Below are 288,358 nucleotides of genomic sequence, written 5' to 3' on the forward strand. Positions count from 1 at the left end.
AGAAGAACATCATTCAGAGCCTCTACAATTTTTATTTTAACTCCAACCTGTAAGTGAGAATGCAAGTTTTCATTCTACCCATCATCCAATATTTAACAAAAATTAGCCGATATACCAGGAGACAAGACCAAATAAACAAAAAGCAAGAAAAAACTGATTATAGAACCAGATCTAAAGGAGAACAAGGTATTAGTATTATTGTATTTGAACTCTAATACACTGAAGAAAGTAGATAAGGGCTGCGTACAGTGGCTCATATCTGTAATCCCAGCACTTTAGGAGGCCAAGGTGGGTGGATCACTTGAGGACGGGAGTTCAAGACCAGCCTGGTCAACACAGCAAAACCCCGACTCAACTAAAAATGCAAAAAATTAGCTGGGCATGGTGGTACATGCCTGTAATCCCAGCTACTTGGGAGGCTGAGGCATGAGAATCGCTTGAACCTGGGAGGCAGAGGTTGCAGTGCACCGAGATTGTGCCATTGCACTCCAGCCTGGATGACACAGAGAGACCCTGTCTCAAAAAAAAAAGAAAAAAAAAAGTAGATAGAAATTAGTTTTAAAAAGAATTAAATAGTAATTCTGGAGCTAAAAAACCTACTCACTAAGATGTAGAAAACCCTCTATAGATAGGTTTAACAGCAAATTAGATACAACAGAAGAAAGGATTCATAAATGAATGACAGGTGAGTGGAAAATATTCAGTCTAAAGTAGAGTGGGAAAACAGGTAGAAAACACAGAAAAGAGCATAAGAGCATATGGAACATGGTGTAAAGGTCTACATACATTCAGTTGGAATCACTTAGATACAGGAGAATGAGTGGCTGGGTCAGGGGTAATAGTTGAGGCATTAGTGACTATGAATTTTACAATATTAATGAAAGACATTAGACCACAGATTCGTGAAACTCTATAACTCTTCAGAAAAAAAAAAAAAAATCCACACCTAGGAGCATTGTAGTAAAACTTCTGAGACCAAAGACAGAGAACTCTTAAAAATCAGCTGGGGAGGAGCCAGGTGCAGTGGTGAGAACCTGTAGTCCCAAAATACTAGGGAAGCTGAGGCATGAGGATTGCTTGAGCCGACGAGTACAAGGCCAACTTGAGCAACGTAGTGACATTCAGTCTCTTAAAAAAAAAATCGATCCAGGTGCGATGCCTCACACCTGTAATCCCAACACTTTGGGAGGCTGAGATGGACCGATCACTTGAGGTCAGGAGTTCGAGACCAGCCTGGCCAACATGGTGAAGGCCTGTCTCTACTAAAAATACAAAACTTAGCCGGGTATGATGGTGGGCACCTGTAATCCCAGCTACTCAGGAGGCTGAGGCAGGAGAATCCCTTGATTCTGGGAGGTGGAGGTTGCAGTGAGCCAAGATTGCACCACTGCACCCCAGCCTGGGCGACAGAGTGAAACTCTGTCTTAAAAAAAAAAAAAATCAGCTGAGGAAAAAAAAGACATGTTATCTTTGGAGAAGCAGGCATAATTCTTCCAAGATAAATGATGGAAATCAGGAGACAATGGAAGTCAAGGATGCATGTTATAATCTTCAAAGGGCTGAAAGAAAATAGCTGACAATCTAGAATCTTCTACACAGAAAAATGTTCTTCCAAAATAAAGGTGGGCAAGCCAGGTGCAGTGGCTCACGCCTGTAATCCCAGCACTTTGGGAGGCCAAGGCAAGTGGATCCCCTGAGGTCAGAAGTTCGAGACCAGCCTGGCCAACATGGTGAAACCCTGCTTCTAGTAAAAATACAAAAATTAGCCGGGCATGGTGGCGGGCACCTGTAATCCCAGCTACTTGGGAAGCTGATGCAGGAGAATAGCTTGAACCCGGGAGGTGGAGGCTGCAGTGAGCCAAGATTGCGCCATTGCACTCCAGCCTGGGTGACAGAGTGAGACTCTGTCTCAAAAAAAAAAAGAAAAAAAGAAAAGAAAGAAAGGTGGGCTATAGAGGTTTACAAATGAAAACAGAGATAATTCATTGCCAAGAGAGCCTTACTAAAAGAAATACTAAAGGAAGTTATTCAAGCAGAAGGAAAACAATCCAAGGGCAGCACAGAAATGCAGGAATGAATGAGTGAAAAGATGTAAGTAGGTGGAGAAAATATATGAATATTGACCATACAAAACAATTAGAGTGTCTTAGGAATTAAAAAATATGTGAGGAATTCCATGACTATAATAGCCAAAAGATAAGAGGGAAATAGTGGAGTTAAATTGTTGTAAGCTTCTTGCTTTACCTGGGGAGTGATAAAAGTATGAATTATAGTGGTCTACTAATTTAATAATGAATGTCATAATCTCTAAGGTAACCATTAAACAAGAATACAAGAATGCATAATTAAAAAGCTAATGGGGGCCGGGCATGGTGGCTCATGCCTGTAATTCCAGCACTTTGGGAGGCCAAGGTGGGAAGATCGCTTGAGGTTGGGAGTTTGAGACCAGCCTGGCCAATGTGGCAAAACCCCATCTCTACTAAAAATACAAACATCAGCCGGGCACGATTGTGTGTGCCGGTAATCCCAGCTACTTGGGAAGTTGAAGCAGGAGAATAGCTTGAACAGGAGGCAGAGTTTGAAGTGAGCCAAGGTCGTGCCAGACTCCATTAAAAGAAAGAAAAAGCTAATGGGGAAATGGAGTAATTCTAAAAATCTGATTATTTAAAAAGAGGGTAAAAAAGGGATAAAATAAGTAAATTTCCTAAAAATGTTTTTGACTATTTGCATTCTTCTGCTATGAATTTATCTGTATCTTTTCCCCAGTTATCTATTTGGATGCTTTCCTTTTCTTATTGATTTAAAATAGATATAAACACAGGTAAATAGAAATATGTCCATGTGGGCCGGGCATGGTGGCTCATGCCTGTAATCCCAGCACTTTGGGAGGCCGAGGCGGGCAGATCACGAGGTCGGGAGTTCGAGACCAGCCTGACCAACATGGTGAAACCCCCATCTCTACTAAAAATACAAAAATTAGCTGGGCGCGGTGGCAGGCGCCTGTAATCCCAGCTACTCAAGAGGCTGAGGCAGGAGAATCGCTTGAACCCGAGAGGTGGAGGTTGCAGTGAACCGAGATCACATCACTGCACTCTAGTCTGGGCAACAGAGCGAGACTCGGTCTCAAAAAAAAAAACCAACAAAAAACAAAAAAAACACACAAAAAACTATGTCCATGTGAATATTGCAAATACTTTCTTATAGGGACCAGTATTAAATCTTTGTGCTTTTACCCTGAGTCAGAACACTAATGGCCTGGTTTATTTACTGACCACTTGCTTTGATGCTCATGAGAAGGCTGTTCTGTTAAAGTCTTAATGCTTTGCACGCAGCAGGAGCTCAACAAATGCCTAATGAGCTGAACTGAATTGAGGTCAAGGGGCTAAGCAAACATAGGGGTGCTGCATCATTGTCCTTTAGAGAGTAAGGAGTTATCTGAACCAGCGACAGGAATAGTGAATGGTGAATGCTGACGGGACAGAAATAAAGAATCAAGGGATCCGTTACAGAAGGCTCAGATCTTGAGCTGCAGCTTTGAGAGGGAATGCCTGGAGCAGAAATGAGCGATACATACCTAATCACGGCCAGCAGGTGGCGCTCTAAAGACGTCTCGTTGCTATCCAGACTCCCAGGGCCAAGATCTTGCTGGAGCACCGGGAAGTGGAAACTGAGTGAGGCATGGGGAACCTCTCAGCCCTAACTTTTTGCTCTGTGCTTCCTGCAGAAGTGCAGTTCCCAGGATCAAGAGCCCTGTAGGTATTTTTGCTTTGTTTTCCTATACTTGTTTGGCTTGTGGGTGTCTGTAGAGCACCATCCACTCAATTCAGTTTAGAACAGTATGGTCTCAAACTTTGATGAGCAAACGCATCACCCACTTCTCTTGTGAAAATGCAAATTCTGATTCAAAAGAACTGGGGTGGGGCCTGAGGTTCTGCATCTAACAAGCTCCCTGGTGGTGACTCATGCCCAGTAGTTCTAAAATTTGTTAGAACATGCTGTGTAAGTTTCCATCTCTATGCAATATGGGAGGTGAGAGAGAAGCAAATCCAGGCTCTTCTCTCAGAGTTTACCAGGGTGAACACAATTTCACAGAAATGTCTGAAATACAAGTTAGAGTGTGAGTCCACTCACGGCATGACTTTGGGCAAGTTGCATGACTTCTTTGGGTCTCAGTTTCCTCATCTGTAAAATGGGAATCGTAATAGCCTCTACCTTAGAAAGTTACTTGAGAGTTAAAGCAGGATATTGTGCATAAAACACTTTGCACAGTGCCTAGCACATAGTAAACCTCAACAAAGCTTGGGGCACCCTAAGAGCAGTATGGAGTTGGGCAGGTTACCCTGGCAGGGTGGTAAATTGGAGGAAGCAAGTGGTGGAGGTCAATCCTTAAGAAGGTGCCATCTTAGGCCAGGTGCAGTGGCTCGTGCCTGTAATCCTAGCACTTTGGGAGGCCGAGGCGGTTGGATCATGAGGTCAGGAGTTCAAGACCAGCCTGGCCAAAATGGTGAAACCCCGTCTCTACTAAAAATACAGAAATGAGCCGGCTATGGTGGTGGGCGCCTGTAATCCCAGCTACTCAGGAGGCCGAGGCAGAGAATTGCTTGAACCTGGGAGGTGGAGGTTGCAGTGGGCCGAGATCGCACCACTGCACTCCAGCTTGGGCAAAGAGGGTGCCGTCTCAGTTATCAGGACATCCATCATCTGAGAAGAAGGGTGTCAGGAGGTGAGGACAGAGAGCCAGGGAGAGGTCAGGTGCCTTGATTAGCAGGTGGCAAACCCAAGAGGGGCTTTGAGGGGATTTAAGTGCGCTGCAGGCTAAGCAGGAAGCAGGCTTCCTTCTGGAGATGGAGGTGAGCAGGATTTCCAGGCAGATCAAGCCGCGGCTTTCCGCACACTCCCCTATTTCACATCTTTAGGGGCTTTAGGGACTTGCGAGAGGAGCTAAGAGGAGCCAAGGGTCACCCTGATCCCGGCTGCATGCATGGCTTTGCCACACCCTGAAAAAAGCCTCGGTCCCCCTGCTATGGATTCCTCAGCCCAGGTACCTATGTTTACCCACATGCTTTAAATAAGGGTGATGTTTCTATGTACCTCTAAGGTCCACAGATATTTATGGACTTAACCTCCAGGGCTCTGATGAGTGCTCCTGGGGATACAGAGACAAACCCACGCAGCCCTACCTTCACGGCTGACTCTGGGGAGAAAAGACATCACCCTGGGAAAAGGAAAAGAAGGATCCGTGAAGGGCTTCCTAGCCCTTCTTAACAGTGGTGCTTCTTCTAGATCGTAAGACTAATTGAGGCATGAGACCTACAGCCACTGTGGAGGCAACAGTGTTCAGGGGACTCTTCAGACCAGGGTGTCTGACCTAATAAAGCCATAAAGAGTGAGTCAGATCTGATAGGGCTGGAAGGGGGCAACCACTAACACTTAAAGGGACTAATTGGACTTGGGATAACTTACGTTATCTCATTTAAGCTCTACACAATACTATGAGGTCAGTACCAGCACTGTTTCCATTTATAGATGGGGAAAATGAGACTTGGAGAGCAAAGCAACTTGCTCAAGCTCTTTTTTCGTTGAGACGGAGTCTCGCTCTGTTGCCCAAGCTGGAGTGTAGTGGCACCATCTCGGCTCACTGCAACCTCCGCTTCCCGGGTTCAAGTGATTCTCCTGCCTCAGCCTCCCGAGTACGTGGGATTACAGGCGTGTGCCACCATGCCTGGCTAATTTTTGTATTTTTAGTAGAGACAGGGTTTCACCATGTTGGCCAGGCTGTTCTTGAACTCCTGACCTTAGGTGATCCACCTGCCTCGGCCTCCCAAAGTGCTGGGATTACAGGTGTCAGCCACTGTGCCCAGTTTCAAATTCTCACAGCTACAAGTGGTAGGTGGAGGCTATGTGACAAGTTCATTCTCTTATGTACCACGTTATGTGCTTGGCCCGCATGGAGAGACAAACAACATTAGCATCCGCTGTCTCCCCCCTTAAGTAGTGACAGCTCTTGTCCATGCCTTTACCCTCCAAATACAGGAATGAAGGCAGGAAAGTGGAGGAGAGAACAGGTCATCTGTCCGGAAGACCAGTGGCTTCCAAACTACACATGCAGGGGAGATGGGGAGGCTGAAGGCCTGGCTGAGAAGTTAGAACTTGAATTTCTTCTTCCCTTCCCAAGGCACTGCAGTCTTGCTCAACACCAGCTGAGTGACGAGGCGGGCAGGGTTGCCTCACTTCAGGGCAGCAGGCCCCAGCCTTCCTGACTCTAACCCATTTCCGGTCCTTGCGTATCTTTGGTCGGACGGTGATTCTCACTCTTCCTATTGACTTCTACTTTGTGTCAGCAAGTTCAGTGTGGGCCCCGTATGCTGCCGTGGATCTGATCAGCTGAGGCCTGAGACACAGGATCAGGTACATTGGGTGGAAAGGGCTGATTGGAGAAGGTCTGGGCCACAGGAGGTTTGCCTGAGAGATGCCAGAATGGGGGGGCTCCTGATGTCTGAGGACCCTCTGTGCCCACGAGGCAGGTGGATTGTCAAAGGCTGAGGTCCGTTTGGAAAGTTGGTTATGTCCCTGTGGTGTGAGGGTTGGTGATGGGTGACATAAAGAGATGGCTTTGGTGGCTTCCTGAAATCACATCATTTGTGCACATCTTTCCCCGAGAGTCTGATCACCTTGATTTGGTTTCCTATCTCCTGAACTGCCCACGTAGCATTTTTCTGGTTTGCAGAGGGAGCTCGTAGGGTTCCGACAGGTTTATCTGGAGCTGACAGAGACAGTCAGTGCGATACACTGAAGTCATGCTGAGCTGACCAAGTTAGGGGCTTGCGATCACGTCCTGGGACCTTGACTTCACTGCTCATGGGCCATTTGCTTCCCTCTGAACGTGTTTTCTCATCTACAAAATGTGAGACATCTCTATGTTTTTGGACGTTTGTAAACCTAAGCAGAATGATGATTGTGAAGGTGTTTTGTGAACTGTATGGTTGTATTCTTCAGGGTTTGGGGTTCCTTTTATTTCATTTTGTAAATGGAACTAGATGATTTTTCCTGATAATATAATATCTGATAAAAATTTAATCGGACAGAGAAATTGGAAGTGTTTGCATAATTCTATCTCCAAAGATTAATACTTTGGCACATAGACATCTAGACTCTTAAATGAATATTTTTATGTCAAATCCTACTTACTGTCTTGTAACCTTTTCTTCACTTAGTAATATCTCTTGAGTGTCGTCTCTGTTAATTCATAATTATCTACCTCGTCTTTTTTAACAGCTGTGTAGTATTCCATTGTGTGGCTGTACCATGATTTATTAAACCAGTCTCCTGTTGGTGGCTGTCTAGGGTATTTCCAATTTATTTTTATAATAATAAACAGTGCCACAGTAAACATCACTGAATGTATGTCTTTGCACACTAGTCCTATTATTTCCTCAGAATAAATCCTTAGGTGTTAGATTCCTAGGTGAAAGGTTGTACATATATTTAGTTTTCATTCATTTGTCCAGATTCCCTTAAGAAATGTCATACCATCTTATTTATTTATTTATTTGAGGCAGGGTCTTGCTATGTTGCCCAGCCTGGTCAGAAACACCTGGTCTCAAGAGATCTTCCCACCTCAGCCTCCCAAGTAGCTGGGATTATAGGCTTGAGCCACTGTGCCTCCATTTGCTTAGTTTTTAGATACATATCACTGATTCCTCTCCAACAGAGCTATAAAATTCCGGGCAATCTGATCAAACACATTAGATTATCTCTCAGTCTCTTGTCTCGTTTTCTTTCTCTTATTCCTCAGAGACATCTGCCCGGTGCCGCCTCCTGCTGCTCCTGTCTGGATCGGTTTCTCCCCAGGACTGCTGAATGTTGTCATCTTAGGAATTCCTTTTTCTGTTTCTTGTATGAATCCTCTCTCTTTTGGATTCCTTCCGTCCTTCCTTCCTTCCTCCCGTCCTCCCTCCTTCCCTCCGCCCTTCTCTCTCTCTCCCTCCCTCTCCCTCTCTTTCTTTCTTTCTTTTCTTCTTTCTTTTCTTTTCGTTCTTTTTTGAGATGGAGTCTTGTTCTGTTGCCCAGGCTGGAGTGCAGTGGTGTGATCACGGCTTACTATAGTCTTGAATTCCCGGGCTCAAGCCATCCTCCCACCTCAGCCTCCCAAGTAGCTGGGGCCACAGGCATGTGCCACCATACTTGGCTAATTTTTTGTATTTTTTGTAGAGATGAAGTTTTGCCACTTTTTAATTTATATATATACTTTTTTGCCACTTTAGAGTTTTAACTTTATTTATTTGTTTAGAGAGAGGGTCTCACTCTGTTGCCCAGGCTGGAGTGCAGTGGCTCAATCACAGTTCATTGCAGCCTCAACCTCCCCAGGCTCAGGTGATCCTCTTACCTCAGCCTCCTCAGTAGCTGGGACTACAGGCACGTGCTGCCATACTTGACTGATTTTTGTATTTTTTGTAGAGACAGGGCTTCATCATGTTGCCTAGGCTGTTCTGGAACTCCTGACCTCAAGTGATCCAACCGCCTTGGCCTCCCAAAGTACTGGGGTTACAGGTGTGAGTCACTGATTTTACATTTTTAATGTGCCTTGCCCATTTTACAGTTTGTGGTAAATATATGTAATATATATGTAGCACAAAGTTTACCATTTTAATCTTTTTTTTTTTGGGATGGAGTCTTGCACTGTTGCCCAGGCTGGAGTGCAGTGGCGCGATCTCGGCTCACTGCAACCTCCGCCTCCCAGGTTTAAGTGATTCTCCTGCCTCAGCCTCCTGAGTAGCTGGGATTACAAGTGCCTGCCACCACCCCTGGATAATTTTTTGTATTTTTAGTAGAGACGGGGTTTCACCATGTTGGCCAGGCTGGTCTCGAACGCCTGACTTCGTGATCCACCTGTCTCGGCCTCCCAAAGTGCTGGGATTATAGGCATGAGCCACTGCACCTGGCCCATTTTAATCATTTTTAAGCGTACAGTTCAGTGGCATTAAGTACGTTCATGTTGTTGCGCTTGCTATCACCACCACCCATCTCCAGAACTTCTTCATCTTCCCAAACTGAAACTCTACCCATTAAGCACTAAATCCCCATTTTCCCCTCCCTCCCTCCCTCCCTCCCAGGCCCTGGCAACCATCAGTCTGTTTTCCGTTTCTATGAATTTCACTCTTCTAATTACCTCATATTTGGAGAATCATACAGTACTTGTCTGTTTGTATGGATCTCACATTTTCCTCCTCATTTTCTTCCCTATTTTGGTGACATGCATCTTCCAATGATAGGAGGTAATTTTGTTAGGTTTCGACTATCTGGAAACAGGCCTTCATTCTATCCTTATGCTTGTTTTTTTTTTTTGTTTTTTTTTGTTTTTGAGACGGAGTCTCGCTCTGTCGCCCAGGCTGGAGTGCAGTGGCCGGATCTCAGCTCACTGCAAGTTCCGCCTCCCGGGTTCCTGCCATTCTCTTGCCTCAGCCTCCAGAGTAGCTGGGACTACAGGTGCCCGCAACCGCGCCCGGCTAATTTTTTGTATTTTTAGTAGAGACGGGGTTTCACTGTGGTCTCGATCTCCTGACCTTGTGATCCTCCCGCCTTGGCCTCCCAAAATGCTGGGATTACTGGCGTGAGCCACCGTGCCTGGCTTGTCCTTATACTTGTTAAAGGGTCTGGCTTGATTTAGAAAACTGGTTGGAAATGTTTTTTTTCTCTGAATGTTAAAGGCAATGGTTCATTGTTTTCAAGCTTCTAGTTTATTGTTGAAATCTTCTGCTCTTATGATTCAGGAACCTTTGTACTTGTCCTTGTTTTATTTGGAAGTTTTTAGGGGTGTCTTGTCATCCTTAGGATTCTGAAATTTCATCTGTGGGTTTCTTCATTGATTGTCCTGCATACTCAGGAGACCCTTTCAACCTGGGTGTTCATGTTATTCAATTCTGGAAAAATCTCTTGAATTACTATCTTAAAATAATTCCTTCCTCCTCATTTTCCCTGTGCTTGCTTTCTGAAACGCCTATTATTTGAATATTAGACTTTGGGGTTTATCCTCTCATTTTCTTCCTTTAATCTCCGATTTGGGTGATCTGTGTTTTGTTCTCCTGTTTTGGAAGATTTTCTCAATTTCATGGTCATACTCTTCAAATGAGTATTTTAATTTTGACCTTCATTGCTTTTTAAAAAGGGCTCTTGTTTTCATTTCCTTTTTTGAAGCCCCATGTTCTTGTTTCATGATGTAATGCCTTTGTTTATTTCTCTGAAGATATTAAACATTTTTTCCAGCTTACTTCTGCTCCCTGCATTGTGTTTATTGCTGCTGAATCTCTCTCTTTTTTTCTCTCTTTTTTATTTCTTTCTTTTTTTTTGAGACAGACTCTTGCTCTGTCTCCCAGGCTGGAGTACAGTGGTACAATCTCGGCTCTTTGCAACCTCTTCCTCCCGGGTTCAAGTGATTCTTGTGCCTCAGCCTCCCGAATAGCTGGGATTACAGGCGTGCACCACCACGCCTGGCTAATTTTTGTATTTTGACCTCAAGAGATCTGCCCTCCTTGGCCTCCCAAAGTGCTGGGATTACAGGCATGAGCCACTGCGCCCAGCCTCTTTTTTCTTTTACTTTCCCTGTACCTGTGGATTATATTGAAGCCCTTGAATTTCTTTTACGCTATTTTGTTCTATCTTTCACTTTGGAGGCTTCCTCAAATGTTTGGTGATTTCTTGTTGAATGTTCATTTTTATGATCAAGGAACTAGAAGCTGATTGGAGGGTGTTTGTGTCTGTGTCTGTGAATGTGTCTGTGTGTGTGTCTGTATCTGGCCTTGGTTGTTGGGTCTCTGTGTATGATGATCAAATGGGGGGACCAGTCCCTATGATTGGGAACCCCCCAGAAGAATGCTCCAGTCTCCTGCCTGGAGGGTACAAGCCAGGCTGCTAACATTATGGGGGGCCATCGGGGTCTCAGCATTCTGTATGTAGCTTCAAAGACTTCCCCTCTCCCAAATCCTACTTCCCTTTATGGTGTAGTGACTTAACCCTGCCTGGGATGTGTCCAGTCTCCCCAGATCTGGAGCTCTTCTGGTTTAGTTCCTCCAATAAGCACACCTTCTCCCGCTGGGGTGGGAGAGAAGTAGATGCCTTGGCTTGTTGATTGCCGGGGCTGTGAAGCCCTGTGTTGAAATGCTTTGTAAACACATCATATGTTTCGACAGATCTTCCTGTTTTTAACCCCACCCTACCTTGCTTTTCAAAGTAACCCGCACCTCCAGTTCCTGAGACGTTCTGGAGTTAGAGGCACGGCACTGCTTGCTTCTGGTTGGCATTTAGTTTTCAGCCTTTTCTGATTGACCGCATCAGCTGTCACTTATCCACTTTCCAGCTTCCAAAATCCTGTCGACATCCCTTGTCTGCTGTTGTCTCCTTTCCTATCCTCTGTCCTTGTGGGTTTATACCTTTTAAAATTTGTGTTCAGTCTTTTTTGTCGGTGGGATTTCAAGAGGAAGTGAAGATACACGTGTTTAATCCATCGTGGTAACCAAGATGGTTACTGCATTTTTCACTCTGCGACCAGCATCACAGGAGACAGTGGGCTTCCTTACACTTTACTAACATTGGGTATTATCATTTGTCTTAAATTTTGCTAATCTGATAAATAAAAAGCAAGGAGATATCTCAATGTCATTTTAATTTATGTTTAAAAGTTATTAATGGTATAGCTGAGGGTCTTCTTAGGTGCTTATTGGCCATTTATATTTCTTCTATGAACCATCTATTTGTGTCCATTGCTCATTTTTCTACTAGGGCAGGATGACTGTTAAATTATTAATATATGGCCAGCTCTATAAAAAAGTTATGGCTGATTGATTCCTTCCTTCCTTCCTTCCTTCCTTCCTTCCTTCCTCCCTCCCTCCCTCCCTCCCTCCCTCCTCTCTCTCTTTTCTTTTTCCTTCCTTCTTCTTTCTTTCTCTTTCTCTCTTCCCTCTTTCTCTCTTTCTCTCTCTCTTTCTTTCTTTCTTTCTTTCTTTCTTTCTTTCTTTCTTTCTTTCTTTCTTTCTTTCTTCTTTCTTTCTTTCTTTCTTTCTTTCTTTCTTTCTTTCTTTCTTTCTTTCTTTCTTCTTTCTCTCTCTCTTCTTTTTTATTTTTTTGTCAGAGTCTCACTCTATCACCCAGGCTGGAGTGTGGTGATATGATCACGGTTCACTGCAGCATCAACCTCCTAGGTTCAGTGATCCTCCCACCACAGCCTCCCAAGTAGCTGAGACTATAAGCACATACCACCATACCTGGCTATTTTTTAAATTTTGTATAGAGGCAGCGTCTTGCCATGTTGCCTTGGATGGTCTTGAACTCCTGGTCTCAAACAATCCTCCTGCCTGGGCCTCTCAAAGTGCTGGGATTACAGGTGTGAGCCACCACACCTGGCCTGATCCCTTATTTTCTTGTATACGCAGTCTCAGAGCACAGACTTCAGAAAATAGTGGTTCTTAATGACTTCATCTAAAGTTTTTGATGATTTTTTTCCCTTAGATTATGAAGTTAATATGTATTTGCTGTAGAAAATTTGGAAAATACTGATAAACACAAAATAGAAAATATGAATTACTCAGAGATAACCACCATTTATATCCTCCCAGTCTTTTTTTCTGAGCATATACTTATAAAAAGAAAAGTGGAGTAATTTTATTTTGTGTCATGCTTTCAACTTACGAAATCATAATTTGTTCTCATGGGCATTGTTCTATGACATCATTTCCAGTGACCATACAGTATTTCTTTGTATGTATATACAATCATTTATTTAGCCAGTCTCCTAAATGACACACATGTGGGTTCCTATTGGGTTAAAATTTTGATTAACACGTTCCTCTGTTGATCATGACCTCATCTAATCCCGTTTCCACCATGTATCTGCTTAGCATTCTCTTTTTTTGGGGGGGAAAAAGGATAAAGGTAAACGTGAATTCTTTTCAGGTTACATTATTACTAATTCCAGTGTAATGAATACAGACTCATGGAGATTTTCTAGAACTTTCCATGTTTGTTGCTGGGTCAGAGGGAGTGGTCGGGAAGGGTCATTCTGGGACCCTCATTAGATATCTCCACAGCTTTGCATCACCGTGAAACTGACGAGGGCCAGAAGCACCGATGAAAGAGTGCGAGATGGAATAAGGAGAAAAAAGAAGCAGATCACCTGAGAAATAATAGCTTAACAGAGAGAAAAATCCAAAGACGGAGACTGGTCTAAGAGCTGAAGACCTGAATTCTGTCCCTGAGTCTGCCACTAACTCAGACTCATATGTCCTTGGGCAGATTGCTTAACTTCCCTGGTTTTCTCATGTGGCAGATTATTTCAAAGTTCTCTTCTATGTCTGAGGGTCTATGAATGCTGACCTTGTCATACTAGCTGTGTGACCTTGGAGACGTCACTTAACCTCTCTAGGATGGGTTTCCTCGGCTGTAAAGTGGGAACACTAACAGCTGCTTCACAGCATCGTTATGAATGAGTGTGTGTAAAGCAGTTACGCGAGTTAAGTTCTCTGAACCTGCTCTGGTTCAGGAGGCAGCCCTCCAAAAACAAAATTAAAACACCTCACACAGGGCCTGTCCCATACTAAATATTCAACGAATGGCAGCTATTTTTTTAAATTGCATGCTGATTGTTATATAAGAAGAGGACAATTACATCATCCCACACTCTGTGTACAGAAAGGACTCTTGGCTTCTCAAAAGTGGTTTCAAAGTTCAATTTGCATCTGGGACAGATGCCAAAGGGCAAACTACAAAGTCACCACTGGCCACTGACCTCCATTCTCAGTTTATTCTTCCCTGGGGCCTGGACGCCGTCCAGATGTGGGTCAAGTAAACAGGCTGCTGTTTATAAGTTAGATGTATGAATACCAGGGGAAGCCAAGGGAAGCCCTATTTTTCAAATATAAAATATCTATGAGTGTAAGAGAAGAGGAACCAAGCCTTAGATTATATGAATCATTAATGTTAGGGATGCTATTAAGGAAAAGCTGACGTACTTTCAAGTTGTTATTGATAAGCATGGAGACAGGAAGCAGAAGTTGTAGGTGTAGCTGAAGTTTTGCTCTTTGCTCGTGTGTATTCTTGGACAAATTACCCTTTTCTGTAAATTCAGTAGGCTGGACTATATTTTTATTCCCTAAGTGATGGTCTGTGTGCTACTGGTGACAGGCAGATTGATGTTAGGTGGCAAGAGATGCACATTTGAAATTTCAATAGGTATTTATTTTAGGGAATGTTAGGGAAAATACAATCAGCATCAAATTCTGTGATTTCATAGAGATGATCGTTTAGAATGAGGTTAATGGAAGATTTAAGCTAATCTTTAAATACGTGAGTAAATTCAAACAAATATTCAAAGACGATATGCAGAAATAGCAAATAACGTGCAGGTGGTAAAACTGGAAGATCAGAAAGGGGTAGACAGGATAATAGCCCCCCAAAAAATGTTCACATCCTAATCCCCAGAACCTATATGTTACCTTATATGGCAAAAGGGACTTTGCAGATATAATTAAGGCTTTTGAGATGGGGGGATTATCTGGGCCAGCTCAATGTAATCAGAAAGGTCCTTATAAGAGGGAGGCTTATCAAAATCAGAGAAGGCAATATGATGATGGAAGCAGCTATGGGAGCAAATGCAGCCGCAAGCCAAGGAGCGCTGGTGGCCTCTAGAAGCTGGAGGAGGCAAGAAACTGACTCTCTCCGAGCTTCAGGAGGAACCAACGCTGCCCGATACCTTGATTTTAGCTCTTTAAGTATCGGTTTAGACACTCCTGACTTTCAGAAGTGCAAGAAGATAAATCTGTTGTTTTAAGCCACCAGGCTTGTGATAATTATAGCAGCCACAGGAAACGAATACACCAGACCTTAGATGCCCATGAAATGGTGCATTCTGCAAGATCAGCAATTCCTTAGGGCATAGAAAGGAACGTTGGCAAGAATAAGACCATCCTTAGTCATTACCCTTACCCTCCCAGGAGAGGGCTAACTCTGCTGTCATGTTCTGCAGACTGGCCAAGGAGAGGAAGGGCTCTCTGCTCCACCAGGATGGTGCTTGTCTAGATGTCGGGGTGGGTCCTGACTCACTCACTGTCAACAGTGTCATCTGGTTCAACCTGCTCATTTTACAGATAAAGAAACTGAGGCCCAGAGAAGGGAAGTCTTTTTAACAAAATCAGCTGGGATAGGGCTGATTTGGCCAAGGTGAGTAACACGAGGCATGGCTGGGTTCTCACACCAGTGTGGCAGCCCTGAGAAAAGGTGGTACCTGCAATGACTGGGGGTGGAGGGTGGACCTTGCTGTCCTTTGATCCTCTTCTCTATGTGTCTGGGCCTCTTGCTTTCAAACTACTTCCTCTAATATCTTTTTATCAGGGTGTTAATAACCATCCTGTTAACACACAATCTTTAGAAAATTGTTGAAACAGCAACATGCTTGGAGAAAGGGCTCCCCTGCCTATCCCCTCCACCCCCACCATTTTTTGTTGTTGTTGACGGAGTCTTGCTCTATTGCCCAGGCTGGAGTGCAGTGGCGTGATCTCAGCTCACCGTAACCTCCACCTCCTGTGTTCAGGTGATTCTCCTGCCTCAGCCTCCCAAGCAGCTGGGATTACAGGCACCCACCACCACACCCAGCCCCCTGCCTCCCCTTTATCTTGTCCCCAGCACTTCAGTGAATGTCTTCTCTTCTGCCTGGCCTGCTTCCCTCTCCTGAAAGGGGCATTTCTACCGTGATTAACATGGAACCTGGGATGTTTTATGTATGCAATTCAGTGTTTATGAGTAAAAATCCACCTCTAGGCCGGGCGCGGTGGCTCACGCCTGTAATCCCAGCACTTTGGGAGGCTGAGGCGGGTGGATCACAAGGTCAGGAGATCGAGACCATCCTGGCTAACACAGTGAAACCCCATCTCTACTAAAAATACAAAAAAATTAGCCGGGCGCGGTGGCGGGCGCCTGTAGTCCCAGCTACTCAGGAGGCTGAGGCAGGAGAATGGCGTGAACCCGGGAGGCGGAGCTTGCAGTGAGCCGAGATGGCGCCACTGCACTCCAGCCAGGGGGACAGAGTGAGACTCCATCTCAAAAAAAAAAAAAAAAAAAAAAAAAAATCCACCTCTATATTATAGGCACTCCTGATTGGAGAAGTCCTGTCGCCTAATTTTGAGTGGAAAATGTTTTTGATGTAAAGGCCATAAAACCCCCTTGTAATTTTCTTTTCTTTTCTTTCTTTTTTTTTTTTTGAGACAGAGTCGTGCTCTTTCGCCCAGGCTGGAGTGCAGTGGCGCCATCTCGGCTCACTGCAACCTCTGCCTCCCGGGTTCAAGCAATTGTCTGCCTCAGCCTCCTGAGCAGCTGAGATTACAGGTGCCCGCCACCACACCCGGCTAATTTTTGCATTCTTAGTAGAGATGGGGTTTCACCATCTTGGCCAGGCTGGTCTTGAACTCCTGACCTCGTGATCCACCCTCCTTAGCTTCCCAAAGTGCTGGGATTACAGGCATGAGCTACCGCACCTGGCCCCCCTTGTAATTTCGAAGCAGACATCTAGATTTGTGTTGTATCATACAGGGGTGGATGAAAACTAGTGTGAAATTTCTTCTGCGATCTCATGACTGTTATTTTGCCATATTTAGTTTTAAATGATTGGAGTATTGTTTTGTTCTTATTTAGACAGTGGTCACCAGACAAGTGACTCCCCCTCCGGCCCCCGCCGCCCAGAGAAGCAATCCTTAACATTCCAGATTAGTGATAAATGACATCCCAGGTATTTCTACCACTCAAAGTCTCAGATATCGTTATGTTTTCAGTTAGTAGGTGTTTAGAAGGTATGAAATTGAAAAGATTGTAGGGTGGAAACTTACACTGGAGAGCCAGCATATATGTTCACAAGAGGGAAGTGTAGTCCGGGTGTGGTGGCTCATGTCTATCATCCCAGCACTTTGGGAGGCTGAGGCAGGCAGATTGCCTGAGGCCAGGAGTTCAAGACCAGCCTGACCAACATGGCAAAACCCTGTCTCTACTAAAAATGCAAAAAATAGCCAGGCATGGTTGTGCATTCCTGTAATCCCAGCTACTCGGGAGGCTGAGGCAGGAGAATTGCTTGAACACAGGAGGCGAAGGTCGCAGTGAGCTGAGATCAGACCGCTGCACTGCAGCCTGGGTGACAGAGCAAGACTCTGTCTCAAAAAAATAAAAATAAATAAATAAAAGGAGGAAATTGTACATAACAACGTAACATCAGGTTGGACTAATTAGGGAGTCATAGCAGAAGGGAATTAATTCCTAAGATCTGTGTTGCAGAATTGGGAACCCTTTCATTGAGGCTTTACTGACGCGAGTGCCCAGGTCACTCTTGTATCCACTGGGGTCACTTGGCTGAAAGGCTGCCTTTTAAAAATATTTTAACAGATCCTAAATCCATAGGCTTAGGAAATAGTTTACATCATTTACAAAGAATTTTGGGGAAATTATCTTGCTTTGTTAAGTATGGATGCATCCTTAGTTTTTAAATTTTAGAAAATTACATATTTAAGATATTTTTGATAAACATACAGAAAAGAAAAAAAACGAAGGAAGAACAGATGAGAGAGACAGAGAGAGATGACATTGTGATCTCACCTCATTTCGGTGTCTTTGTCCCCAGACTCTTTGCCTAATGACAATGTATGCATGTTTTTCTACTTTACAAAGATGGGATCACATACCTATTATTAACTGCTTGATTCATTTAACTGCATATTGTGGACATTTTCCTTATTAATATTCTTCTATAGCATTGTTGCTACTATTTGGATACTGTTTTTTTTTTTTTTTGAGATGGAGTCTTGCTTTGTCGCCCAGGCTGGAGTGCAGTGGTGTGATCTCGGCTCACTGCAAGCTCCGCCTCCCGGGTTCACGCCATTCTCCTGCCTCGGCCTCCTGAGTAGCTGGGACTACAGGTGCCCGCCACCACACCCGGCTAATTTTTTGTATTTTTAGTAGAGACAGGGTTTCACCGTGTTAGCCAGGATGGTCTCGATCCCCTGACCTTGTGATCCACCTGCCTCCCAAAGTGCTGGGATTACAGGCGTGAGCCACCGTGCCTGGCTTGGATACTATTATATTGTGTAGCTATTACATCATTCCACTTCATTAGTCCTTTAATCTATGTTGTTCCTAATTTTTTGCTAAACAATGCTTTGATGAACAGCCTGTTGGACCATTTGCACACATCCTGAATAGTCCTTTGGGTAAATTCCTAGAAGCAGAATGCTGGATCACAAAGGTTGCACCTTTGTTTTTTTTTTTTTTTCCTTTTTCTTTTTCTTTTTTGTTTTGAGGCGGAATCTCACTTTGTTGCTTTGTTGCCCAGGCTGGAGTGCAAGGGTGTGATCTCGGCTCACAGGAAGCTCCACCTCCCAGGTTCACACCATTCTCCTGCCTCAGCCTCCCAAGTAGCTGGGAATACAGGTGCCCGCCACCACGCCTGGCTAATTTTTTTTTTGTATTTTTAGTGGAGATGGTGTTTCACCGTGTTAGCCAGGATGGTCTCGATCTCCTGACCCTGTGATCTGCCCACCTCAACCTCCCAAAGTGCTGGGATTACAGGCGTGAGCCACTGCACCCGGCCCTTTGTTTTTTTTAACATAAAGGTTTTATTCCTTTTACATTTTTTGTAGAGACGGGCTCTCACTGTCTTGCTCAGGCTGGTCTTGAACTCCTGGGCTCAAGCAGTCCTCTTGCCTTGCTGCCACAGTGCTGGGATTACAGGCGTGAACCCCTGTGCCTAGCCAAGGTTCCACATTTTTAAGTGTTTGATACAGGCTGCTAAACTCCGTACCAAGAATTGTGACATCCTCCTCAGCCCTTTACACGAGGGTGCTAGTTTCTCAGTGCTCTTGTATGCATTTGTCGTCTAATGTTTTAGAATCTCTTATACCTGTTGGATGAAATATGGACTCTCTTCTTTGCTGTCTTACTTTGAATGTGTTTGATTAGGATCAAGGTAGGATATGAGTTACATGCTTCTTAGCTGCCTGCATTAAACATTTGTCAATTGCTTCTTATTGCTTGTTTCTAAAGGGAAGTTCTTTATTAGAGTTCTAAACTAAAAAAGTGCTTTGAGGCCAGGTGCAGTGGCTCATGCCTGTAATCCTAGCAGTTTGGGAGTCCGAGGTAGAGGATCGCTTGAGCCTAGGAGTTTGAGACCAGCCTGGGCAACATGGTGAAACCCCATCTCTACAAAGAGTACAAAAATTAGCTAAGTGTGGTGGCACATGCCTGTGGTCCTAAGTACTTGAGAGGCTGAGGTGGGGGGATCCCCTGAGCCCAGGAGGTCAAGGCTGCAGTGGACTGAGCGAACCACTGCACTCCAGCCTGGGTGACAGACTGAGACCTCATTAAAAAAAAAAAAAAACATTGAAAGCTTTTATTCAATAAATGTTAACTGCCCATAACATGCCAGGCATTGGGGTCACAGATAAATAAGGCATGGCTGCTGCCCTAGGTGCTACCTTAAATCTAAAATATTAAAAAAAACCTTGGCTAGTTTTTTCTCCTTAGCACTTGTTACTGCTGACATACTCAGGGTTGTCTATTTTTTTTCTCTCTTTTTTTTTTTTGAGTTAAGGTCTTGTTCTGTTACCCAGGCAACTAACCCATGGTGCAATCATGGCTCACTGCAGCCTCAAATCTCTGGCCTCCAGCCATCCTCCCACCTCAGGCAACAGAATAGCTAGGATTACAAATGTGAGCCACTTTGCCCAGCTAATTTTTAAATTTACATGGAGATGAGTGTTGCCATGTTACACAGGCTGGTTTTGAATTCCTGGCCTCAAGTGATCCTCCCACCTTAGCCTCCTAAAGTGTTGAGATTACGGGAGTAAGCCCTTGAGCCCAGCCTCTTTGTCTATTTCTGTTTCCCTTCTATTTTCCTTCTTTTTTATTTCAGTTCTAGAAAATCTCCAGGAAGGAAAGAATTTACTTCTTTTGTTAATTGTGCTATGCCAGGCATGTAGAACAGGGCCAGGCCCTCATTAAATATTTGTTGAATGGTTGGAAGCATGATCGTTTGGTCCTGGCAACTTTGACTCATTGGCTTACCTGGTAATGGGAGTCAGGCTGAAATTGCTTAATAAGCTTAGACTGGTAAGAAACACTCCATTTCTTTTCAGCCCCGTCATTTCATTAGTCTAGTTTGGGAGTAGGTAAACCTGGCGCCACCTTGTCTGTATAAAGGTATGTGAGCACATCTCGTTTTTTTCCCAGGGACAGTCACACTGTTTATGGAGGTGTGATGTCAACAGCCCTTGGGGTTGCCAGGTGTTAACCCAATGAGCAATTAACAGTGTCATGCCATCCATTTCTTGGGAGGCAGCTGCCACTGTGGGGTGTGGATAGTGGCTGTCAAGTGGCTGGGATGACAGCCAAGGATGATAGTGAAGACGGAAGCTTGGTGAAGTCAGGAAAACCATGAGGTTCTAGATCAGGAGGAAGTCCACAGTTCAGGGAGCCTTCTGGGAAGAAATTAGGACTAGCCAGAGATTCATGGGAGCATGGCAAGGTGTCAAGTTCCATCAATAGGGGAGAAAAGGCTAGACAGACCTCAACAGGGGATTAAAGGCTCTTGAAACTTCAGTTTATCTCCCTGGATAAGGATGAGGTCTCTTTCTTTCCAGGCACCATCACCAGGGCAGGACCTTCATAGGAAGGCCTGTTTCAGCCACAACCTAAACTGTTCTCATTTCTCTCTTCTCTAAAAGCCACCTTTCAGCAGGCTATACCTGGCGGCCTGCACAAGGCAAAGCACCCTCCTGGCAAGGGGGCCAAGGGCCAGAAGCAGGCTGCATTCTCAGGCACAGTGGAAAGGGAAGGAAGGGGAAGGGGGCTTGGAACCTAAGACACTGCATACAAATTCATCTCTACCCAATTCCAGCCTTTCTGTTGACTTACAGCCAACTGGAGTTTGAAAGTGTGGAGACAAACTCTGATGGGAGAGCTGAGGTTTGGGAGTCTGAGCTGCTTTGAGTGGTCGGTGAGCTCTGTTTGCTCCAGAAGCTAATGAGGATGCAATAAATACAACAAATAGAACCTTCTTTTCCTTCAAGGTGGTATAGGAATAGCCCAGGCTGGGCTGTTTGTGGCTGGCTGTGTCAGGGACCAAACCATAAGTGAGCATTTTTGAATCAGACATGAGTTGGTTACCATTCAAAGTCTTGGAAGGGAGGCTGGGCATGGTGGCTCATGCCTGTAATCCCAGGACTATGGGAGGCCGAGGCAGGCAGATCATTTGAGACCAGGAGTTCAAGACCTGCGTGGTCAACATGGTGAAACCCCGTCTCTACTAAAAATACAAAAAAATTAGCCGGGTGTAGTGGTGCAGGCCTATAGTTCCAGTTACTTGGGGGCGGGAGGCTGAGGCAGGCGAATTGCTTGAACCTGGGAGGCAGAGGTTGCAGTGAGCCAAGCTCGCGCCACTGCACTCTAGCCTGGGCGACAGAGCGAGACTCAGTTTCAAAACAAAAACAAAAAACAAACAAAACAAAAAAACCACCCAAAGTCTTGGAAGGGGAAATTCATCTCCTGATCGAAGGATCTGGCATTCTGTGGACCGCCCAGCAACCCATTTATATGACCAATATTTATTGAGTGGCCACTCAGTGCCAAATATTATGATGAAAAATTAAGATGCATTTCTCTATTTAAGGCATCTGCACTGCACATACTTTTATGTTCTTTTAAAATTTCACATCTTGGTTACATCTTATATTGCAGTCTTCGGTTTTAAGGGCCTTGACAACTTTACGGAGGAAGAGAATCCCGTGAATATTAAGCCCTATTTTCACTCAGGGAGCAGTCGTGCCATACTTTTTCCTTTGCCCTGGTTGTTTTTCTTTAAAGCATTTCTCACGATCTGGCAGAAATAGATTAGTCTATTTGCTTGTTGTCTATTTTCCCTTTAGAATATAAGCGAATTATATTGGGTAGGGGTGGGGGGTGCTTTTTAAAATTGTACTGGGATCCCCATGGCTAGAACAGTGCCTGGTCCTCAGCAGGTACTAAACTCCTTGCTAATGAATGAAAGACTTTTCTCTCTATATAAAACCACTTCTCGCCTCAAGGCTGAAGTGTATATGTGTGTATATATATATGTGTGTGTGTGTACATATATATGTGTGTGTATATGTATGTATATATGTGTGTGTGTGTGTATATATATGTATATATTCTTTTTTTTTTTCCGAGACAGAATCTCACTCTGTCACCCAGGCTGGAGTGCAGTGATGCGACCTTGACTCACTGCAACCTCTGCTTCCCGGGTTCAAGTAATTCTCCTGCCTCAGCCTCCCTAGTAGCTGGGATTACAGGCATGTGCCACCACATCCGGCTACTTTTTGTATTTTTAGTAGACATGGGGTTTCACCAGTTGGCCAGGCTGGTCTCGAACTCCTGACCTTGTGATCCGCCCACCTTGGCCTCCCAAAGTGCTGGGATTACAGGCGTGAGCCCCCATGCCTGGCCCCAAGTGTATATTTTTAAGATTTTACAAACACATTATTATTAATATTATTTAATTACAAAAGCAAAGGATATTGCATTGGGGATTGTAGACACTGTGGCTTGGGTTTAAGACTTAGGCTAGAGAAAAGGCATAGTTGCCTATGACCCAAATCTTAGTTCCTTTGTAACCTATATCATCTAAGTTCAGCCTTTTGTACCAGTGAAAATTCCTGTCTATGGTGATTTTTTTCAGGATTTGGGGTATTTTCCAGAATGTTCTGTCAGTCTTGCCTTTGAAGTTATAGCCACCAGACCATTGGTTCATTCTTTCACTTTTGTTGAAGCATATTAAATGAGTGTTTGCTAAGTGCCTGTTGTTGGAGATATATTTAGACAATCAACACTGTCCCTACACTCAGTGAGTTTTGGTTTCTTGGAGGAGATTGGACATCTCTGTGACCAAAAGGCCATGTTTAGTAAGTCTCTTGTGAACTGTGTAGAGCTCCATGTGAGCTCAGAGGAAGGAGTGCTCATTTTGGGGCTTTGGGTATCAGGGAAGTCTTCCTGGAGGAGATAGCGTATGAGTGAGACTTCAAAAGGCAGAGGAGAAGGTGGGTCGGCCAAGCCTAGGGAGCAGCTATAGTGTACAGGGCAGTGGGAGTCAACAAGATAGGTCCGTAGAGGAAGGGAATCATCTATCTGGGGGACCATGCTGGAGGGTCTGGTCAGACCTAGATAGGTGATCCATAGGATACAGACCACAGAAGTGGGCTGGAGTTGCTTTGGGAGGGCCTTGAGTACCAGACTACTTTGTTCCTTATCACAAAGGTAGCAAGATGCCAAAACGAGTTTTGGAGCCAGGGATGCTCTGTATACAGTGGGATTTTAGAAAGATTATTCTTATGGTTATGTGTGGACTGCTGGGCTGAAACAAAAAGAAAATCGAGGGAGAGAAGTTTGGGGAGCGAGGGAGAGACAAATAAGAAACTTTGGATTATGGGCGATGTGGGAAGAAAGTACTGAAGAATGAATAGATTTACTTGAGTTTAGGAAGGGAAAGTCTTTCGGCTTTGGTGACCACAAGAGTGAGATGCAAGCTGGGGGCGGCGGGGGGGGGGGAATGATTAGGGGGATTTGACGAGTGCCTTGTGTCTCACTGACTGGAATGATGGCACCATTGACAGAAACATGAAAATGGTTTTGGAAATTTCTGTTGGGGCAAAGGCAAATCTGTTTGGGGTTTTGGCACGTAGAGCTGGAGGTGGTGGTGGGACAGCTGGTGGACATAGCCGCCAGACCATTAGCAACTGGCCAGCCAGTGGGTGTCCCTTACCCAGCTAGATCTATACCCTTAGAGATTAGCAAAAAATGCTGGCCAAAGGCATAGAGAGAGATTAGGCGGAAGCTGATTTTGAGATGTCTTGCTCACCTGATTCAGTAGAGTTAAGTATGTCCCATCTCGTCAGAATTTCCACAGTGGGCCTGTGTGCATGACATCACCTGTGAGTGTGTGATGTGGCCAAAGTCCAGCATCTTTACTAGCTAGGGTTTGGGCTTGTACCCAGATCTCCCTTAGGGTAGCTGGTCAGTCTCCACCCCTCCCACTGGTGGAATCTGGCCTCTGTTTCCTGAATCTCGGAGTTTGTGACAGGAGAGATTTGGGATCCTCATGCATGCTCTCAGGGACTGTGACATTAACCTCTTTTGGCTCAATCCAAGAAAGACCTCGTACTGGGACCCATGCCTCAGCAAACCCCTTCCTAATGATTTATAAAAGCAGAGAGCGGGGCAGCCCTCACTCACCTTTTTTACCGCCACAAGGCTGGTTTGATAACTTCTGTTCCCTTTCGGGGCTGATTTCCGTCTTCCTTTCCACTTTATTTTTTCTGGATTTGGTATATTGGAAGCAGGGGCTGGGGCAAAGGTTGCTGATAGTTAATTGCCATGCCCAGTCCCTGGGCCCATCTCCTAGGGGAGAAAGCTCAACCACGAGGAGGAAGGAATTAGATCAGTCTGGGCCCTTTGGCACTTCTTAGAATCCTGCCAGGCAAAGCCCATTCATTAAGATAAGGCCAATAGTCCAGTTCTGACAAACACCAGTTCTGGGTCCGGACTGCGTGGGAGGGGTGACAGCTTGGAAGATGATGCCAACATTTTCCGAGGGGCCTGGCCTGCCATTAGATGACTCAGTGCGTTTCCCAGCACCTCAGCCAGGAGGCAGGGACAGAGCCGCAGCCCTTCTTAATTTTTTTCCTCTTGAGATAGGACTGTTTTGTCCTGGCACCGGGTCCATAGGAAAGCCTACATTCATCCTCTCCCTGTCTGTGATCTCATCAGCCAGAGCACAGCTTCAGCCAGGGAAGCAGAGCCCCGGAGCCTGAACGAGCTGTATCAGCTCGTTGTCCCAGGTCACTGGCGTTGAAGTAAGACCTGCTTGAGTTTAAGCCCTAGCTCTTCTGGGTCTCCATTTACAACATGTAAAATGGAAGCAATAATTTCAGCCTCACAGGCTCATTGTGAGGATTGAGGGAGGGAAAGCATGTAAAGCACTTAGCATAGTGCTCTAGCCCAATACATGGTAGTAATTGCTAATACTCCCCCTTCTTGATTAGCAGTATACTAGTTGTTAATAGTGTGTTTTCTGGAGAGTCAGACAATCGGAACAGGGTGGGTTTGAGGCTTGAGGCCTCATCTTTCTAATTGAGAGACTTTGGGAAACTTCATCTTGCAGAGTCTGTTTCCTCATTTAAAAAATGGGAATAAGAGTACCTGTCTCGTGGGATTATTGTGAGAATGAAATTAAGCAGACCAAGTGTTTAGCACAATTGCCAGTGCATACAAGAGAACTTCGAAAAGTTCATAGAAAAATTAAATTGAAAGATAAAATTAAAAAATACAAATTTTATTTCTCAAGCTCCATCAAGGAAGATCAAGACACTTTTTTTTTTTTTTTTTTTTTTTTTTTTTTTTTTTTTTTAAACAGTCTCGCTCTGTCACCCAGTGCCATGATCTTGGCTCACTGCAACCTCCACCTCCTAGGTTCAAGCGGTTCCCAAGCCTCAGCCACCTGAGTAGCTGGGATTACAAGCACATACCATCACGTTCAACTGATTTTTGTGTATTTTTAGTAGAGGCGGGGTTTTACCATGTTGGCCAGGCTAGTGTTGAACTCCTGGCCTCAAGTGATCTGCACACCCCGGTCTCCCAAAGTACTGAGATTACAGGTGTGAGCCACTGTGCCCAGCCAAGCTCAGGACACTTTTGTAACCAATGATATCAGCCATTTATTTAGTACATCCCTAAAGAACTGAGGGTCTGGGGATTTTAAGCACGTTAATGCAGTCTTTTTTACATTATTAACTGAAGAAAAATGGGTGCCCTTTAAAGATTTTTTAAGATTAGGAAACAAAAAGTCTTCAGAAGGAGCCAAATTGGGACTGTAAGGTGATGTCTAGTGATTTTCCACTGAAACTCTTGCAAAATTGCCCTTGTTCGATGAGAGAAATGAGCAGGAACTTTATCATGGTGGAAATGTCTCTCTGGCGAAGGTTTTCTGGGCATTTTTCCACTAAAGCTTTGGCTAACCTTCTCAAAACACTCGCATAATAAGCACATGTTATTATTCTTCAGCCCTCCAGAAAGTCAATAAGCAAAATGCCTTGAACAACCCAAAAAATGGTTGCCATGATTTTTCTCTTGACTGGTTCACTTTGCGTTGACTGGACCACTTCCGTCTCTTGGTAGCCATTGCTTTGATTGTGCTTTGTCTTCAGGATTGTACTGGTAAAGCCAAGTTTCATTTCTGGTTACAATTCTTCAAAAAAAAAAAAAAAAAAAAAGCTTCAGGATCTTGATCTCACTTGTTTAAAATTTGTGAGATTTTGAAAGCTCTGTTCTTGACAGTAGCTGACCTGGGCACAATGGTTTTGGCACCCATTGAGTGGAAAGTTAGCTCAACTTTAATTTTTCAGTCAGGATTGTGTATGCCAAATCAGTTGAGATATCTGTGGTACTGGCTATTGTTTCTGCTGTTAATCATTGAACCTTTTCAATTAGGGCATGAACAAGATTACTTTTTTCCCTCACAAATTGATGTGGAGGGTCTGATGCTGTGGGCTTCATCTTCAACATCATCATGTTTCTTCTTAAAATGGATTATCCATTTGTAAACTGCTGATTTCTTTTGGGGCATTGTCCTTATAAACTTTTATAAAGCATCAGTGATTCCACCATTTTTCCACCTGGCCTTCACCATAAATTTAATATTTTTTATTGCTTCAATTTTGTAGAATACATGTTCATATAGGCACTCTCTTCAAACTGATTTCTTTTCCTGGTGCTTCAAGCTAGATCCTGTTCAGACATGTTATAGCAAGTTAGAACAAATTTATTTTGGTGCAAACATTTATTTTATTTTTTTTAGAGACAGGTGTCTCACTATGCTGCCCAGGCTGGTCTCGAACTCCTGGGCCCAAGTGATCTGCCCATCTCAGCCTCCCAAAGTGCTAGGATTATAGGTATGGGCCACCATGCTTGGCCTTGTGCAAAAAAAAAAAAAAAAAAAAAAAAAAAAAAAAAAAAAAAAAAAAGGAAATCCATGCATAGAATATGCATATTATTTATAATATTATTTGTAATAGGCATATATAATATGTTACCCTTCCCACAAGCCCCATTAATCCCTTCTCTGATCTTTATTGATTTGGGTACCTCTTACAATCCATCTTGCATTGTTCATGTTTATGTCCATCTCCTTCAAAAGTATAAACTGGGCCTCCTAGACTCACTTTGCTTTCACCTTGAGGCATGTCTTACACATTATTTTTGTGTCCACATCCACAAATCCAATCCTAAAAGCACTGGAATTGGAAAGGATTACATTGCGTCCAGCATGCAGGCTGGTGCTTGTAATCCCAGGACTTTGGGGAACTGAGGTGGGAAGATTGCCTGAAGTCAGTTCTTTTTTGTTTTATTTGTTTTTAGACAGAGTCTCACTCTGTCACCCAGGCTGGAGTGCAGTAGTGCTCACTGCAACCTCCGCCTCCTGGGTTCAAGCGATTCTCCTGCCTCAGCCTCCGCAGTAGCTAGGATTACAGGTGCCTGCCACCATGCCTGGCTAATTTCTGTACTTTTAGTAGAGACAGGGTTTCACCCTGTTGGCCAGGCTGGTCTCGAACTCCTGACCTCAGGTGATTTGCCCGCCTCGGCTTCCCAAAGTGCTGCAGCGCCTGGCGGAAGTCAGGAGTTCTTGACCAGCCTGGGCAATCCGAGCACTTTGGGAGGCTGAGACAGGCGGATCACGAGGTCAGGAGATCGAGATCATCCTGGCTAACAGGGTGAAACCCCGTCTCTACTAAAAATACAAAAAAAAAAAAAAAAAAAAAAAAAAAAATTAGCCGGGCATGGTGGCGGGCGCCTGTAGTCCCAGCTACTCGGGAGGCTGAGACAGGAGAATGGCGTGAACCCGGGAGGCGGAGCTTGCAGTGAGCTGAGATCCGGCCACTGCACTCCAGCCTGGGCGACAGAGCGAGACTCCGTCTCAAAGGATTACTTTGTACATTATACAGCAAAAGTTCTTAAAATGGTTTTAAAAATGTATCTCTTCCTTTAAGTTTCCACTCCCTATGTAAATTGCCTATCCCTCTTTCCCTCCTTTTTGAACTAGTATCTCCTCCAGCGTGCTTCCAGGTCCGCTAGGGAATACACACGCGCACATACACACACACATACGTGTGTATTTATATACTAAAAAATATATAAACATTAATAATGCAAGATGGGGCAGGGTTTGGTGCCTCACGCCTGTAATCCCAAAACTTTGGGAGGCCGAGGCGGGCGGATCAGGAGTTCGAAAGCAGCCTGGCCAACATGGTGAAACCCCGTCTCTACTGAAAATCTACTAAAAATACAAAAATTAGCTGGGCGTGGTGGCGGGCGCCTGTAATCTCAGCTACTTGGGAGGCTGAGGCAGGAGAATCGCTTGAACCTGGGAGGCAGAGGTTGCAGTGAGCTGAGATCGCACCGCTGCACTCCAGCCTGGGTGACAGAGCAGAACTCCGTTTAAAAAAAAAAAAAAAAGCAAGATGGATTGTAAGAGGTATATATATAATATATAATGTATATACTATAATGTGTATAGTATATAATATAATTATATTATATATCATTATATATTACATATAATATATAATATACAGCAAAAGTTCTTAAAATTGTTTTTAAAATGTATCTCATATAATATATAATATATAAAATTATATATAATATATAAATTTGTGAAATTATATATTATATAAATCATATATAATATATAATTATATATAATATTATATATAATACAATTATACATAATATTATATATATAAATGTAGGACTCCATTTCTTGGGGGCCCTGGAGGGGAGAAAGTCACACCCAATACACACACGTACACGCACGTATACAAAAATGAATATATGCTCAGATATATACAATATATAAATGGGCAAATATAAAATCCCCTTGGTGCCAACGAATCCATTCATTCATTCATCAAATATTTGAGCGTCCACTTTGCCTAGAACCAAGTTATCTGTTGGGATGAGCAAGGCATAAGAGGTTCTAGCTCTCATAGAACTTAGAATTCTACTGGAGGAAGATGAGAACAAATACAAAATGTAAGCAGTGGAAGTGCTGTAAAAACAACACAGAGCTTTGTGGCAGTGATGCTTAGAACGCCCCTGGTGTTCCATTGGGTGTTCGGGCAGGGGGAATGGACTCGGAGCTGAACTATGAGCCGAGATTCGTTTTATAAACGGGAACACTGACACATGGACACTTGAAGGGCCTTGGTGACCGGAAAACTGAAGGCACGTTCCCATCCGTCTTGGCACCACTCTCCCGAATAGCAGATTCAAGGAACTGCTGAAGCCATAATCAGTCCGTTCCAGAGTCCAGGAGCGCCTGCGCAAGAGGACGCCGTCAGCTTGACGTCAGCGCGCCCGGCTCTGGCCCGCCCCCTGTGACACCAGCCCCGCCCCGCCCCGCCCCGCATACCCGCGGGCTGCCGCGCATGCTCCGAGCCCCGCCCCCGTGCGTCACAGAATGGCCTCGGACACCCAGGCAGTCCCTGACGTGTCGGGGAGGAGCCGGGCGCGGAGGTACGCGGAGTGGAGCTCGGGGCTGCGGAGGGGAGCTGAGCCGAGCGGCTGGGCGGGCCTGGCCAGGCCAGCGGAGCGGAGACGTGGGTCAAGCGGCGGCGAACATGCGCTTTTGACACATTGGAGGTGAGCCTGCAGCGCGGGGCCGCTCCCTAAGGGGCTGCGCTGGGTCGGCGGCGCCGAGGCCTGCCCTTGGGGAGCCTTCCCGGCCCGGGGCCGTGTCTGAGGCTCCGCCGGGGCGGGCCGGGTCGGCTTCTGGGGCGGCCAGCCCGGGGACAACTGTTCCAACCGCTCTAACTGTCCCCTCCCTTTCCTGGTCCGACGTGTGGCCCCCCCAGGGGCGCCTGCAAGGGAACGATCCCTGTGGCCTCCGGAGGATGTGCCCCGTTCCGGGTGGGGTGAGGGCTGGCGGTGACGGAGGCCGGGACGTGGCACCGTGGGCTGGGGCGCTGGCGGCGCAAGGAGTGGCCCAGTCGGAGGTGGCAGCGGCGCGCCCAGCCCGCCTCCTCCTACCCTCTCCCCGAAATTCCTTCATTTGCGAGGGTGTCTTGGAGCGGGGTTGCATTTTGATCTCTCAGTGCGTCTCTCCCATGGGGGGCGAGAGCGCGAGCAGCCCACGTTGGGCTCGGATTGGCATTCCCCTGACTCCCGCCCAGAACTGCTAATCATCCTCCCCTTGGAGTTCGGGAAAGTGTCACGAACGGGCTCGGGTTACCTGTGCTCGACTCTTTTCTAGCTGTAAGCCACGAGATGACCCTTTAAGTTTTGCAAAGCAGGTGAAAGTTCTATCCCTACTAATTATTACGTTCTATTTACGTAGCACCTTTACACGCTTCAGAACTCTCTTCCTATCTCTTTCGAACCGCATCACCTTGTGGTTGCAGCTGATTATGTTATCGCCATTTCGATGGAGAAATGGAGCTGGGATGGGGGTAATTGATTTATACTTAGGTTCAATCAACTGGTAAGTGGCTTAGCTTGGATCATAATTTACATTTCTAGGCTCGGAGTTCTGGTTTCTTTTCGTGGGATTTTTATACCCTTCTCGGCTAGAAAACAAGGCAGAAAATGTGACTTGCCAAAGATATGCCAGAAGCTGGTTGATTACTTACTCAATGATTTTTGAGCAAACTCACCTAGGATAAAAACTGCTGCTCAGTCATGAGAAAAATCTTACTGTGAAGCTTGTTCAGGAGTTGCTGGTTAACATTGTGTCAGCTGAACTGTGTTGCTCTTAATGTGTTTAAAAGACAGGGTAATGTCTTTGCTAAATCATGAAGTTGATGGGCACAATGCAGCGTTAAGTCATGGCCTGAAGAGAAGTAAAGGGGAACCAAGTGAAGTCTCTCTTCTAAATTATTATTAAAATTATTGTTATTTAAAATCAGAGTGCATGAGAAACAAAACCTTTGGCCAGCCCTGGTTAGAGGTTGACTTGATCCAGATGGAAGTGGTTAAATCTTCTGAAACTGTAGTTCTTTTGATTTTTTTTAAATTAAATAGATTGAAGTTGGATAAGGAGCTTAAAATAAGTAGGAACCTTAGTAAAACTTAGATCCTGCTTTCATGAGATCTGCAAAACAACTTATTTTCATTGTAAACCATGCTGAGATAAATTTGGTTACTAAAGCTTAAAATTACTTCTGACGTAAGTTTCTGAGCACTCCATAAAGTAGAAAAAGAAGTCTGATAGAATCAAAGAGAGACCATGTTTATGATCAACTTTGAAGAGTTAAAAATTCTCTAAATGTCACCTTTAAGAGCAGTAGAATTTCGGTAAAAAGGCATGTATTACCAACATACCAACATGTAATTACTCCAGCGTCATTAGTCCATCTTAGAACTGTTAACCAGAAACAATATTGAAAATAGATTTTCTTACCATTATGCAAAGAGTAATTTCCTTGTAAATAAAAGGCATTTTGGACAGGCTGTTTTCAATTCAAATGAGTTGATTGTTGCTAGGTTTCTGAAGGTCATACATTGTATGATAATGCTTTACATAAAAATTGTCATGCTTTTGAGACTCTGTCCATATTGAGACCTGGTGTTAAATAAAGATGGGGTGGGGGTGGGCAGAGAATAATAATTTTTTTTTTTTTTTTTTTGATGGAGTCTCCCTCTGCCGCCCAGGCTGGAGTGCAGTGGCACGATCTGGGCTCACTGCAACCTCCACCTCCCGGGTTCAAGTGATTCTCTTGCTCAGTCTCCTGAGTAGCTGGGATTACAGGTGCGTGCCATCATGCCCTGCCAGTTTTTGTATTTTTAATAGAGACAGGGTTTCACCATGTTGGTCAGGCTGGTCTCGAACTCTTCACCTCGTGATCTGCCTGCCTCAGCCTCCCAAAGTGCTGGGATTACAGGCGTGAGCCACCGCGCCCTGCCAATAATACATAATTATCTATCTTCATTCTAGCTTCAGAAAATTGTGGATGTACCATTAGAGTGTTGTTTTAGCAATGTGTTTTCTATATTGGCTTTCTATAGCGTGAAAATCTCTAATTATATAGTTTCAAATAACAGTGAACACATCCTCCCAGTGTAACTTGAAGCAAACTGAACAGACTGTAACACAGCCCCTGAAACTGTCATTTGAGTATCTGCAGTGGTAGCAAATTTTATTATTTGTAAATAATCTGATTTTTGTTTTCATTTTTTTGGAGACAGGGTCTCATTTTTGTCACCCAGGCTGGAGTGCAATGGAACGATTACGGCTTACTGCAGCCTGAACTTCCCTAACTCAAGCGATCCTCCCATCTCAGTCTCACGAGTAGCTGGGACCACAGGTGCATGCCACCACACCCAGCTCATTTTTGTATTTTTGTTAGAGACAGGGTTTCAGCATGTTGTCCAGGCTGGCTTGAACTTCTAGGCTCAAGTGACATTCCCACCTCCGCCTCCCAAGTGCTGGGATCATATGCGTGAGCCACCATGCCTGGCCGGAATCTGATTTTTAAAAAGAGTAAATCTGATGGGTGAAAGTAGGGCGATAGAGCTGGATAATACCTGTTAGGAAGCAATAAAGATGAGTTGCGACCACAAAATAAGAAGGTTTGCTTTGTTCTTTTTTTTTTCTTTTATTTGAGATGGAGTCTCGCCCTGTTGTCTAGGCTGGAGTGCAGTGGCACAGTCTCAGCTCACTGCAACCTCCTCCTCCTGGGTTCAAGCATTTCTCCTGCCTCAGCCTCCTGAGTAGCTGGGATTACAGGTGCCTGTCACCACACCCAGCTAATTTTTTTTTTTTTTTTCATATTTTCAGTAGAGACGAGGTTTCACCATGTTGGCCAGGCTGGTCTCGAACTCCTAACCTCAAGTGATCCGCCTGCCTCAGCCTCCCAAAGTGCTGGGATTATCGGCATGAGCCACTGTGCCTGGCCTGCTTTGTTTGCCTGCTTTGTTCTTAATGTGGCTCACAAAGGCTATTCAAAAAAACTTTTGGAAATGTTTTTCAGCAATGGTGATATCACTGAAATATGCATATAGCTTCTCGAAATGATCAATTTTAAATAATCATCTGCATGTTTTAAATTTTGAAGCCTGTTTACTTTGTGGTCATACTTGAAAGGTCTGCTATTGAACTTTTATTTTTTAAAAATTTATTTTTAAATTTATTTAAATTTATTTTTAAATTTTGAAGCCTGTTTACTTTGTGGTCATACTTGAAAGGTCTGCTATTGAATTTTTATTTTAAAAAAATTTTTTAAATTTTTATTTTTTCTTTTTTGAGACAGTCTCGCTTCTGTCGCCCAGGCTGGAGTGCAGTGGCACAATCTCGGCTCACTGCAAGCTCTGCCTCCTGCGTTCACGCCATTCTCCTGCCTCAGCCTCCCTAGTAGCTGGGACCACAGGTGCCTGCCACCACGCCTGGCTAATTTTTTTTGTATTTTTAGTAGAAACGGGGTTTCACCATGTTAGCTAGGATGGTCTCGATCTCCTGACCTTGTGATCCACCCGCCTCGGCCTCCCACAGTGCTGGGATTACAGGCATGAGCCACCGCGCCTGGCCTGAACTACCAATTTTTAATAACTTATTGAACATTTATGTGTTTACTATGTGCCATGTGCCAGGTTCTGTCCTAAGTACTTTACAAATATTAGCTCACTTCATAACCTCATTTTAATGGTTATCCCCATTTTACAGGTGAGGAAATGGGGCACTGAGTAATTAAGTAACCTGCCCAAAGTCACCCAAGTAGTGAGTAGATGCATCAGTAGCAAATCAGAACTTCCAGGTGTGACTTCAAACTTGGGCAGTTTGGCTTCAGGGTCTGGGCTCTTAACCACTACGCTGTGCTGCTCCTATGACTTATTCTTGGTTAAATGTTTTACATTGGTTTGATCTGGAAGAGCTGATGGTGCTTTTAGTAAATGATATCCAACATAGGTTATAATACTGTTAGAGGGGCCAGTAAGCGGGTTGTGAAAATAGCCTGTTGATTAGAAAAGTTATGGTCAACATTCAATTCACATAAGATTCAGCAAGAAAATGAAGAATGTAGTGGTGGCTGGGCGTGGTGGCTCACGCCTGTAATCCCAGCACTTTGGGAGGTCGAGAAGGGCAGATCATGAGGTCAGGAGTTTGAGACTAGCCTGGCCAACATGGTGAAACCCCATCTCTACTAAAAATACAAAAATTAGCCAGGTGTGGTGGTGTGTGCCTGTAATCCCAGCTACTTAGGAGGCCGAAGCAGGAGAATTGCTTGAATCTGGGAGTCAGAGGTTGCAGTGAACTGGGATTGCGCCACTGCACTCCAGCCTGGGCAACAGAGTGAGACTCTGTCTCAAAAAAATAAAATAAAATAAAAATAAAGAATGAGGGTGAAGTAAAATAATTTTGCTAGAATTATTTGACACTGAATGTAAGTAGTTGGACAAAGAGGATGCAAGGGCCAGGAATTGATTCTCAAAAAGTTTCATGCAAAAGGCTATTTAAAACCTGAGTTATCAGGGGACGCTCATGGAAAAGTTGGTGTTGTATTAGGAATATGTCCCCGTTCAAGAACCAAAAGTCAGAGACAAATGGATACTCGCAGTACATCCAGAGGGGTAAACAATGCTATTCCTCAGGGATCACTACTTAACTAAGTGCCCTTCAAAGCATTAGCTGCTGGTAGGTCCTCTGATACTATATAAATGGGTCAAAACCAACAAAAAATACCCTCACACGGAAATGATTTGAAGTGGACTCCTGAATAACATTTGTAGATTCAAAACAATCCTAACTCTTTTTGTGGAAGAATTGGCTCCACATTTAAACACCTTCAAATAAATGATCGATGCCAAGGAAGGTATCTAACAGTCATTAGGAACTTTCCTCATGATACCGGTTCACGGGCCACACTATTGGCAATATCATCAAATGCTGCACAGTAACAGAAAGAGTACTGAAAACTCAAAATAAAAGTGATCCGGCCGGTCAATCAAATGTTCAGTACAGAAGCAGCACTAGGCACTCAGCCCCAGAAAGGCAGATAGGTAATCTAGGGGCAATACAAAGCATGACAAAAGACTTCAAGGACTGAGATGGCTGCCAAATCATTATAAGCTAAAAGGGCAAAAAGTAATCATTTTGGGAAGATCAAGGCTGACAGGTATTATCATCAGAGGCTGCAAAACCAGAGGGGGCATGAAAAACGAGAATACAGTTTTGTTCACCAAATCCTGGAACCTTCCAAGAGAGCAGCACATGGGACTTAGGGCAAAGCTAAGACCAAAAACAGGAAGTTCATCAATGGCTCCACAGTTATGGAACTTATCCCAGTTGCTTCAAATAAGATACAATCAATACATTACAAATTTTAGAGTTGAAATCATTAACTTACAAAATGCTTTATATAAGGATCAGGACTTTCTTGTGTTGCTTTTTTTATTTTCCTGAGCTTTTAAATTGCTCTTTTTCTTAGTGACAGTAGAGTAACACGTCTTCACCACAACCTCAAATATATCTAGGTTTTTACTCGCGCTCTATGCTATCTGTTCTGTGGGATTCCTTATTTTTCTTGGTGTTGTCCATCTGTCTGAAGCATTCTATGGGCCTGATGGACTGGGCTTCATCCTGGGACTTCTCATTGCAGCCCTAGGTTGGAGCCTGTCTTTCCTGCATCCGGTGCTGTCCAGGTCATGGTTTTCTCCCTGCTTTTGTACTTGTCTCAGGAAGTGCGTAGGAGGTAGCCCTGCTGAGTTTTTTTTTTTTTTTTAAGTCTTTGTCTAGTACCTCCTGAGTTCTTGTATAAGAAAAAATCTCGTTTCCTGAATTGTCTGTTTCCTCTCAGTAGGTCCTAAAATTTTCTTCTTCATGCTACTGGGTTTTCTTATTTGTCAGATGGCTCTTGGTTGTCCGTTTGTATTTCAGGGCCGGATGATGATGATTTGAGGTAGCTAGTGTGCAGTGGTTATCTCTAAGGTTCTTCCCAGAAATCCCATCAGCTCCCTGTTCTTCGATGTGGAGCCTGTACTGAGCCTATGTCAGTGACTGAATGTGGCTGCCCGTGTATCAGATTAATACTTTTGTCTAACTGATAATGATGGATTTTCTCATATTGATTTAATATATGGTGGTGCATTGTGAGGTGGAAGTAAACTACCCACATGTCTTTTTGCTTACTCCATTCCTGAAGCAGGAATTCAGATGTTAATAAAGTGGTACTTTGAAAGTCAAGAGGGAATATTGGAAGGATGATTATGAATCAGTTCAGATGTTTATTTATTTATTTATGTATTTATTTATTTTAGAGACCAGGTCTTGCTGTGTTACCCAGGCTGGAGTGCAGTGGCACAGTCATGGCTCACTGCAGCCTCAAAATCATGGCTTACTGCAGCCTCACTGCTTCTGGGCTCAAGCAGTCCTCCTGCCTCAGCCTCCCAATGTGTTGGGATTATAGGCATGAACCACCATGCCCAGCCTCAATTCAAATTATTTATTGAACTTCCACTGTGTTCTGTGTTTGATGACGCAGAGAGATTTAACCGTTCATTCTTTTAAAAATAATTTTCTCTTTTTTTTGCTAAACCTTCCTGAGTGGCTTGTGCTAGATAAACTCGAAGTTCTCTGCATCTCCAGGTTTTTATTAATTTACTTTTTTTTTTTTTTTTTTTTGAGATGGAGTCTTGCTCTGTCACCCAGGCTGGAGTGCGGTGGTGTAATCTTGGCTCACTGCAAGCTCTGCCTCCTGGGTTCACGCCATTCTCTTGCCTCAGCCTCTTGAGTAGCTGGGACTACAGGCACCTGCCACCACGCCTGGCTAATGTTTTGTATTTTTAGTAGAGACAGGGTTTCACCATGTTAGCCAGGATGGTCTCGAATTCCTGACCTCATGATCCGCCCGCCTCGGCCTCCCAAAGTGCTGGGATTATAGGCATGAGCCACCGCACCTGGCCTATTAATTTACTTTGAAAGCTGGTCTTGAGTTCTTGCTGCCTAGTATGGAATAGGTTGAATCAATTATGGTTTAATTCAGTAAATATTGAGTATCCAGTATTGTGCAGGCATTGGGCTGAAACGGAAATAAGTAAGCCAGCCTAACAGGCAACACAAAGGTGTAAGCAAACGCATTGCTCTGTGGTAATTGTATCAGTGAAAGCATGTGTAGGGTACAGAGGTAGCAAAGAATGCAAGAGATTTTAATGCTGTCCAATTGAGGGCAAGAAAACCTCTCTGGAAAAAATGACGATTAGGTTTTAAGGATAAATAGAAGTTTTCCTATTTAGGGGAGCCACTCCAGGTAGAGAAAACCTGGAGTAGCTTTCCAGACCTGAAGGAGCATGGTGTGTTAAGACAGTTTCGAACAGTACTGCCGGAATATCGAGTGGGATGTGTGGGGAGGGGGTGCTAGGAGATGGGGGTGCTAGGAGACGGGGGTGCTAGGAGACGGGGGTGCTAGGTGACGGGGGTGCTAGGAGATGGGGGTGCTAGGTGACGGGGGTGCTAGGAGACGGGGGTGCTAGGAGACGGGGGTGCTAGGAGACCGTAGGCATGCCTCTAGAGTGGGCCTGGCGATCAGTTGGGAGTTTTAAGTAGCCAATCTAAATGTAAGTTAATTAAATTGCCTTTTTCCCCCTCTCTGAATGCCTTGGGAGAAGAACCAGGATGAAAGAGAGATCATTGAAGTTGGAGATGAGTGGACATGTGGAAGGAAGCTTTGGAAGTTTTTAGAAATTTGATAATAGTAAATCATTGGGAATGTGGTGCCTGCTTTTCTAGTAGGGTCACCTGGTATCAAAGGTTCCAAGCAGATATTTTGAAGCAATTGTACCCCTGGGAAGGGCATGCCTGTGGCAGCAGCATCTCTGACAATAAGCTTGTTTCTGTCTCCTGATTCCCGGAAGACCACGTGGCCTTAACCGACGCTGCACCTCTGTGCAGGGTGATTCTGTGGGCCCAAGTCACCCAGCACCTATGCTGCAACTGATAGTGCCTCCTGTCGCTTTGTATCAAAGGATCTTTGTCATGATCTCATTCACAATACTAGCGGTCCCTGAGAGTGCAGCTGTGAAGTGATTGACGTGCCTGAGTTGGAAGAGAGTTAGCCAGTGGATCGCTCATGTTTTACTCCCTCCAGAATGCTGCAGTTCAGTGTTGTCCCAGATTTTAGGCTTCTGCTTAGATTTCTCTGTTCTCTAATTTGTTAACAGTTTGTCTTTAATATTTCACAGGCTTTCTTGATCATGGATGGTGAAGATATACCAGATTTTTCAAGTTTAAAGGAGGAAACTGCTTATTGGAAGGAACTTTCCTTGAAGTATAAGCAAAGGTAATGTTGGAAAGCACACTAAAAGTAGGGGGAGGCATTTGGAATACGCCATGTCTTGTTTGTGCATTTTTCTTTTTAACATAAAGCTAAATTTGGAATAGCAGATTTAGGATTCTAGGATTGAGATTCTAGAAACAGTCACCACATGGGTTGTATTTAAGTAGTGTAAACATGCCATAAGTCTTTATATTGTTCAAATTATTAAAATAGTAGGAAAACTGTCATTTATGATTTCTTCCGGTCGTTTGCCTCCTTTATGTTTTTTAGTAGACCGGGCCCTCTTTGGTCTGCTTTGGGTGCACTGATTCTGCCTCATCATTTTGGTCATTTGGAGATTCTGATAAACTGTCTAGGGCTCCATAGAACAGATTTTGCATTCTCAGGCAAGCATGATCAGTGTCTGGAGCCAGCAAAGCTTTGAGGGAGCGGGAGGAGCTTCAGGGGTATGGAACATTTTATAAAGTTTCAGTTATTTGGTTGGAAGAACTTTTAGGTAACAACCTTTTAAGCACCAAAATTTGTCTCAAATTTGTTTTTTAAAAACGAGATCTTTCTAAATAAAATATTGATACATTTTCCTATTTTAGTTAACAGAGTTTACTAAGTCTTATCAAACCTTTTACTGCCCTTTCATCATTGTCACCGAAGTCAGTTATTCTATTGTGCCAGTGGATATGAAAGGTGTGTATCTATGGCAGGGTTCTTAATCTTTTTCTGTGTCATAGATGTCTTAATAGGCTGGGGTAGCCTATGGACTCCTCAGTATAATATATATTTTTTTTGTTTGTTTGAGACGGAGTCTCGCTCTGTCGCCCAGGCTGGAGTGCAGTGGCCGGATCTCAGCTCACTGCAAGCTCCGCCTCCCGGGTTTACGCCATTCTCCTGCCTCAGCCTCCTGAGTAGCTGGGACTACAGGCGCCCACCACCTGGCTCAGCTAGTTTTTTATATTTTTTAGTAGAGTCGGGGTTTCACTGTCTCGTTAGCCAGGATGGTCTCGATCTCCTGACCTCATGATCCGCCCGTCTCGGCCTCCCAAAGTGCTGGGATTACAGGCTTGAGCCACCGCACCCGGCCAGCATAATTTTAAATGCATAGAATAATAGAATTACAAAGAAAATCAATTATATTGAAAAAAGTTATCTAAATATTAAACTAATTTGTGGCATACTAATATGTACTTCTCTATTAACGCATTAAATAAAAAAAGATACAGAAGTGAATGTAATAATTTTGAAATACCTAATTTTGAAATAGTCATGAGAATAAATGTATTTAGAGATATATGCAACGATTCTATGGTGATGTGAAAATATCTGTGATTTCTGTTGAATATGGTAGAAAGAAATGCCAAATTTGTTACTTTAATGAAAGCAAAAATGCATTTTTCTCGCATCTGAGTTCTGTAGTGGAAGAAGCTAATGGTATTGAGCCATGTAGCCTTACTTTTGTTAAATATTATAATCACTAACTTGTGGCTCCTTTTTGGACTTGTCATCTTCATCGAACCCTGAATATATACAGTAAGAGATGCAAAACAGATTGTCTTTAGTGTATTTTGTGAGAGCATTAGCATTCAAGCAAAAATTATCGAATTGCTATAGAATCACCTCCAAGACGATCCCTGTGGTTCCTAGTGTAACTCATCTTTCCCACTTTGTTTCTGATTAGCTTCCAGGAAGCTCGGGATGAGCTAGTTGAATTCCAGGAAGGAAGCAGAGAATTAGAAGCAGAGTTGGAGGCACAATTAGTACAGGCTGAACAAAGAAATAGAGACTTGCAGGCTGATAACCAAAGACTGAAATATGAAGTGGAGGCATTAAAGGTAACTGCAGCAGTAGACACTGGTGTCTAATGTGTTGGGTTTTATTAAAATGAGAAATATATTTTTCAGGTGCTTAAGAGAAGCAGGTGACAAAAATGGTTTAGAAAAAAAGGCTTAAAGTGAATTTTTGAATAAAATGTTTTCTTTTATGGAACCAGGGGAAAAGATGGTTTAGAGTTTAGGAGTTCACTTTGCAACTTTGTAGCTGTCACTTTTCTAGCTATAATGTTCCTAGCTATATTATTATAGTTCCTATAATTTTCAAAAGCTACCTGGTTATTTGTTTTGACAGGTAGATTACGTCATTCTGCTGTATGTTTATAATTATATTGATAGGGAATATGCATTTATTTCATTATTGTTCATAGCCCTTTCAGTTTTGGAGTTTAGTTTGGGTTAAAAATTTCCCTTCTAAAAGGAATTTTCAGGAGCAAAAGGATTAACTCCTTTCTCTGCCCTTCACCATCTACTGTAGCCACGTGCTTGAGGGTGTTTAGTGTCTGGGCAGTGGGTGGGTTTGGGGAAGGTTGGGTGGGCAGGGAAAAGGTAGGGAATTTGAACTCTGTGCTTACCCTGGGCCGCATTTAGCCTGAAAACCCAGAGGTTTCCTCAACAAGTTTGGGGATTTTGAGGCAAGGGCTTTTTATATTACTACTTTTCAGAGAGATTGTTACTGGGTTTCTTTCTGAGAGGAGAATGGTTGACAGAATTTAACACAGAGTTTAGGGACTTAGAATGAATGTGTCATTTAGTTGTTTTTAAAATAATTGTTACAAGAGTGTGGGTAAATTCCTCGGGTTCCCCCCCACCCTTTTAACTTGAGTTACCTCTTTATTAAAGAGGACTGTATATCAATGACTTGTACTTTCCTATACCGATGCCTTCAGGAGAAGCTAGAGCATCAATATGCACAGAGCTATAAGCAGGTCTCAGTGTTAGAAGATGATTTAAGTCAGGCTCGGGCCATTAAGGAGCAGTTGCATAAGTATGTGAGAGAGCTGGAGCAGGCCAACGACGACCTGGAGCGAGCCAAAAGGTAAACGAATGACTGCATTTTGTTAGAATAAAACCATGTTGGTAATTAGTGATTAAAATCTTTATTAGGCTCTTCCCCTAGATCTTAGTCCCAGAACATTTGTGACTGGTGTTTCATGTCACCTGTAACTCATCGGATGGAAAGGAACCCCAAATCCTCATCTCCCAGATAATGCCCTTCAAAGCTTTTCTCTTTCAATTTTTCTTTTTTCTTTCTTTCATATACTATGGTCGATCCTATTGGTTTTGTTTTGTTTTGTTTTGTTTGAGACGGGGTCTCGCATTGTCGCCCAGTCTGGAGTGTGGTGGCATGATCTTGGCTCACTGCAACCTCTGCCTCCCAGGTTCTAGAGATTCTTGTGCCTCAGCCTTCCAAATAGCTGGAATTATAGGCATGTGCCACCACACCCAGCAAATTTTTGTATTTTTAGTAGAGACAGGGTTTTGCCATGTTGGCCAGGCTGGTCTTGAATTATTGGCATCAAGTGATCTGCCTGCCTCGGTCTCCCAAAGTGCTAGGATTATAGGCGTGAGCCACTGTGCCCAGCCTAGGTTTTTTTTTTTAAAACTGTCTCGTGCATTCCCCCATCTTCCCTCTGTGCTCTTAACACTTCCATACTTCCTGTAGGTCCTCACATCTTATACCTGGATTCTGTAGTTATCTTCTAGCTGATATGTCTTTATATTTCTATTCCTTTTTATTCTCTTTTGTTTTAATACTGACTGATGGGTTTTCTTCAAATGTTGATTTCAGTTCACATTTTCTGAGCAACCTACAGTAGCTTGCTATCTCTGTTGCCAAACTTTTATGCATCTGTAATTAGTTGTTTCTTAACCATTCCAAACTTAATTCCTATTACTTTATAATTGTTTCCTGATATTTCCTTCCTTAATATTTATCCAGTAAGTCTTAAGTGACTGACATGATGCTAAACTTGCAGATGTGGAGCTAGTCTGGTCACTACCTTTGGGGGTGACAGATATGCACATTCACTATGATAATACCCTAGGTAAAAAAAGTGGGCAGGCTGCTCCAGGGCATAAAGGAGGCAGCAGCCAGATTGGTTGTGGAGGGCAACCAGTCAGCGGCTGAAGTGAAGTTGAAGTTACAAAGGGACACCCTATGCAAATGTCTGAGTGGTTGCAGCAAGCAAAGGGAATAGCCTCTGGTCCTTTTGTGACTTAGGTATGGAAAGTTGGGGTTTTCCTTTTGATTTAGTTCTAGGAAGTCAGTGTGAATAGGCCTTAGGTTCCCTGACTTGGGACTTAATGTTTTAAACAAACTCTTACATATATTACAAGTTTTGAAAAGTTTTCTTTCTGAAAATGTGTAAACTTTATTGTGTTCAAAACCCAGTGGAGCTATAAATAGTGTAATGAACAGCCTTTCCATAGGGAACATTAAGGAATAGATGGGAATTTAAGAGAATATATTGCATATATTACCCAAATGGTAGAGATACTAAGTGCCAGCAGTGGTCAAGAAGGGGCAGGATCATCTTCTTTGAATGGGACCAGGCTGGCTAGGTCAGGAAATGTCATGAGATAAACTGACAGTTTCCTTTTGTACTATCTGTTTGCACATGTTATTTATTTAATTCATGTACTCTAATTTTTCTTTTTAGGGCAACAATAGTTTCACTGGAAGACTTTGAACAAAGGCTAAATCAGGCCATTGAACGAAATGCATTTTTAGAAAGTGAACTTGATGAAAAGGAATCTTTGTTGGTCTCTGTACAGAGGTTAAAGGATGAAGCAAGAGGTAAAATTTATAACTTAAAGAATACAAGTGACCCTTGAACAATACGGGTTTGAATTGTATTTGTCCACTTATACTCTGATTTTTTTCAACCAAACACGGATTGAACATACAGTATTCATGCCCTTCAAAACCCTGTATATGGAGGGTGGACTTTTTGTATATACTGTGGGACTTCAGTATGCGCCAATTTTGGTGTAGATGGGGGTCCTGGAACCAATCACCATATATACTGAGGGACAACTGTGTTTGTCCTCCCTTACCTTACTGTCCCTATGCCAGAAGAAGCTTAGAGTCAACTTTTTTTTGAGGCATAGTCTCACACTTTCGCCTAGGCTGGAGTGCAGTGGTGCAATCTTGGCTCACTGCAAACTCCGCCTCCCAGGTTCAAACGATTCTCCTGCCTCAGCCTCCCAAGTAGCTAGGATTACAGGTGCCCGCCACCACACCCAGCTGATTTTTGTATTTTTAGTAGAGATGGGGTTTCACCATGTTGGTCAGGCTGGTCTCGAACTCCCGACCTCGTGATCTGGCCACCTTGGCCTCCCAAAGTGCTGGGATTACAGACGTGAGCCACCACACCTGGCTCCATCTGGCTAAGCAAAAAAATTTTTTTTTGTGGAGACGGTCTCAGTATGTTGGTCAGGCTGGTCTTGAATCCTTGGCCTTAAGTGATCCTTCTGGTTCTGTCTCCCAAAATGTTGGGATTATAGGTGTGAGCCACTGTGCCTGGCTTCTTAACCATTTTAAAGTGGACACTCCAGTAGTGTTAAGTATAGTCAAATTGTTGTGTAAACAAATTTTTAGAACTTTTTCATCTTGCAAAACTGAAACTATACCTTTTGAATAGCGACTGCCCATTTTCCCTTCCTTTCAGCCCTGGCAACCACAGTTCTACTTTCTATGATACCTCATGTGAGGGAAATTATACTGTATTTGTGACTGGTTTATTTTACTTAGCATAATGTCCTCAAGGTTAATCCATGTGTAGTATGTGACAAAATTTCCTTCTTTTTTAAGGCTGAATAATATTCCATTGTATGTATTCATTTTCTTTATCTGTTCATCTGTGGGTGGACATCGAGTTGCTCCCATCTCTTGCTATTGCAAGTGATGCCGCTGTGAACATGGGTGTGCAAATACCTCTTTGAGATCCTGTTTTGAATTCTTTTGGATACATGCCCAAAAGGGGGATGACTTTGTTCCTTTTTTAACATAAGCAAATATTCTGTAGGTTAAATTGCATAATCGGAAAAGATAACATTAATTTTGGGTTAAAAACTTGATATTGGCTGGGTGTGATGGCTCACACCTGTAATCCCAGAACTTTGGGAGACTAAGGCTGGCAGATCATTTGAGGTTAGGAGTTCGAGACCAGCCTGACCAACATAGTGAAACCCTGTCTCTACTAAAAATAGAAAAAAAATTAGCCAGGTGTGGTGGTGTGCCCCTGTAATCCCAGTTACTTGGGAGGCTGAGGCAGGAGAATCTCTTCAACCCAGGAGGTGGAGGTTGCAGTGAGCCGAGATTGTGTCACTGCACTGTAGCCTGGGCGACAGAGCAAGAAGAATGACAAAAATTTAAACCACTCCGAATACTTTTCTAAAACTAAATATTTCATAGTAATAATAGTTAATGCCAACTCATTTAAAATTACAAAAATGCACTTAGTTGATTTTGCAATAACCCCAAAACTACATTTGAAAATAAAAGCAAATGAGTTGGTGAAGAATATTTACTTTTGTGTGAATTGTACTGTGGACTCTGCACTGTTACTTTTTGCATACGAGCATAAGTAATTTCTCTCAGATTGTAGCATTTTTAAATTCTACAAGATCATTTAGACAGTAGTTTTGCCATTTTTATTCCCCTAGAAATAAAAGTTGTTAATAATTAAATAGGAAATTCGTTTTTGAGAAATAGTAATTTAGGAAGAAGATCTTTATGACATTTTAGATGTCACTTTTCTTGATATATTTGCTCCCTCTAGTGAATATTCCTGCCCTTGTTTGGAATATTTTACAGATTTAAGGCAAGAACTAGCAGTTCGGGAAAGACAACAGGAAGTAACTAGAAAGTCGGCTCCTAGCTCTCCAACTCTGGACTGTGAAAAGATGGACTCCGCCGTCCAAGCATCACTCTCTTTGCCAGCTACCCCTGTTGGCAAAGGAACGGAGAACACTTTTCCATCACCGAAAGGTTTGTAATGTCTTTTCTTTTTGAGGCCACGTGTTAGATGATCAGCTGAAGGGGGTTTGTTGCTGAAGGCAGTTGCTAAGGTTTAAAGAGTAATTTTAGTTTAAAAGTTGGTGAAGTCTAGTGCTATGTGAAACAGAAGGAGGAATTGTTTTCCTAGGCCACTCATACATAGGAAACAGTGAAATGATGGCTACATTTAACATGAGATTTCTAAAAGTTAAAGGTTTTTAAGGAAAGTTTATTTTTTGATGATAGCAATAGATTTTGCGATTACAGCAGTACGTTTAGGTAGAAAATTTTAAAAACACAGAAAAAAAAAAGAAAATAAAAATCATGTTATCTTACCACTTACAGGCACCCACCATTAACATTTTGAGTTTTTTTTTTCTATTGTGTGCTTGTGTGTGTTTGTGCACATCTCTGTCACATACAGATTTGGGGATCGTATTTAAATACAGTTTTATTTCTTCCTTTTGCCACTTTCCATATCCTGGGAGACCTGAGGCCTTTCTACATAGAATGTACAGAGAATCATTAAGTTGCCTTTCAGACTCGTGTAAGACCAGCTTGGGTAGACATGCCCATTCTGTTACATGCTTCAGGAGCTGCCATTTTCAAAAGCATCATTCGGAGTGATTGATGATTGGCACATACAGAATGCTCACATTGCCATCAGCCAGTGTGTTTTTCTAAATCCACATAAGCAGAAAAACCATCTAGTAGCCACTAGATAGAGCCTTACAATAGAATCCTGAAGCTCTCAATTGAGATTTGTTTAGATTTTGCAGCTCGCAGTTCATATTTCAGCTACTCTAATCCCCCCCATGCTTTTTTTTTTCCCACCCTATGTTGAAGCTGTCATCCCACCCTTTTTAAAATATGGGGTTTTATCTTTCAGAATGCTGTGTGGGCAACTAGTACAGTGAGCTCTGTATGTCTGTGCCACTCAGTATATTATCACCAGTCCATGTGGCTATTTAAATGTATATTAAAATGAAATAAAATATAAAATTAAGTTTCTTGGTCACAGTAACCACATTTCAAGTGCTCAGTAGCCCTTGAGTAGATAATTCAACTTGTCTTTGCCTTGTTACGAGATGATATCAGATAAAGTATGTGCAGGTGCTATATGGTCGTAAGGTGTTACTAATTACACTAGTATGTGCCAGGTTTACTGCTGAGGACAAAGGGCAGGCAATAGATTATTAGCAGTCACCGGGAGCCCTCACGGTCAGTTTTTCAGACTAGCCGCTTGTGTATTTGAAGATTTCCCAATTACATCTGAGGACTAACAGTTTTGGTTTTATGTTACTGATTAGAATTATGCAGATCTGAAAATTCTTTAGTTGAAGACTCATCAGAATAGTGAAAAGCCTCAGTTGAGGTGACACCCACAGGTGGTGCGCCTTTTTTTTTTAATAGCCCGTTAAGAGTTTTCATTCAGGGACTTGGGGAGTCAACAGGACATGGAGCCTGCTCTGACACAGCATGAGATGTGCCAACTGTATGGCAGTAGTATTTGCTTAATAGATATGTTTTTAGTCTGGAACCAATAGCATGAATTTTCACGGGCTATCCTAAAAGCTGCTGTGTACTAGATCACTGCAATTTCATTACAAGAAAGTACAGAATTGGTAGGGCGCAGTGGTTCACGCCTATAATCCCAGCACTTTGGGAGGCTGAGGCAGACGGATCACTAGGTCAGGAGATCGAGACCATCCTGGCTAACACGGTGAAACCCCGTCTCTACTAAAAATACAAAACAGCCGGCCGTGGTGGCGGGCGCTTGTAGTCCCAGCTGCTCGGGAGGCTGAGGCAGGAGAATGGCGTGAACCTGGGAGGCGGAGCTTGCAGTGAGCCAAGATTGCGCCATTGCACTCCAGCCTGGGTGACAGAGCGAGACTCTGTCTCAAAAAAAAAACACAGAATTGTGAGCAGCAGCAGGTGGTCAGAGAAATCGGTGAGATCTTAGAGCTGGTCTTTCTAAAGTGGTCTTTCTTTAATTGTATTTTATTTTTTACAATATTTCTTTTCCTTTTTTTTTTTTTTGAGATGGAGTTTTGCTTTTTTTGCCCAGGCTAGAGTGCAATGGTGCGATCTCGGCTCATTGCAACCTCCACTTCCCAGGTTCAAGCAATTCTCCTGCCTCAGCCTCCCAAGTAGCTGGGATTACAGGCACCCTCCACCACACCCACCTAATTTTGTAGGGTTTCACTGTGTTGGTCAGGCCAGTCTCAAAGTCCTGACCTCAGGTGATCCACCCACCTCAGCCTCCCAAAGTGCTGGGATTACAGGTGTGAGCCACTGTGTCTGGCCTACAATGTTTGTTTCTAAAAAGCATTTAATGCACCTTACCATAAAAGCACAGGTTTAATAACACCTAAAATATAAAACTTGAATAGGGAAAAATGAGATCTAGAAATCCCTGCCAAGAACAGTACAGCAGTGTTTTATAGCACATCGAGCACCTGCTATATGTCATGCATTTTTCTAGATGCTGGGAGCGCAGTGGTAAGACAAAGCCCCTACCTGCAATGAGATTGCATTCTAGAGGAGAAGAAGGATAAGAAACAACAAAAACCCTACTCAAGTATTCTCGTTGCTGATTAGCACTCTGTGGAAAACAAACATAAAAAATTGAGTACTTACTACATGCATTTTTAAAGTACATTAACTGATTTAAACTTCACAACAACTTTATGATGAGGTAGTTGTTATTTGTCCCCTTTTACATATAGGTAACTACCCAGTGGCTGAACTGGATTTGTATACAGTAGTTCAGCTCAAGAACCCTTAATCATGGTGTCATATTATCTCTTAAAAATTAAGAAATGTGCATAACTGAAAACCTTACTGAGTGTGGAAGAAGATGTGGGTAAATATCATGGTAAATACTATGATTCTGAATGGGAAGACTGAATTTTCTTACAATAACCGTTTTCCCCAAGTCAATCTATAATTTCAACTTCTAATAAAAAGCCTAACAGGATTTAAAAAATTGATATGTTGATATTAAAATTATTCTGGAATAGTAAATGTGCAAGAACAGCCGAGAAAAGTTTGAAGTAGGCTCATAACAAGAAGGACCTTTGCCTTTTGAGATACCAAAATATATTTTAACATTACAATAATTAAAGTAGCATACTTCTGATAGAATAGGCTAATAATTCAATGGAACTGAAATATATTCATATATTTAGGGAATTTAATTAATAGTTATAGTACCATTTCAGATGAGATGAGTTTTCCCTAAATGATGCTAGGACAACTGGCTATCCATTTAGAGGAAAAAAATTAGATGTGTATCTTATAGCCACTATAATTTCTAGGCGAATTAAATGATCTAAATGTAAAAAAAAAAAAAAAAAAAAAAGAAAAATACTAAGGGAAAGTATGGGAAAGATTATGACATTAAGATGAAGAAGCCAAAGGTTCTTCTAGCAAAACACAGCGTTTACAAGATGAATGTCACCCTGAGAGATACAACGTATGTACGAGAAAGGGTGAATATCCAGAATGTATAGAACTCTTACAGATAGATTACAGGAGGAAAGACAAACCAGTGGAGAAATGTACAAAGACTAAACAGTTGATTTTCAGAAGAGATTCAAATGACTAGTTACTATGGAAATAGAAAGTAAAACAATGTGACTATCAAATTGTCAAAAAAAAAATAATATCTAGTATTATCAAGGTCATCTCCACATAGATTGCTGATGTTAGTACAGGCTTTTTAGAGAGCATTTTGGCAGGGTCTGTCAAGGTGAAAAAAATGGACATATGCCTGAGCCGGCAGTTCTATTTTTAGGAATCTCTTTTTCCAGAAATACTTGTCTAGGTGTGTAAGAGTATATGTCCTTGTGGCATTACTTGATATAATTTAATTATATATATATTTGATATAAAAATAAAAATTTGATATAATGTAAATATCCACCCATTGGAGAGTGGTTAAGCCTATTTATGGTATCTGTACTTTGACCATAGTTGGAAGTTGTTTGTTGATATTGCATTGAGTGTTACACTACGTTGTAACATCAACAACAAAACCCAAATGTCAAGGGAACTGCAAGTGTAATCACTCAGCTTTTATTTTTCTCTAGCTATACCAAACGGTTTTGGTACCAGTCCACTAACTCCCTCTGCTAGGATATCAGCACTAAACATCGTGGGGGATCTCTTACGGAAAGTAGGGGTAAGTTTCAATTATTTATCACTAGGTGTTTCCACTGACAAGGTATTGAATTATTTCTTAATTTGAAGTGAGGGAAGAAAGAAAGGAGACTTTCCCGTGGTAAAGGCTGTCATGAAGCTGACAAGCAAAAGCATCCATTGACTGGCCAGAGGCTAGTTCAGATGACACTTCAGGATGCCCCTACAGAAGAGCCTGTACCTTGAGCTCTGAGGTTCCCACCAGGGCATTCTTCCTGTTCTCCATTCCTGTTTCAACAGCATGACGCCTCTGTCCTTGTCTAGAATACTTTGTCTAAGGCCTGCTGTGTGTCTTCTGCCACCCTCATCTTGGTCTTTACTGTTGTCTGCCGTCTTCCTGGTCATTCGCTTGTCTTGTGTTTGTGGGACTTTAACATTTGACTCATGGCGTTACTCTCTATTCTTAGTCCTGCCCACCTTATTGTTCCTTGGCCACCTCAACTTCAGTGCCTTCTTCTTGGTGTGAGCCTTGCATTCCAGAACAGTTTTGCTTCTGAAATATTAAACCCAGCCAGATGCAGTGGCTCACACCTGTAATTCCAGCATTTTGGGAGGCTGAGGTGGGTAGATCACTTGAGGTTAGGAGTTCGAGACCAGCTTGGCCAACATGGTGAAACCCCGTCTCTACTAATAATACAAAAATTATTCTGGCGTGGTGGCAGGTGCCTGTAATCCCACTACTTGGGAGGCTGAGGCAGAAGAATCGCTGGAACCCAGGAGGCGGAGGTTGCAGTGAGCCGAGATTGCACCACTGTCCTCCAGCCTGGGCAACAGACAGCAAAGACTCCGTCTCAAAAAAAAAAAAAAAAAAAAAAAAAAATTAAACCCATTTTTTGCTTAATCAGTGTTTTACTCTGTATCATACCTACTCTTTAACTTCATCAAGAGTATTACCCCATTTTTTGGTGTGTTTGTTTTTATCTGCCATCTCTTGCTTTCACTTCCTTTCTTTCATCGGTGATCTCACACATCTCTTACTCTGTCACTGTTGACTTCATGGTCTCTCTGGCCACATAGAATGTCTGCCATCTGAATTACTGGGAACAGTTGCAGAACCATGTGGATTTATGCCACTATCAAGTCTGCATTTCTAGCATTAGCGCCCATTCCTGTTTCCCTTAGTGACTTTCACCTCTCCAACCCTTGCCATTTCCCAGTATCTACTACCCCCTTCACTTATTTTCGTGTGTGACACTTTCTAAAAAATGTAGAAATTGCATTATACTTTATCTAAAGCACATATGGGAGGCCAAGACACAGGTCTTATGTTTGCCTGTTTCAGCTCATCATAGGGGTTATTTTCTGACCATCAGATTAAACCTGCATTTTAAAGTTAAAATACAAAGTAAAGTGCATAGGTCATTCCTATAGTACCTAGAGTAATCTTTCTTCACTCCCAAGATAACCATTTTAAAATCCTCTGTGTTGGAGTATTTGTCTTTAATACTTGAAATAATATGCTTATTTTTCTGTTTATCTCGATTTACTCAACTTTAAGCAAAGAGATGAGGAATTTAGATCACCTCCTCCCAGATTTTTATTTTTATTTTTTGTTCTTGTAAAAAAATTACTTTAACGTTCTTAAACTTTCATTTCCGAATGTATTAGGTTATATCTTTTTTTTTTTTTGAGACAGGGTCTCGCTTTGTTGCTAAGGCTGGAGTGCAGTGGCATGATCTCGGCTCGCTGCAACCTCCGCCTCCCGGATTCAAGTGATTCTCCTGCCTCAGCCTCCCGAGTAGCTGGGATTACAGGCACCCGCCACCATGCCTGGCTGATTTTTGTATTTTTAGTAGAGACAGGGTTCACCATGTTGGCCACACTGGTCTCGAACTCCTGACTTCAGGTGATCTGCCTGCCTTGGCCTCCCGAAGTGCTGGGATTACAGGTGTGAGCCACCATTTCTGGCCAGTATGAGGCTATATCTTAACTCTCTGTTCTCTCCCTTTCTTCCCCTGACACTCCCACTCCGCATTCCCTTTCTGAGCCCTCTACTAGCTGTGTGAGCTCTCTGTTGGTTGGTTCTAAAAATGGAAAATTAGTCAAACAGCATTTGTAACAATGCCCATATATGTATTATTTACTGTGTCATCACAGAGGAGATGCTGGACTTTCGGGTGGGTCTTTATATTTGTGCCACTCAACAAATGTGTTTTGAGAATTTTGTTCTTTAACTGTAATTTACTCAAAATCATACCGGCTTTTTAAATATTTCATATTGTAGCTGACTGTATGCTGCTTTCTTTTCCTAGCATTTGTTTCCCCTTCTCTCTTTTGAGTAGAAAAAACCTGTACCTTTCTTTGCTCTCGTATCTTCTAGTTTCTTCTTCACACTCTGCAGGATGCCCTGATGGCCTTCGAGGGCTGCTGCGTTGTTGTTGCTCTCGAATTTCTCTCCATTTTACTCTTGGGTTAGTTCTGCCTATTCCTGAACCCCACATTGTCGTCTCTCTTTGTTCCTTGTTTGTTTTGCTTTAGTACTTTAATTTATTCAGAAGTGGTGCATGAAAGTTTAATTTGGCATCCTTGTGTGGTTTACACATTCAGCTGACAATCTGTCTTCTAAGAGTTATCAAAATAACGACCTCCAAAAGTCATCAACACTCTGCGTCTGCTGCTGTCCACCAGCCTTTGTTGGCTTTTATGAATATTTCATTTATGCCTCTTTACACTTTGTCCGCTGACTTGGACTGGAAGCCATTCTCGACTCTTGCATCCCCTTCACAGAGAAAATGAAGGCCATTTGTTTTAAGCTTCTTTGATTTCTTTTATCATCTTCTGCTATTACCCTCCTATTATTACCTCTATTTGTAGCCATTCCTCCTTTTTGTCCCAGTGGTAAAAGTGCAAATTCCTACCTGTGGCTAATTTTGTCCATCTGTGCTTTGGATCTCATTTCTTCCAACCCTCAAATCTTTATTTCTCCTGTATCTTCAGCCTTTTACTATATATGTGTTAATATTTATGTGTAGTGTTTACATATTACACATTATATGTTATGTATTATACATGTATACTTTGATATTTCTGTATTGCATGCTATTCACATAAATATATGTAATACTTATGTGGTACATATTGCATACTTTAAACCTTCTTGAAAGCGTGTCTCCGTTTATTGTTAGCATTTTGACTGCATGCACACTCCCTAGACACTTTAGCCTGGGCTCTGTCCCCTGCTCGTGCCGCTAAAACTGCTCACTGGTGATCTCAGTGCTGTCAAATCCAGTGGATGCTGTTCTGTCCTAATTTTACTTGAAGCATTCAACACTGACCCCCTTTTTTTTTTTTTTTTTCAATGCCCTCTTTTCTCTGCTTCTCTGATGCTGTTTCATGGCTGCTCCCAACTTTCTTTCCATTCCTCTTAGTCATCTTGTAGGGTCTTCATCTGCTCACCCTTTCGACATTGGTTTTACTCAGAGTTCTGTCCTTGATTTTCTGATCTTCTTAATCACAACCATAGTTTCATCCACCCCTGGGTGGGGATATCTTTCAAATCTTAATCTCTAGACCACCCTTTTCCCCCTGAAAAGACCTGGTGCTTGTGCTTGGATGTCTCACTGATGTCTCAGACATAAGTTGTGCCTGCCGTGTGATAGATACTCAATATGTATTTGAATGAATGAACGCGTGTCTTGAATGTAGGAATTGAATGGCTCTCAATTTCTACTGTGTATGTGTAGCTTTGATAAGCTGCTGAATTATTGCTGAATTATGCTTATTCAGAGTTTGTCCTACAAGGTCATTACCTCTCTTCCTTGTTTCTATTGTCATTTTAGTAGGTCATTGTACTTTTGTCATAGGAAAGAAGGAGAAGAAAAAAGTTTGTCTGTTTTTGTTGCTGTTTCTTTTTTTTGAGACAGAGTCTCACTCCGTCGCCCAGGCGAGAGTGCGGTGGTGCCATCTAGGCTCACTGCAGTCTCTACTTCCTGAGTTCCAGTGATTCTTGTGCCTTAGCCTCCCGCATAGCTGGGATTACAGGTGCGTGCCACCACACCCAGCTAATTTAAAAAATTTTTTTCTTTAGTAGAGACAGGTTTTCACCATGTTGGCCAGGCTGGTCTCGAACTCCTGGCCTTGAGTGATCCACCTGCCTCGGCCTCCCAAAGTGCTGGGATTACAGGGATGAGCCACTGCGCCCAGCTGTTGTTGCTGTTTCTTTAATAGCTCTTATTGAAATGTGGGGGGAGGAGGTCCAAATGGATTCTCAAAGTGAAGTATATTTTACCTGTGGATTTAATTGAGCTGTGCATTCCCAGTCCTTTACTGTTGTGGATAATAGACATGAATTGTGTGTGTATATATTTTTTACATATATATATATATTTTTTTTTTTTTGGAGAAGGAGGGGTTTGATCTGGGCAAAGTGTTTATGGGAAAGAGGCAGTTGATGATGTCTAAGCGTGTGGAAGTACATGAGAAACGCCTGATCTCTCCATGTCATCTGTGTTGGCAGAGCCTGGTGTTTGCCAGATGTGGTGACAGGTGCAAAACAAGGGTGCCCAATTGAGAGGTAAATGCTAAAAGACCAGTGTCATTTGCAGGTGAATTATTTAATTACAGACAAAGGGTATCAGTTAAACATTTTACAGAGTGCTCTCAGAAATAAAATAGCTTTTAATTTCATGTAAAGTGTTGTAAATGTTCTTATTCATTCTCATGCAGTAGAAAAAATGAAGAACCTAGAGAAAGAATTGGCTGCCCTAAAAAAAATTCTCAAGTGATATTTTTGGGTTTTTTAATAGTACTTGCTCCCCAAACACACCCTGCTCCTAACACCAACCAACAGTCTACAATTTAGAAATGAACGCTGGATGGGGCAAGAGACCTGGGGTCTGCTGTTCGACCTCCCGTGCCACACTCTTCTTACTTGTGAGGGGAAGATAACGTATATTTCCCTCAGTAACACTAAGAGGAAAAAATAAAATATTCTGAGCTCATTCGAAAGGGAGCGTAAGTATTCTGCCTTTTTATTAGAAAGTTGATTGATCATGGCTGAACTAACCACCATTATCAACTGAGATGAGTAGGTTTTGAGGCTTGAAATAGAAATGGTTTGAAATGCAAATTTTTATGTGCAGCTACTGTTTTGACAACCGTATCATTCCTTCTTTTTTTTTTTTTATAGGCTTTAGAATCCAAATTAGCAGCTTGCAGGAATTTTGCAAAGGACCAAGCATCACGAAAATCCTATATTTCAGGGAATGTTAACTGTGGGGTGCTGAATGGCAATGGCACAAAGTTCTCTCGATCAGGGCATACATCTTTCTTTGACAAAGGGTAAGTCCTAAATGTTTTAAGTGATAATTTTTTGAGTAGTAAAGTGACAGATTATTAAGTGAGCATAATGAAGCCTTGAAAAGGTAAACTCAGCTTGGCAAACCTGCCTGCAGCCTGTTATCATTCTAATCTCAGGGGACATGATGTCTGTTGTTGTCCTCTCGTCCCCGTGGAGTCTGTTGCCCCAGGAACCCTGAATCTGAGGCTTCTGTCCTGGGAAGCAGACTCTTGAAAGGCAGCAGTGTGAGGCTCTGGTGAGTCAAAACGACTGTGACAAGGTCCCTGTTCTCCAGGTGCTTTCAGGCTGGCAGACTTGCAAATACTTTTTTGGGGTAGAAGAGAGCATCACAATTAAATATATGCAAACTGTACAACAGACATCCCCTGTGAGAATTTTGGAAAAATATAAAGCCCTGAAGTACTTAGGCACTGGATCAAATACAGTTTAGGAAATACAACTTTTGTATAAAGTTAAGGCTCTTTTGAAGACTGAAATAAAATTGTCTTAAGATTGAAGCATCCTTAATGCAAAAAATTTCAGTGGGTATAGAAGTATATGAACTAAAAAGTCATTGTTTCCTGCCTTCACACTGTTTCTGCATTCATTACAGTTATTCCAAGGCATGTCAAATCATATTTTTATGCATCTGCTCTAAGTTGTTTGTAACACAGTTATGGGATTTTACTTTAAATATTGCTTTGCAGTGTGCCTATCATGACTTATATTGCCATTATCTTTCCATGTCATGTATATTATTCTACCTCAATTTACTTATTTTTAAATACTCCATGGTAATACATGGTTGTACAAGTATGCCTTAATATGGGTCACTGTTAGGACCTGTGGCCTGGGATGCTCACGGTGCTGCCTAAGGTAGTTGTTACTGAAGCAACCAACAGGCACCCATGATCCCCTGCCACTGTCTCTGCTTTGAGTCATAGAGGTCATTCTTGCTTGTTTTTCTCTGAAAGCAGAACAGGTACAACTCTAGAAATGTTCACAGTTTCTTAAAGCAGCTGGCACTTTCTGCCATCCTCAATAATTATGGGACATTTATAAAGGAGCAGATTTGACACACAGTGCACTGTGAAAAGGCTCTTCTCCTTGTAGTGGAATGTTTTGGTTGATCTCTGTCCCTTAAGAGAATTTTACCCTGAGGTATATACGTTTCATTAAGGATTTTGTATTAAAAACACATTCTAAAACCTCACTATACAAATTAGAACTTTATTCTTTTTTTAACAAATTTTTTAAATAATTTTTTTTTTCTTTGGAAGAGATGCAGTCTCACTGTGTTGCCTAGGCTGGTCTCAAACTCCTGGGCTCAAGTGATCCTCCTGCCTCAGCCTCCCAGAGTGCTGGGATTGCCACTGCGCCCAGCTGAAATCAGAACCTTATTCTAACCATTGGGTTTCCTTGGGTGGAGTAAATATAAAATTGATTTTCCTCAGGCTTAGGAGTTTCAGGCAGACTTGAGGCAGCCCTTGTTTTTATACTGGAATGGTAAATGGAATGACTGGATGGTTTTACATGAAAGTAGCCATTTCCCCTAAATGATATGGAGAATGTTTAGGGTAGTCTTCATAAATGTTGGAAACAGTGCCTAATTATTTTTCCCTACAACTTATAATGACCCTCTACTAGAGTAGTTATTAGTCTCTCCTTGGAATTGTATTTCTTGATGGGCCTCAGGTGCCTTACATGAGAGCAGGCATGAACCATAAATGGATAGGTTGGACAGGTGCCTGTGCATGTGGAAGCCCTTAAGAACAGTCACAAGGAGGGAAGGATGACACTGTCTGTTCAGGGTCACTACTCCTGCCTGCCACTTGCTTCCCAAGGCAGAGCGCCAGGGCAGGGATTGCCAAGAGGTGAACCTGCTCTCAGGGAGATGTGGGGACCTCAGGGTGAGCTGAAGCCAGGAACGGGCCTTGGGCACACTGGCTGCACCCCTGCCCCTTGAGAGCATCCGAGATGCAATTGTAGGCTTTACTTCTTGAGCTGAACCCGGAATGGCTGTGCTTCCCAATCAGAACACTTGCAGATACTTAATGTTGGTTTTAAATGATAGACATTTTACATTGTGTCTTTTCTATTAAGAAATATGCTTTTGTGAACTGGCTATTGTGGGAGTTGTTTAGCTTATATGATAAGTAGATTGTGTATGCACACTGAAGTATGAACCTACTGTTGCTGGAGTTATCTTTCTAGTTGCTGTATTCCTGAGGATAACTCTTTTGTGGGTTTTGCTGTGTTTTCACTTTCTGGCCGCTTTGCTTCGATTCTGGCTTCTGGCCTGCCTGGCTTGCCGACCTGTTGACCAGATAAAAACCAAGATGTTGTGTACCACCTGCAAAAGGAAGGGCAGGATATCGCAGTTCCTAGGTCCGTTACACACTCTGGCAGGTTAAAGAACACAAAAGCCTGTCTGTATAGAAGTGTAGAAGTATGGCTTGTAGTTTCAGCATGAGAAAAGCGCCCCATTTGAAAAAGCCCTCCACTGCAGAACCTGCCTGCCCTCCCTCCCTCTCCTGAGTCCACTGTAGAACCTGCCCTCCCTCCCTCTCCTGGGTCCACTGCAGAACCTGCCCTCCCTCCCTCTCCTGGGTCCACTGCAGAACCTGCCCTCCCTCCCTCTCCTGAGTCCACTGCAGAACCTGCCCTCCCTCCCTCTCCTGAGTCCACTGCAGAACCTGCCCTCCCTCCCTCCCTCTCCTGAGGTGTCTGTGGCGCCGTGGCGATAGCTCACTAGTGCCGCTGGAAACCTGTGGCAGGGTTGTTTGGGGGAGAGACATCATCAAAGTAGGTTTGTGTGCGTGTGCGTGTGTGTGGGTGTACGTGTGTTCCACCTTCCCACCCGCTGAAACTTTAGATGCAGTGAAGCCTTCTAACATAAAACAATATACCTTAACTGGGCATATTGCTTTGTGGGATTCAAAAGTATTTTGTAAATTCTGGTCACTGGAGGGCTTCTTGGAATCAGGATTTTGTCTAGTCTCTGATCACTTCTGCCAGTTCATGAAACGTGGGCTGCCGTGCCTGCTTCCCAGGTGCTGAGCTGTTTCCTTCAATCGTGGTCACCCTTTGTCTCACTATCTGAAAGGACACACATTTCATGTGGAGTGTGGTCCCTGGATTCTCTCAAAACCATTCTTTTTTTTCCCCATAACTTTATGTAGTTTCTTATGTAACGTGTCTCTATTTTTGTAAGCCACTCTGAGTTCTTCTGGGCTGTGTGTAGGTGGGCATGGACTAATTTTAGGGCATGGTGTGGAAATAGTATTTGTATTACTGTTTAATATGTTTTCCTTTCTTTTATTAGGCAAGAAAAAGTCATATTTCCCACGTTATTCATGGGTAACTGAATTTGTTTGCTGTGCTCTTTTTCATTCTTTCTTAATCCTGGTGTGTGGTGGAAGACACATTAACAGTGTGGTTTTACTAACTGCATGGGGCTGACCCAGCTTTAACCGACTTACAGCCCATCCGTGAGCTTTCACGGTCCTATTCGACTTGACTGGATGCCGTTATTATTAGTTCAGCTGTGAGACACAAGAGCAAATTAGTTGCAGTGGCCCTGGGGTGGCTGGGAGTAGCATGCCAGGTGGCACGCCTGAGTGGGCTAGAGCGCTGCAGTGTTGATTTTAGAGTCTGGCGATGGCGGTTTAGGGTTACTGTCAGGCCCTGGGATCACCTTTGACTGTCTTCCTGGGACTAGGGTTCTTCCCGTTACCCAGTTGCTTCTGTTTTCTCACATCAGGCACCAGTGTGAGCACTCCCTCACCTCTGTGCTCACGCATGGAGTCCCCAGTTAAAATGGAATGGTAGATGGGGATGCGTGTAAGATCTGTCTTACATTTCAGAACTGCTTTGCAGTTTGCAGAGCCTGGGCTGAGGACTGGAGCAGGCTGGAGCTGCTCTGAGCGCACACCCATCCACTGAAATAGGGAGACTCGGGTGTGGCGTGAGCCTACCTGCCGGCTCTTCTGGATAGCTGGAGCCCACCCTCCTGCCCTCTCCAGTGTCCTCATCCTTGCTGCTTTGACAGATTTAATGTTTCCATCCTTTATCTCGGCTGCTTTAGATTTATCGTCCCGAGTAGCTTCTAAATGTGCCTTGTCTCTTCCCTCTTTTCACTTCTGCCACTGCCATTTTACAACTGACCTTAGCACTTTTTCTGAGCTGAATTCTCTACATTTCAGTCTCCTTAACTAGTCCTTGGTGGTAAGATCGTGAAATTTTGTAGCTCTGGAACCTTTTTCTACATATGTGACTCCCAGATCTGTGTCTTCCAGCCTGCCCCGTCTCTCTCCCTTCAGTCCGGTCTTGTTCACTGGGACATTGCCCTGTGGCCCTTCGCCGCTCCCTGAAACTGAATATGTTGAATATAGAGAGTCTCTTCTCTTGAAAATCTTCTCCCCATGCACGGCTTTGCAGGCCCCCGAGGGGACTTCACCAGACCTGTCCTCCCATCTAGAAGGCCAGCTTTCTTCTCTCTCTGTTCTTTAACTTTCTACTTCTTGATTCAAGAGAGAGGCGCTAGGTGAGATGCTGGTGGATTGACGTTCTCTCTCTACTCCACCCGCCTTCACATTAAGCGTTCCGTTTCTGTCCAGATAGAAATTTACCAGTTCTCTATAGCCTGGGCTGCACCACTTACTTTTCCCATTAGAGCCGGCCTGCACTGGGAGTGCTGAAGTGGTTGCTTGCTGAGGGCTTCTAGGTGGCCTCTCACTAGGAGGAGACTAGGAAAGGGTCCTGGCCTGGGCATCTGGAGGCAGCTGTGGGCCCGACTTCCCCATCAAGTCTCACTAGGTGAGCCTAGGCTAATGGCTGGACCTTCTCTTGCTTTGGTTGCCTTGGCAGTGGAACAGTGGGATGAACCTGATGTTCTTTAAGGTCCATCTCACTTGAAAATGCCAGAATCCCATCCTCAGCCTGCTCGAGGAGCCATCTCCTAGTTGCTGCTTTTGCACACCCCCGTGGCCCAGGTGCCAGATTCTTCTTGGCCTGCAACAGTGCTCCCTCTCTGCCGGGTTCCGGGGGCTGTCTACAGTGTCGGCTTGGGGGCTTGCCCTGCCCCTGTGATGTGTGAGGCTCTGCCGGGTTCCGGGGGCTGTCTACAGTGCCGGCTTGGGGGCTTGCCCTGCCCCTGTGATGTGTGAGGCTCTGCCGGGTTCCGGGGGCTGTCTACAGTGCCGGCTTGGGGGCTTGCCCTGCCTTCTGTGATGTGTGAGGCTCTGCCGGGTTCCGGGGGCTGTCTATAGTGCCGGCTTGGGGGCTTGCCCTGCCCCTGTGATGTGTGAGGCTGGGAATCTGAGGTTCACGTGCTGAGAGCTGCGGCCGTTTGTGGGGCCTGCCTGGTTATCCCTGAGGTTTCTAGAAGCAGGTGTCAGGGACTCTGGGACTAGCCAGACAGATGGAGCCTATTATATGAGGGCTACCATGGCAAATAGGATATGGCCTTGGCCCCAGAAGAGGCACAGGCCTGTGGCCTTGGGAGAACGGGAAGGATGGTTTCAGACTTGCAAATGTGTTGAAGCTTAAAAATCAGACCTCTCCTAACCCAGCGAGGAAAGGGGCAATCTGGCTGTTTGTCGCTGAAGTGGGACAGCGCGCGACAGGGGGAAATGATATTTGTCAGAGCCTTTCTCCTGAGGCTCTTGGTCTCTGTGTGCATGATTGGAATTTAAACTCCACATATATACTCTGAGTTCAGTTTCTTCAGACATGAACTTTGTTTCTTCCAAGTAGGAAGGGACTGTTTGTCAAGTCTCTGCATGCCTGTTTCTCTGTGAGGTTATCCTCGCCTCGCCAGTGTATGAAACAGCTGTCTCTGCAGGGAGTGTGTGTCCGCACTTTTTTTTTTTTTTTTTTTTTTTTTTTTTAAGGAGAACCTCTCTCCACGAGTCTGTCTTCAGCTCCCTGGAGCCCTCTGGAGCGGGCGGGGGCAGTAGTGCGCAGGCGTGCCGCAGTGTGGCCCCTTGCCGTAGTTGGCTTTGTCTCCTAAATTGCTAGTGGGACCAGTTTTCCTAGGAAGCTTTTCAAGGTGGAAAGGCTGAAGTGGCTCCTGAGAGAGGTTCCAGGCTGCACACTCCCTCCCTCTCTTGCTGCTTCCTGTGGCTGCGCTGCACGGTGGGTGAGGGGGATGCTGGGGGGCTCCCTGCATTGCTGGGCTCGGGGTGCGCTGGGTCCTGGCTGCAGGCTGTTGGGTTGGGCTGGGCTGTCTGCACACCAGTCTGCATTGAAAAGCCTACTCATCTGGCATTGCTTGCTAAACCGTTTTTAAAAAGTTCTTTTTCTCCACCTTATTAAGATATTCATGTATTAATACATTGTATTTGGAAAATGTAAGGAGATTTGGAAAATGATTAAAAAAGGATAAAGTAGTAAACAGAATTCACCCACAGCCCAGAGGGAAGAAAAGTAACAATTCTTAAATTTTCTTTCTATGATATATATGATCCTATGTACATATGTGTTGGTGTGTATGTTATGTGTATGTATACATATGTGTGTGTGCATATATATAATGTGCGTATATATACATTTATTTATACACACTCCCCACCCCAGCCCTGCACTGTGGATTTAGCTACATGGATAGTAATGTCTGTCCAAGGGGCCATAGTCTAGAATCTAGAATATATACTATTTGCTTTTTTTCTTTCATGTCATTGAACATACAGAGTTTGGTAACCTGCATCTTTTCCCACTTAGTTACATTCTGAATATTTTCCCATGCTATTAAAAGCTTGTGGAGTGTGTTTTTAATGGCTGCGTAATATCTTATTGTTTAGTTGCACCATTATTTATTTAACTAGTTCGCTATTGCCAGGCATTTAGACCTACTCTATGGGGAAATAATCAGGACTGTGGCTTCAGTGGCCAGTGTGCAGAAGTTGCCAAGAAGGGTCATGTGGTCCTGGTTCCCCAGGATTCCCAAATGCTCAATTCTCTAACCAGCTGGTGCTTTCCAGGCAGCCAGTCCCCCTTGGGCCATCAGGACCCTACTGCGGGCAAGGAATAGTTTTAGAAAGCAGATGAATTTCCTATTGTGTGTGAGTGATTTTAAATGAGTTTGTTTTTCTTTTCCTCTTTCTTCCCTTCTGTGCTCTGGTTGCTCCCACAGGGCAGTAAACGGCTTTGACCCCGCTCCTCCTCCTCCTGGTCTGGGCTCCTCGCGTCCGTCGTCAGCGCCGGGTATGCTGCCTCTCAGTGTGTGAGTGCCCAGCCTCCAGGTGGGGCTCCTGCCCTCCTCCAGCAACCCAGGACACCCACGCCTCACCCCTCGGTGCCTGGGCCCAGCCCCGTGCCCCTCCGTCTGCCTCCGCACGGCCGGCAGAGGCCAGGCTGCATGCAGTGGCGGCTGCTGGGCCCTGCCCAGCCCCGGAACTCTGCGCGATATCAATACTGGCTATTTTCTCTTCTCGCCGTAGTGCCGTTGGTTTCACATGATTGCACTTTCGTGGGTCACAAGGTGATACATACGTGTATTACTTGGTCACTGGATGCAGAAGTACCCATTCATCGCACCTGCCTCATAGCCCCCACTCTGCTGTACGGATAGGATTTAGTTGTGTTTAGGACATTGCAAATCTTCTAGAAGTTCTCCCCCAAATCAGGTCAATGTGTGCCCTCCTGAGCTCCCACCCAGGCATCTCCAGTGCTCATGATCATGTGTCCCCCAACTCCGCCCCTCACGGTTTGGGCCTGTTTCTGGCAGAGAGTCAGGAAGGTTACTGAATTAGGGAACATTTTCTGCACCTTCTGATTTTACTTAAGCAGCTACCATTCCATGGACTTGCCTCCCAGAGCAGCACAATGCCCGTCTGGGCCCCACGTGGCAGGAGCCTCTGGGACGGGGCACACACGGGCCGAGCCTCTGTGCTGTCTCCTCCTCCGGGCGCCTCAGACTCGGGGTGAGGGAGGCGGGCAGCCTCTCGCCAGCCTTCCCGTCCTTCAGTTCAACCACATCTTTGGAGCGTTTTTGTTTTCTCTTCCAAGGGCCGTCCCGTTGTGTTCGGAAGGGTGAGTGGCTGGTTCCAGGGCAGGCTGGTACCAGCTCCGGGGTGGACTGAACAGCGGCGGCTGTCCCTGTGCATCCTTTGATTACTCTCATGCTGCATTTACTGTTTACATTTGTTTTATTGTACATAGGTTTGTAAACGTTATTGCCTAAGATATTTGTATATAACTTGGGCTTTGTAGCTTTTATTTATTCAGAACTCATATGGCATGTTAATGACTCTGATGGTGTCCTACTCTGGGCAGCTGTATAGGATCATCATGTGGTTACAAAAAATACTTCCCCTCAAAAAAAGTCTTTTAATGTGGAAACAATAAATTTCACAGAAAAAAAAGGATTGACGTTGCTTTATTCAGTCTCTGCCATCCCATGAGAGGAGAGTTGGGGCCCATGAAGTCAGGTTCCAACGACAGCAGCTGTGGAATGGGACAGAGATCAGGCGGCCTCTGGAGATGTCTTATGTGCGGAGCGGGCGTCCTCATGCTGTTTCTTGGCACTGGCTTCTGGGCTTGGCTGTGATTGCCAGGAGCAGTTCGAGAGTGGCCTGGGCCCCATGTGAAAATCTGGAAGGAAGGACCAGGATGTTGAGGGTGGAAGTTCACAAAGTCCCAGAGTAACTGGGATGGATCCGGGAGCTGGTCCTGCAGCTGGGCTGCCATTCATGACAGATGTTGTCATTCTGGGATTAGAAGTCTCTTTGAACTGGCACTTCTTCTCATCCCTCAGGTTAATGCTAGCTTGTGAGAGAAGGTGTCAGCTATTTGGAAGCAAGACACAAGGTAACACATTGAAAAACGCGTAAACTGGGGTTCTGTGTGTATGCATCAGATTCTGAGCACTGTTTGCTTATAATAACAGAAACAGTATATTTTATAGTTTTAAAACTGTAAGTAAATGAAAATGAAGTGAATCAAAACCCTGAATGACTGGGAGGCCGAGGCGGGCGGATCACAACGTCAGGAGTTTGAGACCAGCCTGACCAACATGGTGAAACCCCGTCTCTACTAAAATACAAAAATTAGCTGGGCGTGGTGGTGTGTGCCTGTCATCCCAGCTACTCGGGAGGCTGAGGCAGGAGAATCGCTTGAACCCAGGAGGCAGAGGTTGCAATGAGCCGAGATCACGCCACTGCACTCCAGCCTGGGTGACAGGGCTAGACTCCGTCTCTAAAATAAAATAAAATAAAATCCTGAGTGAATAAGAACTATTAAGTAGGATCCATTGTCAAACATTTCTCTATTAATCTATGGACAGGAATATCTGCTGTTAGTTCCTGGAGATTTTGTCCTGAGCTGAGTCTCCAGGGACACTTGCAGTGGGTGTGTGCTGTGCTCAGCTGAGCTGCAGTGGCTGAGAGGACAATCCTAAGCCTCCTGCTGTGCAGCAACGTCCAGCTTCTTTCCCAACCCTCATGGGAAGGTTTGGATTAGATGAGCGGTTTCAGCATTTAGCTGGCCTCTTTATTTACGTAGGAAGCCCAACTAAAACACAGCAAGCAGGTCTTTAACTCTGGTTAAAGCACAGATGATGTTTGGAGCCCTGAATCTTCATCCCAAGCTCCCCAAGTGATTTCTCACTTCCTTTGCATCTGAACACCCTGGGCTCATCATTTTTTTTTTTTTTTGAGATGGAGTCTCGCTCCGTCTCCCAGGCTGGAGTGCAGTGGCGTGATCTCCGCTCACTGCAACCTCCGCCTCCCGGGTTCAAGCAATTCTCCTGCCTCAGCCTCCTGAGTAGCTGGGATTACAGGCGCCCGCCAGCACACCCAGCTAATTTTTGTATTTTTAGTAGAGACGGGGTTTCATCATGTTGGTCAGGCTGGTCTCGAACCCCTGACCTCGCGATCCACCCACCTCGGCCTCCCAAAGTGCTGGGATTACAGGCGTGAGCCACCGTGCCTGGCCCCACCCTGGGCTCATCTTATCCAGACTATTTTGCCAATTGCTGGCCACTCAGTTGATAGCTGGAGGAAGGGCCCTGGCTACAGGGGCCCACGTGTCATCCACTGCATGTCACCACTGCTTTGTGTCCAGAAGAGCCTGGGCCAGGTCCCTGGAGGGTAGCAGTGTGCCTTTGGGCTTATTTCTGGTCCCTTTGGGAAGAGACTTTCACTTTAAAAATTAAAAAAAATTTTCTTAGCCAGTCTGAATTTAGCAGTGGGGAGTTATATACAAACTTAAGTGACCTTTTTTTTTTTTTTTTTTTTTTTTTTGAGATGGAGTCTCGCCTTGTCACCCAGGCTGGAGTGCAGTGGCGTGATCTCAGCTCACTGCAACCTCCACCTCCCAGGTTTCAGCGATTCGATTCTCCTGACTCAGCCTCCTAAGTAACTGGGATTACAGGTGCCCGCCGCCATGCCCAGCTAAATTTTTTGTTGTTGTTGTTGTATTTTTAGTAGAAGCCGGGTTTCACCACGTTGTTCAGGCTGGTCTTGAACTCTTGACCTCAGGTAGTCCACCCACCTCAGCCTCCCAAAGTTCTGGGATTACAGGTGTGAGTCACTGTGGCCGGCCTTCATGACATTTTTTTTGTGGCTATAGCTGCTCTTGGCAAATGACCCCCTATGAGGAAACCAGCCGACTCCCTGGACCTCATCTCCCGCCTTCTGTTTGGACTGTGGGGTGTCAGGTGCTACTGTGGACATGGTCAGAGAGAGCAGCTGCCACCTGGCACGAATGCCGCTCTGTATTGTTTGCCTGTCTAGCTAAAGAGTGCCCCTGGGTGGGTTTTCTCCCGGCGGCTGCCGGGTATCTGGTTTCGCGTGGCTCTCCATGAAACCTCGGGAGCGAGCCCTGCTTGATCTGCGTCTGTGTGCCCTTCCTCCCAGCTGGCGGGGCTCATCTCCCGGGTGGCGGGCAGCCTCTCGCGTCCAGGTGTTTTTGTTTCAGCCGCTCAGTCCTATCCCTCACTCCCAAATGTCATCTTAGAAGAGTCATAGCCAGCACTCCACTCCCTCCAGCTCAGAGTGGCCAGAAATGACCCCTGACCAATGCAGCTGAGGCCCAGCAGCCAAAGCTGGGACGCTGAGTCACAGTGAGGCCCGCAAGAACTGTACAGAGGTGACCTGAGGACAGGACACACTGCTCTGACCTCAGGTGGCAGAAAGGACAACGGGCCAGGGTTTGAGGTGCCTGAGCTCGCACGGCTAATTCATCATGAAGCCAGGCTTGAGCACGAGCCCAGTCTTTTTCTGTGGTGCTTTCCAAACTTGAGGCCTCAGTGGCCTTGACTCCCACTCTCTGTGCCACGCCTCGGGAGAGGAGCGGGTTTTGAAGGCTTGGAAGTGACAGGTGGCGGGGCCGGCACAGCCTTTGCAGCAGGAGGAGTCGGTTCACACAGCCTTCCTCCTGTGCCCGCTGCGCGTGCTGACTCTGCCTCTCTTGGCAGCTGCCCCAGAGACGCCACTAGTGCGGGTCTCCTGAGAGCCGAGGTGGAAGCTGGCACTTCTGGGAGAGGGGAGGCACCCTGCGTGGAGCCACAGCTTTAGGGAGCGCCCTGTAGCCAGCTCTGCCCCCTCCCCGACTGTAACAGTGTTGTGCCCTGTGTCATGGTGTGTGTTGGTGATACAGCATTCCTGAAAAGCAGATTCCACTGCGGCTCCAGAACTTCCTTCTAAGCTGCTGATGCTCATTCTGCGAGTTTTTTTTTCCTCTGGAGATGAAATTTTCACTCTTGTTGCCCAGGCTGGAGTGCGATGGCGTGATCTTGGCTCACTGCAACCTCCACCTTCCGGGTTCAAGCAGTTCTCCTGCCTCAGTCTCCCAAGTAGCTAGGATTACAGGCATGCGCCACCACGCCCGCCTAATTTTGTATTTCCCGTTCTGCAAATTTTGATGCTGGGCTTTATTGATCTCGCCAGGAGTCGGGCAATGACACCATTACAGCTGCTGCCTCCTGACAGTGATTGGGAGACACGGGAGATGTGGCCCACGTGAAGCCGGGGCGCCTTGGCACCAGTGCAGTATGGCACATACTTGGGAGAGGCAGCGCCCTGCGTGGGGATCTGTGAGACCCAGTTTGTCGGTTGTGTCACGTTACCTCTCAAATAGGGCTTTGTGGCATCCAGCCAGCCGGAATGGAGCCTGTTACTGGGCTGCCTCGTCTCAGCAGGGACTGAGGCTGAGGCCACACTTCCTGCCCAGTTTACAGGCTCTGTGGCTACAGTGAGTGTCTCTGAAAAGCTGTATGATGGACTTACACCCTTTCAATAGCTTCATATAAGATTCCCAACAAGAATGGGTGCTTCGCAGTCTGCTTGATTCCCAAATGGCAGGTGCCTACAAAAGAAAGTGGGCTTCTCTGTCTGGTCCTGACAGCTGGCTCAGGACGGCATTTTGGCAAACACTCAAAATCTGGGAAAGCTCTTGGTGCGGAGGTTGTCCGCGAAAGGTGGAAAGGGAGAGGTGCTTTCCTGCGTTCCTCCCCGAGACTGGGGAGCCTGTGTGGGTGCGGCCTCGTAAGGGGAGACCTGCCTGGAACTCAAGGGAGAGGAGTCATCACCACTTCCTGACCATTCTGACCTGGAGCCTGTTCTGGCTTTTTTCTTTTTTGGGGGGATGAAGGAAGAGCAGGAAGGTGTGGTTTGACAACAGTGAGCTCTTCTCCAGTCTTGACCTGGTCCCTCAGCAGCACCAGCCTCCGGTAAAAGGGCCATGGGTCAGTCATACGCAGAGCCGTAGGAAGGGCTGGCTAGGAGAACAGCTTGGCCTTATGGCCCACAATTCATCTTAGCCGAGGTTTCCTGGGACAGGAAAAATTGGTGACACAAAGATGTGACGAATCAATAGCCTGATGCCATCAGGAATTGGAAGTGTCCCCTCAAGCCACCAGGCTAGAAATAGGTGTTATTGGCTGGGTATGGTGGCTCACACCTGTAATCCCAGCACTTTGGGAGGGAGGCCAAGGCGGGCAGATCACTTGAGGCCAGGAGTTCAAAACCAGCCTGTCCAACATGGTGAAAACCCGTTTCTACAGAAAAAAAAAAAAAAAAAACCCAAAAAAGAAAACAAAAATTAGCCAGGCCTGGTGGCGGGCACCTGTAATCCCAGCTACTCAGGAGGCTGAGGCAAAGAATGACTTGAACCCCGAGGTGGAGGTTGAAGTGAGCTGAGATCGTGCCACTGTGCTCCAGCCTGGGAGACAGAGCGAGACTCTGTCTCAGAAAAAAAAAAAAAAAGTTGCTATCCCTCCAAAGCAGTTTAAAATAGTCCCCTGGAATGGCTGCATTAAAGAAAAAACAAACAAAAAACGGCATCTACGATATGGCAAGGACAGAGCATTTAAAGCCCTAAATGAAGCCCCAGAACCGCCTCCTGCCATCTAAACTCAGGCCCAACGAAAGGACAAGCCTTTCCCGTCTTGCGAGTTCTCTCCCCGGGAACCAAGCTACTGCTGGGCAGAAGCCGACCAGCTTGACCTTCTGATACACTCAGATGCCAGCTGCCGTCAACTGTCTTCCCTGTGCTCTGAATGCCCGACAAAGGTTGGAGAAACTACCTTTCCTTAGGCCTGGAGTGGTGGTCAGTCAAGAAAGGTCCCTTCTAGTTATTAAATAGTATCTTCGCAGCACCAGGGCCTGGAATTGGTCCACACAGGTGGTTTTTCTGGCACTCTTGAGTAGTTGGGAAACTGTGACGTGAACACCAGGTAGACCAGCCAGTAGGGAAGATTTTTTTTTTTTTTTTTTTTGAGACAGCGTCTCCCTCCGTCTCCCAGGCTGGAGTGCAGTGGCGTGCTCTCAGCTCACTGTAGCCTCCACCTCCCAGGTTCAAGTGATTTTCATGCCTCAGCCCCCCAAGTTGCTGGGACTACAGGTGCACACCACACCTGGCGAATTTTTGTGTTTTTAGTAGAGATGGGGTTTTACCACGTTGGCCAGGCTGGATTTGAACTTCTGACCTCAAATGATCCATTGGCTTCCTAAAGTGCTGGGATTATAGGCTTGAGCACCACGCCCAGCCCAGTTATTACTTTTTGAGAAAAACAAGCCTCTGAATTCCATACACTCTTGGATAAAATACTGGATGTGGGGGTGAAGCACCACACCTGTGTCTCACCTTTCCTCTCCATGGTGGTGGCACAGGAGGAAGAGGGCACTTCTGCCCATTTCACACGTTTCCACTGCTGCCAAGAAGCCTAGTCACAGACCCCTTACCCCGGAACCAGCCTAACCCGAGAATGTCATGGAGTAAGACATGGGCGCTCTCTGTGTGATTCTGTACTGCCCTAGGATCTCTCTCATCCTAGTTGGCCTGCACGGGAGAGGCTGTGGCCTCATCACTGAAGCCTTCAAAAGCATCTTCAATACGTGCCTGCCTGAATATGCAGCCTGAAATGTCTTGGACCTCTGAAAATGTCCTAACCCAGCAGTGAGCTTCATTGGTTGGTGACCAGAGCCCTCCTACCTCACTCCCTTGACAGCTAGGCCAGCCCCTGCCTTTGGGTGGTCTTTCCCTTTCCAGGGCATCTGCACCCTGCCAGGCGTTGGCAGGAACAAGAGTTGGAGCCAGGACTGGCCTGAGAATTACTCTGTCATCTGACCTGGGAGACAGCGCCCTCGGCGAAAGGGCCTCGCGCCGTCATTTGAAGTCTGTGTGGCGCCCACCCTCCAGTCACATCACAGATGGGAAATCGAGAACAGAAGGTGAGAAAACAGATTCCATGTTCACATGATTATTCTTGTTTATTGAGGTCTCTTTATTCTCCACGGGTGCTTTTTTCTCCAAGTAAACAGAGCAGGCGCAAATATCTATAATGAATAAATTTATTGTCTTACAAAAATCATTGTCTAGAAATATGGGAATACAAGAAAAGATATTTGCGGTCAGGTGTCTGGTGGTCAACAGCCAGTACAATTCATAAAGGGGGAAATCCAAGATTCCAAACCCACAGGACAAATTCTTCCTAACAGATGTTAAAGCTTTTAACCCAAAAGGTTTGTGTTTTCAAGCACATTGCAGAGGATCAAGGATTTAGAATTAACACTGATTCATTGTCACTGAATGTTTGTAATACCACTTTGACTAGAGAGGTACATGATATGAAGCACAGTCAAAACTGAATACATTAAATTGTTATAGAGGCGAATGATATATTCAACATTGTCTTAGTACTGTAGTGTCTAAGGCACTTTCCGTAATGTCAGTTTGCTTAACTATCAACCAAAAACAGGATGCTAAGTGTTCACTGTGACACTGTCCAAAGGGAAGGGAGAAGGAAGAATGAAGGAGTCACACCCACTGGCATGTCAACATTCAGGAAGATGGCATATGTTCTGGAGGTTCCATAAACCTCATTGACAAACTTGGAACAAGCCTCGGACACAAAACCAATATTCCCATTTTGGGCTCAAAGCAGCGGCTGAATTTGCAAGGTCAGCGTGAGGGCCTGGCTGGCGAGGGAGGGCCTTCCACCAGCTCGGCTTAGGGGTCCGCGGCTGCTTGCTCCTGACGTGAGGAGGGCACTGGCTGAGCCAGGCGGTTCGGGAGACCATCTGGAAGTCTACGTGATCCATGGCTGCCACCTGGGGCCACAGCTGCAGTGTGGCCACGATCCCTTCTATGCACAGACCAGCCCTGGCCAAGGACAGTTCACATGAGGAGATGCGGGACCCCATCGACTCGAGGGGCAGGGCCCCCCTTGGGGGATGGGCATGGTAACCCCAAATGGGTGTTGCTTCCAATCCAGCCCACCCCTCCTACTCTTTCCAAAGCCCCTTTCACAGTTTGCTCACTGAAATAGTGTTGATCATTATTTGAGAGAAATGAGAGAGACAAGTGCAGTTTAGAGTCCACAATGGTCTAGGAGACTTGATGTGGCTGAGGAGTCGGGGGCCACGTGAACACAGAACTAGGTGACCTGCCTGTACGACAGAGAGCATGCAGAGCGACTGAGCGACGCCCACGGCGCTGCCCCAATAACCCAGCGACCCGCAGCCAAGGGCCTGGAGTCTGTTTAAAAAGGGTTCTTACCGTGTTTTATAAAATGGTCTCTTGATGACTATATGGAAAATAGATGCAATGATGAAACCATCTGTTTAATATGTGTGTCCTGTGTGTGTCTATATATAAAAAGGGGAGCAATTGTACCTAAGTGTGAAGCGGGATACAGTATGCGTAGGCTGGAGAGCCTTAAGACACAGTTGATCTTTCAGGAAGGAATCCCGTAGCTTGCCAATTTCCTAAATCTGCAGGAGGCCCCAAGGCAGGCTGGCACCGGTGCGTTCCTAAGTGTCCCACTGTATCGCCTCCTCTGGCTTCCTGCAACTTCACTCTGACTGGGGTGGCTGCGTCTCATTGACATCACTGGTCTTACTTTCCGTGTCGTCGTCGGAGAGCTCCAGGGAAGCTCCTTCAATGTGCAGCTGGCGCCGGCCAGATCGGCTGGAGGAGAAGCTGATGGGGCCGCCCCGCCTGGAGAGAAGAGGAAGCGGATGTGTGTGGGTAAACAGGCAGGAGCACGTGGCTGTCAGTAGGTCCAACCACTCAGTGCCGCAGAACCTTCCCCCTGCACCCCTTCCTCGGACACACGACCTTGTGGGGGTGGCGGTCCGATGGGAAAAGACTGTGCCTTTCTGCCTCTCCCACAACCCTGCCTGCAGAGTGGCCAAAGCAGGGCCCTCGGAGAACTGGGGAGGACTTGGTTCAGCCTAGGACTGTCTGTGATGGAAATGGTAAGGAAGACGGATTAAGGCCAAGCTCTACCTGCTCACCAGGGAATCAGCCAGATAGCAAATATTTTATTGAGGATTTGTGGGCCACCTAGGGACTCTGTTGAATATTCTTTGTTTTTGTGTTTTTAGAACCATTTAAAAATGTAGACACCATTCTTAGCTTGATGGCTGTACAACAGCAGGTTATGCACCAAATCTGCCCATCGGCAAGATGTGCTGTAACCTCGGCTGAGCTGGTCTTGCGGGGCAGGGACCTCAGCTGTAGCTGTCCCACGCTCCGCCCTCGCCCTGGTACACAGCAGATCCAGTGTAGTGAGGAGGACCGTGCTGAGGAGGGCTGATGGCACCAGGTCCCGGGAGGAGCTCCTGCCCCCTGCCCTGCTTTTTAACAGGCTGGGAGCTCGCCTCGCTACTGGATGTCTGGACGGGGATGGACGCCTGACACAGCTCCAGCCTGGTTGGTGGATGAGTGTGGTCCTCTAGTGACTGGCAGTGAGGGGCTTGCTCCTCTTTTATTCTCCCCGAGGATGACTATGAAGGTCAGAAATCTTACATGAAGTGGTTCAGGAGAAAGAATGGATCACCGGGCATGGATCTAAGTAAACTTCCTCCAGCCCGCTACGCCCCGAGCCTAAGCTAACCCACAAAGCAGCTGCCTGTCAGCTCGGGGCCACAAGCCTGCTCACCTCAGCCGGTTCTTCAGGGTGCTGACCTCGCGGCTCAGGCCCTCGTTGGCCTCGGTGGCATCATCCAGTTCCCGCTGGAGTTTACGCCGAGATGCGTTGGCACGCGTAGCTTCTTCTTCTGCTTCCTCCAGCTGGCGTTTAAGCTGCTTCATCCGAGCGTTGGCCTTCTCCATCTTGGGGAGGGCACATGAACCAAAACACACCAAACTGCTGAGTCCAGTGTCGGCCTCTCTGCACCCCGAGCGTGGTAGTGCGGGGCTCTGCCTGTTACTCTTGTGAGCACACGTGTACACGGATGTACACACATGCCTGGGGGCTGGTCAGAGACTCTGTAACTGGCCTGCCGCTCTCAGCAAAGCCAGCATCTACAAAGCACACTAGGCCAAAAAAAACGAAAAAATACTCAAGATGTTTTTTACCAGTGAGTTTTCTGCAGAAAAATAAGTTTACTGTCTTCACACACGTGACCTAGAAAGGGAACTGCTGTTCTTGCAAAATGTGGAAGAACCAGCAATGTGGTACCGTCCCCAAGCCCGGGAGGTTGTACAGTGCATCTCTCCACCTCCTTTCAAGGATGGGCATCTCAGAAATTATACTCGGATTCAAGCAGAAAAGCACCCTGGGATGACCTGCCACGGAACTAAGCGCCTCCCTTTTGGACCCTTCATTCCTGAGCCACACAGGGGCTGGCCATGCCTCGGGGGCCCAGCGCACACCGCCCTCAACTGTTCTCCATGTTGCTAGGCCCCAAGGGTGGGGGTGGGAAGGGAAGGCCAGGTTGCTTGACCGAGTGAATGAAGTTGGGGAGGGTTCAGGTCAAAGGCAGTGAAATCCTCAGATCCATCCACCTTTCTGGCCAGTGTCTGCAGTGTGAAGTCTCACCAGGCAGAGGGCAGGGAGCGGGAGGGAGGGTACAGCTGCCCACGCTGCCATCAGGGCAGGCCTGCCCCACAGTGGAAAGTCCTGCGGAACATGCCCTGCGCACTTAGAGAAGGGGGCCTGGATGCAGACACTGAAGCCACTCGGGTGCAGCGTGCAGTACCTCTGTCTTCCCTTCACTTTCTATTCACTATCTCCTGGGTCCACCCTACACCCAGCCAGTACCTCATGACTGCCAGCAATGTCCAGGAACTACACTAGGCATTAGGGAGATAACAGGGAGCAAAATAGGCAGAAATCCCTGTACTCACGAAGCACACATTCTAGTGGAGAAAGCAGGAGCTTTACAGGTCAGTCCAGGCCCCACTGCAACTTGCTTCCTGACCTGCTGTCCCCTCCCTCCTGTGTCTCGGGTACTGAGGCTGCCCGCCAGGAACATGGAACAGCCCATGTTAGCCGAAACATCAGAATCGGGAGGCCCCTGAATTCCACTGGTCAGTTGTGCCACCAGCGCGTTCTCCACCAGTTCCTTTGCTGACACGCTTCCCAGGGAGGCATTTCCTCACGTACCTGCTCTTTATACTGATCCGCGTGTCGACGCTCATCCTCCACCTGCATGAAGATTTCTTTCAGCTTCTTCTCAGTGCGACGGACTAATTTGTTGGCGGCTGCTCGTTCCCTGTGAAAGTGGTCACAGTAGTTCTGAAATTCTTGAAATGATATTTTGTGTGGGGAAAAAATATTTTTTAAAGCCCTTTTTCTTTGGGAAGATGACATATGGTGGAGGCATCATGGACCTCTCTGCCCAGAATATCGTGACTAATGTGATGCTGAGACCTTTTCCTTCTGGTCAAAACAGGAATTGCCTTTAGTGTATTCCTCAGTAGCAAAAGGTAGAAAAAGCACATTATTCCTGCACGCGTAGGTATTAATTACTGTACACAGGTATTAATCACTGTACTCAGTTATCTTACTTTTTGTGTTTTTGAGACGGAGTCTCGCTCTGTCCCCCAGGCTGGAGAGCAATGGCACCATCTCTGCTCACTGCAACCTCTGCCTCCTGGGTTCAAGCGATTCTCCTGCCTCAGCCTCCCGTGTAGCTGGCACTACAGGTGCGTGCCACCACGCCTGGCTAATTTTTGTATTTTTAGTAGAGACAAGGTTTTACTACATTGGCCAGGCTGGTCTCGAACTGTTCACCTCAGGTGATCTGTCTGCCTTGGCGTCCCAAAGTGCTGGGATTACAGCCGTGAGCCACCGCGCCCGGCCTGTACACAGTGATCTTCTAAACAGCAAATGTTACATACAAGCTACCTGTCAGTTATACTGAACACAGACTTTTGAAGATGCCATCCTTCATCACCTAAACTTTCCCCCTGAGAAACAACCCAATTTATTAAGTGATTGTATCACTTGAGAATTTACTAATTACCTCCTATGACATAGGGCTTTGGCAGCTCACCTTGGGGGAAAAAAAAAAAAAACAAAAAACAAACCCCCTACGCTCCCTCTTTGGTTAGAGGTGAAACAAATCCATGTTTCTAGATAGGTCTACATTGTCCCATGTGAAGGAGAGGTAACTTATTTGGAGGATTCCATGGAAGACAGAAAAAGTTATTTCGTTCCTTAACAAATATGCAAACATGGATAGGGATGGAGTCAGCCAAAAGGGTGAGTTGTTAGTTCCAACCAGAAACAAACCCTTCACTGTTTGATTCAGCCCACTGGAGTCCAAGAGTGGAGTGGGAAGTCCTGGGACGGGGGACTGGGGAGGATGCAGGCGTTCTGGCCACGAGCCGTGCATTTCTGGGCTCCACGCTCCCCAACAAGAGGGTGAATCTGAAGGTCTACCCTGGCTCTGGGGACTATGACCTAATAGCTTTGTAAGTGCCTGCCTGCCAGCAGCTGTGCTGTACAATTTCTCATGCTTTAATACAATATGAAAGCTGTTAAGCAATCCTTTCCTATGGGAGAAGAAAGGCTTTGATTTCTGTCCTACTGCATTTGTTCTCTGGCTGCAAACTAGCGCTTCATGGGATGCCACACGCTTGGGAAATCGACTCTGGGTAGGAGATGCAAACTCAGGGTGCCTAGGAAATCAGGGGGTGCACATGTGGTGAGCCCTGAGCTGAGTCCTAAAGCCCAGCCTTCCCTGACTGTTCACAGAGGCCGTCTGTCCTCCCAGCCTCTGAACGCTCGCAGCTCTTCTCTCACAGCTCACACCAACTTCTGTCTCCCACTCTGGTTATGTGTGTTCTCCGCCCACGCAGTGGGGAGCCCCTCCCGAAACGGGCATGTCTGTTTTGTCTCTGAGCCTGGTTGGTAAGTTTTGGTTTATGACAGCAAAAACCTCTTACTTGGCTTCCTGCTCAAGCTGCTCCTCCAGCTGCCCAATCTTGGCCTCCAGGGCTGAGATGGTGGCCTTGAACTTGGACTTGACAGCACCCTCGAGCTCCTGCAGCTTGGCCTTCAGCTCCTTGTTCTGCCGCTCCAGTTGCTGGCGCGCGTTGTCGCTCTTCTGGGCGGCGCTGCGCTCGGCTGCTAGCTCGGCGTTCAGCGTGTCCACCTAGAGAGGAGAGAGGAGTTTATGGTCACTTGTGCCTGAGGAGTGGCACAGCCCTCCCCGGGTGACGGGCTCCTGCATGGACCACCTGTAGAGTGGTCTTGCGGAAGCGGTCGTTGAGCAGCTCCATGTTGCTCTGCTCCTCTTCCAGCTCCTCCTCCAGCTGTGCGATCCGAGCCTCCAGACGCCGCTTCTCATCCAGCAGCGCGGACCTGGTGGGGACAGGAGGAGGGGACAGTTCAATCCCAGCTCAGCACAGCATGGGAGCCTCAGAGAAGGCTCCTCCACCCACCCTGTTGCTGGAAACCTGAGCAGCCATCCCCAAATCCATCAGTAGATCCCACTGATGACACTTCCAAACACCCTCCCCCACTGCCACCACCCAGATGCAGGCCTGTCATCTCTCACCTGGACCGCTGGGGTGGCCTCCCGCTGCCCTGCCTGCCTCTCTCCAGCTGTTCTCCACACACAGCAGCCAGAGTCACTTACAAAACGCAAGCACGACCCCAGCCTCCCCCCGCTGAAACTCTTCAGTGGTTTCCAATCTCTGAGAATCAAATGCTACTCATGATGGCATGCTCAAAAAGCACGTGATGAACCTCTGGTTCAGTAATTAAGTAGAGAAATTGACTGAATTGGAAAAAAAAGATAATGACTTTTAACAAAAAATGAATTCAGAGAAAGGTCATGTCTGAGGAACCTGCTCGCCAAAGCTAACGAACTGGAAAGTGGAGGCCCGCAGTGCCCGTTAGTGCGCACCACGGCTCCCGCTTGCGGTGTGCGGGGCTCAGCAGGACTGGCCCCGGGGTATGATAGCTGAGGCAGCCCAGGCCCAGCTAGAGAGGAGCAAACCACCTGCTGATACCAGGTGCGTGGACACCTCCAGCCTCCTCAGCAGTGTGTGTGCCTGAGGGTGAAGAACCCGCCCCGGCCACAGGAGACTCACTTGCCAGAGGCGCTGTTGGCGATCTCGTCCGCCAGTTCGTCTCTCTCCTGCTCGGCGTGTCGGCGGGCTCGCTCAGACGAGGCAAGTTCCTAAGCAGTGGGCAGTGGAGACTGCGTTAAGCTCTGGCTGTGAACAGTTTCCTCACCTGTGGAATCTGACAGTGCCTGAAGCTACAGCGACCTTGTTCCTGTCACTGTTAACCTGCACCTCAAACTGTCATTTAGATTTGAGAAATTAAACTGACGAAAATCTGCTCGGTGCAGACCAGCCAGGTGGTGTGTGGTGTCAGCATCTTACAGAAAAATGTCCAGAGGGAAGTCTTCACTGCCATAAGGGCTTTGCTGTCACCTCCAGCATAAGAGGTGGCTATGTTCCTGCCCTTCTTGGAAAGCTGGTGCCTCTTAATGTAAACTGAGCACAAACTTTATACAAACTCTGAACCCTAAGAAACCTGAGCTGTACCAACTGATGATCCTGAAGTATCTTTCACATAAACAGTGTGAGATCAAGGACGCTGGCTGCACAGACCAGTGCGGATCCAGGCAGCTGTGCAGCAACAAGGACCAACGCTCCCATGGGGAGGAGGCAGGTGGGCACCTCTGCAGGGGCTCAAGTGTTTGCAGAGCTGGGCCTCTGAGGTGGGCAAAGCCTCTTTCTTGAAGGGGACTGTGGCTCCACGGGGGGCTCTCAGAGGACTGGGCAGGACAATGGGGACAGCCTTGTACCTGCCAGCCCTCAGAAGGAACTGCCTGATGGCTGCTTTTCCACAAACTTCTTTGGAAAGATGATTTGCCATAGAAAGGAGTCAAGGGTGCATTTATCTTATAAATAAGGGAGCTGAGGCCCACCTGGATGAAGATACTGGCCCAAAGTCCCAAGGTTAGTCAGCAGCAAAAAGTCAGGGTTCCGACTCCCCGTCCAGGGCTCTTCCCACCAGCTGCCCCTTCCAAAAGATGCCGCAGCTGGCAAGAGCACACCTTGAAGGTGTCTTAGGAGCAGGGCTGCACGGGAGCGCCTCTGTCTGCTCCGGCACATGCACCTGCCTTACATGAGTGTGGGCCGAAGGCCTCTGACAGGCCCGGGTTCTAGCACATCCTGGCACACAGGGCATGGTGGGAGTCAGGAAGGAAAAAGAGGCAGCAGACAGAATGTTCCAGGCCTGATCCCAGGGCCACTGACTCCAGACAGCTCTGCCATCTGGCCTCTGGTGTTGTGTCCTGTGGGGCCTATGAAACACTCATTGTCCACTGGCTGGGGGGGCGGTGGGGGAGCTCTAGGCAGACTGAGGGACCCAGGGGAGAAAGGAAGGGACCCTGGGGCCTCTAAGGCAGATTAACAGAGGTGTTTGAAGGAAAAGTGTCAGAAATAGGGGGAAGGGCAGGGCCAGCTTTCCAGCTCAGTCTCTTCTTAATGCAGTGTGATTCAGGCCTTGCCTGAGAGTCTGAAAGAAACACTTTCAGAAAAAACAGTATGGTACAGAGAATGCCGCTTGGACATCTGGGTAATGGCCCAGGAACGCTCTCTAGGAGGCAGGCTCCAAGAGCCACATCGCCTTTGGGGCAATGTGCATGTAGGGATCTCACCAATCAGCTCCATGATGGATACATAGAGCTTACACATCTACTTCACTGATGAACATGCATCGTTTGTAACTACACACGGAACACTTATGAAAACTAACATGTTCTAGGTCCCAGAGCCCTTCTCAACATTCTCTGACTGCAATGTGATAAAACTAGAAAGCAACTTAAAAAACAAGCAAATGCCAGACATTTGGAAATTTAAACCGCGAGCTTAAATTCTTCACGGGATGAAGAAGAAACCATAATAGAAATTAGAAAAATTTAGAATTATATGACAATGAAATTACTCGACAGTGAAATTACTCCACATCAAAATCTGTGGGACATGATGAAAACAGATCTTAGAGGGGAATTTACAGTCTTTTATAAACATATTAGACAAGAAGCTTGAAAGCTCATGAGCTAAGTGTCCAACTCAAGAAGTCAAAAAAAAAAAAAAAAAAAAAAAAAAAAGCAAAAAATGGTGAGATAGAGGACAGCGGGATGAAAACCTCCCGAAGTTGGCTCTCAGGTCCTCTCTCAGGGTCTGCTTGGTTTTTACTGATCTGGTTTTCAGTTCCTTGTTCATTCCTGGCACTGAGAGAGCCATCCTCCTTTCTTGCAAGCTCAACTCTGCCTTTGCTAATATTTCATCCAATATTTGTAGGTATTTGTATTGGGAGTTTTTTCATATTAACTGATAATATTATCTTTTCAGGTTTGAAGAAATTTTGATTATCCCTCATTTATACGGTAATGTGTATATTTAAGTGTGCCTTGCACTGTTACAATTCCTGTATGCAAATATCAGTCTCTGCCTCATGAGAACCTACAAAAAAGATAAATGAAGGAATAACAGGAATTCAATGAAACAAACTTCTCTCCTTTTAAGTTATCACATGAATAGTGCTTCTGTGTAAAAACAAGGCAATTTTGCATCACCAAGGTTGGAGTTACACAGTCCTTGCTGCATATCAACACTAAAGTATCACTTCCCTTTCCTGCACAGGGGAACAGGCTAAGAGGTGGCTTGAAAAGCTGCTCATCAGCTCCTTTGCCTTTAGCCAGGTGGAGGAATATATATGAGCAGTGTTGAAGTGATCATTTTCTGTTTCCAAACTGAAGCAACAAGAAGGTTGAGGACCATATTAAAAATGGATACTTAAAAAACAAACAAAAAAAAATGAAACAACAAAAATGTATACTGACATTACAGTGGGCTACAAAGATATTAAAATTTGTTTTGATCTTGGAGAAATTTCAAAGGGCAAATATATTTGTTGAACAAATGGATGAATAAATAACAAACCAACCTCCTGCAACTGAAGGATTTCTGCTTCCAGACTCTTCAATTTCTTTTCACTCTCTTTGGATTGAGCAAAAATCTCATCTCTGGATGCACGAGCTTCTTCTAATTCACGCTGATAATCCTTCATCTGAGCCTATTAATAAGAAGGTTTTGGGGTGGTTTACATTCTTAGTTTTAGTCAAAAAAAATTTTTTTTAGAGATGAGCCCTATGTTGCCCAGGCTGGTGTCAAACTCAAGGCCTCAAGCATTCCTCCTGATTACAGGTGTGAGTCACTGTGCCTGGCCCCATTCTTAGATTGTAAACATGACATTTTTTTTTCTAGATTATAAAAGTAATATACTTTCATAGTAAATATAAAAGTATATGGAAATGACAAGGATATCACAAGAAAACTACAGATCAAAATGAAATCCCTTATAAATACAAATGCAAAAATCTTCAACAAAATAGTAGCAAACTGAATCTGGCAACATGTGAAAAGGATTATATACCATGACCAAGTGGGATCTACCTGAGGAATGCAAGGTTGGTTTGACAACCAAAAATGAATTAATGTAACCATATAATCATAACAATAAATGCTGAAGAAGCACTTGACAAAATCTAATACCCTTTCAATATAAAAATAAGCTATGAACAGAAGGAAATTTCGTCAACTCTGATTAAGGGCATCAATGAAAAACTGACAGCCAATATCATACTTAAGGATCAATGACTGAATGGTTTCCCTCTAAAAGATGAGAAACAAGACAAGGATGTCCGATCTTGCCACTTCTATTTAACACTGCAATAGAGATTCCAGCCAGGGTAATTAATTAGGCAAGACAAAAAAATAAAAGATACTTAGATTGGAAAGGAAGAAGTAAAACTAGTTCAGTTTGCAGATGATCTGATCTTGTATATAGACAGGCTTAAGAAAGACACAAAAAGAATTAGAACTGCTGGTAATATGGACAATAAAAGAAAAGAAAGCCCACAAGAACTAATAGATGAGTTTAGCAAGATTGCAGAATACAAGATCAACATACAAACATCAATTATATTTCTATATACCAACTATGAACATTCAAAAGAAAGCAATTACATTTATAATAGAATCAAAAGAATACAAACTTAAATATAAACTTAACAAAAGAAGTGAAAGACTTGTATACCAAGAACAAAACATCACTGAAAAAAAAAAAAGATCTAAATAAAAGGAAAGATTATCCACGTTCATAGACCAGACGACTTAATATTGTTAAAATAGCAATACTCTCCAAATTGATCTACACATCAACACAATAAACTATCAAAACCCAAGCTGCCTTTTTTTTTTTTGGGTGGCAGAAATTAACAAGCTAAGGCAGGTGTGGAAATCATTTATCTCAAAGAATTTATATCCAGAATACAGACTTGTTTCAACTCAGTAATTAAAAGACAGCTCAGCTGTTCAACCTCATTAGTAGTCATTAGAGAAATAAAAATAAAAATAAAAGCCACAATGAAATGTCATTTCACACTCACTAAAATGGTTACCATCAAAAGATGGACAATAACAAGTGTTGACAAGATGTGGAGAAATTTGAACCCTCATAGATAGCTGGTGGGAATGTAAAACTGCAGTCACTGTGGGAAACAGTTTGGCAGTTCCTCAAAGTTAAACACAGAGATAGCATTTACCCCAGATCAGTTCCACTCCTAGGTATATTTCTGAGAAAACTGAAAGCACATGTCCACACAAATGCATATGAATGTTCACAGAGGCATTATTCAGAAGTCAAAAACTGGAAACACCCAAATGTCCAACTCGGGGATAGATGAATAAAATGTGGTAGATGTATCCACACAGGAGTGCGGTACTTATTCACGCTGCTACGTGGATGAACTTTAAAACATTATGCTAAGTGGAAAACCAGTCACAAAAGGCCACATATTATATGATTCCACTGATATGAAATATGAAACAAAGGCAAATCTATAGAGACTGAAAGATTAGTAGTTGATTAACGCAGAATGCAGCAGGGATACAGGGAATGGGGAGTGACAGCTAATGGGTAGACGATTTTTAGGAGGGACCAAAATGCCCCAAATTTGATAGTGGTGGTGGCTGAGTAAGTCTATGAATAAACTAAAAAACACTGAAAATGCTACATTGGTGAATTGTACGGTATGTAAGCTATATTTCAATAAAGCTGTTAAATAAAATCACAGTATTATAATTTATATTCTTTGTAATTAATTAGCTTAATAACTTTTGTAATTAGCTAATAAAAATCTTGAGCCCAGGCTGCAGTGAGCCATGACTGCACCACTGTACTCCACCCTGGATGGCAGAGTGAGACTCTCTCTCTTTAAAAAGAAAAAAAACCTTTATATTTAGCTTCAAAAAAAAAAAAAAAAAGTATATGAAAACAAGTTCCTACCAACCTACTATCCAGAGGTGACTTTCTTTCCAAACTTGTTTCTAGGTAAGTATGTCTGCCTGCATGTCTGTATGTGAAAATGTATACACACACGTGTGTAGAGTTACAAGCTAAACCACCCTACACTGTATTTTCCTTTATTCATTTAAGTCTGGCCATCGGCCATTGTTCCCCACACATCCCATCACTTAGATGGTTAGCAGTCCACTGACATTTAGGTGGTTTCCATTTTTCCTATCATAAATAATAACACTTCAGCTAAAGATCTTTGTACATAAAAATTTCTTCTTTATATTTTGTTAAAATAAATTTTCAAGATGTGGTGCCAACAAGGTCAAAGGAAAAGTTCTTGTCATAACAGAGCGGCTCCCCTGAGAAGTGGCTCCCATCCGTACTATGGGTGAGGCCACCGCCTGCCTGCTCACATCATGAACTCTTGCAGAGATCACCTCTTGTCATTGTGGTAGTAAAAACTGGCCCGTCATCTGGGTAGAAAAAGTGACGATTAAAAACAGACCAAAAAGATCACAAAAGCTACAGCACTAAGGGCCTGGGTCGACATGACCCTCCTCTTGAGGTGAGGAAGGGTGGGTTTTAAGCATCGCCACAGGCTCTCAGGGCCACAGGAACCCCGCGTGGTGCCTCCACCCCAGCTGTGCTGCTAAGTGCATTCAAGTATCTCCCGTGGACACACAAGCAGCATCTTCATGGCCTGCTGCCCCGCCCCCGGCTGCGCTGACACAGTGCTATGCCCCTAGGGTGGGTGACAGTGGTGCTGTGGCCCCAGGGTGGTACTGCAGTGCTGTCCCCGCCAGCTTCACTGCTGGACTCTGTAGAAGCCACACAGGTCACGTGGTGCTGGATCTCAGTGGGACCACGTGATGCCATCCAGAGACTCCATGGGCGGTGGCACCTACCTGGAGCTTGCGGAGCTGCTTAATCACCTCATCCCGAGCTTTGTTCGCGGCCTCGATTTGGGCTTCGAGGTCCTTCAGGTCTATCTCCATCTTTTTCTTTGAAGCCACAGCAAGCGCCCGCTGTTTCCTCTCGTCCTCCAGCTCCGCCTCGAGCTCCCGCACCTAATGGACGGCATCGGGTTATGCTGGGTTAAATCCAACTTTCTGCTCACAGAGCAGGCAGCCTGTTCTCACGTGGGGGCTCTGGTGACTCGGGTGAGTGTGACCTTCTGTTACTCTCTAGAGGTCTCTGTTACCAAACAGTTACTATCAACAGAAAACCACAGTAGCTGAATTGTGTTCAAAGGGGTCTTTAAACACCACCACCCAATACAAACCATCCCACTGACTGCTGCGAGGGCACGAGAAGGCAGCCAGGGACCTGAGCTCAGAGTGTAGATGAAGCCAAGATGGAAAGACCCGAGCCAACGCGGTAACCACGTAGTAAAGGCTGGAGTAGGCACACAGTGGGCATGGGGTGGTTGCTAAGAGGTGCGGAGGACGAAGCGGGCATGCCTGTTTCCTAGAGCTGTGAGGACGTGGGGCACGGCCAAGTTACAGGGGTGCCAGAACCACACAGAAACTGCCTTTGATCGGCAGGAAAGGGGGGAGCAGTCAAAGCTGTCCAATGGAGGAGGCACGAAATGAAGGCCAGCTCTGGAGCAGGCAGATGGAGCGTGAGGATGAGTAAGATGTGGGCGGGAAACTGAGGGGGACACACCTGTCAGCCACTCACTCACTCTGCGGCACTCTTCGCTCAGTGAGCCTCCTAGTGTGCATGGGGGTGGGGCACTACACTCACACTGTCTGAGAGATGCTCAGAAGAAGGTGCTCTGGAGTCCTTAAACCAAATCCCAACGCCTCCATCACCAATGACGGGGACCAGACACGAAGCTGTTGAGCTCCAAACCTTAGCCCGAGTCCACAGGGACCATGTGTCACTGCCTTGACATGGCCTCCTCAACCTGTCCTGCTTTGTCCACTTATTTAGCCACAAATAAATGCTTTGTCATGTATTTATTAAGGTATAGGTCATAAATACCTTAATAAATACCTATGCCCTAGGTAGTGTTCTAGCAGCTGGAGGCTCAGGTGAGCAAGGAAAGGTCCCTGCCTTCACAGAGCTTCCGCTTCCTGCTAAGAGGATGATGGGTGGTGTGGGAGCTGGTATGGAGGCACCAAGGCTTGACAAGTGGTGGCTCTACTGGTCCTCTCCAAAGGGGAGAAACAGGGCCGCTGCCGCTGCTCCTCTGCAGGGGTTGGCATGGGAGACGAGGAGCAGGGCAGCTGCTTCCGCATAATGCAGAGGCGCTCGTCGTCTACTTGCTGTATTCTGCAGAGACCTGGGGCTGTACCTCAAGGCACAGGATAGCAGGAGGCACCTAATGTAGAGCCACTTACATGAATTTCAAAGTGTGGTGGTTTAAAAAAATGTCTACAAATTCTTTAATACTCCCCACCTTAAAGAGTTAGAGCATAATCTCCTTTTGAATGTGGGCCAGACTTGGTGACTCGCTTCTGACAAACAATAAAAAAGTAATCACATGAGACTTGGGAGGTTAGGTCATAAAAGGCCCGGAAGCTTCCTCCTTGCTTGCTTTCTTTTGGATCTCTCTCTCCTGAAGCTCCTCCAGGACACTCAGGAGGCCCATGTGGCAAGCTGCCGAGGCCTCCTGCTGACACCACCTGTGTGAGCCAGCTTGGCACGGCTCCTCCAGCCCCGGTCGGGCCTTCAGATGATGCAGCCAGGGCCAAGGTCCTGACTGTACCAGAACCACTGACTCAATCGCTTCCCAATTCCTCACACACAGAAACTGTGCCATAAATGTTGTCACAGTTTGCAATAATTTGTTAAGTTTGGGGTAATTTGTTATCCAGCAATAAATGACCAATAATTAATGGAGTGAAAATAACAAAATAAAGCAAAATTAAATATATCCCACATCTGGCTGGGCACGGTGGCTCATGCCTGTAATCCCAGCACTTTGGGAGGCCAAGATGGGCAGATCACCCGAGTCCAGGAGTTTGAGACCAGCCTGGCCAACACGATGAAACCCCATCTCCACTAACAATACAAAAATTAGCTGCACATGATGGCATGTGCCTGTAGTCCCAGCTACTTGGGAGGCCGAGACAGAGGAATCACTTCAACCTGGGAGGCAGAGGTTGCAGTGAGCCAAGATCGTGCCACTGCACTCCAGCCTGGGTGACAGAGCGAGACTCCATCTCAAAACACACACACCCCCACCCCCGCCAAATCCAAGACTTATTGTCATGAACTGGAAGGGACTGGCAAAATATCCACAATTCATATTTAAAGTTTTAGACTATAAATTTAACATACATGCAGAAAAGTGTCTAATATACATTCAGAAAAGTATACAATTTATACATGGATAACAACTTTATAAAATGACAAATTTAAATATCTGCTCTTTTTCCTTTTGAAAAGCGATCTAATTATTAGGACTTGAGATCTGAACCGCAGACATCTGCCAAATCACTGTGTCTGGGATGCATCAATTCTTTCCTATACCCACATTCTAAGACAAGGAACTTGAACCTAACCACAGATTCCTTTGGGAGTCCACTGAGGGCTTTCTAATTGATAAGTGTAAGCAGCAATGATACTGTCTGAAGAATAGAAAAACCTAAACTAATTACAATAAAATTTAAATAATACAATTCTCAAATGACCAAATACATTCATTTTACTCTCTGTGTTACTCTGTGTTTACTCAGATGTGTTCTAACATGAATGAACAGGATACTGACCCAGAGCTGGGCTTTGAGAGCCTGCACCCCTTGTTGTAGAGGCTGCGCCTTCTGCCCTACCTGTTTGATCAGCAGCCGCTTCTTCTCTTCATTCTGCTCGTCCCTGGTTTGCAGGTCTCTCTCGAACTGCGCCTTCATGGCCTGCATGTTGACCTCCAGACGAAGCTTGGCATCTTCCGTGGCCTGGAGTTCGTCTTCCAGCTCCTCCAGCTGGGTCCTCATTTCCTCCACCTGCTGCTCCAGGGCCCGTTTGGATTTTTCAAGTTCGTGAACCTAAACCACCAAAGCATCAGGAAAGAGTTGACCTGGGCGGAGGCACGTGGGAAGAACAGCAGTCTTCCTGTTTTACAGGCTCACTTGTGGCATGCTGGCCACTTTGGTCCCCCTGGGCCGGCCCCCTGCTACATGCACACACATCCTTCCCTCTCCCCCGAAGGCTGCTGCTATTCTCCATTTCAGTGTCTGCAGCTCAGAACTACGGTGCGGATTTCTTTATTCACACGTGTTCTCTGGTCATCCTCCTCTGATGACCTCTAAGCTGAGAGTTCTTCAGTGAGCCAAAGAACAAAGGAAACAGCCATGTCAGGGAACCTGTCTGTTGACTGACCCCTTGCCTGCTGTCTGTGAGGAGCAAGTAGGACAGTACACCTCTTCTTGCTGTAGAAAAGATCATTCGTATTGAAAAGCACATGTGGAAACTGCTGACTATTCGGGTGGCTTCGACCTAACAAGCAAGGCACAGTACAGAGGCCTTGATCTTTCTCTGGACAAAGATCCCCCCAGCACCATTTCCCTCATTCTCTGCGCCAAGCACTGTGCTGAGAGCTTCACCTCCTGTGCCCTTTGATTCTCTCGCAACAGCCTTTGGAGGGAGGCCTTGGTGCTACTGTGCACCCGCTCTGGGGTCCAGGACCACCGCAATTCTCACAGGGACAGGCGTGGAGAATCTTAGGACAGGAGGAAGGCCCATTTCTACAGTGTCTGGTGCTCGGTAGGCACAAAAGACATGTTTGTGGGACGAACGGGTGAGTGTTGATGCTACAGAAAACGAACACGAAGTCAACTGTAGCGTTCTCTCTCCACGTTTCACTGTGTAACCACGGCCACTTCTACTTTCAGTGGCCTCTTCTTGTCCATGGGGCTAGTCCCTGGGTGCCAAGTTGTAGGAGGCCCAGCAGGAAGGTGGGGCCACCTTCGCTGAGGTATGATGTGGCCGGATGGCCCACAGCCCATGAAAATGAGACCCTACCTTTTTAGAGGACTTTGTGCTTTTCAAAGCAGATGCAGTAACTTCATGAAATTGGGCAAGTATAATGTCCCTCTGGCAGATAAAGAAACTTAGGCTTCAAAAGCTTAAGTGGCTTCCCGTGGTCAGAATGGAAGCCTGTGGAGGAGCCAGGGAACCTTGCCTTTGACACCAGGCCTGGCTTTGTTTTGCTATCTTCAACACGTCATACGCTAAGGGAGAGACGTAGGGTAAATAAGTGTCATGGCAGCTCCCATGGAAGATGTATGCAGTGGAAAGAGAAACTGTGCCACAGAAGCTTCTAAGCTGTGGAGAAGCCCCCAAAGCTACTGAAGCTCTCAAAGAAAACAGTGGGGCCTCCCTGGGAAGAACCGGGTCAGAGGGAACTGCCATTCCCTGCTCCTCCTCCTCTCCAGGTCCCCACTCACCTCATGTTTGGCAACTACCTGTGACGGCAGAACCATGACACCTTTTGTTGAAAGGCCCCCCTGCCAGGGTGTGGGCTGGGGCAGGGAGGGCAGTGAAAGGAAGAAGAAACATGTTCACCTCTAGCCAGAGCTGGGGGGAGATTGCAGAAAGCCTGACAACGGTCCCAGAAGACCTGAACCCCCTCCTCACGCACAGGCCAAAGCACTCCTAGATGGCTTCGTGGCTGGGCTGTATGTTCCCAGGTCCTTCAGGCACCCCCAAGGAGCCGCCTGCTCCCGTGTGAAGGCCCAGGCCCCTGGGATGCTCTCCCCTGCGGAAGCGTGGACCCCACCAGCGACTTACGTTCTTCCCCACGTCATCTTTGGAGCTCATGAGGTCTTCCATGTCTGCTCGGAGCTGCTTGTTCTGCCTCTCAAACTCCTCCTTGGCCTCCAGGGCTTCCTCAAGGGCCCGGGCCAGTGACAGGGCTTTGGTTTCTTTCTCTCTGGCCTCGGCTTCGGCCCGGTCCCGCTCTTCGGCATAGCGAGCAGAGATGCTCTTCTCTTCTGCTAACAGCTGTGCACAAGGGGATGGGGGAATATGAAAACCCGAAACAGCGGCATCAGCTTTTCTCTTCCACTGCGTGGCTGATGTGTCGCCAGAGTGCTGCCATTAGATTATGGTGTTCTTGTATTTCCTTTTTTTTTTTTTTTTTGCTTTCCCCCTTTTTCCAATTTTGATATAAATATGTATCCCATTTAATTGCCTTTAAATAAGATTATTTTAAACCATATGAACAAAAGCAAGAGCCCTGCCAGGAGGAAACGATGCGTGGCCAACCCACCTGGTCAAACTTCTTCTGCTTCTTCTCCAAGTTGGAGGCGACCTGGCGCTGGTGGTCCAGGTCCACCGTGAGGTCGTCCAGCTCCTGCTGCAGGCGGTTCTTGGTCTTCTCCAGTTTGTCATACGCCAGTGCCTTCTCCTCCAGGCGCTGGCTCAGGGCCTCCACGTCCTTCAGAAGCTTCTTCTTGGCTTCTTCCAGACTTTCAATTGTTCCCAGGTCGTCATCTACTTTCTTCTTGGTATCAGCCAACTAGGTTTTGTGTAAGGACAAACAGAAAGTATTAATGTTCTCAACTGGGGCTGGGCATGGTGGCTCACGCCTGTAATCTCAGCACTTTGGGAGGCCGAGGTGAGCAGATCACTTGAGGTCAGGAGTTCGAGACCAGCCAGGCCAACATAGTGAAACCTCATCTCTACTAAAAATACAAAAATCGCCTGTCTGTAGTCTCGGCTACTGGGGAAGCTGAGGTGGGAGGATCACTTGAGCCCAGGAGGTGGAGGCTGCAGTGAGCTGAGATCATGCCACTGCACTCCAGCCTGGGCGATAGCGTGAGATTCTGTTTCAAAAAAAAAAAAAAAAAAAAAAAAAGAACTCAATTAGTTTTTGAATTTGAAGAAAACTTTTGTTTTTAATATTTTGAGAGAAGAAAAATCAAATACTGTGATTTTAAAATAAATGAATCTTAGACGGTCACTTAATTTCTTAGCTAACAGTCTATTAAAATGATAACTAGATTGAAACTTGACATTGTTGACACAGTCCTAGGTCCTTATTTTAAGGGCTTCCAGCATTATAACCAGCACGTGGCTGGGTCAAAGCAAAACCATTTAATGGGCTTAATTTAGTACAACCTAATTAACTGTCCCAAATGGAGTTGCGACAGCCCGGCAAAGCAGGGCCAGGAGCTGCTGAAGACACACATCGAGGCCACCGCGGCTTCCTAAAGAGGACGCACACCTGGGACTGCAGGGTCAGCACTTGCTTCTCCAGGTTCTTCCTGGCCTCCTCCTCCTCCTCCTGCTGCTCCTGAAGACTGTTCTTCTCCTCTTCCAGCTGCCGGATTCGACTGCTCAGGTTTAGTTTCTGGCGTGTCTCCTCCTGAAGAAGCTCCTGTGTATTTTTTTTTTTAAAAGGGCAACACTTCCGTTATATTTACCACCAAAACAAATACACCTGTATTAAAGAATTCATGTCATAAAAGAGAGTGCCTCAGTGCATGAGAACACCCAGTGACATTAACACACAGACGATTTAAAAACACACACAGTAACTTTGTAAAAGTTTTTCACACCAACACTGCTTCAGACTGATCCCTGAAGAATGAATGGCGGCGCCGTCCACCCAAGGGCCCAGGCTGGAGCCTCCAGGCATCCCTGAGGCCTCCCCTCCTGCATCCCCCACCACACCCCGCATCTCCTCAGTCACGCCTGGAATCCCTTCCTCTCTATCCCCTGCCCCGTCTTAGTTCAGGCCCTCAGCCCTTCGCGCTGGGATCACCTCTCCCGTCTTAGGCATCCCCTCCTTTGTATTTCCTGCCAGACTGACTTCTAAAATGTAAGCACAAACACGTCTCTCCTGTTACTTTCAGACTGGGAAATCTTCAGAGGCATTAGTCGTGTGGAGCAGAATTTCTGGGCTCTGGCTCTGGCCTCCTCTAGTCTCACTCACAGGCCGTGCCTTGTCATGCATGGGGTATGCTTCGGTTAAAATGAATTTATCCCCAACTGCCTAATTATTCCACTTTCGGCCTGAGATTTTTTTTAATCCCCAGCACCTAGCCTAAAGCCTGACAAATAAACACTCATAAATGTTTGCAAATTTAACAAAATTAAGCTGTAAAACTCCAAGAATAAAGTGCTACATTATTTTCAAGTAACCTGTAGCTGACTTAAAAACATCCCTAACGGATGATGCAGTGCGGGTCTTAACCATCTGATAAGCAAGCCTCAACTCACCCTTTTACAAAATGGACTGTTTCCCACAGGTCAGCACAATGAAATTCCAACCATAATGAAACAATCTTATTTAAAATGGCCAGCCAGACACTGTGTGCAGAAGGGCCATGGCTTGGGTAAACCACTGCCCAGGCAGCGGCAGTGAATGGCAGGTGGAGCTGCCTCCGAGGCCACCCACATGCCTGCCAGACACAGGAACCCCAGACGCTCTACATTAAGACACTGAGCTTCCAGGGAGAAATCCTGAGTAGCAAGCCTGGCTCCAAATAAAAGTATGACATAAAACTAGTAAGAGGTGACATAGAAGACAACTCTGGGGCCAGCATATTTCACCAGCTTAAATACTACAGAAATGTTAGTTATTATAAAGACCCCTTGTTCCCCGTGGAATACCTGTGTATCCTGTAGTTGAGACTCAAGACTAGCTGCATCCTTAGCAAATTTAATCCCCTTCTTCTCCGCTTCTTCCAGAAGGGTGGAGACATTATCTAGCTCATTCTGTAAGGAGAAAAAGATTAAATTCAACTCAAAAGTAAGCGAGCAGAAAGGGTCTAGAAACACAGCTTTTAAACAGAACACAAATAGAGAAGAACTCGGGGGCAGTGTGAACCTGAAACTACCCATCCAGTTAAGGAAGACTCACCACCAAGAGTCTGTTGCCTTCAAACAGAGCTCAAATAAGTAGGTACTAGAACCTGCCTCCCTGGCTACCTTAATAGTCTCTACCCATGGAAAGGATGGGGCGGCGGGCGGGGGTCTCCTAACTGGTTTTCTACCTTCTATTTTTATCATTAAGAGACAAAAATGAAAGCAAAGCCTTTGGAAGAGTGACTGTATCCTCTGTGGGGAGGCTGAAAGGCCAGCAGGTGCTTGATTTTGGTGCTCCTTCACATGAAGATGCGTTAACCACGTGCTTTGGGAGGAAAGTATAATTTACATTCTTATAGAACTTGAGGCTTCTATAAAACGGATACAAGAGAGTTTCTTTTTTTTTTTTTTTGAGACAGAGTCTTGCCCCGTCACTCTGGCTGGAGTGCAGTGGCATGATCTTGGCTCACTGTAACCTCTGCTTCCTGGGTTCAAGCAATTCTCCTGCCTAAGCCTCCTGAGTGGCTGGGATTACAGACATGTGCCACCACGCCTGGCTAATTTTTTGTATCTTTAGTAGAGACAGGGTTTCGGCCTCCGAGAGTGCTGGGATTACAGGCGTGAGCCACCACGTCTGGCCGGAAGTTCTTTAAGGTTTTAAAAAACTGGTATTATATATTCATCATGAATATTTAAGCTATTTCTTATGGTCAGATTTAATGAATAATATTTTTTCCTTCTCAATATTTCTAAAATACTTTCCAAACAAATCTTCATGGTATAAGATGCTTTGTAATTTTTGATGACAGTTGGCGCTGGGAAGAAGCAGAGGGATGCAGAGGGGCAGCAGGGCACCATGGGTTCTCGCCTGTCCTCATCACACCAGCTGAGGGAAGGTGGATGGCGGCACAGCCACAGCGCAGTCTGCCATGGGCAGGCCTCTCTGCTGAGTCCTAGAGCCCTGGAGAATCATGTACTGTAATGTGGTCTTGGGCCTCTGACACAACACAGCTCTGTAATGCTTTTTCAATGTGGCAATATAGGATGTACATCTTTTCTTACCAATAGGGACTCATTGACTATATTGTTTTTGCTGGATGCATAGAAGTCCGTATTAAACATTAAAGTTATTTCCAATCACAGTCAGCCCTTCCTATCCATAGGTTCCATCTGTGGATTCAACCAAACATGTATTAAAAATATTCAGAAAAGGGCCAGGCATGGTGGCTCACGCCTGTAATCCCAGCACTTTGGGAGGCCGAGGTGGGCGGATCACGAGGTCAGGAGATGGAGACCATCCTGGCTGACACAGTGAAACCCTGTCTCTACTAAAAATGCAAAAAATTAGCCGGGCATGGTGGCGGGCGCCTGTAGTTCCAGCTACTCGGGAGGCTGAGGCAGGAGAATGGCGTGAACCCGGGAGGCGGAGCTTGCAGTGAACCGAGATCGCGCCACTGCACTCCAGCCTGGGCGATAGAGCAAGACTTTGTCTCAAAAAAACAAAAAAGAAAAATTCAGAAAAAACCCCTGCATGTGCACTGACCATGTATAGTTCAGGACTCTTTTGGGTGATTTCCTAAAAACATGACTGTTTTGGGTCGTTATTTCCTAAAAATACAGTCTAACAACTTTTTACATAGCATTTATATCATCTTAGGTATTATAAGTGATCTAGAGATGATTTATAGTATATGGGAGGATGTGCATACATGCAAATACTACGCCTTTGTTTTTTTTTTTTTTTTGAGATGGAGTCTTGCTCTGTTGTCCAGGCTGGAGTGCAGTGGCATGATCTTGGCTCACTGCAACCTCCACCTCCTTGGATTCAAGCAATTCTCCTGCCTCAGCCTCCCGAGTAGCTGGGATTACAGGTGTGCAACACCACACCTGGCCAGTTTTTTGTATTTATTAGTAGAGACGGGATTTCACCATATTGGCCAGGCTGGTCTCAAACTCCTGACCTCAGGTGATCTGCCCACCTTGGCCTCCCAAAGTGCTGGGATTACAGGCGTGAACTACCATGCCCGGCCCCATACTATGCCATTTTTATTAGGGACTCCAGCATCAGCAGATTTTGGTATCTGCAGGAGGTCCTGGATTCAATGCCCCAGTGGATACTGAGAGCTGACTATACTTTTGTACATACTTCCGCAATGAACATTCTTGAAGTTGACTCTGTCTGTACATCCTTAGTTAATTCCCTAGGATAAATGACTAGACGTGTATTTTTCGGGTCTAAGGATACTCCCAGTTTTAAGGCTCGTGATCTAAGACTGTCAAACTGTCCTTTAGAAAAGGTTGCACTAGGCTGGGCACAGTGGCTCAAGCCTGTAATCTCAGCACTGTGGGAGGCTGAGGCGGGCGGATCATGAGGTCAGGAGATCGAGACCATCCTGGCTAACGTGGTGAAACCCTGTCTCTACTAAAAATTCAAAAAATTAGCCGGGCGTGGTGGCAGGCGCCTGTAATCCCAGCTACTCGGGAGACTAAGGCAGGAGGATAGTGTGAACCCGGGAGATGGAGGGTACAGTGAGCAGAGATTGCGCCACTGCACTTCAGCCTGGGCGACAGCGAGACTGTCTCAAAAAAAAAAAAAAAAAGGTTGCACTAATTTATACCAGCAGTGTAAAAAAATAAAACTCTTGCAAATCTGCAAATCTTTGCCAATGTGAAGTATAATTTTTTTGGCCCATTGCTCCTATTATTTACTGGACTAATGGAGAAGCTGAAGTGCTTAAAACTGTTCAAGCAACTATAAACACAATTCAAGGTGGAACTGATCAAGTCCAATTCATGCTGTCTTCTTCTTAAAATAAGAATTATTTAACTTCATCGAAGTAATGGACACTAGGGACACCTAAGACTCGATGCATTTACTGGACAGCAGTTGTCAGGTATTACACAGCACGCTGGCTGTGGGTCTCTGATTGTACAGAGGGATACAATGGTAAATTAGGGACATGCTACGGTGGGATGTGTGTAGAGCGGAGGTTTCTGGCTTACCTGCAGCTTACTTGCTTTCTCCGCCAGCTCCACCCTGAGCCTGTCGCCTTCGGAGACCTTGGCATGGAGCTCCTGGACCTGCGCGTCGAGCTTCTTCCTCTTGTGCTCAGACTCGGCCTTGACCTGCTGCAGGACCTTCACCTCACACGCCAGTTCCTTGTTATCTGTCTCCAGGCCCTGCTTGTTCTTCTCTAGATTTGCTTTGAACTAGGAGACGGAAGGGAAAACATAATTCACTAATTATTTTCTAAAACTCCATACAGAGGACTGCTTTTTGAGTCTGCAGAATTGTGCCTAACACACAGTAAGCCTGTGATCGACATTTGTTGAATGAATGAATGAAAATGTTTGCTGTTCTCTGAATGTGTGGATTTCTGTGTAAGGAACACACGTGTACGTACTGCTCTGAGGAGCAGATGCAGGTACTTTGGGGCTCACTGTGCTAAGTAATGATCCTTGTCGATGCCAAGTGTGTCGTGTCTGCAGCGTACTCACTCACACTGTCCTTTGTATAAAACGAGTGTTGTTAGTGTAAAAACCGTTTTACATGTACTAACATGAGCAAGCACCCCTGGTGCAGGGTGGTCCCAACAGGATGTGTCTCCAATGACATCTCGCCTCAGGGACACGATTGGGTGTAGTAAGGTGGTCACATGGGAATCTGGGCCAGACTGTCTGGCCTCAGGCTGCCTTTCCATGAACCAGCTGTGTGACCCCGGCTTAATTACCTAACACCGCTGGGCCTCAGTTTCCTTGTCTTTTAAATGAGAATTATAGGAGACTGTGCCACAGAGTTGTAACCAAGATGAAGGAAGGCAATTCCCGTAGGGCACTTAGCACAGTACCTGGCACACATGCAAATGTTCCGTAAATGTTAATATTGTCATTGTCTAAATTAAAAGGTGGCAAAGAACAGAGAGAGGGGGAAACCGGAGCAAGAACCAAGTCACAAAGGCAAGGGTGATTATGGGAAGTCAGGGAGGCCAGTCTGCACAGGGGGGCGGCATGAGTCACAGGGCACATGGAATTCAGTTTCAGCAGAACGGAAAGCCTATGTCGGAGACACAGAAGCGGGAACAATGAATGAAAGGAAGACTGTGCTTGGCGGCTGCGGCGAGATCACAGGCAGGGAAGGACAAGAAGGGAGAGATGAATGTCAGGAACCCCTGAAGGGGAACAGTGGCAGGACTTGTGACTTCCTGGCAGCAGACAAGTAAGGGAAGAATGACTTTCAAATCATTCAGGGTTTTGAGTGAAGCCACTGGGAGAAGGACTTAGTGAGAGGAGACACTGGGGAGGACTGTGTGATTTGAGATGGCGGCTGGATCCGTGCATTTGCATCTGGCTTTTTTCCCTAAGTAGACACTGTGTTTTCAGAAAGCCGCTCCTGCCTGGCAACTGGGTACCCAGCAGCCCACTCAATGACGTGTAGAGGCTGGAGCATAATCAATACATGACTGAACAGAACGGGCAGATAGGATGGGAGTGGGTCTGCTGGCGGATTTTCTCCAGGCCACAGCACACGGCAGGGTCTCCCTTACCCGCTTGGCCTGTTCCAGCTGCTCTGAGAGCTCCTCCAGGGCTGTTGCGTGTCTTTGTCTCATGTCCTGGATTTGAGCTTCATGGTTCTTAGTTTCCTCCTCAAGAGCCTTCTTCAGCTCTGCCACTTCTTGTTCACGTTTTGTACTAGAGAAGGACATTTTTTAAGAGAGATCAGAATTAGCTGACTGATTAGAAACACATTTTCTTTTTGAAAAAGTACTGTTTTTGTTTTAAATATTACATAAATTCCTTTAATAAATATTTGATGTGCTATTTCCAGTAGGCTGGCAGGTCTATTACTGTGGTATCAGAAATCCTCCTAGAGAGCTGAGTAGTGGTTCATGCCTGTAATCCTGGCAATTTGGGAGGTTAAGGTGGATTGCTTGAGCCTGGGAGGTTGAGGTTACAATGAGCTATGACTGTACCACTGCACGCCAGCATGGACGAGTGAGACCCTATCTTAAAAAAAAAACACCAAAAAAAAAAAAACAAACCAAAAAAAACACCCAAAAACCAGTGCAACTTCCATGCCATATCTGACTTATCAAGACACAGGGTGACATCCCTAGGGGGTCTTCAAATTGTTCTGGGCAGTCTAGTTTCACTGGAGGTCAGGAATTGGTTAACACAAGATGCCAAACTGCCTGACATAGCCCCAACAGAATTGGATAAAACTGGAAAAAGGGAGTCTTCCAGAGATTTTCAAAAGTGAAGGAGTGGCAAAGGCCAAATGAATCAGGATGTTGCACTGTAACAAAGCAAGACTCTAACATTCATGTGAAGAAGCCACAATGAACTAACATCCTCCCAAAACTCTACTAGAAAATGGCTTGAGGTTGGGGAGGAGGGCATTATCTTTTGGAGGGGCAGGAAAATTAAAAGGCAGCTCAAAGGGTTCAAAAAGGATCTCTGATGTTTGATATGAGAACACAGCAGGCCCATGGCCATAGAATTGGAATGTTCTGACATAAACTGGTTTTATCTAACCTGCACTTTACGGTATGAAGATCACATTAGCATTAAGTATCTTTCCATGGCTTTCTAATATTTTTAAAATTGGCTGTAACAAATACAGGGTAACTTGAATAACCAGAGTTATTCACTTTCTAGAAGAGATCTTACTCCCCATGGCGAGTCACTCTAAATTTGTTAATCTGAGCACCGTGTTTAAGCACGAGCTTGATGAAGACGGAAGTCAGTCAGGTAAACAGTGCTCCTGCTAAGACCTATATTAGCACTGTTGAATTAGCTACAACCTCACAGTAATCCTGAAGCACATCTCTAGCAAGCTTGCTCTATACTTTATAACATGTCACAACTTAGAACAGTGATTCACACACTGATTCCCATGTGGACACATTTTCCCTCTCTTCTCATGGAGTCATGAGATGCAGGGGCTGGCTGCGAGATCCCTGTGCCAAGAGAACAGGGCCTGGCGGCTGCCAGCTCCATGGTCACATGGAGCCCAGCCAGAAGAAATCACTGAGGATTCTTTGCGGTCCAGCCTAGCTCAGCCCCAAGTTCCACTGGCTCAGCCAGAGGTCAAAGACGTGCTGGTCTGGTCCTGTCCTCTACAAGGCTCCCATCGAGATTATTTCAGCTCACTCTAGCGGCCAGTGCTTCATTGATCAGACTCTAGGGAAATCTCTCCAACTAGCAGCACGTTGTCTTTTGGGAAAATAGTTGTGTGTGTGTGTGTGTGTGTGTGTGTGTGTGTGTGTTCCTTGTCCCTACTTGAACCCAACGGTCAAAGGAAACCTTCACCTTCTCTTCTCCAGGCTGAACAACCCAATTTCTCTTAGTCTTTCGTCAAGTCCTCAAGAAAGTTAAAATGCCAGTGTGTCTGCAGAAGAGTAGATGATGTACAGAGGACTATTACTTTATACTAATCATGGAAAGAACTGGGGTCCAAGGAGGGTGGTTTGCATTCTCTTAAGGGTCCTTAGCAAGAATGGAGGACACGTCTGAGCTGCAGGCAAAAGAGAATCAGTGGGCGCTACAGCTGAGCTTAGGCATGGTTTTAATAAATACGCGCATTTATTTTTTTGCAAGGGTTGGATGGAAAAATGATCAGAACCTTATTTTCTATTGCACTCAAAAGCCCAGCTGGGAGTGGAGCGTTCAGCCAAGTCTAGTTCAGTGGTTTCTGGATTTTAAAAAAGCAGATCTATCAAAGAGAAGTCTAGGACTCACACTATGAAAAGCAGTTACTCTGCTAAAGTGGGGTAAGGGCCGGGCACGGCGGCTCACGCCTATCATCCCAGCACTTTGGGAAGCCAAGGGGGGTAGATCACCTGAGGTCGGGAGTTCGCGACCAGCCTGACCAACATGGAGAAACCCCATCTCTGCTAAAAAATACAAAATTAGCCAGGCATGGAGGCAGGCAGCTGTAATGCCAGCTACTCAAGAGGCTGAGGCAGGAGAATCGCTTGAACCCAGGAGGCGGAGGTTATCGTGAGCCGAGATCACCCCATCACACTCTGGCCTGGGCAGTAAGAGCGAAACTCCGTCTCAAAAAAATAAAAAATACAATAAAAAAGTGGGGTAGGAAGCCTCGAACCATGCCTGGCTCAGATGGGGTTTTTCCTCTCTCTGGGAAAAAACTGAAGACAAAAACCAACCAACCTCTGTCCGGCTGCCGTAGCTGTACATATTCATGGCCAGGATCATGGCCAACATTCCAAGGCGCACCCCTCTGCTCTCCAGCATGGAGAGTCTCCCCACACCCACCATCTGACCTCAGTCTCGCGGCTCCACCGAGCCGGCCTGCCCTGTGGACACCACGATGTCATTCTTTCCACGACCGAGCGCCCAGGTTTCCAGCTGTTGGGTGGACCCAGCTGATGACATCCGTGTCCTCTGGGGAAATGCACTGGTTTTCACCACAACTCATTTCCCTCCTGGTTGTTCTGGGTCATTTTCAGCCTCTCTGGCCACACTTGCGTTCATAAATAATTCCCTCTGTCTTTCTTGCTTTATTTCAGGCCCCAGCAGCTCCCCAGGGTGACGGGCTATTCTTTCCATCATTCACACCCTGGAAGAGCCAGCAGGTGTGCCTGCAGCCAGCCAAGGCGGCGAGGGTTCCCTTCTGGCTGGGACTCCTGGGGTGGCCCTGAGGCACTTGGCAGTGTGAGTGTGGGAGGGAGCAGACGGCCTCTGCCAGGACAGCAAGCTGGCATGCCCCCCACACTGCTCTCCACAGTGACGACACCTATGAGTCCGTGGGAGCAGTGGGCCGGCACCTCCAGGCCTGCGTGCCGGCTCACCGCTAAGGCTCTCCTGCGACTCGCGGGCTGCCACACTGCAGTTTTCTACCCGGGAGCCTTCTCTGGCCATGTTCACCTATGCTTGTCACCTTTTTCATGCCCGCCCCGGCTGCTGGCTCATGATGCCGCACATGCCTCTGCCCACTGCACACCTCTGTCCCAGTGCCTGCGCCAGCCTTCTTCTCACCCTTGTGAAGGCACCCTTCCCTTTTCAGCTGGTTATCTACACCGTTCACACCACCTGGCACTGCCAGCATAAGTGCCGGGCCTCCTGGGTATCTCCTCCTATTCCTGTGTTTACCCTTCTCCCTCTGGTCCTCTCTATCTAGAAATCTCTTTTCACTGCCCCCTCTCTCTGTAGCTGTCACTGTCCCTCCCTAGACATCCATCACTGACCACAGCTTTTCTGATCACACCCTCACTCTGTGTCCCTCAGTCTGCCGTCTACCCTAGGACTCACACTACTAAAAGCAGTTACTCTGCTGAAGTGGGGTACCCTGCACAGGTGTTTCTACCCATAGGCTGGTCTGCTTCTAAGCATTACTATTTAATCACCGTTCCACCTGCCATCACGAGGAAAAGCACACCACCTCCCAAAGACAGCAAGCACACCAGGCATCTCTGCGCGGGCTCGGTGGAGAGGTTGGCAGGCGCCCGGGCCCTGCTCCCTCTCCCACACTCACCGTAGTTCCTGCTGGGCTGCTGTGGTGTCCAGCGTGTCCTCCAGCTCTGTTTTCAGAGCTTCCAGTTCTTCACTCAAGTCCCTTTTCTGCTTTTCGGCCTTGTTCCGTGAAGCCTTCTCAGATTCAAAGTCTTCCTGAAGTTCCGCAATTTGGGCTTGTAGCTCTCGCACAACTTTAAGGGCATTGTTCTTATGGAGTGTTTCATCGTCACCTCTGTTAAAACACCCGGGCACAAGAGGCACTCAGAGACGACGCCCGGATGGCCTGTTTCTCAGGTGAGCCCCAGCCCCTGAGCACCTCTCCACGAGACCCCAGTCCCACATCCCTCCTCCTGGGGCCTGAGGCTGGTGCAGATGCTCCGCACCTGCGAGGGCAGGAGGAGGTCCTTGGGTTAGAGGACTTGCTGAAGGCCCCAAAGCTAATGATGGCAGAGCCAGAACTAGATTCCAGCCCAGCCCCCTTTCCAAACGACCATGCTTCTCCATTAAAAGGTAGGACACTCTTACTTTAGCCCTTAGAATACGAAAACATTTTCTCTGAAGTCAAAGGCTGTTATAGTTAAAAATCTGCTTCTAACTATGAAGGAGTGACCTCCTCCATCACACCAGAACCCAGCCAAACCAGGGATGCTCAGAGAACACACCGGAACGCAGCCAAACCAGGGATGCTCAGAGAACACACCGAAATGCAGCCAAACCAGGGATGCTCAAAGAACACAGTGGAAGAAAGAGGCTCTCATCCTCACACCCTCCAGGTGCCTCTCTTCCATAGGGCATCTTTTTGTTTATATCTGTGGTTTAAAATGTTGGAAGATTTTTCTGATTGGGAATAGTTGGGATGTTTGAGGTAAGGGAGATTTTTCTTGTAAGATTTTGATTGTAACACATTATAAACTTCAAGTATTACAACCATGTAGCCAAAGAGTTATTCTTTATAAAGAAATGAAACATTAGACATATTTATTACATCTGATTTGCATTCTAAACTGAATGGTTTAGAACTGATTATTGAATCATGCTCTCAGTGGAGAAATATAATTTCTGAAAAGTGATTTCCCTTCAAGTTCTAAAACATACTACAGGCTGGGCGTGGTAGCTCACGCCTGTAATCCCAGCACTTTGGGAGGCCAAGGCGGGTGGATCACTTGGGGTCAGGAGTTTGGGACCAGCCTGACCAACATGGTGAAACCCCGTCTCTACTAAAAATACAAAAATTAGCCGGTGTGGTGGTGCACATGTGTAATCCCAGCTAGTTGGGAGGCTGAAGCATGAAAATTGCTTGAACCCAGGAAGTGGAGTTTGCAGTGAGCCGAGATTGCACCACTGCACCCCAGCCTGGGTGACAGACTGAGACGCCATGTCAAAATAAATAAATAAATAAAACATACTGCAGTTAATCTGTAATGTACAGAGACCAAAACATTTGTTATAGTGAAATAATTTGTGCTGGTATGAATTTCCAAGGGTTTCATAATATAATTTGTCATTTTAAAGTATTAAATATTAAATATAAATATCGAGATGGTTTATGAGACTTTCTTGCTGCCCTGACACAAAATCTGTACGCCTGGACTTCTCACTCTCTCAGGTCACACCCAACAGCAAGTAGACCCCATCTCACTCTCCCAGGGTTTTTGGATGCTCCAAACGTAACAAAGTCTGCTGAAACTCAGCCCCCGGGCTCCCATGCAGCACAGCTAGGGGCCGCAGACCTGGCCAGTGCGCCCTGCAGCTCCTCCTCCTTCTTGGCCAGCTGCAGCTTGAGCTCGTCAATCTGCGCCTGCAGCTCTGCTATCTGGTCCTGCAGGTCGGTCGTCTCCCCGTCGAGTTTTCTTTTGGCCTTTTCCAGTTCCTGACGAGTCTTTTCTTCCTTCTTTAAGCGTTCTTTAAGGCAAGACATAAGAAGTTCTTCAACACACTGAGTGACTCACCACAGGAATAAACTAAAATTCAGACTGAGCCAAGTTGAAAATAAGCCATTTTATTCAAAAGCATGTTACTGCCCTGATGACAAGGTCATGCCCTGATGTCAACTGCTCAGTCATTTCAAACGCACTGAGATCTGGAGGGGAGATAAATTAGTGTCGGGAGGGAATTTTAAGGAAGAAGTTGAGTGTCCTAAGGATGTCCTTTCATGGGAGGTGAGACCACACTGTGAGAGCCGAAGGGGCCTAGAATCCTCTCACGTCAAACCCATTGCTGTGTCCAGGTTTGCAAAGTGGCTCAGCAGGTGCTGGGGCAGCAATTGTAGCTGCCTGTCACCCCATCCCCTTTTCCATGGGAACCCCTGATCTGAACCAAGAAAACTGCCGTCCTCGAGTACTGGGAGAGAGGAGACAGAAGAGTGGGCAGAGAGGACCAGGGCTCTTTTCCACCCTCCCCTCCAAAATTGTGCAGCGATTCCCCAGTTAGCCCTAGTGATCTATTTCACCGAATGATTTATTTCCTCACAGCGACCTGTATGCCTTTGTGTTCTCCAGCACGAACCAATGTGCTGAGAGGATGAGACCGAGTGTCACAGCCTGATCAAACAGGTGAGTAAAAAAGCACATGTGCTTACGCGTACTTCCTCAGCAGAAGAACCATATACTAGTACAAATGGTTTATGAAAGTAATTTCTTTTTCTTTTTTTTTTCTTTTGACACAGAGTCTCGCTCTGTCACCCAGGCTGCAGTGCAGTGGCATGATCTCGGCTCACTGCAAGCTCCGCCTCCAGGGTTCTGGCCATTCTCCTGCCTCAGCCTCCCAAGTAGCTGGGACTACAGGCGCCCGCCACCTCGCCCGGCTAATTTTTTTGTATTTTTAGTAGAGATGGGGGTTCCACTGTGTTAGCCAGGATGGTCTTGATCTCCTGACCTCGTGATCCGCCTGCCTTGGCCTCCCAGAGTGCTGGGATTACAGGCATGAGCCACCACACCCGGCTTATGAAAGTAATTTCATACTGACATTCCCTCTTTCGTTTATACTAAAACAAAACCCCAAATATTTTTTAAAAGCCAACCCCGTCGTCTTCCTATCATAAACGCACACATTAAGAAAGAGTGGGCCCCTGCCTGCAGGCGCCTGCACAGAGCTCCCTCCCTCTGGTGATGGTACCAGTCTCTAGCTGCTCTTTCCAACTTCCATCCTCTTTTCATTTCATTTGCAGAAGCTGTAATGTCCTAGGATTTCCTGATATTACTCTGTGGCTTGGCCCTCAGCAGTGTCTTCTCTGTATCTGCCAGCTTTTATGTCATTGGCCAGTCCCTTTCTGAGGTAAAATCTGGGCACTTTAATGCAGCTTTAGATTGAACACAATGGTCTGTAGGACTCAAACAACTTAAGCCCAACCATGCCCACCAAAGGGCAATATCTTTTACCATAGTACCAAAGTTAAAAAAGGGAAACCAGGCCTGGCGCCATGGCTCACGTCTGTAATCTCAGCACTTTGAGAGGCCAAGGTGGGTGGATCACCTAAGGTCAGGAGTTTGAGACCAGCCTGACCAACATGGTGAAACCCCATCTCTACTAAAAATACAAAATTAGCCAGGTGTGGTGGCGCATGCCTATAATCCCAGTTACTTGGGAGGCTGAGGCAAGAGAATCGCTTGAACCTGGGAGGTGAGGTTGCGGTGAGCCAAGATTGTGCCACTGCGCTCCAGCCTGGGCAACAAAAGTGAAACTCTGTCTTAAAAAAAAAAAGAAAAAGGAAAACCATTTTATCATCGTTCCAAGGCAACACAGAATAACCTTAAGAGCCCTTTTTATTATTTTTTAAAGACAGGATCTTGCTGTGTTACCCAGGCTGGAGTGCAGTGGCACGATCACAGCTCACTATGGTGAGCTCCCGGGCGCAAGCAATCCTGCTGCCTCAGCTTCCAAGTAGCTGGGACTATAGATGCGCACTACTACGCCAGGCTAATCCGTAAATTTTTTGTAGAGATGGGGTCTCACTATGCTGCCCAGGCTGGTCTTAAACTCCTGGCCTCATGCGATCCTCCTGCCTCAGCCTCCCAAAGTGCTAGGATTACAGGCCCGAGACACTGCGCCCGGCCAAGGGACCAATTTTAATAAGTCAACCCAAACTGAAGGTCCTTATTGTTAGTAATCACCATGTATATTGTTTATTTTTGCATGTTCTGATTACAGTAAAAGCTAAACACTCACATGTCCTAGTCCCCAATTCCTCTGGCCCCAAACACTAACCTTCTAAATCTGAGATCATCACTTCTTGCTTATTCCTGATTTTGGCCAAGTTTTTTGCCTTTTCTTCCTCTTCAGCCAGCTGAGAGGAACACTCAGCAATACGATCTTCCATGAGTTTCTTTTCCTGGACGGGAAAAATGGACTGCTTCAGAAAAGCCATTCAGAATAACCACTGGGGTTCTGGATTCCTCATAAAGGTCAACGGTCTTTGACTCGAGAGAAAACAAGTACTACCGGCACTGCCTCCCCCAGCAGACTGTACGCAGTCACGTGCTGCAGAACGATATTCTGGACAGTGATGAACCAGATACACGACAGCGGTCTCCTAAGATGATCATGGAGCTGAAAACTTCATCCAAGCTGTCACAGCACCACAGTGCAATGACTCTGTTTTTAAAATACATGTACTGCAGCCTCCGTGTGCCATGCTGATAAAGTCTGCAGTCATGTACAGCAATGTCCTGGGCCTTCACATTCACTCAGCACTTACTCACTGACTCACCCAGAGCAGCTTCCAGCCCTGCAAGCTCCATTCATGGTGAGTGTCCAATAGAGGTGTGCCATTTTTAATCTTTTCTATTGTTTTTACTGTACTTTTTCTCTCATATTTTTACTGGACTTTTGTTTGGATATGTTTAGATACACAAGTACTTCTTAGCACTGTGTTCCAACTGCCTGCAGTATTCAGGACAGTAACATGCCGTACAGGTGCGTGGCCTGGAAGCGATCGGCCACACCGTCTAGTCTAGGTGTGTAGTAGGCTCTCCTGTCTAGTTTGTGTCAATACACTCTATGATGTTCGTACGAGGATAAAATAACTTCACGATGCATTTCCCAGATTGTGTCCTCGTCGTTAAACAACACACGACTGTACTCCAAAGGGGCAGAAACGATTACACGGCTTGGTGCCCACCCCGGGAGCTTGGCCCAGCTGTCTGGTGTTCAGAGTCCCACAGCCAATGGTGGATGAATTAATGCTTGCACAGATGGAAACAAGTCATCACTGAGTGACCAATAGGCACAAAATGCACACGTTAAAAGTCTAAAAGATTATCAGGATATTTGGTAAGGTTTAAAAATTCAGTGGTGCCTGTGTCTTTAGAAATCTATACAAGTAGAGATTTACAGAGAAAATTCAGTAAATGAACCTAAAATCTTGAGAATTTTCTGTTTGAGGTCATTTTCAATGAGTGTATCAACATAATATTATATAAATATCTTCCGTAACTAAAATCAGCTTTTTGTGGGAACAGTCTCTTACTTTGATAAACTTGGAATTTTGGTCCTCGAGAAGCAGAATCTCCTCTTCCATCTTCTTGATCTTGGCCTCTGCTGTCACCTTTTCCAGCTGCAGCTTTTGCCGAGCCCCTTCCTCCTCGTCCAGCTGCTCTTCCAGGTCCTTGTGAAGAACACAGAGTCAGTCTCGCCACTTTCTCGAGATTTGACCACACATTCATCATGCACAGGAATGCATTACAACGAGATACTATTTTTTATTTACTTATTTTTTTTTGAGATGGAGTCTCGCTCTGTCGCCCAGGCTGGAGTGCAGTGGTGCGATCTCAGCTCACTGCAATATCTACCTCCCAGGTTCATGCCATTCTCATGCGTCAGCCTCCCAAGTAGCTGGGACTACAGGCGCCCGCCACCATGCCCAGCTAATTTTTTGATTCTTTTTTTAGTAGAGACGGGGTTTCACTGTGTTAGCCAGGATGGTCTTGATCTCCTGACCTCATGATCCATCCGCCTCAGCCTAGATACTAATTTTTGATTCTCAAAATGCCAGGGATATTTAAAAAAATACGAAATGCAGTTATGTGAAATAGACATTTGTATCCACTAAAGGCTAAAGTACAAACTGGGTCAATCCTTCTAGAAGCCAACATGGCCAAAACGCAGCTTTGAAAATAAGCCTTTCCTTTCAAGCAGCAATTTCAGGAAATCGTCACAGATGCGATTTATATAAAAAGACATAAAGTGATGCGTTATTTATGATACTGAGTAACTATGAACATGCCACAAAAAGGTCTTGGTAATTAAATGTTGGCACACTTGTTAAATGGAATAATATATAGCAATTAAAATTCACATTTTGGAATAATAGCGACACAGGCAAACATGAATAATGGAGTAGCACTCTTCAAATGTGTATTTAATTTAGCTAAATCCAAATATATACATGTTCGGCCAAAAAGGAGAGAAAGAGAACATGAAAACGACAATTTACATTGTACAGGTCGTGAGAAATGAGCTGTCTCAGTTCAAGTGTACCTTTCACAGCAGAAGCACGTCATCAAACTGGGCGGGAGTGTAGAGTTTACATGTATTTCTATTAGAACATGCAGATCTTTATAATCGACATTTCTGTTTATGATAAACATGCTATTATTACACAGGATCGCAGATAGATTACCACATTTTATATGAGGTGATTATTACACACTGCGTGCCTGTATCAAAATATCTCATGTACCACCCCATATATAATATACATACACACACACACACACTTAATATATATGCATACAAACTAGAATGAAAAACAAAGTGTTACAGCACTTTTAGAATTTGTCTAGCAGGCTTTCCAGTTTCTGGTGGAAAGCTCCCACCTCCTCCAAAAAAAGAAAAAAAAAAAAAATTAAAACAAAACCCAGGCTGGGCGCGGTGGCTCACGCCTGTAATCCTAGCACTTGAAGGCCGAGGTGGGTGGATCACCTGAGGTCAAGAGTTTGAGACCAGCCTGGCCAACATGGTGAAACCTCGTCTCTACTAACAATACAAAAATTAGCTGGGCGTGGTAGCAGGTGCCTGTAATCCCAGCTACTGGGGAGGCTGAGGCAGGGGAATCACTTGAATCCAGGAGGTGGAGGTTACAGTGAGCTGAGATTGCGCCATTGCACTCCAGCCTGGGCCACAAAGTGAGACTCTGTCTCAAAAACAAAACAAAAAAACAAAAACCAAAAAAAAAAAACCCCAATAAACCAAAACTAGGGTTGTACAAATGAACGCATGGCCAACTTAAGGAAATGTTCAAGAGTATCTTTGGCTAAATAATTTACTCATTGTTAATTTTAGAATGAAACCCTTGCAAAAAATGAGTATTTTATTGTAAAAATTTCAAACACACATCTAAGCACACGGACCAGCATAATGAGCCCCACACAGTAGCATCACCCTGCCCTTAACAAGCATCAACTCATGGTCAGTTCCATTTCGTGTGTGCCTCCACCTGCTCCCTTCTCCCCCTGGGTTATTCTGCAGCAAATCCCAGACATCATAGTTCATTTGTAAAACCTGCAGGCTGTGCTCCTAAAACATAAAGACCCATTTAAAAAGTACATTTGCCTGTTCCAATCAGAATCCAAAAATTGTGCCTCATGAGTACAGTCTGTAATTCAAAAAGAAAGTTAAGTACCAGGGAAGGGCTAGTTTTAAAAAATTCTCATTCTGACTGTTGGCCACCTCCTATTTCAGTGCTGAGTATTTCTTATTAGCCAAACCACGTAGCAGGTGTCTATCTAATGAATGGAGTGAGCAACATTCATTAGATATCACTGACAACATGAAGAACAAGTTAGGTCTACAGAATGCTACAGACCCTGGGAGGTTTGTGACTTTGAATCTCTTTGCAAACTGTAAGATGCCACTTAGAACTTAAAAAAGATCCCTATTCAAAATGACAAATCTGTGTTCAAAGAAAATCTATTATAGGTGTGTTTTAAATGATGCTCATCTTTCTAAGGGTGGCTTCTCACGACCCAGAACCCTTTTGCTTCTCTGTGGACTCAAGAATCCACACACATAACTTCTATTTATTCAACAGATCCACTTGAAAATCCAAAATATGCTTCAAAGTAAAAATTATTATAGATACCTGAATATGTGCTTGCATTTTTTTCTTTTCATTTTGGAGGATTTGGTTTCTTTCTTCTTCTTCTTCCACCCTAGACTCCAAGTCATGTAGAATCTCTTCTAATTCCTGCTTTTTAGCAGCAAGTCTTGCCCTCATCTCTTCTGCTTCAGCAAAGAGCTCAGTCTCTGCTTGTAGTTGTTCTGCAAGGATATTCTTCTCTTCTAAAAGCTGCAGTCACAATAAAGTGTCAATGATTTGCCCCATTACATATGTACACAGTATATATTCACCGTGATTTCAATGGTCAATGCACATCAAATAAAATATATAACATCATGGGCAGAACTTTCAAATACATTTTTGTCTATAGCAAAATAAGCTAGATGAAAATATTTTGGTTGTTCCTGTTGTCTCAAGTTACTGTGAATAATACATATTAAATTCATTATAGTTCATCTATGAAGGTAATTTACAAGGGACAGATAAATAGGAGAGTGAAAATATTATTCAAACGCCATAAAGTTCATGGTGATTACTAATGCCTGTTTGGTAGTAAGTGATATCCTTGGCCTTTATTGTTAATATTTTTGGCCTTGAACACTATAATTCTATTATTGTCACAACAGATATCTCCTGAGCCTCTGCTTTGTCCATGAAGAAGACTTCCCAGAAGAGGGACACACATTCAAGACCACTGCTGCTAGAGAAGTACAGGTGGTGACCTCTACTCAAGCATCTCGCCCTTTGACTGTTTTTCTATTTCCCCTCATCAACAGACACAGGAAGGTGACAGTACTGGGACCCTCATCAAAAACAGGTGTTAAGTACATGCTTGACAGCAAGAATCACAAAAGCAAAGATGCAAGAGGTAAGGTTAATATTAACTTACATAAATCTAAAATGCAAGGCAGAATGTATCTGTTAACTCTATTGGCAACATGTATACAATTTGGAAATGAGGGAAAAGGCCTCACATAAAATAAGATGACATGGTGGGTATAGCTATTCATAATGAAATGTGTGGGGGTTGCCATCAGTGCAAGATCACATAGAGATTCAGGGCCAAGTGGGAGTTACAGGGTCACTGCACACACCTGCTGGTGCTTCCGCTCCATCTCCTCCAGCTCTCCTTCCACCTTCGTCTGCTTCTCCTTCACCTTCAACAGCTCTTCATCTTTGGCCTGAAGTTCTTCCTCCTGCCGAGTCACTTGTAGAAGCGGCTTCACCTATGACAAAATTAAGCAGTTTATCATTCCAGCTCTTTCCTGTGGGTTTTTCCTGATCAGACTCTGCTGTGTGAAAGGGATCTGGCAAGAAGGGAGCTGAGCTCACCTTTGTGAAGACTCGCCACCACTGCCAGTGCCGTAACTTCAGGTACGCGGCACAGTTCCGCTGCAAGACCTTTAAGGCACTTAGTTGCTGCTGCTTCTTGGCAAAGGCCCTGAAGAACAATAAGAAAAACTTATGATGTAAAGAAAAACGTGCCTGAATGGCTGTTGTCATAAGAAACCTTTCTAAAGACCCGTGTTCTTTGTCTAGGATAGGGAATGGATGCATCAATCAAGTCCTGGGTGAGACACACAAAGGAAGTCGTTCTGGCCGCTTGAAGCCACACTGGCTCGTCGGCCTGCTCAGCCCACCTCAGGCCCCTGGCACCAGTTCCTGCACTGACTTTCTTCACGGCTGCTGCCCTGCACATCGTCCTGCTGCCACTGAGCCATATACCCACACTGCGCACACGAAGACTCCGATTTTCCTGAGGCAATGAAGACAGTGGACAGAAGGGCCCGTTTTCTGTGCTGCTGCTCTTTATCGTGCCTTTAGGAGCTACTCTCTTGTTTTCCTCTTGGGATGTCACAGAAGAAACATTTCTCCCCATCTCCCAAGGTCATGTTTCTCCTCCTTGCCTCCACTTTGCCACAATGGAGCGCAGCACTCAAAAGCTAGAATGGGAGTGCAGCGCTTAAGGCACGTGGATTCGGCTGAGGACAAGCCGCTAAGTTCTGGGACTGGGAGTCCTTTGTCAAGATCTGAAGTGCAGCTTCGGTAGCGTGGTGGGGTGGAAAGCCGACTGCTGGAGCCAGGAAGTCAGTAACAGGAACATGTGCCTGTGGGTCTGTCAATGTCTCTCATTTATGGCCAGGCCTCATCCAGGGCCTGGAGATGACTCTTGCTCTATGGAGCCCTCGCCTCCTCATGACGGTACCTGGGCTTCCCACTACACCCTGCCACCTCCTCGGCCCCACAGCAGGGTCTGAGACCCAGTTCCCATTCGCCTTCACTCTGGTGTTTTCAATTTCTCACTCTCCTTCAGGAACACAGAAACCCTCAAACCCCCTCCTGCCAAAAACCACCCCCAGGCCCAAATGAAGCTCATTTCCTTGCCATTCCTTCGACAGACAATTGCTATTTTTCTATTCCTTATGAAACTCTCAGGGTCCACAGGCAAACGTTCCTGTTACTGACTTCCTGGCTTCCAGCAGTCGGCTTTCTACCCCACCACACTACCGAAGCTACATTTTAGATCTTGACAAAGGACTCCGAGACTCAGAACTTAGCGGCTTTTCCTCAGCCAATCCCAAGTGCCTTGCGCGCCGCACTCCTCCGGGGACTACCCACTACTGGTCATCACATCCCTGGATTCCAGAGCACCAGAATGGCCTGAGCCTCCTGGGCCCCACCGACAGTGCTGAGGCTCCACTCCGACAGTCCACTCACACGGCTGTGCTCCCACCTAGACTCTGAGCTCCTCAGGGGCAGGGATCGCGGCCCAGGCATTTTTGTGGACACAACCAAGTGACTGACAGACTCCAGGCCTCCTGAGGATGTGTTTGTTGAGTAAATTAACTGAGTATTTCCTAGAAATAATCTGTAATTGTTTCTCTGAAGTCCTTTTATAACGGCTTGCAGGAGCAGCTATAGGACGCTCCTGGGAAAGAGAAGCAATTGAAGGCGATGGAAAAAACGAGAAAAACATTTCCAATTATTCATTCACTCCAGCAAACAGCGGTATCAGGAGTGGGAGTGTCTTAAGAAAAGAGAGACAGTTGCTGTTTTAGAGCAGAAATGACCTACCTGTCACATTTCCTTGCAAGAATCCCACAATTGCCATACTGCCAACGAATTCCTCCTTGCTGGTTAGAATTTTCCCTGAGTCCACTGCTTCATAACTGTTTTTATTCTTGCTCCTTACAAAACCTTCTAACTTATTCCTACCAGCCAAAAAGAATTGGCCAAGTCTTTTTTTTTTTTTTTGAGACAGTCTTGCTCTGTTGCCCAGGCTGGACTGCAGTGGTGCAATCTTGGCTCACTGCAACCTCTTGGGCTCAAGCGATTCTCGTCCCTCAGCCTCCTGAGAAGCTGGGACTACAGGCGTGCACCACCATGCCTTGCTAATTTTTTGTATTTTTAGTAGAGACAGGGTTTCGCCATGTTGGTCAGGCTGGTCTTGAACTCCTGACCTCAAGTGATCCACTGTGCCTGGCTGGGATTGACCAAGTCTTAATTCCAAGAGTTTCTACTACAAAAACAAAAGTTTCAAAAATGACTTTTGAATTCATTAAGCATCTACCTTCCAATTCTTGCAATCACCTTCAGGAATGCTGTAAAAATTCAGCCAATCTTCTTATTTAAAAACTACTGCCCTAGTTGCTTCCTTGGCCCTCTGGGAGATAAAACTGTAAAAGGATGAGTCAGAAACATGCCGGGCACTTTGTTTAGTGGAATGAGGCAGCTGGTTTCCTTCTGCACTGTGGTCGGCTGGTTTTTACTGAGCCTGTGTGTCAGGCACTGTCCTCCAGGTTTTCATGAGGGAGCTGTGACATCCACCTATCTCCGAGTGTTTGGAAAGTAGACTTTGAAAGTGTTCAAAATCCACTTTGGGAGGCCGAGACAGGCGGATCACGAGGTCAGGAGATCGAAACCATCCTGGCTAACACAGTGAAACCCCGTCTCTACTAAAAAATACAAAAAAAAAAAAAAACTAGCCGGGCGAGGTGGCGGGCGCCTGTAGTCCCAGCTACTCGGGAGGCTGAGGCAGGAGAATGGTGTAAACCCGGGAGGCGGAGCTTGCAGTGAGCTGAGATCCGGCCACTACACTCCAGCCTGGGCGACAGAGCGAGACTCCGTCTCAAAAAAAAAAAAAAAAAAAAGAAAGTGTTCAAAATCCCTTTAGCTCCTTCCCCGCCTTTTTATCCTTATCCCAATGTCCTCCAGGGCGCTTCAAGCTCAAGTTCATGGATTTCTGTAAAGACACCTATTTTTTTTTGACTATTAGCACGATTCTGGCTTTTTCCACAGTCCAGTCTGGTTCCTTTGAACAGGTTATCTTCTTTTTTTGATGTATCCTAATTTTAAGTCCCAGCCGACCATATACATAGTGTGACTAAAATATTTAGGGGCAAGGGGCTGCAAAGGCGAAGGCATGCCGGCCTCCCTATGCGATTACATGGATTTGTTGGCTTTAAGTCCTTAAGATGAAATCATGCAAGTGAAATATCTTGTTTTTAAGTTCCTATCTTGCAAATTTTGCAAGCAAGGTTTAGATCCATGAAGAAGCTGCACGAAGTATATCTACATAGTTTGTTTCCTGCGCTTTTCATAGTCGTAGCATGTTTCTGGCAGGTGTCAAGTTTTTTGCTAACTCTATGAAGTTAGCCTGGCACCTGCCACTGCTCACTCCTTATGCCATGTTAGGCATTCTGCAGTTCGGTGGATACAGTGAGGAGGCTCTTTGCTATCAACAGGGTCACTTTATTATTTATATAGTATCTAAACATTAGTATATAAAAACCCAAGTCTTTTACTCCTTTTTGCAAAATGTTTCTTAGTATCGACCAGAAGATATCATCTATTTGTCTTCAACTTTCCATGCTACTCTTTTTTCTCCGTATTCTATTTTATAAGCAAAAAAAAAAAAAAAAAAAAAAAAAAACAAAAAACCCCAGAAAAAAACCAATATTGCCTTTACCTTCTTCTGTTTAAAACCCTCTTGACCACGGTCTGGGCAAGCGCCTGCCCAGGAACCAGAGCTGTTTTCCAACCCCGTGTAGGAGACATTATCGCAGAGTGCTGACTTCCAGTGCAAGAGTTAGATTCTGTTTGCTCAAAACTGTCTGGATGACGAACTCTTCAACCTCTCTCAACTTCTCTCACTCCCAAACCCTAAGTGTTCAGTAGGAAGAAGTATACCAGTATAACCTTCTAAATCCAAATCAGTTCTAAGTTCTTTGAATTCCATCTCAAATTTCGCAACTTTTCTCTCATTCTCCAACACCACCTTCTTGGGTCCAGGCACCATCATCTTCTACCTGAATCACTAGGACAGCTTCCCAACTGGCCCTCCCAATTCTACTCTTGGCCTATCTCAGTGGAGTCTGCACACCGCAGCCAGGCGGCCTCAACAGTATAGATTCCCTTCACTGCGCTCCTAACCCCTGTCCAGCGTCTGATTCTCAAGCCTCTTCTCTCACCTTGCTCCCTCTCACTCATCCTGCTCCAGCCACATGGACTGTGTCACCTTCTCAAATGCTGCCAGACTCTTGCCACAATGCTGCTGTAGTTCCCTTACTGAAAAGCTTCTCTCTCCTCCCTTCACAGGGCCAGCCTTCTTACCCTTGAGGTTTCAGCCTCAGAGAAGTCTTCTCTGAGGACTTGAGCTGAAGCAGGATCCCAAGCCCCTTGGCCCCTTGTGTGTGTGTGTATGTGTGTGTGTTTGAGATAGGGTCTCACTTTGTCACCTAGGCTGGGGTGAAGTGGTGCCATCTTGGCTTACTGCAGCCTTGACCTCCCAGGTTCAAGAGAGCCTCCTGCCTCAGTTCCCCCAGGTAGCTGGGACTACAGGCACGTGTTATAAAGCCTGGCTACCTTTTATATTTTTAGTAGAGATGGGGTTTCGCCATGTTGCCCTGGCTGGTCTCGAACTCCTGAGCTCAAGTGATCTGCCCCACTTTGGCCTCCCAAAGTGCTGGGATTACAGGCCTGAGCTGCCATGCCCGGCCTCCTTGTGTGTTTTCTTATTGCAACATCCCATTACTTAGAATGTTCATGTATTTACCTATCTCTGCCACTATAAAGCAGTTTCCATAAGGACAGACTTTATGTTTCACATACTCTTGCATCCCTAGCCCAAAACGCAATGCTTATTTAGCACAAGTGCATCCTCAGTGAACGATGAATTCGTGAATAACCACTTACTTTCTGGCTAGGTAACCTCTGCAAACGGCCTGGAAGAAGATAATGATGTCGGTGATTTTTAAATCTCTTTCTTCCTCTAAGTGTGCCAGAACTCCAGCTCTGAAAAATATCTTGCTCTGTCCAATTCTGTACAAGTTTGGGTCCAATTCTAAAGCCCGGATCTAAGAGAGAAAGAGTTCATTTACTTTTTTTTTTTAACTACAAGAAAGATTAGATTAAGTCTACAAACCAGAAAAAAATCAAGAAAAGCTTACCATTCGTTCACAGGCCTGTTTGCCATCCATAAAACCTTTAGGAATAGCATTTGGAGTTAGGATCTCATATCTGTAAGAAAATATTCCAAGAAGTATTTTGTAGAAATTTGTGGACAATGTGTATCTACTAACTGTGAGTTTTGCTCTAAAAGGCAATAGAATGTTGGATATGTAAATACATGTTAAATTAAGAGTAAAGAAATGAACTGGTGATAATCTGATGTTTTCTGTAGCTCTACTTTCTATTTCTCATAAGTAAAAATGAGGTTAGTTCTTTCAGGTCAAAAAGTAGGTTTAGGAGGTTGTGGCAGAGAAAAATCAAAAGCATGCTGTTTTAGAAACCTTTCATTTTTGTTCGTTTCCTACAAAATGTTCATATCCTCAAGATGCAAAAGAGAATCTGGCTTTCTGTACTTTAAGTCACTGTCAATTTGTAGCATTTATTAGATAACAGGAAGGGCTGTAAGAGTTATGTTCATAGGCTTCTGTTCAGAACATCAGACATCAGGGCGACATGTGACATGACAGTGGTCAGGGTGCACACACGTACATGTGCTCACTGAGCTGCACATTTAAAATCTGTGCACCTCACTGTATACAGGCTATACCTCAATCAGAAAAATAAAAGATACTGGCTATATTAAAGGAGGAATCCTGGCTACGTCAGTCAACTTTGCTTCTTGGATGCCAATTATACTCCCTTTTTCTCCTAACAATAAAAAATGAAAATCTACCAGACTTTATCATACAATAGGATCAGAACGACGGCCTTCCTGAAGACACACAAGGACTGCAAGGGCTTCTCAAGGTTACTATCTGGAACAGTGGGAGAAAGGGCACAAGGACCATTCTTTGACCCGGCAGCACCATTTATTTCATGGAACAACAAATGGTGTCTAACTTTGAAATCTGACTTCCAGAAAAAGGAAGAAAAAAAGCAAACTAAAGTAACTATTCAACAAATTATCAAATAAAAGTTAAAAATAACTCTCATCATATGTTTGTATCCATTTCCACTGCAGGCTGATAGATCTTTTCCCTTTTGTTTTTCTTAATCCTTTTCTAATCTATGTACTCCTTTTCCTACGTTAGCTAAAAGACTGTAATTGCATGCATGTGTGTGCACACGTACACACATACATTGGAAAAAAATTCATACACATACACACATACAGATATATTCATTGAGAAAAGATGGAAAGAAGTACCCCAACATGTTTTTAGGAATCACTCCTGGATGATTTTTATTTGCTTTCTTACTTCTCTTGTATTTTCAAACTTTCCTAAAAGGAACATACATTACTTATCTATTTAAAAAATCAATTTTAAAAATAATTATGTTTGGCCTGTAATCCCAGCACTTTGGGAGGCCGAGGCGGGATCACGAGGTCAGGAGATCGAGATCATCCTGGCTAGCTTGGTGAAACCCCGTCTCTACTAAAAATACAAAAAACTAGCCGGGAGTGGTGGCACGTGTCTGTAGTCCCAGCAACTCAGGAGGCTGAGGTAGGAGAATTGCTTGAACCTGGGAGGTGGAGGCTGCGGTGAGCCGAGATGGTGCCACTGCACTCCAGCCTGGGTGATGGAGTGAAGACTCCGTCTCAAAAATAATAAATAAATAAATAAGCAAACATAATTATGTTCGAATCCCAGGTAGAACTGCCTGAATGAGTAAACTGTAAGCTTTCAGCTTTCTATGTTTATCTCAAAGCTCACTTCAGGGCCCTGAAAACATGGCATGTTTCTTTGCAGCACCCACAGCAGTTCCTAGCACGCTGCCTTTTTAGAAAGTAGGCACTCAATCTTCCTACCAATAATCAAGGTAATTAAGGTTGTCCTTCTCCAGTACATCACTATATGTTTGCTATATAAGAAAACAAACTATGTAGGAGATAAGGAAAAAGATTTCCTTATTATATCACTGTTATAATTCATATGAAGATAAGCTTTGATACGTAAGCAAAAAAAGTAAAAGTTAGCAATACCTCTGTCTGAATTCCTGGAAAACTATTCGGTTGGGGAAGCCCTGGCGACAGATGCGGATCCCTTCCAGGACACCGTTACAGCGCAGCTGATCTAGGACTAGGTGTGGATCCAATTTTCCAGCCTAATCAAGCAAACAGTAGTTTCGTAGTTTAATCTTTAGCACCTGACCTAGATCAGTTTAAAATACTCGCATGTGTTTTGCTCAGCACATACCCTCTTCTCGTGATTGGGGATGATGCAGCGAACGAAGTTAGGGTTGGTGTTTCGGAGGGTTGCCATCAGCTTGGTCAGAGATTCTTTGTAGAGCTGCCCGACGGTACGAAACATGCCCTTCTTGGTTTTATATGCGGAGCCAAAAGCTGTCTCAGTCATACCAGTGACTTGATCCAGACCCACGATACGGTCCACTGGGGAGGAGAAAGGAGAAAACAAATATAAGCCAAACCTCACTTGTTAGCAGGGAAAGAAAAGACACAGTGAAAGTGCAGCAGCACAAGCTTTGTGGAACAAATGACAGGAGATGCCATATAGGTAAGGCAATCAGCATACTTAGGCACTGCACAAGCTGGGAACTAACAGCCACACACTTATATGGCAGGAGACTGTAGTGCTGTGACAGCTCCTCACTAACATACACCAGCAGATGCCTTCCGCTGCGCTAGCCTCAGGAATTCACTATCTTGGATAACATTCTGCCTGTTACATTTACAATTATTTGGTAAATGAAAACTCATTGGCTGGCATTATTGATACATACAGACTGACACTGTGAAAGGCCTCCAAATAGGAAATGGCTCATAAAAATATAAGAATATCTGATTGTACAAATGCACTTAATGAACAACCTCAGGGACTAGGGACCAGAATTCTCTCTTATTAGTCATTAGATTTTCAGTAAGAAAAGTCATTCAAGTTTTAGGAACAAATGCAGGAAAATTAGATTATAGGAGTTCAGATTTTTAGCAATGTGTAAGCTTCAGCTCTCTTCTCAAAACATGAGTAACACTTATTAAAGGGCAAGAACACAAAATAGGAAGGACCCTTCTGAAAAGAATAAATACCTAAGCTTCCTCGGTGTTCAGTGGCTAAACTTGTCAGACATTCCCTTGTTAGAGCAACTGATATTTTCATATTATCCACAAAGACCTAGTACTCCTAATGATGAGATCATAAACAGTGCACCAGCCACAAGCAAAACATTTGGTGCATAATGTACATAACCTCTTATCGAAAACAAATTAAATGAATGAAACACATTACTCAAATACTTTAAAATCAAGCAGAATTATCAATGGAACTGCCCTTCTTAATGCCCTCCTCAACCCTAATGGACACCTCATTTCTTTCATTTGTTTCCTGTGACAGAAACATGGGGACCTGACGCTGTGTGAAGAGCTTTATGTGCAAGATCTCATTCGATTATCAATTCCCAATGAGGTTTTTAACAGCAGAGAATCATGACCCCGGGAGGTAAAAGTGAACTGCTCAAGTTACGCAGGTCTTCAGTGGAAGCTGGGAGAAGGGCGGGTAAAAGCTGTTTAATTTCCAGGCCCATGCAGGCATGCTATACTACAACTGCTTCCAAGCAAAGCTACCAGATTCAAGGGTGTGGGTCAGAGCTACCTCTTTTGCTTGTGCATTGGAGACTGTCTACTTCAGAGACCGCCGTTCTCTCCTGTGCCTTCAACCTCTCCTCCTTCACTTGCCCCAGCAGAAACCAGCATCAAACCCATTTCTGCAGGCCCCATAAAATACTGATCTTCCCTTCACCCTGTATCTGCCCACTTCTCTTGTCAGAGCCAAGCTTCTTTCTTGAGCAGTTCACACCCTTGCTATACCATATCCTCTCCCACTAACTTCCCAGTGTGCAGCCAACTGGCTTATGGCCCGTCCTCTTCCTCTCCTGCCCAACACTACTCAGGCAGTGACTGGTCAATTGCTAAATGGATAGACACCACCTAGTGCTTGTTTTTCTTGACACCGGTACGTTTACCTGGTGATGTCACAGCAGCATTCTAAAAACTCTCCACTCCTGGCGTTTTTCGGAGCCCCACCTTCTCCTGTACCCCACTTCCCTCTTGCTACTTCAGTCCCATGTTTCTGGATGATTTCTCCTCTGCTTTTGCTGTACCTCATGGCACTCAGCTGGGATCCCAAATCAATTCGTCTGCAACCCTTCTAGAATACGGCACAATACAAGTGCTGACGTTGGCCCTCTGCTTTTCTCAAGCCAGATTCCCAACCCAGGTGATCTCAGCTATGACTCTAACTAGATACACCTGAGCACCCAGAGCCAGCTGCCAACCACTTCTATTCTACTCTCCACTCAGATGTCACAAAGGTGCCTCTGCCTTCTACAAATACTTGTTCAATCCTAGCATGTCTGCTTTGACTCAGTGTGGCATCCCTGCTCCCAGCATCACGCCTGGCACTAACATGCTTGATATATACATGTCAGTGGATAAACTATGTAAACATTAAATATGTTTGTAATTAAAAAAGGTGAGAAATGCATTCAAAGAAAATAACAGGATGTTATAGGAGAAATGAGTGGTTAGAGATCTCTCTGGGGAAATGCCATATAATACCCCCAAATTAAGAATGGGCCTGTGGGAAGATGACCACTCCAGTGGGTGCAATCAGCATATGTGAAAGACCAGGGGCAGGAAGAAGCTAAGGAAGGCCAGCCCGGAGAAGGAGGCACCAGTATGAGGAGGAGCTTACAACACTTGCACTGGCTGCTGCCTGCAGAATGGCCTGGGGAAGGGGGAGGGGAGAAGTGGAAGTGGGGAGACCAGACAGGTGACCCTTCCAGGAGTCCAGGGTCTAGGTGATGAGGGCAGCTGGAGCTAGTGAGATTATGAAGATGGATCGAGAAGGAAGATTCAAGAGGTATTTTAGTGGGAAAATTGACTTGCTGTTGCGATGAATTCAATATGCATAGTGAGGCAGAGGAGCATTTCAAGAATAACTGCTAGGATTGTGGCTTGAGCAACTGAATGGCTGGTGGGGAAGACAAGGAGGGAAGGGGGTTTTGTGGATGGGAAGACAAGACCCAAACTCTAAGTCAGTCTGGGATGCCCGGGGCCTTTGAAGTGTAAGAGAGATGTCAAATGACAAGAGGAATATTCCAGTCTGCTGCTAGGAAGAGAGGTCTGAACTAGAAAGGTAAATTTGGGAGTTGTCAACTTTTATCTAGGGGAGACCAGAAAGAGATGAGGGCCTAAGACCATCCCCAAGGAGCTCAGCAGAGGAGGAGGAGTTAAAGAGGAACGAAGGCCAGGCACGGTGACTCACACCTGTAATCCCAGTATTTTAGGAGGCCGAGGCGGGAGGATCACCTGAGGTCAGGAGTTGGAGACCAGCCTGGCCGACATGGTGAAACCTTGTCTCTACTAAAAGTATAACAAATACAAAAATTAGCTGGGTGTGGTGGTACACACCTGTAGTGCCAGCTACTCGGAAGGCTGAGGCAGGAGAATTGCTGAGGCTGAGGGAGAAAATTGCCTAACTCAGGAAGTAGAGGTCACAGTGAGCTGAGATCATGCCACTGCACTCCAGCCTGGGCAACAGAGCGAGACTCTGTCTCAAAACAAAACAAAACAAAACACGAAGCATATGGAGACGGGACAAAGGCCCATGTCTTAAACCCAAGCATGGACCTACCCTCTGTCCTGTTCTTCCTCCTGGGTTTCCCATCCCATGGAACCACTGACCAAAAGTGGTCAAGCCAAAGGTTAAGATGTCATCGATCCACCCTCCTCTCCCCTGCCCTTGCTGGGCTCCTGCTTCTGACCTGGATCCTGCACTTCTACCCCATTTCATCCTCTAGCTGCAGTGCTACATGGTTCCTTCATTTACACCTTCTGTCCCTGTGTAATGTAGCAGCCATTTCTAAAAGACAAAACTATGCATTAACATCCTTGAGTTTCTCCCACAGCCTGTTGGATATTGTCCAAATAACTTAGCTCAGTAGGACAGCACAGCGATGGCCTCCACTCAGAGTCAGACACACCACACTCACTCATGAGCTGGGTGATTCTGGGGCAAGTGACCCAACTTCTCAATTTCCTCCTCTTGAAAGGGAGCTAAGGAGACCACGCTTCAGAGCTGTGAGCCTGAAAAACATTCAAGTGCTCAGTGAAGGCACCTCTCTTGTCCCTTTCACTCATGCTCCTAACGGCCAACTGTACAAACTAGTTGCATTTGTCCAAAGACACAATGACTTCACATCCCATGCTTTTCTCTCTGCCTGGAATGCCCAGCCTGCTCCAGTCATCTTGGCAAACCCTTAAATACTTTTAAATCTCCATTCGTTTACCAGCTACCTCAGGGAAACCTTCTTAGGCTCGGTTTTCACCCTGCCTCCAAAGCTAAATAGGCCACTCCCTTCTCTAGGCTTCAAATCCCTGGGACAGAACCTCCACACTGCTCTGTGCATCTTCTCACTGGACTGCGTTTCCCCAGGGAACATTTTTCCAGCATCTCACATACTCAGGGCCCCGAAAGCTGTGCCCATGGTGTCTCTGGCCCCCCAACCATCAGTGGAGACAATCTCCCACCCCCAAATGTTGGCCGGTGCCTGGTGCTGGGCACACAGTATGTATTTAATAAGCATCTGCTAAGTGAACTTGCACGAAGTTTACCAGAAGAACAAATCACCACCACAATGAGAGAGGAAGAGCACCATGTTGCTCTGGAAGGATTCAGTTCCACTGGTTGTGCAGGATTTTAGCCTGCACAGGCAGTTCTTAAACACAATCTGCTGTCAGTGTTGTGTGTGTGTGTGTTTAAAAATATAGTAACCGATAAATAGTCATAATAATCCTGATTTTCAAATTTAATTTTAATAAGGACAATCCAAAGCTAAATATTCAGATTTAAAAAAAATAATGCTTTAGACTTTCAGTTCTTGTTTTTTGAGATGGAGTCTTGCTCTGCCACCCAGGTTGGAGTGCAGTGGCACAATCTTGGCTCACAGCAACCTCCGCCTCCCAGGTTCAAGTGATTCTCCTGCCTCAGCCTTCTGAGTACCTGGGACTACAGGCGCCCGCCACCACGCCCAGCTAATTTTTGTATTTTTAGCAGAGACAGGGTTTCACCATATTGGCCAGGCTGGTCTCGAACTCCTGACCTTGTGATCTGCCCGCCTCGGCCTCCCAAAGTGCTGGGATTATAGGCGTGAGCCACTGCACCCGGCTATTTTTAATTCAACATTTTAAACTCTGGGTTAGATTCTACCAACAAAATTATCTTGTGAGTGAAAGAGAAACACGTTGGGAAATTCATTAAATGATTTGAGCCACACTAATAATGTATGATTTTACTCAACAATCAAGACCCGAAAAACCTCTATTTTAAGAGTATTTTCTTGTTGATCAAAGCAGAAACCAGAGAAAGGCAGAAAGTGCAAAGAGAAGACGCCAGCAGCTCCTTGAAGTGAGCAGTGCGCCTCACTGGAAGACCTAATATTGCTTCTAAATCTCAAAGTGCCTTTCCTCCAGCCACCGTTTCAGGGTAAAGACTGGCTTTGTTTATTCTTGCACTATACATTCTTCTATCTCAGCTGTCAGGAGAGCCTGGTTAGGACTGCTGGTGGGCATTTAAATTCATTACTTGGTTCTAGAAGCCTGAAAAGTATTTTATACTAACACCTAATTTACTAATCTATAACAATTTATTTAAACAGTCGGAAATTAGATGAGTTCCAGACTGAAATCTGTGAGGACATATTCGCAGTTTAAGAGAGAAAATGCAATGTGTCATCTATCTCATCATGAAACTGCCATCATTCCCTCATAGAAGGAATGGCATCGGCTGGTGCTAGAATCCTTAACTGGCCCTTCTAGGGGATAATCTAGGAGACGGGTCCATAAGATTTTTATGTTTTTCAAATCTGTGCATGGGCCACAGTACTAGTGTTACTAAATTTACTTTCAAGTATTGAAGCTAGATCTTTAGAAATTCATTCTAGTTAATATAGCTGGAAACCAAAACAGGGAGAAGAAACCTATTTAATGTTAATTTCAACAGCCAGATGCTGATGACTGAGAGCAGCATCACACACTCCTCATGAAAGGTGTTCAGTGCCCGGCACTGTGTGAGGCATGGAGCAGGTTGTCAATACTCATTTAAATAAGGTAAGACAATTCCATCCTCATACAGATGAAAATTGTCACTGTTACAAACAATTTGGAAACAAATATATTTAACTATTATGAATTCGCAGAAAGAATCTTAACATCAGTCTGTCTCCGTAATATCCCTGTTACATGGTAGTGTAATAACAAGTTTGCAGTGGTTACGTAACTAGTTGCTAGAACCAATCTAATTACTCTAGCATCTGAAAATTTTTAGAAAAACCCCAGGAAGTTGAGAGGTTGAGAAGCAGCACGTGATTTAAGGAGAAAACAATCTTCTTTACCCCAAGCACTAGTCTCAAGCCAAACTTGAATGTCTCCTTTATCTCCATCTACCTTCCTATTCCTATCCCTTTCAGCCATCTAAGACGTTGGGCAGACAGGAAGCCCCTCTTTGCCCGCAGCTTCCACTATGCTCTGTGCTCACTTTCTCCCTTTGTCACTCCCATGTCCCCAACTCACGCTGAGACTGGGCAGCCCGACACCGCGGCCTATCAGCTGAACCTTGGGACACTATGAATGATACTAGACTTAAGGAAAGCCAAGGAAATAAACATTTATCGGGTTTCTCTGTTGTTCTGTAATTATAGCAGCACCTGCTGCAGATGCAGCCAAGGCAACGGCAATATTACCACACCACACATTCAGGCACTCCCCGTGTGCCACGCATTCAGGTTCACGTTGCCTCAGCTGACACTCACAATAACCCTGAGAACTAAATGTTGCTGTCCGCACTTGCCCTCAGGAACTCAAGCTGCAGTACCCAAGCGCTGCTTCTCTGCGGTGAGTTTCCAACTATTGCTAACACTTGAGATCAAAAAATAGGAAGGAGCAGAATATACTGCAACAATAACACAAACCTTCATCCATTGAAAGCGAGAACAATTTAAACACGTAAACTATGTCAGACCTAAACCACAGATTCTAAAATGGGACTTAAGATGGAGGTTATGATTGAAGGATGTAATCTATAAGGAGATTAAATGGGTACCATCTTATCAGTCATGATACTTGGCTCTACACGGACTTCTCAGGTTTTCCCTGATTTCTGCTGTGGTGGTACACTCTTCCAGACCTGTCAGCTGCAATCTAGCACACATGGAGGTTCAAAGAGCCTAACTGGTGCTGTTCTATGAAGGAAACTGCAGGTGCAGGTATAAACTAGCGTTAGTGCAAATGATACATAATTGTCCCTCCAACATGATTTGGATCAGGTCTAAAGCCTTCCATAGTCCCAATTACCCATTACCCATCACCCCTTTAGTCCAAAAGCCCTGCCTGTAGCTTTCAGGTTACAACCCCTTTTTGCTGGTTCATTCTGCTTGCATCTTCCACTACTGGTTTCTCTCTGAAGCCCAGACTTTCAAAATGTACTTGTAAGAAAAGAGTCCTCGATTTTATAGCAGAAACTTGTATGACCTCCGTATTTGCCTCTAGGAATCCTGTTCTCCCCGGTTCCTTTCTCTTTTGCACTTGTCCTGTAATTCTTCTGGAAATCTCTTTTTATTCCAGTCCCAGAAGCCTGCATGCTCTTCATAATGCTATTTTCCTGTCATTACACATGTACTTAAGCACATGGGTCCTATTAGCTTTGTGTCACCTGCTTTAGAGAGATGCTTACCACACGTCAGCACATCACAGGCAATCACAATCTGGATCCCTACAAACTCCTCCATCCATTATCTTCCAAGAAATCACTGGAAATATTAAAGTCCTCCATTTTCATTTTAAAATCCCTTAGCCCTCTCTGGGGTGGTGATCTTGAATCAATAAACACGTTAAAGAGAAAACGATTTTGCTGTAAAATATTACACTCAATTTCAAAGAACATATTTGGCCTTGGTAGACGGATGGGCTTCCGAGAAGTAGAGATTGAGACCGTTGGTGCTTGGTTCAGCTGAGTAATTGAACCAAAGGACACTTCACAGAGACAGACAGAACCGGGAACATTTTCAGTGCCAAGGTGAGGGTGCAGTGAGGGGAACGGGCCTCCCTGCTGCTCATTCATTAGCATGAAGTCATCTAAGAGCGGCTCTGTACTGGATGCTGCTGGTACAGCAAAATGCCTGGTGTATACACCCCAAAGATCATGGTCCCACAGGAAAGAGTGCCCGTGCTTTCGGTGGTCACGGTGGGAACGGTGGACGAAGCTGCTGGGGCTGAAACTTGGGTGTGGGGTCACCACCCCCTACCCATCCATCAGCTCTCGCTCAGCGACTTAGTGATGCTTTGCCTCCTCTGTGCCAGGTGCTGAAGAGATGACAGTGAGCAAAGTCAGGCACTGGCCCTGCCTTCAAAGAGCTCACAGCCTGGAATTCTCTTATGAGGTTAGAAATCCAAAGGGAATTCATCTAAAGAGGGCACTTACTTTAGGAGAAAGTCCAAAAGATCAAGCACTAACCTTTAATAAAGCACAAGTCCCAGGTTATGGCTGAAAACTACCTCCAAGCTCCCCCCGTCCATTTCAACACTGTCAGCATTCCCCAACACCGAAGAGGACTGAATTTAGAGATCTCTTCCTCTGGAGTTCTGTAGAATTTTCATTCCTGCTTATGCTGTCTCTAGCATAACCTTTTATCTCCTCCCACTCCATACTTGCAATCTACTTCTTTCATAGTATGTGAACTAGAGTTGATGACAGGAATTTTGAGTTGGATTAAAATAGGCATGGTCCTTTAACATTTTAAAAATAACTTTTGAGATGGATTTGGATCTCAGCATTATCATGTTCCAAAAATCATAAAGGAAATTTCATAAGATAAATTTATCTTTGAGTTTCGCTACTTGCCAATTTCACTAAACATTTGGAAGGCTGGCTGGGCTTCATTTTATATTGGGCTTTTGGAGACTCTGTAGCTGTAGTTAGGCTGTATTTTAACACAGGGCTAAGGATTCAGATCACAAAGCCCAAACATGTGGAGCTCAATTTAAGGTTCAATGTGTAATCCTGACAACATTCCACTCTGTTTTCGTCTCAACTTGCACATTATCAGGCCTTGTAGATCGTTTCAGGGCCTCTGGTTGAAAAGAAAAGGGCAAGTAGCCAGATATGCACACACATTCCAAACAAAAGGTATAATGATGAGACCAACACACCTGAGGTAAATATGTAATTATTTGTCTGCAAAAAGTGTCTTAAATAAAAGGAAACACTCCTCCTTGGAAATTCCTTAGAGTTGAAAATTTAAAGGTGACTCAAAAGCAAAGGAGATGTCATTTAGCAGATCGGTTCTTAACGATTTCCTTAGAGGACTGTGTATCACAATGGCACTATTGGAAAAGGTAGTGGCATACCTTTTAATATGCGGTGCTATAAGTGCTATGCATAAAATAAGAAGCAATGTGTAGGCAGTAGCAATTAAATTGCTTATGCACTCAAACATTTGCCTTGAAGTATAATAAAACTGAGCATGAAATGAAAGGTTCATGCAGGCCTATGAGCAAAACCAAAACAGAAACCCGAAAGCCCACCCCAGCCCCCCAGCCTACCCCCTGCCCTCCCCGGCCACCCTGCCAGTCCCCCCCACACATTTTTCCTGTGGGCTTAAAACCCTTCTGTTTTGGGAGACCTACAGGCTTTATACATTCACCTGGTGGCTCATGAAGACCAGAAACACTGTCATAGAAAGAAGCTCTCTGAATATTCTGAATCTCTAAAGCAGAGAAACAGCAAAAACAGGACAGAAGAGCAAATACACAAACACTTCAGTTAGTGTGAAAGACATTCGACAGCACAAGTCAACTTTGAAATCGGGCTACAAAAGGAGCTAGTCCAAGGCAGATCCCATGCAAACATGACTGTTTAGAGCATTTGCACATTTGGACAAAGTTCTTTATAAAATAGATTAAGGCTAAATCAAAAGAGCACATTCCCAGTTCCTGGTGTGAGCATTACATGATATCAATGTCAAATGATTACCCCATGTAAATGCAAGATGAATTTTAAGAGGAATAGGTACTATTTGAATCATCTATCAGAAAAATCTCTTATAGTGAGTAGCTTAGTACATGACGGCAGTGAAGTCACAGCACTATGGCGAATGTACATATTAGTGGCTTTTACTGTCACGAATTACGCTGCTGTGTAATTTTACTTCCAATACGGATTCTCGGAAATATAATTTCCGAAAAATAATTTGAATGCAAATTACTATACAATAGATATACCATTAAGGAAAACAAAATTCAAGGTCTGTTGTAGCAAAATGTTAAAATAATTTTGAATCATAAGCAAGATTATACTTATTGATCATACTGTTACTCATGAAAATATCCTAGGAGGTACATTGACATGAAAAGGCAATCTTTAGGGGTTTTTTTTCCCTCAATATAAACCTTAAGAAGTGCCAAGAAGTCCTTTGCAGCTGGTAAAGAGATCCAAACAACATCTTTTAGTGAAAAGTAGGCATTATAAACCTCTAGGGCAGGGCTGCCACCAATAAATCTTATTTCTCTTGGTTTGGCCTTGAGAAAACTCGAAAACTCTAACACAAACTCTATTTTCTTTTTCTTTCTTTTTTTTCAGTGGAGACAGGGTCTCGCTGTGTTACCCAGGCTGGTCTTGAACTCCTGGGGTCAAGCAATCATCCTGCCTCAGCCCCCCAAACTGCTGGGATGACAGGCGTGAGCCACCATGCCCAGCCATAAACTGTATTTTAACACAAAATGTTTCATACTCTAGGTGTTGTACCTTCACAGGCAAACTATATTCATATATCATATATTCATCTGTTCATATTCAACTTGTCATTTTCTGCTTTTGCATTTCAGTGGCCCTAAAAAGAGGAAAATAATGTTTTTCTAGGGTTATTTTTCTAGAGAAAAATTGCTCCCCTTATCCTGAGAACTCTACATCCAGAGTGAGCAGTGATAAATCCTCCACCTTAGAACTCTCTTTAAACTTCTATGCCTGCCACTACTTTATGTATGAAACAAACTGTCTTCAAAATTGGACAAACATGGTACTGCTTCTCTGCCCGCTCCTCGCCCTGAAGAACAGTGCCTCCCAACAGTGAGTGGCCTCTGAGATGTTCTCTGTCACTCAGATGAGACTAACTGTCCACCTAAGCTGAACAGCGACAGCACCTCCTGCTAAGAGCGGCATTATCTGGAGAGCAAACACCTAGGAGTATTCCGGAGCAGAGGCTAGCAGAGCCCAAGCAAACCTGGGGTAGATAAGATATCCCTTGGCTTCTTTTGACAAGAATGGCCAAATGCACTCCCAACGGCGTATCTTTAGAAAGACAAGGGCCATCAATAGGGCTGTGCAAACATGGCGTCTGTGAGTCAGAGCTGTGGACTAAGTACAGATGAACGGGGCTCACGCCAAGGGCTGAAGGAGCTCAGCAAGGCTTAGAGTTTCCTCTAAGCATTTCTCTAATCAAATCAATAACTTGCCTGTATCTCTTAAATGGAAGACACAAAAGTACAGGTAAGGAGTCTCCAGACAGGGTCCTACCTGTAAGACGTAGCATCTGTGATCCGTAATTTGTATGACATCCCACCCTCCCACCTCCACCCTTGCCCACCAAATCTTATACACCTACAGCTTCTGACCTATTGTTGCCAAAGCCCTCTCCGGTATCTGGGGCTGGTGAGACCTGAAGCTAAAGAAGAATGGAAGGAGGAAGTAGGGAGCTGGGAGCCAAGAAAAAGACTAGCTCAGTTCTGTTACTACGTCTGTGTATATCCTGGTTTCTCAACTGGATTACTAGCTCTTGGGAGGCAGAGGACATGTCTCTCATTGCTTCCAGACCGAGCTCACAGATTATTGCCATGGGAAGTACATAATTAGGTATGTAGTATTATACGAATGGGTCAAGTGCTGAACGGGTGTTTCCAACACCATTTTTGGTTAAGGAATATAAGACAAGGACTAAAAAAGGGTTCATAGTGTCAGAATAAATATGTAATAAAGGACCTCATTTCCATGCTTATAATGTCAGTGGTCCCAATACCTGTTTTCCTTCAAAATGAAGAGAAAACCAGTTTTTGAGGCTGGTTTTCAAAAACCAGGGAAAAGTCCCCGTTTCCTCTGTTCCTGTTTCCCAGGCATCGTCTCCATGCCCACTGTCATCTTCAGTTGTCCCATACTCAACTTCCCACTTCCAGGCTCTTTCACTCCAATCCACCCAACAAACACTGCCTGTTTCACTTCGAGTTCAGAATGGGTCACTACCCAAGGTCACAAACCTACTGACACTATTTATTCAGCACAGTCTCAAGTCCAAATTCCACTAGAGATGGGACATGAGGACTCTCCAGCCTAGCCTCAGCCTACCAGCCCGGCCTCATTTCCTGCTTACTCTTCTCTGCCCCAGCCCTCTCTAAAGCCAAATGGAAGACTCCTCCTGAGCTATGATTTTCGACCTCTCCACCATGATCATTCTGTACTTCTCCTGCCAACTTCATTTCTACAAATGCCACCCCAGACGCTCACTCCCAGAGCTAGTTCATGTAAACCTTCTTACCCACAAACGTTAAAGGCATAACCAGGCCACGAATGCTCATAAATTAGTGCTGAAGACACTGTGTGGCACTTCGTAGGTGCTCAGGAGATGTCAGCTTCCATTGTTTAATCAACAAATCATTTTTATTCTTTAAGGACAAGGAAAATTGCATCCTCTCGTTATGACATTTTCCCCTTAGCGCCCCAGAAAAAGGCAGTCCCTTCCTCTGTTGCACATCCCTAAAAACTCACTGTGCCATTCCCATGGCATTTATCAAAGATCCACTTTGCATACTGATCTCACTCCCTCTGCTGTGTTCTAAGACCTTACAAGGGTATCCGGAGGAGAAGCTGAACATGAGGAGACTCTGTAACCTACACAGTCCCCAACGCTGTCACAGCTGAAGTGATTCCTGAAGGAATGCAAATCCTTACGACTGCAGCATTACTCCTCCCTCTTCTTCCTCACACATTTCCAACACACCAGCGCTGGCCTTTCTAGCACTGCAGACCCTGTAACAACCTGAGCTCAGAGGTCTTTTCTGTTCTCGTCTCAGTTTCTCATATCCCACTCTTAACATTGCCTATCGACAAGGCGAAGAGGAGCTCATCACTGAGGATACTGTAAGTTCTACTGGAGCTCCCTGCTTCTCTTCCCAGTCCTCACACGGCATCCCTCGACTGAGTAGGTCACTGGAAGTGACACTGTGCATTCAGTAGTCAGTTGAAGACTTTCACCTAAAGGTACAAAGATTAAAGCCTTCTGTTTTACTTGTTGGAAAGCTCGTCTTTCCCCTAGGTCCCTCCCCTCTTCGCTATGTCTCAGGGCCACAGTCTGTTCCCAGGACGCATGCGTGCAGGTGTGCATCCCACCCCTGCAGATCCCTCACACTGACTTGATCTGACAGACACAGTCATTCTGAAGATGATCTTTTATAGGGTCACATTTCCCCTAGTCACTTTCTCTGTGTCCATTCTTCAATTCCTATCTCTTTCCTTTGGCCCCAATTGCACTTGGCCCCCTTCTTCTCTGCTTCCATTTCTTTCCCTCTACCTCTGAGAAGACAGCTAGCTTACAAGGCTTAAGATGCTATAGAGAAAGCAGACGTGAGCCAGGTAACTGAATAGGTCTGGCCTCAGGGTCTGGGTCTAGGCAGGGGTAGATCCAGGGCTAAGGTCCTGCATGGCCTGAAGCCAGGCAAAGAGGTGGAATAGAGCCAGGATGAAATGTAGCAGGAGAGCCGAGCTCTAGGAGAAGATACTGGTTCCCACAATGCATACGGACACAGAGACATTGTGATTTTCTGGTACTAGTAAAATCTTGCAGTCTACCACAAAAATCACCAAAATTCTTCACCTGAGGTTCATATAACAAAAGAACTATGAGGACCGATGGAAAGAAAAGCAACTGATCTAAATGCAGGCGATTTGAGTTTATCCACCAGCCACTGGGTGTCCGGGGCAGGTGGTGAGGAAGGACGTAGCTCAGGAGGCCTGACGCAGGGAAAATGGAATGAACAGGCCTCCTCAGGTTTTGTATCCCAGTGTTCCTGGATTATAACTGAATTGGGACTGCGGTGGCCTGAGGCATATGTGTACGTCTTTGTGGCTCCGGGCCTAGAATGTTTCTGTGCTCCCTATAACATCTGACCAAGAAGGCAGATGTCTCTGTATTCATTTCTTAACCCAAGTATTCTTAAAATGGATAAATTCCGATATAATGGCAGCCCTGCTCTAGGGAAAGAAAGACTTTAAAGTAAGAAGTATATATATCCATATATATGTAAAAGAACCATCTATAAACCTTAATTATAAAAGATTCCAGTCAAGCATTATTACAAAGATAAGCGCTTTCTTACCGTCTTTCCAAAGCTCTGCCACAAATCTGTCTGATGACTGGTGCAAAAGGGTGGCCACGTTGTCGTTCAGGGGGTCCATGTTCTTCATCAGCCACTCATCTGCCTTATAGTCCACCTATCCCGCACCAAAGCCAAAAGTGGTGAAATGGAGAACACAAAACCAAACACAAAAACAAAAACACTTTAAGCCTCAACCAAAAACTTTTATACAACAGTCCCCAAACTGGGCTGTCTGAAAGACAATATGTTTGCAATATATACTGTACTTGTTCATTTATCAGCACCTTTGTTACACCTTCATAAAAATGTAGCAACATTTCAAACACAGCCATTTTAATCCAGTTATTCAACATAAGAGCTCTTACCTTCCCTGCATAATGTATAATGCAAAAATCAGCTTTGTCTTTTAGTTGTCGAGGTTTCTGAAACTTGGAGTGGGAACCTTGCTCTTGAACCAGTTTTTCAACAAAGGTTTTATCTGTGGCTTTAGGGAACCAGCATTCTTCATCCAAAAGGGCCAGTACACCAGGAGGGTTCGCCTGATAATGACAGGCAACAAAAATTCACAAGTTTTGCATGCCACTTTAATACTACTGAGTTTGGCACTTCAACTTCTAAAACAATTAGTTTTATGAAGATCCATGGAAAACAAATTGCTAGGATGGAAGGGAATGTCTAAGCCATAACAAGTTTATAATTCGAACACTGACATCTCAAACTGCTAAATAAGTACTAGCACGAAAACAGAGGAGTAACTTATCGCAAACTTATAAATACTGTATGTAAATTGCAAGTAAATGAATTCCAAGCAGATGGCCCCACAAAAGCGGCAAATAAAAGAAGCCAGAAACGCAGTGGGAAGTGGAGAGATGAAACTGAATGTTTATATTCAGTGACTGGAGAAGTCATTATAACACCTCAACTAGCAAGAATGCTTCAGACATTTTATATCCGAATCAGTTTAAGTTTCTGTTTCAGTAATTTTTAAATTAACTGTATCACTTTATATATGGCAAAATATTTTAAACTAGTATTAAGTAGAGTATATGGAAATTGATAAACTAAGTCATCAGTTGCTTTATATATTTGTTTTAACAGTCACTTGCCAACCTATTTTATGTGATTCAATTATTACTTCATTGAAAAAAGGTAGCACTTTGGGAGGCCAAGGCGGGTGGATCACGAGGTCAGGAGTTCGAGACCAGCCTGGCCAATATGGTGAAACCCCGTCTTTACTAAAAATACAAAAATTAGCTGGGTGTGGTGGCCCGCACCTGCAGTCCCAACTGCTCAGGAGGGTGAGGTAGGAGAATTGGTTGAACCTAGGAGGCGGAGGTTGCAGTGAGCTAAGATGGTGCCACTGCATTCCAGCCTGGGCAACAGAGCAAGACTCCATCTCAAAACAAAAAAAAGAAAAGAAAAGAAAAAGTGCTAGATGACTCCATAGAGAGAGAGAGTAGATTAGTGGTGGTTGGAAGTTGAGGGAAGAGAATGTGGAGTGACCACCAATGGGTAAGAGGTTTCTTTTGGGGGTGATGAAAATGTGGCAGGATTAGGTAGTGGTAATAGTTCCACAACTTTGTGAATATACTACAAACATCACTGAATTGTAGTTTTAAAGGGTAGATTTCATGGTTTGTGAATTATGTCTCAATTTTTCAAAAGGCCTAGAGCTCACATTGTCTGGAGTGACTTCCTTTTTGGAGGTAAATGACACATGAAAGCTAAATAAGATATTTAAATAGTGATGGTCTATTTTCTAGTGTTTCTGGGTTATCATTTATTACCACACTGCAAATATGGCAAGTGTGTGATATAAAACTGAACTCATATCAGTTCTAGGGCACACTCATGAAGTCAGCTTTTTGTATAAGACTCTAAGATCGGTTCTCTTCAACTCACAAAGCCTTCATATTTACTGGCAAAGAGTTGGCAATACACACAAATGCTGTTTTTAAAAGTAGCTAGAGGCTATGGTTAAATATAAATGAAACAGTGTAATAACATGGTCAGAGAAAGGGATGGGTGATCTGAATGCCCGCGGGTGGAAGCTGAGGGAACCCTTCTGCAATGGAGCTCTTTACCCCAGGATTCCTCCACCTGAAAGAATTGTCAGGGCTTCAGACCAGCAAAAAGAAGACAGTAATCTGAGGCAACTGGGATTAGGTCACTTTAGAGGAGCTCAGAGTGGCAGGTAACTCAATCCACCCCAATCACACAACAAGTGTGTGAAATGAAGTTCCACATTAATGTTAATATAACAGAAACATCCTCCTATTACCCTTTTACATTCTTAGCCACTTTTTATGAGAATTTTCCTAAATTCTGACAGTCTCTCAAATAAAATTTGCATTTTTTTCTAAATGATTTGGTGACAGCGTGATTATGAATATCATTATTGTGTCTCCTTTTTATTTTTTCCACTTCATCCTTCAATGTCAAGATCTCTATTATCATTCCTTCTCTTAACTGGGTATTTCCAAGAGCTGTAAGCTGAGAAGCCTATGTTTCTGAATAATGGTCATAGGTTTTGTGAGAGCTTTTGAACTCAGAGGTTTGCCTGCTACCAGCCCACAATCTTGCGAGGCAGGGGTTGGGATTATGTGAGATGAGGTAAGCCTGGCACGGGCCTGTCAGGTGCCACCACAGAGGACGTTTTTATGGCATTTTCCCTCTAGAAAGTATTGTTTTCACTCTCCATTTTGCAACGAACATCAATGGGATCATTATCCCATGTCATTCCACAGGCTGTTGTTAAATTTCCCGTCGTCATAAACTCTCATGGAGTTTAAAAAATGTTATGTTTTTATTTATTATTATTATTTTTTGAGACGGAGTCTTGCTCTTGTCCCCCAGGCTGGAGTGCAGTCGTGCGATCTTGGCTTGCTGCAACCTCCACCTCCTGGCTTCAAGGGATCCTCCTGCCGCAGCCTCCCGAGTAGCTGGGATTACAGACACCCGCCACCATGCCTGGCTAATTGCTTTTTGTATTTTTAGTAGAGATGGAGTTTCACCATGTTGGCCACGCTGGTCTCGAACTCCTGATCTCAGGTGATCTGCCTGCCTCAGCCTCCCAAAGTGCTGGGATTACAGGTGTGAGCCACTGTGCCTGGCCATGTTTTTATTTTTTAATCAGATTTTATATTTCTATGAATAAGTAGAATAATCCTCAAATTGAGGTACAGAGTGAGTCAGCATTAAATCTTGAATTCCCTCCCTCCCCTTTCTGAGCGATCTCTCCTTTAAATTAGGACTATTTAGGCAGGGAATAAAGGGTCCACTCTAAAGGCTTAAAGAAGAGTCTAGAAGTACCAGTACAAAGAGTATAGGAAGGAAAGAAGGAACGAGTTAACCAGTTCTCTCATTGCCTGTCAGTGTCTGGGCATAACTGGTGACTAGGAACATCATTGGACTTCCCAGCTCCAATACTTTCTGAATGCCCGGCTGCTGTGGTTTCAATGTGTTCCCCAAAAGTTTACATGTTGGGAACCTGATTCCTAATGCAGCAGTGTTGAGAGAGAAGGCCTTAGGAGGTAACTGGGTCACGGGGGCTCTTTCCTAGCACACGGATTAATTCATTCATGGATCAGTGGGTTGTTGAGGAGGTGGGTTAGTTATCATGAGAGCGGGTCTGTCATAAAAAGCCAGTTTGGCCATTTCTTAGGAGCCCCCCTCGCCATGTGATGCCCTGTGCCACCTCAGGACTCTGCCGAGAGTCCCCACCAGCAAGAATACCCTCATCCAATGCAGCCCCTAGACCTGGGACTTCCCAGCCTACAGACTACAAGAAATCAATTTCTTTTCTTTATAAATTACTCCGTCTTAGTTATTCAGTTATAGTAACAGAAAACAGACTAGGACACTCATCAAATAACTTCCCTAAAATACCACTGTCAATGTGCTGTTCGCCTGCTAATTTCTGACCATAAAACTCATCCCTGGAATGCTCCCTGCACAGCATCTACACCTGTAATACCTTCCAGAACACGGCCAGCCTACTTTGTGGCCTTTGCCTTTTTCTGAATTCACCCAGCATCACTTAGAGTCGTACCCAGGAACCAATGAACTCACCACTATGTTGTGTTCTGTTCTCTGGCTTCAAGATCAGGTTCTTGAGGACCAAGGCCATGGTATATACTATCTCATATTCCCATGGCACCCCCAATCTGCATTTCCAGGCCATAACTGAGGATTTAATAAATTCTTTTCTTTTTTTTTGAGATGGGGTCTCACTCTGTCACTCAGGCTGGAATGAAGTGGTGTGACCGTATCACTGTAGCCTCCAACTCAGGGCCTCAAAGGATCCTCCTGCCTCAGCCTTCTGAGTAGCTGGTAGTACATGCACATGACACCATGCCTGGCTAATTTTAAAACTTTCTTGTGGAGATGTAGTCTTACTGTGTTGCCCAGGCTGGTCTCAAACTCCTGGTCTTAAGTGATCCTCTCACCTCAGCTTTCCAAAGCACTGGGATTACAGGCATGAGCCGCCACACCTGGTTCAATAAATTGCTATCTGGATCTTATTCTACTACAACAATATTTACACTTGAGGCCTGGAAAATAATTAAAAACGTAAACATCAAACCCCTTCTACTTCACTTATTTTTGGGGGGGAACAGGGTCTCACGTTGTCACCTAGACTGGAGTGCAGTGGTGCAGTCTCGGCTCACTGCAACCTCTGCCTCCTATGTTTAAGTGATTCTCGTGTCTCAGCCTCCCAAGTAGCTGGGACTACAGGCACATGCCACCACATCCAGCTAATTTTTTGTATTTTTAGCAGAGATGAGGTTTCACCATGTTGGCTAGGCTGGTCTCGAACTCCTGACCTCAAGTGATCTGCCTGCCCCAGCCTCCCAAAGTGCTGGGATTACAGGTGGGAGCCACCGCACCTGGCCTTCTACCTCCAACCTATTTTTGCTTGGAGTTAGTTATTAGGGTTGAAATGTTTAATTACCCTATCATTTTCACCTTTAGAGTACAATTATTGTGTGAGAGTAAAAAATACATGAAAAAATAGTAAAGTATTTTGTCCTAGAGGATAAAGCAAAAGAAATGTAATTAAGTAACATTAAAAATTAATATTTGTAAGACTCATTTAAAGGTCACAAAACCATTAGATTTAAAAACACTCTAAAAACATTTTAAAAAATAAGACAGGTAATTTTCCATTTGGAAGACTTTCGGCACAATTATTCCTATAAAGATATTGACCTAGCAAATTTTATGGGTTCTCGTCCATCCTAAAATAAAACTGCAGATACATAATCATTATATTCTTAAAATGTAGGACTTCCAGTGTCATATGGACGCATACAATGGGCATCTCAAAAAACATACCCTATAGTCATCAACAGTACTAATGTGAAATACTCCCTTCCCTTATTTACATAAATACCCAAACAATTCTTTAGGCAACAAAGCAGTGATGAAATGTAATGAAATGTGTCCATGTGCTTGTGTAGGCACAAGTTACCTGGAAGTCACTACAAGCATGCCACCTCTAAATGACCCTGTAAGCTACAAAGAAGCAACTATCCTCACAACTATAGGTAATTTAAGATTTTTGCTGTAAACGTGCCTTGAAAGGTAAAATGATTTCTTATGTAGTATAAAAGCCAAATGAAAATTATCCATTGCTTTCCTTAAACTCAAATTTCTAATGTGCTGGAACTACATCTCTAATATGGGTGAATGCCTTCTAGGTTCTTCCTCTTCCCGATGTGCCACTGCTCCTCCTGACTGTGGGTGCTGTGCCATCCATGATCTCTAGCCATGAGACCTCCAATACCTTCAAACATGAAGAACACAAGTAGCAACCAGAGACTGAGCAGCAAGAACCACAAGCCTGCTGTACCTCCTAGGAGAAAACTCTGAGTTATTCAAACATACCTACTTAACTAGTGTTAGAGCTTTCTCTACGTTACAGATGTCAGTGCTTAATCATGTTTTAGTTTTTCTTATATTTTGGCAGATAGCAAAATAAAATAAATGAAGCTGATACCTTGTTGAGCAAAAGCTAAATAAGGAGTACAGAACCAGATTGTCAATACTTGCTTGAGATCACATGGAGTCGAGTTCCAAAATTGAATGAGTTATACACTCAAAGCTTGAACGTGAATGAGTTCTATGTATTTTTACAGAACATTAAACCACCAAGAAAAGAGTTTCTGATGCTTTCTAAGATTGCCACTAAAAATACATCTGACAAGACTTCCCTGAGAACAAAAACTTCACATTAAAAAAAAAAAATCTGGCAAAATAAAAACCTCTTTGTACTTTAAAAGGCCAAACCTCAGTTATCTGCAAAATAGATTTACATGACATGTCTTATTCTCAGCTAAATAAACTGTCAGGTGGAGCTCCACATCCTTTGAGAGGTACATGCAAATGCCAGCACACAGGGCCATCTGCAGTCTGTGCGGGCTGGAGCCCACTATCCAGTATACCCATGCGAGCAAGGACAGGAATCAAGCTGCAAGGAGAGCTAAAGAAGGGTTTTACTGGTATGCTACTGACTTTTAAATTCTGTAGATATTTTATCAGAGTATCACCTTTCTGGAAAATTTAGATCAGAAAAGTATTTCACCACTGAATAGCTTGGGTAATTTCTGTCTTGGGTTATGCCACTTAAGGTCACTGCTTGAATGGAAAATGAAAGACAACGAGCAAGACAGCGCTCTTACAGGCCTCTCTATCAGGTCGATGCACGGCTGCAGGTCCAGTCCGAAATCGATGAAGTTCCACTCGATGCCTTCGCGCTGGTATTCCTCTTGTTCCAGGATAAACATGGTGTGGTTGAACAACTGCTGCAGCTTCTCGTTGGTGTAGTTGATGCAAAGCTGTTCAAAGGAGTTCAGCTACAAATGTCAAAGAGTAATTTTCCAAACACGGGGAGGCAGAGGGAAAATGGGAATAATTAGTCAGGTAGTTATACAACATGTTTTCATTAAAAATTACTAATTAGGTATGAAGTACAGGATTGCTTCTAGCTAATGACAGTGACTAAACCAGGTGGGGCGGTCTCCCAATCCCTCTCTCACACACAGCTTTTTGAAAAAGTAAAGAGAAAGAACATACTGTCTATGGCCGCATTACTGAACTGCTAAAATGAAAAGATAATAAACTTAATATGCTAACTGAATGCTCTGCAAGTAAAACAATTCAGTTCTTATTAGTGAATGGTTAAGGACTATAAATAAATAAATGAGACAGTAAGAAAAAGAAGAAAAACGAAGGCTTGGAAAAACCAGAGGCAAAGGGAGGTGAGCGAGGTGGTGGGCGCGCATCTAAGCTGGGGTGGATAATGCGTCTGGTTCTGTCCCACTCCACTGTCACTCAGGCTGCGGGCTCCAAGGTAAGGCAGGAAAGGAATCACCTTTACTGCACGAAATTGTTGTTGGAGCTCAGCGGGGCCTGGCACACGGAATGCGCTTAGTATGAGGCTCTGCATTGCTTCTCTAAACATTCCCTTCCCTTATCAAATGTTTGACCTTTGCAATATCAAAAGTGATATTGCACTGCCCTCATAAAGTGAATTTGGGCGTTTTTCATGTTATTGTCATTTCTGTTCCTTCTCTGTGAACTCTGCCCATTTTTTAAGAGAAAAATTGATTGGGTGAATGGATAGATGGGTGAATTAATAAGTATAATTTTCTTAATCCTATACACTAGAAGTGCTCAACCTCTTTCCTGCTTCTATACTGTTCACACAAGCTGCATGTGCCCATAAATAACCTCTTTCATTATAAAAACTGATTTTCAATTAAAGAGGATTTAATCCATCTCCAAGGAGTTGATTTAGAGTCTGAAAAAGCCACTCCAATCTTTCCCATTCTCCAGGAGCTGTTAAATTCACTATTTCAGAATGAGGTCACGTAAGGAGGGCAGGGGCAGTGCTTGCCTTGCTCAACACTGTATTTCTAATACACAGGACAAGCCTCATATTTACAGACTGCCGGATTCTGCTTATTCCTGTTTGTGTAGGTGAACTTTGCTTTGCCTCAGGATGATGACATCCTATTGCTCTGTTTAGCCTGGGCTATGACAAAGAATGGTGGTTTTTTTTTTTTTTTTTTTTTTTTAAGGAGTCTTGCTCTGTCGCCCAGGCTGGAGTACAGTGGCGCAACCTCGGCTCACTGCAACCTCTGCCTCCCAGGTTCAAGCAATTCTCTGCCTCAGCCTCTGGAGTAGCTGAGATTACAGGCGTCCGCCACCATGCCCAGCTAATTTTCGTATTTTTAGTAGAGATGGGGTTTCACCATCTTGGACAGGCTGGTCTTGAACTCCTGAGCTCATGATCCACCCGCCTCGGCCTCCCAAAGTGCTGGGATTACAGGTGTGAGCCACCACACCTGGCCAAGAATGGTGTTTTTAAAAATGAATTTCTACTTGTCTTCCATATTTAAACTACCAATTATAATTTTAATTGATTTTTAAATCAATAATGCATGGTATAAAATTCAAAATGTACACAGAATTGCACCAGTCAGTTTCACTTCAATGAAACTTATTTGTTCTCCCTATAATCAACCAGTATCTCCTATTTTTATGATTCTTCCAGAAATATTCTATGCACTCAGAAATGTGTGTATGTGTGTGAACCTAGCTTTTTTTTTTTTTTAACTTAACAATGTATCTTGTTACGTTGTGGGATCTTTCCTTAGAATATAAAGCCAGCCCATTCTTTACAATGGATGCATAGTATTCCATTGTATGGAGGTAACATAACAATTTGAACCAATTTCCTAAAGGTGGACATTTAGGCTTTTTCTTTTCTTTTCTCATGACAAATAAACTCACTGAACAACTTAGCATTTTTACCATCTACATAAATGTAACATTTTCCCATCGAGAACAGGGTATGTCTCTTTTTACTTGTTCAAGTCTTCTTTTTTGTAGCAGCACTGTAATGTTGCCTTCATTTAAATCTTGCCCATTTCTTTTAAAATTTATTTTTAGGTCTTTTGTCTGTTTTTGTTGCAGCTGGAAATGAGGGTCTTTTTTTTCACTATATCTTCTGATCATTTATGTAGAGGAAAGTGACAGATTTTTTTAATGCAATTTGTACCCAGCCACTTTTCGTGATTTCTCAATTTATTTACAAATCAATACACATTAAAGCAATCTCTTAGAGTAGCAGTGGCAGGTTCAGTATTTATGAGGATAGACTTATAATTTTAAAGGGGTTCATTTTAAAATAAGACAATTCAATACCCAATAGTAACTAAAGTTAACACACGGATGATCACAAAAAGCATTTCATATTTGTGCCTTACTATATTTACATGGTTCCAATATATATTTATGGAAATAAAGATATAAATTTTTAGACACCCAAAATTGTATGCATTTCCCTGCAAAACTGTAGTAGGTGTGTGACTGTGAACCTTTTCCGCATTGATGATGAGTGTTTGGACAAATCTAGTCAGATCAACAGTGAAATCTAGTGTTAAATCCTGGTTATATCTGCAGTACACAGATCACTGCCTGTCCAGGTGCCTCCCTCTCACTTTGCTCCTCTCCTGATTCCCCAGCCAAGCCCCCGTCATCTTGCTCGTGTTCCACTACAGTGGCCTCCTTGACGGCCTCTCGACTTGGCCCCACACTTTACTCCACGTCTCCAACTCCTCTCTCCCTCTGGTCAGCTGTATCCAGTCACACTGGCTTTCTAGCAGCTTTGAACATTTGATAAGTTCTGTCCCATACCAGACCACTGGAATTGCTCTCATTATGCTGGGAAACTGACCGAGGCCGGCAGTGTCTCATCCTTCAAGTAAGCCTAACTGTTGCCGCTGCAGAGGCACCTTCCCTGAACAGCTATCTCAAGCTGGCCTCCAGTTCTATCACAGCACCCTTTCTGCATTCTCACAGACCTGTGGATTCACTGGTTATTTGCCACTTATTGTTTGACTCTACCAGAATGGCAGGGACTATATCCCCGGTGCCTGGTATGTGCTGGGCACATGGTGAGCTTCAATATTTGTTAAAAGAACAAACAAAAAGAAGGAAGAGCAAGAGGAAGAGGGGGAAGAATACCTCAAAAATTTCAAATCCAGCAATATCCAGGATTCCAATGAAAGATGCTCCCTGACGTTTGGTCCTGTCCAGAGCTTTATTGATGCGATGAACGAGCCAGCGAAAGAGCCGCTCGTAGGTAGCTTTTGCCAATGCTTCTACTGCAAAATCTGCCTGCAATTAAATCACAACAGCCTTTCATTCTGGAAACCATCTCGACAAAGCATAAATAGCTGTTTTATGGAATTTAGTGTTATACTGCACTCGAAAAAGCTGAGATGGCAGTCACTACTTAATCATGTCTCAGTTTACACATCAATAGAAGGCAATATTAGTACAATTAAATGAACACTGGGAATAATGAATTTGGGGGATGGGTAAAGATGCCTAATACAAATATGCTCCTCCCCATGCGCCTGGGTTCTGGGCGGCACTGTCCGCCCTGAGTCAGCTCAGTCAGCTGGCACTTTCTCTCTGCTGTACCACCCAGCACAGGGACAAGGTGGCAGGGGCCCTTCTGCTGGTCTGGTTCCCAAAGTATGCAGATTTGTCTACTGGATTATCTATCTAGTTGGGGAAAACTGGAAATTATAATTTGACATTTACTTATTTAAAAAAAATTTTAAATCACCTTTAAAAAAAATTTTTTTTTTTTGATATGGAGTCTCGTTCTGTTGCCCAGGCTGGAGTACATGGTGCAATCTCGGCTCACTACAACCTCCACATCCTGGGTTCAAGCAATTCTCCTGTCTCAGCCTCCTGAGTTGCTGGAACTACAGGTGCACGCCACCACACCCAGCTAATTTTTGTATTTTTAGGAGAGATAGGGTTTCACCACATTGGTCAGGCTGGTCTCAAACTCCTGACCTCAGGTGATCCACCCACCTCAGCCTCCCAAAGTGCTGGGATTACATGTGTGAGCCACCGCGCCCGGCCCCTTTTAAATTTTTTTGAAAATGAAAAAGTAAATATACTAAAAAAAATACTCAATTAGTATCTAACAACACCCATGTAAGACAGTTTGTATTGATTCAGTTTGTTACATGTCAATCAGAAGGCCAAATGGCCATGGCTTATCATTCAAACAAATCAGTAATAAGAATGAACATGAAACTTACTTGTTCTTTGGTCTGGGCTTTTTGCACATAGTCTCGGCCGACCTTGATCCGGGGAGTCAGGATGGCCCGAGTAAACTCCATCACATTCATCCCAAGAAGATGGCAGAGTTTCTGTGCAACTGAAGTGTAAAAAGTCTCCTCAATCCTACATTTTTTACTTATAATCTACTCACAATATATTCAATAAACACTTGAAAAACCTTAGTAATAATTAAATTGTATTAATAAATAAAAGTCTTAAAATCAGACAAGTTTTAGGTCTAATGAAAAATATCTTCCATCCTTTCAAATTAATACACACTCATTTTTAGGCTATAAGAGATGGCTAGTCAGCATTTGATTGCCTTGCCTATTTTTTCATTTTTTTAGATGCAGGTTCTCACTATGTTGGCTAGGATGGAGTGTAGTGGCTATTCACAGGCGTGATCTCATGGGAGTTTTGATCTGCTCCATTTTCAGCTTGGGCTGGTTCACTCCTCCTTAGGCAACCTAGTGGTCCTGCTGGGAGGCAACCATAGTGATGCTGAACACAGTGTAGACAACCGATATGCATAGCACATGACGGCCTAGAACTCCTGGGCTCAAGCCATCCTCCTGCTTCAGCCTCCTGAGTAGCTGCGACTACATGGCCACCATGCCCAGCCTCCCTGCCTTTACAAGAGTGACGTGACCTGATCCTCTTCTATTTATGGGTCATTTAAAAATTTCAAAGCCAAGCTATACTAATATGTGCCTTACTCTGCATTTTAGATGGCTCCATTTTTAGTCTATTTAACCATGGAAAAGCCATACGGAGGATGGAGGCCCAGCTGCCAATCAAACTACTTTGATTGAATGACAGATGAATGGTCCTGGAAATCAACAGCCCTAAGAGGAGGTGTCACAGTTTGGCCAGAAAATGATGACCAAGAAGCAGCAGGAGAGGCAGGCCCCTTAGAAGAGCCACACAGAATTAAATTGTTATCAAGCCTCAAATTGGTTACAAAAAAGGATTATTTCAAGGGCAGATAATGTGACTTTATGTCAGCCTTCACCTGCCACAGGGATTGTGGATGCCTCCGTGAGGCAAGATAACTAACTTGTTGGAATAATCAAGTAGTCAAGGCAATATAGGGATCCTCACTCTTCTTTTTCTCTCCAGACCATCTGAAGCAAACTCATATACATATTTTTAATATATATTATATATATTTAATAAATATATTATTTATATTTATACTTTATATTAAATTATATTTAATAAATATATAAAAATATATTTGAGTCACAAACTTTTGTTCCTGACCAATGCAAATTTAAAACCATTTTCAACATTTGAAAATGAGAACATTTCCTTTAAAACCTAGATTTCCATTTTTCTTTGAAAAGTCACTTATATTTGGCAACACTGGGCCTATAATCCTGGCAAGGTGCACGCTGGCTGGAACTCAGCAGCTGCAGCTCCCTCTCAGGCAAGCGTGTGGCCTCCCGTGGCTGAATTCTCCTTCCTCAATTCCCAAGGCCTCTTCCATGCTAAGGCAGAGACTGCTGCCACTTTTCATCCTACGCCCTGTCCCCTGTCCTCATTTAGAGAATCAGGGGGACTCTCGTGTAAGCACACGAGGTTGTCACTCTACTCTTGAGGGTCCCTTCGGAAATGCTTCAGAGGTGCTTTTATGCTTGCACTGTAACACATTCTTGGAGAGCACAACAAGCCACTGAAATAGAAATAAAGTCAGTGTTCATCAGTTTACCTGTATTTTCTGGCATGGAAGCTTGATCAGTATTTCTCTCCTTTTTGAAAGAAATATTTCCAAACTGTAGCACTGAAGATACTACTTTAAGCATTGCTTCACATTGATAAAAAGAAAAAAAAAATTAATATTGCCTCAAAATGTAGCGGAGACACATTCTCATTTATTTTGTGCTAAAAATTAGCTATACAAAACTTTTCAGGAAGATATGTCTTTTCAGGATTTCATACCATTCATTAGTTTCCCAATCATTTTCTAGTTTAGGTGATTTACCCCAAATGTGTAAGTCTTAGGAAAGTGAGTATGAGAATCTCAGAGAATATCACACATACACAGAATCTCTTCATGAGAGAAGCCCATGATGTGCATTGCTTCCATGGTCTCCTGGAAGTTGTCTTTGTCTTGCTGTCCCGGAATAGGAATATAGCCATTGGAGAGAAACCTGTAGTTATTAAATCCTTCGAGAAGCAAATCAGCTAAAAGGAAATATAATGGAAGAAAATTTAATGAATACTCATGAAGGCAACTAAGCCACACCTGCATTCAAACTGTGCCGTTACAGGGGAACAGTGGTCACCATGCAACCCATTGCTAGCAAAATGTTTTTTTTTTTTTCTTTATATATTCATGTAAATACACAAACATACTTGTTTTTGTTATCCGTACCAACGAAGGAAAATGATGATGTTAACGATGCAAAAACCTTAACAGGAGTGTTGGGGATGGCAGTTTGTACAATATTCTATTTGAAATCGGTTATCTGGGAAATGATGTCAATTTTCCAGATGATCAAACTTTATTGTTTTCAGATTTAAATATTTTAGCCCTCTTTTTTGAAGGAAAGCTTTTAAACCCATATTCTATATTCCTATCTTAGCAAGTAGTTTGCAGCAAACACTATGAAGTGAATATGAAAACTACCATGGACATAAGCTAAAGATACAGTGCCGTGGATCAAGCAAGTCCCAAGCCCAGCAAAGGCCCTGAAACCCTTTCCCCAAGCCTGCTTGCATGGTGGTGAACTTGCCTTTAGAATGATGATGTGATGTGGTGCAGCAGACTATCATAACAGGTACCCACACTGACTTCTTGTACTGTAGGAGCCATTGATTAAAGAGAACTTACTCTTTTGACAAATGCATTCTTCAGAGCCAAAGAATATTTCTCAGGAGTGCTCAAAAGAGCAGGGCTATTTATCCATGTAACAGATATGCAAATGTGCTCCCAGCTTTCTTTGTGACTGGCTCTCTTGCCCTCCTGCAGAGAATTTCTGCAGGTCACCCTGTCCCCTGATTCTTGTCTACCTCACATTTCACTTCTACAGGGTACTGCCTGCTGCTATCTTTTTCTATTTCTTTCAACATTTGGATCATTTTAAAGAATTTATTCCTATTGCAGTTATTGCCAGTCTGAAAGCCTGAGCATTTTCTTCTCTTCAGTGTTACATATCGCATAATCTTGAATTTTTAGTCTCTCCTTGGCAATAACTCTATTTTTTTGTTGCTTGGTTTTTCCCTTGCAGGTCTTTCTCTGATTAATTTTTGGGTTCAAAAGTTTCACAGATGTCTGTGGTTAGCAAAAGCCTAGACACCAGATGAGAAAAGTTTTTACTATATATGTGTCTATTTTGATATCTAGATAATATATATAATAATCACACAGAAACACTAAATTTGAGAATCAGAAGAGATGGGAAAGTTATGCATCTTCTCCTCTCTCTCATATATTTCTAACCCAGCAAAATTCTGACCCAGACCTGAGCTCTCCTTTGTACCTGCCCAACTCTAAACTTCTGGTCCTTGTGATTCATGACATTCAATCAATCAATCAATATCCACCACAGGTTCTTTCTAGTACTAGTGGGAGCAATAACATACATTCAGTTGTAAATCTAGAAATAAAAATATATATTCTACTTAATTTTATTAGATAAATTTCTTTTCCCTTATGTATCTTAAAATGTTGAAAGAGTTGTAAAATATGCATCATTTGTCTTCTAATTTAAAATTTTTTAAAAAGAAATAAAAGTATAAAAGATTATATTATCTACAATACCTGCTGCTTAAAATAAAGTACTTACCCCATGGCATGGAAGTTCAATTTCATTTTGATTTTATCATTTAACCAGCTGGAAATTTGTTGTTTTGTGTATAAAAAACTTTCCCAAAATTGTTTTTTCTCAAAAAAATATTAAAAGAGATATTCCAGTGAATATAATAGTAAAAAACCTTGTAACTTACACTTTAGGTGTTCTCCTGCTCCAGATAACAACTGGTAAAAGATATGAAAAGTACGTTCATCTTTAGCTTGACGAACAGCACGAGACTTTTCCAGAAGGTCTGAGCAAAGATGGTTAAGAATTAAACGATTTAATGTAATTCTTAAATAAAGGTCATCTTTCAGTGTCTGTAAATTTAAATCATAAAACATCTTCTTTCTCTGATATATATAAAGTATCCTGCAATGAACTATTCTAAATGACTGTCCTCCATCTGTGAAAAAAGAGAATAGATGCAACTTACGTTCCTCACTGATCTTCCAGAATCATTGGTCTGGGAAGGAACTTAAAGATTATACGTGCTTCCCTCACTCAGCTCCACTCTACCCCATCCTTCCTCTAACTTGGATTACATTCAAAAGAATACTACACTACACGAGGAACTGTAAGAAGCTATTAAAAATGAAGTACAGTTGTTTAAGGCGGGAGAAACTCTATAATACCAGATTAACACAGTTTTATAAATAAGGAAGCCATGGTACAAGGAAATTCATCAAAATAATATAGCTAATAAGCGGTACAGTTAGGAATCAAAAATTTGGCTTGACTCCAAAATGCATGCTGACAGCGCCCACAACGCTACCCTATTGAAAGCCTCCTACATGAGGGGTACTCGCCCCTTCACACTCAGCAGCGCATGTAACTTTCCCAAATGCCTTGACAGCTATGATGAGATTAAGCACTAGTCTTCCCTCTGCTGCTCTGGAGAACCAGTGCGGCCAGTAACTACACCTGCTGCTACCCACCCTGCCTGGGCTTCCCACGGGGCAGGTGGCACAGTCCCCAGCAGCTCCTGTGTTGTTTCACACCACTGCACGCCCAGCTGGGTATCTTATCTGGGGCTCAGATCCACAGTTCTTGATGCTCCAGGAGTGCGTATGGGTTGACAGTCACACTGGCATCTCAGAGAATGTGTATCACAGCTTTGGAAGACGATTGCCTCTCTTGAGGTAAACCTTCTCTGGGGCCACCAAAGTGAATTAATTCTGTATGTGCCAGATAGCCTGAATTTTAAGTCAGACTATCCCACACATCCTCCATGTCTGCTGAAAGACACACTCATATGAATCATGCTCTGACACACCTGTATGAAGAAAGCTCAACTGCAGATTCATTCTCCTGTCATTTTCAAGTATTTCCAGATTTTGCTAGCTGTGAGTCTATCCGGAAGCATAAAATACTGTTCTTAACCAGAAAATCATGGTCTATCCCTCGAAGGATAGAAACAATGTATTTCTGTCACTGGAGATTATTCTAACAAGTACCCGAAAATTGTCATCTATATATCTTTCTAAATGGCACACTATCATTCAGAATCATTTCTATTTTCTTACATCTCCAATCAAATGTGTTTTATCTAGGTATGTATGTGCATACCCATATATAAATCTTCTTATGGCCATTCTATGCAGGTGACATTTCTTAGGACTATTCTATGTATTTGACATTTTATTTTTTTCTCCAGCTTTATTCTACTTAACACTAACTGAGACTACTTTAACTCTGTAATCTTGTAAGGATTATTTCAATGAGTACATGTTCATCCTTCTAATATCAGAAATACATGGTAAAAAGTGGGCTAACAGCAACAGGGGGAGGGCAGCTGCATTCATCTGAATGTCCTATACCACACAGACGCTGTGGCGCTCTCCACTTACTTCCCCAGCCATGTGAATAGGTAATGGCCTGGTGTTACAAACAACAAAACACTTCGGAGTTAACATTCAGTAGTCGAAAGTATTTGAACAAGGCATGCTATCTCCGGGCTCAAGTTCTATCATCTGGATACTGGGAGTGATATCACAGAGGGTTGCCATAGGGTTGTAAGAAGACTCGATCATTCTTTATTTTGGGTTATACATTTACGAAAAAGGATACATGTTTCAATGTTGGCCCCAACGATATAGCCAGTTACATCAAAGTTGATCCGAATAAATTTGCCCTGAAAATAAATTAAAAAGAGAAAATTGAAAATAAATAAGTACATGCTGGATATGAACACTATAATAAACTAAGAAGACAACAAGCATCCATGAATTAGTTACAACAATGGATCTTATATATTGCCTCAAACAAAAAGAAAAAAGAAGAAAACAGGCTGTGACACATTTAAAAAAGTAGTAGTAGAAAAGGCTACTTCCTGGACTATTGCATAATAAAATCATAAATTATTAACAAAAGGAAAGTAGTGAGATCCCAGTCATTCAGGAGTTTTTAAAAGCTCTTCTGAATAATCTGAAATGTGAGATATTTTAATAGTTTTAAAGGACCACTCTATCCAGCACTGTAGTGGTAGATTTAAAAATCTGAATACTATAGATGATTTCCTAGAAAAATAGAAATCCATTCAAGAAAAACAAAAACAAAAACAAAACAGAAAATTTAACCCATAAAAATAAAAAATAGTAAAACAGAACTACTTCTTTAAAAATGCTGGATTAGTCTTATGAAACAATTTTCCACATTTCTAAGGAATATTTGATTTCTTTACTATATATAACCGTTTTAGGGAAACAGAAAAATAGTTACTATTTCATCATTCATTTTATAAAGTTGTCATAACACTGAGCACCCAATCTGGTAAAGATATTACAAGGAAAGGAAAGCAAGCTGGGCGCGGTGGCTCACACCTATAATCTCAGCCCTCTGGGAGGCCGAGGCGGGTGGATCTCCTAAGGTCAGGAGTTCGAGACCAGCCTGGCCAATACGGTGAAACCCCATCTCTACTAAAAATACAAAAAAAATTAGCTGGGCATGGTGGTGCATGCCTATAATCCCAGCTGCTTGGGAGGCACAGGCCGGAAAATCACTTGAACCCAGGAGGCAGAGGTTGCAGTGAGCTGAGATTGTGCCACTGCACTCCGGCCTGGGTAACAGAGTGAGACTCCATCTCAAAGCAAAATAAAAGCAAATATGGTATTGTTGTATCTTACTTATAAAAATATATATAAGGAGAATCGCTTGAACCCGGGAGGTGGAGGTTGCAGTGAGCCGAGATCGCACCACTGCACTCCAGCCTGGCAACAGAGTGAGACTCCGTCTCAAAAAATAAATAGATAAATAAATAAAAATACATATATATAGGGCCATATTAAACATTTTGCAAAACAAACATAATGATCAAGAATGGTTTATTCCAGGACTGCTAAGAAGGGCTAATACCAGTAAACACACCACTATTATTCTTCATATCAACAGTCAAGGGATTGGAGGGCTTCCCTTGAGGAAACTGACAAGCTGTCTCAAGTTTATTGGGAAATGGAAAAGGACTTAGAATAATCACAACAATTCTGAGAAAGAAGACCAGGGCTAGGCGAATCACACTACTTGATTTCAAAAAGCTATAAATTTACTAGGACAGTGCGGTATTGGTGTGAGGACAGAGATACAGATTAGTGAAACAGAAGAGGGTCCAGGAATTGATCATGTATGTAAGTTAATTCATTTCAACAAAGGTGTCAGGGTAATTTAATAGGGAAAGGACAGTCTTTTCAATAAATGGTGCTTGAAAAATATGCAAAATGAAAGAAAACAAAATTAAAGGAACCTAGACTTTTACCTTACACTACATATAAAACTTAAAGCAGATCACATACCTAAATATATGCGCTATAACTATAAAACTTCTCAAAGAAAACAGGAGAAAATCTTTATGACCTTAAATTAGACAAGGATTTCCTAGACAGAAAGCAAAAAGCGTGAACCTTAAAACAAAAAACTGGCAAACTGGATTTCATCAAAATTTAAAACTTTTACTCTTCAAAAGATACCATGAAGAAAATGAAGAGAAGCCACAAACTGGGAGATAATATTTGCGAAACACATGTGATGAAAGGCTTGTTGCCAGAATATACAAAGAACTCTTATATTTCAACAGTAGGACAAACAACCCGAGAAGAAAACTGGGTAAGTGATTTGAATAGACACTTCATCACAAAAGATATGTGAATAGCCAACAAGTATATGAAAAGATGTACAGTATCATTAGTTATTAGGGAAATCTAAGTAAAAACAGCCACGACGAGACACCACTATATAACCACCAGAGTGGCTACACGTTTTAAGAAAGACTAGCAAAGACACAGAACAACTAGAACTATCAGACAACCCTGGTGAGAAGGCAAAATGGTACAGCCAGTTTGCCGGTTTCTCATGGCGTCAAACACAGATGACTCTATGACCCAGCAATTCCACCCCTGGGCGGGGTTTCACCCACGAGAAAGGAATGCATGCATCCACATGGACTTGTACGTGAATGTCCCCCGCCACTTTATTCTTAATAGCCCCAAACTGGAAACAACCCAAATGTCCACCAGCTGGCGAATGGATAAAGACATTGTGCTATATTCGCACAATGGAACACAACTGAGCGACGACAAGGAATAAACCAGTGATACGCCCAACAACTTGGATGGATCTCAAAAGCATTCTGCTGTGTGAAAGAAACTAGACATAAAGCACTACCTGCTATATGATTCCATTTTCTTGACATGCCAGACATTACTAAAAACTCTAGGGACAGAAACAGATCAGTGGTTTCAGGGGCAGAGGCAGGACGAGGGAACTGATGACACAAAGGCTAAAGAAACCTTTCTGGAGTGAGGGAAACCTTCTTCCTCTAGATCATGGTGCTCACTACACTATGTACACATTCATCTAAATGCACTGAACTGTACACTGAAAAGGGTGAATTTTATTGTGTGCCAACATTTTAAAAACAATTAAGGGAGAGATCATAGGAACTCCCAGATAAACGCCAATTTTTAAAATATAACTAAACATCCGTTTTACACAGATGAGCATGGCCCCTTGTACAAGGATGACATTCAGATCTGTGAAGCATTCTATAACATAATAATAATAATTCAATTCTGTGTATTTACTATAAACATATTAAGTTAAATATGCTTCCCTATTAAAGTGAAAGTCATTAGATTTACACTCTTCTACTTAAACGGCACCAGGCAGCTTGCCCATCCTTTTACTTACTACTTGAGGGCCCTTCTCACCCTTCCCAAAGTGTTATTTTTCCAGTATATTAATATTTACCTTATATTAAAAAAATGAGTAGTCTGTTTGGGATGCTACCTAAGAAGTTTCTCAGCTATATTTTATTGTATGTAAATTACACCTCAATAGTTGATTTTTAAAAACGAAAACAGGAATCACTTTCTAAAATGAATAATCCATTATATTTTTGCTCAATATTATGAGCATTCATTAAGAACTTACCCCATTTTCCTATAAAAAATAAAAAACCCAAACCAAGCTAGCAAACAAGGTGAAAGGGAATGTGTGTGGGGAGTGTGGGGGCAGAGCCCTGGGAATATACTGACTTCCTGCTTGAGGAGGAACAAACTGTGAGATCAGGTCGCAGGAGAAAGTTCTATCTCAGGTGTGTGTCAAGGAGCTCCTTTAGCACTCCTCATTCTCCTTCACCATTGCCAAATGTCCTAACTCTGCCCCCACCAGAATGTACATATTCTATTTCACGTTGTCTGACAGTGCTGCTTTGCACCAAGAAATACACGACAAGCTTGATATACTCAGGCACCATGCCGTCATCATAACAGAGGTGGATTCCATGAAGGCCGGCTCCCGGTGCCACTAAACCACAGTGTTCGAGAGGGAGTTGGAGTAAGAAGCAAAGGCATTTTGTGACAAACAGGCTCTTAGGACATCTGACAAAGTCATGAACAAAAAAACCACTTACGCTACATAGTAAGCTATCAAAACAAATGGCAAAAACAGTATTACTCTGGACATGAGTCTAACACACATCACAGTGAATGTCGACAACATAATAGAAGATAAGAATTTAGGATTTCTTTAGAAGTTAGCATGGTGTCAGTCACCAAACCTGCAATTCCCTCTAGCCTAGATACTGATTTTATGCCATCAAACTTACTGAGGTGATGATTTAAATTCCCCTGAAGACCACAATGCAAATCCATCATTACAAGGCTGCTTGACTATCAGTGGTGAGCATTTAGTATTTTTCTTCTATAAAGACTTTGTTAATTAAGAGTCGCATAATAAAACTGACAATTTGTTTGCTTGGTTAGTTTGATTTTACAGTGTGGAGAAAGTTTTGTTTGGATTTTTAATAGGAGAAAAATTTTCCCTCCTTTTGAGATAGGCTAAACAAATAAGCACTTTACATAAATAATATAATTATGACACGAAGAGATGCTGACCTAATGCTCCCCAAACTTCAGACAAACACTGAGGCTGTACTTTAACACCTGAAGCACAATGTGGTCTGTGCACTTCCACGCATAGCACAGAGGTGCTATGAGAACACAGAGAAAGGAGAAGGCTTCATATAAACAGCACCAGCCGAGCCTAGCAATCTTAGTGTTTACCAGGTACATTAGCTGCTTCCAGCTAAATGGTATTTTAAAGAGAGGTTCTGTGCCTAAGTTCACTGGAAAAAAAACCAAAAAAACAAAAAAACAAAAAAACACTACAAAGAGTAGGAGTCCTTGGCATATTGCAATCTAATTTCAACTTCTAAGTTGTGAGGGAAACTGCATCTACTATGTTGAAGAGATACAACATTCTGGGTTAACAGCTATTCTAGGCAACAACTGTAGGCACCCTTCTCTCTTCCGCCAGTAGGTTCTTACTTATTATTGCCCTTGCATTATCAGAATGCGATAGTTGAATATATAAAATTCTGATAGCTCATACTTTGTTGACAAGAGAAAGATCTTTTTTGCGCTGTAATTATAAAACATTTTCATCTTTAGATTTGTAAGCATCAATTAGAATGGTCAACCCAATGACTTTTCTCATTTTATATTATCTATTTCCTTCTAATAATTTTCATATACACACCTGCTTTCTGCATTTGTCCACTTACGAAACTTATCCAGGTACATACTGGTACAGACATTATACAAGATTAAAGAATACTGTTATTTCATCTATTTGCTCATCTATTTGCTGAAATAACAGTATTCTTTAATCGTGTTGCAAAATACTAAGGAAATTCTTCCTACTGAATGACTACCTGGATGCTCATGTCATGTTCCTTTTTTGCCCTTAGAAATATATATTATTCTTGAGTTTGACAAAATTCTAGGCTATCACTTGGAGACTCAGTCTGAGACTCTCTTTATAGAACTGATTTCATCATCATCTTTACAGTCTACCATGCTATCTGTCTCTCTGTATTCATCTTCTGATTGATCCAATGTTTGTGAAATGTTTTTGTCAACTTCCTTCTCATTGACATTATGAGTAGAAATTGAAAACTTCTGATTTTTCAACTACGTTCACTAAAAGCTAAAAGTAACCTACAAAGATGGATTCTCTAGTTTTCTTTCATACCTACTTGAAAGACAATGCAATATTTGGGGTGATATAATAAGAAAATTAAAAGATGATGCAATTGTTATTACTGTAGCATCCTTCTAGGCAATCCCATTATTCTTACTATTTTATTCTTTTTTTTTTAGCATAGTTGAGAATAAATGAGTTAATAATGAACCACTTTCTAGGATAACAAAACAGCAAACTATTTCAAGACGCAGAAACAAATAACATCATTAATACTCCATAATGTATCTTAGATTTATAAAATGGCTCAATGGACCCACATATAATTACAAGAGAGAATGAACTTTATTCTATTTAAAAAATAAGTACATTTTGTCTTTGTGTTTTGGAAGACTCCTAAGAAAGATTTAAGTTAAAAAGCTATCAATCCTTATGAATAGTTAGAACTGTTCAAAAAAGAAACTGAAAGTGGGTCCTGATGTTATACTGAAGGTTAAAATTCTCCACAAATTTTTGACAGCTGTATTATCTATACAATACCTCATTGAGTTAATAAAAATATTGCTATTTTAAGAGACAGTAGTCAAAAGGCAATGTTATTACTACAAAGCTGCCAAGGACATGCTGCCAACATGACTGCCCAGGCAAATGCGTTCTCAAACTTCTCATTTTAAGGCTGCAGAAAGGTTAATCAAAATCATATGGTATCACTTAGTTCTTATTTTAAGAAAACATTTCCTTAAAAAAATTCTTTATATCCAGTAATATAAACTTTTAGCTTTCACCAACATGTATGTTTAACTTCTTTATTAAGTATATATATCAACATGCTATTTAAGCTTTCAACTCTGAATACTATTTTCTTTTTTTTTTTTTAACCACCTCAAATAAATTAGAAGTTCAAAATTCATCAAACAAGACAAATTCTTTGGGCAATATGATAACATTAATATACAGGTAACTTCGAATTCTAGCAACTGTGAAATCTAAACTTGAATATTATTCACTGTATATTTAGTGAATTTATTTTTCCCTGCCTTCATGGGACATTAAAATAGGAAAGGAAGTTGAGTTCAAAGGAGAAATGGGGTTTTGTAGTCATCACTGCCACCTGAAGCCACCTGCCTCTAGCCATGGTCAACGCCACTGTGTTCTTTTGACATCACTGTTGATGGTAAACTCCTTGGGCCATGCATCTCCTTCGAGCTGTTTGCCGACAAAGTTCCAAGAACAGTGGAAAACTTTTGTGCGCTGAGCACTGGAGGAAAAGGATTTGGTTAGGAGGGTTCCTGCTTTCACAGAATTATTCCAGGGTTTATTTTATCGGCCAGGGTGCTGACTTCACACACCATAATAGTGCTAGTCCATCTACCGGGAGAAACTTGATGATGAGAACTTCATCCTGAAGCACACAGGTCCTGGCATCTTGTCCATGGCAAATGCTGCACTAACACAAATGGTTCCCAGGTTTTTTACCTGTGGGGCCAAGATCGAGTGGCTGGATGGCAAGCTTGAGGTCTTTGGCAAAGTGAAAGAGGGCGTGGACATCATGGAAGCCATGGAGTGCTCTAGGTCCAGGAATGGTGAGACTGGCAAGAAGATCACCACGGCCAACTGTGGACAACTCTAATAAACCTGCTTGTGTTTGATCTTAACCACCAGACCATTCCTTCTGTAGCTCAGAAGAGCATCCCTCCATCCCATTTGCTCACAATATCCTGTAATGTTTGTGGTCTCACTGTAGTTCTTTGGTTTTCTTATTCCCCTCGACATCAAGCTGGACTGCAGTTAAGCTTATGATTATAAAATAAAAACTCAGTAACAAAAACAAACAAAGGAGAAATGGGAGAAAATTAAGATGTGGGGCTGCTGAACAGGTGACCCATAGAGAAATGTTCCAAAATAATTTAGACATGTAGTCACTTACTTAGATAAATAAGCAAAGTCACCAACAAGCAACACTCTCTTCCTCATCATTTCCCTAGCCTGGGGTCCTTTTCACACCTAGGGTCCACAGTAGCACTGGCCATGACAGTGAGTGCCAGTGAAATATCTTTCGGTTAGATGCAAAGGGCCAAGCAAAGAGCAGTGAAAGAAGAGATGCACGGAGAACAGTGACGAAGGGGACAGGGCTGCAGGGGCCTGCGGTGTGGGAAGAGGCAAAAGGGAATGGTATTTCTGAAAACATATTTGGTAACCGATAAATCTCGGTTATAAGCCAAAGTACTAAAATGTATTCTATTTTAAAAACACTTTAACAAAACAAAAACCTTATGAAGCTGAAAATGATCAACTTTCTAGCTAAATGACATTCATACTCAGATATTTTACAAGACATAGCCAAGCACTTTGACAACTTGACAAAGTGAAATTTCAGAAGCAAAAAGGAAAACCTGTACTGAATATCCCCAAGTGATCTAGGACTTAAATATTCCCCTTCATGTCGGATACCCTGGCAAGTCAGGTAAGAAGCAGGCCATGGGACCTGACGTCACTTCAGTGTTGGCCACTTGGCCAGATATGCAAAGATGACTTTTCTTTCTTCGTTGGGGGCAGGGCGAGGGGAGAGAATAAGATCTGTTAGTTAAAAAAGGTTTCTCCTCATATCTATAATAAATACTTTCAGAATTAACATTTTTATTGAAACACACATCTAGACTAAACTGGAAAACACGAGTTTTACTTTTAAGTGGGAACTCTATCTTTTAAACATTATGTGAAGAAATCTGTGCTGAAAATGCCCACTCCATAATCGATTTGCATAAAGGTCAGATTATGGTACTTAGAATATTCAATCAGAATTTCACCAGTAAAAACAAGAGCATGGGAAACCCCCAAAACATGACAAGTACATTGTGTATTAATTACAGCTACACATTTCGATGATAACGCATGTTCTATACCAATCCAGAAACAAGTGAAATTACACGTGTACTGTGAGCGTTCTCAACAGCAAAGACAACTAGAATTCTCTTGTATATAATCAAATATAACTTGTTAAGGATTTCACTCAAAATGTGCAATAGGGAAACTTGGATATTTGATATTTTGATACCATGAAGAAAAAGAAAATTATCTTAATTAGTTTCAAAAAATTTTGTTTCTTCTGAATTGACATCAATTTCTGGAACCTTTTCTGGGGTGATTATAATGTATCCATAGTAATTAAAACTAGATTAGTTATTAGTTAGCAACTTAATTCAGGGGCAGTGCAGGTTTGTTTCATATTCTCAACATATTTTCCCCCTTCTTAATTTGGTATCTAAAGTTATTACATGGTCTGCAATATGCATTAAAACACATCAGCACAGATAGGGTGCTATGCATGTGCGTTAGCTATTTGCCCTAAATGAGAAAACCCATTCTAGGAGTAATGAGCTAGCACTTAATCCAAAGGCCAGATGGCTACCTTAAATGCTTTAGCTATCTTAATCTCCAAACCAAACCAGAAGCTTTGTTGTTAGTAAAATGAGTTTTCACATGCACTAAGTGGCCTCATTACTTAGTATAATGGATATTAGAAATCACTAGGGTAACATGAGTGGCATTAAGCCACGGACTGATTAGAAAGAGATACATATTAACTTCAAATAGAGACTTAAAAAATAAAAGATAAATAAATAAAAACAAATAAAGATACATATAGACCCTCCCCAATCCGGGGTCAAAGAAACAGGTGTTGAGACTCCAGTAAGTGCAGGAGGCTGTACTGCTGAGGGTGCTCCCAGAGCTTAACACTAAATGGCTGTGTGCAGCCAGTGATCTGGAAGATGCTGGTTGCCTGGTGCAGACCATATTCTGTCACTGATATTGTCACGTTTGCTTCAGTTTATCTTTTTTTTTTTTTGAGACGGAGTCTTGCTCTGTGCCCCAGGCTGGAGTGCAGTGGCGCGATCTCAGCTCACTGCAAGCTCCGCCCTCACCCCCCCCCCCCCCCCCCCCCCGTTTCACACCATTCTCCTGCCTCAGCCTCCCGAGTAGCTGGGACTACAGGTGCCCGCCACCTCGCCCAGCTAATTTTCTTGTATTTTTAGTAGAGACGGGGTTTCACCGTGTTAGCCAGGATGGTCTCGATCTCCTGACCTCGTGATCCACCCGTCTCGGCCTCCCAAAGTGCTGGGATTACAGGCTTGAGCCACCGCGCCCGGCCTCAGTATATCTTTCAGGTAAAGGTTTGTTAGAGAAATTAAACAGAGCTGGGCTGCATGCAACTTACAAAACTGTTTTCAGTGCCTGCCTGCTGATAGATACGAGGGTGTGGAATCCTGACGTGCTTTCATTATAACCTGGTAACTGTGAGGAGGATGCCTACAGCCCTCACCTAGCTCTACTTGCTGGAGCATACTTATCTACCAAAAGGTAGATAATAGTTGGAAATTGCCAAACTGGCTGAAGTCAACTTGTAAAAAAACAGAAAGAAAAGAAAAGAAAAAAGGATTTGTGGAAATAGAGAAAGTGATTGTAACTAAAACTCTGTGAGGGAAGATGTATCTGCTAATCCAAACAATCATTTTAAAATTGAAGTCCCTGTTTTTAAAGTTTCATTATGAGAGATTCATTTTACATAAATCTCCTTCATCTGGAATGCATTTTACTTCTCCATAAACAGAGAACTGGACTAACTGTGAATGATTATTTTCTTAAGGGTAATGCTCTCCGAAAGAAAGAATCCCTTTAATATAAACCATATGCCAGTATCTTTGAAAGAAAAGATATTCTTCAGGAAATTAGTCATCTATATCGGATCAAAGAAATGGAACCAAATGGCTTCTAAAGCTTATGGAGTTTATAGTCTCAAATATTTTCACTGTAAGCATGTAGCTTGTAAATATGACTGCATGAAATTTCACTGTATACACAACTCATTTTTTAACATCATCTTACTCTTACTATGACACTGATCTCAACCCAAGGCCTGGCCTGCCCACGGAGCCACTGCCTCCCTCATGTTCTCTACCCACGATTCTAAAATGGGGGCATGCATATTCTCAGAGGATCTAGCATAGGTACCACCTTCCCCAAGCTCAACAACATCATGACATGCCGCTGAAAACACATTAAAGTTAAAACCGATATGAAGGTGTGCTTTACAGGGCTAGGGACCTTGGTTTTGACCACTGATAAATTCCCAGGGCCTAGAAGAGCACATGGCACTTTGTAGTGTCTGCCGCATTTTAAGTAAATGAATCTCATAAAATCCATAAATATGCCTGTGGGGCACTATGCTAGGAACCAACGATACAAAGTCCCTACTGACAAAGCTCTTAGACATTCCACTAGGAAGGATAATAAATAAGCAAAGTAATTAGTTACAGCTTGTGATAGGTGCCATGAGGGAATACATAGGATACTGTGATAGAGAATAATAAGAAATCTCCTCAGATACGGTTTTAGACTAACTAGCTAGTTAGGAGAAGAAATGTGGACAGATTTGAAACACCTTCTGGACATTTAACCAACAGGATTCACTGCTGGCCTGGACGTGGGCCATGGGAAAAAGGCTGATTCCTAGGTATTTTGTCTTCCTAGGTTTTGCTATTGTTTTTATTTTAAGTTTAAGCAACTGGGTGATTTGATCATACCATTTATTGACAGAAGACATAAAGGAACAAATTTTGAAAGGAAAGGAAAAATTTTCATTTGGAATATGTTAAACTTGAAGAATCTATTGATATCCATTTGGAGATATCAATTAAGTTGCACAGTGGCTGGCCAAAAATAGGTGCTTAATAATTAAAAGAACTAAATAACAAATCAAAATCAAAATTACGCAGAATTGAATTTAAAAATGAGTCTACAATGGTTTCTTTCAAACCCCAAGAACCAACACCCATAGAGAAATACTAAAGGGGAATTTTAACTGAACATTATTTAATCAATGGACCTAATTATTTTTAATGGAGCTACTGAGATCAACTACTTGTTTTAGTACTGTATAGGTAACACCTTATGATAACAGTAGATAGCAATAAACTATTATTAAAAAAATATGTATCAATAAAAGTTGACTTTCTAAGAATTAAAGCCCAAAGTAAACAATTTAAAGATACCTCTGTTTCTTGGTCGAATTGAAAGCTACGTCTAAGAACAATGCCTTAATAAAAAATCTTTTTTCTACTAAAAACACATCAGTTTTTACTATGTTAGAATGCACTTAAAGGTTATTATATAGTAGTGCAGGCACTTTGGAAGGTGGTACTTCAGCTGAAATAGTGTTTGTTGAACATTTGGATTCAATGGCTGATTCTTGCTCCTTTCCTATGTGCTGCTTCCAGGTGGCTAGAAAACAATCTAATTCTTCCTACCAGCAGAATGTAAAACAGGTTTCTATCAGACTTCATTGTCAACCTTTGGAATAGGATGTATAAATAACAAGCATTAAGTAGACTCATGTATTACTTTGCAAATAAATTTCAGAAAATAATTACCTTAATTTAGACTATAATTTGAAAGAACGACCTAGAGCAGTTTCTCGATCTTAGCATAACTGATACTTTGGGCTCAATTATTCTAAGCTGTAGGGACTGTCCCATGCATTGGATGATTTTTAGCAGCATCCCTGGCCTCTACCAACGAGATGCCACTGGCACACCACTACCCATTCCCCCAGGTAAACAAACAAAAATGTCTCCAGACACTGCCAACGTCCCTTGGGGAGCCTCCAATTAAGAACCACTGACCTAGAGTCATTCCAGTTACAGATTAAAATCCTACATACATCAATGATGGAAATTGCTGTAAGGATTCATGGTAGCCACGATAGCCAAGACTGCCTCAGCGATCCCCACCTCTGGTATTCACAGTCCCCTCCCACACAGTATCAGGGTTGGTCTGTATGGCCAATAGAAGACAAGAGGGATGACATGTGATTTCCAAGGCAGGGTGTGTAACTTCTGTCTTTCTCTCTTGGATCACTTGCTCTGGGAGAAGCTGGCTGCCACGTCATGGTGACATTCAAGGAGCCCTATGGAGAGGCTGCCTCCAAGGTCAGGAACTGAGGCCTCCAGCCAACAGCCATGTAGGACAGAGCCTTCCCAACAAGAGTTACCTGAGGAAGATTTGAAGGAGATCCTCCCACCTCAGTCAGGCCTTCAGATGACTACAACTGTAGCCAATATCTTAGTGACGACCTCCTAAGGGACCCTGGGCCAGAGTCACCCAGCTAAGCTGCTACTGACTTTCTGACACACAGAAACTGTGAGATAATCGATGCCTTAAGCTACCGGGTTTTAGGATCATTTGTTACATAGCAATCAATAACTAACACAGAATTATAGCTATTCCAAACACTAAAATAATGAGTTGAAACGTACCCTGGCAGGGAGATAAATCCTTATACTTCGTAACAGAATCACTACATTCTTTACCCAAGGGCACAAATGATGGCTTAGTAGCAATTTATCTTTTCCAGGAAAAAATGAGACAACTGAGCACCAAAACTGTTTCTCTTGAATTCAGGGTATGGTTTTAGGGCTTGGGGGCGGGGAACAGAATAGATTAGTAATTTGATTTCTGTGGTAAGATAAACGATTTTCCACAAAGTCCTTGAAGATCTTGATGGAGATTCACATACCAAAGCTGGCAGCTCCCTGTTCCTTCTTTCCTGTGATACAGCCACTAAACACCGGGCATTTCAGTAGGAAAATTTCAGATTTAGTTGTGGCTCACGCTCAATGGGGATGATCCAGGAGAATGACAGAAAGTCTGAAGGAATGCAGTTTCCTCAGATAGTTTCTAAACCCACAAGTCAAGTCCCAGGCATGCGTCCTACTGACACAGGCACATTTGTTTATCCCACTTTGCACATAAAAAGCTAAGTTAATTACTAAATGAACTTGGATTAAGTGAATCTTCAAATTTTATCTTACTGGGAATAAACAATATTCCAAGAAAGTACATCCCTATTTCTTACATAACTTGGAAAGCATCTTGCACTGAAACCATCTCTGAGGGTGCTATGGGCTGAAATGCACCCCTGCACAAATTCCTGTGTTGAAGTCCTAACCCCCAGGACCTCATGATGGAACTGTCATTAGGAAGAAGGTCTTTAAAGAAGTAATTACATTAAAAAGGAGTCATTAGGGTGCACCCTACTTCAATATAATTGGTGTCCTTATAAGAAGAAGAGATGAGGACACAGACACACACAGAGGAAAGGTCATTCAAAGACACAGGGAGAATACAACCATCTATAAGCCAAGGAAAGAATGTACAGTGAATCACCAAGAGAACTAATATAACTCACTCCATTTCTGTTTAAGGGGCCTTTACCCATTCCTGCACATGGGCAAGGATAATTTTAGAGCACTGAGATAATATGCAAAAACAGCAATCAGGTAGTTTTTAAAACTAACTCTGAGATTAAAGGAGAAGGGTGTGAACAACTATGTTTTGTTAAAGATTTACAGGGGCACTGTGACTTGACTAAGGACAAGGATATTCCCAACTTCCTCAGACCCTTGCTGGAGCCCAGATGTCTGTGGTCATCAGTTACCTCTTCACCCTAACCCTGTCTCCTTCTCCCCGCTTTAACATAAAAACAGCCTAAAATGTGTTCCGACTTGAGAGGGTCCTCTGGGACACGAGTCCACCATCTTCTTTGTTTGCTGGCTCTCCAGATAAACCTGCTTTTCCTCTCACCAACTCTCGTCTCCTGTGCATGGCTTTCAAGTGGCACGCAGCCGAACCTGGGTTCAGTTATGAGAGGCCTCAGAAGAAACCAATCCTGCTGACACCTTGCTTCAGACTTCTAGCCTCCAGAATTGTGGAAAAGTACATTTCTGTTGTTTATGCCACTCCCAGTCTGTGGTACTTTTATATCGCAGCCCTAGTGAACTAATCCAGAGGGCTTTCTGGTTGCCCTTGTGTTTGCTGGGTCCTCTGTGATCCTGAGTCTAGGTGCTTCCACTAATCATAGCCACGACGCCATTGGAAAATTAATGTGCAGACCATGATGTCACACTCTCAGTTTTAAAAAGCAAGTCACAATGACACGAGATCCCCCAAATTATCTTACTGGGAATAAACAATATTCCCAGTAAGAATATTGAACCGTAAGAAGAATGAACTGTTGGAACTGAGGTCTCTTTTACTCTGGCCTTCTTGACTTTTACCAATACTTCAGAGCAGGGAGGAGAAAAAGGGAAGAATTAACTTCAACAATTTAAGTGGAAATAATTGAACAATGAAGTCCTTCTTCAATCTAACAGTGGAAGGGGTTTCTGAAACTTGAGGACCATAATCCAGGGCAAAAGACTTATTGGAGGAATGTCCACTGTGTTGAATATGGGTTTAGAGATGATTTGCTGTGACGGTGTTGAAGCTGGGCGGCTGGGGTGGGGAGGGGCAGTGTCCCCAAAGTAACAGAGACCTGGCCATCACTTAGGATAACATTCTCAGGTGAACAGGTACAGCTAGTCAAACTGAAGAGGAAAGTAAAGCTTTCAAGTTGAATAGCTAAGGAGAATTTTTAGGCTGGGTGTGGTGGCTCATTCCTGTAATCCCAGTATTTTGGGAGGCTGAGGCTTCCAGCGATCCTCTTGCCTCAGCCTCCCAAAGTACTGGACAACATAGTGAGACCCTAGTCTCTAAACAACAACAACAAAAATTATTATTTTAAATTAGCCTGGTGAAGTAGTGTGAGCCTGTAGTCCTGGCTCCTTGGGAGACTTGAGGCAGGAGGATGCCTTGAGACCAGGAGTGGGAGGCTGCAGTGAGCTATGACTGTGCCACTGCATTCCAGCCTGGGTGACAGAGCAAGACCCTGTCTCAAAAAAATTTTAAAGAGAAGTCATAGTAATGACAAATTATTCTGAAGCCCAAATCCCACAGAAAATAGCAAGATAGGGAAAGGTCAGTTTACCACATCTAACGCGTTGAATGTTTACTATGCCTAGTGCCAGGCTAAGTGCTCAACGTGCACCCCACACCCCATTTAATCTCCACTCTGATTCCATGACAGATGTTATTATCATGCCCAGTCAAAGACAAATAAGCTCAGAGAGGTTAAATTACGTATCCATAAAGTAAGACATAGAGTTATACATTTCTGTATGACAAAATGATTAAAGTTACTTACACATTACCTTTTTTCTTTTTAAATCTGAGTACTAGAAAATTTAAAATTACATGTGAGTTTGTATTATGTCTACAAAACTACATCTATTAGCTTCTTAAAATCTAGGAAGAAAAGTAATTCATTTGCTTAATCACAGTTGACATTTAACTAGAAATCTAAGGAATTAAAAGCTTCTGGTGCTTTGAAACTTACAAAACGAGATGAGTTATCATTTTTCACAGTCTTCGCATTTCCAAATGATTCCAGAATTGGATTTGCTTGCAAAAGCTGCCGTTCAAGTTCCCCCTAAAAGACATTACACATACACACAGACACACAAATAAAAGCAGATGTACGTTAATCTAATGTCTTTACTCAAGTTATCAGGGAAAAAATTTCTAAAAAAGAAACTGCATCTTTTCCTCAGTTCTTTCATTCTGTCTGCCATCCAGCAACTTTTGTTGGCTTCTTAACCCTGGTTATGATAACGGACTCTACTAAAGGAAAAAAAATTAGCATCTATAAAGTGACCACAAGGAGAAGAAAATGTCACGCTGAACAGAGAAGATCAACTTAAGCACGGGGCACGTAAATCAGGCAGAGAATTTTGAAAATAAAACGGATGGGCTTTTGTGAAATGAAATTTAGCATGACACTTCAATTAAGAACATACTAATACTTCTGTTTATTTTAACTCTGCCTTATTTGAAAACTTTAAGGCAGTTAATTTAACAGTTACCACTGTATTGATGTAGCACTTTCCAGTTTTCCAAGGAGTTTCATATACTATCTCTATCATATAGACAGGGCAATGTCTTCGCCTCCACTTTCAGAGGATGGTAAAGACGTTGATGCTGCTAACTTGCTCAGATTTAAAAGGCTAAGTAGAGAGTATTCGGTAAAATGTCTGCTTTAGTCAGTGTCTTTACTTATCTGTAAATTAGGCTATAAAACAGATTTTACAAACAAAAGGTGGAAATATATTAATACGTGCTTTAATCATGAAACACAATAGAAAGCTGTATGAGAAAGCACGATGCCATTTCTGGCCATGAAAAGCACCAGAAGTGATGTTGTGTTTCTGGAATGTAATTTCAGAATTATATTTTATGACTTAAATAAATCTGCTTTTTCCAAACATAAATCTTAACCCTATATTTTAAAATACCCACAGTATTTTAGACCTAAAGAAAAACTAACTAAAAGCTGCTAGGAAATGCGATACTCTAAGCAAAAAAGATGAATATAAAGAACCTCACATAAGGCTTTTAAATTAGTGGTATTTGGTATGTGAGGCACTCCATCACCATCAAATTCAAAAAAAAGAACAAATATATGTCATCCGTACAGTTCTGTCACGCCACCCTGGTGTGGACTGTCACTCTGCTGAAAGGGTGGGGAAGTGTTCCTGAGGCACATTACACAGGAAGGGGACCTGCTCCACCTACGTCCATTACAGCATGATCTGGACTGTCCACAAGTTCACACAGGTCGTAAGTACAATCTATAGCCGTGTTTAGCTGAAAGCAGTCAGGAACCAGTCTTGTCGAGAACCTCAGGCTACCTGGATGTCATTACACGGCATTGGTTCGTTTTCTCGGCGTTAAGACAGTTTCCTCCCTGTACAACAAATCTTCTGGTTTCCTCACTTAAAAACCCTTACCAGACTATTTTTGCTGTGCATTTTTCTAAACCATTACATGCTGCCAAACTTTCTTAAGCATGGTATCCTGAACAACTTTGATGACTGAGAGTCATTGTTAAAAATGCCGGTCAGGGGCCAGGCGCGGTGGCTCACGCCTGTAATCCCAGCACTTTGAGAGGCCGAGGCGGGCGGATCACGAGGTCAGGAGATCGAGACCATCCTGGCTAACACAGTGAAAACCCGTCCCTACTAAAAATACAAAAAAATCAGCCAGGTGTGGTGGTGGGCGCCTGAGGCAGGAGAATCGCTTGAACCTAGGAGGCAGAGGTTGTCGTGAGCCGAGATCACACCACTGCACTCCAGCCTGGGAGACAGAGCAAGAGACTCCATCTCCAAAAAAAAAAAAAAAAGAAAAGAAAAAATGCCAGTCATTATTCGGTGATAGAATAGACTGCCTTCCTCCATCCCCCTCCGGGGTTGGCAGTCACTTCCATCAGCATTCCTATGCAAATATCTTGCAAAGCCCTTGGTATACTCAGTTTGTATTAACTGTTTGGGTCTCTAAAAGCCGTTTTTTTTTTTTTAAAAAACCTAATTCAATCTATGCGATGAGAATGTGGAAACTTGGAAAAACACTGGCATTCTGGTAAGTGGGTCATTACCTTAATAGTAAATATCTACTGCTAGACTGTGGATTCCTTAAAATTACACAGCATCCTACCAAATCATAAGAAAAAGATTTTGATAGTCCATCTTTAAAGAGTTTTCCTAACTTGGAGGTAAAGCCAGTAATGCATATCTTACTTTAATATTACTTAGATATGGCTAAAAGGATTATTGGAGTCAAATTTTTTACTGGTTCTTTCCTTTTCCCGTGTGTGTGTGTGTGTGTGTGTGTATGTGTGTGTGTGAGAGAGAGAGAAAGAGAAAGAGAGAGAGAGAGAGAGAGCGAGTGAGCGAGATCGATCCACTGATTCTATTCTTCTTGTGCTGGCTTCAAGTAACCTGGTTGTATCCCCTGTGCCTAACTCGGTCAGTATCAGATCAAAATGATGCTTGGCAAATGTTCTGCTGAATGAACGTATAATCAGAGGTTCCGCGGGTATCCAACTCTTTATATGTGAGGACTTTTTCTGCTTATCTGTGATGGTGGATATCATGAAAATTATGCACAAACCTTTTTTTAAAATAGCTCATCAGCTAGCGTTAGTGTATTTTATGTGTAGCCCAAGACAATTTTTATTCTTCCAGTGTGGCCCAGAGAAGCTAAAAGGTTGGACACCCGGAATTCTAGAAGTATTTGGGGAGGGATGGTGGTGAGCCAAAGGCAACAAGAAGATTTATGGGTCCTCAGAGTCACCATGGTAATTGTGGACTCAGGCACCCCTCTGTCCCTGGTGTTGGTCCCACTACGTTAATAGTGTCACGGTATCACTCCTACTAATGGATTTGTGGACACTGGTGAGACTGAGTAATGATCTCAAAAACTCATAAATGAATCCCCAAAAACCTAGTACAAAGCTAAGTATCATAACATACAGAAATTCACATGAAATGAGATAATTTCTGGGTTGAACAATTTCATAATTAGATAAATGGTGCTAACAAATCTCAACCAAATTATGAAGGCATTTGTAAACCATCAGGGGGCAGTGACTATTCACTTTTCCTCTGGAATTGGATGGGCAATGTCCTTCGTTTCTATTCTATAATGTTATTTTGGAATGTAGAAAACAAGCAGCCTTAGCTGTTGAAATGATTTTTAAAGTTCTAAATATTTAGAGTTATATACTGCTTTAAAAGTTTACCAGTCATAGTGAAAATTATACTCCTGGGTTTATTACATAGTATATAATATACGCTCGCTATATGATATAGCATGAGTTCGAAATGGTTAAAAATATATACCTCTTTCAAAAGTCCAGTTCAGCCAGCAAGGGGACTCAGGCTGGGATCGGGCTGTACCTTGCAGGCCTGGCAGGGCAGAGCTGCAGGAAGGTTAAAAGCAGGCAGCAGCAACCAATCACATGTTGAAAACCAGACTCTAATCTCAACTGGCAGGCTGTCATTACTTGCTACTTGCTATCTATCACCTTTCTGTCTTGGTTCAGCACAGTTTAAACCAGGTTGGGGAGAGATACAAAGTCGTCCTGAAGATGACTGGAAAGACAGGGAGGCAAGTGGGCTGGCTTGAAGGAATCATTTGCAGGGGATGGTCAAGTTTTAGAATTTAATCATTTTCAAATCTGCTCTGAAATTGCGCTGTGTTGAGCCTTTGTGAACTCTGTGCTAGACTTTGGGGGTCTCTAAGAGCAACCTCTCCTGGGGAAAGAGGGCACACAGAAGCTGTACTTGCAGTCGGCTGGTGGATACTAAGGGGATAGAGCCAAATAAGACCTTTAACTTTGTTATAAAAGGTACACCAAAAGTTGGTAGATAAATGTTTATTTCAAGTTTACTTAAGTATTGTGACTTTAATTTTGAAAACTGATTTGCTTATATTTGTTCATATTTCAAAAATGAAGATGAAATTTAAAAGGTAAACATATAAGACTGACCACACGGCTCACTAGGATGGCTTTAATAAAAACACAGACAATGCCAAGTGCCGATGAGGATATGGAGAAACTGGAAAGCTCACATGTTCCTGGTGGGAATGTCAAATGGTACAGTCTCTTTAAAAATGTTTAACAGAATTACCATATGACCCAGCAATTTTACCTCTAGGTATCTACCCAAGAAAAATGAAAACATATGTTCTCACCATAACTTGTACATGAGTGTTCATAGCAGCATTAATTATAATGGCCAAAAAGTAGAAAAAATCCATATTCATTTTCTGATGAATGGACAAACAGAACGTGATACATATTTAATATAATGGAATATTATTTGGCTATAAAAAGGAATGAAGTACTTATATGTGCTAGAATCTGGACGAAACTTGAATATATTATGCTAAAAGAAAGAACTGTCAGGGAGGACCACATATTATATGATTCCATTCACACAAAATGTCCAGAATAGGCAAATACATAGAGACAGAAAGTAGATTAGTGCTTGCCAGGGGCTGGGGGGAAATAGCAGGTGACTGCTAATGGCTATGGAGTTTCTTTTGGGGTGAGGAAAATGTTCTAAAATTGATTATAATAATAATTGCATAATGTGAATATACTAAAAACACTAAATTGTACATTTCCAATGGGTACATTGAATGGTATATGAATTATATCTCAATTAAGTTGTTTCAAAAAAAGGATGAGTAGACAAACGAGCAAATAAATAAAGGACTGACAAAATCAGGAGCCTAGAAATGCCCTCCCTTTTGGGTTTACAATTCATACTACCGTTTAGTGATAAAATGCTGGATGTATACACATGATTCCTCAGAATTTAACTTTTGCTTATAAAGTTCAATGTAAAATCACAAACCAGTGGTATCAAATCAACCAAAAGAAACTGTGACCTTGGAAAGTACAGACTTTTCACATTGTAACTATAACTTTAAGGCAATCATTCAAGTGGGGTGAAGAAGTCGCAGACAGTGACACCCAGCAGGGGGAGAAGTAACTTCTTGACAGGACCCTTCCAGGGTGTGACCATTCCCTACCGCGCTGTTAAATATTTCATGTTCCTCAGTTGTGTTGGGGAAGAAAAATTGAGAACGAGTATTCTTCTGATATTTCTAAAAACATCAGCATAGCTACTGCTTAACTATGATTAAAATCAACTTGGGAAAAGCAGCATTGAAGATTGTGTGCACAGTGGACACATGCAGTACGACATGCAAATTGGCAATGACCGGGAAGCATGGCCCAAAGAAGCTGCTGCCTTCTTTGGGAGAACGTGCTTCCCAGGGATTGATTTGACTCAAAGTAAAATCTAGGGGGGGTAGGCATGCTACTCACATACAACAGGGATCCACTCTGTAGTTTAAAATGACATCGAAACCAAATGCTAACAGCAATGATTTATGTGTTCCATAGGGAATTTGGAAAACCTAAATCTAGGTATTAATTGCTTAGCACTATTTCAATAGCGACCCAAGTACATATTAAAAGGACATTTAGCAAGTACCTCTAAAGCATAAAGAAAAGCTGCTTTCTGGCCCAGATTTTCCTTCTTTAACTGGCAAAGAAGCTTTTAAATATCCTACAGGATAACGATGATTTCATTAACCCTCTTCATTTGTATCACTGGTCTATTCTGCAGCTAAAGGAGCAAAAGGACATCAAAGGCCTTCATAGGTACAGTACAGCTTGGGTGGCTGGCAATCTCTTAAGAATCTTAAGAAAGATATCTTAAAATCTCAGCGTCTATGACAATTCCTTAGATACTTACAATTATTTCTTTATATTAACAGATCATTTCCATAACTCGATATTATTGTTTTTTGCTTTATATCAGCTTTGTATCATTATGTTTGTGAAAGACAAACCAAAACCCTTCCAATGCTAGGGAAAGGAGTAAATCCAAGTATAGATGTCCGACTCTATCCAAGGTATCTGGCTCAGGTCTGCCCTCCTTCTCCTCCCAGGTAGTGAGACATGGAGGACATGCTATGATTCTTGGTGTGTTCATTGCTATGGTCTGTGGAGCTGAAAGGTAGGCATCTCATAATTAGGAAGAATAACAGTCTTCCACTACTTGCCCAGTATAAAGAATATTGTAATTGACTTTATTTTACTTCTTTATAGAGATGAGGTCTTGCTCTGTTGTCCAGGCTGGAGCACAGTTGTGTGATCATAACTCACTGCAGCCTCAAATACTTGGGCTCAGGCCTTCTGTCTCAGCCTCCCAAACACCTGGGACTATAGGTGCATACCACTGTGCCCAGCTCTAATTTATTTAATATATTAAATATAATCGGGCCTTTGTTAAAACACGTACAGGCATAAACTATGCCATGCCATAAAACTTGAACAGATCAGAAATTTGTTAGCTCCAAAGGTACAACTTTTGAAGAGGCAGCCCCAAATTTAAAATGTAGTGTAGGGCACAAAGCTAGGTTTCCATGTGTCTGGTAAGTATCAAAATAATTCCACCTAGTGAATGACATACAAAACCATAATTTATAGGCTTCATAAACATGCAGTTCAATGTCATGATAAAAGGGCAAATAAATATTAAAATGTATCTGGAAAACAAATTTAAAGCAAAACGGCATGCGCTTCTCAAGAAAGAATAAGGCTCTAAGCAATACATTTTCAAAAGTAAATTTTCTTAATGACAGATTTCACTTAGAACTAGTGGCATCTGATTCTAGCAGAGGCTCAATCTACAGACAGAAATTAGTGCAAACACTCAAGACTAAGAAGCATAAAGAAAAGCACTTGCCTGGTGTTTCACTGGTTTAGGCGATTCCTGCTGTTCATTACAAACAGACAAATGCAAATGTTAGCAAGTTTGAGTCTTTGCCTAGCAGTAAGCCATTTCCAAAGCACCAAGCCAATGTGCAGTTGGGAACTGTGGAAGCTGGGCTGGCTGGCATTCTCTCAGGCTGTATTAACTATCACTTCTGCATGTCTAGAAATTAAGGAGAACTGACATTTCTATTCTTGCCCTTTTTCTATCATCACTTCTTCCCATCTCTCTCTCCTCCCCTCAGGCTGCTGTGGGTAGTAGCGACAGGCTACTGCAAGTTCAGAAAGAATGGCTGAAAATAGGCGAGCATCTTCTCTTGGTGGAAAATGAGTCTTCGTAAGTACTGCTGAACAATTCTCAGCAAATCTTTGCAAGAAATTAGGCATCAAGCCACAACCATAATTCCAGTTTGCCCTGTCAGAAAGCCCCTTTAACAGCAATTTCCTTGTATCCTAGCCCCTGGAGTGGAAAAAAGCGTTGCTGGGTAGGTGGCAGGGAGCGGGTGGGGACAAGGGAGCTGTCAGTTATAGCAGTGTGAGAGTAGACTGGCTTCCTTATTTTTGCTTCTGAAATTATAAATGAATAAGAAGAGATTTAAAAAACAACAGAGCAGACACTTACAGGAATATTATGGTCCTTTCTTCCTTTATGTGAAGAAGCAACATGGGCAAGGTACTGAATAACTTTCTTTGTATTTTCTGTCTTCCCAGCACCTGACTCACCCCTGAAAGAAAGAATTAATATTGGCTACTTTAACAAAAGCACAGCACATGCATTCCAAAATTACAACTGAAAAATTAAATTGCATTGGAACAATAATAAAAATAAAAAGAGAACAGAAAAAATAACTATCAACACTAGTTAGAAAATTATTCTTGTAAAAGGTATTAAATAATAAACCCAAATAATTCTTCTTTTTCTTTGAGACGGAGTCTCACTCTGTTGCCTGGGCTGGAGTGTAGTGGCACGATCTTGGCTCACTGCAACCTCTGCCTCCCGGCTTCAAGCAATTTTTGTGCCTCAGCCTCCTAAGTAGCTGGGATTACATGCACACACCACCATGCCCGGCTAATTCTTATATTTTTAGTAGAGATGGGGTTTGGCCATGTTGGCCAGGCTGGTCTCGAACTCCCACCCTCAAGTGATCTGCTCACCTCGGCCTTTTAAAAAACCACTGGGATTACCGGCCTGAGCCACTGTGCCCAGCAAACCCAAATATTTCTTGATAGATGCCAGTAAGAGGACACAGGAATATGTTCACGACACTCTTTTTTCCCTTGAGGGTGGGGGGTTCTACCAGAGAAGTGAAATTTATTAGAACATTCATGAAGAAAACTCTTCAGTACCATAAACATGACCAGCACTGCAAACACAGAATCCCTAAAACAATTAAATTAATATGATTTAATCTGAAGGAGCTGAAAGAACTCTGAGATGCCTACTGGTACTGATACTCATTTTCAAAGCCACTGAAAGCCTTCTCAGATCCCCCTGTCACAGCAGGCTAGTGACGATTCGCTTCCTGGTGCCAATGTTGTGCCTCGTTTGCACCTCGTTAAAGATCTTCCCATCATTTGCTGGCCTCATAGACTGGGTTCCTGATGGCAGGGGCTATAGCCTCATATATTTATTTATTTGTGTTTTGTTTCTTTTCTTTCTTTTCTTTTTGTTTTTTTTTGAGACAAAGTCTTGCTCTGTTGCCCAGGCTGGAGCGCAGTGGCGTGATCTCGGCTCATTACAACCTCTGCCTCCTGGGTTCAAACAATTCTCCTGCCTCAGCCTCCCAAGTAGCTGGGACTATAGGCGCACGCCACCATACCTGGCTAAGTTTTTGTATTTTTAGTACAGATGGGGTCTAGCCATGTTGGCTAGGCTGGTCTCAAACTCCTGACCCAAAGTGAACCACCTGCCCAGCCTGTGTTTTGTTTCTTTTTAATCCTCGTAACTTTGCCCAGTGTTGATACATAGGCAGACATAATTTGTTGTCAAAAATCAGTAAATCCTATGAATTTTGTTGTGAATGAGGACAAATGCCACCACTTTAAACGATTCATATTTACAAGCAAGGCTGGCACATTTCGAAAGTTGCTTTTCATTTCTACTCAGTACTAGGCTTGAAATACAGACAAGCTGCTACGTACACAGCGATACCTGAATTACGGCCTCTGCTCAAACACTGAAGCTCCCCTAAGACATGATCAAAGCAAACCTAACTTTACAGTCAACAAAATTCTCAATTTGGATTATAATAAAAATTTCAATATCTAATTACTTTTTCTTTAAAAAAAAAAACCCAAACTCAAAAATGTTATTAAATACATTGCCAATGAATAATCCTCTAAGCATTTAATCTAAGGATTGAAAATCTAATTTTTCTAACAGGACTCTTCCTTGGAATTGCACTTAGAATTACACTATTTGGGCCGGCCACAGTGGCTCATGCCTGTGATCCCAGCACTTTGGGAGGCCAAGGCTGGAGAATCGCTTTAGCCCAGGAGTTCAAGATCAGCCAAGGCAACATAATGAGACCCATATCTACAAAAAAAAAAAAAAAAAAAAGTAACAAATTAGCTGGGTGTGGTGGCTTCCACCTGTAGCCCTAACTACTCAAGAGGCTGAGGTGGGAGGATCTCTTGAGCCTAGGAAGGTGAGGCTGCAGTGAGCTGTGATTGTGCCACTATACCCTAGCCTGGGCAACAGAGCGAGACCCTGTCTTAAAAAAAAAAAAAAAAAAATTACTGTTTGAAGTGTCCAAAACTTAAATTTTTCGGTAGCCTTGCTGGTTGCATTATCTTCTTAACTCTGCACCCAGATAACCACAAACTCAACCGCAGGGAAGACTGGGTGAAGGAACCCTAGTGACCAACTGTTGGCCTCAGTAAGGACATTTTCTTCTCTGGGCCTCAGTATCCCAAATCTGTAAAATGCAGGCATTGGATCAGATCCTTTCTAGTTCCAAGAGCTGATAATTCTAGATATAACCCATTTAATGGTTTAGAAGACTATTTCCTACGTGAAGCTTATTAACCACCCCTCATGTTAGAGTGACATTAGTTTCCTTCAATGATTCGCCATCCACAAGCGTCTGAATCTTAGACACTCGAATCTACCAAACTTTTATTTTAAGGTTTCTGCCCACTATTCCTGCTAAAAGAGGCCTTTCTGGCAACCAAGATTACATCAATCTGTAGTCTCACTTTTATATCATCTGTATTATTAAATCCATCTGTTGTTTTCTTTCACAACTTTGATAGTTTCACTTTTTACAGCTGAAGCTTCAATCTGAAAAAAATTTTATGATTTGAGGTAAGAATTTAATCTAATTGTTTCCCCTGGATGATTCAGCCCACCTCCCAATATCAATGACTGACAAAGACATTCATTCTCAGGTGATCTAAAATGTTATCTTTTAGACAGGCATGGTGGCGGGCACCTGTAATCCCAGCTACTCGGGAGGTTGAGGCAGGAGAATCGCTTGAACCTGGGAAGTGGAGGTTGCAGTAGGCCGAGATCTTGCTACTGCACTCAAGCCTGGGTGACAGAGTAAGACTTCATCTCAAAAAAAAAAAAAAAAAGTTATCTTTATCTTATTCTTATTCCCCATACATGTGGCTTATTTCCAAGCCAGCACCCATATTCAGTGGTTCTGAAATGTGGCTAACCAGAGCACCCACCATCATCCTTCTTTTTGAAAAGAGCAAAAATAAATCAGGTAGACTCTGAGGTTTATTTTTTACATCAACTTCAAATAGTTTTTTTCTGTTATCTCTTCCCCCTCTCCCTGCCTCCCAAATAAAAAACGATAGGTAGAATTTTGAGTTAAATGGTATCAATATTCAGCCTCTTTTTTTTTTTTTTTTTTAAGGAGAAATGATGTCTTTATCCCTGTGTCTCCCAGGTACAAGTTTTGCATTTTTCTAAGTTCAAAACAAGCAAGGATCATGTTTGCCTTATTTATCCTTAAAATCACAGTGCCCAACAGAGCAAGTGCTTGATATAGACTGCCGAGTCAATGAATAAATGTAGGCCCTACACATTTTTAAGGTTTATTCCTAGGCTCTTTTTAATAATTTTTGTTCTTATCAATCTCTTTTCATCACCATTATATTTTCTACCTGGCTACTATTGGTACACAGATAAGACAATAGTTGCTATTCATTCATTCAATTACATATTCTTTCAACAAACATTTGCAAATCAACTTCTATGTGTCAGGCATTCTTCTAAGTGCTAGGGATATAGTGTGAATATTGTCCATGTCCTTGTGGGGCGCAAGGTGAGAAGAAGAGACAGAAAATAAATAAGAAAAACAGGTAAGATTATTAGATTACAAGGATATAAGGAATGCTACAAAAGACACTAAAAGGAAAAAGAGAAGGAAGGACAGCCCCCTCCTGTAGATATGAAGGTCAGGGGAAAGGTTCCTGAAAGACGAGCAAGAACTGGCAAGTGAAGAGCTGGGAATGTGTTCAGGAAGATGAGAGAGGTACATGTAAAAACCCCAAAGCAGAAAAGAGCTTGGCCTAGTCCAGGGACTGATGGCCAGGTGCCAGGATTTGATATAAATAACAATCAGGGGAGGGAGTGGCAAGAGAGACAGATGGAGCAGGAAGCGGAGGGGTGCCATGGACCCTGGAGGTCATGGTAAAAAATCTGGGTTTTATTCAAGTGTAATTTCTTAAATAGCTATGACAGTGGTCTCTCTGTTTTGTTCTCAGCATTATTAGAAATACTGAGTGTTTCCATGTTAATCATGAGATTGGTTGTTGGTTTCAAAAAGATAATTTCTTATTATGTCAAGAAATGGGCCTCTTTTTCAGACTGACGATGACTTGTCTCAAATATAGTGATGATTGTTACTTTCCAGCCCGGTTTGTCTCTGTGGTTTCCCAGCTAACCCCCTCACTGGACATGCTTCAGTGTGACCCTAAAGCATTTTTTCCTGCCTGTCATACTTAGGCAGCCATACTTCAACAATTGCTTATGAACCCTGCTACATTTTACATACTTCAGGTCTAAGGTAAGTCTGCTATAGAAAATATGGCTTCAAAGATAGATATATTCAAAATCTTACTGTTGAGCTCCCAAGAGGATAGACTATGGGTCTTACATTACCCACTATAAAATGGGGATAATAGCTCCTAATGCATAGGGTTGTTGAAGAAAAAATACAGCCCAACTAAAGCATGTAAGTGGCATTCAGTAAACATTATCCATCATTGTCCACTCAAATATTCATCCACTATATATGAGGTGATTTGAATTACTAAACTTTATGAATCAATAGTTAGGACAGTGGTTAAGAACCTGAGCTACAGAATCAAAATGACCTACCTAGATTCAAATCCTTCTGCCACTCCCTAGCTATGGAGCTTTAGGCCAAGTTACTCAGTTCTCTGAGGCTCAGTTTACATGCCTTTAAAATGAGACTCCACAGGACTGAGATTATGCGGGAAAGGGCCTAGCACTGTCCTGGCCAAAAGGCTCTCAATAAATAGTAGTGGTGATACTAACTAGTTATGATAATGATCGATGATGATGATGATGATGAAGATGATGATGGTAATGGAAATTTTTAAAATCTGATTTTAATGAAGGAGGTGCAGGATCAAAGGAGTACAGACCTTGGAAAAATAGAAAAAACAAAATGAAACAATGAGAAATGGCACATCTGTTCCAGATGGAAACAGAGGAGGTAACTAAGAGCAGCTTGAACAAAAGCAGAGGGAAGAGAGCCAAAAAGAAAGCTCAGCAGACTTCTGTCTAAGAAAATTAGTTAGGAGAATCCTCAGAAAGGAGAACAACAGGCCAAAACCTCAACGAGTGAGGACAAAGGGAATCTGACCTCATTTCCATCAACAAAATGAGATGTAACGGTGAAGCAGTCTTACCCTTTAAGTAGCTGGCTGTTTCACTGCTGGTCTAAGACAGGACTATAGTTAAGGGGAAAAGCTGCAGACCCAGCATCACGCTCTTTTGGAAAAGAAACCCTTCAAAAAAGAGTGGTAGAAGTACAAAGCTAACAAGAACGAAGCAAGGAGGCTTCTAGCTGGGGGTGTCCTGAATCTGTTGAAGCACATTCGGACACAAAAGATCAGGAGTTTCTAAACATGAACATATTTGCGTTTCCTCAATAGGTCTACAGCTTTAGCTTCTCAAAGGGATGTGCAATCCAAAACAAAAACATAAAAAACAACAGCCTAAAGAAACAGTGATGCAGATCATTAACACGTGACCAATTCTGAGACTTTGAATTCCTTCTGGACCATGGGGATTTCCCCAATGAGAAACCCCTTTTTCAGATCTTTATTGGTAAAAATATAGGTATTTTATTTTGTCTGGATATTTGTAACATTGAATTCAGCCTAGCTTCAAAAATCACCCTCTGCTTGAAAATCTTGTTTTAGACAGCCTCAATCTGAAAAACACCATATACATATTACCCCCTCTATTATCTATACCTATAAAAACATACAACATTAGTAGATAACTTCCTACAGTTTCCAAACTCTCTTTAGAAAGCAGCTTACTGGGAAGAGCAGAGATTTTGTGATCAAGATAGGCTTGGGCTCAAGTCTCCCCTATCGCACTGGCACCAGCTCGTATCAGGTCTTGGATAATGTGACAGTAAATGGACACAACAGAGGTATTGCAAAGATTAACGGAGAGAACACTTCCAAAGATATGTTCACTTTCCTTGCATATCTGCCTAGAATATTTTAAATTTTTATTTACAAGTTGATTTGATACTTCTTTTTCTCCCATAACATAGATGTCATCGAAAGTGAGACACACAGCTACAGCCATCTAATAATTCCTAAAGTTTTAGGACTTGAGGACATCTAAAATAGGGTCATTAGAAAAGCAAATCGACTACACAGTTGACTAAATAATTACTCTTTTTCTTTTTTTTAAACAGAAAACGCACACAAATTCGTTAAACATGAGTGTGGGGAGAATCACAGAGTGATTGCCCCTAAACAGTTATTCTCATACAGAAATAGGGTTTAGAGAGGCTGACAATCTGATCCAGAATCACACAGTTCATGGCAGAGCTGAGAGAAGAACACCAGAGTTCTATCTGACCACACAATGTTTTTTCAACTACATTACACTGTTGCCTTAGTTGTTTAATCAATTCTATCAATTTAGTTGCCTTAAAACTTTTAAGGTATGTTATTCCTAGCAGGAATCAACTGTTCTCAATCCTGGCTGGCTGGCTTCGCCATCATTACTTAATGTAATATTTGTATATAATAGATAAGATTCCTTTACAAAAACATCGATTGTCCCATCTTAATAGGCCATTGTGAGGCAACCATTATTTTATAATTTTTACATTATACCCAAATATACTTAAAAGGAGAAAACCAACTTGCCTAAAGCAGTTAGAGTCATAAAATAGAAACAGAGTATTCTTTAAAAGGTGGGTGTAAGAGAACAGAGTAATTTCCTCATCAAGGGTGACTGCTTTGTGAATTTTAATTCTGATGAGAAGGAAAATCGACATGAGGATTACACTGAAGCAGGATTTCACCTCCAGTTCTATGGGGCTGCAAGTGTGAAAGACTACTCTCTCCTGAGAGAGGATGCATGCAGCCCGAGTGTCTTCACCACACACGAGAATACTAGGATACTCAGATAAATAAGCATTAAACAGATGGCTTGCAAGTGGGAGCTCACAAGGCCTGGCCTGAGTGCAGAAACAAAAGGTTACCTGGGGAACTATGGGCAGATAAGGCCGGAGTGTAAATTAAGAAGTTTATCCTTTTGGGGAAAAAGTAAATTACAGAATAAATGACTAAAAAAGTGAAATGTTGACCTAAAGGAAGATGCTGAGGCAAAATTAATATAGAAAGCGTATTTGGGCCAAGGTTGAAGCCAGCTGCCCAGGACACACTTCAACTTGCCTTGGGCCTTTGTTACAAGCAGTTTTTAAAGGAAAGAGGGAACAAGGAGTAGGCTGATACAAAGCTGTGTGACAGGAATTCTCACTGGTTTATAGGGATAACATTGATTAGTGATTGGATCACATTGCTGAACCATAGGGGATGAGTTATAGTATCTAGTGTATGGCATTTTTTGGCTATTTGGCATCAGTTAGTCTAGAGCACACATAACAGGTGGCTTTTAGAGGTAATTATCTAGTTCAAGGGGGAGTGAAACTGTTGTTTCATTCCAATGCCTCTCTGGGCCTGATAACTTAAAGAGGCTTGCATTCCTCACATAAAAAAGTTTTCTTTCTCAAAAGCTTAAGGAGATGCTATCAAACTACTTAATACTGATTAAGAAATAATAATAAAACCATGTTGTATCTAGTTGTATTTATTTATTTTATTATTTATTTTGAGACAGAGTTTCACTCTTATTGCCCAGGCTGGAGTGCAATGGCGCAATCTCAGCTCACCACAACCTCCGCCTCCCGGGTTCAAGCGATTCTCCTGCCTCAGCCTCCTGAGTAGCTGAGATTACAGGCATGTGCCACCATGCCTGGTCAATTTTGTATTTTTAGTAGAGATGGGGTTTCTCTATGTTGGTTAGGCTGGTCACGAACTTCCAGTCTCAGGTGATCTGCCCACCTTGGCCTCCCAAAGTGCTGGGATTACAGGTGTGAGCCACTGCACCTGGCCTGTATTTTCTTTTGGTCGTACTACATATATATATATATGTGTGTGTATATAGCTATATATGTAAAGTTTGTGAAGTTGACTAAATAGTTTTTTAATAAAAGAAAAGGCATACAAATTTATTTAACATGAGCATGGGGAAAATCACAGAGTGATTGCCCCTAATTAGTTATCTCATGCAGAAAACTTAATTAGCTTGGTGGTGGACTAAGTTTACAAAAACTCCAGTCACACGCACTTGGGGTACCGTATTTGGTGGATCCTCAAAGGCACCATGGAACATATAATATTTTCTTAAATCTAAGATACACTGTCTCACTTTTTCATATTTTTCAGGTCATGATGTAACTTTAAAATAGATATAAACATGAAAAGTTGTTACTAAATATCAGGGGTATCTAAAAAGTTTTAAACTATAATGAGGCTGAGAGAGGTGGAGGTAGGTATGTACGGGGGACAGGAGAAGGAACTTCCTGGGGTGGTGGTATTATTGTTTATATCTAGTTAAGGGTTCAGGTTATGCAAGGACTCAGGAAATGAATACTTAAGCTTTGTGCATTTAATTCTAAGTAAATTTTGCTTCAAAAGAAAAAGATGAAAATACTGGGCTTCAGTTAACACTATATGCTTGAGTACTTAGGGGAAAGTGTACTGCTGTCTGTCTACAACTGAACTTGAAATGCATCAAATGAAGGGATTAATAGCCCACTAAAGTAGTATGAAAATCACTTTAAACTGAAAACATCTCAGCAGCCACATAAGGAAACATCATCTAAACTTTAGCAGAACCTCCAGTATATGCAGCTGCCATTGACCCCTCCCAGGGAGGTTCCCAGATTGAGAAAAGCGTGCCCTTTAGCACTGCAAAGTGTGAACCCAACTGTTCATTAGCATCAATCAGACCAAGAGAACCCTCCATACTTTCCCACTGAAGCCTTAAACTTCACAGGACCCTTTTGTCAAGAAGAGGATACACGCCTTTTATTTCTATAATTCCACAAGAGACTCATCACTGAGTATACTTGTGTAAATAAGTCTTATCTTTTCTCTGTTAATCTGTCCATTGTCAGTTAACTTGCAGGTCCCCAAATTCTGAACCCAAGCTGCAAGAGGAAAAGTTTTCCTCTCAACATAAACAGTATAAGAAGGACTGGTGGATGACAGGATAAAGCAAGTACAGTGAAATATTAACAGTAGAATCTAGGTGGTAGACACATGGGTGTTCACTGCAAAATTCTTTCAACTGTGCTTTATGTCTGAAAATATTCATAATAAAATGGAAAAAGCAATTTAAAAAAGAACAGAAGAAAACAAACATGGTACTTGATGACTGCCACTTTGTACCCAAGAAGAGATAAACCCAGGTGCTAGAAGACTTACCTCATAAATCCAAGTCTATTAATTGGTGACAAGGTACTGACTAAAACGGTGTTGATCATCTAATTATAAGTGCTAGTGTCTGTAATGGTCACTTTGGGTAACAAAATCAGTACTCACGAACTTTCGTTCTGTCAAACAGCAAGTCATTCCCTCCCTAAGTGCTTCCTGCTTTCAGACGGTCCCAAAAGTCTTCATTCAAACCACTCCATCTAAGAGAAGGTACAAGTCTCCACCTGGATTTGGTTGTATTACAACATATCCATGGTGGATCGACTAAAGTAATGGCCCCAATTGTTTCATGCCTCACTTTACGATGTTTCCCACCTGACTCATGCCATGCCTTGGCCATGTCTTGCTTGGGAATGGGACAGCAGAATGTGACACAAGCAGAAACCTGAACACTGCTTACACACTGGAGCTTGCCCTCTTGCTGCTGTTGAACATTGCTACCACGTTAAAAGCCAGGGCTAGACTGCTGAAGAAAGAGACGCCAGGTGGAGAAGAAACCAAGGCACCCCCACCAACAGTCAGCCAGTCATACCATAGTTGTCCGCAGACACAGGAGTGAGCCTTCAGTGAGAAAGCTGAGTCTGGCCCAGATCGGCAGAACCGCCCAGCTGAGCCCAATCCAACTGCTGGGAAACCTGTAGAACTGTGCTGATTTGAGCCACTAAGTTTCAGGGTGATTTGTTGCTCAGAAAAAGCTAATTTATATAACTCCTCAAGGCTAAACAATGCTAGCAGAAAATTCATATAACAAAGCCGACTAACTCTCATCTCCTCAAACCTCCTATCCTGCCACTCCTCCCCTTTCTTATTAAATACCAAGTCTTCTACTTCACAGAAAAACCATTAGATTAGAATTTTCTCAATTCACAGCTCCCCATCCCTACTTACCCATATTGGTACTCATCTGCTTCCTTGGCCCCGTCACTGGAGAAGGGCCGCGCCCCCCATTAGGACCTCACTGTGTCCAGATACCCAACCCCTGTGCTCTGCACCTCATCACCCTCCTTGCTCTCTCAACTCTCTTTCCTGCCCCCATCCCAGCCACTCCCAAAAAGTTGTCCTCCTCTCATCAGCATGGAATCTTGGTCACACTTAAAACACCACCAATAACAACTAAAATCCTATTGATCTCTTACCACCACTCAACTACTCTTCACCTTCTCAAACTATCTGAAAGTGGGTTTATACTTGAGTTTCTTTAAAATTGTATTTTATTTTTAACATTTTCACCTCCCCTTCACGCCTCAACTGCCACCTGGCTTCCACCTTCTCGCTATCCCCAGTCCACTCCAGCACCCTCCATTCTCCACTGCTCGGTCCAATGCACACGCTGCTGCTCATCTCACCCACTCACCTTCTCTCTTAACTCCTTTTCCTGATGCATGTAAATCATCAAGTCCTGCTAAGTCTGCCTCCTAAACTGAACACTGCTTAAATGCAACCACTTCTCTCTAGGTTCACAACCACTTCTATACCTGAAGTCCTCACCATTTCTTGCTTAGATGACTGAATAGCCTCCTAACTGGTCCTCTTGTTTCAACTCTTCCTCCACTCCGTTTTTCACACTGCCGCCAAAGTAATCTTTCTAAAGTGCAAATCTAATTGTGTCCCGTGGTGGATATTGTTTTATTCTCCTGTGAATGTTTAACACTGAGCACACAGTACTGTAGGCACATGATATTCAGTAAATGCTTGAGTAAAAAGAATAAATTACCGAAACGTCCAGTAGGCCTACACTTGGACATATGAACTAAAGATGTCAGTTTCACAGATAAACATTACAAAATGTGTGAAAAGCCCAGACTGACAACCAAACATTAACACCCAATTTAAGCAACTTACATAATCTTAGTCTTAAAATAACTGCAAGGTTTACATCAAACTCTTAAAAATTACTGCTCTACTTCTCCCCTCCCCCCAGACAAAAATAATTGCTCCACTTTTCAAGAAAATCAAAAACAAATCTGAACATTCAACATTTACTTACGTGCAAAGAATTGACTGGTCCTCACGATCTATAAAACAGAACAAAACAAACAAAAAAAAAAGAAAGTGACCATTTGCCTGGTTTTAAAATATTTGATATAATAAAGTTGCAGTAATAGCCTATAAAATATTAGTAACTACTCCTCTCAAGCCAAGTTAACGCCTCCAACCCCATTATACAGTCCTAAATCTAATCAAGCCCCCTCATTATCTCCTATTCTTATGCCAGAGTCTCTGGGGGTAAATAACAGTAACCCAGGCTTACTCCACACATCGTTTGCCTGGATGACTTTATATGCCTAATTAACCTTGATTCTCAAACCCTGCCGCATATCAAATTCAACTGGGAAGTTTTATAAAAATGTATTTCCTGGCACTCCACCTCACTAAATCATTCAACTCTGGGAGATGGGGATTAAAAACCCTTCCTTAAATAAGCTCCCTGGGTGATTCTGACACCTGGCCAGATTTGGAAACCATGGCCTTTCCGAATGGCTTCAAGTACACCCACAACCAGAGAGGAATCATTGCTAATTTCATCTTAAAGGAGGAAAAAAAGTATTAAACACTGAGAGGAAAGAAAGTTGAAGGAGGATAAACATCTATAAACATTGTCTCAAGTGAACATGTTTTATACACCAAACATAACAAAAGAATCGCACATGATTTTAAAGTGATTAATAATTTAAGGATCCAATTAAAATTTTCAAATAAAAAGATGAAAAATCAAACCCATATCTAGCTCATGGACAAAATTCCCAGTAGAGGATGCAGAATTTCTAATCACTTACGAGTATTATCATCCCTATTTCACAGATGAGAAAAAGTTCCTCAGGGAGGCTAGGAAATCCTCCCAAGTGACACAGCTAAAAAGGGGCAAGGTTGCTGGGATGAGGACCCAGGCCTGTCTGCCTCTAGCACCTGTGTGTGTTCTCAACAATATGAAACAAGTTTGTCATTGCCTAGAAAGGAATTGAGCTCACAGGGCCTGGCCCAAGTAGCTTTTTCGCTGCTTGCCATGCTGTGCTTGCTTTTCCTCTGGTGGATGTCTCAGGTGCCCAAGGAGGATTTCACAGCAGTTAGGCATAAATAACTTCCATGAAAGAGAAATAAGTGCTGTGTTCACTATGTCATATTCTTTTTATATAATATTATTAAACAAATCCATTCATATATTCTATGTATAAACTGAGATTTACAAAGAACATAGTACTGTCCTGCCCCTCAAGTCTAATTTCTTTTTTCTTTTTCTTTTTTCAGACAGTCTTGCTCTGTTGCCCAGGCTGCAGTGCAGTGGTGTGATTTCAGCTCACTGCAACCTCTGTCTCCTGGGCTCAAGTAATCCTCCCACCTCAGTCTCCTGAGTAGCTGGGGCCACAGGCAGGTGCCACCATGCCTGGCTAATTTTTGTATCTTTGTAGAGACAGGGTTTTGCCATGTTGCCCAGGCTGGTCTTGAACTCCTAGGCTTAAGAGATCCACCTGCCTCAGCCTCCCACAGTGTTGGGATTACAGGTGTGAGTCATGGCACCCGGCCCTAATTTCATTCTGATAGCTCATAACCCAGTGTTATTCTTCCTTTTGGCTGCCACAGCCAACATTCATAGTACACAGTCGATGTCTGCCTCCTTTATTCATTTACCTACACAGAGGTCACACTATATCCTTTCTTCCAACATACTCTTCCTAGACCCACAACCACTGGGATATCTCCTGCACGTCCCTTTGGCCTCAATCCAGCTTCACCTCCTCTAGGAATACTTTCCCAGACGCTCTCCCTCAGGTCTCTCAATGTTGCCTTCTTTTAAGTGTATTTTAGAATCAGACAAACAATACTGCAGTTGACTGCCCACTAGAATGCATTGCTTGAGATCCGAGACTGTGTTACTTCTTTATTCTCAGCATTAACAGCCTTGGTGAGCCACAGCTAGCTTTAATAAAGGTCTGCTGAGAGAAACCCAGGGCTAGGTGCTGTGTAGGCACTGGCAAGATAATGGGGCCTGGAGTCTTTTCTAGTTCTAGCTCTGCCACAAACTATGTATCTACAAATGAGACATTTATTCCTTGCTGGCTGGTTCTTCACCTATAAACCATGATTTTACCAAGTCTTTGCTTATTCACTCAATATGAATCTTCAGATCCCCGAATTTTCCTGGTCTTAGCAATTTCTATAGAACTCCACTATACCAAGTCGTTTATGGCTTTTTGAAAGTAGTATACACATTAAAGAAATCAAAGCACACAAATTAACCCAAATCGAACTGCCTCCTAATTCATTCAAGATGGTGTTCTTCCTGCGTCTGTACATGCTATTATCATTGTCTAAAATTTGAGATCTACACTACAGCCTGCTGCACACTTCATTCCACCACGCTTCTTGCTATCCCACCGCCCACCAAACAACCACCAAAAAAACCCAACTCTCTTCTAGCCAGACCCATCTATTTCTATCATCTGTCTGTCTGATCTTGTATTAACTTTGGGCCTCAGTATCCAACCTCCCAGATTCTCTCCAACTCTGTGATGGGAGATGGGCTTGCCAACCTCTCAGATTCTCTCCAACTCTGTGATCAACTCCCCACCTCTGCTTCACTGAATCCTCTCTACCCTTCAAGGATCAACTGCAGCACTATGACAGTTTCCAATGATCTTCATACTCTAAAATCCTGTACATGTAACCAAACAGAGCCTTACAGTGATATTCAAGGGGAAAAAACTCACTTTCGAAAATGCGACTAGCCTTCTAAACACTAGGGACTCATTTGATAGCTCAGTATTTTCCAAAGCACCTTCCAAAAATCACGTAAGGAGGTATGCAATAAATCCATGTTGAATTAAATCATTTTCTCAACATGAGAAAGTTTTCAAATCAGTGATCTGGGCTCTTACCTAAATAAAAACTAGAAAAGAGCAAATTAAATTCAAAGTAAGGAGAAGAAAGGAAATGATAAAGAAATCAATGAAATGGAAAACAGAAAAAAGAAAAAAAAAATCAATGAAACCAAATGTTCCTTCTTTGAGAAGATCAGTGGTATTGACAAACGTCTAGCCAAAGTACTCAGGAAAAAGGAGAAAAGGACACAAATTGCCAATATCTGGAATTTTTAAGAAGTAATATCATTAAGAACCCACAGATATTAAAAAGATAATAAGAAAATACTAGGAATGACTTTATGACAAACTATTTGACAACTAAGATGAAAGGGATAAATTATTTAAAAGACACAACCACTAAAACTCACTCAAGAAATGGTAACCTGCATAGCCTTCTATGTATTAAAGAAAATGAAATTGTAATTAAAAATCTTCGCACAAAGAAACCATAGCTTTATTAGAAAATTCTACAAAACAGGTAGGGAATAAGTAACACCAATTGTATACAAACTCTTCAAAAAACTGAAGAGGAAGAAGCATTTCTCAATCCATTCTAAGAGACAAACCTTACCCTGATAATGAAATCAGAAAAAGACATTGCAATAAAACAAAACCACATATAAATATTACTCATAAACAAATGCTCAAAAATTCTTAACAAAATATTAGTAAATCAAATCCAGCAATATATATTTTAAAAAGATGATGCACAGAATGAAAAAATGGTGTTTGCCCTGGGAGTGCAAGGCTAGGTCAACATCCCAAAGGTGATAATCTAATTCATCACATCAACAGGCTTAAAGAAGAAACACCCTCCGACCATCTGAATTGACGTAAAAAAGCATTTGACAAAACTTAATATCCACTAATGGTTTTTAAAAACTCAGCAAAGTAGAAATACAAGCGAACTTCAACCTCATAAAGGGCAGTTACAAAAAACCCTACAGTTAATATCATGTTTAATCGTGAAAAACTGAAAGTTATCCTTCTAAGATCAGGAACAAGGGAAGGATGTGTGTTCTCACCACTCCTATTCAACACTACAAAGTAAGAAAACAAAATCAAAAGCATAGATTGAAAAGGAGGAAATAGCAATGTCTCTATTTGCAGAGGACATGACTATGAAATTTCAGACAGAAATTCCAAACAATCTACAATACACAAAAACAAACAAACAACAAAACCCTTTCAGAATAAGTGGGTTTAGCAAGTTTGCAAAAAAAGTCAATGTATATTTTAAATATCCTATTTCTATATATTAATAATGAACAATTTGAAATTGAAATTTTAAAAGTTCCATTAAAACTAAAAAACATTAAATGCTTAGTTACACCAAGGTTTATGACACATTTGGTTATAAATCTAACAAAGTATATGCGACATCTCTGTATGCTGAAAACTACAAAAACGCTAATGAAAGAAGTCAAAGACCTACAGAGAGACAAACTGTTCATGGATTGGAAGACTCAATACTGCTGTTAATTTGGCCTCAACTGATCGACAGATTCAGTGAAATCCAATCAAAATGTCAGCAGGATTTGTTGGGCAAAAAGCAACAAACTGACTTCTAAAATGTATATCTATGGAAAGACAAAGGAACTAGAATAAAGAATTTTAAAAAGAACAGTGGTGGAAGACTCACACTACCTGATTTCAAGGTTTACTATAAAGCTACTGTAACCAAGCCAGTGTGACAAAAGGAAAGACATATAGATCAAAGGAACAGAGAGTCCTGGAATAGACCTTTGTTGATTTTCCACAAAGGTACAAAGGCAATTCAATTGAGAAAGAGTTGTTTCAACAAACAGTGCTAGAACAATTGAATACCCATACGCAAAAAGATGAATCTCAACCCATATTTTGTACCATATACAACAATTAACCCAAAATAGGTCACAGACTGGGAGGACAAAAATTGCAAATCACTTATCCAATAAAAGACTTATATCTAGAAGGGACAAAGAACTCTCAAAATTGAAAAATTAGAAAACTATCAAACTTTTTAAAATGATAATAACATTTGGACATTTCACCAAAGATATACAGATCTTAAGCACATCAAAAGATGCATTAGGAAAATGCAACTTAAAACTACAGTGAGATACTACTGCTCGTCTATTAGAAAGACTACAATTTAATAAAGATGGACAATACCAAGGGCTAACAAAGATGGCGAATACCTAGAATTCATCTGTTGCTGGTAGAAATGTAAAATGGCACAGCCACTTTGGAAAATAGTTTGGTAATTTTTTATAAAGTTAAACACATATCTACCATATGACCCAGTGATCCTACTCCTAGGTATTAACTCAAATGAAATGAAAACTTAGGCTCACACAAAAGCCTGTATACGAAGGTTGGCCCATGACATCTGTGGGGGATTGGTTCCACGACAATCCCAACCCACAGCAAATTAAAAAAATCCATGCATACTCAAGTCCCTTATATAAAATGGCAGAGTATCTGCATATACCCTACACACATCCTCCCATATGTTAATACTTTAAGACCTGTCTACATTACTTATAATAGTACCATGAAAATGCTACGTAAATAGTTGTTATATTGTTTAGGGAATAATGAAAAGAACAAGTCTGCCTGTACATCTTCAGTATAGGCGCAACCATCCATTATTTTCCCTAATCCACAGTTGCTTGAATCTGCAGATGTAGGACCCTCGAATACAGAGGGCCAACTGTACAGTGTCTTAATTGCCAAAAACCGAAAACAATCTAAATGTTCTTTACACGGTGAATGAATAAACAAACCATGGAATAGGCATACAATGGACTATTACTCAGCACTAAAAAAGAGTGAACTACTGGTGAATGAATCTCAAATGCATTATGCTAATAAAAGAAGCCACACTCAAAAGGTTAAAGTGTGGATGACTATATGACATCCTCGAAATGGCAGCACTAGCGTTTATTCCTAGCGTTTATTTATTTTTGGCTATAGTAAAGGATAACGGGTGATTCATCAGAAAGCTAATGATTTTTGGGCATTTTTAAACTAATCGCCCTATGAAATCACCATTTCACAATCCCTAATCCCTTCAGTCTGTGTGCCCTCACCCTCTTTTCGTTTTCCTCATACTACTCAATATTGTCTTTATTTGTACGCTGTCTCCCCAGTAAGAACAGTTCTTTTTTCTTTTTTTGAGACGGAGTTTCACTCTTGTTACTCAGGCTGGAGTGCAACGGCGCAGTCTCGGCTCACTGCAACCTCCGCCTCCCAGGTTCAAGCAATTCTCCCGCCTCAGCCTCCCAAGTAGCTGGGATTACAGGTATGTGCCACCACACCCGGCTAATTTTGTATTTTTATTAGAGACAGGGGTTTCTCCATGTTAGTCAGGCTGGTCTCGAACTCCTGACCTCAGGTGATCCTCCCGCCTTGGCCTCCCAAAGTGCTGAGATTGCAGGCGTGAGCCACCGTGCCCAGTCCAAGAACAGTTCTTTAATGGTGTCAACACAAGGGTTTTACTATATCTTACAGCTTCACAGGGTGGGTGAGGAGGGACTATTCCTACTGTCTATATTTCTACATCAGAAGATTCAATACATAGATCCAAGACAACTATAAACCATGATTAAATGTTCCTTTTCCTGACAGAAAATAATGCTTTTTGTCCCTGTTTTGGCTTTGAGGTCTACTTTAGGCTGAAGTGACTTTAGACTATGCTTTCTTTTTGTATGCATTTGGCTGAGGTATCTGCCCAGTCTTGTACTTTTATTATCTGGCTACTTTGAGATGTCTTTCTTGTAAATGGCATATGATTGTATTAGGCTCTCTTTTATTTACAGGGGTGTTACAAGTACTTATGTTTGTGGTTATAAGCGTTATATTTGGTGTTACACATTTTCTGACTTTTTTTTTTTTTTTTTTTTTTAATTGAGATGGAGTCTCGCTCTGTTACCCAAGCTGGAGTACAGTGGCGCGATCTTGGTTTACTGAAACCTCTGCTTCTCAGGTTCAAGTGATTCTCGTGCCTCAGTCTCCCGAGCAGCTGGGATTACAGGCTTGTGTCACCACGCTCAGCTAATTCTTTTATATTTTGAGTAGCGATGGGGTATCGCCATGTTGGCCAGGCTGGTCTCGACTCCTGACCTCGTGATCCACCTGCCTCAGCCTCCCAAAGTGCTGGGATTACAGGTGTGAGCCACTGCGCCTGGCCCATTTTCTGACTTTTTAAAGCCTTCCTTGATGTTTCTTTTCAAGAATGGCTTGTTTTCCTTGCTTTTATTTCTCCTAACGTAGGAAACTTGTATCCAGTTTCAAAGTCCTTCAACTTGCATTCTCAAGGTTCACATTTTGATGTATATGAATCTTATTCTTAAAATGCTTATTCTTAAAAGGGAAGGGAAGATCACTCAGTAGGTTCAACACCTTTTCAAGGTGGCTGCTTGGCATTTCGCTATATGGATGAGCCATCCTCTAATTAATTATTTATTGATGTAATAATTGGTTGTTTCCAGTGTTTCTCAGGAAGCTACCAGAGGTTACCCTCTATCCAAAAATGTTAACAGCATATGAGATCCATAAATTAATATAACCAAGGAAAGAAGCAAAAGAAATTTCTAGAGGAAGGGCAAAGGCAAGTCTAAAGAAACAAGTACGAACTGGAGGAGGATAACAGGCTTTGGGAGGTGCGTCTTCAAGGGGGAAAGACCCTGAGAAATTACTTGATGCATTTGTGTCTACTGAAAGAGGATTTGTAGTTCAAATTAACGTAGGTGATTGTAAAACTACCCTAGTCCCCAAAATGGGAAAATTACTAACCACAAGGAAAACAAATTATATGAGAAAGGAAATGTAATCATAGGATAATAATTTAAATGTTGAATGTTAAAATGCAAAATGTTGACTGAACTTCTATCAGGAAGATATGGTGAGGGTTTAGATGAGTATAAAAACTTTTCTTCCAGGCCAGGCGCGGTGGCTCCAGCCTGTAATCCCAGCACTTTGGGAGGCCGAGGTGGGAGGATCACGAGGTCGGGAGATCAAGACCATCCTGGCTAACATGGTGAAACCCCACCTCTACTAAAAATACATAAAAAATTAGCCGGGCGAGGTGGCGGGTGCCTGTAGTCCCAGTTACTCGGGAGGCTGAGGCAGGAGAATGGCATAAACCCGGGAGGTGGGGCTTGCAATGAGCCAAGATCGTGCCACTGCACTCCAGCCTGGGCAACAGGGTAAGACTCCGTCTCAAAAAAAACACAAAAAACAAAAAATTCTTCTTCCATAATAGAAAGTCTAAAGATAAAAGAAAGAAAAGAAAGAAGAAAGGAAAGAAGGGAAGAAAGAAAGGAAAGAAAAAGAATATCATAGGCTTCTTACTTATTAATAATTATTTATGTACTTATATACTTATTTACATATGTATGTATATAAGAAGAAATTCCTAAAGAGGGAATCCAGAATAGTTAGGGTATCTCTAGTTTTATGTCTTACTCTACTGTGTATTTGTGTTTTTTAAAAGTATCTTTACATATTGCCTTAATAAAAAGTAAAACATAATTTAAGTATTCAAATTTCTTTGACAAATTCTGATTTTGATGCTATATAGGTTACTCTGCATTTTTATTTTATTTTATTTTATTTTTGAGATGGAGTCTCTCACTGTCTCCTGGGTTAGAGTGCAATGGTGCAATCTCAGCTCACTGCAACCTCGCCTCCCAGGTTCAAGGGATTCTCCTTGCCTCAGCCTCCCAAGTAGCTGGGATTACAGGTGCCCGCCACCAGGCCTGGCTAATTTTTTTTCGTATTTTTAGTAGAGACGGGGTTTCACTATGTGGGCCAGGCTGGTCTCGAACTGACCTCATGTTCCACCTGCCTCGGCCTCCCAAAGTGCTGAGATTACAGGCGTGACCCACCACGCCCGGCCTACTCTGCATTGTTTAGTGGTCTAAACCCATTTAGATTATATAGGAAGTTCCTAGTCCTTAAGATTTTTTTTTTTTTTTTTTTGAGACGGAGTCTCGCTCTGTCGCCCAGGCTGGAGTGCAGTGGCGCGATCTCGGTTCACTGCAAGCTCCGCCTCCCGGGTTCACGCCATTCTCCTGCCTTAACCTCTGGAGTAGCTGGGACTAGAGGCGTGTACCACCCTAGTCCTTAAGATTTGACAGACGTGACCACTAAAATCGTTTGGGCCTTGTCTTGAAGACATAAAGATAGATCTTCAACAATGTCTTCTATTTCTCCCATGGATAATGTTCTGGTTAAGTTTTCCACCTTATTTTGAGTCAATTTTGTCTTTGCTTATGGTGTTCTATATATTCTCTGTCATTTCTGGTAGTTCTGTCTTCTTGGTCACACTTGCCAAACATTTATCTAGTCTGTCTTTTCGTGGGACCAGCTCTTAGTTGTACTTGACAGTTCTAGGAGAAAATGTTCTTTATTCCAATCCACTTATCTCTTCCTACATTTTCCCTCTTGTTTTGGTTCATTTCATTGCTGTATTTTTAAGTACCTTTTTTTATTATGAAATGACACAGAAAAAAAGCAATGTACAGCTCAATAAATTAGCAAAAAATTGTCTATTATCTATTTTGCTGAATAAAAACTTTACTTTGTCTATAAATCTTTCTTTGCTAATGAAAATGTTTAGAGCCATGAACTGTTTGTTAAAAGTGGCTTTTGCCATAACTCACAAAATTTTTATATGTAACATTTTGTAATTTTTTTTTTTTTTTTGATACGGGGTCTGGCTCTGTTGCCCAGGCTGGAGTGCAGCGGCATGATCTCAGCTCACTGCAACCTCCACCTCCCAGGCCCAAGCAATCTTCCCATCTCAGCCTCCTGAGTAGCTAGGACTATAGGAACATGCTACCACACCTGGCTAATTTTTTTATTTTTTATAGAGCTGGGGTTTCACCATGTTGCCCAGGCTGGTCCCAAACTCCTGAGCTCAAGCAATCTGCCCGCCTTAGCCTCCCAAAGTTCTGAGATTACAGGCGTGAGCCATGGTGCCCAGCCTGTTGTAGTGATTTCTAAAGAATCTGTAATGTAAGTTTTGATTTCCTCTTTCACTGAAAGCCATATAGATGAGTGATTAATAACAAAAACATTCATACTCATTAAACACACTCCCACAAATACTAACCCATTTGGAAATCTTTTTATTGCTAATATCTTGTCTTACTGCACTGTGGTCAGAGACTGTAGCCTGTGATTTCTTCTTTCAGGAACTGAGAGTTTTGTTGGTAGCCTGCTATACGAAATTGACATTACGTTTGTAAATGTGCTTTCTGCTTGCATACATACATTTTTCAGTATAAGCTTCCTAAGTTGTATTAAATCACATTCTTTAATATTCTCTTTTTCCCTACCTAATATGTCAAATTCTGAGAGAAGCATGTTAAAACTCCCTCTATAACTGTGGTTCACATTCTCTTTACATTTCCAGTAGCAACTGTTTTAAGTATTTGATGCAATGTCAGTGATGTATATGTAAGTATTATCTCTCTCTCCTAGATGATTACATCACACTATTTCTATCTTAAACCTCCAATCTCTCCTCCCTCCTCCTCACTCTCAGCTGAAACCCTGCTTCATTTTCACAAGCTCCTGCCAGCAACCATATCTGCCTACCCACCTGCAACACTGGTTTGAAAAATCTGGCTGTAAAAGGAAGGTGAAAAGAACTAACTTTCTTATTTAAAGTAATGGGTAGAACTTTAGTTAATAGGGAAAACGTAATGCTAACGTTAGGAGCCTATAAAAAGAGAAGCAGAGGATACAGTCACAACCCAGAATAATCAACACCACGAGATTCCTCAGAAGGTTAAGAGGATGTGTTCAGCATCAGAGGTGACGGACTTGGTAAGACCAGCCTTTGACAGGAGTAGACACAAGAGAGAACGATCTGTTCAGCAAGCTGGGGCAGTGCCTCTCCAAGTGGGAACAAGCCATCAGCCAGGGAGTAGAGGAGCAAGGAGGGACCCAGAGATCTGGAGCCTGCAGAGGTTTGAAATAGTCATTATGGAGAGTGGGAGGAACAAGGTAGGATTAGCAAGAGTTGACAGTAGAATCAGGGCTCCTGGTCATAAAATTACAGTGGCATTTGTGTGTTCCATTGTGTGAGTATAACTCTAGAAGCATCAGCAACCCAAGTAAGAGCATTAAAAGAGATAAATATCTTGATTCATCCAGGGTGGGAGTTTTACTAAACAAGTATAACCAATGAACAATGCGACAAGGGAGGGGTTTAGGAAATGGATAGAAGAAGGCCATGAAATCTACACTATACAAGGAACAAAGTGAAGGGTGTTGTTAACATATAGGGGGAAAGAAGAACAACTAATGGGCTGAGGATCCACATGAAGGCAAAGAACACATTTAGGAGACTTCTTGACTGGACTACCAATATGGAAGGACGCTGCAACAGAACTTCTGAAACATTATCTGAAAAATCAGGTAATTCTAAAATATGGCAAAGTCTCGAGCATCACCATAGATGTTGGTGGCATAAGTCAGAGACGGCGGAAATGAAGGACCTTACGATCAAGGGACTTGACTGTCCATTAAAAACTATGAAGTAACACATGGTAACGGCAAGGCTTGAGGCAGAGAGAAAACAATGTGCTGAGGCCCATTATGGAATGAGGAGAGGAACCAAGAAGAAAGCTGCTGAAAGTAATGAGTGGTGAGGGAGGTGCAGCTTTCCCAAGGCAGTAAAGGAGTAACGGTTTAGCAGACACATAGACACAGTGTTAATAAGGACACTAACCCTGTCTCCCAGTGCATAGGATTTGAGTGATGGAGTCCTCTTCACTAAGTGGGCTCATACCCCATATGCGGGGGAAAGCCAAGTCTCAGCTAAAGCTTGAAGGAAAAGAAAATATTCACTGAAGATACTAAACATAGAGAAGGTCTGCACATCGGAGAGTGAGAGTTACCTAAGGCAAAAATGAAAAGGGAATATTACGGAAATGAAAACATGACTGGAAACACAGTGAATTTCATTCCAGGATTCCATGAAGATGGTGGACTCTCAGGTCTTAAATTTTCATGGTGGCCTAAAAAGGTGGCCCCTGCAGGTATTGTTACAGCGAGCAAAACTTTCCTTTCCATCTATCCAGGTCAACAGGGGTTGGTAGCAGTGTTGGTTGCCTGCTGCTGAATGGAAGCTAGCTGGGATGGAACTGGGCTGGTGAGGTGTCAGGAGCAAAGGAAGACAAGCCACACAGTGGTGAGCCTCACTGTAGGTAGTCCTAGGTGACCTCAGATGATTATGTGCAGGGTAGAGGCCTCAGTGTTCCTGAATTCAGTTCCTAACACACAGTATTGCAAATGAAAAGCCTGATGCTACTGACTCCCTTTCCATGGACAGCATGTCATGTTACCCTATCCACCAAGGTATGCAAGACGAGGCATGTTTCCTTTCATTATTTCCACCCAGCACTTTTATCTGAAGACCTGAGTGTGTTTTTTAATTCCAGTGACCTTTTTCAAAAGTATCACTTTTTTCATGGAACCCAAGAGTCTACACACACATTCCATGTTTCCGACTCTTTCTCTCATAAGTACCATCTGATTCTTTTTGGTTTCCATTCTAGTCTTCAAATCTACTGCTTTAGTTTCCAATTGTGTCTAATCTACCATTCCACGCTTTTAATGAATGCCTGATTTTCTGCAATCAAGTTTACATCTAAGAATTCCGCTTTCATTAATTCATTCAACAAATATTTATTGAGCAAGTACTATGTGCCAGGCACACAACTGCATTTTGATCCAGTATCCCCTAAAATCCAATTAAAAAAATTAAGCTACCTTGCTGCTTTTTCATATAAAAAGCAAAAACTTTTCAATATTTTTTATTAATACACTTAAAGATGTGGGATGTGTGACCAAAAAAGTTTGTACATGATATGAAACTAGGAAGGATGATAAATACATTGGATGAAAGAAACAGAATCTTAAAAGCTCTTGGCAGCTTGGATGGGGAATTGAATCTAAAATGATAGATCAGTGGGGCCACGTGCTCTGAATTCTCCACATGGTCCTCGGTCAAGCTATTGATCCTCTTCTTAGGGCCAGTGACACTTGGCTATCCATTCACATTTGTAATTGAAGACCTAGATTGATTGGCATTGGCAGCTAGTGTGAGCTTTATCAGCAATGCTGCCTATGCTAATGTCTGATTAGCCCTGAAGATGCCCCCTCACTTATGTCGTGTAGTAGACCAGCAGGTAGCCCCCTACTTACAAAATCAAATACAAAGGGAAATTGTTTAGAGTGGGTTGTTTTCATTTTCTGTATCAAACTTTTAAATTTTTATGTAATCAAAACCATCAACTAATTCCTTTTAACTTTCACATGGAAGTTTATTATTGTGGATAAGAATGTGTCACACTGCTTGGTTTTGAATCCTAGCTTGTATTTTTCACTTATACACTTTCTTCGTCAAGTTATTTATTTCGCTTTCTTGTGCCTTAGTAAAATAGGGACAGTAATTCTATTTACTTTACAAGCTTGTCATGCACTGTATAACAGACACAAAGCCTTTACCCAGTGCTTGGCACACAGTAATTTTCAATAAATGTTTATTCTAGCACTAAAATGATATTAATAATAATATGATATGCTGATAAGCCGTATCTGCCTCATATCTTCCTCATTCTGTTTACTCAAGAGGAGTTTTCACCAGCAAAGCCACAGAGCCAACAATTCTTCTTCATACTGTATCCATACAGCTGGTTTGGGAACCCACTAATGGGATATTATTATCTGTTAACTATCATGTTAGATCCAACTCCTCATTCAACCAGTCACGAAATTTTTAAATGCTGTTTCTGTTCATCAAATGTATTATTATCCCTCCCAGTTTCATGCCATTGGCAAATTTTATGGGCATGCATCCCACCTCTTCAAGTATGCTGATAAAAATGTTAAAAGGGGGCACACACCCTTTGGTGCACATCCTGATAGACCTGGCCAACCTCAGTCATTAATCAGTCATTAATCAATATATTTGCATTGTTTTCAGACTGCTCTCTTAACATATTTCAAGCCCAAGGATTGGTTTAAAGGTTCCCCTTTTTAAAAATTAGAGTGATACATATGAGCCTGTCCCTAGCTTTCTGGAAACTCCCCTTCTATAGAATACTTCAAAGACCAGAGGGTCAACAATCTCAACTGTAAGATGTATCTGTTTAAATGAGGAACAATATGGGCTTAATCAGAGAAGGAGGGCACTTTCTTCAATTTCTTCTCCCACATATGGCATAGTTTGCTCACTAATACACTTTTCTGCATCTAAAGATCATTCTTCTTAACAGAGACAGAACCAAAAACACAAAGAGTGGATGATTCTTCATTCTCCATATCTAACAGCAATTTTTCACAGTCCTAGCCATTTCTTAGTATTCCTAAAGAATACTAAGAAATTGTATTGAACTCCAAAAAAAATTATTAAATTTAATCTTTCTTTAAAAGCCTAAGATCATTTTTTAATTACAAAAGTGTCCTTACCAACTTAGGTATGACACTATCCTAGTCTTGAAGTACTTTCTGTTTGCCCTGGAAGATCTGGTATATAGTAAGTATCCAAACACAAACTAGAAGTAGGACACGGGTATTGTACTTTATTAATTCCTTCACACTATCCTTCAGACCTAATCACCAAAAAGGACTTGCCATGACCTGCAATTTGATGAAAAGTGGGTGCAGCACAGCCTGTTTTCTGAAGATTGTGGAATGATTTTATAAGAACCTTATGTTTTTTATTAAAACTTATAGAATTTATTAACAAAAAATACATTAAAAAGGAGAGAGAGAGGGAGAGTTATTACAGAAGATTGGATTTTCACGTAGCACCAGGAACTCCCATGTTTAAATGAAGTCTCGTAGAGCAATAATATTAATTGCATTCAAAACCACTACATTCTGGTTTTTCAAAAATGTCCCTCCATAAATCATTGTGTCTAAAGCCAGGGTTCAAATGAATGACTCCTCAAATTTATATTCATTCTGATCCAAAGGAACAAAATCAAAATCAACCAACTTAACACATGTGTTTTAACTTTTATTGTCACCTTTTACATGCTTTTAAATCACAAATAATACTTTATATAATCTTTCCCCAGTGAAGCATCCACCTTTCCTATTATTCTTCCTATTGGTTTTAAAACCTAATATAATGAGCTTCGGTTAGACTGGCTTGTGGTGGGAATCAAATGTATATGAAAACTAGATGTTTTTTAACATATAAATTTATGAGGTATTGTTTTAGAGCAACAAACATACTTACCATACAGAAAATGGCTACGTTGTCTGTTTTAATCTTAAAAACTCACAATTTTTCTATAACAAACATTACTTTTTTATTAATTAAAAAATAAAATGAAAAACTTTTGTAGAATACACTGAGACATTAAAAAACACTAAATTACATTTAAGAAATTCTGAGCATTTAGTATTCAAATATTTCCAATTACCTTGAAGCATGCATCTGTAAGCAGATTCAGATATAGCATAGATGTGTGGAGGCATCTCATGACGCTTCTTCCCTCTGTACATTTCAATAATATTCTCAGAGTAAATTGGAAGATTCTTGTAAGGGTTTATAACTACACAGAAGAGTCCAGAATAAGTCTAGAATAAAAATAAAATAGAGTATTAAAAAAAAACCTCTGCATTTATCGGTCAGGGTCCAATGAGGAGACAGAAACCACACAGTCATTTAAGCAGGAGATCTTTACCTTTTGGATAATTATAATCTATCCCCCAAATTAAACTTAGCCTATAATGGGCAATTTAGTACTATGAACCACAAGTAGTTCTCCCACAGCTTATTAAGTGGCACTCTGCGGGACTCAATTTCCTCATCCATGAAGTAGAAATAATGTGAGCTTCCTGACTTCATGGGGCTATCATAGGGTACAATCAATATGTTATTTACTTTTTACATTCATTCTCTTGTGAGTACACAAGGTGTGAAAGCTCGTTAATGCAGTTTCAGATTCCACATTGCAATTAATCTTTAAGATAATAGCATTTGTCCAGTTTGAGTACAGTATCAAAGAAGAATATCCACAATTATCTAAAATGGGTATTAAAATACTCTTCTTGGCCGGCCATGGTGGCTCATGCCTGTAATCCCAGCACTTTGAGAGGCTGAGGCAGGTGGATCACAAGGTCAGGAGTTCAAGACCAGCCTGGCCAAGATGGCGAAATCCCGTCTCTACTAAAAATACAAAAATTAGCCAGGCACAGTGGCAGGCTCCTGTAATCCCAGCTACTCAGGAGGCTGAGGCAGGAGAATTGCCTGAACCCCGGGGGGCGGAGGTTGCAGTGAGCCTAGATCACGCCACTGCACTCCAGCCTAGGCGACAGACTGAGACTCCATCTCAAAAAACAAAAACAAAAATAAACCAAAAAAACACTCTTCTTTTTTTCCAACTAAATATCTCTATGGCTGGATTTTCTTCATATACTTTAACCAAAATAACATATTATAAAAAAAAAAGAATGCAAAAGCAGATATGAGAGTCCAGCTAGTTTGGTTAATGCTAAAGAGATTTGCAAAAATGTAAGAGTTTTCATCCATCTAATTTTTTTTGTTTTGGAAAATACAGGGATTTTTTTTTTTCTTAAAAATGTATTTATGTTAACTTGTCATGATTTACTACTATTCTTTTTAAATGAATTAATAAAGATTTTAAAATGTATTTTAATTACTAATACAGTAAATATCAACAAACATAAGCCAAATAAACAAAAGCTCTTTGAGATCTTCAGTAAATAAAAGCTGCCAGGCTAGAAGATACAAACTTTTCCTGATCAATACTGTAACCATTACACAGAATTGGCCCTATGAATGCTTATGACTTGCGGGTTTTTTAAATATAGACACAATGAGTTCTGAGAATATTCTACAAAACTGATTCTGGGCATTATGGAAAAATAAGAGCAGTCAGAACTGCTGACAGATGCTCTAACCCTCTCAGCGACTGAAGGCATCTGGAAGGGCATTCAGTTGCATTACGAAACAGACCTTTTATTTAAGGTGATTTGGGTAGACCAAAATCTAAAAGCAAGAGGACATGAGAAAAGGCTGGAGAATTGGCACGGCATGGCCAGCTTCCCCAGGGAACACTAAGGGGGGTTCTAACTAACAGCTGCGTTCATAAGAGCTGAAACCCCCAGCAATTGCCACCAGAAAGCCCTCCAGAGGCTACTCTGTTCACTAATGCTAAACCAAGAGAATGAAAGCCTGCCAAAAAATTTCAAGTGATCAAAACTGTCTCTCTGGCTGCCCTCCTTGTATTTTCCTGAACTCACAATTGCAGGCCCAGATGTAGAACGCACTTCCTACTTAGGTTAGTAGTGTAGAAGGGGCAAAGGGCCCCATCCTAAATTCAGACTTGGGCTGTTTGCTGAAGCCTTACTACTGAGCAGACCAGGAGGTTATCTGTCCGTTCTTTGCCTGAGGCTACATTACTACTATTGACTCCTCAAGTCTTCAGACTCTTGGACTTCTTGTATGCAAAGTACAGACCTCTGCGAACCCTGGGTGGCCCTTGGGCTTCCCAGACCATCACCTTGCACTTTCTCCCAATCGTCTCTTGTCTAACTAGTCCTGTATATCTTTGCTGCCCACAGGACAAAAAGGCAATGAGGAACAGTAAAAATAGGGGCTTTATTAAGGGTGAGAAAAACAAAGGAGAGGCAACCTCAATACTTTTTTACTGAGTTTAATTTATATAAAGTTAACAAATCGCAACCACACATTGATGAATTTTTGTACACCCAACCTCATTTTCTCATTCAAAAATTAGATCACGGTCTATCATGAAGCTACAGATTATACTCTTCAATTTTATAACAGGCAAATAATTAGAGACGAGAAAAGAAAAAAGCTCCAAGAAAGCGAAAATATACAAATTCAGTTTAGTGTCCCATAGTATGTATGGGATGGTAACAGATCATAACTGACTTGTTTAATCAGAAGTAACTCCAACATGTGTGTCTACCATGCGTTAGGCACTTTCCTGAGGACTAGAATAAGTGAGAATAAGTCTCACAAATATGAGTTAGTCATCAAAAATATAAAAGGTTAACTAATCATCAGTATCCCATGCTTGCCAAAATGCAGCAGTAATCAATGCTTAAGAAGGAACATTATTAAAGTGTTTAATAAACCTGACTTCTAACTACCTAAAAAGTTAGCTCAAGTATTGAGCTCTTGTATAAACTGATCACTGAATTGATACTGCACCACTTCTATCTTCCCCCACACACATGGTAGGAAGGCAATATGTTGTTAAAACAATTATTCTGGAGACCTGAAAGTTCAAATGAACTTTACTAAGTATTTGAATACACACACAAGATACTAAGCTTCTTTATGAAACATACACTCTGGGTATGAAGACAAATAGATGCACACTAAACAAGCTACAATGGAAAGCACCAAAAAGAGAAAGAGAAAGATGAACAGGTATCAATAACAGAAAGCTCTGGGGCAGAACACAACAAACTCCAGGCACTGAAAGTCATGACCACCTTGTCAGAGACTGTAGAACAAAGTAAAAAATTCAGTCTTTGATGTTCTTTTTAAAGACTATGGGATCAAAAGAAGGGATAAAGGAATTCCTGTTAAAGTAGTAAAAGCACAAAACTCTTACAGTGGCAGGATATACTCGAGGCAGTGTGAGAAGACCAGCATAGCAAAAATAGTTTGTACTACGGAATGTGAGCGATAAGGGCCTAGAAAGACAAACTGAATAATTCAGATTTTGTCCTTCATGGGTGATGAGGTATTCAAGGTTCAGGAGAGAAAAGTGATTGGATGAAACAAGCATTTTAGCCAAAGTATAAATCTGGCAGCCATATGGAGAACACATTGAAGGGGCAAAAGGTGAGAAGCAGGAAGACACGCGGAGACTGCTCAACTGTCCTGGCACAACAGGGCCTAGATGAGAGAAAAGGCAACACAAAATAGAGAAGGCTGGAGACTTCACAGTGCTCAGAAACTTTCAATACAGAAAAGCCATTAAAGACCTAAGTCAAAGAGGACTCCAAGGTCTCCAGGCCTTACAGAAACATTAATCATGGAAGGAAAAATAACCGATTTGTGGGAAAAGATAACGAATTCTTCTAATGTACTGACATTGTGGTGTGGTGGGTGAGCCAAGCAGGATGCCTCCTGGGCAGCTGGAAATATTGGATTGCCAGAGCCTTGGGAAAATCCTGAAGAGCCGCAAAAGCTTGAAATATAAGTTTGCGTAATAACACTACTGTATACTTTACCTAAGTGAGACATACAAAAATCTTTGCCGTCGGAAAAATTTACAAATTTTCAAGCACACGATGCTGCTTTATGCCTCTAGGCTCCCACCCTATGCTGACCACTCTGCCTGGAATGCCTATCTTCCTCCGTCTAGGATTGGGAAATTTTACTCAGCCTGGAAGGGACAGGCCTCTGCTTAAGAAAGCAGGGCTATGTATATGCGTTGTTTCATAGGTTCAAAGGATTAGAGAAATAGACAGTGGAGGCTGGTGCAAATGTCAACACAATGGAGCAGAGATACAACAGCCTCCTACTGGGAACGGGGATTGAACTGGGAATATCATATAACCCTACATCCCAACTGTAGCTCTCAGAAGAAATCAGACCACCATCCAGAAGGAAAGGGAGGGAGGAAAGAATAATTCACCCATACCACCTGCAAACACTGCACCTAGGTAAAATTCACAGGCAAATTTTGAAAAAAAACCTACATAATAAGGAAAAGATCATCATTCAGAGGATTCAGAAAGAAATTACCGGTGGAAATTATCTATAAAATCACTAAAAGAAAACTTTAGGAGATAGATTTATATCTGCAACAGAATATAGTATAACATAGAGTCTACATATTAGGACAGAGATGTATCAGAAAAAAAATAGGTGACCAGGGCCAGAAAAGACTGTAAGGAATCATCTGGAAAAGTAAAATTAAAATCCACAGTGGAGAAAATAAAGAGCAGAATGGATACCTCAAGAAATCAAGTGATAAGAGCAGATATTTATTCTAGGAGAGCATCCTTCTTAAAGAAAAATAGAACAATGGTAAAATAATAAAAGAAAAGGACGTTACAAAGACAAAACTTATCAGTAATAACAAGACATAGAGGGCACAGGAAGGATAACTAACATTAGTTGCTATTGCTCCTTTGAGAGAAAATAGAAAAAAACTCTGTAAAAAACAAACAAAAAAACAACTTGAGAAAACTGTGTGTGTGTAAGGCATATACATTGAATTAAAAGGAATTCACTAAGATAATAAACACAGAAGGAATTATGGCACTAGATTCACCATTTTGCAGCCCCCCAATGCCACAGTAGATATGGACAATGTCCATCACTATTAAAATCCTCAGGTGACTGGCAGATGACACCACTCCTAATGCACAAATCAGGCCGGCAAAACCTAAAATGACTCACTGCTGATCAATCTCAGCATCATAACGTGAGAGACAATGTGGCACTGAGTGTCTCCTGAATCTGAATCCGTTTAAGCCTCTGGATCCAATTTATGGATTTTTCTCCTTCCAGTTTATAGGGAGCACCACAGAATATGGGAAATTCTGGACTTTGTTGATTGCAATCCTATAGTATGCAAAAAAAAAAAAAAAAAAAAGGGTGGGGGGAAGTGGCTGGGCATGGTAGCTCATGTCTGTAACCCCAGTACTTTGGGAAGCCATGGTGGGAAGATTACTTGAGGTCAGGAGTTCAAGACTAGCCTGGGCAATATAGTGAGACCCCTATCTCCAGAAGCAAAAAAAAAAAAAAAAAAAGAGGGAAGAGCGAGATTAAAAGTGATATAACAACTGCTATGCTTTGACTGTGTCCCCACAAAAGCATGTGCTGGAAATTTAATCCCCAATGCAACAGTGTTGGGAGGTAAGGCCTAATGAGAGGTGCTTGGACAATGAGGACTCCACCTTCATCGATGGATTAATGCCAATTATAAAAGGGCTTGAGGCTATAAATTCTATCTCTTGCTCTCTCTTGAGCACATTCTTCTTGCCCTTCCACCTTCTCCCATGGAATGACGCCGCAAGAAGGCCCTCACCAGATGCAGGCCCTTGACCCTGGACTTCCCAGCCTCTAGAACCGTAAGCCAAATAAACTTCTCTTGTTTATAAATCATACAATCTGTGTTAGTTTGTTATAGCAGCACAAAACAGACTGAGCAACCAATCACAATATGTCAACCTGGTTTGGATCCTGAATCGAACTGACCAACTATTTATGAGATTATGTATGAGACATAAGGAAAATAAGAAAAGTAACTGAATATTTGATGATATGGAATTGTTATTTCTTTCTTAGATAGATAATAGTTAGGAATCTCAAAACCTGTTGCTGAGAAGATGCTAAGCAGAGCTTTCAGCAGCACAAAAGTCTGAGAGAACAAAATTAAAACATTCCAGCCTACTTAGGGAGAGGTAGGTGGTGGGGGTGGTAAATACCCCAGGCTTTCAGCTGGGACCCTGATGGCTATACCCTAAGAGTTAAGACTATGAGAAACCGACCAGACCCTACACAGCATGAAGCCTGGTTGGAAAAGATGTCAATTCCTGCATGGACTACATGGCCTAGTTTCCCTAAGCCTGTCTGCCCAAAGCAAAACTCTAGAATAACCTTAATGCCATCCAGAGTCTCAAATTATTTTCACAATTCCTTGTACACAATAACTGGGCATATGAGGCAACAAGTTGTGGCTGAAATCCAAGATAATATCTGGAACCTCTGTATGTCTATTTTTATTGACTTGTATTATTGCCCTGGGTTACAATATGTTCAAGTAATTAAAGACATGACTGAGGATTCTGACAGGGAACTGGAAACTATTAAAGGAAAAACTCAAATGAAAATTCGAAAACTGAAAAACAAAACAAAACAGAAAAAGAAAACCAGTAACTACAATTAAGAATTCATGTGTTAAACAGCAAGCTAGATACAGCTGAAGAAAGAATTAGTTACGTGACATTTTAATCAGAAGCAAACAGCCAGAGTGAACCATGGGGGAAAAACAAGGATGAAAATGTAGAGGAATGTGAGAGGCAGATGAGACATGGTGAAACGATCTGGCATGTGAAGTATGTGAGTCCAAGAAGGAGAAAAAAGAATGAGGCAGAAGCAGTATCTGAAGAGATAATGGCTAAGAATTTTCCCAGATCAACAAAAGCCATCAAGCCACAGAGTCAAGACCACTACAATCTCCACGCTGAATGCAGTAGTCCCCCTTATCTGTGGTTTCACTTTCTGCAGTTTGTTGTCCACAATCAACTGTGGTCCAAAAATATTTGGTGAAAAACTCCAGAAATAAACAGTTCACACATTTTAAATTGTACACCGTCCTGAGCAGTGTGATGAAATGTGGCACAATTCCGCTCCATCGTGCACACGACGTGAACTATCCCTTCGTCCAGCATCATCATGCTGTACAGCTATTAGTCACTTGGTAGCCCTCCCAGATCTCAGATCAACTGTGTTCAAGTAACCTTTATGTTACTTAAGAATAGCTCCGAACACAAGAGTAGTGATGCTGGCAATTGTGATATGCCCAAGAGAAGCCATAAAGTGCCACCTTTAAGTGATATGGTAAGTTTTCAACTTAATAGGGATAAAATCATATGCTGAGGCTGCTACAATCTATGGTAAGAATGAATCTTCTATCCATGAATTTATATTCTGAAAGAGAGAAATCATACTCACATAACTTTTATTAAGTATATTGTTTTAATTGTTCTATTTTATTAATAGTTATTGTTGTTAATCTCCTACCATGCCTAAACTGTAAGTTAAATTTTATCAAAGGTATGTATGTCTAGGAAAAAACATCATTTAGATATGGTTCAGTACCATCTGTGGTTTCAGGCATTCACTGGGGATCTTAGACTGTATCCCTTGAAGACAAGGAGGACTCACTATATACAGAATAAAACTTCACCTAAGCCCATCAGAGTCAAAGTGTTGAAATTCAAAGACGGAGAAAATTTTAGAGACGGCCAGTGGCTGGGGTGGGGAAAGGAATACAGATGACCTTCAAGGGAATAACAGTCAAACTACAAGCTGAATTCTCAACAGAAAAAGACGAAAGGCAGAACCCGATGCAATGGCATTTTCACAATGTTAAAAGAAAACCACCGCCGGCTCTGAATTCCAAATCCAGCAAAAACCAAAAAAACTTCAAAAATAAAGGACGAGTAGATACTTCAGATAAAAGAGTTCCTTTCTAAAAGAATGGAAGCTAAAAGATGTGGAAAAAAAAAAGTAATGGATAAAATGAAATGAATATTGACAGTATCAAAATGTAATATGTGTCTTGTGGGTTTTAAAATACAGAGGGAATTAAACAACAAAAGCACATAAATTAGGAAGTAAGAGGAAAGAAAATTATTCAGGTGTTCTCAGGCTCTACCTATTATGGTCTACAAAGGAATAAGAGGCTCCACATATCTAACAGGTCGAGGATCCATGTTAGAATAGGTAACCACTAAAAGAATAGCTAAGAGAACAGCAAAACTGTATAGCTAATGAGGCGAAAAGACAGAATAATAAAAATTAACCAATGGAAAAAAAAGATTAAAAAAAAACATAGAGCAGGTAGGATAAAAAGCAAGCAATGAATCAGAGGACAGATTTAAGCTAAAATTTAACAGTCATTACATCACGTGTACATAAACTAAACATTCCAGCTAAAAAATATTGTCAAATGTGAGACAAAAATAACCACCACAAGCAATTTATAAGAGACACATTTTAAATGCACAGGCACAGAAAAGCTGAAAGTAAGTTAAGAAAGCAATTAACCACACAAACGCTAATCAAAAAAAAAAAAAAAAAAAAGGCTAATGCAAATACCAGACTTTGCAAGAAAATAACATCACTAAAAATGACCATTCCATGATCTGACATCAAATTTCTACATCTGTATATACGTGATAATAGCTTCAGCATGTACATAGCAAAAATGGACAGAAGTAAAAAGGAAGGGATTTTCACAGTAATTGAAATGACAGATAATAAAGTATCCGTATTTTTCAAGTGCATAATGACCCTTTACCAAACTAATCACATAACAAACCATAAAGCAAGTCTAACAAATATAAAAGGATTGAAATTATTGAAGGCATGTTCTTTGACCAAGGGGGGAATCTATTAGAAATAATAAAATAAACCTGAAGATCCCCTAGATTGAGAAAGTAAACAATTCACTTTTTTTTTTTTTTGAGATGGATTCTCACTCTGTTGTTCAGGCTGGAGTGCAGTGGTGCGATCTCAGCTCACTGCAGTCTCTGCCTCCCGGGTTCAGGCGATTCTCCTTCCTCAGCCTTCTGAGTAGCTGGATCACAGGCATGTGCCACCACACCTGGCTAATTTTTGAATTTTTAGTAGAGACAGGGTTTCACCATTTTGGCCAGGCTGGTCTCGAACTCCTGGCCTCAAGTGATTCATCCACTTCAGCCTCCCAAAGTGTTAGGATTACAGGCATGAACCACTGTGCCTAGCCTAAGCAATCCACTTCTGAATTACCCAGAGTCAAAGAAAACATCCTCATTAATTTCAACTGAATGATAATAAAATGTAACATATTAAAACTTGTAGAATACAGCTCTAGCAGTACTTAGAATGAAATTTACAGCTTTTAAAGTACACATAGAGAGGACCAACAAAGTCAAAAGTCTATTATTTGCAAAGAATAAAAAAATTGATAAGCCTCTGGTGACACTCATTTTAAAATGATACAAATAAATTATCAGTATCAGGAATAAGAGAAAACATGACTATAAATCCTACAGAAAATAAGCATATTATGAACAACTTATACAAATAAATTTGAACATTTAGATGAAACAGATAAATTCCTAGACAAACATAATTATCAAAACTGACACAAGGCCAGGAGCAGTGGCTCATGTCTGTAATCCTAACACTTTGGGAGGTCAAGGTAGGTAAATTGCTTGAGTTCAGGGTTTCAAGACAAGATTGGCCAACATGGTGAAATCCCGTCAATAAAAAATACAGAAATTAGCCGGGCATGGTCCCAGCTACTCAGGAGGCTAAGGCAGGAAGATTACATGAGCCCAGGACTTCAAGACTGCATGAGTTATGATTGCACCACTGCAATCTAGCCTGGGTGACAGAGTGAGACCCTGCCTCAAAAAAAAAAAAAAAAAAAGAAAAGAAAAGAATTAAAAAAAAAAACACACAAATAAAAATCTGAAAAGTTCTATATCTATTATAGAAAAACTTCCCCATAAAGAAAACACTATCATTACTTTAAAAAGAAATAACATCAATCCTATCCAAACTCTTCCAGAGAACAAAGATTAAACATTTCCCAATTCATTTGATAAAACCAGCATAATCTTGATAGCAAAATATGACAAAGGTATTATAAGAAAGGAAAATTTTAAGTTAATCTCACTGATGAATGTAGATGCAAAAATCCTAAACAAAATACTAGCAAACAGAATCTAGGAATCTCACTCTCTCTTTGTGTATATATAAAGAATACTTGGTCTTTGCAAGGTTAATTTACACTCAAAAACATGCATAATTCTCCACAATAACAAAATAAGAAGAAAAATCACATTATCATCTCATTAAATAATGAAAAACATTTGATAAATTAACATCCATTAATTTTTTTAAAAATCATCCATTCAGGATAAAAAAAATCACCCATTCAGGAATACAAGAAAATCTCCCTTAATCTGATAAAGAATCAGTATTTAAAAAAACACCAATTACAGCAAATATCATTCTTAATGATGAAATGTTGAAAGCTTTCCCTCTGAGATCAGGAATGATACAAGGATGCCTCTGATTATCACTTCTGTTCAAAAACCACTGTACTGAAAATTCTAGACAGTGCAATAAAGCAAGTAAAAGAAATGCGTGTGAACTAGCTGGGCATGGTGGCCCATGCCTATAATCCCAACAGTTTGGGAGGCTGAGGTAGGTGGATTGCTTTTGCCGAGTAGTTCGTGACCAGCCTGGGCAACATGGCAAAACCCTGTCTCTACAAAAATACAAAAATCAGCCAGGCATGGTGGTACATGCCTGTGGTCCCTGCTACTCGGAGGTGGGAGGATCGCTTGAGCCCAGGAGGTTGAGGGTATATTAAATCATGAGTATCCCACTGCACTCCAGCCTGGTTGACAGAGCAAAACCTTGTCTCCAAAAAAAAAAAAAAAAGAAAAATATAAGATTTAGTAAAAAATAAAACTCATTATTTGTGGACAACATGTGTGCTCATAGAAAATCCAACAGAATTTTCAGCTAAACTATTATAACCAATAAGTAAACTTAGGAACTTAGGTCACTGAAGATAAAGTCAATATACGAAAATTAATTGTGAAAAATATAGTATTTCTACATAATGGTAACAATTACGTATATATTATCTATATACCATATGAATAATAAGGGAAACATTTAAACACCATTTAAATAATATTCAAATAAAATAAAATATCCAAAAATAAATAACAAAAGATGTTCATGGCCTCTACAAAGAAACCTATAAAACAATATTAATAAAAATTTAGAACTAAATAAATGAGTTTACTCAGGAATTAAAGATAAAATATTATAAAGACCTAATTTCTCCCCAGACTGATCTACAGAATCAATAAGATCCCAATCAAAATTTCAACAAGGCTGTGTGCGTAAATGAAAAACCGACAAGCAGATTCTAAAATTATATTGAAATGCCAAGAACTTAACAGCCAAAACAATCTTAAAGAACAAAAAGGAGAGGATTTACCACATTAAATACCAAGACACATTATAAAGCTGTAATAATTAAGAAAATGTGATATTAGCTAGAAGATAGGCACATGGACCCAGGAAATATAATAGAGTCAAAAGCATACTTATGAACCCTGATTTATGACTAAGATGCCACTTCGGAGCAGTGGAGAAAAGATAATGTTTTAGTAAATGGCACTGGGTCAACTGGCTAGCCATATGGAAAAATAAATGAATCTTGTCCCAACCTCACACCATACACAACATTCAATTCCAGACGGAATTAAGGCTGACCCTAAGGAAAGAATCATCAAATTCCCTTCCCCTCTGGCTTCAAACTGAGTTCAACCAATGGTAGACATCAACAGGAGACTAAGGGTGAGAACAGAAGGTCAGGATATTTATTCCCTAGGCTCCCTCCCGACCATGAGCTGACTTTCATGCCTCTAAGGAAGGCAATTCCTGTCAGGTAGCCCTCTCCACACAGGTACCTCTCTGAGTTGAGGCAACAGCTCTTTTCTAAGGCTTCTTTAAAGATCAAGATGTTTCAAGGGCTCTCAGCCATCACTGCTGCTGAGATACTGCACTAGTACTCATTTATTTTTTTAAACCCTACCCACATTATTTGTAAAACCCTTCATTAAACTCTCAAATACCTAGTTTGAGAGCCTTCTGTTTCCTTCTGGGACTCTAACTAAATCAGGCATTATCTAGAAAAGCTGAAGATATGAGTTACAGATCTGCATATCCTATCATCCAGGAATTCCACTCCTAGTTACACATCTTACAGAAAGGCATGCCTATTGTGCACTAAGTACATGTATATGGTTGTTCATTGAAGCACTGATCATAATATTACCAAGACAGAAAAAAACAGTGTACAAAACAGTGGAATAGTTAGATAAATTTATTGAGTCAAAAATATTATGATGGAATACTATATTCCAACAAAAATGAAAAAACTACTCAAACTTTTAAAATTTCAGGGCCTTTTTGCACTCTTAGAAATTATTAAGGACCCCAAAGACCTTTCGTTTCATAAAAAATATAAAGTTTTACAAATATCTATTCATTCTAAAACAGTAAATATATTACATGTTAATATAAATAACATTTCTTATGAAAAATAACTTTTCATTTCCAAAACAAAAGTGAGAAGAATGGCACTGTTTTACATTCTTGCGAAACTTTTATTGTCTAGCTTAATCGAAAACAACTCAATTTTCATGTTTATTGCTGTATTCAGTCTATTGTAATATGTTGTTTTGGATGAAGCACATGAAGAAAGCAGACTTACAGATATTTAGTTGGAAAAGAGAGGAATGGTTTAACTGTCTTTTCAGATAATCGTGGATACTGATCTTTGACACTACTAACACTTAACAAGTGACAATTTCATTTTTTCTTTTTTTTGAGACGGAGTTTCGCTCTTGTTGCCCAGGCTGGAGGGCAATGGCACGATCTTGGCTCACTGCAACCTCTGTCTCCTGGTTGTCCTGACTTAGCCTCCCAAGTAGCTGGGACAACAGGCATGTGCCACCAAGCCTGGTTGATTTTGTATTTTTAGTAGAGACAGGGTTTCTCCATGTTGGTCAGGCTGGTCTCGAACTCCCGGCCTCTGGTGATCTGCCTGCCTCAGCCTCTCAAAGTGCTGGGATTACAGGTGTTAGTCACTGCGACCGGCCAACAAGTGATAATTTCTTAAAACTTAGATGCAAGGTACCATCTGAAACCCTATCAGTGAACTTCTCATATTCCACTGCATCAAAATCTACTGGTTTATCTTGCGTATTGAATAAGTCTTTTTACCCATGCATGATTTCGTGACACCATACACACATCATTAAATTATGCAAGTCTTTCAAATGATGACATTTCACTATATGACATCAAAAAAACCCACTTTCATTATTATCACCATCTATCATATCAGAAAGGTTTTTAAGTATTGACATGCTGTCAAGTTCATGATGGTAGATACAAGTTTCCTAAAATTCTAATTTTCACATAAAACCTCCAATTTTATCATTGGCAACAAATACAGTCAGTTGTTTTCTTTGAAGTGACAGGCTCGTTTTGTTCATTTTCAAGAAAATGTCTGCCAAATACCTCTGTGCGAGTAACCACAGTTTATCAGCCACTCTATCAAATGAAAATAGTATTCTATTTAAAAGGTAGCAAGTTTAGCTTGCAACTCAAATAACTACCCACATGCTAGTCCTCAAGCAACCATCATACATTGATATGCATCAGAAGTGCTTTAGGCATACTTACCATTTCGTCACACTGAGTATTAAAAAACTGTATTCCCAAAGGTTGAGATTTAATAAAATCAGTTATTTTTCCTGCTTTGCCAAGAACATTCTTGAGCGAAATTGCATTTTTTAAAAAAGTGCCAATAAGTGGCAGTGAAGAATAAAATGGTTCTAGTACACTTTGGTCTTATTACACTGCCTTTATTCATGATAAGGTGTCAGGAGTTTTATTTATCATTGCTTTTGCACCATCACTACAAATGTCAACAGTAAAAAGGGCTGATGACATATTTGTATTATTATAAAAATAGTTTTAACCTTGTGTGCTCCTCTGAGAGGGTCTCGGAAATCCTAGGGGGTCCAGACCGCACTTTGGGAGCTACTGAGTTACATCAACGTAAAACGATATGAATAAATCTTAAAAATGTAATCCTAAGCCAACAACAACAAAAGACACAAAAGGCTACACACTAGGAGATTCATTTATATAAAAATTCAAAAACAGGCAAAACTAGGCCGGGCGAGGTGGCTCATGCCTATAATCCCAGCACTTTGGGAGGCCAAGGCAGGTGGATCACTTGAGGTCAGGAGTTCAAGACCAGCCTGGCCAATATGGTGAAACCCCATCTCTACTAAAAATACAAAAAATTATCTGGGTATGGTGGCTCGAGCCTGTAATCCTAGCTAATAGGGAGGCTGAGGCAGGAGAATCACTTGAACCAGGAGGCAGAGGTTGCAGTGAGCCAAGATCGCACCACTACACTCCAGCCTGGGCGACAGAGCAAGACTGTCTCAAAAAAAAAACCAAAAACAAAAACAGGCAAAACTAAACTGTGTCATTTAGGGATGCATACTTCATTGATAAAACACAATGGGAGATTTTTCACACACTTAGTAACTGACAAATTAAGCAGACAAAAAGTAGCAAGGCTATGGAAGATATAAACAATACAATTAAAAAGCTTAATCTAATGGCCATATATAGAACCCTATATTCAACAATAACAGAACATACATTCTTTGCAAATACATACAGACTACGCATAAAAGCTGACAATATACTACACAAAAAATGTCTCCTATATGAATAACATTCTGTGATTGAGATGTAATTATTTTAAAAATCAATAATAAAAAGATAACTTAAAAATCAACATTTTGAAATTTTACAAATACACTTTTAAATGGTTCACTAGTTAAAGTAATCATCGTAGGAATTAGAAAATATTTAGAACTGAAGAATAAATACTATATATAGAAACTTGTGATGTGAGCTAAAACAGTATTAGAGAAGACATTTACGGTTTTTAAACTGTTTTATTAGGAAAGATGAAAATTAATGACCTGAGAAATTGGGGGTCAGAGAGACTAAATCCAAAGAAAAGGTGAGAAAAGAACATAACTAAACCTGTTAGCAACCTAATTTGTTTAAATAAGTTTTTGTTATATCTTATCTGTAGAAATATGTCCAAAAAAGGTTCTACCCAAATTATCCTAGTATCTGTATCATTGGCCTCAACTGATCATCTCAACTGGCTGGTTAATTTCAAAGCCCAATACATATTTATCACAATGCTAGCATGGCTCTCTTCAACCCCATCCTCTTGACGAGACGGACTTTAGAGTCAAGTTCTCCAACTAGAACCTTAGGTAAGAACCCTTTCTCCACCCAACTAATTGAAGATATGATCCTCCCAAACCCCCACCTCTGTGTGACCTTGAGTCTTTGAGAAAAATCCAGATTCTTCTGCAGAAGGAGGCTGTGCTTTGAGAAGAAACTCGGAAGTTCACTCAGGGTGTCCGTGAGTTAAGTTGGAAAAAAAAATCCAACAAACTCGTAAGAGATAACTGTAAAATCTCTGAATTATGTGAAATGGCTGCAAAACAAAAACAAAAAAACCTGTCCTTTCTTTCATTCCTTTTCTACTTAGCTCCCTTTGCAGCTACCTCCAGCTGCCAGTGTGGGAAATCAAGGTGAAGGCTGGCAGAAAGGCAGCCTGGCTCCTCCTCACACTGCACAGCTTTTGATGGTGACATCACATTTCCATACCTGCACAACTGATTGCAATGGGCTTCATCTGAAACTGATCCACCTCTCAAATCTTACACGTCGACGTTACAGTCTGACCACAACCTCCTAAGTTTGCAGTTTTCTCACCCCTTCACTCCATGATTCCTGTTCATCAACATTCTGGAAACCTCCAGGCCTTGATCCATCAGCCCCTTCCAGCCAGACTCCCATTCCTACCGAATCAGGACTCTAAAGACGGCCACTGAATCCTCCTCTCACTGTGGGAGCCATGGAGATCCAAAGCCCCCACATTCACAGACCTGGGGCAATCCCATGGTCTGGCAAAATCACACAGCCAGACAAAACTGCGGTCGCCCTACACGTGGTTATTCAGTCTCAGCTGGACTCTCAATGCCACTCTCCAGTTGCTTTCTTATCCCTGGCTTAGTCTGAAATTGGATAAGGGTTGTTCCTAAGCCTTTCCATTCTCCTCAAGCCACCGTTCCAACCCTGTGGCCTCTTACTCTCCTATCTCATAGAGAAGAAAATAAGGGAGATCTATCGGGCTTGGCTGAAACTACTCTGGCAAAGGTCATGAATGAATCATTCTTTTCTCAGCTTTTCTCATGGCTAGCTGCCTCCCACCAGTCAGACTCCAGCTCAAATGCTACCTTCACAAACAGCCCTTAACTGACCCACTGGGGAAAGCCATCCTCCTACATACTCTCTCCATAGCCCTGTTTCATTTCCTGATCGGACATTTCACAAAGGCAGAGATCTGGCCTGTCTTCTTCACTGTACTACCCCCAGCACCTAGAGCACAGGGGACACTTAAGAAATATTCCTTAAACTAATTTTGTGGGAAAACTACCTCTGATTGACTGAAGTTTGAATTATTCATGACCTTCGGTAGCACACTCCTTGTGTAAAATTCAAAAACCCTTTTCCAATTTCAAACCACGACCATCAACTTTTCTCCCTACTTCCCTTCATCGTCAGTTGAAGTCCCACACATGCCATCTCCTTCAAATCATTGCCACCTGTCTACCATTGCCTCAAACCTATTTTGTCATTTTTAGTATCTGGCTTACATTTTTCCTCTCTACATTATCCCTTATGATTTTCAGTAACTTCTTCTAGATGGTCAGGAACATAGTCGGTGACTTTAACATTCATGGCAGCAGCTAACCACAGGACGACCCCAGCCAGCCTCAATCTTACCCTAATTGTTTCCTCTTAAAAACCTCAGCATTCATCTTTCCTACTTCCCCACATCCAGTGAAGCTGTTCATGCTGTCCACAGAAATTTCTCAGCTTACAGCCCCTCCACTTTACTCTCTTGGGTATGCACTTGATTTTCTACCGTTTTGCTGTCTGCATCCTATTAATGCAACTCTCTTTACCTTATTAAACCTTCTGGTCTTCCTGTTACATGCTCTCTCCCACCTTATTATGCTCCGGAACACCACTACAAAAGTCTTCAAATGCCATTTTATTATATGTAATTGCAGGCTGTATTATTTAAACTTAATGTGTTAAGATTCAAAGAAAAGCAAGACCTGGGTAAGCAAGCAACAAATCTTGCTTAAATAGAAATAGAAATTAGTTAAACAGAGAGTTTGGGTAATCCACATTCTCATTTGATTATGACAAGATGTTTAATTTACATTATTTCCTAGCTACCACTTCACATGATTATTTGGAAGAAATACTTACATAGATAAGTCCTGAATAGTAGCGATCCTTCAGATTATGTAAAACGGAAGCTTCATTCAAGCATGTCAATTCTGCCATATCCTCCACCTTGGAAAACTTAGGTGGGTTCATCTTCTGAATATCATCTTTGTTGACCATTGCTTTCTTTCCATTCTCTGCCAACTCCACCATAACTTCATCTCCCCGTTCTTCTTTGATACTAGCTGCCTCAAAACCATGGCGTTCTGATGGAATCCACACTAGCTTTTTAGCTGTCCAATCAGCTTGAGTGGCAGGGTTGTAAATGACAGCCCTGTCCACAAAGAGATACCTCTCCGGATCTTCGAGCCCAGTTCTCTGCGCCATTGTAAATGGAAGGATCCAAGAGCAATCGCCTCTAAGAGAAGAGGAGGAGCGCAAAATTAGATGTTTAAGAAACACAAAAGAATGTACACGTTTTTCTTTCCTACGAAACTTAAAACCTTAGATTAAGCATTAACTCTGTGTTAAGGGGCTGGGGTATACCTCTTCACAGCCATACTAACCGAGTTTCCAAGGTTAATTTCAGGGGTGACCACAAATTATGGCTCTGGTTGTCTGATGAACCGGTTTGCCCTCAGTTACTGAGGGCTGAAAAAAAAAAAAACAAAAACAGAAGAAAAGGCAAAGTTACAGGTTGACCTTTTTTTTTTTCTTTATCTCCTCTTTCACCCTCACCACAAATTAAACAGGGAGTTAAGTTAAAAAGGGGAAAAAAAGAAAACGAAGATGGGAAATAAAAGGTTCATGAAGTGGTACCGGCATTAATATGACCAAAAGGCAACAGCTACAAAAACACATGATTGTCAGAGGAGTAAAGAATCTAAAGAATCTAAAACATGCCTCCCATTCTACCCTCAGATAACAGACTTAAAGTTCTTCTCATGAATAACCCAAATCAGTCTCCCTATAGCTTTTCTATGGCCCCATGAGTCTTAATGTGATCAACTGGGGCCACAAAACACAAGCGTAACTTGGCTTCACACAGCAGCCTTTCGAATATGTCATGGTAGCTGTTCAGGCCTCCATTCCCACCCTGCAGCCACCCCTCATTCACCAAGACTCCTTCCCCTGCCCGATCTCTTGCCTAAACAGATGCCAACATACTTGTCTTCCCTCTAAAGTGTGTGGCCCAGAAGCAAACATCATAGCCCGGATACGGTCTGACCAGTGCAGAAGAAAAAGGAACCATCAACAATCTTGGCCACATCGAGGAAAGTACTGGTTCTGTGACATTTACAATTAATGTATCTCAAGACCTAGTTGGTTTATTTAGCACCCATTTACTATTGGCTCACAAAGAGCTAGCAGAGAAAGCTCCACCACTTTGTGGCTAAGCTACGTCCCCTCCTCTACTTGTGCATTAGCTTTTTGGACCAAATGACAGGATTTTACATCCATCATCATCTTTCTGATGTGACTCATCATGATTGCCTGACAGGATCTTTTTGAAATTTGATACCAACTTAAACATTTTTGCTGCTACTCCAAATTCCAAGTTATTATAAATTTCATAGGCATGGTTTCCATGACTTCACTCAAACCAACAGAAGAAGCCAACTGAGTACCTACTCTTGCTCTATCCAATCCCCACTTCTCCCCTCCCTTCACTCCACTCCCCTAGCCAAAAATGCCAGGGGTTCTTTGTAGGCAAAAGGAAATCATAAAGTAGTCTAAGGTTGTTAAGAGGTTCTTGAGTCCATCAGCTAATCTCAAGTTCAACTAAATCCCTGAAATGGTATAAAAATATTATGCACTTAGTGTGTGCGTATATGTGCTATAACTTTCTCTAGCTTCTAAAGGGCTCTATTTGTATCCTAAAAGACTAATCACTGATAATGGTTACACATTCTAGCCCTTTAACCCCTAATAATAATTTACTAGAACCAGCTGGGTGCAGAGGCTTATACCTGCAATCCCAGCACTCTGGAAGGCCAGGATGGGTGGATCACCTGAGATCAGGAGTTCGAGACCAGCCTGGCCAACATGGTGAAACCCCATCTCCACTAAAAATACCAAAAAATTAGCCAGGCATGGTAGTGGGTGCCTGTAATCCCAGCCACTCAGGAGGCTGAGGCAGGAGAATTGCTTGAACCTGGGAGGCGGAGGTTGCAGTGAGCCGAGATCGTGCCACTGTACTCCAGGCTGGGTGACAGAGCGAGACTCCGTCTCAAAAACAAACAAACAAAAATAAATTTAAAAAAATAATTTACTAGAACCAAATAGCTAAGATTCTTCAGAAAGTATTTGTTGCAATGTAATGCATTTGTGGCACCTAGAGGGTTTATTAAAATACAGATTACTCAGCTCTATCCCAGAGTACCTGATTCAGTAGGTATAGGGTAGAACCTGAGAATTTTTTTTTTTTTTTTTTTTTGAGATGGAGTTTCACCCTGTTACCCAGGCTGGAGTGCAGTGGGTGCAATCTCAGCTCACTGCAACCTCTGCCTCCAGGGTTCAAGTGATTCTCCTGCCTCAGCCTCCCAAGTGGCTAGGATTACAGGCATCTGCCACCATGACCGGCTAATTTTTGTATTTTTAGTAGAAACGGGGTTTCACCATGTTGGCCAGGTTGGTCTTGAACTCCTTACCTCAGGTGATCCACCCGCCTGGGCCTCCCAAAGTGCTGGGATTACAAGCGTGAGTCACCGCGCCCAGCCTGAGCCTTAGAATTTGTATTTCTAACAAGTTCCCAGATGCTGCTGCCATTGCTGGTCCCAAGACACATTTGACAACCACTGCTCCAAAGTTCTGTGGTTGCTATGGTGCGCCACTGCTACCAGGAGATATGTTAGAGTAGAAAAAGAGGTTGAAAACCAAATTCTAGACTAATTCATAACAATTTATATAACATGTTGATGTCTTAAAGGTTATAGACTTGGATAAAACAAAAATCGCAAAATAAGATGAAACAAAAAAAAATCACAAAACGTGATTAACGTTATTAAAACTTGTATACAAATAAAATTGTTAATACATTTTATACCTAAACTTGCATTAGTCTTCTAAGGCATCCTCTTGGGAGGGCGATACAGAAAACATTCATGGGCACACATACATTCTGCATAATAGTTTTAAAAGCCCATTACCTCTAGGGACTGGTCTAACAACATTATTAATAAGTCTTCTCTTTCCAACTTAAACCTTGCACATTGGTAAGAAGAAAGGAGGCCAGGCGGGGTGGCTCACGCCTGTAATCCCAGCACTTTGGGAGGGCAAGGCAGGTAGATCGCTTGAGTCCAGGTGTTCAAGACCAGCCTGGGCAACATGGCAAAACCCCATCTCTACAAAAAATACAAAAAATTAGCCGGGCTTGGTGGCACAAGCCTGTAGTCCCAGTTCTTCGGGAGGGTGAGGCAGGAAGATCACTTGAGCCCAGGAGGCAGAAGTTGTAGTGAGCCGAGATCACACCACTGCACTCCAGCCTGGGCAACAGAATGAGACTCTGTCTCAAAATAATAATAATAATAATAAATAAAATAAAAAATTTTTAAAAAGAAGAAAGGAGGCATGGCTTCAAGGTGGGAAACATCATAGGTAAATTTGAAGACAAATAATAGAATACACACTCCACCTTTCAGAAGGATAGAATCTATTAAAAGAAAATATACAACCATAGCAAAATATAACAAGTTGCTCTTACTATTCTTATCAGGTGTAAACTGCATATCCTACAGAGGACTTAGGAAACTGTCTTGCTGTCAGTAGACACGCACACACTTCTTAAATTTTACACTGGACACGTAATTAGATGCTTAAATTTAGCAGGTGACGATAAATTAGAATAATTTAACAAATAACTTCTAGAACAGGTCTAGAAACAGTAGATTATATATCTTAAAATTATTTTATCAAATTGGGACATCTTAAATTTATCAGTACTTTTTCTAGATGGGGAAATACTTGTCATTTAGTATTTTTAAAAAACCCGATAGAACACAAAAGTGTAATTACACAGCACGTTCCCAATTTTGTGGGGAAGACTACATACACGCGTGTATTTTTTTTTTTTTTTTTTTAATGGAACAAATATTCACTGGGTCTTTACTGGGCAGTAGGATTACCAATTACTTTCACTTTTTCAGACACTTCTACAACTAAACACTATGAGGATAGTTGTCTGTTCCATGCTGTATCTTGAGCGTTTTGCTAGTCCCCGGTATATAACAGGGGCTCTGTACTTATTGATCAATACTTACTTGAATGGTCCTAACCCTCATAGTGAAATTCAACTTCTCCACAACCAAAAAGCTATTATTCCTTCAACTCCTGACCCAAATGCCATCCTTTCAGAAGTTCTTTTCAGGTCAATGTGGCAATTCAATCCTTTTCCTTCTCCTAACATTTTGTACTGTTCTCCTGACTTTCTTCTTAACCTACCCTGCGTTGCACCAGAGGGCTTTGCAGGTGGAAAGTGCTCATATTATTGTTCAACTGACAAGAGTTCATGAGACCACTGAAGATATTTTGTTCGGTTTAATTCTTCACTTGTGATTGTCAAATACATTTAGTTAACTCCATTGTACATTTGGTACCCAATCTGGATAATACTGGTGTTTAACAGTGTACCACTCACCGGTGCTTTGCTTTGCAGAAAGGACAACACTATGATTTTTAAAACAGCAGACACCATTGTCATATATCACTAATTACGGCCAGACACTATTCTAAGCAGTTTACATATATCAACTCTTAATCCTCACAACAGCCCTATGAGGTAGGCACTATTAATATCTCCATTTTACAGATGAAGAATCTGAGGTATAGAGAAAGCCAATAACCAGTCCAAGGGCACACAGCTAACAAGCAGCAGAGCTGGGATTAAACTCAGAGTTCAGCTCCAGACTACCCGCTACAATGATGGAAGGTGACATGGAGGAAATTTTGAAGGGTGTGTAGTATACAATGCTACATACTACCTTTCTACTAAATAAAAACCCAATCAATTATGGCTTAAAAAGTATAGGCCTGGCCAACAAATCATCTGGCTAAGGTTTTATATTTTATAGAAAAAGATACCCATAACTTAGGGGGAATAAGGATAAACAGGAGTCTTTTTGTTAGCAGACATAAAGATGGTCTGAGGGTTATTGGTGTCATTTGAAATTGCTGCCTAATTATAATTAAATCATTTATCTGTGTATGAATTAGCCCCCTACAGAGCCGAAGTTCCCATCCCTTTCAGCGGTTTGACACACACACACCCCTGGGGCTCCACCCCCAGGTCATTTTTCACTTCCAATGAAATGCCACCCAGCAAACTTATCAACCCCCTCGCAGCACTTACTATAAGTGTGGACAGAGGCAAACAATTCAATTTTATGAACGGCCTGCATATAGAAAGGCAAACAAAAAGGATGGAAAAATTAACCATGACAGAGCATCCATCTATAACAGATGAGCTAAAACAGAACTGTCCCAATTCGTGTATTGCTACCATTGAGGTCACTTACATGACAGGGCGGGACAAGTCTGCTAATTTATCAAAATCCTTAACCCAGTGATCACAAACACAAACCAAACGCAAAAGGCCGCTACTGCTGCTTATGGCCTGCCCCATCTCCCAATTAATATCTCTATACCCTGTTAAATATTTCCAAAACTAGGATCCAACCCCAGGAACTTTAATTCCTCATATGCGATAACAAAGTACATAAACCGCTGAAGCATATAGTCTTTTCCACCCTATAACGTGCCCTTCAAGATTTCCTCCATCTCACCTTCCATCCCAGCTGCCTTCGTTGTAATGATTTCCCTACGGAGCCCAAATGAAAAGCCAGGCTCTCAGGGGTCACATCCTTCTGCTGCCAAAGCTCGTGCTATATCGCACAATTACACCATATGCTTTCTCCAGATAAGGACGGGGAAGAACTGAATTTAAGATGCAGAAGTAAGGAGATGCATAAAATGGCCACTTTTCCAGAACCCGAGACAGACAGGGCATACTTAAACATCAAAAGCAAGGGACTCAAAGAATAATTAATAAAGGCAGATTGATGAAGGAGATAAAACAATAAATAGATTATAAAGTTTTCCAGAGTGAGATACTATCAAGAATAATTAAACCTGACTCAAAGAATCCTCAGTTTCAACGTTAAAAAACAAAATCTCAGCAAAGCCAAAGTATTATGTTTGGTATTACATTATTCAGCGAAAACAGCCGTCTTTGTTTCATCTGCAGTCTGCATCTACCCCGCCTGCTTTCCCCTACCCCACCCCAGCCCACCCCACCCCCTTCCATCCACCGCAGTGATCTTGAAGGGAGCTGCAGAGGCCCTAAAGAAACAGAGATAACGGCTGTAGGCAGAGGCCACGTTATCCAAACCTCACCAGCCCGGGTCTGACCCGCCGAGTCGCCAACCTCCTTCCTAAGGCCCTAGTTCCAAACAGGCCTGGCTGGGGGCCTCCCGCTTCCCAGGGCCGCATCCGCCCACCACAGGCCCACAAAGCCCCCGCAAATGGCAGGACTCCGCGGCTTCAACTTCCCTCCGACCCAATTCCAGTCCGATTTTATGGGATCAGGGTGTGACCCCCAACTGCAGAAGGCAATGAAGAGACTGCGGCGAGCCATTCCCAGCTCGCTTACACAATAAAGGGATCCCGAGGCGAGCGCTGACCCTCCCCCCCGGCCGTCCTGCTGCAGCGCGCCCCGCCACATTTCCCGCCTCGCCCCACCAAACCGCCTGGGCCTCGCCGGGCGTCCACCCCCGGCCTAGGCGCTCCATGGAGGGCGCGGCAGGACGCCCCCCTCCCGCGCTCCTTCCCCAGCGCCGGCGGAGTCCGACCCTCCCCACGCCCGCGGCCCGCTCCGGAGCCCCTCACCCGCCGCGCGCTCCCCCGGCCGCGCAGAGCCTCTGCCCTCCTGTCCCTCCACCCACGGGTCGGGCGCGCGCCGCCCGCCTTCCAAGCCCTTGGTGAACCCCTGTAGCGCTCCGGGGGACCCGGTCCGGCCAGGCCTAACCCACCCAGCAACCCAGGCAGGGGCCCTTCCTGTCCAGCGCCCCCCCACCCGACCGCCGGGACTGCGCTTTCCAGCCCCGCTAGAATCCCCTCCCCTCCTGGGAAGCAGACACTGGCTCGCGGGGCACGCCGAAACCTCCGCCGGGGCACTGGCCCCTCGACCTCGCGTCCCCAGGGATCCCACACACCGAGAACCTGGTCCTCACGTCCCCACCCCCAGATCTCCATCCCCAGCCCCCCGGGGTCGCCCTCCTGCACACGCAGGCCCTGATCCCCGCAGGGGTTTCACAAGGACCTCATTCCCCGCCCGTCCGGGAGTCTATCCATCTCCACCCACTGGGGTCCCACTGCCCCCAGCCCAGGACCCTGTTCAAACTAACCTAAGGTCCCCGCAGCACGAACCCTACAGCTCAGAAGCCCCTCTGTCTTCCCCAGCTCCCGCTTCGGTCCCCCGTTCCAGCCCTCCAGAGCCGCCCGGGCCCCTCAGCCCAGGATCCATTCCTCTCTCCACAAACTGTCCCCCTGCCCTGGGCTGTACACTCGGACCCGGGCAGCCGCACCTCTCACCTTCAGCCGAAGATGGTGGCGCGGGCGCACGTCCCCAGCCGCGACCACAGATCCAGCGCCTCAGTCCCAAACCCACCGCTGCCTCCGCCGGGCTCCTTTAGCACTGCTGCTCCGGCCTGCCCCACCCACTCCCACCCTCATTGGGCCAGCTCCACGCCCATCACCGCCGCCCCCAGACCCACTGGTTGGTTTGCGCGCCCATCTCCAAGGGAAGACGTTAGCAACCCGAACGAAGCTACCTTCCCGAGTCCGGCTCCCTCCACCCACCTGGAATGATGCTCATTGGCTCCCGCTCCCAGCCCAGACCACCGAAGCCCCAATCTCATAGGCTGGCTCTTACGCCCGTCATAGGCTTCGGGAGGTGCGGCTGGAGCAGTGGCACGCGATTGGCTGGCTCGTGCGTAGATGGACAGCTGAGGCTGGCTGGGCGCCCGGCGATCCCGCGAGGCGGCGGGTGCGGACCCGTGGTGGCCGGCGCGCTGCGCTGACACCGGCTGTGGGGCCGCGGGGCAGGTGGGCCGCGGCAGGAGGCTGCCGCTGTGACTGCAGACTCCTCGTCCTAGCGTCTGGCAGCCGCCGCTGCCGCAGCACATTCGAGCGCCCGGTCGCCCCCTCTGCTTGCGGCAGCCGGCATCTACCGCAGCGGGACGGGTTCCACCGCGGAGTCGCGGTCCGTCAGCGCTGCCTGCAGGGGCGGGGCGGAGCGCGGTCCAGAGGCCTGACGTCACCCCCGGGGCTGCGCGGGGTGGGGGCCGCGGCGCTGCGACTCACCTGCAGTGGGGGAGGGAACGCGGGGGAGGGCGCCGCTCCGCCCATGCGCACACGCTTTGCCTGGGCCCCGGCTGCGCTCCACGCTGCGGCCAGTGTCCCGACCCCGGCCCCGGCCCCAGGCGGACTCTGCCGGGATCGGCTGAGGGCCGGGCCCAGGACACGATCCTCCAAGGTAGCAGTTTTGGTGTTAGCGGGGCGAGAGGCTTTCCTGCCCAGCCTCCAGGCAAGGCTGAGATTCCAGAAGAATGAGAAGAGAACCGACCTTGGAGAGAAAACTTGGAAGAAACTTTATTCACCTCATTCATTCACTCGTTCATTCGCTCTTTCATTCATTCATCAGAGCTCCCTACGTGAGAGGGGCTGTGAGAGATTCTTAGGAATATAAGGCTGGATTCCTGCAGCGCTGTCATATCCCCTAGGGCCTGTGAAAACGTTGGAGACTGAAAAACAGTGGCCCCAAAATAAGGAAAGAAAACTGGAAAAATCAAAGTAAATAAAATTTAATGAAATGTCTGCAGAATCTAGGCACCTGTAACATAACTCTTGCATAATTATATATAAATATAATAAAGTCTAAATCTCATGAACAAAATGAATTATTCATACAAAAGCTGAAAGTCAAGATCATAAAAATTTACAGCAAGATGCAGTTATTAATCAGTTATTAATGTAGGCTATGGGTGCATTTTAATACGTGTGATAATGATGTGTTTGCCTAAGCCTAGGAAACGTCTAGTCTGGCAAAAAGTGAATTAAGCAAAAAACAAAACAAGGCAGGAAGTGCTGAGGAAGGGTTGGTGGAATTCAGAAGAGGCTCGAAGGCAGCTGAGTGCAGAGTCCTTCCTGGGGAAGTCCGACCCAGGCTCTATTTTGTCCTTTGTCCTGCTGCATCTGGTCCCCCACCCCCACCTGCCTGCTGGGGTACTACCCCGTGTCCAGATATCTTGTGACTCGGCTCCATGCAGAGGTCTGTCCTTCTAAGGCAGTCTGCACGTGTTAGTACAAGTTAACTTTCCAAAATATATGAATGATATTCCACTGATGAATTTTGAAATGTGTTTAGAGAAGACCAAAGACTCCCTCTCTAAGGCCTGAGTCTCCACTTTGTCAGCCACCGAAGTCATTTCTCAGTGCAATGTTCTATGCTTAGTGCAGCCACTCGTGAACAACCCTGTAAGCCACGGAGTCCGTGGTTTCCCATAATTTAAAAACTTTTGCATATATATATATTTTTTTTTCTTTTTCTTTTTTTTTGAGACGGAGTCTCGCTTTGCTGTCAGGCCGGAGTGAAGTGTCACGTTCTCGGCTCACTGCAACCTTCAATTCCCGGGTTCAAGTGATTCTCCTGCCTCAGCTTCCCTAGTAGCTGGGACTACAGGCGCGCACCACCACGCCCAGCTAATTTTTGTATTTTTAGTAGAGACCGAGTTTCACCATGTTGGTCAGGATGTTGGCCTCGATCTCTTGACCTCGTGATCCGCCCGCCTCGGCCCCCAAAAGTGCTGGGATTACAGGTGTGAGCCACCGCGCCCAGCCAACTTGCCTATAATTTTAACACAAAGTCAGTGGACCATCAGAAGAGGAGGGCAGGAAGTTCACCAGAATGAAACACCATGAAGACATTAGTCTTGATGAGAAATTAATAATAAAGAGAATATCCCCAAATGTATCTCTCCCCCGATGGCTCTTTGGCACTTGGGCCCTGCATTTCCAACTGCGTGGATGAGAGGGGGACTGCAAAAACGGTAGATACCAAATCTATTTTCTTCTATCTCCCTTTCCCACCGCTCAAACTCTGTCTTCCCAACTTCTCTTTGTGAATGAAACCGCTCTTGAAATCTCTTTGATTCCTTCCTTTCTTTTTCTCCCAACACCTAGCGCCACTATATATCTATCATCCATCCCAGGCAGCGTCCTCTGACTCCAGTTCCACCCAGGTAGCTTCATCCCAGAATTTGGTGCCATCTTGATGAAGAAAGCACAGGATTTAGAAGCCGATAGACCTGGCTTTGAATCCAACTTTGACTTTCACAAATCGCTTAACCTCATCTCTAAAAAGGGGATATAAATATATACCTAAAAGACTCATTCATGAAGATGTGACATAATGATTTTCTGTAAACAAAATGTGGCATTATAAATAGTTTGAAAATTGTCCCTTTTTCTAGTGTACATGTTTATTACAGAAGACTGAGGAATCTTTCTCCTCTCTCTATAGTAATTTTTGCCGTCGGTCTAGGTTGCTTTTATCTCCAAAAGAAAAAGTTCACAGACCATTGTTTCGCAGGCTGTAGGTCAGAAGTCCACATTTGTTCCCTCAGGGCAGTTCCAGCCCCTGAACTTGTTTTGTTCCATCTGTACAGGACTGATATACAGCATTTAAAAAAAAAAAAAAATTGAATGAATTCCAACATTTAAAAATCTATCCCACATCATTAGCCATTAGGGAAATGCAAATCAAAACTACATTGAAGGGCCAGCGCGCTCGTGCCTGTAATCCCAGCATTTTGGGAGGCTGAGGTGGGTGGATCACTTGAGGTCAGGAGTTCGAGACCAGCCGGACCAACATGGTGAAACCCCGTCTCTACTGAAAATACAAAAAATAGCCGGGTGTCGTGCTGGGCACCTGCAACTCCAGCTACTTGGGAGACTGAGGCAGGAGAATCACTTGAACCCAGGAGGTGGAGGTTGCAGTGAGCCAAGATTGCACCACTGCACTCCAGCCTGGGTGACAGAGGGAGACCCTGTCTCAAAAACAAACAAACAACAACAACAAGAAAAAACACAATGAGATCCCACTTCACATATACTAGAATAACTATAATAGAAAAGATGGACAATAACAAATGTAGGTGAGCATGTAGAGAAATAGGAACCTTAGGCCACTGCTGGCAGGAATGGAAAATGGTTCAGCCACTTTGTAAAATAGTTTGGCGGTTTCTTAAAAAGTTAAATGTATTCTGTGTTTTTGACCACAATTTTTAAAAAAAGTTAAACATAGGGCGGGGTGCAGTGGTTTATGCCTGTAATCCAAGCACTTTGGGGGGTCGAGGTGGGTGGATCACCTGAGGTCAGGAGTTTGAGACCAGCCTAGACAACATGGTGAAACCTGGTCTAAAAAAATAAAAAAATGAAAAATAAAAATGCCGTAGAGACAGAAAATAGAATATTTGCCTGTAGTGAGGACTGGGGCTGGGGAGGAGGGTCAGCACGGTGAATGTACAGGAGAGATCTGATTGAGTTGATGAACTGATTTATGGTGATGGTTGGAGAACTTGGTAAAGTTATTTAAAAAATTTTTATACACTGCGAATGATACGAATATGCAAAATATACCTTAATAAGGTAATTTCTGAAAAATAAAGAAAAAAAGAGCTATCACATGAACATCCAGATTTCCAGCTTCCCTTGAAAAATGGGAGGGTATGGAAATTCAAGCAACGATTTGTCGATGCCTTGGCTGCTGCTCATTTTTAGACAAAGTATGTGCTTCCCAGGGTGCCTCGGTCACTGCCGCTCCCTGCTGTCTGTTTTTTTGTTGTTGTTGTTTTGTTTTTTGTTTGTTTGTTTTTTGAGATGGAGTCTCGCTTTGTCACCCAGGCTGGAGTGCAGTGACGCTTTCTTGGCTCACTGCAACCTCCACCTCCCGGGTTCAAGCGATTCTCATGCCTCAGCCTCCCAAGTAGCTGGGGTTACAGGCGTGTACCAACACACCTGGCTAATTTTTGTATTTTTAGTGGAGACAGAGTTTCACCATGTTGGCCAGGCTGGTCTTGAACTCCTGACCTCAGGTGTTCCACCTGCCTCGGCCTCCCAAAGTTCTAGGATTATAGGCGCGAGCCACCGTGCCCAACCCCTGTTATCTCTTAAAGCTGACCTACTATGCTCATTAACATTATTTGCCCCATCCTTCTAGGTATTTATTTGAGTTTTCAGTCTCTGCCATGCCTGTTGGAGGGCTTCCTGTGAGATCATCCCAGAGAAATAAGAAGGGTGGTGTTTTTGAGTTGAAGAATTTTTCCTTTGACTGTGGTAAAGCCGTGGGAGGTTTGGGGTGTCTAGAAGTGTAGACAGGGATACCCTTTGAATACGATTCCTGGAAGCGGTAGAACCTCAGGGCACGAACTACCGTGATGGTCATCTCACAGCCCACCCAGGGCAGTCACACCAGGCCAATGAGAAAGACCAGTGCTCAACTGTGGTATCTTGAACAGGAGTGATGGTAAAAACAGAGGCTTCAATGAGTTGAGAAAAAACAAAACTTCCAGAATTTTCTTGAGGTGCTTACGCTCTGGAGTTGTGAACAAAACTCAGGAGAAGAGGTTCCTGAAGATTACTAATGTAACATTTCTCATCAACATGTAGGATTTGGCTAAGTCAGATTTAATTTGGTTTAGAAAAATGAAGGCATGCATTATTCTAAGTGAAGTAACTCAGGAATGGAAAACCAAATACTGCATGTTCTCACTTATAAGTGGGAGCTAAGCTATGAGGATGCATAGACATACAGAGTGATGTAGTGGACTTCCAGGATGGTGGGGGCAGGATGGGAGGAGGGTGAGGGAGAAAAGACTACATATTGAGTATAGTGTACACTGCTCGGGTGACAGGTGCACTAAAATCTCAGAATTCACCACTAAAGAACTCATTTATATAATCAAAAACCACCTGTACCTCAAAACCCATTGAAATAAAAAAAAAAATATGCCAGGCACAGTGGCTCATACCTGTAATCCCAGCACTTTAGGAGGCTGAGGCAGGTGGCTCACCTGAGGTCAGGAGGTCTAGACCAGCCTGGCCAACATGGCAAAAGCCTATCTCTACTAAAAATACAAAAAAACTAGCTGAGTGTGATGGCGCCTGCCCGTAATCCCAGATACTCGTTGGGCTGAGACAGAAGAATCACTTGAACCAAGAGACGGAGCTTGCAGTGAGCCATGGTTGTGCCACTGCACTCCAGCCTGGGTGACAGAGCAAGACTCCGTCTCAAAAATAAATAAATAAATAAATACATAAATACATAAATACATAAATAAATAAATAATAATGAAAAGGAAAATGAAGGCACGATAATCCTATCCCCCTAGCATCTTAGTCAAGCCATACCTGTGACAAATAGTTATTGAGTATATTTTGTATCTATGGGCTGGGCCAGGTACTGAGGAAATACCTATAATAACATAGACATGGTCCTTCCCTCAAAGAGCATCAAGTCTAGCAAGAAAAGTAAACAAATAGGCAGATAATTGTAGTCAAGCAAAGGTTCTAAATCTGGAGTGCCCAGAAACCCAGAGGGTTTTAGGAGTTCTATAAAATCTCTGAAATTGCGTGCCAAATTTATCATATGTTCTTTTTTCTGGAGAGAAGATCTAGCTTTTAGCAGGTTCTCATAGATGCCTCTCATCCAAAAAGGTTGAGAGAATACAATATAGTATCGCATCCAAAAAGGTTGCGAGAATATAATATGGTATTGCCAGTGCTACATTATGGAAAACACCACTAGATCCAAGGTCAAGTTAAGAGGGCCACTTAACTCAGAATGGTGGGGGTTCCAGAAAGTCTTCTTAGAGAAAGTAATATTAAAAATATTATCTGGGCCAGGCGCAGTGGCTCATGCCTGTAACCCCGGCACTTTGGGAGGCCGAGGCGGGCGGATCACAAGATCAAGAGATCGAGACCATCCTGGCCAAATGGTGAAACCCGTCTCTACTAAAAATACAAAAATTAGCTGGGTGCAGTGGCGCGTGCCTGTGGTCCTAGCTACTCGGGAGGCTGAGGCAGGAGAATCGCTTGAACCTGGGAGGTGGAGGTTGCGGTGAGCCAAGATTGTGCCACTATACTCCAGCCTGGCGACACAGTGAGACTCCATCTCAAAAAAAAAAAAAAAAAATATATATATATATATATATAAAATCTGAAGAATAAAATGTTAACCAGACAAAGAGAGGAAGAAAACTCTGTCAGAGAGACCAACACAGAGAGAAAAGAACGCAGGGATTTCTAAGCCCAGGAAGAAGTTGAGAGTAGCTAGAACAAAGAGAAGAAGCATGGAGATACAGCGAGATATGGAACAGAGAGGGTAGACAGGCTGGCTCTATATGTAAACCATGATGTGGAACTAGATTTTATCCAGAGCTCGATGGGGGATCTGTGGGAGAGTTCCAACTCAGGGAGTAACATGACCAGGTTTGTGTTTTAGAAGGCTCATTGTGGCCTTAAGGTGGATGAATGGATTGAAGTGAGTCAGGGGAGGCCAGTTAACAGGTTGTAGCAGCAGATAGCCTAGCTCAGAGAGGATGGTGACTTTGACTAAGGAGGGGCCAGTGGGCGGAAAGACACGGTACGATTGCGGTGATTGCCTTTTTCAGGATTAAGTGAGATATTTAAAGTGCCAAGCCAATGCGTGAAGATATTAAAATGCCTACCATAGTGCATAAGGATATTTATAGTGCCTGGCACAATGCTTGACACATTGTAAGTTGATTCCCTTCCTCTTTCTTCTCATGGCCTCCTGGACTAAAAACAATCCCTCCCCCATATCCTGTACACACTTTCATTAAAACACCTATTAAAAATCCTTACCCTTTTTTTCCTCTATCCCTCTATCCTCATTAAAAACCAGCACTGTCTAATAGAAATAGAATGTGAGCCACCAATGCAAGCTACATATATAATTTAAAAATTTCCAGTAGAGACATTTAAAAAGTAAAAAGACACATTCACATTAATTTTAATCATATATAACCAAACACATATAGAATATTACATTTCAACATGTAATTAATGAAAACAATGATTATTAGGATAGTTCACTTTCTTTTTTTCATGGTAAGTATTCAAAATCTGATGTATGTTTTAGGTTTACAGCACATGTCAATTCATACTAACCACATTGTAAGTGCTCAACTGCTACATGTGGCTGGTGGCTACCATATAGGACAACAGAGTGTTAGACTGTAAACTCCTGACAGGAAGGGCCGGCTTGTATCCCCAGGAACTAGCTTAGTGCTTGACACATAGTAGATGCTCAATAAATGTTTGTTGGATAAAAAGATGACAGGATGGATGGACAAATGTATGGATAGGTGGATGAGAGAAAGGATGGATGGATGGATGGATGGATGGATGAATGGATGGATGGATGGATGAAGGATAGAAGAATGAATGGATAGACAGATGGATGGCAAGATTGATGGCAGTATGGATGAATGAAGGAAAGAAGAATAAATGGATGGATGGATAGAAAGAAGGATGGATGAACAGCAGGACTGATGGCAGTAGGGATGGATGAAGGAAAGAAGAATGAATGGATGGATGGACAGAAAGAAGAATGGATGGACAGCAGGATTGATGGCAGTATGGATGGATGAAGGAAAGAAGAATGAATGGATGGATGGACAGAAAGAAGAATGGATGGACAGCAGGATTGATGGCAGTATGGATGGATGAAGGAAAGAAGAATGAATGGATGAATGGACAGATGGATAGAAAGGATGGATGTACGGCAGGATTGATGGCAGTATGGATGGATGAAAGGAAAGAAGAATGGATGAGTGATGGATGGATGGATGGAAAGAAGAAGAGATGGACGGTAGGTTGACAGGATGGGTGGATGGGTGGATGGATGGATGAGGAGATCCCTTTCAGCTTTGGGGAAGAGATAGTGTTGAAGCTGAGTCTGAAAGATGAGCAGGATGACAACAGTCAAGGATGATGGGCTGCAAAAGGCAAGCATGGAAGGAACCAAAGCATGGCAAAGGCAAGGAAAAGTGATATCATGAAATGGCGGGAAGTAATAGAGTTTGGTTAAAGTATGTAATACCTGCTGCACAAGAGAAGATGAGAAGTGATCCTGGAGATTCCTAAATCTGACACTAAACCCTATGTACACCAGGGAACTCCCAAGCTTTAGTGTTGTTTGCTTCAGTCAATATTTGAGAAACAGATGAATAGAGAAATGAGAGGAAGAAGTAACATAAAACAGGAAATACTAACGAAAAGAAAGAAAAATGTTAGCAAAGGGGTAAGAATTACTGATTTTAGTGTTAGCAAATAACAAATAATAGTAAAGCTTATCAGAGGACCCTTGTCATTATCCTTTCCATCCTGATGGAAAGAGGAACAGGTCACAGGAGGCGAATAGCCTGGGAGACCCGAAGTCTGGTCAGTAGATCAGTGGTTAGAAAATAATATAGTGTTATTGGTCTCAGAGTTTCTGCTGTTCCCTGATGGATCGGACCTGGAGGGGATGTGGTGCATTTGTTGATACAGAGGGCCCAAGCTTTACATCAAACCTGACTGTTGTCACATGACACAACATTGCTGCCATCTCATTTTTAAGGAGCCAGGGCTGGTTTGCTTCCTTTCTGGTCAGTCCTACACATCGAGCATTAGAGGAAATCAAGATATTGCCCTGGATTTGTTGAAAATAGATATTATTCTTCAGGCAAAAAAGTATGTGGACATCTCATTGAAAGTTGTTTTCAAAATCCAAATCAGTTGTATTCTTGAAAGATATTTTTGTCAAAAGCTTTAAAACATCCTTTGTGATACTGGGAAAGTTCCTTAACCTCGCTGAGCTTTCCTTTACTTGTCTGAAAAGCAGGGATAACAATACTTACTTCAGGTTGGGCACGGTGGCTCACATCTATTATCTGAGGACTTTGGGAGGCCAAAGTGGGAGGATCACTTGAGCCCAGCCTGAGCAAAATAGGGATACCTCATCTCCACAAAAAATTTAAAAATTAGTCATGTTTGGTGTTGCATGCCTATAACCCCAGCTGTTTGGGGGGCTGAGGTGGGAGGATCGCTGGAGCCCAGGAGGTTGAGGCTGCAGTGAGCTATGATCAAGCCACTGCACTCCAGCCTGGGCAACAAAGCAATACCCTGTGTCCAAAACAAAAACAAAAACAAAAACAAAAAACACACACACAAGAAAAAAAATACCTACTTTATAAGGTTGCTGTAGGGTTAAATATAATAAACTAACACTTGTAAAGGTTTCAGCACAGTGGCATTTGTAAATATCTTATCACAAACTAGCAGTCAATAGTGTCACTCTTTATTATTGCTATTATACTCATCATCATTATCATTGCCATTTGGAAAGGACTTGTACATAGCCTTTCAAAGGAAGTGTGTAGTGCTCTTTTGTTATTTTCTATAGATGTATGTTAATGAGTGTTGTTCCTTGCTTGGAGTTTTAAATGATACAGAGGCAATACATAACTGCAGAAGAAATAATCAAAGTTCTTATGAAAAGCAAAGAAAAAATGTAATGTAGAAAGACAGTGGTAATTAGAAGTTGTACAATGAAATAGACCATACCAACAGCCCTTACATAGAAAGATCCACTCTGATAGACATGCAGATACCTGTACACACTTAGCAGCATTTACTCGGCATATCTAAGCAAGAAGGGATAAGGGATAATCATGATATTCATAATGTACCTTGTTTCAGGCAGGTGGTAATCCTCTGTTGCAGGTAGGATGAATGGCACAGGGGGTGGTATGATTTGGCTGTGTCCTCACTCAAATCTCACCTTGAATTGTAGTAATCCCCATGCATCAAGGGCAGGGCCAGGTGGAGATAACTGAATCATGGGGGCCGTTTCCCCCATACTGTTCTTGTGGTAGTGAATAAGTCTCATGAGATCTAATGGTTTTATACATGGGAATTCCCCTGCACAACCTCTCTTGCTTGCCACCATGTAAGACGTGACTTTGCTTCTCCTTTGCCTTCTGTCATAATTGTGAGGCCTCCCCAGCCATGTGGAACTGTGAGTCCATCAAACCTCTTTCCTTTATAAAGTACCTAGTCTCGGGTATGTCTTTATTAGCAGCGTGAGAGCAGTCTAATACAGGGTAAACATCTGGACTCAGCAGTCAATTAAATTGGCTCTACCACTTACAACTGTTCCTTAGACAAGCAATATGACATCTCAAGACCTCAGTTTCCTCATCTGCAAAATGGCAATGATGATAGCACAGACTGAATGAGATTGTTTTAAGGATTAAATAAGACAATGCATACAAAGACTTGGCCTACCCTTGGGCTCTTAGGAAGCTATTCTTTTATTTTCTTTCTTTCTTTCTTTCTTTTTTTTTGAACAGAGTCTCTGTCACCCAGGCTGGAGTACAATGGTGCAATCTCGGGTCACTGCAGCCTTGATCTCCTGGGCTCAGGTGATCTTTCCACCTCAGCCTCCTGGATAGCTGGAACTAAAGGCATGCACCACCACACCTGGCTCCTTTTTTTTTTTTTTGTAGAAATGAGGTTATGCCATGTTGCCCAGGCTGGTCTCGAGTTCCTGGGCTCAAGCCATCCACACACCTCAGCCTCCCAAAGTGATAGAATTACAGATATGAGCTATCACACCTGGCCATATCTAGCTACTCTTAAGTGCTCAAACTTGAATCTTATTAAGCCTGTGAATCTACTAATTTACAGAAAATCAGAGGACAGAAGAACATGTTAAACCATACCAGACAAATGCAATTGGCGAAATCCAGGATGTAGAAAGCATCACAGGACAAACAGCCTGGCTTCTTCAACCAATAAATTGCAAGTAAACAACAACAAAGAGATGGGCCAATGCTATAGATTAAAAGATACTTAAAAGATATATCAACCAATTGCAATGTGTGAAGCTTTTTTGGGAGCCTGATTCAAACAAATGAACTGTTTATGAAACAATGGAAAACAAGTAATTTATGAAACAATCAGAAATTTGAATGCAGACTGGCTATTAGATGATATTAATAAAGTATTGTTAATTTTTAAATGTATGGTAATGCTATCACAGTTATATAAAAATAAAGAATCCTTTTAGAGATGTGCACTATAAAATTACAGATGAAATAATATGGTGTCTGGGATTTGCTTTGAAATAGTATGGGAGAGGGTATAGAAAGAAGTTTGTTCATGAATTGTTGAAGTTGAGTAAAAAGTACACCCCTTTCTCTTTATTTTTGGATATATTGGAAATTTTCCATAAAAGAAACCTTAAAAATTACTTGGTTGATATGATTTTTACAGGGAGTGCCTAATCCTAGTGGGGAACAATGAGATCCCGGGGAAAATAAGAAATTCTTCAGCTTGAATGTTACAATCCTCCATAATCTAGTGTCAACCTACTTTCTCAATTGATGTCTCCTCTTTCAACAGATGTTTCTCCCAGTTATCACCTCCAATTGGTCTTGTCATCATCTTTGCTTCTTTCTGGCCATCTTCCCCTCTTCATTTGTACTGTTTCCTGTTGGAAGGCCCTTTCTCCACAAATTCACCAGGCCTGGTCCTCCCCACCCATCAAGACTGAACCCCAACTGGGCATGGTGGCTCACGTCTGTAATCCCAGCACTTTGAGAGTCCAAGGCTGGAGGATCACTTGAGCCCAGGGGTTCCGGACCAGCCTGGGCAACATGGCGAAACCCTGTCTCTACCAAAATACAGAAAACAGGCCGGGCGCGGTGGCTCATTCCTGTTATCCTAGCACCTTAGGAAGCCAAGGCGGGCAGATCATGAGGTCAGGAGATCAAGAACATCCTGGCTAACACGGTGAAATCCCGTCTCTACTAAAAAATACAAAAAATTAACTGGGCGTGGTGGCAGACACCTGTAGTCCCAGCTACTCGGGAGGCTGAGGCAGGAGAATGGCATGAACCCAGGAGGCAGAGCTTGCAGTGAGCTGAGATCGCGCCATTGCACTCCAGCCTGGGCGACAGAGCAAGACTCCATCTCTAAAAAACCCAGACAAAACAACTATACAAACAAACAAACAAACAAAAATTGGTTGGATGTGGTGGCATGTGCCTGTAGTCCCAGCTACTCGGGAAGCTGAGGTGGGAGGATCATTTGAACCCAGGAGGCAGAGGATGCAGTGAGCCAAGATCATCTGCTGCATTCCAGCATGGGTGACAGAGTGAGATTCATCACCATAATAACAACAACAGCAACAACAAAACTGAGCTCAAAGTTCACCTCCTCCCTGAAGCTTCTCTGAATAGCCAAAATTTTTTGAATTCAGTAATAAATGTCAGTTCAATTCGTGATCTCAAATCTGCCTCAAATACATTTGCACTATCATCTCTCCCCTCTCATGGATAATCCTGAAAACTGGATTAAACCCAATTCCTTGAACATAACCCCCGCTTTCTCGTTACTTAGATTTTGATCACAATACTTTCTCTGCCAGGGCCTCTCTGATGTCTCCATCTATTGAAATTCTATCCATTTTTGGAGGCTTATCTACCAAAAAGTCTTCCTCCACCAGGAAGTCTTTCTCTACCTCTACTCACATCACACCTGCAGCCCACCAAATGTGATCCTGTTCTTTTAATTTCTAAAACAGTGTGTTTTAGTGTTGGTGGAAAACAATCACTGAGCCCTTTTGTTTTGTTTTTAATTGAGCCATAATAATTGTATGTATTTATGGGATATAGTGTGATGATTCCATGCATGTATACATTGTGTAATGATCAAATCATGGTATTTAGCATATTCATCATCTCAAACATGTATCATTTCTCTGTGATGAGAACATTCAGCATCCTCTCTACTTATTTTGAAATATAGACTATTTAATACAACATTGTTTGCCATAGTCACCCTACTGTGCTGTAGAACTTATTCCTCCTATCTAGCTGCAATTTTGTACTTGTTGACCAATCTTTCTCCATCATCCCCTCTCCTCTAACCTCCCCAGCCTCTGGTAACCACTATTCCACTTTGTACTTCTATAAGATCAGCTTTTTCAGATTCCACAAATAAATGAAGTTTACAGTATTGTCTTACTGTGCTTGCCTTATTTCATTTAATGCCCAGCGACCACTTTGAGAATCTCATGGGAACTATGGACCCTCACTGTCCTTCCCATTTGCACGTGTGTGTGCACATGCAATGTTATAGTTGATTCTCGGGGGAAGGCTCATGAACCCAAGTTAAATTCCTGTCTTGCTCCCTTTCATATAACACTTACAATCTTTTTGGTGTTCACATTGTTTGTAAATAACATGTTTTCTTCTAGATGATGATGATGATGATGATGATGATTTTCTTTGAGACAGAGTCTCGCTCTGTTGCCCAGGCTGGAGTGCAGTGGTGTGATCTCGGCTCACCGTAACCTCCACCTCCCAGGTTCAAGAGATTCTCCTGCCTCAGCCTCCCAAGTAGCTGGGATTACAGGCGTGCGCCACCATCCCTGATTAATTTTTGCATTTTTAGTAGAGACGGGTTTCACCATATTGGTCCAGCTGGTCTTGAACTCCTGACCTCCGGTGATCCTCCTACCTCAGCCTCCCAAAGTACTGGGATTACAAACGGGAGACACCGCGCTCGGCCTTCTTCTGGATTATCTTAAAGTGAAAAGCATACTTTGCTAAAGTTTGCATCCCCCATAGCACCTCACATAATGTCGCATCCATTTTAACTTCTCAAAAAATGGTTGTTGCACAGTCAAATTCGACTGACTGTGTGATTGATTCATGTGAATAATCGTGTAATTAATCAACCACCTGCTTTTTAAAACCTGCTCCTGGCTCATAGTAGCTTTTCCAGTTTATTTCTTTATATCTTTTCTTTTCTTTTTCTTTTTCTTTTTCTTTTTTTTTTTTGAGACGGAGTCTCAATTAAAAACAAAACAAAAGTGCTCAGTGATCATTTTCCATCAGCACTAAAACATACTGCTTTCGAGATTAAAAGAACAGGACCCCATTTGGTTGGGCTGCAGGTGTGATGGGAGTAGAGGTAGAGAAAGACTTGCTGTTAGAGGAGAACTTTTTGGTGGATAAGCCTCCAAGAATGGACAGAATTTCAATAGGTGGAGGCATCAGAGAGTCCGTGGCAGAGAAAGTATCATGATCAAAATCTAAGTAATGGGAAAGCGTGGGGTATGTTCAAGGAATTGGGCTTGATGCAGTTTTCAGAATTATCCATGAGAGGGACAAGATGAGGCTGCAAATGTACTTGAGGCAGATTTGGGATCACAAATTGAACCGATATTTACTATTGAATTCAAAAAGATTTTGGCTAAAGTGTTCAGAGAAGCTTCAGGGAGGAGGTGAACTTTGAGCTCAGTTTGTTGTCGTTGTTGTTGTTTTGGTGTTGGATCTCTGTCACCCAGGTTGCAGTACAGTGGCACGTTCTCGGCTTACTGCAACCTCCACCTCCTGGGTTCAAGCGATTATCCTGCCTCAGGCTTCCAGGTAGCTGAGACTACAGGCGCACGCCATGGCACCTGGCTAATTTTCTGGTATGTTTAGTAGAGATTGGGTTTTACCATGTTGGCCAGGCTGGTCTCAAACTCCTGACCTCAGTGACCTACCTGCCTCTGTCTCCCAAAGTGCTGGGATTACAGATGACATCCACTGTGCCCGGCCATACATCTTTTCTACTAGGGAACAGAATCAAGGGACCGTTTTCAGATTTGTGCAGCTGCTGAAAATCTTAGGGTAATTGCGAGGCATCTGTGGCAGAGGCTGGAACACCACACTGGACTTTGTATTAGGCTAGGCTAAGTCCTAGATAGCCCTCAGCACCCCGAGGTTCTTGACCCAATCATGCAGCAAACAGTAGAGCTGTGAGGGCAAATGGCATCTTATAGGCAACTTGGGATAATTGCGGGCTTTCTCGACACTTTTCTACATGAGGACAGATCTGGTGTCTTGGTAGAGCATGTGGCCGCTTCCATCACTGGTCTTGGGGGTGCTGCAAGGCCCCATTAGCCCAGAAACCCTTCCCCATGGGTTTACTGTGGCACCGCCCATCTATTTGCCACAAACCTCCCATCATCCAAGTGACTCCTTTGGCTTGAACCATAACAATGGAGAGTCACTATAAGATGGTATCTGTCGCTTGGGAGTGTGTGATAGTTAATACTGGATGTCAATTGGATTGAAGGATGAAATATTGATCCTAGGTGTGTCTGTGAGGGTGTTGCCAAAGGAGATTACCATTTGGGTCGGTGGGCTGGGGAAGGCAGACCCACTTTTAATCAGGTGGGCACCATCTAATCAATCACCAGTGAGTATAAAGCAGGGAGAAAAACGTGAGGCAGCGAGATGGGCCTAGCCTCCCAGCCTACATCTTTCTCCCGTGCTGCATGCTTCCTGCCCTCGAACATCGGACTACAAGTTCTTCAGTTTTGGGACTCAGGCTGACTCTCCTTGCTCCTCAGCTTACGGACAGCCTATTGTGGGACCTTGTGATCGTGTAAGTTAATACTTAATAAACTAACAGGATATATGTTAGTTCTGTCCCTCTAAGAGAGCCCTGTTCTGATAGTTCTGTCCCTCTAGAAAAGTTAGTTCTGTCCGCCTAAGAGAACCCTGACTAATGCAGGGTGAGGGGATGGATTTTCTAGTCAAGTTAGCTAATTTCCTTGTTGGAAGGAGCCTGGCCACAGGTGTTTGGGAAGCCATCCTAAGGGGCTGTTTGGTGTATTGTGCTGGGAAGCCTTCCCTTTGGTTCGGCCCAGCCTCAGCTATTGGGTGTGAGAAACACCACTGGGGAGCACAAGAAAAGGCCCTCATTTCCCCACATTTTATGCCCCCAATTTTTTTCATTTTTCTTTTTTTTTTTTGAGACAGGGTCTCGCTCTGTCACTCAGGCTGGAGTGCAGTGGCGCAATCTCAGCTCTCTGCAAGCTCCGCCTCCCAGGTTCACGCCATTCTCCTGCCTCAGCCTCCCAAGTAGCTGGGACTACAGGCGTCTGCCACCATGCCCGGCTAATTTTTTTTTTTTTTTTTTTTTTTTTTGTATTTTTAGTGGAGACGGGGTTTCACCGTGTTAGCCAGGATGGTTTCTATCTCTTGACCTCGTGATCCGCCCACTTCAGCCTCCCAAAGTGCTGGGATTACAGGCATGGGCCACCGTGCCCAGCTATCCCAAATTTTACAGTTAGTTGTGCAGAGCTTTTGGCACCTCAGGACATAGTGGTTCCTGCTCTGTCCTTAAATGTGCTCATGAAATGAGATTTCCCAATTTCCTTCCATTTAACACATTGACAGTTGTGAGCCGACTAATAATAGCACTATTTTCCATCCCTGGTATATGAAAGTTGGCTGCAGGCAGGAGACACAGAGGCCCTGCCTAGGAACCCAGCCTTCTCAAAAGAGCAGCAGAGCTGGAGTGTGCCCTTCAGATGAGCCTGTGGAATCACAGAATCCAGACCGCTACAGATGGAAGAGACCAAAGATGCCACCTAGACATCATTTCATGGATGAGGTACCAAGCTGGAGACTTGCACCAGATGACACAGCAAGTCAAGGCAGAGCTCAGCCCTAAATCATGTGCCCGCTCCCCATCCACATCTCTCTCTGTGTCCTCATTGCCAGTCGTGGCAATTTTATGGTGCATTTACCAAGTGGGAAGCACTTGTTTCACACGCTGGAAAAATAATACAGAGCATTCCAGTAAAGGTTGCTAGAATTCAGAGGATGCTGGTGTGTTTCAGTGGGGGCTTGGGGAGTGATGGGAAAGAACCTGGGGGCATGGGGCTTATGTTCAGTTCAGAGAGAGGAGGAGAGGAGGACATCGAGTGTCAGGATGATGGGGGAGCCAGACCTAGAAGCCTTTGGGAGGTTAAACAGAAGGCTACCCACTCTTCCTCTGAAGTGTCTATTTACAAATCACAGAGACCTACTGTTAGCTTCTCTTCGCCACAATGCCTGACAGCCTATAAAAATGTCAAAAACTTGGCTGGGTGCGGTGGCTCACGCTTGTAATCCCAGCACTTTGGGAGGCTGAGGCAGGCAGATCACCTGAGGTCAGGAGTTCGAGACCAGCCTAACCAACATGGAGAAGCCCTGTCTCTACTAAAAATACAAAATTAGCCGAGCCTGGTGGTGTGGCTGTAATCCCAGCTACTCGGGAGGCTGAGGCAGGAGAATCCCTTGAACCTGGGAGGCGGAGGTTGCGGTAAGCCAAGATTATACCATTGTACTCCAGCCTGGGCAACAAGAGCGAAACTGCATCTCAAAAAAAAAAAAACAAAAAACGCTAAAACTTTTGTCATGTTTCCAACCAGAAGGCCAGAGGCTCTTGGCTGATGTTATAAAGCAAGGTAGTATCCAGATAGTGTCTACCGAAGTGGTTAAACAAAGATGCTTTGGAGACAGGCAGCCTGAATTCACATTCCAGCTCATGACATTGAGCAAGCCACTTAAACTCTCTGGGTCTCTAGCGTCATGATGTACGTGAAGGAATCTCTGTACGTACAGTGGTTAGCGTGGTGCCTGGCACACAGGTAAGGCTTACAGTAAGTGGTAGTTGTCAACATTTTTGATACTTTCCTCCTCCATCTCCCTAGACCTGGCTCTGGGGTCAACAGGAAGTTAGAGACAGATGAGCTCTCCCAAAACATACCTGGATCAAGACCTATTCAAAGTGTCTTTATCTCTCTTCATTGTCACATCTTTCATTTCAGGGAAAATTTGGAGGAGCTAAATTGGGAATGGAAAAGTTGCATCTGACAAAAGGTATGTGCAAACACATGTTTGCAAATGAGGTCAAGATTTCAAAATACCCCATCTCTGACAGATGAGTCAAGTTCCACGCAGTGGTCTTACTATTTCCCACGTATGACAGCACATTCTCTCAGTGACCGATAGCATCGTCTGCCAGGAGTTATATTGGAGGGAGTTACTCATTGGAAAATGTGGCTGCATTGCCCAGATTGAGATCGCAAGTTGGACTTCCAGGGATTTCACCCAAAATAAGCTGAATTCCTCAGTTATAATTGTCCAAGACACACAGCCAAGGAATCTGTGTGCCAGACCAGCACTGGCTCCTACTAGGGCAAAGTGAGGGTGCAGGCACGGGAAGGTTGCGGTTCTCAGCAAGGGAGTGAGGGACACTAGGCTTGTCTGACCCTCAGGCTTTTGTTATTCCTACCAAGGACTGGCACCAACTGGTCAGTCATTCAGGCTTTGACTTAGTTATTTGTTCACTCCTTCAGCAACTATTTTTCGATCACTTGATAATAATAGCTTACACTTGTTTAGCATTATTATGTACCAGGTAGGTGCTAAGCACCTTCTCTGTGTTAGCCCATGTCATTCTTCTAACAGCCCTATGAGATAGGTATTTGTCTTAGTCAGTTAGGGCTACTACCATAGAATTCCAGATATTTATTTCTCACAGTTTCTAAGTCTGGAAGTCCAGGATGAGGGTGACAGCTTGGTCAGGTTCTGGTGAGGGCCCTCTTCCAGCTTGCAGACTGGCAACTTCTCTATGTATCTTCACATGGCAGAAAGAGGGCAGGAGAGCTCTCTTTCACCCTTTGACCTAGTCACCTCCCAGAGGCCCCAATCCTAATACTATCGCATTGGAGGATTACGGTTTCAACATATGAACTTGGGGTGGGGGAGCACATTCTGTCCCTTACAGTCTTATACAGCAGGGTCAAAAATGTTAGCTCAAACTATAATTGAGATGGGTAGCCCAACGTAAATGTTTTACTTTGTCTATAACTCATCTAACTTCTTCCTCAGCCCCCGTCATCTTCACTCACATGTGATGGGAGTGGAATGAGCTAAGTGGCTAATATAATTAGAATCTCTGTCCAGGCCAGGTGTGGTGGCAGATGCCTGTAATCCCAGCACTTTGAGAGGCTGAGGCAGGCAGATCACTCGAGGTCAGGAGTTCAAGACCAGCCTGGCCAACATGGTGAAACACTGTCTCTACCAAAAATGTAAAAAAATTAGCTGGGCATGGTGGCACACACCTGTAATCCCAGCTACTCAGGAGGCTGAGGCAGGAGACTCATTTGAACCTGGGAGGTGGAGGTTGCAGAGAGCCAAGGTCACACCATTGCACTCCAGAGCCTGGGCAGCAAGAGTGAAACTCTGTAAAACAAACAAACAAACAAAACAAAACAAAAGAACAACAAAAAAAACCTCCATCTAGGCCGGGCGCGGTGGCTCAAGCCTGTAATCCCAGCACTTTGGGAGGCCGAGGCGGGCAGATCACAAGGTCTGGAGATCGAGACCATCCTGGTTAACACGGTGAAACCCCGTCTCTACTCAAAAGAATACAAAAAACTAGCTGGGCGAGGTGGCGGGCGCCTGTAGTCCCAGCTACTCGGGAGGCTGAGGCAGGAGAATGGCGTGAACCCGGGAGGCAGAGCTTGCAGTGAGCCAAGATTGCACCACTGCACTCCAGCCTGGGCAACAGAGCGAGACTCCATCTCAAACAAACAAACAAACAAACAAACAAAACAAAAAAAAAAACTCCATCTCAAAAAAAACACCAGAATCTGTCTGACCTGATCATTTAAGTAGCCCGTTTAGGTAGCACTCATTGTCCTTAAGACAAATAGGAGAGTCTCTCTGAAGGCCCCTCTTTTTGCATCCCTGCTGTTTCCCACCCTCAGAGAGTGTTGGGGTGTGTGGGGAGGGTGTGGGGCTCACTCGACCTGCTGGTAGAGGGAAGCTTTGGAGTCGCTGGTGTAATGTCCTCTGGCCCCTAGGGCCGTGTCCTGCATCCTCTCATTTGATATCTTAGCATGCGTCATTCTCCTCCTATGCCTACCCAGGAAGACCATACTCTTCCACTGAGCTTCACGGCTCTCCCCGCCAGGGGTGGGGTCCTTACCTTCCAAACTTCTCTGCTATAGTTCCAATTTGTTCCTTAAAATCCAGCTTAGATCCAATTCCACCTTCATAAGATCTTCCGGGCACCGTAGCCTGAACACTCCCTTTTTCTGAACTTCTGGGTTATAGCAACTAATGTTCACGAATTATGTTCTCATCTGAGATCTCTCCTTTCTTATTGTTTCATGAAGGTACGTATATCTCTTGTTGTTGTGTAGGATTTAAAGTTTGTTTGAGTTCGTGGATGGTGCCTTATATTTTGTTGAATTCCCTAAATCTAATCTGGAGTCTAGCACAGAGAAAGAACCAGGTGTTCACAAAGAGTTCATATCCTTATTTATGAGAAGCTCCTAAAAATAGAGGAGAGGGAAACAACCCAGTAATCCCCCAGGAAAATGGGCTAGAGGTATGAATAGATACTTCGCAGAAAAAGAAATGCAAATGGTCCTAATCACACACACACACAAGCTCAACCTCGCTCATAATTAGAATAATAAAACATTAAAATGACACAGATACTATTTCTAACCTATCAGATTGGTGAAACCTCACAAGTTTTACAACATATTCTTGGCAAGGTGAGAGAACAGCAGACACATTCGACATTCCTGGGGAGCTGTATGTTGTTATGTAATAATCGACTGCATTTGCAGTAGGGGACAGGATTAAATAATGTTGTTAACCTTTTTTTTTTTTTTTGAGATGGAGTCTCGCTCTGTTGCCCAGGCTGGAGTGAAGTGGCATGATCTTGGTTCATTGAAACCTCTGCCTCCCAAGTTCAAGTGATTCTCCTGCCTCAGCCTCCCAAATAGCTGGGACTACAGGTGTGCACCACCACGGCCAGCTAATTTTTGTGTTTTTAGTAGAGATGGAGTTTCATCATGTTGACCAGGCTGGTCTTGAACTCCTGACCTCAGGTGATCCACCAGCCTCAGCCTCCCAAAGTGCTGGGATTCACTCAGCCCATGGTCATTTATCTTTGCTCCTACTTGAGCACTTTCCTTGAGCACAATCCTCCCCAGGCCTCAAAGTTGTGTCCATTTCCAGGGTTGGCAGCAGCACAACCCACACATATCCATGGCATTAGACACAGTCACCATCGTTTCAAGGCCCAGGCGAGATATGTGGAGGATTTCCCCGGGGCCTGAATGGTGTTCGTTATGAAAGAGGATGTTTGGGCCAGGTGCGGTGGCTCATGCCTGTAATCCAAGCACTTTGGGAGGCCAAGGCGGGTGGATCATGAGGTCAGGAGATTGAGACCATCCTGGCTAACATGGTGAAACCCCGTCTCTACTAAAAATACAAACAATTAGCCGGGCGTGGTGGCGGGCGCCTGTAGTCCCAGCTACTCAAGAGGCTAAGGCAGGAGAATGGCGTGAACCCGGGAGGCGGAGCTTGCAGTGAGCCGAGATTGTGCCACTGCACTCTAGCCTGGGCGACAGAGCAAGACTCTGTTTCAAAAAAAAAAAAAAAAAAAACAGAACGTATCCCATGGTTAAGTGATGTAAGACTATATATATTTATATATGTATATTTTACAAAAGATAAACCATAATTTCAAAAAAGTTATCTACAGGGAAAGAGAGGGAATAGGATAGAGAGAGAAGGATAAAAGCCGAGCTTCTCTCAGTATACCTTGTTTTGTAGACGGGACTTCAGAACCATGTAAATATTTTATATAAATATAAGAAACGTAAAGTTTTAAAAGAGAGTAATTACTAGAAGTCTAAAGCAAATGAAGAAATGAACGTAACTCTTTAATGTGAAACATAACCATACAGAGAAAAATGAATCCAAGTGACTTGAAAGCATAGAAACTTGAGTGTGCGTTCCTAGTGGGCTATATCCTAAGGACAAAAAGAACTGTCCATAAAAAAAGAAAGAAAGAAAAAAATGGCGACCTATTTTCCGTAATCATATTGTTGGTGGTAATGTTATTCTGAGACCACTGTGTGTATACTGTGAGATAAAAGAAATAAGTAATTCTGTTATATTGTCAAGAACCAGGATTTTCAGTGTCAGAAAAAGCAGGCATATATATGCAAGATAGATTAAGTAAAAGCTTGATGGTACTGAATTGAACTGGAAGTTTCAGTATGAATTGGTGATAATATTTTGTCATTAAAAAGAATTTCCGGCTGGACACAGTGGCTCACGTCTGTGATCCCAGCACTTTGGGAGGCCAAGGCAGGCAGATCACCAGGTCAGGAGTTCGAGACCAGCCTGACCAACATGGTGAAACCCTGTCTCTACTAAAAATGCAAAAAAATCTGGGTGTAGTGGTGTACACCTGTAATCCCAGCTACTCAGGAGGCTGAGGCAGGAGAATCACTTAAACCGGGAGGTGGAGGTTGCAGTGAGCCGAGATCACACCACTGCACTCCAGCCTCGGTGACAGAGTGAGACTCTGTCTCAAAAAAAAAAAGAAAAAAGAAAAATTATTTCCTAGCCCTGCCCACTGAAAAAGCCTGGAAACAATGGTAATGAGCATCCCTCATGGCTACTAATTGTGGTCTAGACATATTTAATTCCCACCAATGAAAGCAAGACTCCTTGGAGAAATGCCCAGGTCCAGTCTGGAGGTGGGAAATAAACAAAATGAGCTTGGAACATCTTGCCATAACAGAGAGCCAGGAAACAAAATATCAAAAACTATTACGTTGGGACAAAAGAACTCAGGCGCTAACTTGAAGAGGCTCCCACTGGCCAAAGGTGGGAGGCGCAATGTGAGTGTCAATGATAATAAGGACAATGAACTGAAACATATTAAATATATTTAAATACATGGGTTTTTAATGACAAAAAGAAACAATCTAACTCATTGGTTAACTTTGAAAAGGGCAAGGGAACGATGTTATCATTTTAAAAACAGGTAAATAGAGGCAAAAAAAAAAAAAAAAAATCCAGCATTTATCTTGCCTTTCCTGTATAACTATTATCTCAGTTGACCAAATAGTTGATGAGAGAAAGAAGTTTCTCTTTATATAAGTATCGCAGCTGAAAAATGACAAAGGAATTATAGAATTGGAACATCATTGCTCTACAACCCCTGAAAATACTGCATTTTAACAAAAACTTGCCAATGGATGTTAACATCACAAGAAGGAAACCAACCTGACATGTGACTCCTGATGGAAAGACCCAATCCCACCTCTGAACTATTCCTGTCAAGAAACCTAAGTGTGATTCAGCCTCTGGATCTCACTGCCAATTTACCAGCAATGCAGAGGACAGAGAAACAAGTTAAACATCACCATAGGACAGCAATCTTGAAAAATTCAGGCTGTGGAAAATTTTAAAGGACAACCTGATTTCTTCAACAGTAAACTACAAGGGGGATGGGCACGGTGGCTCACGCCTGTAATCCCAGCCCTTTGGGAGGCCGAGGTGGGCGGATCATTTGAGGTCAGGAGTTCGAGACCAGCCCGGTCAATATGGTGAAACCCCGTCTCTACTAAAAATACAAAAAAATTAGCCAGGCGTGGTGGTGCATTTCTGTAATCCCAGCTACTGGGGAGGCTCAGGCAGAAGAATTGCTTGAACCTGGGAGACGGAGGCTGCAGTGCACCAAGATCAGTGCACTGCACTGAACAGACTGGGCAACAGAGTGAGACTCCATCTCAAAACAACTACAAGGAAATTACAATAGTACCTTCTTATCTTCAGTTTTGGTTTCTGAGGTCTCAGTTACCCGTGGTCAACCACAGTCCAAAAATAGGTATGTATAGAACAATAAGATATTTGTAAAGAGAGAGAGACAAAGAGACCATATTCATATAACTCTCATTACAGTCTATTGTTCTAATTACTTTTTTATCATTTGTTATTGTTGTTAATCTCTTACCATGCCTAATTTATAAGTTAAACTATTTTAGAGGTATGTATGTATAGGAAAAAAACATGGCAGATATAGGGGTTAGTATTATCTGTGTTATCAGGCATCCACTGGGGTTCTTGAAACTTATCCCCAGTAGATAAGATGGGGGCTACGGTAAAAGGAAAGGAGAAAGAGAAATGGAAGAGAGACCTATAGATCGAGACCAAGTGCAAGGGATGAAATACTTATCAGCAAACATAATGTATGAACCTTTTCTGGCACTCGATTGGAACAAACCATACATTGGGAAAATATGAATATTGGTTTAATATATGATATTAAGAAATCGATTATTGTTAATTTTTCAGGTGTGATAATGATATGGTGGTCAGTTATTTATTGTTATTTTTTAAGACAGGATCTCACTCTGTTACTCAGGCTGGAGTGCAGTGGCATGACCTTGGCTCACTGTGACCTATGCCTCCTAGACTCAAGTGAACTTCCCACCTCAGCCTCCCAAGTAGTGGGGACTACAGTCGTGTGCCACCAGGCCCAGCCAATTTTTGTATTTTTTGTAGAAATAGGGTTTTGCCACATTGCCCAGGTTAGTCTCAAACTCCTGGGCTCAAGCGATCCACACCTGACCTTGTGGTTATTTTTTAAAGTCTTTATCTAGAGATACACACAGAAATATTTAAGACAATATGATGTCTGGGATTTATTCAAAATTATCTGGAAGGGGCAAGGGGTAGAATTATTGTCGAAACAAGATTGTTCATGAATTAAAAATTGGTGAAACTGTGGATTTACATGATTCCACATGCTTTTCCAGCCCAAGGAAGGCCGGAAATCTATGAGGTTTTTAAACTGTCTGTCTTTCTCTTTGTAATCTCCTAGGCACTGCCTGTGGTTGGAAGCAAAATCCTGGATTTCCTCAATGGCTTGGAGTTGGAGGGCTGTTACTATGGTTGTGATTTCAACACAAGCGCTAGTAGAATTGAGCACTGAGTTTCCTGGTTATGTTATCAAACCTAAATTCGAATTGGCCTCCCCAGGTCCCTCTATTTGACAATAATCACACTGTGCTGCCAGGAACAGACATTGGAAATGTCAGTGCCACCTTTCTCCAATCCACCAGCATACAAGCTCCACAGGGGCAGGGGTTTTTATCTGTTTTGGTCACTGCTGTGTCTTCAGTGTCTATAACATTATCTGACATCATAAATGCTCAATAAATCTTTCATGACTGAATGACTCCAAGCAGTTGCCAAGTCCTGTGACTTCTCCCTTTATAATTCACCTTCTACCTGTTATCCTCTCTCTATTCCCATTATTACCTGTGGTGAAACCCAGCATTTTGGGAGGCCGAGACGGGCGGATCACGAGGTCAGGAGATCGAGACCATCCTGGCTAACACGGTGAAACCCCGTCTCTACTAAAAAATACAAAAAACTAGCCGGGCGAGGTGGCGGGCGCCTGTAGTCCCAGCTACTCGGGAGGCTGAGGCAGGAGAATGGTGTAAACCCAGGAGGCAGAGCTTGCAGTGAGCTGAGATCCGGCCACTGCAGTCCAGCCTGGGCGACAGAGCAAGACTCCGTCTCAAAAAAAAAAAAAGAAAGATGGTCACAAATTTTTGACAATGCTCCCATTGAAAAGTGACTGTGTGTCCCAACCGCCTGGAATCTGGGTGGGCCCTGTGCCTAGTTGAACCAATACATGTGATAGAAATGATGCTGTGACACTCTACAGGCCCAGGATTTAAGAGGTCAGCAATTTCCACTTCCTCTGTCAAACTCTCACTCTTAGAGCTACCTGGACAGCCAGAAAGAGAAGGAGAGGAGATCAACTGAGCTCAACCTTCCAGTAATTTCTTTCAAGAAGCCAGGCATGTGAGGGAAGCTATCTTGGGCCCTCCAGCCTACCAGCTGAATACCACTGAGTGACTCCAGATAATGCTATATGGAACAGAAGAATCACCCAGCTGAGCCCTACCGAAATTCCTGATCTACACAATTGTTGTGTAGATCAGCACTGTTGATGGCCAGGCACAGTGACTTGAGCCTCTAACCCCAGCACTTAGGCAGGCTGAGGTGGGATGATTGCTTGAGACCAGGAGTTTGAGACCAGCCTGTACAACATAAAGAGACCCCATCTCTACCAGAAGTAAAAAATTAGCTGGGTGTGGTGGTGCACATGTGTAGTCCTAGCTACTTGAGAGGCTGAGGTGGGGGATTTCTGGAGTCCAGGAGTTCAAGGTTACAGTAAGCTATGATCATGCCACTGCACTCCAGCCTGCAAGACAGAGCAAGATCCTGTCTCTAAAATAATAATAATAAAAACGTTGCCATTTTGAGCCATCAAGTTTTGGGGGTGATACATTAATACAGCAATAAATAACCAGAACATTACCCTACTCTGGACTTTATAACTTCTTGCCTGGAAAACTGATCCCTACATTCAGTCTCCTATCCTTCTAACTACCCCCTGCATGGCATAGGTTAGTTTCCAGGAAGGAGTTACTGCTTTAAAAAAAAAAGTTATCATCAACAGAATACAGCCCAATCTCTTTAGCTTAGCCTTATCCATCTCTGAACCCAACTTTGCACACTCTCCTATCCTTCTCTCACATGACTTGTGCTTGAGTCAAGTCCATATTTTGGCTCATCAGTTTGGTCCCCCATGGTTTTGTTTTTGTTCATGCTTTCCCTCCTCCTGGAATCCGCTTCACTCATTCATGTACATCCAAATTCTACTTGCTTTCCAAAGATGTCCACGAATGTCAATCCCCCTATGTAGAAATAATCTCTTTCTCCTGAATTTCCACAGCATTTTATCAAGGCCTTTCATAAAACATACCCTTTCCTTCCTTTTTAACATTATGATTTGGAAACATGTCTTTATCATTCCTCAGAAACCATGAAATCCTTGAAGGTAGGATTCATGTCTTATTACTTATTTTAAACTCATTATTGAAACTAGCAGCTGGGCACGGTGGCTTACACCTGTAATCCCAGCACTTTGGGAGGCCGAGGTGGGCAGACCACGAGGTCAGGAGATTGAGACCATCGTGGCCAACATGGTGAAACTCCGTCTCTACTAAAAACACAACAAAATTAGCCAGGTGTGGTGGTGGGCGCCTGTAGTCCCAGCTGCTCGGGAGACTGAGGCAGGAGAATGGGGTGAATCTGGGAGGCAGAGCTTGCAGTGAGCCAAGATCGTGCCACTGCACTCCAGCCTGGGTGACAGAGCCAGACTCCGTCTCAAAAAAAGAAAAAAAAAAAAAAAAAGGAAACTAGCAAAGAGTTTGGCTCTTGCAGACCCTTAATAAATCTTTTTTGGATGAATAGGTGGATAAATGAATGAATGGGGCCCAGTCTCACTTTGTGATTATAGCTCGGCAGCAATCACGCTGTAGTCATGCACCGTTAAACTACCAGTTCAGTTTCCTCATCTGTATGTTGGTGGAAACAACAATAATGATAATATCAGTCTTGCCTTTCTTACATGGTTGCTGTAAAGATCAAATGAGAAATGAAAGCAAGAAGTGTTCAACTCAAGGTATCCACCTGGAATTAAATAAAGACTATTTTTAGCAAAGGCGGCTGACGTGACTGCTTATGACTCAATATTAGCCAGAGCAGGCCAAGAAATTCAGAGAAAGAGTGATCCCCACTGGTACAACCTGGGGGAAGACCAGAGCAACTCAAGGGACCACTGACCCAGCCTCTGCTTTCTTCTTAACAAAACACTTGGGGGCAAGGGGAGAAAGTGGAAGTCCTAACAACCTCCTGCCCCAACTCCTTGGATGTGCCAGGCATCGGGGCTATATTTAACTGTCTGGGGTCCATCCCAACCAAAGGCTGAGGTGCCTTTGAGAAGCAGGCCTGTAGAATCTGGACTCTTGCTGTAGCTAAAGCAGAGAAGGGAATCCAGTGGCCCATGTGAATTCTGCAAAGTGCCTGGGAAGACATTGTTTCAGGCCTGGCCACATGCATTTGCTCAAACCATGTCCCTGAGCCTCAGGTTCTCTCTCTGCGTTTCTCAGCTCTGCTCTTTTCTGTCTTGATTTCCTTCACAGGCATCCTCTCCCATGTGGTAGCACAGATGGTTCTGAGCAGCCTCACACTTACATCCTACCAGTTTAACAACCTTCTCGCAGAAAAGAGCACTTCTCTTCCCCAGTAGTTCCAGAAAAAGTCAAGGGATTAGGACTTGCTAGACCGACAGGAGTCCTTTTCCTGAGCCAATCACGGTGGTCAAGGGGATGGAGTCTCCTGATGACGCAGTCCTGTGCTATCTGGAGACCCCAGGAGCTGGAGCTGGAGGTGGAGGCAGTGGTGGCGGTGGGGATTACTCTAAAGGAAAAGGATGGTGCTGTCACCAAAGAAATGGGGAATGGAAGTTGCATAGGGGAAAAAAACAGATCCCAGCCCACCCATCCTGGCAGGAGATACCAAGCTCTACATAAAAACAGTGCTTTTCTCAAGCCTGACATTGGGCACCTATTCTTTATCAAACGCTTTACAGAGAATTGTCCCACCCAGCCAGGTAACAAGTTGTCCAGGGCACCCGGACATAATAGCTCTATTCCACTGGCACCACCTCATCCCCTCTCTCTCTCTGTATTATCCAGATTGTCTTTAATCTGTCTCTGATTTGCTCTTGATCACCAAGCATGCCTTGCTGTCATATTTCCGGATTCATTATCCCTCTTGGCCTCCATAAGCATGAAATATAAGAGCTGTCTACTGCCACTTCCTGTCCAAGCCCAGAGGTATCATCACCGTATACATATATCATTGGGCTGCTAGTGGCCATCGAGGCAGAGAGCCTATCTGAACATTAAAGAGACAGAGCCTTGATGATATTGCTTGAGCCTCTGAAACCAGCCACACCTGAAACCAGCTATGCCTCTGTTGAGGGTTGAATTGTATTCCCAAAATGGTATGTTGAAGTCCTGACCTCCGGTACCTGTGAACGTGCCTTAATTTGGACATAGGGTGTTTGCAGATGTAATCAACTTAAGATGAGGTCAGGCTGGGCGCGGTGGCTCACGCCTGTAATCCCAGCACTTTGGGAGGCCGAGACGGGCAGATCACGAGGTCAGGAGATCGAGACCATCTTGGCGAACACGGTGAAACCCCGTCTCTACTAAAAATACAAAAAATTAGCTGGGCGAGGTGGTGGGCGCCTGTAGTCCCAGCTACTTGGGAGGCTGAGGCAGGAGAATGGCGTGAACCCGGGAGGCAGAGCTTGCAGTGAGCCAAGATAGCGCTACTGCACTCCAGCCTGGGCAACAGAGTGAGACTCCATCTCAAAGAAATAAATAATAAAAAAAAGATGAGGTCATACTTCATTAGGGTGGGCCCTAATCCATGATGACAGCTGTCCTTATAAGAAGAGAAGAAACACAGAGACAGGCACACAGGGAGAGCCTCAGTTGATGATGAAGGCAGACATTGTAGTGATGAGTTTACAAACTAAGGAAGGCCCAGGATTGCTGGCAACACCCAAAGCTAAGAGAAGAGCATGGAACAGAATCTCCCCAAGTGCCTTCAGAAGGAGCCAACCTTGCTGCCATCTTGGTTTCAGACCTCTAGCCTCCAGAACTGTAAGAGAGTAAGTTTCTGTTGTTTTAAGCAACACGTGTTTGTGGTGGTTTCTTAGAGAAGCTCTAGGAAACAAATACACCCTTTCATTTTTCCCACCAGTTTTGTGAGCCAATGAATTTCCTCCTTGCTTAAGCAAAATTATGTTTCTCTTACTTACAGCTAAAGTCCTGAATAATACATGTCACCTACACTATGCTATGTGCTGAGGATTCAAAGGCAAATGAGACCCTGTCCCTACCTTTAAGTCATCCATCCTGTGGCTCTAAGTCCAGCATCATCTAACCTTACTGGGGCCAAAACCAGTGAGAAGGACAAAAAGAAACTTAAAGTCATGCTGGGATGGCAATGTTTTACCCCAAAAAATGAAAAGTATGTATCTCAAGCACCGTTCAGACCTCTGATGAGAGCAAGGCATGATTGGCGAGGAAGAGCAAATCAGAGACAGAATAAAGGGCTCCTGTGTGTCCACTGAGACGGGCAAAAACATGACTGGATAAAGGCCAGTCTCCCCAGCCTGGCACTGATGGTTTCAGCCTCCCTCCCTCCCTCCCTCCCTTGCTCTCTCTCTTTTCCTTCTTCATTCCTTCATTCCTTTCTCCCTCCCTCCTTCCTTCCTTCCTTCCTTCCTTCCTTCCTTCCTTCCTTCCTTCCTTCCTTCCTTCCTTCCTTCTTTCCTTCCTTCCTTCCTTCCTTCCTTCCTTCCTTCCTTCCTTCCTTCCTTCCTTCCTTTCTTCCTTCATTCCTTCCTTCCTTTCTTCCTTCATTCCTTCCTTCCTTTCTTCCTTCCTTCCTCTCTCTCTCTCTCTCTTTTTTTTCTGAGACAGGGTCTCCCTCTGTTGCCCAGGCTGGAGTGCAGTGGCATAATCTTGATTCACTGAAACCTCTGCCTCCAGGCTCAAGCCATCCTTTCACCTCAGCCTCCCGAGTAGCTAGGACTACAGGTGTGCGCCAGGATGCCTGGATAATTTTTGTATTTTTAGTAGAGATGGGGTTTTGCTATGTTGCTCAGGCTGGTCTCAAACTCCTGGGCTCAAGCAATTATTCAGCCTTGGCCTCCCAATGTGTTGAGATTACAGGTGTGAGCCACTGCGCCCTGCTGTCTAGCCTGTATTTCTATCATCATCTTCCACTATATTTGGCTCTTTCTGAATTCTTTCCACCTCCTTTGCTCCAGTCACATCAAATTACTATTTATTCCCCAAAGACACTATATGCTTTCAAGAGTTGTTAGGTTTGCACACCACAGCTGTCTACAGAGTCCTTTCCTCCATCTCTAAGTCCTAGCCATCTATATTAGCTCCTTAGGGCTGTTACTAAAAAATGACCACAAACTGGGTAGCTTGTGCCATCCGAAATGTATTCTGTCACAATTCTGGAAGCTGTACATCTGAAATCAGGGCGTCAGCAGGGCCATGCTCTCTCTGAAGGTTCTAGAGAAGGACTCATCATTGCCTCTCCCTAGTTTCTAGTGGCTGCCGGAAATCCGTGGCACTCCTAGGCTAGTAGACAAATGACTCCAATCTCTGCCTTTGTTCTTTTTTTTTCTTTTCTTTTTCTTTTTTTTTTTTTTTTGAGACAGAGTCTCACTCTGTCGCCCAGGCTGGAGGGCAGTGGCCGGGTCTCAGCTCACTGCAAGCTCCGCCTCCCAGGTTTACGCCATTCTCCTGCCTCAGCCTCCTGAGTAGCTGGGACTACAGGCGCCCGCCACCTCACCCGGCTAGTTTTTTGTATTTTTTTTAGTAGAGACGGGGTTTCACCGTGTTAGCCAGGATGGTCTCGATCTCCTGACCTTGTGATCCGCCGGTCTCGGCCTCCCAAAGTGCTGGGATTACAGGCTTGAGCCACCACGCCCGGCTTGCCTTTGTTCTTATGTGGCATTTCCCCTGTGTCTGTGTCCAAATTTCCCTCTTCTTGTAAGGACACCAATCACTAGTTTAGGACCGACCTTAATCCAGTGTGACTTCCATCTTAACATGGTTTTATCTACAAAGACCCTATTTCCAAGTAAGGTCACATTCACAGGTACCAGGGCTTAGGACTTGAGCAAATCTATTTGGGGCACACAATTTAACATACAACATCATCCTTTGAAGCCCAGCTCAATTTGCCACCTTCTCCAGGAAGTCTCCGTCACCTACTACGGCATGAACGTCTGATGCTCCTGGTCTCTGCTGTAGCCGCATCACCTTTGTCCCTGCGGTAGAGATACTTGTGAATTTATTAATTTAGAGTTTGTGAGGGACAGGACTGGAACTCAAACCTTGTCTGTATGGTCCAAAGCCTTTAGTCAGTATCTGTGTTACTCATCAGAAAATAATCTATAAGTTGGGCATGGTGGCTCACCCCTGTAATTCCAGCACTTCGGGAGGCTGAGGTGGGAACATCGTTTGAGGCCAGGAATTCTACACTAGCCTGGTCAACATAGCAAGACACTGTCTCTACACAATTTTTTAATAAAAATTAGCTGAGTGTGGGGGTGTGCACCAAAGTCTCAGCTACTGGGGAGGCTGAGGTTGGGGGATTGAGCCGAGGAGTTCAAAGCTGCAGTGAGCTATGATCACACCACTGCACTCCAGCCTGGGTGACCGAATGAGATTCTGTCTCAAAAAAGAAGGAAGGAAGGAAGGAAGGAAGGAAGGAAGGAAGGAAGGAAGGAAGGAAGGAAGGAAGGAAGGAAGGAAGGAAAGGAAGGAAGGAAGGAAGGAAGGAAGGAAGGAAGGAAGGAAGGAAGGGAAAGGGAGAGAAAGAAAGAAAGAAAGAAAGAAAAAGAAAGAAAGAAAGAAAGAAAGAAAGAAAGAAAGAAAGAAAGAAAGAAAGAAAGAAAGAAAGAAAGAAAAGAAAGAAAGAGAAAGAAAGAAGGAAAGGAAAGAAAGAAAGAAAGAATAATCTATAAATGTTTCCCTTTTTAAATTGAACTGATAAGTAGAAACGAGATAAGATGAGGGAGAGATTAGCTGTATGGTACATTCTGAAATGATTTGCAAGCCATTAGAATAAAACGAAAGCTGCCCTAATAAGAACTAAAATACAGCTCATCTGCTTTAGTACCCCACTTACAGTAGTCGGAGTTTTGGTCTCTTGCATCCTTTAGATGGGACAGCTTTGAAATGCTCTAAAGGGCTAAGAAGAGTCTTGGAGACCCAAGAATGGCTCTGTCCATTGGCCGCTCTGGCCTCAAGGGTCAGGGATGGTGGAACAATCCCCCTTCCCTCTGCTCTGGTGACAGCTCCGGTCCCACACTCTGACTGCCCTGTTGGAAACTCAAAACTAAATACACAAGCGGAAGACACTCTGTGTCAGGCCTGCCACGGGGCAGTCTGGGTCCCCATCGAGCTTCATGGAAAAGTTGTTGGCCAGGAAACAGGGTGGCTGGCCCAGAGCCTGGGCTTGCTCCATCCGCGGTCTAAGCATTTAACAGAAGGAGCTACTGCTGTCTGCCTGGAGACAAGTGAGTTAAGAATAACTTTGCAGAGGCTGAGCTTTACAGTCCTAGTCATCCTGAAATAGCTGAGACATGATCATCCGTTACCTTGATGCCTGCCTTTCAGGGAGACACTTCCAGAGACTGGCCCGGGAAAACACATTATATATTCCTCTTTATTAAAATGTCTCAGCAAGACCCTTAAATCAGGCTTTGAGGTCCAGGTTCCAACTCCTTCTTAGTTAGAATTCCTCCTGGCTGTTTTGGTGGTTCTTGCCAAAGTGGGTAGCTCGCAATGTGGGGACTGTTTCTAAATCAGGGTCTGAGAGCAACCAGCCTCCTTAGGAAAATGACAAAATAAATTCAGATGGAAAAGAAGTATTAATGAGCCCTTATATAGCACTTGTATGGCTTTCTTAGGTGCAATTTTAAGTGCTTTGCATAGATAGGTACCGAGACTATATTATTGTCCCATATATTCTCTGTACCTCTTTGTGGGAGAATTATACCTCCCTACCATGTTGACATCAAGCTTAGCCATGTAACTGGTTTTGGCCAAGGAAATGTAGACAGAAGACACATACATCACTTTCAAGAAGAAGCCTAAAGGGCCGTTTCATGGATCCACCATCAACCACTCTTCCTGCTACCCTAACACCAGCGACGTTCTAGATAAGGGCTCCTCCTTCAGTCTGGTTCCAGAGGGGAAGGCCAAAGCCAACCGCAATGGACATGTGATATAAGCAAGAGATACATTTTTGTTCCTGTAAGCCACTGAGTGTGTGGAGTTGTTTGTTATCACAGAAAAACTTAGCCTGAGCTATTATCATTATCACCATTTAACAAACGAAGGAACCAAGGCAGAGATGGTGCAACTTAAAGAATCTCATCCAACCAGGAGGTGGGAGAACTAGGATTCAAATCGGGGCAGCCTGGCTTCAGAGTCCATGCTCTCAACCACTTGACTAATTGCCTCTGAAAGTGTCTGTTGTTTTCCTTCAAAACTCCTTTAGCCGACAGTATCTCCATGCATACCATTTTTCTTCATTTCCCATGGAGGTAATTAAGAATAACCAGCAGATCATTTGCTTCTCGGTAGGTAGAGAAGACCAGGTAGATGACTCTGTGTAAGAAAACATAACAGGTGGCTGGGCATGGTAGCTCATGCCTATAATCCCAGCACTTTGGGAGGGCGAGGTGGGCAAATCATGATGTCAAGAGATCGAGACCAGCCTGGCCAACATGGTGAAACCCTGTCTCTACTAAAAACACAAAAATCAGCTGGGCGTGGCGGCATGTGCCTGTAATCCCAGCTACTCAGGAGACTGAGGCAAGAGAATCTCCTGAACCTGGGAGGTGGAGGTTGTAGTGAGCCGAGATCACACCACTGCCCCCCAGCCAGAGCTAGAACCGTCTCAAAAAAAAAAAAAAAAAAAAAAAAAAAAAAAAAGCATAATAGGTTACTGAAGGAGCCAGACTCATTGGTATGCAAAACCGGAAACAATTTTATTTTTTCCACATCACAGTCTTGCAGGAATTAACAAACTATTCATCATTAGAGATTTAAAAACTGAGACCAAGCCTAATATCAAAACTCTGATTTCCCAACTATTTGAAAGCCGTTCTCCTGCCTGGTTTGGCATTTGAAATAGGAAGGGAGTCATGGCTGGCTTCCTCCTCATTTCCCTTCCATGCCTCCTCCACTAACCTGGCTACCTCAAGCTCTTGCAAAATGGGAGCTGGGAGTGGGGTGGGGGTAAGAGGCAGGAAAATTCTTGCTTGACTTTAGTGCCCTCTGGGTTTGGCAGGTGGGACCATGTTGCCTCTTTGTGAAAAGGGCCTCTATGATGGATCCCTCAGAAAGTCTCCTGCTGGGACACTGCATGGCACCCCTTTCTGGCCCGGGGAACATACTCTCTGGCTAACCCCCACCTTTTTTTTTTTTTTTTTTTTGAGACGGAGTCTTGCTCTGTCACCAGGCTGGAGTGCAGTGGTGCGATCTTGGCTCACTGAAACCTCTGCTTTCCGGGTTCAAGCAATTCTCCTGCCTCAGCCTCCCAAGTAGTTGGCACGACAGGTGTATACCACCATGCCCGGCTAACTTTTGTATTTTTAGTAGAGACGGGGTTTCACCATGTTGGCCAGGATGATCTCAATCTCTTGACCTCGTGATCTGCCCACCTTGGCCTCCCAAAGTGTTACAGGCGTGAGCCACCATGCCTGGCGTGGCTAACTACTTCTGACCTTCCTTTCCTCCACTCCATCTTCCTCATCCAACCTCTTTTTCCTGGCACAAAACCCTCTCAGAGGCAGTCCTTTTTTTTGTGAAACAGCTCTATTGAGATACAGTTGGCATACAATAAACTGCACATCATTAGGGTGCCCTATGTGGTAATTGTTGACTTTTGAAGAGACCCATGAACCATAATCAAGATAGAGAACACTTTGTCACTCTCAAAAGTTTCTTCACGGCCCTTAATATTTCCTCCCTCCTGTCCTTCCCCCATCTTCAGGCAGCACTGATTTGCTTTGTGGCATCATTGATTTGTCTGGTTTCTCACATTCAGCATAATTCCTTTCAGATTCATCACAGGGTGTGTGTGTCAGAGCGGGGGGAGCTCTTTTTTCCAGATAACTTAAGCACAGCCACCTTCTACAGGTGCACAGGACCCATGGGAAAGTCCACTCATCGGTGAGCTGTCACTCAACGCAAGTGCAGGACGTTCTGGGCAGCGGCTCTGAGCTGCTTCACCTTTATTTCCCAGGCCTAGCAGGCTCCAGGGCGAGGCCACCCATGGCACACAGGCCAGGCTCTCTAAGCATTTGAAGGTATAGCTTCTCTGGCTTGAGGACAGAAAGGTATCCCCTACTGCTCGGTGTACCCCATCCCAGTACTTGGGGGAATCATTCCCTTTCCGATCTCTGAGTGAAGTTCTTAGCAGCCCCTCTATAGCCTCCAGAGGCTGATACTCAAGAGTCCCCACGCTGGCTTTTTTGGATCATTCTTAAGCAAACTCTGCAGAGATGGTTAGGAGCTGTTCTTTAGAGCATGTGGGCACCTAACATTTTATGTTCTCAGCTTGAGACCTCATCTGAAACGGAGACAACAGGAAAATTTGGATGTTAACATCCTGTGATGATACCTTGGAGGTTAAAAGGAGGCCATTACTGGCTGGGCGTGACGGCTCACACCTGTAATCCCAGCATTTTGGGAGGCCAAGGCGGGTGGATCATGAGGTCAGGAGTTCGAGACCAGCCTGACCAACATGGTGAAACCCCGTCTCTACTAAAAATACAAAAATTATCCGGGTGTGGTGGCGTGCGCCTGTAATCCCATCTACTCAGGAGGCTGAGGCAGGAGAATCGCTTGAACCCGGGAGGTGGGAGTTGCAGTGAGATTGAGCCACTGCACTCCAGCTTGGGAGACAGAGCAAGACTCTATCGATCGCAAAAAAAAAAAAAAAAAAAAAAAAAAAAAAAAAAGGAGGCTGTTGCTCAGAAATGTCCCTAACTGATGCCTGAAGTTGCACCTGTAGCCCAAGTGCCCCAGACTTCACCAGCTATGAGGTCACACCATTTGCTGTCAAAGTCACAGTAGCCAAGGGCCCCAGTCCCCTTGAACACACAATTTTACCAGATTCTCCTCCATGAGTCTTCTAGTACACTAGCAGAAATGTCCATGAGTGCTACAAATCCACCCAGATCCCCACCTCCACCCTCATCAGCCCTGTGATTCTGCAACACTTCCCCATTCTCTTCTCTCCAAGGACCCCTCCTCAGTCTGGAGTCTGACGCCTCTGGCAGTGGCTACCCCTCCCTCCAGCATGGCTTCATCTCAAGCATGGGGCACAGACCTTCCCTCGCGTGTTCCCAACAAGGCTGGGGCTGACTTTGCCACATAAGGGGACTACGGAAAAGCCAAGGTGACAGAAAGGACAGAATGGAGGGTCTTTACAGAGGTCCCTTCTTTAGGGCTGCCAAATTTAGCAAATAAAAATATAGGGCTCCCAGTTAAACTTGAATTTCAGATGAGCAATGAATAATTAATTTAATAATTTTTTTTTTTTTTTTTTTTGAGATGGAGTCTCACCCTGTCGCCTAGACTGGAGTGCAACATTGCAATCTCAGCTCACTGCAACCTCTGCCTCCCAGGTTCTAATGATTCTCCTGCCTCAGCCTCCCAAGTAGCTGGGATTACAGGCGCCTGCCACCCCACCCAACTAATTTTTGTATTTTTAGTAGAGATGGGGTTTCACCATGTTGGCCAGGCTGGTCTTGAACTCTTGACCTTGTGATCTGCCCGTCTCAGCCTCCCAAAGTACTGGGATCACAGGCGTGAGCCACCGCACCCGGCCATGAATAATTTTTTTTACTTTAAGTATGTCCTAGGCAATATTTGGAACACAGTTACACTATAATATTATTTGTTGCTTATCTGAAATTCAAATGTAACTGGACATCCAGCATTTTATCTGGCAACCCTGCCTCTTCTGGGTGTCTCTCTGTAGTCTCTGACATGTCCTCGGTTCCAGAATCCAACTTACTTCCCATAATAAGGGAGCCCTGGAGAAACCCTCCCTCCCGTCTTTTCAACTCTCAAAGCTCCAAGAACAGGGAGCAGGTTTCCCCTCCAAGAGTCCAGGCCTCCTTCCAGGTCCCTAATTCTGGCTCCAGGATGACTGATCATGAAATAGCCATTCCTTTCAGGAGAACTCCCAACCCAAGAATGTGCTCTTGTCCTTTGCCTCCTCATGGCATGAGAACAATACTCTGGGATCTGCACGCTTCCTGAAGTCTATCTTGCATTGTTATTCTTTTTTATTATTTATTTATTCATTTATTTTTTGAGATGGAGTCTCGCTCTGTCGCCCAGGCTGGAGTGCAGAGGCGCGGTCTCAGCTCACTGCAAGCTCCGCCTCCCCGGTTCACGCCATTCTCCTGCCTCAGCCTCTCGAATAGCTGGGACTACAGGCGCCCAACACCGTGCCCGGCTAATTTTTTGTATTTTTTTAAGTAGAGGTGGGGTTTCACCGTGTTAGCCAGGATGGTCTCGATCTCCTGACCTCATGATCCGCCTGCCTCGTCCTCCCAAAATGCTGGGATTACAGGCGTGAGCCACCGTGCCAGGCCGTTCTATTTTATTTTATTGGAAATTGACAGTTTATAATTGTATATGTTTATGGAGCACAAGGTGATGCTATGATTTATGAATATAATGCAGAATAATTCAATCAAGATAATTAACATATTCATCCCTTCAAATGCTTTTCATTTTTGTGATGAGAATATTTGAAATATACTCTCTTAGCAATTTTAGAATATACAATACACTATTATCATCTATATTAACCGTGCTGCACAATAGATCTCAAAAAGAAAGTATTCCTTCTAAGATTTTTGTACCCCTTCACCATTCATCTCTCCATTCTTCCCATCCCCAGCCTCTGTAACCGCCATTCTGTACTCTGCTTCTACTAGTTCCATTGTCTTAGAGTCTAACTGTAAGTGAGAACATGCGGTATTTGTCTTTCAGTGCCTGGCTTATTTCACTTAGTAGGATGTTCTTTACTTGGATCCCTGTTGTCACAAATGACAGAATTTCCTTCTTTTTAAAGACTGAATAATATTCCATTGTGTCTATATACCACATTTTCTTTATCCATTCATCTGTTGATGGACACTTATGTCGGTTCTATAATTTGGCTGCTGTGAATCCCTAGGGCGACAGTGACAAGGGAGTGCAGACATCTCCCTGACAAATTGATTTCAAATCTTTTGGGTAAATAACCAGAAGTTGGATTGCTGTATCATATGGTTATTCTACATCATATGCTTGTTCTATTTTTATTTTTTCTTTTTCTTTTTTGAGACAGTTTTGCTCTTGTTACCCAGGCTGGAGTGCAATGGTGCGATCTTGGCTCACCAAAACTTCTGCCCCTGGGTTCGAGTGATTCTCCTGCCTCAGGCTCCTGAGGAATTGGGATTACAGGCATGCGCCACTATGCCCAGCTAATTTTGTATTTTTAGTAGAGATGGGGTTTCATCATGTTGGTTAGGCTGGTCTCGAACTCCTGGCCTCAGGGGATCCACCCGCCTCAGCCTCCCAAAGTGCTGGGATTACAGGCGTGAGCCACCGCGCCCGGCCTATTTTTAGTTTTTCGAGAAACTGCCAAACAGTTTTCCATTAAAGCGGTGTTGCTTTACATTTCTGCATTCCCTTTCCCCACTTGCACAGTTGTTCTTGAATAACCTGGCCTGGGGAATCGTCAGCAGGTGAGTCAGGTTGCTTCAGGCCTTAGGAGACCTCTGTGAGTCTGGGCACAGAGATTTGGCCCTAGCAGTTTTTCCTGCATCTCCTGCTCACTGCTCCCAGTCGTGGACAAGACTGCATTACACTCTCCCCAGAAGAAACAATAGTTTTAGAAATAGGGCCATCCTACAGCTTCGCCCTCAGGGAAGATAATTATTTCCGTTACTGTGCGGAGCAGAGCAGTTCCCCGTTCCACAACTGGATGTTGACTTTATAGAATCAAAGACCCATTAAAGTATTTTCCCTAAACCAACACTGCAAGTTGCCCACAGGCTAAAACCCCCGCCTATGTCTAAACATAAGGACTGCTTGTGCATTTAATATATCAGTTTTTCCTACACGGAATCATCAAACCTTCATAAAATCCAGGGCTTCAGTCTTAGCCAAGATCTCACCAGCTCCCCCACCACCATATATACCACTGGGGATTCATCCAATGAATAGATTGGAAATCTTTGTATGAATGCCTTGCTAGATTTTTTTTTTTGGTTCAAAACACAGTGATGCTTCCACTGGACAGCTCTGGTGGCGCTGAAATCTTCAGAAAACAATGAGCTTTCCAGATAACTGAAGATTATCTCTACAAAACCCAGCACTTCGTTTATTTTATCCATTTTGATTGGAATCTGTCAAAACTGTCACAGCACAGATCTATGTCTGTTTTTTTTTTTTTTTTTAAGTTTTTCTGTCTCCTTTGTCTTCAGGGTATCATGTGGGTTGACACTGTGCTAACTGTGTCTACTTCTAGAAACCCCTTCCTATTTTTTAGTTGCTGTCAAGAAGGATGTGTTAAAAAAAAAAAAAAAGGTAAAAGAATCACAGGGCCTAAAGACTTTTTCTTGCAAGTAAAGCTCTTGTCTTTTTTATTTTATTATTATTTTTTAAGACAGAGTCTCTCTCTGGTCCCCAGGCTGGAATGCAGTGGCGCAATCTCAGCTCACTGCAACCTCTGCCCCCTGGGTTCAAGCGATTCTCCTGCCTCAGCCTCCCAAGTAGCTGGGATTACAGGTGCCTGCCACCATGCCTGGCTAATTTTTGTAGTTTTTTAGTAGAGACGGGGTTTCACCATCTTGGCTAGGCTGGTCTTGAACTCCTGACCTCGTGATCCACCCGCCTCAGCCTCCCAAAGTACTTGGATTACAGGCGTGAGCCACTGCACCCGGCCGCTCTTGTCTTTAGAGCGGGACATTGTGAAGGTTATAGATTCAAGGGGCTTGAAGGGTTTTGCTTTGGTTCATGGCTTAATTTTAGCTTTCCATCTTTCTGAAAGGTTAAGATTTCTTCCCTTCTAAATAAGTGGGATGTCATTATAATGAAATGCACAAGTTCCTTTAGAACACGCTATGGCAAGCTATCCAAGTTAGAGCTGTTGCTAAGGGAACCAGGCAAAGTTTGCTTAATGTATAAACCTGGTTATTATATTTAAAATTCAAGCAGCAGTCAGAGATTCCTATTGGGAGAGGGAAGACTTTACTTTTGAAGAGGAAAAGTACTTCACTCCTAGAGGGAAGTGTCATTCCTGAGGTTCACCCTCGTGGTCTGGAGACAAACACATGGGACTTTTCTTTGTGTGTGTGTGTTTCTAACAGTGGAAGAAAAGGAAAGCCAGGCTAAGCAGACAAAAGTAGAAGAGGAGACACAGCAGCTAGCTCTCTCCCAGTAGCCATTAGACTGATCGAGGAGGGAAAGGTCAAAAGAGAAGCAGTTCACAACTATGATGCCTGCTCTAGAGGCGAAAGAACAACTGAGAGAGAACTATCCCGAAGCACAAAGGTGAGGATAGAGCAAAATATGACTTTCCCTCATAAGAGAAAATACAACTGACCTTGGAACAACACGGGGTCGGGGGTTAGAGGCACCCACCCCCGCACAGCTGAAAATCCATGTACAATTTTTTTTTACTCCTGCCAACTTTACCAATAGCCTCTTGTTGACTGGAAGCCATGCTGATTACGTAAACAATTAACACACATTTTGTGCGTTGTATGTATTATATGTTGTATTCTTACAATAAAGTAAGCCGACTGGGCCCGGTGGCTCACACCTCTAATCCCAGCACTTTGGGAGGCCGAGGTGGGTAGATCACGAGGTCAGGAGTTTGAGACCAGCCTGGCCAGCATGGTGAAACCCCGTCTCTACTAAAAATGCAAAATATTAGCCGGACATGGTGGCATGCACCTGTAATACCAGCTACCCAGGAGGCTGAGGCAGAAGAATTGCTTTAACCCTGGAGGCGGAGGTTGCAGTGAGCCAAGATCGAACCACTGCACTCCAGCCTGGGCGACAGAGTAAGACTCCATTTCAGGAAAAAACTAAAAAAAAAAAATACATATATATATATATATAAATATAGCCAAGGGCCAGGTGCAGTGGCTCACGCCTATAATCCCAGCACTTTGGGAGGCTGAGGTGGGCGGATCACTTGAGGTCAGGAGTTCAAGACCAGCCTGGCCAACATGGTGAAAACCCATCTTTACTAAAAATACAAAAATGAGCTGGGCCTGGTGGCATGTGCTTAAAATCTCAGCTAGTTGGTGGGCTGAGGCAGGAAAATTGCTTGAACCCAGGAGGAGGAGGTTGCAGTGAGCTAAGATTGTCTGCACACCAGCCTGGGCAACAGACTCTGTCTCAAAAAAAAAAAAAACAAAAAAAAAAAACCCAAAAACAAAACTCAAAAAACCCAATACAGTAAGCCACAGAAAATAAAATGTTATTAAGAAAATCATAAGGGGCCAGGCGCGGCGGTGGCATATGCCTGTAGTACCAGCTACTCAGGAGGTTAAGGTAGAAGAATTGCTTCAAGAATCTTTCTTCAAAAAAGAAATAAAGAAAAAAGAAAATAGTAAGGAAGAGAAAATATATTTGCTACTCATCAAGTGGAAGTGAGTCATCATAAGGCTCTTCATCCTCATCACCTTCACGTTGAGTAGGCTGAGGAGGAAGAGGAAGAGGAGGGGTTGGTCTTGCCGTCTCAGGGGTGGCAGAGGTGGAAGAAAATTCCCGTATATAGTGGACCTGCACAGTTCAAACCCATGTTGTTCAAGAGTCAACTGTAGGCTAAACAATTAAAACGTTGAGGTCGAAGGACGAAGACATTAAGTTATCCCTCATCACAAGCTAATGTTGCCCTCCCAGACTTCTCCCTCCCGCCACCCTCACCCTCACCCACCACCCTGATGTCTGTAGGAGGGGAACCACAATAGGTCAAAGAATCTTAGATTTCAAAAGATCATCCAGTTTGTCATAGTTATTTCACCGTTGCAGAAACCAAGGCCCGCCGAGCTCAGGGAGGAATTTGAGTCCTCACTCCTAATCCAGCATGCTTTCCCACTGCATCATCCAGGGCAGGAACATCCCTGGAAAATTCAGTAATGTTCTCACTTAATAGTAGTCCTCCCCCAGACTTATAGACAGCAACCTTTCCAAAGTTTCCTTCACAAAACACTAGCCCAGGAGATGCTCCACCATCCAGCAATTTCACTTCTGAATCGAAGTGGGGACTCGAACAGATATTTATGCTCCCCTGTTCACAACGTCATGATTCACACAGTAGCCAAAAGGAAGAAACAAGCCTAATCTCCATCAATGGATAAGTGGATAGATAACATGTAGCATATACAAATGGCCCTACAATTATTCAGCCTTAATAGGAAGGAAGGATATTCCTATTCCAACATAGATGTTGACCCTTGGTGCAACATAGATGAAGCTCGAGGACATTATGCTAAGTGAAATAAGTCCAACATGAAAGCACAAATATTACACAATTCTGCTTATATGAGGTAGCTAGAGTAGTTCAAATCCATGGAGACAGAAAGTAGAATGGTGCTTGCTAGGAGCCAGGGGATCAGGGAACAGGGAGTTACTGTTCAACGGATACAGAGCTTCAGTTTGGAAAGATGAAAAAGCTCTGAAGGTGGATGACAGTGATGATTGCACGTTGTCACAGTGTAAAGATACTTAATGCCCACGGAATGGCAAGCTTTGTGTTATATATATTTTACCAGAATTTTTAAAAGGAGGACAAAAGGAGAAGTGTTTCACTAATTAATGGTATCACCAAACAAGCAAGTCTGGGGAGGTCTGATTACATTTCCCTACACACACACTCAAACACACACAGACACGCGCACACACACACACACACTTGCCCTGGCAAGTCACAGTGCACATTCAATAAAAGACCCAGAGCAGTCCTAAATCAAAGACTATTTAATTCAATTTAATCAAGCATTTCCTCAACAGAACACAGAGCTCTTTTTATTTCCATGGAGCATGATTAACAGCCCACATCCATGGTGTGCCCCTTGGGAAATGCTGATAAAAAGTTTCATACTGCTCAAAGCATTTCCTCTGCTAATACCTCACTGAATACTTCCTGCCAGCCAAAAAGACAGTTCCTAGCAGTTAGACCTCCAGAATCTTTATTGACTATTGGACAGTCAATGAGTTAGTCATTAATTGTCTCCATTTTATTGATGAAGAAACTGTGGCCCAGGAAAGTCAAGCCCTAGCCCAAGGTACTGCAAAGTTGCTCTGCCAAAATCACACCAAAACCCCAGTTTTCTAAACCCTGTGCTGGGCTGTGCCTCTTCAAACCCACGCCGGTCCCCTGATGCTCCTTCTGGGTGTCCGGGTGTAAGCAAAGTGAGTTCATAGAAGAGCCTCAGAGCTCTGGAGTCGCTGGGAATACCAAAGGGCACAGAAGGACTCAGGGATCATAGACCCTCTTAAAGGTTAGTGTTCCAAGCCCCAATCTCCCTTTTCTCCTCCTTTCTCCAAAATAGGGCTAGGGAAGCTCAGAGATATCCTGTCACCGACCAGCAATCCCTGGCTTTTCCTGATGTAAGAACGTAATGCACCCCGGAGGACATAAGACTCATCCAGGGTGCAGATTAAAATATAGACTCCCAGGCCCGACTACTGGAGATTCTGATTGAATAAGTCTGGGGCAGAACTTGGGAATGTTTTAAATAAACATCCCAAGGAATCTTATCTTGGAGGAAGAGTGAGTACCCCTGACCTTCACACTAAAAAGGACCTCAACAGAATACCTTCTGGCTCAGTTCCTTGCTCCACAGATAAGACAGCTGAGTCTCAACAGAGCCTGCATGACTGTCCAAGTTCACATGGCTACTTTTTTCTAAAGGCTTCAAAAACAGAAACAAAAGTCCAATGTTCATTTCTTTGAGGGAAGAGGCAGGTCTAATTTTTAAAATAAGAATTGATTTCTATGCTCCTCTCTCTGTCCCAGCACACCCTACAGCATTCCATCCCTCCCTGCCCAGCGGAGACCACTTCTCAGTGCTCTCCTGCTCCTGTCCTGTTCACTGGGGGCAGGGCAGGTCTAGCCACTCTGGAAAACGTCCCGGCCGTCTCCCTCACTGTAGACCTAACTGGCTGCAGTGTTGCTCCAACTTGCTTTCTGAGCGTTGATGGAGACCAAATGGTGTTTGACTTGCCCCGCCCGCCCCACTTCCGTCTGAGTAGCAGTCAGACCATCTCAGGCTCGAAGTATGCTGGGAGGAAGCTGGCAGGAGGAGTTCTCCCTTCCCGAGGAGCTTACCCCCACCCTCCCGGCTGGAGAACCTGCCACCCAGCCCAACGCATGAGACGGATGAACCCAGACAAGGCCGGGCACACACACAGCATTCCATCGTCACTTGGCAGGTCCTTGTCAAAGAGCAGATGGAAAAGTCTGAGAACACTCAATTCCCCAAATTCCTTTTCTGAGAGCTCTACCCTGTCTCAGCTCCAACAAATTAGTCTTTTCAGACTAGTTATAACCTAGCCTCCCTACTTACACACACATCGAATTTCTTTGCTTTGGATCCCAGGAAGGGGGTACTGAAGTGATCCTCTTATTATGGCCCCAGAGTTGTCTGCCTGTCTCCCTGCCTGGTGAGGGTTGCTGCTCCTAATCAGAAGGTCTTACAGGCCACAGGTTCACCTCAAGGGGGCCTCGATGCTCCCTGTGGCCCCAGAGTCCTTGCCAGCAACAGGAGCACAGCGTGGAGTAGCAGATCTGACTTCAAACCCTGGCTTTCTGGCTGCGCTATGATACTGCTGAATCCCTCTGGGCCTGCTTGTGCATTTGCAAAGTGGGGAGAATCTTCTTCTCAGTGTTCAAATGGGGAGAAGAGTATCTACTTTGCAAGGTTGTCATGAGAATTAAACAAGATGCTGTGTGCAAAGTGCTTGGCATACAGTTAAACAAATGCTCAGGGAACGGAGATGATCATGATTTCCTGGAGCTCTCCGGACTTCTCTCACCTTCACGTGGCTCCCCTTTGAAACAAAGAAAGCCAGGTAACCTGAGATGCAACCCAGATTATGGCCATCATACAGCCTACATCGGAGGTCTTAATTTGTGAATTTTCATGTAAGATATAGACGAGAGATATAAAAACACCTGAAATTTGATCCAAGAATGTGTAATTTAATCTTTTTTTTTTTTTTTTGGAGACACGGTCTCACATTGTCATCCAGGCTGGAGTGCAGTGGTGGGATCTCTGCCCACTGCAGCCTCAACCTTCCAGGTTCAAGCAATCCTCCTGCCTCAGTTCCCCCAAGCAGCTGGGACTGCAGGCACGTGCCACCATGCCCTGCTAATTTTTGTATTTTTTTTAGAGACGGGATCTCGCCATTTTGCCTAGGCTGGTGCCACCATGTTCAGCTTGTAATTTCATCTTCTTTTCTCTTTTCTTTTCTTTTCTTTTCTTTCTTCCCTCCCTCCCTCCCTCCCTCCCTCCCTCCCTCCCTCCCTCCCTTCTTTCTTTCTTTCTTTCTTTCTTTCTTTCTTTCTTTCTTTCTTTCTTTCTTTCTTTCTTTCTTTCTTTCTCTTTTTTGACAGAGATCTGTTTCTGTCACCCAGGCTGGAGTTCAATGGCGCAATCTCGGCTCACTGCAATCTCTGCCTTCCAGGTTCAAGTCATTCACCTGCCTCAGACTTCCGAGTGGCTGGGACTATAGGCGCTTGCCACCACACCCAGGTAATTTTTGTATTTTTAGTAGACATGGGGTTTCATGTTGGCCAGGCTGATCTCGAACTCCTATAGGCCACTGCACCTGGCCATGTAATTTGATCTTTATTGCTAAATTGTATCCCAGGAAGGTTGCATCAATTTATACTTGCACCTCCAATGTAAGAAAGTGCCTGGCCTCCCTGCGCCTTCACTAACAAGGCCTATTCAGGTCTAGTATTCCTTATCTAGAATGCTTTGGATTTGGGATTTTTTTCAGATTCTGTAATATTTGCATAAACGAATGAGATATTCTGGAGATGGAACCCAAAGACACAGAAATTCATGTACACCTTATGCACATAGCCTGAAGATAGTTTTATATAACATTTTAAATAATTTTGTGCATGAAACAAAATTTCTGTTAAGTACTTACGTGTGGAATTTTCCACTTGTGGCATCATGTCGATGCTCAAAAGTTTTGGATTTTGGAGCACTTTGGATTTTGGAGTTTTGGATTAGGGACGCTCAACCTGTAGCAACACTTTCTCTCTCTCTTTTTTTTTTTTTTTTTTGGAGTCTCGCTCTGTCACTCAGGCTGGAGTGCAGTGGCGTGATCTCTGCTCACTGCAACCTCCTGGGTTCAAGCAATTCTCCTGCCTCAGCCTCCTAAGTAGCTGGGATTACAGGCACACACCACCACACCCGGCAAATTTTTGTGTTTTTAGTAGAGACAGGGTTTCATCATGTTGGCCAGGCTGATCTCGAACTCCTGACCTCAAGTGATCCACCTGCCTCAGCCTCCCAAACTTCTGGGATTACAGATGTGAGCCACCACACCTGGCCTGTAGCAACATTTTAAAAGGCATCACCAGTTTAAGGAATTACCTCATCGTTGTTCTGATTGGTGAATTTGTGATTAGAGGTGAGGTTGAAGTTTTTTTCATATATATTGGACAATTGTATTTCTTCTTTTGTGATATTCTTTTTTTTTTTTCTTTTTTTTTTTGAGACTGAGTTTTGCTCTTGTTGCCCAGGCTGGAGTGCAGTGGCACCATCTTGGCTTATTGCAACCTCCGGCTCCTGGATTAAAGTGATTCTCATGCCTCAGCCTCCCGCATAGCTGGGATTACAGGCATGCAGCACCACACCTGGCTAATTTTGTATTTTTATTAGAGACAGGGTTTCACCATGTTGGTCAGGCTGGTCTCGGACTCCTGACCTCAGGTGATCTGCCCACCTTGGCCTCCCAAAGTGCTAGGATTACAGGCATAAGACACCGCTCCCAACCCTTTTGTGTTATTCTTATTCTTGTCCTTTGTTTATTTTTTTAAGGTTTCTTTATTTTTTGTTAATTTACAATATTAAGATGGTTAACTTATAATTAATTTATTAATTTATAATTTTATATAAAATATAAATCATTTATATAAATATAAATTCTGTCCTATGTGAGGTAATTTTTTTTCTGACTTTTAACACTGACATCCATGTCTTCTGAAATTTTACATTTTTAGTTGGTCAGAGCAATCTCTTCTTCTGTGATGTCTGCTTTTGATATTATACTAAAGACCTTCACCCCAAGATTACATAAATATTTACTTATATTTCGTTCTAGCATTTTTCTTTCTTTCATAGATTAGTACTGTTAGTTCTTCTAGAAACATGCTGTGCCCTAATGGCTATGTAAATTTAAATTTCAAGCAATTAAAATAAAAAAATGTGGCTCCTCAGTGTACTGGCTCCATTTCAAATGCTCAGTAGCCATTTGTGGCTAGTGGCTGCCATGTCGAGAAGCACAGGTGTTGAATATCTCCACCTTCACAGAAAATTCTACGTCTGTTGGACAGAGCTGATCTAGAATTTATTTCGTGAACCACGCAGAAGGGCAGGGAATCTAACATTGTTCAAAAGAGTTCATGCAATCGTTTCAATACCATCTTTTGAATAATTCATCACTTTGATCCTGATTTGAGATGCCACATTTATATTCATAAGTCTAGTAATATATACTTGGATCCATTTCTGTATTTCCTACTCTTTCTTTATCTATCTTCCTAATCCTCATCAGGACCACACAGTTGCAACTATGACAATTTTACAGCATATTTTAATGTTCAGTAGAGAAAATTTTTTTCTTTCTTTCTTATTCATTTAAAAAAAAAATCATGGGCAATTCTCACACTTATGTTTCTAAACTTTAAAATCATTCCATAGTTTGGAGTTGGAATTGCATCCATACAATAAATCAACCCATGAAGGGCTGTTATTTGTCACCTGTTTCCCCAACTTCCTGCACTTTCCATCAAACTCTGCACTCCAACTAAACTTAGCCACTTGATTTTCCACCAACATACACCAGGGCACACTCCTCACTGTGCTTTGTCTCCTCCACATAGAACTCATTCCCCAGGCTGATCCACTAGAAACTTCCACTTGTCCTTTTAGCTGAAAGCTCCTTTTCTCTGTGAAGCCCTTTCTGACGCCTCTGGACAGACGCAGGTGCTTCTCCCACTTTCTTTTGTCCATTCTGATGTCGGAACAGGGTTATCTTGCTACTTTACATTTGTTTGTTTACAAGTGTGACTTCTTACTATGATCAACAATTTGAGGGCAAGTACTGAGTCCTTTCCATTTTGAATTTCCAGAACCCACCAATAGCACTTTGACTCAAGATAGTCACTCAACAAAAATGTATTGAATCAAAGAGCATAACTCAGGTCACACTGGAAAAGTTAGCTACAGCCTTGAATGTAGGTATCGGCAGGCTTTGCCTAGGGCAGAGCTGTTGTGTGTTCATTTCATCTGGCAGTGATGTGTTAACTGAATTGGGGTGTGGAGGTGATAGGCAGCCAAGAGACTAGTTAAGAGGCCATCAGATGAGTTCAAGGCAGACACAGTAAAGGCCTGAATAAAGGATGGCTGCTAGGGCTTGGGAAGGAGGAGACATTGTTGAAGGATGACGCTGGGTTAGAATTGTTGGGAGACTTAAGGCAGACAGAGCCGAAAATGTTACCAGGGACCTAATACCATCTTTCTGCAATTTATTCTCATGGACTTTTCAATACCTGTAAGTGTTTTTGTGTCATTCACAAACATTACAATTTTACCATATTTACTATGAAATTTTACTACAAAATCAAAATTAATTATTGTAACGTCACCATCGATTGTTCTAGAACTAGCTTAGTCAAGTCACTTAAACTCTTTGTAACTGTTTCCTCATCTATAAAATTAATATCATAATATTACCTCCCTTAGAGGGCTGTGGTGAGGCTAAGATGAGCTAATACTTGTCATGCGCTTAGAGCAATGTCTTGCACATAATAAAAGCTCAATAATCGTTGGTTACTTTATTTTGTTTTATTTTTTGAGAAAGAGTCTCTCTCTGTCACCCAGGCTAGAGTGCAGTGGCGCCATCTCAGCTCACTGCAACCTTTGCCTCCTGGGTTCCAGCAAGTCTCCTGTCTCAGCCTCCCGAGTAGCTGGGATTACAAGCGTGCACCACCAATTTTTAGTAGAGATGGGGTTTCACCCCCCTTGGCCAGGCTGGTCTCGAACTCCTGACCTCTCGGCCTCCCAAAATGCTGGGATTACAGGCATAAGCACTGTGCCCGGCCCACTGGCTATTTGAAAGATTATTATTCATATGTTTCCATCCAGAGAAGCACCCATTTATCCTTGCCACTAAGGTAGCTTCCTACCTGTGAAAAAAGCCACCAGCCAGCCAATGACTCATGGAGCTTTACATGGCACCACCTGTCAAAGACTTTTTGAAGGCCGAAGTCTATTACATGTATATATGCATGCAACTGGGCAAAGAAACGGTCCTTCCCCTGTGAAGTTAGGTTTGTTCAAGGATCTCGTTACCTCGCTCTGTTCAGCGGTGTACCTGGTAAAAATTGGTCTCTATCTCCTTTGAGAGGCAACATGGTGCAGCTGAACAAGGATGGAGCTCTTGGACTTTAGGGTGTAATTAGGGGACGGAGGGCCATCTAGATGGAGTAGCCAGAAGAGGCCACCCCAGAACAGATCCGCTCCTGTCCCAGGAGCAGGCCAGAATGCTGTTTTCCTACATGGCTCTGGGGTGGCTTAGTTTCACCGCTTCCATCATCCATGGGGAGAATGTGAGTTGGAGAGGGAGGAACTGGAGGTTGTCGCCATCTTCTTCTTGTCTCCAGAGAGGGATCCAAGAAGAGCTGTGATGCCCCTGCTAGCCAGAAACTGCTACCGTCAGCAGATTTTAAAATCCCAAGAATTCAGGTCAAAGGCATCTCATTCTACACATTGCTTTGTGGAATCCTCAGAATCTATGGGCTGCAGTGCAGCTATTAGATGTGTTGGCTTCATTTCACCCATTTTTGTAATGAATCCTGCCATATTTCCCAGAAGGAAAGTGAGATATGCTGCTTTGTTTATTACATAAGAGCCATTATTACAGCTCTTATTATCTCGTGAGAAGAGAGTGAGAGATTCCAGGGTACCACCTTGCTCATAATGAAAATGAGATATACCACTGTATTTATTATTGATTTTATCCTCTTACTAAGAATGAGGGTGAGAGGTGTCACTCTCTGCAGAAAAGCTTCTACTGGTCCTTCTTGTGAATGGAGGCTAAAGTGGCAACGTTCAATGCCAAGTCCGTTGAGCTGGAACGTTCTCTCTCATCCATTCCGCCCTTGCCTCTAGACTTGCCGGTCTCAGCCCTCCAGGACAAGACTCTGACTTTGAGGTCTTTCGTTAGCATTTCCACATTCACAAGGGGTCACACTAACAGTTAATGCCTTTGTGCTGAAACAAGGTCTTCACTGTGCCTCTCTGGGCGAAAACAAAATCCCTAGACACAGAGTTGACTTCCAGAAAAGGCTCCCGTGCTAAGTCAGCCAACAAGACTCCAGAGCTAATCGGAACCAGATGTGAGTTCTTTCACTTAAATATATTACAGGTCACTGATTTATTTTTTGAAAGCACCTATAACAACAATTAAAGTCATAAAATGTGTTTTCCCTGGATATTTTCTCATAGTCGACCAAGTGATACAGTCTGATAAGTTGGGGGTAACCTATGCCAAAATCAACATATTTGCTTTGTTTGAAATCTGCAGAATATGTCTGTCTGCGGAGGTGTGCTCTGGTCAGGCCAGGGACAGTTGCCAACATACAAACAGTTTCCTAAAATATCCTGTGCATGCAGGAATGATAAGCAGACCCCATATATCTGTGGCTGGGAGGTGGAGAGAGAAAAGCCTGGGGGAGAGAAATAGAATGAGTGGCATTAAGCATAATTCGGGTAATTTGGCAGATACTTCCTGCGTTTAAAAAATGGAGTCGATAAAGAGCTCAGCAACGGCCGACAACTTTCTCCCTACCAGTATCTCTGCCAAAGTTCAGATGCTGGGCTGATGTCCACCTCTGGGAAGAACTGCTAGCAAATTCATGGGTTGTTCTTCCATCTAAAGTCTCTTACCAAGACAAATTGTTTTTGGGAGAAGTGGTCCATGGAAACGGGTCTGGCTTACAATGCTACATGCCATCAAACAGGGACCTCACTGTCCCCATGATGGCCCTCCGGTTTTGGGGCTTGTTCCTTTACTTTTGGACACCATTTCCATTCCAATAAATCTCCCATTTTCTTTCTTTTCTTTTTCTTTTTTCTTTTCTTTTCTTTTTTTATTTTTAAGACAGTCTCGCTCTGTCACCCAGGCTGGAGTGCAATGGTGCAATCTCGGCTCACTGCAAGCTCCGCCTCCCAGGTTCACGTCATTCTCTTGCCTCAGCCTCCCCAGGAGCTGGGACTACAGGCGCCCACCACCACGTCAGGCTAATTTTTTTAGCCAGGATGGTCTCTTGATCTCCTGACCTCATGATTCGCCCGCCTCGGCCTCCCAAAGCGCTGGGATTATAGGCGTGAGCCACTATGCCCGGCCCAAGAATCTCCCATTTTCAAACACTAGACTCTGAATGCCCTCTGGTCATAGGCTGTTTCTTGTGTTTCCTTTTTCTTTTCTTCTTCTTCTTTTTTTTAAATATGATTCAATCCAACTTTATTATTTATTTATTTTTAAATTATACTTTAAGTTTTGGGTTACATGTACAGAACGTGCAGTTTTGTTACATAGGTATACACGTGCTGTAGTGGTTTGTTGCACCCATCAACCTGTCACCTACATTAGGTATTTCTCCTAATGTTATCTCTCCCCTAGCCCCCCACTCCCCACAGTCCCCGGTGTGTGATGGTCCCCTCCCTGTGTGCATGTGTTCTCATTGTTCAACTCCCACTTATGAGCAAGAACATGCGGTGTTTGGTTTTCTGATCTTGTGATAGTTTGCTGAGAATGATGATTTCCAGCTTCATCCATGATCCTGCAAAGGACATGAACTCATCCTTTTTTATGGCTGCATAGTATTCCATGGCGTATATATGTCACATTTTCTTGATTCAGTCTATCACTGATGGACATTTGGGTTGGTTCCAAGTCTCTGTTATTGTTCATGAATAGTGCTGCAATAAACATACGTGTGCATGTGTCTTTATCACGGAATGATTTTTAATCCTTTGGGTATATGCCCAGTAATGGGATTGCTGGGTCAAATGGTATTTCTAGTTCCAGATCCTTGAGAAATCGCCATACTGTCTTCCACACTACCATCAGCAGTGTAAAAATGTTCCTATTTTTTCACAAGTGTTTTGTTTTTCTTATATGCACTTTGGGAACTCTTCTTGGCATTAATTGTCTTTTTAATTATTTTTTGAGAGAGGGTCTCACTCTGTCGTCCAGGCTGGAGTGCAGTGGCATGATCATGGTTCACTGCCACCTTGAACTCCAGGGCTCAAAAAATCCTCCCACTTCAGCCTCCTGAGTAGCTGGGACTACAGGTACACCACTGCGACTGGCTAAGTTTAAACAATTTGTTGTTGTTGTTGTTGTTAAGATGGAGTCTTGCCATCTTGCCTAGGCTGGTCTGTAACTGCTGGGCTTAAGGGATTCTCCCGCCTCGGCCTCCCAAAGTGCTGGGATTACAGGTGTGAGCTACCCGTGCCTGGCCGACCCTGATTGTCTTTGATGTCCAGTTTCCATTCTTCGTGCTTTTGGTAATAGTCACCCATTTCCATCAGGGAGAATACCTCTCCCCACTTCCAGGCCTGTGACCCACAAGGGTTGCTAACACTCCACTATCTCCCACCCCCACCACCACATACACACCCCGGGTACCTTGGGTAGTACATGCCCTCAGCTTTGCCAAAGGGAAAGGATGAATTCGGTGAACGTGTATGATCAGCGGAGCTTTTAGACTTCAGGTCCTTTCTTTATGGAAATTAATTTCTTAAAATAGTGAATACGTTCACATGGTTCCAGAAAAAGCAAGGGAAGATGAATAGTAATAAAAGAGAAAACTATAAATCAAAAAAGGAATAAATTGAAAATTTGATAAAAGAACAAGACATCTGCACAGTCTTCAAGTGCTTCCCCACAAAATCTCATTTGTTACAAAGGGAAAAAGAGGAATTTTACCAAGGAGAACCCTGGCAGACACCACATTAATAAAGCGATTAATGTTAATGTCATCAGTAATGGGACAAATTGGAATTGTGTGCCGCTTGATAGATGCAATGAGAAGGTCATATGTCACTCCTGTGATATTCCCTCCAAAGATTTGTAAGCTGAATCTAATCATGAGGAAATATCACACAAATCCAAATTAGAAGACATTCTTTAAGATTATTGGCCTATGCCTGGGCATGGTGGCTCATCCCTGTAATCCCAGGACTTTGGGAGGCCGAGGCAGGTGGATCCCCTGAGGTCAGGAGTTCGAGACCAGCCTAGCCAACATGGTGAAACCCTGTCTCTACTAAAAATACAAAAATAAGCTGGGCGTGGTGGTGCCTGCTTGTAGTCTCAGCTACTTGGGAGGCTGAGGCATGAGAATCGCTTGAACCTGGGAGGCAGAGGCTGCAGTGAGCTGAGATTGTGCCACTGCACTCCAGCCTGGGCAACAGAGCAAGACTCCATCTCAAAAAAAAAAAATTATTGGCCTATAATCTCTCTGATCATGAAGGCTAGGGAAAGATTGAGAAACGATCCAGATTAAAAGAGACTAAAGACAACATATGATTATGAATTGGATCCTTTTGCTATAAAGGACATTATCTGGACACTCAAAAGGTAGAAATGTATCAGTGTTAATTTCCTGATCTTGTTGATTGTATTGTGCATACGTGGGGATTTCGTTGTAGGAATTTAAACACTGAAGTATTCACAGGTGATGGGGCATCATATCAACAACTTACTTTCAAATGGTTCAGGAGAAAAACATATTTTTTATCATGCTTGTAACTTTTGTGTAAATATGAGATTGTTTCAAAATTTAAAAAATGGTTTCAAATTTCTAGTACAAAATTTTCCCTCTAATCACCGACTTTCATCTGCCCAGTCCTTCTGCAATGAGGGGTAATCATGTATCCTGGTACGTTCTTTAGATATTTCACTTTCTTTGTATCTGTAGGAATAAATAAGCCATGCCCACAACATAAGAGGCACTCTTTTTTTTTTGGACACGAAGTCTTGCTCTGTCGCCAGGCTGGAGTGCAGTGGTGCAATCTCGGCTCACTGCAACCTCCGCCTCCTGGGTTCAAGCGATTCTCCTGCCTCAGCCTCCCGAGTAGCTGGGACTACAGGCACATGCCACCATGCCCAGCTAATTTTTGTATTTTTAGTAGTGACAAGGTTTCACTATGTTCGCCAGGATGGTCTCAATTTCCTGACCTAGTGATTTGCCTGCCTCAGCCTCCCAAAGTGCTAGGATTACAGGTGTGAGCCATTGCACCCAGAGGCACACTTTAATACAGGGAGCTCTGCATCACAGTGGGATGAGGATTTGGCAACTTGTCACGGCTCAAAGCCCAGCTCTGGGTACCTTGTCCTTCATTTCTACAGCCCCTACTAGCCTGAGGGTGTCGAGCATCTAACCTACAGTTGAATTTATCCAAGTCAGCAACTTACACTTACAGTTCAGCCGTCTTTCTCTGTTCTGTAATCAAGTCACATGGCTTTGTAAAAATCAAAGGGATCCTATTGCACAGTATGGTATTATAATTAATAACAATATATTGAATATCATATACCTGAAAATTGCCAAGAGAGTCAATCCTAAATGTTCTTGCCACATCCAAACAAAAATAGGATGTGAGGTGATGGATATGTTAATTAGATTGATTGTGGTAATCACTTTACAATGAAGCATATATCAAAATGTTATGTTGTAGATTGTAAATATATGCAAATTTTACTTGTCAATTATACCTCAGTAAAACCTGGGAAAAATTTATTTGAAGAAGAAAGAAAGAAAAGTGATTCCTGCTCACAAAGCTCATTTACCAACGGCTACCAACCCATGGGAAAAATATAATTGTAAGACCCTCCTTTGGGGACATTCAGATTGTTTTTGAGAACGATATTTCAAAATGTTCATTTTATCCAAACTTTGTTTGATTAACACGGGGTAACTTCAAGCAAATACAATTACCTATGACTGTTTTCATTCTAAGTTAAAATAAAGAGGGACAAACAAGGAAATTCTGACTGTGAGAAAGAGAAAAAGGTTGCGAGAAAATTTCATGCACAGCCTGGCATTGAGGACCCTGTTGGGTCTCCTGACGCTACTTTTTTTTTGAGACAGAGTCTTGCCCTCCTGCCCAGGCTGGAGTGCAGTGGTGCAATCTCGGCTCACTACAACCTCCGCCTCCCAGGTTCAAGTGACTCTCCTGCCTCAGCCTCCTGAGTAGGTGGGATTACAGGCACCCGCCTTGGCCTCCCAAAGTGCGGGGATTACAGGCATGAGCCACCGCACCCGGCCTCTCCAGTTAACTTTTAAAGCTCTGTCCTGGGGAATGGAGAGAGGGAATTTTTTCTTTCAAGATTGAGTCAGAAGTCTTTACCACAGCCTCTTGTTTGATGGTAGAGCTCCCCCTCCAACACTTATCCATTGTAATTCTTCGTCTATTCTCAATTCAAAAAGAAGATTATGGTTCCCGAGGAAGGAATGCTGAGTGTACAAATTATTGTTGGAGACTTGTTCCTGGGACAGGCTCTTGGTACATATACTTTAATGGTTTAAAGTTTCCTCTTAGTGACATCTGCTATTTTTCCAATCCGCAGTTCCTCCCTGTGGCTCTGACTGTGGCCATGGTTTTGGTCACAGCCTCTGCTGACTCTCTTGTCAGTTCCCATTGCTGTCCTCCCCTGGTTTATGATAAACTTGGTTTTGCCGGGACCTCACTCCTTAGGGAAGCACGGACTCTGTTTTCAATTATTCATCCAACAAATCTGTTCAAAGTGCCCATTGAGTGCACAGCACTGGCTAAATGCTAAGGGAAAAATTGGGTAACTCCTTGCCCCTTGTTGTTTTTTTTTTGTGTGTGTGTGTGTGTGTGTTTATTTTTTATTCTTTTTTTTTTTTTAAGATGGAGTTCTCGCTCTGTCACCCAGGCTGGAGTGCAGTGGTACGATCTTGGCTCATTGCAACCTCTGCCTCCCAGGTTCCAGTGATTCTCTTGCCTCAGCCTCCAGAGTAGCTGGGATTGCAGGCGTGAGCCACCGCACCCAGCCTCCTTGCCCCTTGTGTGGGGCCTTTTGAATGGCACAGGAGACAAATATTTGAGTTACATGTTTAAATATTTAATCACAATAGTACTAAGTGCCAGGCAGTGGATGTCTTGGGAAATATGATGAAGTATCTCATGTAGGAGGTTCCCGACTTAGCTTGGAGAGGAATGAATGAGCCGAGACAAAGGATGGGTGAAGTCAACCTGAGGAGGAGGAGGGAGTAAGAGAGAGAGATTGACATGCAAAAGGCTCCAGGAGAGAATATTCTGGATGCTTTTCTTTGCTTTTTCTTTCTTTCTTTCTTTCTTTTTTTTGAGGCGGAATCTTGCTCTGTCACCCAGGCTGCAGTGCGGTGGCGTGATCTTGGCTCACTGGAGTACGGATAAGCGATGCTGCTTTCCCTCATCCTCTCCATCTATGGTAGAGCTCCCCTTGCCACACTTGTCTGTACTCCAGTGAGCCGAGGTTGCACACTGCGTTCCAGCCTGGGTGACAGAGTGAGACTCCATCTCAATAAATAAATTAAATAAATAAATAAATACGGATTATCACATGATGAATAATAGTGGTATGTTTATTAATATCAGTGCTTCTTAGCAGCCTTGGAATAAACCATTCTTGATCATTGTGTTTCTTTGTTTTGCAAAATGTTTAATGTGGCCTTTTATGTATATTTTTATATGTAAGATATAACCATATTTGCTTTTATTTTGCTTTCCTTTTTTTTTTTTTTTTTGAGACTGAGTTTCCATCTGTCACCCAGGCTGGAGTGCACTGGTGCGATCTTGGCTCACTGCAACCTCTGCCTCCCGGGTTCAAGAGATTCTCTTGCCTCAGCCTCCCTAGTAGCTGGGATTACAGGCGCCCGCCACCACAATTGGCTAATTTTTGTGTTTTTAGTAGAGACAGGATTTTGCCATGTTGGCCAGGCTGATCTCCAACTCCTGACCTCAGGTGATCCTCCCGCCTTGGCCTCCCAAAGTTTTGAGATAACAGATGTGAGCCACTGCGCCCGACGGAGGTACTTTCCTTGAACAAAGAACACTCGGACAGAAGAGCAAAGCAAGGGAGGGATGGTGGAGTGGATGAGGCTGAAGGATCAGACAAGGTCCAGACCATGCAGGGCCAGATGGAGGCTCTGAGTCTTCATCCTCAGAGTGGTGGAAACCAGTGAAAGGTTTTCAACAAGGAGGTAATCCACCCAATTTATGTTTTCTTTTCTTAACAGATCTTTTTTTTTTTTTTTTTTTTTTTTGAGATGGAGTCTTGCACTGTCCCCCAGGCTGGAGTGCAATGGTGCAATCTCAGTTCATTGCAACCTACACCTCCCTGGTTCAAGTGATTCTCCTGCCTCAGCCTCCAGAGTAGCTGGGACTACAGGTGTGCGTCACTACGCCTGGCTAATTTTTGGTATCTTTAGTAGTGACAGAGTTTCACCCTGTTGGCCAGGCTGGTCTTGAACTCCTGACCTCATGATCCACCCACCTCGGCCTCCGAAAGTGCTGAGATTACAGGCATGAGCCACCTCGCTGGGCCAGCAACAGATCGTTCTTAATAAGAAGATAACCCAATTTAAAAGTTGACAAAAGATTTGAATAGGAACATCACCCAAGAAGATGTTTATATGGCAAACACGCACATGAAAAGACACTCAGCATCATTAGACATTAGGAAAATACAAGTTAAAAAAACCAGGAAATGCCCCACTAGAATGGTAATAGTCAAAGAGACTGACAATAGTGAGCGTTGGTGAGGATATGAAAAAAACTGGAATGCTTAGTCACTGCTGGTGGAAATTTAAATAATGCAGCCACTTTAGAAAACGGCTTGGCAGCTTCTTAAATAAACACAGACACACATATGGCCGAGTGATTCCGCTCCTAGGTATATATCCAAGAGAAATTAAAGCATATATCCATACGAAGACTAGTAGCAAGTGTTTGTAGCAGCATTTTTCATAATAGCTCAAAACTGGACACAATCCAAACGTCGATTAACTGATAATAAACAAAATGTGGTATGTCCATGCAGCAGAAGTGGATTGAGTAATAGAATATTGAGTAATACACTGTTACACTATTGTAATACACTGTAATATTAATGTACTATACTCAAATATACTGAACAATAATATAAATACTATATTTGTATGAAGTACTGATACTTTCTGCAGCAAGGATGAACCTCAATAATATTACACTAAGTGAAATAAGCCAGACATGAAAAAGCATATGTTGTGTGATATTGACACAAAATTTCTAGAAAAGACAAAACCAGAGGACAGAAAGCAGACAAGTGGTTGCCTGGGGCTCAGGGTGGCAGCGAGGATGGTTTGCAAGTGGGCACAAAGGCAATCTTTGGGACGATGGAAATATTCTAACTGGATTCTGGTAATGTTTGCCTAATGATACATTTGCTGAAACTCATGTAACTGTATCTTTAAAATGAGTGAATTCTATGGTAGGTAAATTATGGCTTCATAAAGTTATTTAAAAAGCAAAAAGATCATTCTGTGTAGAAAATAAAGATGATGGGGTTAGGGCAAAAGGTTAAAGATAGAAGAGCATTTAGAAGTCTTCTGCTTTGCCCCTGGGATTCTCATCTCTGGAAATCAAATCTTGCTTTAAAAATAAACACAAAACTACGTTTCTGTAGTAAAAGGCAGAGTCATGGCATATTCTTACACGCTTTGACTCAGCAGACACAGACACTGACCCGAAGAAACCACAAGAGTTAACAAATGCCTTTGGATTGTGGTGGTATCTCAGTTTCTTTAAGAACAATAGGGCTGGGCGTGGTGGCTCACGCCTGGAATTCCAGCATTTTGGGAGGCCGAGGCGGGCGGATCACGAGGTCAGGAGATCGAGACCATTCTGGCTAACACAGTGAAACCCTGTCTCTACTAAAAAATACAAAAAATTAGCCGGGCGTGGTGGTGGGCACCTGTAGTCCCAGCTACTCCGGAGGCTGAGGCAGGAGAATGGTGTGAACCCGGGAGGCAGAGCTTGTAGTGAGCCGAGATTGCGCCACTGCAGTCCAGCCTGGGTGACACAGCGAGACTCTGTCTCAAAAAAAAAAAAAAAAAAAAAAATTAAGAACAATAGATGGGTACCTGCTTCATCGTTGAGCAAGAAAGGTTCAATTCTAGTGAATTTTGTCAAAACAAACAATGATAGAAATGGTCGGCCTTAAGTATAAATTGACATTTCCATTTCTAGAGATAAAAAATATAAATTGACGTTTCTATTTCTAGAGATAAAAAATTGCTTCCAACTCTTAGCTGACAGTCCCCACTCTTGCTGCCTCAAAGTTTCACAATTTATAGGATCTCCTCTTCACACCTCCTTACATTGGCATTTCTCACCCCACCTGGCCAAGGGAAGGCATTGGCAAGCACACCTCCAGTGGCCAGTGACGGTGTTTTAGAATGTCCTCATTTTTATCCTCCCTCCTACACTGTCTCCTTCCTCTCAATTCATCTCCCCAGTTCATCGTTTCTATTTGGGTTACCATCATGCTTTTCCCTCCTGGGTTCCATTATTTTTCCAAATGTTAGTTAATTTTTTATTTTATTTTTTAGATGGAGTCTCTCTCTGTCACCCAGGCTGGAGTGCAGTGGTGTGATCTTGGCTCACTGCAACCTCGGCCTCCTGGGTTCAAGCGATTCTCCTGCCTCAGCCTCCTGAGTAGCTGAGACTACAGGTGTGTGCCACCACACCCAGCTAATTTTTGTATTTTTATTAGAGACAGGGTCAGGCTGATCATATGGGTCAGGCTGGTCTCGAACTCCTGACCTCAGGTGATCCACCCACCTCAGCCTACCAAAGTTCTGGGATTACAGGTATGAGCCACTGCCCGGCCATCTCCTGGATTCTATTATTGTTTGGCCGCCATGAATGACTCTGGGATCCAGGCCAACAGTACAAACGGAGGCCTGTCCTGTTATCTTTCTAAATATTTAGAAATTGTAAAACAAGGCATCAAACTGTTAAAGAAAATAGGTTCTTGTTTCTTACCATGGTATTCACCTTCATAACAACCTGAGAGGCCAGGTTTGAATTCATAAGTCTCATACTTCTTGAAAAATCATGCTAGAATACGGAAGCTCAGAGAGAGCCTGCCATCGCTGACCTCTGGCTGCAGCCCTCCACCCTTCTCTTTCTACCCTTTGCAACATCCGGTACCACAAGGAGCCTCCTGTGCACAGCTGTGCACACCCAGCCCACAAGTTTAGCCTCCACACTCCTGCACCTCCATCCCTACTACCAGCTTCATCTTGGCCACCCCTCCGGCCTAGGGGTGGGTACCACTCTGCTGTAAGAGTCACCCTTGAGGGATGGAATAAGGCAACAGGCCTCTGTAAGCCCTGGAAATGGGCCTGAGGCCATATGGACAGAGAATTCTGGGGTCCTGGTACCAGAAGTGTGGTCTAAAAGGGAGCAAGAACACAGAACAAGTTCCTCCCCTCCTTTCTTCCCCCTCTCTCTCCTTCCCTCCCCTCTGCCCCTTCCCCTCCCCTTCTCCTCCCCTCCTCTCCCCTCTCCTCCCCCTCCCTCTCCCTCCCCTGCCCTCTCCTCTCCTCCCCCCTCCCTTCCCTCTCCCTCCCTTCTCCTACCCTGCCTTCTCCTCTTCTCCGCTGCCTTCCTCTTCCCTCTTCTCCCCACTCTCCCCTCTCCTCCCCTTTCCTCGCCTCCCACCCCCTCTCCCTCCCCATCTCCTCCCTTCTCCTCCCCTCTCCACGCCTCTCCTCCCCTCCCCTCCCGTCTCCTCCCCTCCCCTCCCATCTCCTCCCCCTCTTCCCTTCTCCTCCCCTCTCTTCACCTCCTGTCCCCCTCCCCTCCCCTCTCCTCTCTCTCCATTTCCTCCCCTCCCCTCTCCCCCCTCCTTCTCTCCCCCTGCCCACCTCTCCTCCTGTCCTTTGGTCCTGAAGAACTCTTTACCCTTTGGAAGCAGGAGGAGAGCCAGAGTGGGGGGCCCTGCTGCCCAGATCCAAGGGCAGTACTGATGGTCTTGATAAATTGTATTACTAGATTTCCTGATATTCATCCATCCTTGTGATTCTGGAATAAACCCTGCTTAGTCATGGTTTTTTAAAAATATACTGCTGGGTTCCATTTGCTAACGTTCTACATAGGAATTTTCCATCCATATCCATGAGTGAAATTGATCTCTAGTCTTCTTTATTTGTGCTAACATTGTCAGGTTTCAATATCAGGGTTATGCTAGTTTTGTAAATTGAATTGGGAAGCTTTCCATGCTCTTCTATGTTCTTTAACAGTTATTTTGTTCCTTTTAATTTGCGAGGCATTTATAAAAACATTCTCATTGTAAAAAACATTCAAACCATGCAGAAAAAGAAAAATTCCCCTTGACTTCCCTTTACATTCTAATCCCTGTCTAGAAATGATCACTGTTAGCCATGTGCTGTGTGTTCTTCTAGAGCTTTTCACTTCTATACATACATGTAGCTGTCTATGATTTGGTACTTTTTCTTTACCTAAATGGGATTAAATTTTACACACTAAATTACAAGTTTTTATGTTTTGTGCTTTCTTTTCTTTTCTTTCTTTCTCTTTCTCTCTTTCTTTCTTTCTCTCTCTTTCTTTCTTTCTTTTCTTTCTTCCTTTTTTTTTTTTGACAGAGTCTTGCTTTGCTGTCCAGGCTGGAGTACAGTGGCGGGATCTCAGCTCACTGCAACTTCCACCTCCCGGGTTCAAGCGATTCTCCTGCCTCAGCCTCCTGAGCAGCTGGGATTACAGGTGTGCACCACCATGCCTGGCTAATTTTTGTATTTTTAGTAGAGACGAGGTTTCACCATGTTGGCCAGGCTGATCTCGAACTCCTGACCTCAGGGGATCTGCCTGGCTCGGCCTCCCAGCTTGCCAGGGTTACAGGCATGAGCCACTGAGTCTTTTTTCTTTTTTCAGATAGAATCTCATTCTGTCACCCCAGGTTGGTGCAGTCGTGCCATCACTTCCCACTGCAGCCTCAACCTCCAAGGCTCAAGTCTCCTGAGGTGGTATGCACCTGTAGTCTCAGCCAGTTTAAAAAATTTTTAATTTTAATTTTGTAGAGATGAAGGTCTCCCTATGTTGCCCAGGCTGGTCTCAAACTCTTGGGCTCAAGCAATCCTCCCACCTTGGTGTCCCAAAGTGCTGGGATTATAGGCATGAACCACTGTGCCTGGTTTTATGCATTTTTTAAACCTAAATTTATGTGTTGGAGAACTCACCATGTCAATACATGTAGACTTATCTCTTCCTTTTAAAATACAACATAGTATTCCATAATATAGACATTCTAATTTAAAACTCTTTCCCGCTTGAGGGACATTTAAGTGGGTTCCAATTTTTCTTCATTATGATTCTGTATTAACTATTTTATCATAACACTTATTACTACCTAACTTTACCTGATTTTATCTTTTATTTGTTGGATTGTTCATTTGTTTACTGTTCTGTTTTCTTCCATTAGAACTTCAACTTCTTTCAAGCGAAACCTTTTTTTGTCCTGTTCCTGCTGTGCCTAAAATTGTGTCTGGCACATAGTAGGCACTCCATAAATGTTCACTGACTAAACTAATAAATGAAAGACCTTTGTAAAAGGCTCTTTGATACATGCTACTGTTTCTTCAGATTAGGTGCTAGAAGTGAAAGGGCTGAGTCAAAGGTTGTAGGCATTTAACATTTTGATAGATTCTGTCAAATTGACCTGCAGTCTGACCAGTTTGTACTTCCACAAGTAACATACAAAAGAATCCACCTCCTCATACTCTTGCCAACATATGTTATTAACTAGTTTAACTTTTAATCCAATTTATGAGTTTAAAACATTGTATCTTGGTGGGCACAGTGGCTAGCACCTGTAGTCCCAGCTCCTCAGGATGCTGAGGCGGGAGAACTGCTCGAGCCCAGAAGTTCAAGGCTGCAGGAGTTGTGATGGTGCCACTGCATTCCAGCCTGGGTGACAGAGTGAGGTCCTATCTCTTAAAAAAAAAAAAAAAAAAAAAAAATCTGGCCAGGTGGCTCACGCCTATAATCCAAACACTTTGGGAAGTTGAGGCGGGCAGATCACCAGAGGCCAGGAGTTCGAGACCAGCCTGGCCAACATTATGAGACCTCCCCCATCTCTGCTAAAAATGCAAAGATTAGCTGGGCATGGCGGCGCGTACCTGCAGTCCCAGCTACTTGAGAGGCTGAAGCAGGTGAATCACTTGAACCCGGGGGACGGAGGTTGCAGTGAGCTGAGACTGTACCAATGCACTCCAGCCTGGGCGACAGAGTGAGACTCCATCCCCCAACCCCTGCCAAAAAAAAAAAAAAAAAAAAAAAATCTTATTGTTGTTTTAATTTGTACTTCTTTGATTACTACTGCAATTGATCCTGTTTTGTTTCTCGGCGAGTTGGAAATCCTTTTCTGTTAATTATTTGTTGGTGCATTTTGTCTTTTTTTCCCCTACTTAGTTACTTGTATTTTTCTTACTAATTTATGGGAGATTTTAACTTTTTTGGAAACAAATTGCCAAATATCTGGCCAATATTTCCTCCTAACCTGTGGCTTTTGACTTAATTTTGTTTATGGTATCTTTACAGTCTATATTATCTAAATTATAGTTTAATGAGTCAAATTTATTGGGTTTTGTTTCCAACTTAAATCTCGTTTAATATTTATTGACTCGCATCTGGTGAATAGTGAGAAATGTGGTAACCAGAAAGGATATCTTTTCAAATTGATATTCTTTAAATACCTGTTACACATTTATTTATGATGACAGAAAGATCCTAGTTTTCTCTCAATTCTAGTAGAATATGGCTTTCTTCATATGCTAAATAAGGGATTTTTCCTATGTGCAAAATGTAACAAAGTTTTAAAACTTATTTGGCATTACTTTTCATTTCTGTCTTTCTGTTGTTCACAGGTAGACTTACAAAGGATGAAACTGATCTCTACTACTAAGTGGATCCATCTTCAAGGGAGGGCATTCAGACCACCAGGAAAGGCAGGAAAGATGAGGGAACCAAAGGGCCCTTGGGAGGGCAGACTCCCGTTCTGGGTGGAGGGTCTTATTCCCACCAATGATCTGGAATCTCTCAATTATATTTGCTTGGGAGAACAAGGAGTTAAAACAGGTTAGGTCTTGGACTAGAAGTCTATCACAGTTTTACATGCAGGGTTTTGGTTTCTTAGTCTAAATTTATTTATTGACAGGGTCTCACTCCTGGTGTCTAGGCTGGAGTGCCGTGGCACAGCCACCACTGACTGCAGCGCCAGCTTCCCGGACTCAGGTGATTCTCCCACCTCAGCCTCCTGAGTAGCTGGGACTGCACCATGCCCTGCTAATTTTTTGTAGAAACAGGGTTTTGCCATGTTGCTTGGGCTTGTCTCGAACTCCTGGGCTAAAGCGATCCACCTGCCTTGGCCTCTCAAAGTGCTGGGGTTACAGGCGTCAGCCACTGTGCCTGGCTTTGTATAAATGTATAAATCCATACATTGAATCTCATTTTTCTCACACTAACACCATCCCAATCTAAGTCATCCTAATCTAAATTAGTGCTGGGTACTAAGTATTTGTCTACAACCCCTCCTCTTCCTATTCCTCCACTTCCTTCCGCTCTTTTATATTATTATTATTATTTCTGGATAGTCAGTAGCCCTTTTGAGAAAAGATCAAGGTCAGTGGTTCTCGGTTGGGGTATGCACATCAGAATTGCTTGGGCAGCTTAAAAAAAAATACACTCCTGGGCTCTATCCTAGATTTGAGGAATCAGAATCACGGGGGGAAGGGTCAGGAATTCTGAAATGTTTAAAATCATCCCAGGTGACCCTGATGTGCAGAGTTGAGAATACCCCAGGTATTTTAACACACAGCCTTATCTTTGAAGAACAGAAGCGGCCCCATAGGGATACAGTCAGCCAATGTGACTAATTTTACAGGACAAATGGCCCAGTTTCCTCCACAAATAAATGCCATGAGATATATGGAGCAGGGAGGTGGAAACTGTCATAAATCAAAAGACTTGAGATGTGTCAACCAAGTTGAAACATGTAAACCTTATTTGGATCCCAATCTGAACAGACCGAAAATGGGCATTTTTGAGACACTTAGGAAAAACGGAACACAGATTATTTGATAGGAAGGAATTATTTTTGTTGGATATGATATTGGCACAGTGATTGAAAAACAAATTCCTTATCTGTTAGAGCGAAATACTGATGAATTTATGGGTGAAATAATGTATCTGAAATTTGCTAGGCTTGGTAGCTCACACCTGTAATCCCAGCACTTTCGGAGGCTGAGGCAGGTGGATCGTCTGAGGTCAGGAGTTCAAGGCCGGCCTGGCCAACATGGTGAAACCCCGTCTCAACTAAAAATACAAAAATTAGCCGGGTGTTGTTGTGGGCACCTGTAGTCCCAGCTACTTGGGAGGCTGAGGCAGGAGAATCGCTTGAACCTGGGAGGTGGAGGTTGCAGTGAGCTGAGACAGCGCCACTGCACTCTAGCCTGGTGACACAGTGAGACTCCGTCAAAAAAAAAAAAAAAAAAAACAAAAAAAAAAACAAAAAAACTTAGTCGGGTGTGTCGATGCTCACCTGTAGTCCCAGCTACTTGGGAGGCTGAGGCAGAAGAACCACTTGAACCCGGAGTGCAGAGTTTGCAGTGAGCCAAGATCACGCCACTGCACTCCAGCCTGGGTGACAGAGTGG

At 43.2% G+C, this 288,358-nt stretch overlaps 2 protein-coding genes and 1 non-coding gene across 10 annotated transcripts; 2 read left to right on the plus strand and 1 right to left on the minus strand.

The window, feature by feature from the left end:
* The first annotated feature begins 6,335 nt into the window (after window positions 1-6,335).
* NDEL1 (nudE neurodevelopment protein 1 like 1) lies at window positions 6,336-63,044 on the plus strand. 3 transcript variants are annotated; one of them, XM_037987328.2, is made up of 10 exons: window positions 29,584-29,745; window positions 38,272-38,369; window positions 40,039-40,192; window positions 41,080-41,228; window positions 42,853-42,989; window positions 45,012-45,185; window positions 49,289-49,380; window positions 54,526-54,677; window positions 58,001-58,035; window positions 61,811-63,044. In XM_037987328.2, the coding sequence occupies exons 2-10, from the start codon at window positions 38,284-38,286 to the stop codon at window positions 61,816-61,818; spliced, it is 987 nt and encodes a 328-aa protein (XP_037843256.2). In that variant the 5' UTR covers window positions 29,584-29,745; window positions 38,272-38,283; the 3' UTR covers window positions 61,819-63,044. The 3 variants fall into 3 exon arrangements, with proteins under 3 accessions (XP_037843255.2, XP_037843256.2, XP_008008489.3); XM_037987327.2 differs by lacking the exons at window positions 29,584-29,745; window positions 58,001-58,035 and adding an exon at window positions 6,336-6,408; XM_008010298.3 differs by lacking the exon at window positions 58,001-58,035.
* A 6,408-nt stretch (window positions 63,045-69,452) lies between these two features.
* Window positions 69,453-222,206, minus strand: MYH10 (myosin heavy chain 10). 6 transcript variants are annotated; one of them, XM_008010302.3, is made up of 42 exons: window positions 221,833-222,206; window positions 214,021-214,396; window positions 196,721-196,877; window positions 181,412-181,439; window positions 170,030-170,132; window positions 169,382-169,411; window positions 162,613-162,705; window positions 146,937-147,000; window positions 145,021-145,119; window positions 143,113-143,256; window positions 142,781-142,876; window positions 141,048-141,166; window positions 139,951-140,103; window positions 136,599-136,772; window positions 130,281-130,454; window positions 129,916-130,030; window positions 115,682-115,875; window positions 115,468-115,589; window positions 113,483-113,552; window positions 113,229-113,389; window positions 108,366-108,474; window positions 108,128-108,259; window positions 107,055-107,261; window positions 104,442-104,579; window positions 103,181-103,304; window positions 100,708-100,879; window positions 98,997-99,209; window positions 95,047-95,191; window positions 93,506-93,712; window positions 90,308-90,412; window positions 88,917-89,069; window positions 87,960-88,208; window positions 87,479-87,691; window positions 85,522-85,734; window positions 82,648-82,809; window positions 79,328-79,456; window positions 76,453-76,541; window positions 75,595-75,718; window positions 75,301-75,509; window positions 73,514-73,622; window positions 72,065-72,237; window positions 69,453-71,118 (listed from the first exon to the last, which is right to left on the minus strand). In XM_008010302.3, exons 1-42 carry the CDS (start codon window positions 222,156-222,158, stop codon window positions 70,974-70,976), a joined length of 6,318 nt encoding a protein of 2,105 aa, XP_008008493.2. In that variant the 5' UTR covers window positions 222,159-222,206; the 3' UTR covers window positions 69,453-70,973. The 6 variants fall into 6 exon arrangements, with proteins under 6 accessions (XP_008008493.2, XP_072860786.1, XP_037843254.1 ...); XM_073004685.1 differs by having other exon boundaries at window positions 221,906-221,924; XM_037987326.2 differs by lacking the exon at window positions 221,833-222,206 and adding an exon at window positions 221,566-221,676.
* LOC119620430 (U7 small nuclear RNA) lies at window positions 105,726-105,787 on the plus strand. Its single transcript, XR_005236953.1, has one exon. It is a non-coding gene; the product is annotated as a U7 small nuclear RNA (small nuclear RNA).
* Window positions 222,207-288,358: the final 66,152 nt, after the last annotated feature.

This window comes from Chlorocebus sabaeus, chromosome 16 (assembly GCF_047675955.1).
Source record: "Chlorocebus sabaeus isolate Y175 chromosome 16, mChlSab1.0.hap1, whole genome shotgun sequence".
NCBI classification, from domain to species: domain Eukaryota; kingdom Metazoa; phylum Chordata; class Mammalia; order Primates; family Cercopithecidae; genus Chlorocebus; species Chlorocebus sabaeus.

Excerpts from the sequence above, each read along its gene's own strand:
- NDEL1 (XM_037987327.2), top strand. The coding sequence starts at position 38,284 with ATGGATGGTGAAGATATACCAGATTTTTCAAGTTTAAAGGAGGAAACT. Across the intron at positions 42,990-45,011 it reads GTTAAAGGATGAAGCAAGAG|ATTTAAGGCAAGAACTAGCA; the intron begins GTAAAATTTATA and ends AATATTTTACAG. Across the intron at positions 45,186-49,288 it reads CACTTTTCCATCACCGAAAG|CTATACCAAACGGTTTTGGT; the intron begins GTTTGTAATGTC and ends ATTTTTCTCTAG.
- MYH10 (XM_008010302.3), bottom strand. The coding sequence starts at position 222,158 with ATGTGCTGCGGCAGCGGCGGCTGCCAGACGCTAGGACGAGGAGTCTGC. Across the intron at positions 115,590-115,681 it reads TCCCCAATCACGAGAAGAGG|GCTGGAAAATTGGATCCACA; the intron begins GTATGTGCTGAG and ends TTGCTTGATTAG. Across the intron at positions 99,210-100,707 it reads CTGCAGGGCGCACTGGCCAG|AGGTGACGATGAAACACTCC; the intron begins GTCTGCGGCCCC and ends GTGTTTTAACAG.